The sequence below is a fragment of the Castor canadensis genome, chromosome 18, assembly GCF_047511655.1.
Source record: "Castor canadensis chromosome 18, mCasCan1.hap1v2, whole genome shotgun sequence".
Lineage (NCBI taxonomy): Eukaryota > Metazoa > Chordata > Mammalia > Rodentia > Castoridae > Castor > Castor canadensis.
The window spans coordinates 31,655,084-31,897,850 of record NC_133403.1 but is presented as its reverse complement, the minus strand read 5'-3'; the positions used below and the strand labels follow the sequence as shown (position 1 = coordinate 31,897,850).

Sequence of the window (242,767 nt, the reverse complement as noted above, 5' to 3'; positions counted from 1 at the left end):
CCTCTAGATTCAGGTCTGGGCAGGGGTCCTATAGTCCCTGCCATGGGACTGCTTCCCTAACCCTCCCCCTCCCCTTGCTGGCCTACTTTGACATACTTCAAGTGTCTTCTTGCCTTGAGGAGCCTTCATGGCATCAAGTGGCGACATGTAACATTGCCTCCTGCAGCAACTCTGAAAGGATATAGAGCAGGTGAGCTTTCCCCAGTGACAGACCATAGATGCTCATGGTTTTAAAAGACAGAGCTGGGGGAGGTGTGCCTTGGGCCTTCTGCTCTGGCCCCTGAGGAAGAAGACTAGATTTGTAAGGATGAGAATGAGCATACCAAACCAGAAACACCCAGGATCTGCTCAGAGAGCTCAAAAGAAATCTGCCTCTCTTCTAGGGAAAGATATAATTAGGGATCAAAGAGCTCCATGAAAATTGCAAAGAAGCCTTAATGATCAAGCTTCAGAGAGACCAGAGCAATTTTCTTTCAGTCTGCTAAAAATCTTTCTGTATTTGGACCCTTCCTGGGGCAGAGGACTGGATTTCCTCATGATGTTAGAAGACCAGCTTAGCACCGGTGGGTCAGCTGCCTTGGCTGGGTGAGTTTCTTTGCACATGTGTGGCTTGCTGCTGATCTGGTTTGTCCTTCCCCAGCTACCTTTGTCTCAGTTGCTTTAGATGGCCCAATCATCTTGATAAGAACAGATGAATTTGGGGACTGGCTGGGTCAGCATGAAAAGAGCAGGATGGGTCTCTTGGGATATGTTCCTCTCAGGAGTATAGAAACAAGGAGCCAGGATTGTGCTGGCAGCCAGGGAAACAGTAGTGCCTGTTCGAGTTGGCAGAGAGGGCCTTGGCACCACTTGCATCCAGGCAGTGTTGTGCGATGGGAGCACATAGCACTGGGAAAAGCAGAACTCTATTCTCACCTCTATTTTGAGCTTCAGTGCTTTATTTCAGTATGAGGAAAAACAACAACAAATTCAAGTGCGCTTTCCGTCCTTTCAAAGGACAACTGTCGGGAAAGGAGAGCTGAGGTGCCAGGTGGGAGGGGATAATTGGCAAGGAGAGACATTATGGCAAAACCAGGAAAGAGATACTCTTGACTTCTCTCTTCTCTGGTGTGTCATGATCCAGGGAATGAAAAGAAATTTGACCCTGGATTATTAGTTCCCTCCTTGGATTTAATGAATGTTGCCTTTCCTTTCCATGAGGTTCTCCCAGGCTAGGACCAGCTGCAACCTCTTCAGCCATTATTGGCCCAATCTGGCTTGTCAGGAAACCAATCCTACTCTTCCAATTGGGTCTGGCTGCTGTATGTGGTACCAAGTATTAGAAAAAAAGTGTCAAGGTATTAGTAGCCCTTGTAGCTCCTATTCTAGTTTCCCATCCTCTCCCTGCAGAGCCAAACCGACTCTGTCTGTAGTCACAACATGCATTTATAGCAGCACAGCGAGATGTACTTTGAGGGGCTTTGAACCTGGCTGGCCAGGGAAGCAGTAGGGGTGGATAGAGCTGTCTTTCCTTTGGGCTGTCTCCATCTGTCCCTATCCTTTCCATGCCCCACCCTACTCCCACCAAAAAGTAAAAAATCAGGATGTTTTTCACTGTCCATTGCTTTGTGTTTTAATAAACAATTTGCAGTGACACTCTGTGTTGGGATTGAATTTGACCTCTTGCAAAGATGATGTAATGATGGGAAAAGGGAGGTGGGAGAGGGTGGTGTCACTTGGCTGTGAAGAGATCTATGATAAGACTGGGAGCTGCTGTCCATCTAACTGTGTGTCTCTTGCTCTTCTTGCTAGGATGCTTGGTTGAGGGAATGATATTTTTTCTTATCACTGGCCTGGCCATTTCAACTAGCTGCACATTCAAAGAAAAACTTAACTTTGTTTTCTTTCCACTTTCACTGGAATACCAGGCCCTTGAGTGTCCCACTCCCAAGGCAGACCAGCTTGTAGCTCCCTCTTCTCTCACTGTTCCCTTAGCCTCCATGATAGGCTGTGGATAAGCTAAGCCATAGGAGACTTTTCTTTGCTTTTTCCTTTTCTGGTGTGTTGTCAGTATACAGTGGGAAGGGTAAAATGCAGGAAGGACTTTTTTTTTCTCTAAAATTTATTGGCTGTTTTTTACCGCTATGGAACAGGAAACTTGGAAAAGTTCAGTAATTTGCCCCAGGCTGATAAATGTCAAGTCAGGGTTCAAACCCAGTCTATCTGCCATCAAATCCCATGCTCTTTCTAAGGCTGTAAAAATAATTATAGCTATCCTCCAGTAAATCCTTGAAATGGGCTAGGCAAAATGCCAAGTACTCTACAGATGTTATCGCCATTTAATCTTTGGCACACCACTCAGTTTTACCTTTAAGAAGTGAAATGACTTACCCAAGGCCACACAACCAGCAAAAGGTAGAGCTGGGAGTTTAAACCAGGATTCTTGTTCTTAATCTACTCTCTACTGCTTTGCATTTCCCTAGGATGCCATGTGACATCGCTGCAGACCCTACCTGCTGTATTTCTCCAAGCAGGAATGGAGGTGGCAGATATTGTGGGGGAGAGAGAAATTTTGCTCTGCTTCCCTCAGTTAGCCCTAAAAGGGCAGATTTCAGTGCTCCACTCTAAAAACGAGGCTAGTGTTGATAGGGTCTGCTCCCAGGGCCTAAAGAAGCCACGAGACCTACAGAGCCTCTTTCTTAGGTTGAGCCCACCCTTAGGTGGAGTTCTTTACTGATTCAGACTTAGTGGTTCCTATTTCAAGTCACTTTGTACAAGTTGCCAAATGGGGAAGAGACCTGAAGAAGCTCTGCTCTAGGGAGTTGCAGGGAGGGAAATTGTCTGACAGAAGATACTGGGCCAAGTGCCGGGGTTGGGTTGGACCACTCTTTGGGTCCAGATCTTAATCTTACTAAGGAAATCAGGCTCCCGGTTGGCTGGAGCCGGTGTGTCAGACCTTTCTCCATACTTAACAGCATCCCATCCCCCATAGAGGAAGAGATGAGATTTTCCAGCACTTACTGGAAAGTTTCTTGCTGTAGCAGTGGTGAGGGGTAAAGGCAGAAGAGGGTGGAGCATGGAGGTACTGGAACTGGCAAGCCCAAGAGTCTTAGTTTTGTTTGTTCCTAACCACTTACATTAATAAAAGGTTGCTTTTTGGCTCAGGTCTTATACTTAGTTGCTGTCCTGGACTTCCTCACTGCCTCCACTTTATCTGCTGCTTCCTCTAGGCCTGATCCCCAGCTCCTTTCCTCTCAGCTTTGACTTAAGTGCTCTTTTTAGTCCCTGTGCTCTCCCATTTAGAGAAGCTGCTCATGGCTTCTCCCTGCCCAGAGTGCCTGCAGAGGGGTCCCAGAGAAAGGCATGCATGGGTAATGCTGTGGTGACCATTCACTGGCCGCTTGCTGGCATAAAGCGTTGCTGTTCTGCATCTCCCCTTCACAACAACCATAGGAGAGACAGTGACTAACTTGAGTTATAAATGAGGAGACAGACTGAGGAGAAATCACCTGCCTAAAGTGACTGAGCTGGTAAGTGACAGAGCAAGGACTGGAACTTGGCCCTGTTTCACCCCAAAACCTGTGCTCTTGATGTCACATAGTATACTATTTTTAAAAAGAAAACTTCTAAGGCACAGTGCAGAATGTTGATAACTAAGAAAACTATGGCTACTTTGGGGGTTTAAGAGATAAGATTCTTTCCATCTTAAGACTTAATGATACAAGAATATATAAATACAGACAGGTGTGGTGGCAAATGCCTGTAATCCCAGCACTTGGAAGACTGAGGTAAAAGGATGGTGAGTTTGAGGCTACACAATGAGACCCTGTCTTAACTCCTGTCCTCACAAAAAGAATACATAAATATATACATAATTAAAAAAAAAAAACAAAAATGGCATGGGCCAGCCTTCAGTGCTTATACCTACAATCCTAGCTACTTGGGAGTTTGAAATCAGGAGCATCTCGGTTTGAGGCCAGCCTGGGCAAACATTTCATGAGATTCCATCTCAAGATAACTAGAGCAAAATGGACTGGAGGTGTGGCTCAAGTGGTAGAGTGCTTTACAAGTGCAAAGCCTCTTGAGTTCAAACCCCAGTCATACACACACACACAATTTTTATCTGTTCTTCTAATGGCTAGAGAACAATAACAAGTGATAGTCATATGCTTCTCATTTTATTTGAATTTACATACATTTGTACATATAGTTTTTCTTTTTCAGCTTTTAAACAAATGGGATTTTACTATACATACTATTCTGAACCATGCTTTTTTTTTTTTCAGTACTGGCATTTGAACTCAGAGCTTTATGCTTGTGGGGCACATACTCTGCCACTTGAGCCATGCCTCCAGCCATTGCTTTTTACTTAGTATTAGAAGTTGGTACATAGAGATTATTTTGTTTAATCTGAGGGGCTACATGGTGTTTTATGGTCACATTGTAATTTATTTTACCAGTCCTCTAGCGATGAATATTGAGTGCACTTTTTTTTTTTTTTTTTGACAGTACTGGGGATTGAACTCAGTACTAAGCACATGCTCTATCACTTGAACCATGTCCCCAGTCCTTTTACTTTAGTGGCTAGGACTACATATGTGTGCCACTAAGCCAGCTTATTTTTGAGAGAGTCTCTCTAACTTAAGCCAGGACTGGTCCAAAGTTTGATCCTCCTATCTCTGAGTAGCTGGAATTATAGGCATGTACCACCATGCCTGGCCACGAGTGCTTATTTTTTGTGGTACAGATTGCTGCAGTGAACCTGCTCACGCATACACCTTTGTACTGGATCAAAAAACACATGTATTTAATGGTACTGTCCTCCATAAGGCTCTATGAACTTTTACTCACTAATCTTGTTCTATATGACTTTGGAATATGCTAGGAACTTGTTTTGGAAACAGTTAGGATATAACTAATATACTTGTGCTTTTTCAAAACACCCCTCAGCCAGGGAGTGAAGTGACTTGGTTACTAGGGAAATTACTAGCTCTCAATACCAGACCACAAGCATGCTTGCTGTCTGGCCATGACTTGGTGCATGCCATCTCAGGGGAGGCCGCAGAAGGGAGGGCTGCCCTTCCCTGTCTCTGCAGAGAAAACCCTGTGATGGCTTGCTTACCTTGGCTGTACCAGCTCTGGGCCCCACCTGCCCAGACTGATTTGAGACAGACTGCCTGGTTACACTGGAACTGCCCTGGAAAATAGCCACTGTCAACCTCTTACAGTGGCTGGAGGGACTGAGAGCACAGAGCTGGGGTGAAAGGGAGGCCAGCCTTTTCTGCTCCAGGCTTCCTGTGTCCAGCCCTGGGAAACCTTGGCAATACGATTTAGTACAGTAATTCTCTATTTGCCTTCCTCTCCAAAACAAGATGTTAGTATATGTAATTTTCAAAAAGAAAAAAATGTTTTTAAAGAATCCTCTTGACATACCTTAGGAAAATTTGGTGAAGAAAAGTAGATCAGAGATCATAGTCCTAGTTTTTCCTACCCCTTTAAAAAGTGGATTTAACTATTTTTAATTTTTTTCTGTGTTTTCTGTTTTAAAACATAGCCCATTCCTTGTAACTGCAGTTCATAGGTAGTGTGGTCAGAGTACAGGTGCAGACTCCCTTATATCAGTGTTTATTTAACTTAAATTTTTGTTTTGGTGGTACTGGGGTTTGAAATGAGTGCCCTGAGCTTGCAAGACAAGAGCTCTACTACTTGAGCCACACATCCAACCCTTTTTGCTTTTAGGTTATTTTTGAGATAGGGCCTGAGGAACAACTGCAGTCCTCCTACCTATGTCTTCCAGCATAGCTGGTATTACAGCTATGTACCACCATACCCAGTTTATTGGTTGAGATGTACTCTTAACTTTGTGCTCAGTTTGGCCTTGAACCATGCTCCTATCCTGCCTTCTGAGTAGCTGGGATTACAGGTGTAAACCATGTGTCAGATTTATTATTTTAACAGAAAGAAGATGAAATTTTGAGGGTTTTTTAAATTATTTTTTTGGCAGCACTGGGGTTTGAATTCAAGGTTTTGCACTTGCTAGGCAGGTGCTCTTACCGCTCTACTACTGAACTACACTCCTAGTCCTGGGGTTGCTTTTAAATATTAAAATTTACTTTGGCATAGATTCTGCCTTCCAGACAACCCATTCTAAGATATTTTCTTTAAAAAAAGGTATACAAGTAGCCCATGATCATTTGCTTGTGACAAAATAAGTACTGAAGTAGTGTTAGTGTCAAAAGTGAATATATTCTTTGTTTTCCCTACTGTCCTCTCCAGAGGTAATCAAGGTTAACATTTTAATGTACATTCAGACTTCTTCCTTTACAATTCAAAATACACATCTATACCTACATCTTATTTTAAACAAATAGAATTCTGTTTTGCTTTTTCCTCCACTTATTACATCTTTGAGATCTTTCCATATAGTACATATAAATCAACCACATTCTTTAAAACAGCTGTGTAATGTGGACTCAACTGAATTTACTGGAATTTGTCAGTGTTACAAATGGTCCTGCAGTAAGCAAATTCATGCATGCAGGTAGGCTAAATTCCTGACTACAGGAGAACTGAAAACATTTGCTATGACCCTAGAAAGATAAAAGCTAGGATGCAGGTAATTCTAATCCTGGACCTCTGAGAACAAAAGTTCAGTGAGGGAGTTTGTGGAAATGACTGCATGCTAAACCCTCTTGACAATCACAATCAAACAGCATATTAAAAGTTCTGGAAATTTTTCAGTAACCACTCACTGTTGAGTGGTTTAAAAACAATTGCTTGCAAAAGGAAAAGACTTGTAATTGTTTTTTGCACATCTGTTAAACCTCCCTGAATAGGTTTGGTGCCAATGGATTCTAGTCTCTCAGAGGCAGGACACTGCTTAGGAACTTGGTCACATACTTTTACACCCAACTGGACATTTGGGACCAGGTCAGGTTTGGACTTTGTCCAGGAACCACGTGAGGCTTGGGAGCCCCTCCCAAGCTCCTTGGATCAGGTGAGAGGGACACAGCAGGGTCTGGCAAAGGGAGATCTTGAGGCTGACCATTAGCAGAGGACTGGAATTTCACTCAGGCCCAAGTCTGGCTAAAAGATGACATCACATTCAGCAGTCAGGCCCAGGCCTCCAGCACAGAAGAGTGCATGTCCAGAATCTCAGGAGGAGCCACTTGGGGGGTAAGCACCTTTCCCTGTGGGCCCCTTCATCTGGTGAAATCATGGTTAACTTCCAAGGTTCAGTGCAGATGTCTCTGTGAAACCTCTCCCTGAACCCCCAAACCAGTCGGAATAACCACTCCTGTGTGCTCTCCAAGCGCCTTTGCTGCACCTGTACAGCAGTCAGCAGAGTCAATTTGTCTTCTAGTTCCTATTTACACACTTGTCAAGAGGAATGGTCGCATGATGAACGGTGTGGGCTTCAGTCTTCCCTGATGATGTGGGATCTCCACGGTGGAGACACACACACACTATTCAGGACTTCATTTATTCAAGCCCTACGGAGCACTTACCCGGTGTCAGGCACCCGCTATAATGCCAGGCATGCAGCGGTAAAGGCGGACTGAATACCGCCCTCATCCTTACATTTCCTGTAGTCCATCCTAATGTCTAGCCCAGGGTCTGGCACAGCAGGACTTAGGGACGGCAATCTAACTGGAAGGCTCATCTTTTTTCAATTTTTTTTTTTTTTGGCGGCACTGAGGTTTGAACTCAAGACCTGACGCTTGCCAGTCAAGCACTCTTAACACTTGAGCCACTCCACCAGCCCTGGAAGGCTCATCTTGAAGCTGCGTTTGCATAGCAAGCACTTTTAACTTACATTCTGTGCTCAAGATATTAACAAACATTTTCTCAAGATGCTTTGTCAAGTTGATTTGACAGAAATTCATTTGGCTGTAAGATACATATTTCAAGCACTTGGGGTGATCTTGGCTTGATGGAGAGTGGGGGGGTTTTGAATCCCAGACAGGTCTGGCCCACACCTGGGGACCGAAGTTGCGGAGCCAGCCCTGGCCGCTCCCCGCAGGCCCCGCCCCCGGCGCCCCGGCCCCGCCCCCTCTCTCCATAGTTACGGCGCTGCGGAGGCGGCGGCCATCTTGGCGGCGGAGCGATGAACGGGTCGAACCCGAAGGCTGCGGCGGCGGGCTCGGCTGCCGGGCCCCGGGGGCTGGTGGCTGGCAAGGAGGAGAAGAAGAAGGCGGGTGGTGGCGTCCTGAACCGGCTCAAGGCTCGGCGGCAAGTGCCTCACCATGCGGCCGACGACGGCCTCGGGGCAGCGGTCACTGAGCAGGAGCTGCTGGCGCTGGACACCATCCGGCCGGAGCACGTCCTGCGCCTCGGCCGGGTCACCGAGAGTGAGTGCCAGGCGGGCCGCGCTCTCCCCTCGCGCCGGGACCCCCAGCCTTCCGCGGGCCGCGCCGCTCGACCTGCGCCGGGGCCGCCCAGGCCCCCTCGGCCGGCCAGGCCGCGCTTCCCCTGCTCTCTGGCCGGCTCAGCCCCCACCTCCCCCGCCTGGACCTGCTGGGGAGGGGGTTCTCCTTGGTTTTGATGGTGTCGGGCCCCCGAGTCTCACCACGCACGGCTTTCTTCTCTCGGCCGGCCCCACTGCAGCCACCCAGCTGGACCTGATTGGGGACTGAGCTCCGTTCGGCTGAACCGGATCCTTCTGAGCCGACCAGGGCCAGGGTCCCTTAGTTTGGGACTCCCCTCCCTAGCCATCAGCAGAGTTTCCGCCCAATCAGGCCCCCCAACACGGGTCTCCCCCCTGCTTCCGCAGCCCTCTGCCGCGCCAGATCCCTACCTGCTGTCTCCGCCTTTCCCTGTGCTTGGGCCCAGCTGTCTGGGCCTCCTCCCTTCTTTGGCACCTAGCATCGCCCTTTTGTATGCAGGTGGGCTCTTCCTTCTCCAAAACACATGGCCGTGCATATCGAGGAAATTTTAAAACTGCTACAGAAAAAGATACTAGTAAACTCTTAGTGTATGTACAAACTCCTACCACGTGAATTTTGCTCTTGACATTTTTTCCTAGGGAATGAAGAATTATATCAGGGTTTCAGAAATGTTATTCTTACATAAAAGACACCCATTCTGTCTCTTTCCTTGACATAAGGGAGGGAAGAAATAAATTGTCCACTCCCTGTCCAAAATGATCTCCCTCTTTCTATTCTCTGCCAAGCCAAGCCCTGACTTGACACTTTTACTGTTTACCCCCAGGAGTTTACAAGTCACCTGGTTAGGCCTGGCTTGCCCTGCCCATACCCGCTACCTTGTAGACTTAAAACCCTGCTGCCATGAAGGATGCCATGTTGTCCGTTGAAGTCCCCTCTACTCAGCTCAGGGCTGCTCAGGTGTACGTAAGATTGCTGGAGTTTGTAGGTTGTGGGTCTTGGTTCAGCTGTGCAAAAGGGAGTCCCCAGCTCCTAAAACAGTTGTAATTTGATTTTGGATAATGGTGAAAAAGCCATTTCTGTTTTAAGTTTTCACTGGGGCTTTCAGAGTACAGAAATGACCTCTCCTCATGCTTACTTTGCTTGCTTCCGATACCATGGGTGAATTAGACCCCTCTGATGGGTGGCCCAAGCAGCATTCTCTGAGTCCACTCAAGGTACCATTTGGGGGCTTGGGAGTGGTGCCATAGCCACAAAACCCACCTCTGCAGCTCCTTCGTGAGAGCCACAGGTCAGAACTTGGTGACCTCTGATTTTTGTTAGTCAGCTTAAAGTCTCATCTGTTCTGTTATTTATTGGGTATCCTCTAAAGGCGTAGATATCAGCCTGTTTTGGAGTTAACCGAATAGTCAGCAGCTCTCAAGTTTGCCATCTTACTGGAGACAGCTTGTAAAACATGAAACAGCTAACACAAAAAACAATCTAAGCTAACGTGTCAATGAAGATGCTGTCAGGAGTCGTCTTGTAAAGCAAGGAAATTTTCTATGACTGGTACTGTATTAGCTCCTCAGGTTGTTGTAGGCTCTCCTTTACTTTGACCTAATGCTCTCACTGGCACGTTTATCCTCTGCCTTGTATGCATGGCTCACTGGGTGATTTTGGATAGCCCACAGACTAAGTGGTTTTTACATTTTTAAGTGGCTTGGCTGAAAATAAATTTTAAAATCTTGTGACATATGGTTATTATATAAAATTCATATTTCATCATTCATAATTACAGTTTTGTCGGATGCAGTCACAAATTCATTTGCTGTTGTCTGTGGAGGCTTTTGGCTGCAGTGACAGTTGAGTAGTTATGACAGACCATGTGGCCACAAATCCTAAATTTATAACCTGACCCTTTATAGGAAAGTTCAGTGATCTCTCCTTTCTCATACAGTTGGCAAAAAAGCATTGTATTATCTGTTAGACCAGTATATATGTTTTAAAGTGAATTTCTAATTTGATTTTTTTTGCAGTACTGGGGTTTGAATTCAGAGCCTCATGCTTGCTAGGCAGGTGCTCTGCCACTTGAGCCACTCTACCAGCCCTAAAATGAGTTTACAGAAAAAAATTCAATCCTTTTGTGATGTCCAGATTGATGGGTGTTATACATATTTCCAAAGAAAACCCCTTTTTCTATGCTTTCCTAAAAGTTTTTTAATAATCTTTCTTCCAAACTGAGTTCCTCATAATTTTTTCTTTCTTGGATCACATATAATCTTTGTGTAAGTTTTGCTGATGATAATACAAGAGAACATTGCGGGGGGTGGGGAGTCTTTTAAGTAAATTGCATAGGAACCCCCCACAAGTTTGCTTCAAAACTTGAAAATTAGGCACTTGCCTGGAGAGCACAAGGCCCTGAGTTCAAACCCCAGCACCACCAAAAACCCCCCAAAATAAAAAACAACCTAAGAGTTAAAATAGTGGTATTTTTGGAGAATTGTTAATAGTGTTGGTCTCTCACTTGCAGATTATTTATGTAAACCCGAAGACAATGTCTACAGTATTGATTTTACTCGCTTCAAAATTCGAGATTTGGAGACTGGGACGGTGCTTTTTGAGATCGCCAAACCTTGCATTTCAGGTAGGCCTTGATGTTGTAGGGCTCACTTGATAGTCTGAACAAAGGATCTTTGAAAAGTCAAATATCTGTGTGCCATTGTATCCCGTTTCTTGGATTCCACTGTGTTCCACTTCCACGACTGCTTCCATGACCTCTGCATGCTGGTGTGAAGCTGTCAGGAGGCTAATGTTTGTTGAGTGTTGACTGTGTGCTGGTCACCATCCACATCTTTGCATGTCACCTTAGGTAATCCTCACACCTCTGAGGATTTTTTATAGAGACGGAGCCAAGATCCAGCATTTCCAGTTGACGCTTTCCTAAGATACGGTGCTCTTTCATTACATGGTCTCCAATCAGGAAAGGAATCCTTGGAGACTTTTTTTTTTTTTTTTTTGGGTGGGGGTTAGTATTTGAACTCAGGGTGTTGTGCTTGTAAAACAGGCACTCTACCACTTCAGCACACCTCCAGTCCAGAATCCTTGAAATTAAACAGTATTGAGAGTTGGGTGTGGTGGCTCATGCCTATAATCCTAGCTGCTTTGGAGGTGGAATTCAGGAAGATTGAGTTTTAAGGCCAGCCTGGGCAAACAGTTACCTACTGAGACCCCATCTCTACCAATAAAATCTGGGCATGGTGGTGTGCACCTGTGGGAAGCATAAAAAGGAGGATCGTGATCCAGGCTGGCCCAGGCTCAAGACCCCCATTCAAAAGATAACTAAAGCAAAAAGGGCTGATAGCATGGCTCAAGTGGTAGAGCACCTGCCTACCCAGTGCAAGGCCTTGAAGTTGAGACCCCAGTACTGCCCCAAAAAAACCCCCAAAAAACAAAACAAATAAAACCACTCAAAACAAAAACAATGAGGAAAACTCTAAGCCTTGAGTTCTCTGGAAGGGTGATGCTAAAGATTGTAGTTCAGACCATGAAGCACTTTTACCCATGTTTTTTTTTTTTTTTTTTGCAGTGCTGGGGTTTGAATTCCAATCAGGAAAAGGGCCTTGCACTCAGTCACTAGGCAGGTGCTCTACCACTTGAACCATACTTCCAGCCCCCATCTTTTATCCATCTTACTTGCTTTTAAATAGTGTCTTGAGTTTTCAAGTAAGTCTTGGTTTGGAGATATATTATTTAAAAATATATACAAGTATGTATGTATGTGTGTGTGTGTATATGTGTATATATATATATATATATTTAAATTTATTTTTTTATTTTTTTGGAAATAGGATCTTGCTGTATAGCCCAGATTGGCCTCAAACTCATGCTCCTCTTGCCTCAGCCTCCTGAATTCTGATATTGCAGGTGTGTGCTACCATGCCCAGCTTGGATTTTTTTTTTTTTGAACAAATGTTGATTCTTAAATACACAACAGGCTCTAAGACAAGACTTCTTCCTAGCTATAGTAGGCAGAAGATGTTATGGCAGGGAAACAAGATGTTTAATAGGAACCAAGTCAAGGGTCACAGGAACAGCTTACTTTTTGCCAGATTTCTTTAGACCATATGTGGCCAGGCGGCTCTTTTCCATAGCTTTGCTCTTAGTTCCTTGAGTTGTCTCTGCTTCTCTTTTTGTTTCTGCTTGAAGTCCTTATCTTCTCCATCTATCTCCTTGGCCTGTTTCAGGAGCTTCTTGTCACCTTTGTAGACAGACATGCCACCTTCCACCCCTTCTCCAGACTGCTACTGGAAGCCCTATTTTGGATTTTAATGTCCACATTTTCTGGAAGAACAGATCCATGAACTCGTCTACTTGGGATTCCTTAAATTAGTCTTGAATAGCCACTTCTTATACTTGTGATGCAGTTCCAGGTTGATTCATTTCTGGTCAGGAGATCACAGAAGTCTTTGGAGCACATTAGTGGAGATTTGGCGCCCCCTGGAGTTAGTCATTTGTTAGAATACTGGCACACATCCTCCATGTCAACCTTGCTGTAATGATAACTTATTTTGCAAAGTTTTTCTCATTTGTTTGCTACTCAGAGCTGAAAATTTGGTAAGGTAGATAGGTATCCCAGAGAAGTTGAAAGACTTTCCTGGACTGCAGATGAGGCTCAGTAGTAGAGCACTTACCTACTCTGACTGAAGTCAGTTCAATCCTTAGCACTGAGGGAAAAAAAAAACCTGGGTGCCCGTGGCTCAAAGAGTCTCATGCCTATAAACCTAACTACTTGGAAAGTAGTTAAAAGTCAGAAGATCGAGGTTCAAGTTCAAAGCTAGCCCGGGCAAATAGTTTGAGAGATCCCATCTCCAAAATAACCAGAGCAAAATGGACTGGATATGTGACTCAAGCAGTAGAATACCTATTTTGGGAGCACCTGCTTTGCAAGTGTGAGGCCCTGAGTTCAAACCCCAGGCCCATTAAAAAAAAAAGACTTTGTCAGCTCAGTGAATTATAAAACCAAGGTTAGAGCCCTGGCCCAACCCCTGTTAATACTATCATAATTCAGTACTGACCAAGGCACCTAAAAGCTAAAGCTTGTGGTACTTACTTACGTTGGGATAGTTAGGTCAGGGCCATCTAATTTCCTGGGTCTGTGTTCTCATCCCTAAAGTACACATCCCTTTACTTAGGATATTTTAAGGACCCCGGGGGCTGCTGTAGGTGTGTGGATTTGGATTACACTGGGCTCAGATTAGTCATTGCAATACAGAATTCAACTCAGCTATCTCATCTGGGCACCAGTGGCTCACATCTGTCATCCTAGCTACTTGGGAGGCAAAAATCAGGAGGATCATGGTTCGAAGCCAGCCAGGGCAGATAGTTTGAGAGACCCTATCTTGAATATACCCAATACAAAAAAGAGTTGACAGAGTGGCTAAAATGGTAGAGCACCTGCCTAGCAAGCAGAAGGCCCTGAGTTCAAACCTCAGTACTGCCAGAAAAAGTTCAACTGTCTCAAAAAAGTTAGCTGCAGTTGCTCTGTAAAGTAGCTGGATTTCCATCCTCCCCAGCATTCACATTTAAGGGTCTTCACTTGGCATGTCCCCAGGCCCAGTGCATCAGTGCTTGTTCTGATGACTTTGAATCATGTTGGTGGAGTCAGGCCTCTCAGCATCTGCATATGAGCCCCTCTTTAGTCTGGCTGCCTTGTGCTCTTGGGATGTCACAGGCAGAGATGTTTGACGCCACAGGAACCCATGTTCAGCTTAGACCTGGAGAAAATACCCTTTCTGAACATTGGAAGTAATAACGCCTTGTTTATATGACAACAGTTCCTTGATTCATTTTATCAATCTTTCATTTCTTGGGTTCAACAAAGCACTAGATCCAGAGATGAGTATAAATCTTGTGGATGTCCCACACATTGTTCATTACCAATCTGCTTCACCCTTTCCCAGGTGGTCAGAGGGTTGGGCCTGGAATGGCTTGGAGTAGACATCACCCCAAGCAAGTGTAATACCTCAGGACTGTAGGTCAGTGTCTTCAATTTAAGTAACACAGTTATTTCTAATAGTTTGCTGCCTATCAGAAATGTGTGGTTTTTTTGTTTGGCTGGGTTTTTTTTTTTTTTTTTTTTTTGCAGCACTGGGTTTGAACTCAGGGCGTCACACTTGCTAGACTTGAGCCACTCTGTCAGCCCTTTTTTGTGATAGGTTTTTTCGAAATAGGGTCTCCAAACTATTTGCCCGGGGCTGGCTTCAGACCATAATCTCCCTGATCTCTGCCTCCTGAGTAACTAGGATTACAGGCATGAGCCACTAGTGCCTGGCAGAAATGTGTGTGTTACTTAAGGCACTTTGGACCAGTTTTAACTTCTGTAGTTTTATTCTTTTGGTTAGTGGCTAGCACTTAAACTTGGCCAATAGCAGACCTAGTTTGTATAGTCTAAACCAAGTCATACACCTGTTACCCCACTTGTGTTTCAGGCTTCAGCTTTAGGGTAGACCCAAACCCCAAATTATATAAAAGGCAAATTGCTTTGTGTTTAAGAATACGCTTCCAGTTAGATGGGCCTACATTCAAGTTTCTCTCCCTCCATTTTCTGTTTGGGGACTTTGGACTTACGACTTAACCTCTCTGAACTTGAGCTTCTTCATCTGTGAAATGGATCTGCACAGGGCTGCTGGGTGGAATCTATGAAGCCTTGGCATAGAGCCTGGCGTACAGCAGGTATACACAGTAAATAGGGGCCATGTTCACTGTTGGTGTGTCAGTGGCTATCATCGTGCTGTGTGGACTGGTGGTGCCCAGAGGGTGTACTCAGAGTTCTCTGTGCTCTTTCAGACCAGGAAGAAGATGAGGAGGATGAGGGTGGAGATGTGGACATCAGTGCAGGACGCTTTGTCCGCTATCAGTTCACACCAGCATTTCTCCGCCTGCGGACAGTTGGTGCCACGTGAGTACGATTATTTCCCGAGTGAGAACATTCTGCTTGTTCACATGGGAAGAATGTGCTCCACTGGGTTTGGGGTTGGCTTTAGAGGAGGAAGAAGGCAAAAAGTAGGGCTCACAGAGATTTATTTTTTTGCAGGGTGGAGTTCACAGTAGGAGACAAACCTGTGTCAAACTTCCGGATGATTGAACGACACTATTTCCGGGAACGCTTGCTGAAAAACTTTGACTTTGATTTCGGCTTCTGCATTCCCAGCAGTAGGAACACTTGTGAGCATATCTACGAGTTTCCGCAGCTTTCTGAGGATGTCAGTATGTATTCCCTGACTCTTATAGCATTCTAGTTGCTGAGGGCTGGAAGGAATGGACCTTGAAACCCGTCTGGTCAGCAGCCTCAGTTGGCAGAGGAGGGCGGTAGTGACACAATGTGGAACCAGGGGTCTGACCTTGGGCTTCTCATTTCCTACAGCTCCTGTCTCGTGTTTCAGACTAACTCAACCTCAGGAGCGGCGAAGGATATAATAACATAGGCCATCTTTTTAGACACCTGCTATGGGAAAAGGAATGCCTAAGGGAGATAAAGGAGGCCTGGGACTACAGTAGATAAAGCACCACCCCTCCCCACTGTTAGTCATTGCTTCTGCTGTATCCTATTCATTGGCTCTTCACTTTTTCCTTAAACAGAACCAGATGTGAAACTGCAGGCTAAATTAAATCAAAGACCTGGGAGTCGGACACCAGCGGCTCTTGCCTGTAATCATAGCTACTTGGGAGACTGAGATCAGGAGTATCACAGTTCAAGACCAACCTAGGCAAAGAGTTTGGGAGACTCCATCTCCAAAATAACCAGAGTATAATGAACTGGAGGCATAGCTCAAGTGGTAAAGCATCTGCTTTGTGAGCATATGCTTTGCAACTGCAAAAGCCCTGAGTTCAAACCCAGTCCCACAGGGAAAAAAAAAAAAAAAAGCCTAGGGACCGACTCCCATTCTCTGTAGGATAGAGGATTGGTGAGGTAAACTATTAGACTAGGACTAGCAAGACCTAGGGAGCAGGACAAGGGAGGTGGTGGAAGCACAGTTTTAGAAAGAGGAGTTCTGCAGTTCCATGAAGATGGAACTAGAGGTCACCAGAGGGAGGAAGCTGTTGTGCAGTGAAGACAAGGGAAGATATGGACTGAGTAGAAGGGAAAGAACAGCTTATCAGGTCATGGGACTTTAGTCTTGCTGATTGTGGTAGCATCCTTTGCTAGTAGTTCTGGAAGATTGCTTCAGAACATTCGTGCGGAGTGGAATCCTACGAACACTGCCTTTAGTTGTATTGTGGGGAAGAATCCACACATTGACCAGTTTTCTCAGAATCCCAAGTCTTAAAGACGGCATATTCTGAAAACCAGTGTGACAGTAGTGTTCCCAGGTAACGTGTAGACTGCTGAGATGTGGGACGGCATTTGTGAGAGCATCTGATTCTGGCTTAAGCTTCTCTCCCCAGTTGGTGGACTATGTAGATATCTGCAAGAAAAGTTTTGCCCATGAAGCCAAATAGCTAAAAGGGCTTGAGGGCAATAATATGAATGTAAACCAAATAGCTTTGGCTAGAATGGGTTCAAATAGCTTGAAAAGTTGGTGTCACCTTTTGAGGACAGTGGTGAGCAGTAGCATTTTCTCCAGAGGATTTAAGGTGGCTTGTAATCATTAATCCAAAACTGGACAGAGTGTTAATTATCTTTACTTTCCTGTATGGGGAAAGAGGTCTGGGCAACTGTGTGAACAAGTGGAAGGCTTAAATGTAGATCCCAAAGCAGGCAGACCTCTGGTCAGATTTCTAGCACGTGAATAACCGAGCCATCTCTAGAGAGGGTTCCTTGTTCTTTATTCCTTTGCACTTTCTTATCTATAGTTCTTTTGGCTGTTGGGTGCCCATAGAAGTGGGCACAGTGAGACACAGCTTTCTGGATTTGCACTGAATGTCTAGAGATGGGTAGCAGACCAGAAGCCAGAACTGGCTTGGGTTGGCTGAGAGCACTGAGTAATAAGCAGCCTGGACTGTTTAGGCTTGGCAACAGGATGAGTACATTTCCTAAGATAGTGACTGGAGGAACCCAGTCACCTGGGAATGACCAAGGTGTTGATTACATCCTCATATTGAAGTGGAAATCATGTTTGGCGGGGGGGGGGTCTCTGGTCTCCCAGAGAATGGCTTATGAATTTTGGAGGGGATACTAAGTTTTTCCTACCTCTCCATGGAACAGACTCACCTATAACTCCACTTTTTTCCCCTTCTCCCACTTGCAGTTCGTCTGATGATTGAAAACCCTTATGAGACTCGCTCTGACAGCTTCTACTTTGTTGACAACAAGCTGATAATGCACAACAAAGCTGATTATGCATATAATGGAGGCCAGTAACTGCTGCAGGAGTGGACAGGGGGTGCACTTTTCTGCTGTTGTGAGGCCTTGGCACATGGAGGGGATTGCAGTTTCTGTGTGTTAACATCCATCTGGAATCTGCTCCAGGAAGCATGGCTGGGGTGGCAGTTTCCTGTGCTCCAAGGAGGTGCCAAGCAGCGCTGTGTTTTTTTCCCCCAGTATTTCTCTTTCCTTTTCCCCTGCCCTTTAGGTCACAGAGGTATTATAGTAAAGTAAAAAATTAGGACAAAGCTCTTGGTACCTAGATAAAAAAGAGTTTATTTCCATGTAGTTCTAGCCATCTGCTGGTTATCCTGACAAGCCTGTCTCTCCAGGCCAGCTGTGCCTGGGTGAAAGGGCTGTGGCCGGGCCCACCTGCAGGGTAGTGACCCTTCTCCACATTCCTGGGTGCTGCAGGTAGGCCTCGTTTGTGCACCTCCTCTGCTTAGTTCTGGTGTTGCCATCAGCATGGCCTGCCCTCAGCCTTGACACAGTCTTATACCAACTGGAAGAAACTTGAAAGTGACTGGAGAGAAGGAGGTGGCAAGAGCTGAGGCACTAGGGATGGGAGTTGCTGCCAAACTGAAAGACCCATTTTATGGGCAGGCTGCTTATCTGACTCTAGGATCCTCAGCAAGTCCTCCGGGCACAGACCCAAGGTTTTAACCTGGTGGTGCCTTCTTGTTCTCATTCTCATTCCGGAGGACATACCAGCTTGCTCTGCTTCTCCTGGCTCCTCACTTGTGAACATTTCCCAGAGTGGAATGTGTCAGTCTGGCTCATGGCATATGGCGTCTCTCCAGACCAGAACAGGCCTTTTGTATTTTGATTTTTTTTTTTTTTTTCAGACTTCTTTCGGGGAGTTCTTACAAAATGTCAGTGGTGTTTTCAGAGCATGTGATGTGTGGTTATACGTCTTATCAGAAGTTAATTTGCTTCTGGGGCTAATCTGGCTCACATGGAGGGGAGGTGTAGTTACACACCAGCAGCTGCTTTAAAGAGAGATAAGATCTTTATACAGCAGAGCCTGGAGGATTGGCTTAAAGGGGGTGTGCCTCCAAAACTCTTCATGGGTTTCTTAAGGGTTTCTTACCCACCAGAAAATAGTTTCTAACTGAAGTAGTTTGTGGAACCATCTGGCAAGCCAGAGCTAATTAATGCATATTCTGATCCTTTGAGCTTCTGGTTGGAATTGTTTCTTGTGTTTGGAAAGGATGAAATAGGCTGAGGTAGCTTGTCAGAGTGAAATCTTCTCAAAATAGCTGCCTGTGCTTCCTGTGGGCTGCGCTTGTCCTCAGTCCTCATCAGACAAACTCCCACCTCTTCTGCACCCTAGGTTGTCTGTGTGGTTGGTTTATGTGCTCAGCCCAGACTCCAAGACCATCTGCTGTGGCTGAGGTCCGTTTAGCATTGATAGAGGCAAGGGTCCAGGTGTGCCATAAGTCACTGTGAGGCATCACAGTACGTACAACGAGAGCTGTGTTCTGAGGTGCTTGGGAGAAAGGCCAGGTGGGACCAGAGGAAAATAGGCCAGCAATTTGTCCTAGAAGCTGCTCTGCATTCTCCAGGCAGTGATGCTCCCTGTCGGCTTCTAGACCGTGAGTGGCCTTGAACTTTGGGCCAGTGCTCTTTGGCCAGAGAATCGGTATTGTCACTTGCTGGCAGCTTTACTCTTCATTCTGGCTACTGGATTCATCCACTGAGGGAGAGAAGAAACCAGGTGCCCTGTGAGTGCCTCATCACTAGACTGGTGAATCTCAGAACTGGAATCCACTCCAAATCCAGGTGTTGTTAAGTGTTGCTCTGTTCCATATGCTGCTGGGGACAGCTGCATTGCCATTGTTCCCTCCTCACCTGTGGACAAGACATCAGCACTGTCTCCTCACCTGCTGGTTCTCATTGTGGCTCCTCTAATGGAATTTGCATGTTTCTGTCAAGCTTTAGAATGCCACCTCCTCTCAGTGACAGAAGCCTAATTAGGACAGGTTCTGCAATCCAAGATTTAAATACTACCTAAGAATGTACTTTGGGGAATCTGTCCAAAGATCTGCTTAATAGAGTGTGTCTTGAAACCGTGTCCCAGAGCAGGCTGTCTCATGTATATAAGTGTGCTGGCTGTTACCTGTAGTGTTGGCTTTTGTTAGGAAGAGCCCCTGCAGGATGGAGGAGGTAGGCACTCTGGCCTGAGGGGTGCTGTATCCCCTACCTTGTTAGCTCACTTTCGTCTCACTGCAGACCATTTCAAGGCCAAGTGCTCAGTTGTGTCCAGCAGGACAGGAATTTGCAATCCTCTGCTGCTGAAGACCCAGTGTTCTGTGTTCAGGCTTTGGAGCCCTCTGTCTATCTGCCTGGGAAATCTAGAGAAACCATTACCACTCTGGTTGTTGGCTGGGAGGAGTTCAAAATTCAAATTTTTTGTACCTGAATTGAGTGAACTGGAAGTGATACTTTCTGTGAAGGTAATTGAGCCAATCAGAAGTTGAGTCAGGAGGCTATGCTATTGAGAAATCTGGACTGCTGATAGCAGTTACCTTGCAGGTGATACAAATGGGAGAGAAAACCCAAGTTCCCTGTGGGGGGAGACCGTGCCTTTTATCAAAAGTGGTCTTCAAGCTGCAGCTCCTGGAAGGAATTCATTCCAGCAGTGAGTGGGGGCCTCTGCCTCACTTCTCTCCTTGTTCCTCTGCCTTGGAATCTCCCTGAGAGGGCCTTTCCTCTCCTATGTAAACCTCGGGCTCTGCTGCCCTTCCAGTTTCTCCAAAGATGATCCTGGTTTCATTCTGTGTTCTAAACCATAAACTTGGAAACTTGGGACTGCAGGTAGTTGGGGCCGAACTCCGCAGTTGTCTCAACAGTCATCTCTCATGTTAGCTCAGAGCTAATTTGCAAAGAAAATATTCTTCAAGGGCGTGTACTTCCTAGAGACTCCTTGGGCTTTGGGATCTTATTTCCAATACCTGGGGACAGTGATTTGCAGATCCTTGGGGCTGACTGTAGACTGGTGATTCTGGAAATGGCGATGACTGGGAATCTTCAACTTAGTTTTTCAGTTGAGGTGGATCCCATTTCTGGACTGGATCTAATTAGCTGTGTCTAATGGGCAAACAGTGAGGACTACTGCCTTTTTGCATCCTTGTCACCCTGGTAGGCTCCCAGAGTACTCTTTTTCTCCGCCCTCTTCTGTAAAGTCACTTTCTTCTGCATGTCATTGTTACATCAGTGAGGTTTGGGAATGGAGATAGTGTCCTACAAATCTCAGCATACACTCCTTGCCAGTGCCAAGGGTTCCTGCTGTGGAAGGTGCTGCCATACCCACTGAACCATCATGTTACATTCCATGTCAAGAACATTTTAGCCACAAGGAGGATCTGGTGGCGATGGATCAACCCCTTGTTTTACAAAGGATCATGTAAAGTCATTGAAGTTGTGAAAGTCTATTTTTTCCCTATAAATCTGTTTTTCACAGAATATGAGAAACATCAATGACCTGATCTATCCTTCCTCCTCCTTCCCACTTCGCCATGATCCACATTCCAGTTTGTATTGTCTTTGTGTCCAAATTAAAGTAGGTGACTTATTTGTACAAAATGTTATTTTGCCACAAGGGACAGAAATAAAAGAAAGATTTTCACAGTACGTCTAACCTGCCTTGTCTCCTGATTGGGCCCCTGAAGTTGCTGAGGCATAGGGTGGGGTGGAGCCCCCAGTTTCCTCCCCTATTGCATGGGCTTTCTGCTGAATGAGCACAGCTGGTTTCCAGGGTATTGAGCACCACTGTGCTTTACATTTAATATTTTTGTTTTATATTTTGCTGGAGGGCTTTGGGAGTTGAAAATTTGACATACTTATTTCAAAAGCCGTTTTATTAAGGTATACTTGACAGTTACATTCATCTTACTTAAAAGTACAGTTTGGGGCTGACATTTTTGCTGAAGTGGTAAGAGCGAGGCCCTGTGTTCAATTCCCAGTACTGTCAAAAAACCAAACCAAAACAAAAAATGTTACACTGGAGCCAGGTGTGGTGACCCACACCTGTCATCCCAGCACTCATGAGGCCAAGGCAGAAGGATCTTGCATTTGAGGCCACCTAGCTATATAGTGAGATCCTGTCTCAAACAGAAAAAAGTGCAGTTTGGACTGGGTGTAGCTCAGTGGCAGAATGCTTGCCTAGCATGTCAGGCCCTAAGTTCAAACTCCCACACTGCAAAAAAGTTTGATGCATTTTGACAAATGCATACAGTCATGATAGGGGATACTTCATCACAGCCAACCCCAAACTTCCCTTGAGTTCAGTGTGTTTGCAGCCAATCCCCCCTGCTCCAGCCTCTTTTTCCGTTTTTTGGGGTTTTTTTTGAAATTATGTCCCAGCTTCTTGTAACCAGTCCAATTCTGTCTCTGGGAAAACGTGTATTCTTCTAACAGAAACTCTTGTCACAACCAATACAATTTTAAAATAGGGCTGGGAGTTTAGCTCAGTAGTAGAGCTTGTGCTTAGTTCAAGACCCTGGGTTCCATCCCCAGTACCAAAAATAGTAAGAGTGGTTTAGTTAGTTTGTGGAGGTACTCACAGACATGGTTCATTTAGTCCTGCTTTTTTCATCTTCCACCCAGGGCTGGTGCCCAGGTGGGTAGGATGACCCGAAGGTGAGGAATACAGTATTGGCAAATGACAGACATTTGATTTTAAATCACTGGATTGAGAGGCTTTTTTTTTTTTTAACACGTTTTTATAATTGAAAGGTAACATACCAAGGACTTTGCTGTATCTTTTGTCCTTAGGAAGTGGAGCTAGGTCTTGGAGGAACATGGGATTTTTGGAGTGTGGGTCAGTGCTGGGGATAGGCATGTGGCTGGGTTAAGGGGAGAAAAGCAGCTGGGGAGGGGTGTGTGTGGGGGTGCCAGAAGGGTCTGGAAGTCAGATTCATACTTGTGCCAAGAGCAGAACCTGTGGGGCAAGTGACACCATCACAGTTCCTGGGTAGAGTGTGAAGGCATCCAGAGGATGCAAGGGATCAAATTGCATGGCATTAGGGAGCAGTACCCCTGCTCCTAACAGGGCTCTGCCCTCCAATTAGATACCTAGGACGACAATCTTAAAATAGAAGAATAAATAGGATGGATGGAAAACTGCAGGAGAAACACTGGCGGGGGAGCCTGGGGGAGGGAGCCCTGAATGAAGAACGTTCCGGGCAGAAGGAAGCTGCAGACTTTAAAGGAAAGCTGCTTGCCTTGTGCAGCTGGAGCAAAGCCAGCCAGGGAACGGTTAGCCTGAGCTGAAGAGGTGGGTAGACAGGGCTCAAGAACTCATTAGGCCATGGAGTTGGAGTTTAGGGGATATGGATCCTTGGATGTGAAGGATTAAGCCGAGTTGGCCCAGAACCCCTGGGCTGGAGCGATCCTTCGGACTTCCCCTCCCTCGTAGCTGGGACTACAAGAGCTCACCGCACCCGGCTTTTGAGGGTTGCTAAAGATCTCTGTGGCCTTTCTGCGAGGCACAACCGTGGCTCTGCTCTGTTAGTACTTTCACTAAAGGACGAGAGCACGGACGACAAGCCGACCGACTTTGGAAGCTTTCGAAATCCTGCAAGAAAGTTTAGCCCATCTCCATGGGGTGGTGGGGAGGCTTCGGGCGGTGGAACGCAGGCGCGCCACGGCCCCGCCCCCGCGACCCAAGGGGCGTGGCTTCTGCGCCGGCCCCGCCCCTCGCAGTCTGGAACCCGCGCGCTCACTACCCGAGGTCGCAGAGCGGAAGGCCAGCGTCCTGTCTGTCGTCCATGGCCGCCGCACTGCTCGTCCGGGCCAGTGGCCCCCTCCGCAGAGGTGAGTGCGCTTGGGCTGCGCACTACTGGGCCGGCCGCGCGGGCGGAGATCCCGGGGCGGGCGGGCTGAACCCCTGCTAAGAGCGCGCGCGCGGCCTTTGCCCCAGATGGGCGTCCCGGGGCGCCTGGCCCGCTTGGCCCGGCTGGCCCTTCAGGGATCCTGGCGCCACCCCACCCCGCACTCTTGTGGGACCCCCACCGCCAGCCCCGTTCACGCGGCTGCATCCACACCCCTGCCTCGCATTTCATCCCCACCGCAGGTTCTGGGTGCGCCTTTCCCCCAGGGCTAGGCCTACCATTGAACCTCGGCTCAGATCTGTGACCTTGGACAGGACTCTAGGCCCCTCCCAGCCTCAGTTGACCAAAGTGTAAAATGGCCACAGTGAGCTGTTGGTATTGCCAGAGAGTTGTTGGAAGTCAGTGTCGGGCATATAACAGGTGTATAGACCCGCTCTCTCCCTGATGGGGATTGAATCCTGGGCCTGGAGCACAGGAGCACCCTACAGACCTGGGCCTCACCAACTTTGCGGGAGGGACCCTCAAAATGTGATCATCCCAAATCCACCTCCCAGATAGCTGGAATTAGAGGTGAGCCACCACACCAGGTGTGGATTATTTGATACAGAAGCTTCCCCATCTTATTCTTTGTCCCAGCTGTAGCAGCAGTGACACAAGGCTTCTTTTGGTTGATCCAGATCTCATGCTGAGTAATAACAATAAAGAGAAACCTTGGTCTGGATCTTAGACCTTAGGTTTTAGTGCTTATGGCTATTTTTTTCTTTAATCCTCCCACTCCCAGGAGCTGAGTGCTATTGTGTCCACATTTTATAGAAGGTGAGACTCAATAAAGTTAAAACCCTTGTCTAAGGTCACAGAGCTGTGGTGTTATTATAATTGACACTCTACTGAGCGTTGAATGAAAAGTGTTCGGGGAACACAGCAAGCGTTCAGTTAGCCTGGGGTTTTCAACAGCACCTCTGTTGACATTTGGAGAGAGTTTATATATAGAGACAGGGTTTCATTATATTGCCCAGGCTGGCCTAGAACTCCTGCTCAAGTGACCCTCCTGCCTCAGCCTCCTGAGTAGCTGGCCTGGGTACTGCACCCAGCATGGACAGATGGTTCTTTGTGGTGGAGGCTGTCAGTGTATGACAGAATGTTTTGTAGTGCCCCTGGCGTCTCTGTACTGGATACTAGTAGCATTCCTCATTTTAGTTGTGACAACCAAAAATGCCTCCAGACATTGCCAGATGACTCTAGGGATGGGATGAGGGAACAAAATCATCCCTGGTGAAGACTCTCTAAGTTAGTAGATTGTGATTATTATTAGTAGTTATTATTCAGGTTCTCTTAATTCTCCTTCCACCGACTCCTGCTTTTCCTTCTGGCAGCTCTTTGTCCTCGGGACTGGCGGAGGTTACATACTATCTACCAGTCTGTGGAACTGCCCGAGACACACCAGATGCTACGTCAGACATGCCGTGACTTTGCCGAGAAGGAGCTGGTTCCCATTGCGGCCCAGCTGGACAAGGAGCATCTCTTCCCTGCAGCTCAGGTGAGAGCACCAACCTCAGCAGCCCATGATGGTTGCAGGTCCTTGGATGGTGGTGACAGTGACAGGCAGATACACTGAGACCCCAGTCAAGGAACATCAAAGCAGGGCCTGAAAATGCTCTGGAGGTTTCCCTTGTGCACTGTGAGGCCTTTGGTTAAGATTTTACTTCCAGAGCAATAATAACACATGGTAGATGGTTGATATGCTTACAGTGTGCTGGTCATCAAGCTAATAGCAATAGTTAGCACTTGTAGAATGTTCGTCATGTCCTCTGCACTGTTCTAAGCATCCCAGATAGCTTATCTTATTTGTTCTAAACAACAGTCCTAGGAAGTGAAGGAACTACTAGTTTGCCCCCCCCCCCCCGCCACTGGAGAGTTGATGAAACTCAAACTTAAAAACTGTTTAAATAAGGCATCTGAAGTCATGGAAGTAATCAGCTGCAGAGTGAGGACTAGAACCCAGACCTCTTTTCTCCCAGACGCTGAGATCTCCAACAGTATGGTCCCTCCCGTGTTCTTCATTTGCATTCATTCCATCTGCAATGACATGTTTAAGCTGTTTTGTCTGCTCAGTAGATCCTTATTGAATCAAAGATTTGTGAAGGACAAACCTTTCTGGCATCTTCTCCTTGCCTGTTCTTCAAGAAATTCCAAGGCTGGTACTGGTGGCTCACACCTGTGATCCTAGCTACTCAGGAGGCAGAGATTAGGAGGCTCGTGGTTTGAAGCCAGCCTGGGCAAAAAGTTTGCAAGATCCTATCTCGAAAAACCCATCACACACACACAAAAAAGGGCTGGTGGAGTGGGTCAAGGTGTAGGTCCTGAGTTCAAACTCTAGTACTGCAAAAAAAGAAAAAACAAAATTCAAGCATTGTGGTCCCCCTGTACATGGCCTGTAGACTATGGGACCACTCATCCAGCTTAATGAATATTGTGTGGTCAGTATAGTGAGCATTGTCCCTGGACTCTCAGAAGACCCCAGGAACTCAAAGCTGAGTGGGGAAGTGGTATTCTCAGAACCAAAATCAGTTGGGCAACTTACAGGCATTAGACATGTCTCAATTCTGAAGACATCCCTATTTAATATAATCTCCATTTTGCTTCCTGGAAGATTGCAAGGACTAAGTGAGATAATTAGGCCAAATGTTCCTGCATTTGAACTAGTGGTAGCTATTCGTACTGTGATTATTTGCAATACAGTTGAGAGAGAAGCATGGAAAGTGAAGTGACTTCCCAAGGTGTGCTGGTGTCTGAAGCTGGATGTCATAGCCCACGTCTGGCTGGCTCTAAAACCTTCCCCATCCACCAGCCAGGTGCTTGTCCCAGAAGCCCAGCGGGCAGGCAGGGAAACCCTGTTCTAGTTGGAAATAGTACTGCTGGGCTCTGCCTTACCCACCATGCACTGTTCTCTGACCTCAACTAGCACTACTGCTTCACCTTTCAGCACCTTAGTGGAGATGTGAAAAAATGCTGCTTGAGGAGAGAAGGGGAAGAGCAGGCCTTTGAGTGCCCTTATAGGTGATTACCCCAAGGCCACTGCCCCAGGCCCGGGCTGTGTGTTGTTGGAATCCAACTGCCAAATGCCATACCACCTGATTTATTGTTGTATATTTCCTGTATTGTATTCTCTCTTCTCTCTCTCCCTTTTTTTTTTTTTTTTTTTTGTGGTACTGGGGCTTGAACTCACACCCTATACCTTGAATCATTCCACCAGCCCTTTTTTTTTTAATTGTTTTATTATTCATATTGTGCATACAAGGCTTGGTTCATTTCTTCCCCCCTGCCCCCACCCCCTCCCTTACCACCCACTCCGCCCCTTCCCTTTCCCCCCCACCCCCTCAATACCCAGCAGAAACTATTTTGCCCTTATCTCTAATTTTGTTGTAGAGTGAGTATAAGGCATAATAGGAAGGAACAAGGGTTTTTGCTGGTTGAGATAAGGATAGCTATACAGGGAGTTGACTCACATTGATTTCCTGTGCGTGTGTGTTACCTTCTAGGTTAATTCTTTTTGATCTCACCTTTTCTCTAGCTCCTGGTCCCCTTTTCCTATTGGCCTCAGTTGCTTTTAAGTATCTGCTTTAGTTTCTCTGCGTTAAGGGCAACAAATGCTAGCTAATTTTTTAGGTGTCTTACCTATCCTCACCCCTTCCTTGTGTGCTCTCGCTTTTATCATGTGCTCAAAGTCCAATCCCCTTGTTGTGTTTGCCCTTGATCTAATGTCCGCATATGAGGGTGAACATACCATTTTTGGTCTTTTGGGCCAGGCTAACCTCACTCAGAATGATGTTCTTCAATTCCATCCATTTACCAGCGAATGGTAACATTTCGTTCTTCTTCATGGATGCATAAAATTCCATTGTGTATAGATACCACATTTTCTTGATCCATTCGTCAGTGGTGGGGCATCTTGGCTGTTTCCATAACTTGGCTATTGTGAATAGTGCCGCAATAAACATGGGTTCCACCAGCACTTTTTTTGTGTTGGGTTTTTTCAAGATAGGGTCTCTCTTGAACTATTTGCCTGGGCTGGCTTTGAACCACCATCCTCTTGATCTCTGCCTCCTGAGTAGTTAGGATTACAGGCGTGAGCCACCAGTGCCTGGCTTCTCTTGTTTTTTAAAGTCAGGTCTCACTGTGTAAGCCAGGCTGGCCTTGAACTTGGATCCTCCTGCCTCAGCCCTAGAGTGCTGGGATTACAGGCATGCACCATCATGCCAGGCTTGTCTGACTCTTTTCAATTGGTATTATATTTGTGAGATTCACCTATTGTTGTCAATTTATGATCACTAGTTCTTTTTTCTTTTCTTTTTGTACCAGGCATTGAACCCAGGGCCTTGCACATGTTAGGCAAGCACTTTGCCACTTGAGCCATGCCCTCAGCCCAAGTTCATTCTTCTTTCATAGTTGTATATCAGTGCATGAATATGCTGCTTCACCTAGTCTACTGCTAATGGAGTTTTGGGTTGTTTTTCATGTGGACAGGTTACAAGTGCAATTGATACTCTCGCCATGTCTGTTGGTAGACACAGGCACTCAGTTTTGTTGGATACGTGCCCAGGGATGGAATTGCTAGGCATAGGCTCATACTCTCCTACTTGCTTTATGGGACTGGGGACATCGCAGGGTAGTTCCTCAAAATGGTGGCAGAAGTGGGCTGAGAGGAAGAGGTCCGGGACAGCAGCCTCTCCTTCTGGCCCGTGGGGCTGTGGGCACGGATTTCCTAAAGGCATCAGGGTAACACAGAGTACAGCAGCATCTGTATTTGTTTTGCTGTTTGCCAGGTGTTTCCAAATCTAACATCACATTAGTCCTGCTCCTGTTTACCCACGTTTGCAGGTGATGTGGATGCATGGTCGCGGGTTTTGGAAGGGCAAAGCAATGCCAAGTCTCTGGTCTTGTCACTGTACCACCTGAGCTGGGTGCTTGATGGTGGCCCACACGATGCGCGGGTTCCCCCCCAATGTTTGTCTCTTAGCTGAGGATTAAGGCCTGTTACTTTCACTTGTTTGTTTGTTGGCAGGTACTGGAGTTTGAACTCAGGGCCTTGAGCTTGCTAGGCAAAGTCCCAAGTACTAGTGAGTGTTTCAGATCCTAATGGTGGGGGCTGGCACGTAGCTCAGTGCTAGAGCACTTGCCTAGAATGTGCTTGGCTCTGGGTTTGATCCCCAGCACTGCCAAAACAAACATGAAGACAGAACCTCAGATCATGATAGTAATGACCTTGGTAGCTAGCGTTTGGAGGCTCGTGTTTTCCAGGTAGGTATACATATATTTCATCTTCACGACTACGCTAGGAGGTATATACCCCATTATCTTGTTTTCATCGATGAGGAAATGAAAGCAGAAATGAAGTGGTTTTTTTTTGTTGTTGGTGGTGGTTTTGGCAGTACTGGGATTTGAACTCAGTGCCTCCCATGCCCCCAGCCCAAGTTTCTTGATTATTGAGCAGCCAGGCATAGACTTCTGAGCTACCTCTGCAGGGCCTGCAGTGTAGTGATTTCTGATCTTTTTCCTGAAGAATTTTCATTTGCCCTCAAAAAGTAGTTATATAAGGAGAGAGGAATTGGGAGGAGGGCAGGCCAAGAATTAGGAGGAAGCTAGTGCCAGTTTCTGCCTACATAGAGGTTTTGTAACTTTAATTACAGCCTTGTCTTTTTATGTCCAGGTGAACAAATGAGAGAAACAATTGTGAGTTCTAATGTGCTTTGCTGTGAAGGGGAATAGAAAACCGAATGGTATCTCCAACCAATTTTGGACTTCTTAACCTCAAAATTTTTATTTATGTGTATAAAGCTGAATGCAGTTTTTCTTCTCATCTGCTCAGTGAATTTTTTTTTTTTTTTCAGTGCTAAGGATGGAACCCAAGGCTTGCTCATGCTAGGCAAGTGCTCTGCCACTTGCACTATACCTCCAGTCCTTTTGTTTTTATTTCATTTTTGAGATAGGGTCTTGCTAACTTTGCACCAACTGACCTTTAACTTGTGATCCTCCTGTCTCTGCCTCCTGAGTAGCTAGGATTACAGGCGTGAGCCACCAGCATCCAAGTCTAGGTCTTGTTCTTCCTCAGGTCTTCCTGTTCAGTGTGATACATTGTACACAGTGAGCGCTGACAATCAGCAAATGTCTGTCTGTGGAGTTTTGTTAAATTGAACCAGCTTGTACACCTGTTAGATGGGTCTGGTCTTAGTGTCCTCATTGTCCCCACATGTAGCCCAGTGGACATGGCTAACCAGGTCCCTGTCAATGCCTGGTTTTCTATTGTCTTTTTTTGTGGTGCTGGGGACAGAACCCAAGGCCTCACATATGCCACACCTGGAGTCCCTTGGTTTTCTCTTGAATAAGTAGCAACTTTTTGACAAAGTAGGAAATTTTAGTTTTTAAAATGCTTGATGTTAAATAGTTTTGATTGTAGCGAACACAGGCACACTCAAGATATTTTTCAAATGTGAGTTTTAGAAGCAACGTGAGGCATTGTTTTCATATGATGTGCTTTCTTTTTTAACTTTATAAAGAAAAGAGGTTTATTTAGCTCACCGTTCTGGGGGTTCAAAGTGCACATTTGGATTTGGAGGTGTGGAGGTTGGCTTCAAGTGAAGACCTGAATTTACCACAGCAGGGCTCATGTGGGAGGAGGTCACCTTCCAGTAGGAAGCTGGAGCATAAAGTGTCTGTCCTTTGGCCATTTCCTCCTCTGAAGGCAGCAGGTGCGGAAGGCTTGCTTGGCTTGTCACCGCTGGCAAAGGGAATTGCAGTGTCTGTCTGTCTCTTTTCCTCAGTGTGTGGTGACCTTGAGGCAGGGTTGCCTCTCCTCAGGATGCATGTCAGGTGGTTGCTTCACAGACACAAGGGACAAGAGTCATATGTGGGTCACTTGGGGAGGTCACCCCTTGAGGTCGTGCTAAAGGTCAGGCCTCTGTAGAAAATGCCATAGTAACAAGGCTGCCTGGCTACTGTTAGCCAATTACCGTCAACTTTATGTGGTCAGAAATGAGGTGCAAAACTGAACACATGTCTTTTTTTTCCCTCTGTCTGCCTTTTCTTTGGATTTTGGTCTCTTCTCCCTTACTGCCTCTTTCTTCCTTCCCTCGCTGCTACTCTCCTTTCCTCCCTCTTTTTCAGTACGTTTTGCCACCAATATGGCTTCTATCTCCCATCTTTGTTCTAGAATGTTCCTGGGGCTGGCATGTTCCCTGAAATCTAGAGATATATTTCACAGTGAGAAAGGCCAAAAGACAGCCCAAGCCATCACTGTTGCATTGCGGGGGGAGGTGAGGGTGACTATGTACAGGATGAGGAGTGAAAGGGTCATCCATTTCTCTGACAGAAGTCAGTGTTGAAGGAAGATGGCTGATCCTAAGAGGGATGGTGGAGACAACACGTGGCAGTGAAGTCCTTTGGCAGTGGTCGTTGTGAAATCTTGTGACTCTGAGGTTGGCTCAGTGAGAACCATCAAGGCAGCTGGAGGGAAAAGGTGTTAAATAGAGAAGAAGACACCAAGAGCCTAGCTGTTTCTTGTGGCCTGAACCTGGTTACTGCCTCTGGGCGTGCTCTGTGTGTGTTCCCCAGCTGTAAAAGGGAAATGGCAGTCCTTGTTCTGCCTACCTGTTGAGATGGGCAAGCAAGCATTTTGGGTGAGTGTGGAAAACTGAGGATGTATGAGGGAGCTGATTGTCTTACATTTTGCCTGCAGTTTTGATTGCCTTTATGTTTCTTGGGATGAAGGCAGCTCTGGGGCAATCTGTTCACCAGTCCTTTATTGAAGGATCGTGTCCTGATGAGCTGTGAAGTTAAGAGCAGGGTGTGTCTTAGACTCCAGGGGGATCTCATGATGCTTGTGGTGCGGGGCCACGTGACCTATTCACTTTAGTCTGTTTTGCTGGGAGGACAGAGAAAGAACCTTTCATGGAGAAGGAGGCTTCATGGATGGGAGTCTTAGGGTCCTGTGTGTTTCTAGCACCTGGTAGAATATAGTCCGGCAGCAGAGGCATTCTATATGTAACCAGACACTGTGCTCACCCTGGAGGATCTGCTGGATGTCCGGGTTTGGGCTGTGAGGTGCTCTGTCCCCAGGCGTGTTTGTGCCAAACAAGGTCGAGTTCCATAATACCACAGTAAAAAGCTACTCTTGACTGTTGACTTGCCCTTCCTGGGGAAGTCCTGCCTGCTGAAGTGGTACAGGCAGTGAGCAGGACCTCCTTCCCCCGGGGGTGTGGTGGCCATGGAATGACCGGGGCTAGGACATGATATCTTTTGGGAACTGCATTTGCCTCCCACTCTCTACATTCTCCTTCCTCCATGTGCCCGCTGCAGGGGCCACAGAGCACTTGCAAAATCTCAGTTCCATGCAATCCACAGGTGAGTTTATGCCCCGCTTGCCCTGTGTGGGGTGACCTGGAGGTGAGGAAGATCCAGCTCAGGCTTGGGGTCTTATAAGACAGTGTCCATGGCAGCATTTAAGGCAGAGTAAATAAGTCGTTTCACAGAGGGACACAGATGTATACAGAGTACAGCACATTGTAGGTTCCTCCTTCTTGTGTTATCATTAAAGGAAGAAGCCATCGGCCACTTGTGATGACAGGCAATCACAGCCTGAGCCAGGGACTGGGCTTGATGTTTTCTTTCTTTTTTCTGGTGGTACTGGGGTTTGAACTCCAGGTCTTGCAGGTGCTGTACCGCTTGAGCCGCACCCCAACCCTGTGTGCTTTAGTTTTTTCAGGTAGAGTCTTTTTTTTTTTTTTTTTTTTTTGCCTGCAGTGGCCTAGACTGAGATCCTCCTTCCTGCAGCCTCTCATATAGCTGGAACCACAGGCAGTGCACCACCATGACCACTTTGTTGCTGAGATGGGGTCTCTGTTTTTGATTGGGTTGGCCTTGAACCACGATCTTCCCAGTTTCTGCCTCCTGAGGAGCTGAGATTTACAGGCATGACCACTGCGCCTGACTTGGGCTCAGTGTTTTCTATATGTTGTCTTGCCTACTCCTCAGAGGAGCCCTTTGAGGTATTATTTTGGGCGAGGGGGAGGTAAAACTTTCATAATCACAGAAGTAGGTAGTACTATGGAAAGAGAAAATATTCAGGAAGAAATCGCATCCGTACTGAGCAGGTGCACTTCTTTTCACTTACTGTTCCAGAACTCGTGTGGTATGACAGCTGTAGACATACCACTTACATTGCATTCGGCAGGATAAGTCCTCTAAATGGGACTAAAAGTGTGTGGGTGTAGCTGGGTGGCATTTACCTAGCGTGTGCGAGGTTCTGGGTTCAATCCCCAGCACTGTAAAAATAAATAATTGTAAAATGAGGTACACATGAAATGAGGGTGTGCAAAGGTCCTGTGCATTTTCTGTAGGGACTTGAGCTCCTGTGAGTTTGGTATCTGCAGGGGACCCAGACCCCTGGCTCCCAGAAACTGAGGGCCCCTCCCCTGTCCCCGCTCTTCAGAGGCAGTTGTTTTTACTTTCCTCCCTGAGTTAGGTAGGTTCTGCAGTGGTCCACGATTCTCGATTCTTGGGTGAACAGCCGGGAAAGGAATTTGTCCAAGGTTAGCAGAGACAGAGCTGGGCACGATTCTTTTCATTGCTCAGGTTTTAATCCTAGCCATACCACTGAGGTGCTCTGAGGCCTTGAGCAGGTTGCTTAACCTCTCTGAGCCTGGTTTCCCCGCCTTACCATGAGATTATCACATAGCACTGTTTTCTTAGAGCTTTAGAGAGACTCAAGCAAAACTGTACAAATAAAGTGCTTAGCACAGAGTTTGGTAGATGATAGGCCTTTGGTGTTAATGATTACTCTATTATTACAAATAAAAAATCCCAACCTCTTAATCCACTTGTTCTGTTACTGACATTGGGTACAGAGCAGTGAGAAGAAACACAGTCTCTGTTCTCACGGTCATGGAGAAAGATCTTTGTCAAAATGAGCATGTTAAGGTCTGGGGGTGTGGCTCAAGTGACAGAGCACTTACCTAGCAAGCACAAGGCCCTGAGTTCAGTCCCCAGTATGAGAGAGAGAGAGAGGGAGGAGAGAGAGAAGTTGTTAAAAGATAGGAAGTTCCAGCTGCTGCAGTACTGCATAGGTGTCACAGAGCGTGTGATTAGAGGATCTCGCTTCCTTACCTGGCCAGGTGAAGAAGATGGGGGAGCTCGGGTTGCTGGCCATGGACGTGCCTGAGGAGCTCAGCGGCGCGGGCCTTGACTACCTGGCCTATTCCATCGCCATGGAGGAGATCAGCCGTGGCTGTGCCTCCACCGGAGTCATCATGAGTGTCAACAATGTGAGTGACCCTGGGCCTGGGACCCATGGGTGGGGGAAGCTCCTTCGGGGGACACCTTGGCCATGTGTCCCCACAGTGGAGCACAGCTAGCCTGGGCTTCCAGCCTTGTGTCCTGGAGTCACCTCTAGACTTGGTCCTGTGGGGGACAGCCTTAGGGTGGCCTCCAACCACTCCCTACTGTCCCTTCCAGTCTCTGTACCTGGGGCCCATCCTGAAGTTTGGCTCCCCAGAGCAGAAGCGGCAGTGGATCACCCCTTTCACCAGTGGTGACAAAATCGGCTGTTTTGCCCTCAGTGAACCAGGTATGGCCCTGTCCCTCAGAGTGACAGACCCAGGTGGGAGCCAGGTGCCCCCAGGGGGATAAGCAGGGTCTGGGGCTTGCTATTGGTGGATTCCTGAGAGGGAGGAGAGGCCTCTGGTGTGGGCAGCTGAGCTGGGCTGCACTGCCTGGATCCAAAGGCGAACACTGCTGCCTGCCAGGGGTGCGGGGCACTGTGGCTTTGGGGTCCTTTTGGCTTGAAGATGTCAACCCTGTGCCCTCCGGGACTAGTCTTTGAAGCTTTGGGAGCTAGATCGGCCTGGAATTTTCTCCTGGGAGTCGGGTCCATAGCTTTGGAGCCCGGGTGAGGTGGGGACCCTGCTGGGTCCTGAGTCTGTATGTGGGGCAGGAAATGGCAGCGATGCGGGAGCTGCTTCCACCACAGCCCGGGAAGATGGCGACTCGTGGGTCCTGAATGGCACCAAAGCCTGGATCACCAATTCCTGGGAGGCCTCGGCCACTGTGGTCTTTGCCAGCACAGACAAGTCCCTGCAGAACAAGGTGGGGGCCCCAGGGAGGGGCACAGGCAAGTTTCTGGGGTTGTCATTTTGGTTTCTAGATCAGAACCTTGGTGCTGTTCTGCTCTGGGGCACTGTTGGATCTTCCTGTCCCCCTGGAATCTGCACCCTCCCCCCAAGCCAACAGAAGGAGGGAGGTGGGGGAGACCCTGGAGCTGTCATCTGGGGTGGTGTTGGCAAAGTGGGGCTGGAGCAGCTTGCTGGCCCCCACAGCCTCTGAGGAACCCCTCAGAGGCCTCTTGGGGCCTTCCAGGGCATCAGTGCTTTCCTGGTTCCCATGCCAACGCCGGGGCTCACACTGGGGAAGAAGGAAGATAAGCTGGGCATCCGAGCTTCGTCCACGGCCAACCTCATCTTTGAGGACTGTCGCATTCCCAAGGAGAACCTGCTGGGGGAGCCTGGGATGGGCTTCAAGATAGCTATGGTGAGACCAGCAGGGGGCAGTGCCCTGGTGCCAGGCCATGGGCCCCAGCCTGCCACCAATAACTAGGTGGTCCCCACAGCAAACTCTGGACATGGGCCGCATTGGCATCGCCTCCCAGGCCCTGGGCATCGCCCAGGCTGCCCTTGATTGCGCTGTGAACTATGCTGAGAACCGCAAAGCCTTTGGGGGACCCCTCTCCAAGCTCCAAGGCATCCAGGTAATGGAGGGGAGGACACTTCAGGAGTGAGCCTGGACACGAGGGAGGGAAGCTTGGCTTTTTACCCGCTCCCGTGTCCTCCCTCCTCCTCTTGCCTGTCCTTGGAGGGAGGAAGGAGCACCTGCTGACCTGTGGGGCTGGAATGTTGCAGTTCAAGCTGGCAGACATGGCTGTGGCTCTGGAGAGTGCCCGGCTGCTGACGTGGCGTGCTGCCATGTTGAAGGATAATAAGAAACCATTCATCAAGGTGCCTGTTGGGAGGGTGGGGGCGAGGGATTCCCTGAGGGAGAAGTCTGGGTGGGTCCCACTTCCTTGGGCCGGTGAGGGCAGGGGGTGGCCCTGTGGGTTTACTGCTGCTGCAGACCCCTTGGGGAGGAGCTGGGGGTTCCCTGCACATGGAAGTGCTGACTGTGCCATCCCTGGGGGTTAGGAGTCTGCCATGGCCAAGCTGGCTGCATCAGAAGCAGCAACCGCCATAAGCCACCAGGTGAGCATTGTGTGTGTCCGCGGCCCTCCCACAGCTGGTCACCTTGTGTGGCCACATCTGCCCCATGGGTGCAGATCTTCTGCCTCCTGAGTGCCTGCTGTCCGACTTAGGCCATCCAGATCCTGGGAGGCATGGGGTATGTGACAGAGATGCCAGCCGAGCGGCACTACCGTGACGCCCGTGTCACCGAAATCTATGAAGGCACCAGCGAGATCCAAAGGCTCGTGATTGCCGGGCACCTGCTCCGGAGTTACCGGAGCTGAGCCCTTCCAGGAGACCAGCGCCCACCTGCCAGCGGCTGGCCTGTGGACCATGGGAAAGGGTGGAGCCCCGCGGCCTTAATCCTGATTCCTACTGAGAGGGTGGGGCAGGACCTGCCTCCTCAATCCTGCCCTTTGCCTCTACCCACCCCCCATCAGGCTGCATGGGAGTCTGTGTTGCGGAGAGGAGAGGTGACCTGAGACTAAGGACACACCTGTCATCTCTTCAGTGCAGGACTCTCCTATCTCTTCACCCACCAATGTGCCTCATTTCCTTCTTCTGAGTGGCTGTGGTCTCTTGGAGACCAGGCTGTGGGGAGCACCAAATGACAGTCACTCCCTTAGGCCCTGCTGCTTGGTATGACCTTGGGAGGGACCCCAAAGTCAGAGGTCAGGAAGAAGGGACTGGCAGAGTGACCAGTCCTCAGTAGCAGAACTTGTCTCTCCAGCCCCGGAGTCCCAGTCTTGGGAAGTCTGGGGGCTGGGTCGGGGGCCTCTCTGGAAAGATCAGATGAGAACAGGTGTGTGGTGTGCCTGTCACCTGTGGGAACTGACCAGCCAATAAAGCATAGTTGTGCCTTGACCCTCACCTGTGTCCTGGTCCTTGGGTCTTTTGTCTGTGCGGGCCAACACCCCCCACCCTGAGTGTGACCCGGGAGCTTGACCTCGGGAGGCAGGGCTGGCCGTGGAGGCGGATCAGGAGGATAAAGAACCGGTCATAGCCTGGGTGAGTGTCCGGGAGCGCCACCAGCAGGGGGCAGGCCCCCTCCAGGGGGCTCTCTAAGTTGACCTGGCCTCCAAGCAGCATGTGGAATGGGGAGGGGACTGCAGTGGGGACAGGAGCAAGGCTGTGGGAGGCTCTGTGGCCTAGGTGGGAGAGCACGGAGACTTGAAGGCAACCCTGTGATTAGTGTCCGAATGCTCCAGCAACCCGGTCCTGAGCCAGCCTGTGAGAGGGGACCTGCCGCCTGCCGGGGCGGCTTTGGGCAGAGGCACCTGAACTTTGGCTGCTTCAAGCCAATGATATGAGTGAAGCAGCCCGAGAAGGTGGGACTGGAAGGGCAACTTCCTGTCTTTGCAGGGCGGTATCTGGAGGGAAGGCAGGAAAGAGACAGATGGCCCTCCAGGGGGCCTGGACTGCTAGGAGCCTGGAGCTCTGGGCTCCTTCCCTGGGCTGCCTGGCCTCCAGAGGTTCCCACCTGAGAGCCTGTGCAGGTGGCAACCTGCAAGCGCCAGGTGGCTGGGTGGAGGAGGAGGCTGGACACGGAGTCCTTGGCTTTGAGTGAACCAGATGTAGGGGTGCTGAGGGCAGGATGAGCTTTCCTGTGTGAGTTCGGGTCCTGATTTCCGCCACTGCTCAGGTGGGCTCCCACGGGCTAGGCGGGGCGTGGAGGGCCGGCAGGCGGTGTCTTCCCTGCTGAGGAGGCTCACCTGGGGCTCTTGGGAAACACTTTCCCCCACGCTCTTGAGGGAAGGCAGCCTTTAGAAGTTTGGGTGTATGTGACTTTCTCTTGGCTCCAGGTAAGAGCTTTGAGTGTCTCTGCTTCTAGCTCACAGCCCTCTGGGTCTCCCTGACGTGACCCTGGGATCTGTCCCTGTCCCCACTTTGGACTCAGGTTCAAGTCAGGCAGAGAGCAGAATGGGTTCGGGGTGTCTCCCAGAAGATGCCAAGTTTGGCTCGTCCCACCTGGGGGCAGGTGTGAGCTCAGGAACAGTGCGGGTGCTGGTCAGAGGGCTCTGGCCCAGGAGAGCAGAGGAACAGGTCCCTGGGAGGAAGTTCTTCAGGTCATTCCTGTAGATGGGGGGTGAGGGGAGGGGTATGAGGCTCAGAGAGGAGCAAGCGGAGGCAGCTGGGCTCTGGGTCTCAGGTGCACCTGCTCTACCCGCTGATAACCAGCTTGAGCCATGCTGTGCCCAGCAGGAAGAGGGCTGGTACGGTGGGCCAGCCCAGGCTGTGGAGCAGGTTTGCATTCCCCAAGTGACGGTGGCACTGGGCTCTGCCTCTCGGAGCTGCCCTTCCTCCCTCAGCCTTGGGGCTTCAAGCCAAGGTCCAGTCTGTGCACCGAGGTCTCCATGGGGCTGTGCTGCGTCCAAGGTCTGTCCTTCCCCATGGGGGAGAGTCAACCCTCAAGGCCTTGACCTTGGCAAGGGCATGGACTATTTGGCAAAATGTCTCTCGCTTAGAACTGCATTCTGCACTCTATCCCTGGGGCTGACTGTTGGAGACAGCTTGCACCTTGGCACCTAAATTCTCCAGTGTTCTGAGAAGAGTGACATTCATCTACAATACAGGACAGTTGCCAAAGTTGGGACATTAAGACTCGGACAACTGTCAAGCCTGGTCCGTTCAGATTTGGCCAATTATCTCAATGTCTGTTGTGACTTTTTTCAAGGACTGGGACCAGGTGTTGTGTTTGGTTGAGAAGGCACCAGTGTCCTTACTGTAGGGCAACACAGACAGTGATTTGGCCTTGGTGACTGACTCACTGTCATTCTGATGGTTTCTTCATGATCAGATTCATGGTGTGTGTTTTGGCAGTAACTGGCTAGTGACAACTCTTTCCTTCAGATTTTTTTTGTATTTTACCTTTTTTCTTAATCTCTTGAGTTGTATCAATTGTATTAGTCTTATTGATTACATTAATTGTTTTTCTTTATGGTCCTGGGGTTTGAACTCGGGCCTCACCCTTGCTAGGCAGGCGTTCTGTCACTTGAGCCACTCTAGCAGCCTTTTTTCTAAATTTTGAAGCAGACTGTTGCTGTGTAGCCTAGGTGACCTCCAACTCACAGTCCTCTGTCCCAGCCTCCGGAGTGATAGGCTTCCTTCTATTTTTTTTGTGTGGATTTAATTTGCCTTTATTTTTCTACCTTCTGGTGTGGGGGGAGGGTATTTACTGATTGTCTCCTTTCTTTCTAATAAGTGAATTAAAAGTTATGTATTTCTAAGTGGCTTTCACTTATTTCATCAATCTTGAATGTCATGTTTTCATTATCACTTTATTTCCTGAGTCCCACTGTGCTTTCTCCGGTAACTTATGAGTTATCTAAAAGACTTTTTATTAAAGATGAGGTTTCCTTAGGTTTTTTTTTTTTTTTTTTAATTGTGGTACTGGGGTTTGAACTCGGCATTGAGCTTGCTAGGCAGGCGCTCTACCACTTGAGCCACACTTTCAGCCCTTGTTACTGATATATTTTTTAAATTGTGATAAAATGTCCCATTTTAGCCAATTCAAAGTGTACAATTTGGTGACAGGACAGTCACAACGTTGTGCAGCCATCACCACTAGTAATTGTCCCAAAACTCCATACTGTCATTCATTTTTGCTTTAACTGTATGGTGGTCTCAGAGCATTTTCTGCATTTTTTAAATTCTTTGTGACTTGGTGAGATTCTCCCCAGGGCCCCAGGTTACTTTTTGTAAAAATTGAACACTGCTTGAGAGATTTCTTTTTCCCATGTTGATATGTGCAGCTTAGTTCATTTAATTGATTACTCTATGGTGTCCTGTGGTGTAAGTTTACTATATTTAGTTTCTTTGCAGTTTTTCATTGTTCTGAATCGCAGTGCAGTGAACATTCTGGAATGTGTCTGCTTGTCTGTGTATGAGAACTTCTGAGCACTTAAGTAGAAGTGGACTTTTGGGCCTCAGGCAATTTGCTTTTCAACTTTACTAGGCGTTGCCAAATTGCCCTCCATTGTGTTGGACCGGGAGCCACCCTTCTGATGCCACACGGGTGTCATGAGCCTGGGTGGCCCCCTGGTCCTTGGTACCATCAGACTTCCATTTTTTTCTCCAATCTGATTGTGGTTTTACCTGCATGTCCCTGGTTGTTACAGGTATTTTGTCATCTTTTTGTGTGTTCGTTGGCCTTTCTGCTGACTGCCATCCATGTCTCTCATCTCTTCTGTGGGTTGTCTGTTCTGACCTTTCCGATTGGTAATTGTCCCATGTGTTTACATTGTAGACAATAGTCATTTGTCACCCGTGTAGCTATAGAAGGACCCAGTGTGCAGCTCTCCCTTTAAAAACACCTTTACGTGTTAATGTAAACTCTTCCACTTTAACACTGTTTTTAGAAGTTTTTATCTATACTCTGCAAATGTTTCAAATACACGGTGCATGCTTATAAGTGTCACTTGCCTTCTTGGGGGTGGTTTGGGGACATCCTCCCAGATCTTTCCTTTGTATCTACAACCATCCCTGGGTCCTCCTATGAACCAGTAGTCTATGTGTTAATTGGGTTCCTTTTTTCCACATTGGTGCATTAAAATGACTCGTTCTTTTCACCTGTTTTAAACGTTTAATCGCACGGATTGCCTTGGTTCTGCCATGTTCCTCGCATCCCACGACATCTCTACACGACACATCAGGTGCTCTGGCTTGTGTCTTGCCATGGTCAATCTTGATTATCAACCTGACTGGACTGAGAAGTCACGTCTCTGGCTGTGCATGTGAGGGCATTTCCAGAGGATTAACGAGGGGAAAGCCTTGCCCCAAATGCGGGTGGCATCATCCCGTAGACTGGGCACCTGGGTGGAATAAAAGGGAGAAGGAGAAAGCCAGCTAGCACAGGTACGTAATTTTCACTGCTGCTAACATGGACTGAACCCTCCAGAACTGTGAGCCATTACCTTTTCTGGTGGTAAGTTGATTATGTCAGGTGTCTAGCAGTGATGCAAAGCTGACTAGTTGTAGTTCCCAAGGGAGTTTGAACATATTTTTAAATGTTTATTGTTTTTCCCTATTGTGTTGTTTTTTCAGATCCTTGACCTTTGGTTTTTTTTTTTTTTTTTGGCAGTACTGGGGTTTGAACTCAGGGCCTACATCTTGAGCCACTCCACCTTGTGATTTTTATTTTTTTTTTAGTTAGGGTCTGGTGAACTATATGGCTGGGCTGGCTTCCAAGTGCAATCCTCCTGATCTCTGCCTCCTGAGTAGCTGGGATTACAGGCGTGAGCCGCTGGTGCCTGTTTGACCTGCTTTTTTTTCTATTGAGTTTCCTGTCTTTCTGTCATTGGTCACCAGAAGATCTTACAGTCTGGATATTAATGATCCCTGTGGGCTTTGGTGTTACAGACATCTTCTGGTCTATGGAGTCTGTTTAATTCAGTTCACCCATCTGTCCATCATACAAATGGAATCGTACATGGATGATGTTTTGGAGGTTCATCCATGTTGTATCACCTATCAGTGTCATGGCCATTGGTAAACAGGAAATTCTACATTCTTGTATTCTGGATGCATCCAGGCAGGATACGTCGACGTAGCGAGGGAGATAATAAAAGTTTATTAAGGGTTAGAGAAAGAAGCTAGAACAGGTCATGGTGGGCCAAGTGTTAGCTGGAAGCAGAGAGTGAGAGCGCTTTCTCTGTTTCAAGGAGTTTTTAAAAACTCGTTCTAACCTGAGGGAGGGAGCAGTTTTGACTACCAATAAATTGGCAAATGGGGAGGGGCTCGGCTGGGGGGTCACTGCACATTTGCAATTGAAAAGAGGGAGAGAGAGTGAGTTCAATCTGAAGCACGTACACACGAAGTCGTATGTTTATGGAGTCCTGATCTTTTTCTCTTCATAGCCTGCCTTTTCTGCTGAGTATTTTCTTGTGTTTATCTATTTGGGACTTGGTCTTTTTGTCTCTCATAAGTAAATAGCGTTGCTCTAAGCAGTCAGGTAAAGTGTGGGTGTTTTTTTACTTCTGCATCCCCAGGAGTGCTGGGTCAGTCATACGATTACTCTTTCCTCTTTTTTGAGGATCCACTGATTGTTTTTGGTTCATATTTTCCTAATGTATAAATTTTCCGCTGTGTTTCCAGTCTCTTTTTGTTGTATGTGTATTGCTTTGGGAAAAATATTGCACTGGATCTTCTTTCCCCTCTCAATTATGAGAGTTTTGCTCGGGTGCTGGTGGCTCACGCCTGTCATCCTAGCTACTCAGGAGGCAGAGATCAGGAGGATCGTGGTTCGAAGACAGCCTAGGCAAATAGTGCTGCAAGACCCTATCTTAAAAAAATCCTTCACAAAAAAGGGCTGGTGAAGTGGCTCAAGACGTAGGTCCAGAGTTCAAGCCCTGGTACTGCCAAAAAAACAAAACAAAACAAAAAAACCCCAACTTTTATTGGAGAATTTAACCCACTTACATCTATTATGACTATTTTATATCTGATTTCTTTGTCTTACTGTTTTGTAATTTCCACTCTTCTCTCATTTTCCTTTTTCTCTTTTCAGCCTTGGTAGCATATATTGAATTTTCTTATTTTTGAAACTCATGCATTCTGGCTGGGAGCATGACTGTAGTGGGAGAGCACCAGCCTCGCAAATGCAAGGCCGAGTTCACCCCTGTAACGTCAAGGAAAAAAAAAAGAAATGAAATGCTAAAACTTACATATTCTCATTTTATTTTTGTGGTCCTTACCTCTTAGACCAGGACTTTGTTTGGTTTTTCTGATCAGTTTATTTGAATGATATCTGTCTTTGCCCAAGGCAGAAAAGTTTACCTGTGCTCCCATCTTCTGGTCCCTCCTCCCCTTCCTGCTCTGCCATCTCTCTACCCTCCAGATGTGCTCCAGATGTGTGTGTCCAGCATTTGGATCCAGGGTTTTTGTGGGTGTTGTCCTTTTCTTCTCAATCACAGTCAGCTACTAACGTGTCATCTTACCCTTATTTCTCATCTATCTCCACATTCTCCTGAATTTATTTTATATTCTTACTCAAGAATATAATATACTCTTATTCAAGATTATTTCACTGGGTCTTTTGCATAGTTCTAATGTTCTGAAGGCTCAGAATATATATATATATTTATATATTTATTTATTTATTTATTTATTTATTTATTTATTTATTTGGCAGCACTGGGATTTGAACTCAGGGCCTCACGCTTGCTAGGCAGGTGCTTTACCACTGGAACCACTTCACCAGCTCTTTTTTGTGTTGTGTGTTTTTGAGATAGGGTCTCGCCAACTATTTGCCCAGGCTGGCTTCTTTGAACCTCGATCCTCCTGATCTCTGCCTCTTGAAAAGCTAAGGTTACAGACGTGAGCCACCGGCACCCATCTTCTACCTTCTTTTTAATTTTCTTTTTTTCAGTATCAAGGATGGAATCCAGGGCCTCATGCATGCTAGCCAGGTGCTCTACCACTGAGGTACACCTCCAGTTCCCCCATTTTATTTTTCACATTTTGAAACAGGCTGTTGGTATATAGCCTAGGCTGATCTTGAACTCACAATCCTCCTGCCTCAGCCTCCTGAGTGCTGGGATTACAGGCATGTACCTCCATACCCAGACCCTATTTTTAAAAAACTGGTAAAATTTATATAAAATTTGCTACTTTAGTAATTTTAAATGTTCAGTTGATTTGCATTTCCCTAGTGGTTTGCTATACTGAATTCTGCTTTATGCACTTATTAATCATGCATATATCTTCTTTGGAGAAATGTCTCTTCAAGTTCTTTGCCTGTTTTTGAATTGGGTTGCTTGACTTTTGGGGTTATTTACATATTCTAAATATTAATAGGGGTTATTTGCATATTTTAAATATTACCCTCTTCTAGGTGATTTACAAATACTTTACCAATTCAAACCAGGTGCCAGTGGCTCATACCTGTAATCCTAGCTACTCTGAGATCAGAGAGATCTCATTCGAGGCCAGCCCAGGAAAATAGTTTGAGAGACCCTATCTTAAAAATACCCAACACAAGAAAAGGCTGGTGGAGCGGCTCAAGTGGTAGAGTGCCTGCCTAGCAAGCGGGAGGCCTTGCGTTCAAACCCCAGTACCGCCAAAAACCATATTTTCCCCCATTCTCTCAGTTGCCTTTTCACTCTACTGAGAATAGTCATTCTGTTTTAGTTTTTCAAAAGCTGTTTTATTTTAATTAGCATACATCAATAGAAGGAAATTTCGCTGTGATATTTTCACACTTGTCCCTTTCCCTCTCCTCACTCCGAAGTGTATTTTGCCTGTGCTTTTGGTGTCATTTACAAGAAATCCTTGCCAAATTCAGTGTCCTGAAATGTCTTCCTATGTTTACTTGTGGAGTTTACAGTTCTAGCTCTCACATGTGGGACTTTGTAAGGTTAGGGTCCAGCTTCCCAGCACCATATACTGAGTGGATTATCCTTTCCTTTTTTTTAATTTTATTTTTTATTATAAATTTTTTATTAGGATATATTCATTATATGGGGGGGATTTGAAGTGGCAATTCCAATCAGACCTACATTGTACATTTACATTGCCCCTGTCGTCTCTCTCCCTCAGCCCCCTCGCCTCCCCACCCAATGCAACTGCAAGAGGTTTTTAGTTCTGTTTCATATAGGTTTATGAAGTCCATCTGCCATATACCATCCCTTAATCTCCTTCCTTCACCCTCCCCACACACGGTGCCTATTTTACAGTCCTGGTTTTCGTTAATATTTAAGTTGACGTTCAGAGGGGTGTCGCAGTGTCTGCCCTGTGTGGGAGTGCTTCACTTTCAATCCCTCCATTGCTCTCCCTTCACCTCCCCTCCCCACCCCGTTTCTCAACAGCTTTCGGTACACATCCCACATCCCACATCCCGCATCGCGCATCCCACATCCCTCATCCCTCATCCCTCATCCCTCATCCCACATCCCTACCTCCACATCTCACGGTGTGCACTGTTACTGAGGCTCTAGCACTCTCTTTTCCTTTCCCTCTTTCCCCAAGTTCCACAGTCACTCCCCTGTCACAAACTTGTCCTACATCTCAGTTTGTGTACGATCATGCTTGTTTTTCTGTATGTGTTTATCTTTGGATCTGTCTTCCACGTACAAGAGAAAACATGCAGCTTTTGTGTGTCTGATCCTGGCTAATTTCACTTAACATGGTGTCCTCCAATTGCATCCATTTCCCTTCAAGCCTCATGTCGTTATTCCTTGTGACTAAGACTCCATTGTGTGTATGGACCACATTTTCTTGATCCATTCATCAGTGGTAGGGTTATTTCCAGAGCGTGGCTGTCGTCAATAGTGCTGCGATGAACGTCGTGTCCAGGTGTCTCTGCTGTATCCTGGCACATGTTCTTTTGGGTAGATGTCAGGGGCGTGGCACCAGTCATCTGCAGTTCTGTAGTGTTTTGAGGAATCTCCAGACTGATGTCCAGTGTTTGTACTCACTCGCGCTCCCGCCAGCAGTGTATGGGGTGAGGATTGTCCTCTTCGTACAGAATGGCCTTGGCATCCTTAATCTACACCGGTTCTTTTTGTTTTGTTCTTTTTGAGACAGAGGCCTGCTGCAGTACCCAGGCTGGCCTCTGGTTCCTGGGCTCAAGCAATCCTCCTGCCTCAGCCTCCTGAGTAGCTGGGACTCTATTGGTGCGTGCCGCCACGCCCTATCTATAGCTGTCTGTCTGTCTGTCTCCCTGTCAATTGATCAGTCAGTCAATCACAGTGCTGGGAATGGAACCCATGGCCTTGCCATCTTAGGTGAGCTGTACCACAGCTACATCCCCAGTCCCCAGACTCACCTGGCAGTGCTGGCTGGTGCTGGCTTGCTGGTGCTCTGCCTTCAGAAGGGGCAGCTCGTCTCCCACTTAGATCAAAGTGGCAGACAGGAGGTTAATTTGCCTTAATTGTCTTTGCGTTTCTGAGTAGGCAGAGTGGTTCAAGAGGTAGAGCGCTTCCCAGTACTGCAAAAAAAAAGTGTCATGTGTGGGCCAGGGGTGGGCTCAGTGCCCTAAGCTCAGTGGACCCTCAGCTCCAAAACAAATGAAAACCATAGAGAAAGGGCTGGGCGCAGCCTGTCATCGTAGCCACTCAGGAGGCAGAGATCAGGAGGATGGCAGTTCGAAGCCAGCCCAGGCAAATAGTTCCCGAGACCCTATCTCAAAAAACCCTTCACAAAAAAGGGCCGCTGGAGTGGCTCGAGGTTGTAGGCCCCACAAATATGTGTGTGTGTGTGTGTGTTGCTTTTTAGTGTTACTACAGTTTGCGCAAGATCAGGACCTCACACTTACTAGGTGGGCAAGTGGCTCTACCGCCAACAACACCCCTTTTTATCTTTACTTATTTTTCAGGTAAGGTCTTGAGTTTTTGCCCTGAACCCAGCCTTAGCCCTTGATTCTCCTGCCTATGGCCTCCCACGTGGCAGGAACCACAGGCAAACACCACCACACACAGCTTATTGGTTGAGATGGGGTCCTGCTAACTTTTTGCTCAGACTGGCATTGAACTGTGATACTCCTGATCTCTGCCTCCTATGTAGTTGGGATTTACAGGTGTGAGCCACCAAGGAAGGCTACAAGAAAGCTCTTTAACATAACCAGATGTGCATTTTGTGTTTATTTCTGAATGCTTACCAATAAACAATTTTTGTAAAGTGGATGACTTCTCACAAGATGCTGAGCTAGCATAGGTTTCTGGTTCCTTTCCTCAACCAAACCCTGAGTACAACAGAGATTAAAGGAAGCCAGGCACTGTGGTACACAGCTGTAATCCCAGAATTCAGGAGCTGAGGAAGCATGTTTGTGAGTTCAAGATCAGCCTGGGCTATGGAGGGAGATTCTGCTTTAAAAAAAAAATCACACACACGCACACATACACACACACAGATTAAAGGAAAGCATGTTGATTTAAAGAACTAAGGTAAAGTGTAAGAAAATTCTAGAGAGAGTAGGTGGTTGTGACCGAATGTAAAGGGAACACCAACCCAGGGCAGAGGAGAGTGGGGTCACCAGCAGATGCATGAGGGGGCCTTCGACCATTCTCCACTTCAGCACGTGAGCCGATGTCAGGTTAGAACACAGCTAAGGTTTACTGAGCAAAGACTCATTACAGGGCCAGTGGGAGAAAGATGCATAGAGGGAAAGTCACTGCAGGGCCCCAGGCATGCGTTTTGTCCCCACCTGTGAACCACAGAGGTGTGAGACTGCTGCTCAGAGACACTTGCTCAGGTCTTGGAACCCAGTGTTCTCCTAAGAAGATGGTTGCACCCTGCGTGGTGGTGCAGGCCTGTAACTGAGCATTAGGGGTGCTGAGGCAGAGGTTCGTGAGTTCGAGGCCAGCCTGGATACACAAGGAGATCCTGTTTCAAAAAAAAAAGAAAAAACAAAACTAGAATAATATGACATGACACATTCCTGCTGCCATGGTAACAAAACTATAGTATTCCCAAATGGACCTTGGATGTAAACTGTAGTCTTTACATTAATCATCCTGGCCTATGATGGAGAGCCTGCTGCAGTGTGCCCTGAGGCCCACGGTTGACATGACTGATCAGTGACTGAGAGCATGTCAAGGGTCAGCGGCATGGTTCCCAGGGATCAGCAAAGATTGAGTGAAACCGGTCTGCTTGCGACAGTAACAGGAGAGGCTTTGCTCTTGGTTCTCTTTTCGAGCTCTCAATAAAACCACCTGGGCCAGATATCTTATTTTTTCCACTTAAAAAAAAAACAAACCAAAAAACAGCTGGGCAGGGTGGTGCACGCCTATAATCCCAGCACTTGGGAGTCTGAGGCAGGAGGATCGTAAGTTCAAGTCCAGCCTAGTCTACAACAGTGAGCCTCTATCTCAAAAACAAAATCAAACAAAAAACCCAAATGAACCAAAACAAACAAACAAAAGAAGTGCTGTAACCAGCAAGGACCACACACTATAAATGTTCAGCTTTTGTGAACTTTCCATATGACTCTGCATCACCCAGACTGGAATCTAAAAGCTTTGTCACATCCTGCAAGGTCCACAAAGTCTGGCAGCCACCAAGGAAACGGTGACTCTGGTTTCTTTCAGCACAGGTCACTTTTGCCTGCACGTGAGCCTTGTGTAATTCAAAGATTCAACACGAAGTCTTGATTTTCGGATGACGTTATGTTTGTGACATCCACGTCTGCTGTCAGCCTGTCCCCATGGTTCATTGTGTACAGCTGTGTGTCTGCTGTGGCTGGATTTGGGGTTTTCTCTGGCTTCTGCCTGCTCCAAGTGAAGCTGGCGCGCATGCCCTTGGCCTTGGCTGGTGGTAGGCGCGGGGCCTGCTTTTGCTGGACGTGTGCCAGGGGTGAAGGTGCCCATTGGCTCTGCCCACTGTTTGTCCACAGAAGCTGCAAGGGACACTTCCGCTGGCACACAGTCCCACTGACTAGCGATGAGGTGCTTTTTTTTTTTTTTTGAGGACAGAATTTTAGGGGTTTTTTTTTGTGTGTGGTGCTGGGGCTTGAAATCAGGGCCTTTTTTGTGATGGGTTTTTTCAAGATAGGAACTATTTGCCCAAGCTGGCTTTGAACTGTGATCCTTCTGATCTCTGCCTCCTGAGTAGCTAGGATTACAGGCGTGAGCCTCTGACACCCGGCTTTTTAGCTGCTGCTTCAGTTTTTCCTAAACTTACTGTTTTTCTCTGATCTTTTTCTCCCTGCGTTCTTAGGATCAATTTCATTAATTTGCTTTCCTAGAAAACAGACCATTTAGGGAGATTTTAAATTTCTTTTATTATTGTTATTATTGTTTTTGGAGGCAGGGTATCGCCATGCAGCCTAGGCTGCCCTGGAGCTCTCTTTTCCTGCCTCAGCTTCCTAACTGCCCCTCCCCGTCCTGTCTGGGATTTGAACTCAGGGCCTTGCGCTTGCTTAGGCAGGTGGTCTACCACTCAAGCCATGTCTTCAGCCCTTCTATGTTTATTTTTCGATTCACAACTTTTGGATTCCATATGCTGCCCAGTTAAAAAGGATGAAATTTTAGCCTTCTTGTTCCAACACATCCTCCCACAGCCCCTTCTTTCCCTTTCCAATCTAGTTATGTCACGACTTTTGGCTGAGTATTTGGTTTTGCCTTTAATTAATTTAGTGGTGCTGGGGTTGAACCAGGGCCCTGTGCGTGCTGTAGCACTCACTGAGCTCACAATATCCCCAGCCCTGGTGGTGACAGTCACAATGAGCTAAGTAGTGTCCTCCCTCCTTCCTTTCCTCCCTCCTTTCCTCCCTCCTTTCCTCCCTTCCTCTTTTTCTTTCTCTCTCTCCCTTTTTCTTCTTTCTTCCTTCTCCTCCTTCAGCGTCATCTTCTGTGTATGGCAGGGAGCTGAAGATAACACACAGGGCCTTAAGCATACTGGGTCAGCACTTCACCACCGAGCTATACCACCAGCCCTTGTTTTTTTGAGACAGTCTCACTTTGTAGCACAGGCTGACTTGGTATCTTCCTGTCTGTGCCTCCTGAGTGCTGGGATTATCACTATGCCAGGCTTTTCTTTTCATGATGTCTTTGTGTGTTTTTTTTCTGTGTTATCAGTTGCCTTGTTGTTTGCTTAGTTCTGTGTATCTCTCATGAGTTTCTCCACTGCTCCCCACAGAGTGGGAAAAGGTCCTGGTTCTACAGCTCACATCCTAGAGGTTCCAAGTTCTTCTTGGTGGCCTCCACAGGAGCCTTTTATGTTGGTCCAGGACCTTTAGGAAGTGATGCAGGATGGGATGAAGTGTGTAAGGAGTGACGTGGGGGGGAAACCTGAGAGGAAACATGGTCAGAGCCAGGCCAGTGGAGACAGCTGGCAGACTGGGACAAGTGACACCAGAAGGGGAGGTCGGCTGAGACATCCTAGACTGCTGTGCGATCTGTGATCTGTTAGGAACTCCTGAAACCCAGGTTGGCCGGGCTTCCCAGGCCCTGGCCTGCCTCTGTTTTTAGGGTGCTGTCTGTGGCAGGGAGCAGCATCAACTGACAGTCAGAGTGCAGGCTCAGCAGGTGAGCCTCCTGCTCCATCAGCCATGCTCCCAGCGGCGGAGGGCTGTGAGGGCGTTTCAGATCTGTCTCCACAGTTTGGGAGTGGCAGTGCTGTGGTGCCAGCCAGCTTTCCTGGCTCGGAGGAGGAGGTGGACCACAGCCTCTTTCGCTCCCCCTGGACTTGGGATTGCAGACTGCACTGGTGTACTCTCCGTTCTGAGTTCCTCTTGCTCCCAGCTATGAGTTGGCAGGTGTTGGCACTCTGCCTAGTGGAGGACCAAAGCTTCATTTCTGAGGTTTAAACACCTGCCATCATCACACCCTTTCCTTCCCTGTGTGAGGTTGCTGTACTTGTACAGTGACAAAGGCACAAGGGAAGGCCAGGAGACCTGTCTGAGATCCAGACATGGCACTCCTCATCCCCATTGTGTGAAAACAGCCCTGCTTCTCCTGATCGATTCCTCCATTCCTTGTTTTCTCCTGGTGGTCCTCAGCCAGCTGGCACTTGTAGTTCAGTAGGATTCTTGTTGGTTCCCTTTGGTGACCAGGACATCTAACCCTGTGGAGCTCAGAGTTATGTGTAGGAAACAAGATAGGAAGTGGGGCCCCTCTGGTTCCTATTTTTTCTTTCAATCAGAACTCACGTACCATTCCTCTGGGGACACATAGCTAGATCGAAGTCTCTGATTTAGTAAACTCAGTGTCCAGATGGATGGCGCCTCTCCTTTCATGGCGTTTCCTAGCAGGCATTTCAGCTGAGCCTTTAGAAGGCAAGGCCATTCCAGCAAAATGCTGAGTTCCCTGCTTTGTCATTACACATTGACATTGTATATGTGTACCCAATTACCGCCCTGTGCCCCATAAATATGTATGACTGTGTCAGTAAGGATGTAAGAAATCACTGTAGATGTAAAAGTGTGTGTACATGTAATGTGCGTAAATGCACACGACTGTGTTCAGATAAATACATTCCCTAGTTTTATCTGCTGAGCGACCTGGAAGCAGTGGTGCCCCGAGATTGGTGTGGATTTCCACTCATGTGCGTGCAGAAGTGGTGCTGACACGCTTGGTGTCATTTCAGTTTTAGTAAGTTTTTATAAAAATGTGTTACCACGTATTACACGTCACTGATTTCCAACTGAGATTTCCAACCATGCATATGGTGTGCACTGTCTAAGCACCCTTTTCTGTTTGCAGGACTCGCTGTTATTTCTGATGCCTAGCGTTGGGCCTGACAGCCTCTGCTCAAGTACTTGATCTTCCCCCAAACGTCAGTATTTCATGTTCATTCTTGCAAGAGACATATATATATATACACATATATATATATACGTATATATATATATATACATATATATACACACATATATATATATACGTATATATATATACGTATATATATATATACACATATGTATATACATATGTGTATATATATATATATGTATATATATGTATGTTTCAGTTACCTTTAGGTCAGCACAAAGGATATTTTTATTGGATATAGAATCGTGTTGAAATTATGTATAATACACAAGCAATTAATTCAAGTCCAAACGTGATAACTGTATATAAAAAGATTTAATAGAATGTTTTCTTTCTGGCCTGATTTGGGGAACTTGTGTTTCCTCTTTTTTTGGTGAGTCTCTCCAAGGGTTTGTAAAATCTTCATCTCTTTAAAGAAGCATTTTGCAACAATGGGTGAATTCTAATAAATAAATATCCAAATCTGAAATGTAAAAGATGGTTACATTGCAGTGTGATTTGGAAAACTGCTAAAATATTAACAGACATTAAAGTGGAAGGGGCAGGAAACTGCTTAAAAAAGAACGCTTGCATGGGAAGTTCTAGAAAATTCAAATTTTCAGAGGCCCCAAATCAATAGAAGTTAATTTTTCTTATATTAACAAAAAGTCTGGCACTGGATGGCTGCTGGTGTTGGCTCAGGGGTCATCGTCCTGGGACCTGTGGCTCTGGGGTTCCTTCCCTAGGCCTGTCCATCCTGACTGTTACCTTATGGTTACAAATCGGTACACTGTGAGGCAGGAGAGGGGTGCACCTCATGAATTTTCACAAGCATCATTCTATTAGTGTCTGTTAATTGTACAAAAGGATGTCTTTCCTTGTTATTTCCATACATGATACTTTGACCAAATTTATCGCCCATTACCCTTTTGTATCCCTCTCCCCTTTTAAAAATTTTAATGAGTTTCATTATTTCATGTACACGTGTAAGGCTCTTTGATCATATTTACCCCCCACCTTTACTCTCTTTGTCCTCCCCACTCCCACTGGTTTCCACCTGCAGAGAGCCCCCATTTTACAGTCATGTCATTTGTCTTTTTTTTAGGTCTAATTCTGCCTATGAGAGAGAACATGCAGTATTTGTCTTTTTGAATTTGGCTTATCTTGCTCAATCTGATGGTCTTCAGTTCCATGTGTTCTCCTACAAACAACATAATCTCAACCTTCTTTATGGCTGTATAATACTCCATTGTGTGTATGTATATATTTATGAATATGTAATGTATACATACATTATAAATATCTGTATCTATATAAATATACCACATTTTCTTTATCCATTCATCCATTGATGGACACCTGGGCTGATTCCATGGCTTGGCTATTGTGAACAGTGCTGCATAAACATGGGTGTGCAGGTGTCTTGAGTGTATGAAGACTTTGAGTGTGTGTCTAAGAGTGGTGTAACAGGATCAGATGGAAGCTCTAGTTTTAGGGTTTTTTTTGAGAAACCTCCATTCCGATTTCCACAGTAGCTCCACTAATTCACACTTCTACAGCTTTTGTCATTGTCTGACTTTGGTGAGGTGGAATCTCAGTGTAGTTTTGATCTGCATTTCCTTTCTGGCTAAGGTACATTTCTTCTTGTGTTCTTTGGTCGTTTGTAGTTCTTTTTTTGAGAGCTGTCTTGAACTCATTTGGCTATTTATTAGTTGGATTGTTCTGGTGCATTCTTGGGTTGTCTCTTGACTCGGGCAGTTCTTTCTTTCCTTTGTGCAGAAGCTTTTTAATTTGATGCAGTCCCGTTTCCAGAGCAATTGGAATCCTACTCTGAAAGTTATTGTCTGTGCCTATATAGCTCCACATTTCCTAGAAATGTCAAAGTTTTAGATCTTACGTTAACATATTTGATTCATTTTAAATTAATTTTTGCACAGGGTCAGAGACAGGGATCTAGTTTCCCTCTTCTACATGTCGATATCCAGTTTTCCCAACACTATTTGTTGAATGTATGTTTTTCTTCAATGTATGTTTTTGGTGCCTTTGTTGAAAATCAGATGGCTGTTGCTGTGTGGGCAGTCTGTTTTGATGCCAGGATAAGCATTTCTTTTTTTTTTGTGGGACTGGGGTTTGAACTCAGGGTTTTGCACTTGCAAGGCAGGTGCTCTGCTGCTTGAGCCAGGCCTCCAGGGCTAGCATGGCGCAGGAGTAAAATTTCTCTTACTGGGCTCTGTAGTGTAATTTGAAGTCAGGTATTGTGATTTGTTCTTTTTGCTCAGGATTTCTTTGGCTATTCAGGGTCTTTGTGCTTATGACTTTTAGGATTGATTTTTCTATTTTTGTGAAAAATTACACTTTTTTTAAATGGGGATTGCACTGAATCTGTAGATTGCTTTTGGTAGTACAGTCATTTTCACAAGATCAGTTCTGTTGTTCTCTGACCCCAGGGGGGGGGGTCTTCCTATCTTCTAGTGTCTTTAATTTCCTTCTTCAAAGTTTCATAGCTTTCATTGTAGAGGTCTTTCTTCTCCTTAGGCTTATTCATAGGTACATAATTTTTTGGTATGACATATATATATGTATGTGTGTGTATATATATATATATAATCTTTAACATTTAAAATATTGTTTTACAAAGCAAAATTGCCATTTTACTTGTTTATTATAATTTTTATTAGGATATATTCATTATATGGGGGGATTCAGAGACAATTCTGATTAGACTTATACTGTATGTTATTTACGTCACCCCATAATCTCTCTCCCCCTCAACCCCCGCCCCCCAATTAAAGCAACTGCAAGAGGTTTTTCTTCATTCTATTTCACATAGGTGTGTGAACTCCATCCACCATGTTCCCTCACCTTAGTCTCCTCCATTCCCCCTCCCCTCCCACTAGTACCCCCGACTACCTATTTTATAGTCCTGTCTTTCATTATTAATATTTAAGTTGATGTTTGATGGGGTTTCTCAACGCGTCCCCGCTGTGTTATATTTTTCTTTGTTTTGTTCAACTCCTTCCATTCTAGGTATATATTTTTGAGGCTCTTGTCAATGAGATTGTGTTTCTGATCTCTTTCTCAAGCTATTGATTTTTTTTTTTTGTATCTTCCTATTTGCCCAAAGTATGTATCAGATCTAAGAGTTCTGGAGCAGTCTTTAAATACCCTGCAAATAAGGATAATTCGACTTCTTTCCCTGTTTGTATCCCTTTTATTTTTTTCTCTTACCTTATTGCTCTAAGAATTCAAGCACCACATTGAACAAGAGTGAAGAGAGCGGCTACCCTTGTCTTGTTCCTGACTTTAGAGGAAATGGTTTCAGTTTTCCCTGTCTTGTATGTTGGCTATAGGTTTATCATAAACAGCCTTTGTTATGTTGAGGCACATTCCTTGTAGTCCAAGTTTCCTCAGGGCTGTTATCATGAAGGGATGTTGAATTTTGCCAGAGGCTTTATTGGTAGCTATTGAGATGATCAAGTGATTCTGTGTGCTGTATTTATTATTATTATTATTATTATTATTATTATTATTATTATGTGCTTATTATTAATTTGTGTGTGTTGGATCATACCTTCCATCCCTGGAATGAAACCAACCTGACCATGGTGTAGGATCCCCTGTTTTTTTTTTTTTTCCTTTTTTTTTTTTTTTTGGTGATACTGTGGTTTGAACTCAGAGCTTCATGCTTGCTGGGCAGTGCTCCACTGTTTGTCACCCCTCCAGCCCTTAGGTGTATGATCTTTTGAATGTGTTGTTGAATTCAGTTTGCAAGTATTTTATTGAGAATTTTTGCAAGTATTTTCATCAAGGAACTTAGACTATATATTTTTTCATGTCCTTATCGGTTTGGGTATCAGGATAATAGTGGTTTCACAGAATGAGTTTGGTAGTGTTTCTTCCCTATTTTATTGAAGTTTGAGGAGCACTGGTGTTAGTTCTTTCAAGGTCTGTTAGAATTCACCGAATCCCTCCTCTCCTACCATTTTCTTTGTTGGGAGACTCTTTACTACTTCAATTTTGTTGCTTGTTATTGATTTAAGTGGTTTGTATCCTCTTGGCTTAATTTTGGTAGGTCACATACCTCCAGAAATTTAATTTATCCATTACTTTTGGTTTTTGAACTATTCCTAATGATGCTCCCCAGCCCCCAACCTCTCTTTTTGCAGTCCTAGGGTTTGAACTCAGGGCCTTGTGCTTGCTAGGCAGGTGCTCTACCACTTGAGCCACACCCATACCCTTTTTGTTTTACTTGTATTTTGAATAGGGTCTTGCATTTATGCCAGGCTAGCCTGGCCTGTGATCCTCCTATTAATGCTTCCATGCAGCTTTGGTGACAGGCACACACAGCCATGCTCAGCTTTTATTGGTTGAAATGGAGTCTTGCAACTTTTTGCCTGGGCTGGCCTCAAAACTGCGATCCTCCTGATCTCTGACTCCTGAGTAGCTGGGATTACAGACCTGAGCCACCATGCCTGGCTGATCCTCTGAACTTTATTGTTACTCACTGTGATATCCTCTTTGTCAATTTCAATTTTGTTAACTTAGGTCTTCTCTCTCTCTCTTACCGTTACTTCTGCTAAAAGTTTGTCAGTCTTGTTTATCTCTTCAGAGAACCAACTCTTTGTTTTGATTCTTTGTTCTTTTAGTCTCCATTTTATTAATTTCTGCCCCGATCTTTATTTTTTTCCATCTATTGCTTTTGGGTTTGGCTTCTTGTTTTCCTAAGAGCTTGAGGTGCACTGTTAAACTGAGATCTGATTTGTTTTTTTCCAGTGCTGGGGTTTGAACACAGGGCCTCAGATTTGCTAGGCAGGAGCTCTGCCTCTTGAGCCATAACCCCAGACCTTTTTTGCTTTAGTTTTTTTTCAGATAGGGTCTTATGTTTTTCCGTGGGGCTGGCCTTGAACTGTGATCCTCCTACCTATGTAGATGGAATTACAGGCACACAAAACCATGCTCAGCTTGTTGGATTTGATTATGGAAAATTTGAGCATTTCAATGAAGTAAAAAAGCCATCAACTGCCAGCCTTCTTCCTCTCCCCCAACAAAAAGAGAGTTCTGGGTTAATGTGTCTTATTTTTCATATGTTTAAAAGTATCATTCTATTGTTTTGTAGTCTTTATGATTTTTCAATGAGGGGCTTGAAGAAATTAATAGTCGTATTTTAGTTTCCCCATGCAACATGTCACTGTTTTCTTGTTGCTTTTGAGATTTTCTAGTTTTAGTTTCCAGACTATGAAGTCCTGAAGTGTGATTTGCTTTTATTCTACTTGGGATTTGTTGGGTTAGTTTCTTGATTTTTTTTTTTTTTTGGTGCAGTTGGGGTTTGAACTCGGGGCCTCGTGCTTGTGAGGCAGGCGCTCTACCGCTTGCGCCACTCTGCCAGCTGTGTTGTGTGGGGTATTTCTGAGACAGGGTCTCGTGAACTATTTGCCCAGGCTGGCCTGGAACCATGATCCTCCTGATCTCTGCCTCCTGAGTAGACAGGATTACGGCCACTGTGCTGGTGAGTTTCTTGATTCTTTCCCCCAATTTGGTCTTTTTTTTTTTTTTTTTAAATTTTTCTGCCTCATTCTTTCTCTTTTCTCACTCTGGGACTTCAGCTCCGTGTGCTAGACTGCTTACCTCTGTAGCTCAGGTAACTGAGGCTCTGATCATTTTTTCAACCTAATTTTTCCCTCTATGCTTCATACTTAACATTGTCTATTCTGCAGCTTGGGAAACATGGCCTGTCCTACACAGCATCATTTGTCTTCACTCATTCCTGCAGTTCCGTTACATGGTGAGTGGCAGAGAGTAGTAATCATGGAAATTTTCAGCCATAAAGATGAAAATATTTACCATCTGACCTTCCATTAAGTTTCCTTACCTTACCTCTGTTTTAATGTTATCTTCAATGTGTTGTTAATCTCATCTGGTGAATTGATTTATAATTGTCACAAAATAATCATACATATTTATGGAGCTAGTGTGATAATTTAGTACATATGTACTATATATAAAATGATCAAATTAAGGTAACTAGCATCTCTGTCTCCTTAAACACTTACCATTTCTTTATATTGGGAATCTTTGAACTCCTGTCTTCTAGATCTTTTTATTTCTTCTAGCTCTTTATAAACCCACCTAGTGAATTTCCTGGATATTGTGTTGCTCAGTTCTAGAATTTATATTTGGTTCTTTTTGTTACTGTATTTCTGCTTGCAGTTCCTATTTGTTCATTCATTATGAACATATTATCCTTTATATCTTTGAGTGTATCCAACAGCTGCTTTGAAAATCCTGACTGTTGCTTGGTATGATGGCATGCGCCTGTAGTCTCAGCTACTCAGGAGGCTGAGGCATGAGTATCACTTGAATGCAGGAGTTTGAAGTCAGCCCAGGTAACTTGTGGAGACCCTATCTCAAAAGAGACAGGAAAAAAAAAGTTAAAAATAAAAAATAAAAAATCTTGAATACCAATTATAATATCTGGATCATTTAGTTCCCATTAATTGCACTTTCTCTTGAGTATGGATCTCAATTTTTTTGTTCATATGTATAGTAATTTTGAAATTGTATCTTAGGTATTGTGAATAAAACATTGTAGAGCCAGGCACCGGTATCTAACTCCTGTAATCCTAGCTACTCAGGAGGCAAAGATCAGGAGGATCACGGTTTAAAGCCAGCTCAGGCAAACAGTTTGCGAGACCCTATCTTGAAAATACTCACTGAACACTAAAAAGGGCTCCCGGAGTGGCTCAAGTGGTAGAGTGCCTGCCTCGCAAGTGTGAGGCCCTGAGTTCAAACCTCAGAACTGTAATAATAATACATTGTAGAAATTCTGCTGAAGATTTTTTTCTTAAGTTGGTGTTTAACTTGGCTGAACTAGGACTTAAAACTGATTCTTCTGTGATGGCCAGCAGCTGACATTTCTCTAGTTTTTAAGCCTCTTCTGGGCTGGTGTTCTCAAGTGTTTTAGGGATCAGATTTGGCCGTGCTTACATAGAATGTAGGCTCCTTCTCTCTCCATGCTAGGATTATTCTAAACTCTTTCCTTTGGTTCTTGAAGCCAGAAGCATTGCAGATTTCTATCCAAATTTTTACTATACCACAGGGGCCCACTGGGGTCTTCGCTCAAATGGGTACACAATGAGAAACTTGCTCAGTGCCATTGCCTGACTGTAACTTCTTCCCAGTTCCTCCTGATTTTGGTCACTTTTCACAGCCTAATGGTGATTGCTTTGTATTTTGTTGGCAATTTGTTGTCATTTGTGGGAGGAGCTGCTTCCCTATGGTCAAGAGGCAGACTCTTCACTGCCATTCAGAATATATTTTCTACTTTCATTATGTCATCTATATTTTACAGTCATTTTAGTGGGAGTACTGGGTTGAGTACTTCTGATCTCCATTCTTATTGGAGCTCAGAAGAGCAGGCAACCTTTGCTTCCATCCTGGTGACAAGCAATTCATAATGTTTACACAGATATCTGTTGTTTGATGCTTCAGAGATTCTACGAGTTTGATCCTGGCTTGCCAGGAGGCATGCATCCTGGTCCCTTCTTCCTGGGGACTCCTTAATTTGTGTGAGCAGTATTGTCATTAGTAGGTACAGTCAACATTGCTGAGCATTCCTGGGGAGGAAGATCTGTGTGTGCACCGTCAACACAGCACAGGGTCCCGGCAGCCAATACTCCAGCTCTCCTCTGCCTCCTGATAGGGTTGGTGATCTTCAATGTCCAACACAGGCCTTCTCCGTCTGCAGAAACTTTCCATAGCTCTTGTGTATGCCCAAGATGTGCCAATGAAACCTGGCTGTGATTAACTTCTCATAATGTGGGCAGGAAGACCAGGGCAGATCAGCTCACCTTGCAACACAGCTGTTTGTCTATAAAATGAGAAATGAAACTTGTCCTGCTTATATCATGCCATGAAATTAAAGATTTGAGATGACTCACCACCACCATTTTGGACCACAACATGGAAGATACACTGGACTGGGGGAGACCAGAGCAGAAGCTCTTACATGAATTTTTATTTGCTATGGGCAGTGTATTGAGGGACTAAATTCTCCGTAGTTTTAGGGGTGGGAATTGTTTATAATTTTGTGAAGAAGTAGAATGATTAGAACATACTCTTCCAGTTATTAATGGTGATCCTGGAGGCATGATGAGTCATCTGTGATACTGGTGACAGTGGCAGCATCTCTCCCTCTTCCCTCTTCCTCCCTCTCTTCCTCTCACTCACACGCTGCGAACCTCATGCATGCAGGGTAAGCCCTCTACACGGAGCTACATCCCCAGTTCGGCATTATGGTTAATGTCTTCTCTTTCCTTCAGGTTCCCTTCTGAGATGCTAAGCCTTACGGTTGTGTCCCTTAGCCCAAATTCCGAGGAGACGTACTGGACAAACCTGGGCTGAGGGCAAAGCCCTGGGCCACCCCTGCAAGTTGATAGCATTCATTCCTCAGCTCATTTTGCATTCCATCAGCTACTAAAAATACCTTGGCTCTGACTTCTTCCCCCTGTCCCAGAGGACGGAGACTCTTTCAAGTGTTTTGTTGGAACTACCTGTACCTTTGTTCTAGTCTGACTACCGTCTTTCTGTGATGGGCATCTTGAGCCAAGTGGTTTAGAATCACTCTGCTCTTCACTCTAATGTGGGCTGGGAGTGTGATCCATGAAGTCTTCAGTTCCAAGGGGTCTTCAAGAAAAACTGCTTGTATTTTCTAACGATGAATACAGGCCCACAATACACTGTCAGAGGTACCTCTGCAGTGTAGCAAGCTTGTTTCTCAAAACGAGTTGCAAGGCTCTAAGTATACTAAAGTAAAAGAAGCCGTATGTAACACTTACTATAAAAAATTACTGGTATAGACCAATAAAAATGTCAGTATTAGCTTGTTTGCAGACTCTGATTACAAGCTGACACTTGGGCTTATGCAGTGGAGATGTGAGCGATCCCATGGGCAGGACCCAGTCCACCTGAGTTATTGCAGGAGCCAGCTCAGGACCCTTGACAGCCCCCCAGGCTCTTAACTGGAGACACTTCAGGCCTCTTTGGGGGAGCATTCTGCTCTCAGTTGTAAAGCAAATGAGGCCTAACTAACCTTATTTTAGGCATGGCTCAAGGTAGGCCCTGAGGGGCTCTAGGAGGCTGCTTCTTAAACCTGACGTGCCCCAAGGGACCGTGGCAGTAGGGTGCTGCTGGGATACCCCAGCACATGGTCCAGTAGAAACTTCTACTCGGGCTCACCCAGCACCCCTCTGTATAAGAGCACTTTGTGCCAAGTCTGCCAGTGTGTAGAAGGACACGTCGAGACCCTGGCACTGGACTGGGCTTATAGTCAAATTCCTATGGTCTATTCAGAATCCACTCAGATTGAAAGCCTAGAATAGGATTCAAGCGCCAGCTCCGCCTTTAGCTCTCAACAAGAAAACAAACACTTTTCTTATACGGGGTGGGGTACAAGAAGCTATGGTCTCTTGAATAATTCAAAGTGTGTATCTGTTTGAATCTGATTATTTGGAATTGTCTGCTAACTCTCTGAAGACTGGTAAACTGTGTGGAGTACATGAGAACTCATCAAACCAGAACAGTGCCTGCCTGATACTCATTTATCACTTTAAATAAGGCACCTTCATCTCACTTGTAATTAGTAACTAAGGCTCAGAGCTCTGTCAATAACCCAGGGCTGCAGGTGGCTGAATGAGGGGTAAGAGCTGACAAATGCCTTTACACAGACACTACAAAATCACTTTCCTCCTCACTACTGGTCTCTCATATATTCCCTAGGGCTCTTTTTTGGTATGGTACTGGGACTTTGAGCCACTCCATCAGCCCTCTGTGATGGTTGTTTTCAACAGGGTCTCACAAACTATTTGGGCTGGCTTTGAGCCTGGATCCTCCTGATCTCTGCCTCCTAAGTAGTTAGGATGACAGGCATGAGCCACTGGTGCCCATCTCCCTAGGACTTTAAACATAGTTCTTTCCTGGTTTTCTTTTCTATGCCTGTGACTCCCAGAGTTTTAGCTTTAGCCGCTCTCCTGGCTAAAATAGAACTCTTCTTCCCCAGTTTTATCCTGATCAGTTTTGGCAATTAATTGTTCTGTGTCTCTACCCTCTGCCTCCAATTTGCAGTAAGTCACTTGGGGTGACACAGTGGGCCTGCTGCCCACTGCTTGGCAGCCTTCCCAGCCATCTCTCAAGCCTGTTACCTCTCTGTAACAGAGTCCCCTTCCTTGGTTGTCTCTGGTACTTAGTGGGGGTGGAGAAAGTTCACGAGTGCAGAGCCTGTTATCTGCAAACAGTGGCGAGTCTTACAGTTCTACTTAATAGGGAAGACTTCTTGAAATCTGAGGAGGAAACTGACTAGGCAGAATCCAAGCAAAAGAAACTGTGAAGGAAGTCTGAGCCCGCGCATGCTTTTTTCTTGAGACAGTGTCTCACTATGTAGCTCAATGACACCGGCCTTAAACTCATGATCTTAGCACAGATGAGTTCCAAATAACTCAAGTATCTAAGATTCCATGGCATACTGGTAATGACTGTCAAAGCACTGAGTCATCTGCCTGGAGCAAGTCGTTTGGGTAGGGCAGGGGAACGGACACTTGGAACCACACAGTTGAACTGCCATAATCTGCAAAACAGATAAAGAACTTTCTAATTGCTGGCTCTTTTTTTTGTTGTTGTTGTTTTGCTTTTTTTCTATTTTTTCCTTTTTTTTTTTCGGTGCTGGGGACCGAACTCAGGGCCTTACACTTGGCAGGCAAGTGCTCTTCCACTGAGCTAAATCCCCAACCCCTAATTGCTGGCTCTTAAGTGTGAGACTACTGAACCCTGTTGTGACTGAAGATCTGCTTTCACGTTCTCCTATGGTCATTTAGGCACTGGGTACAAGTGGCCTGTGCCCATCAGGAACCCTGGACTTCTGAACCAATCTGCTTCTCAGCCTTCTCTTAGCTCGAGGGTCCATCCTGTCACCTGGGGTTCTCAGCCAGGGCTTTGCTATTTTCAGCAAGGCCCAGAAACATGGCAGAGCTATGGAGTCCACTCTTTCCTGACTCCTACGGTGTCACTGTGTGACCACATGCATGGGGACGGCTGCCGCCTCACTCTGTCCACAATCCAAGTGTGCTGAAGCAACCCTTACACCGACACAAGGAGCAAGGGGGCCAGGTTAGTTTTATTTGCATGAGTGCCCATGCCTACCACAGCCTAAGCACCAACATGACTGAAATGACCTCTAATGACAGGAAAGGGTTTTGAGTTCTGAGGGGAAGGTTGAGGAGGAAACCAATCGTGGCTGAAGTAGTCAAGAGAGGGAAAAATTCTGTTCTGGAACAGATTCTGCACACCTGAGAGCCTGGAATCTGAACCTCCAGAAACTGGAGCCTAGAGGCCTGCAGATAGAAAGCACAGGTATAGAAATAGTTTCCGGATTAGAAGTCTTCCCTGGCTTATCCCTTCCAGAAGAGGGATGGCACTTGAGTTCTATTACCAGGATTAGCTGGTCTCGAGGGCAAACTCCTTTGGCAAGGTTGACACTTGTTGGGGTTGGGGGAAGGAGAGAGTGGTCATTATTCCTGAAGTGATTTCATTGCTGGAAACTGGCACAGAAGTGTGGTTTAGTGATGAGACTGTCCCAATGGACTGGGCAGGCACTGAAGGACCAGCAGCAGGGGACTGGTTCTTTCTGAGCCTGTCCTGTTTGAGGTGCACGTGTGGGGAAAGAGTGCTGCAGGCTGACATTCTTGATGTGTGCTTTATGTACACACAAAACTGCTTCACGAAACAAACGTCTCCTTACAAAGCTGGATGTGGTTAGTAATGTGAACTGCTATGCAGACCAGGCAGGTTCTATTTTTAACATTTTACTTACAAGACAGGACTCCCTCCCCCTCTGCCCTTACAGAGGACTAGGCCTTTGGTTTTTCTATACTTAGCAGAACTTACCTGGTTAACTGTGCTGGCCGCTACAGCAGCAGTTTAGTACCTGTCCTTCCTCCCCCATGGTTTCAGTTGTGGCTGCCTTATTCAGAGCAGGCTGACACTGTGATAATAAAGTGCACTAGGCCTTGGGTGTACTGCTGTCATATCAACTGAAAATAGAAAGGCAGTGATTACTATGAATAGACAAGAGTTCCAGCATGCAGGTTCTTTGGGTGGATGGAATCTGACTAGGAGGGAGGAAAGAAAGGAGGAAGTCAGTCCATGCTGGCAGTCTATAAACATGCCATGTTTAACACAAGACTCCAAAACCCACAGAGAGTATGAGGAGGATATATGGAGAAGGGGGTTGGTGCTAACAGGAGACTGTAGAAGAAACCTAAAGCATGTGCTTTTACTGCAACCCCACCCCCCACTCCAATCCAGGGACAGGACTTCAGAACTGGAGGAAATTCTAGTGTCTACTGTGGTTAATTTAAAACTAGTATTTGCAGTTTCTCTGCAAAGGTAGTCAAGAGTCAGGTGTGGGTGGCTCACGCCTGTAATCCTAGCTATTCAGGAGGCAGAGACCAGAAGGATCTCGATTTGAAGCCAGCCTGGGCAAACAAGACCCTATCTCGAAAAACCCTTCACAAAAAAGGACTGGTGGAGTGGCTCAAGATGAAAGCCCTGAGTTTAAGCCCCAGTACCTTAAAAAAAAAAATGTAGTTAAGAGAGAATATTTTAAGGGTTTTGAAGATCAGCATTTGGAATTCAAGTTACATTCACAAGTGGTAATCCCCCCTTCCAAACTTGTACAAAAGCTAGAATGACAGAAAAAATTGCATTCCTGATTTTTTTTTTCAATACTGGGGTTTGAACTTGGGGCCTTGTGCTTGCTAAGCAGGTGCTCTAGTGCTCGAGACACTCTGCCAGTCCTCTGTCTGGAATTTTATTATTTTTACCGTTTGGTAGTACTAGGGTTTGAATTTGGGACTTTGCACTTCACTTACCACTTGAGCCATCTTCTAGCCCTTTTTTGCTTGATTGTTTTTTAGTTAGGGTCTCACATTTTTGCCCAGGCCAGCCTAGACAACAATAATCCTAGCTATGCCTCCCAGGTAGCTGGAGTTATAGACATGTACCACCATGCTCAGCTTATTTGGTGAGATGGGGTCTCTTTGACCAGACTGGCCTTGAACTCGTCTCCTGAGTAGCTGGCATCACAATGTGAGCCACTGAGCCTGGCAGAATTTTTTTTTAAATGAAAATAAAAGTGACCAACTGCTAGGATGACATTACTTCTACTCCCTGTAGACAGGTGCCCTTAATCTGAGTTAATTTTGGAGTATCTCCTCCCATGACCGTTTAGCCACTTGCCTTTTTTCTTTTCTTTCTTTTTTTTTGGTGGGACTGGGGTTTGAATTTAGGGCTTCGTGCCTATAAAGCAGGTGCTTTACTGGTCAAATCACACCTCCAGCCCATTTTTTCCTCTGGTTATTTTGGAGATAGGGTCTCATCAATTATTTGCTTGGACTGACCTTGAATCTTCACCTCCTATCTCAGCCTTCCAAGTAGCTAGGATTACAGGTATGAGCCACCACCACTTGCATTTTTGGTGGTTGACAAACCAGTACTTCCGATGAACAGGGAGTATACGAGTCTATTTCTCGACTGCACTAACTCCAGATGTGGTATGAGTTCTGTGAACAACTGAAGCTTCAATGTTTTGACAACTCCATGACTGAACCAGAGCTGCAGGTGACCAAATGTGGCAGACAGACAGGGTCTTCCCATCATTCTTCTGGTACAGGAGAAATAGCAGGAAGTGACTAGAAGCTCTGCTTGGTACCATCCACCAAAAGTGACGATGATGTGACAAAGGCTAGAAAGGAGTCATTTATTAGAAACAAAAACCAAACCCTAACCCCCTCAGCAGGATTTGAACACAACAACAGAGGAATCCAACATCCTGATTTTGCCCCAACCTGCTCCCTTGACAAGCTGTGCATCACCTGGTGAGCTCCACCCACAGTGAACACCAATCCTGGAGATGACAGCACACCAATTACGTGGGGCAGGACAGAGGCAGGTCACCACTGCAGTGGCCCTGCAGGAGGAACCAGGATACACCTGCCTCTGCTGCCAGGTATTTTAGGACAATTCCAGGCTTCTCCCTGCCTCTAAACATGGGCAATTTCTTTCTAGGCCAGGGGCTGCTTAAAGGCAAGCAGACATCACACAATCACTGCTGGGACCCTGGGCTCTCCAGCAAAGACCAAAGCACACAGTCAGATTCTAAGGGGATAGAGCAGCCTGTTTTTTCCCTAGGTCCTGGAATTTGGTGCCAGACTCAGAGGGGCATTTGCCGTATGTCCCTAATACCCAGCCATCACCATAGGTAAAAACCAAGATTACAATCACAACAGCAAGGACAGGATTGTGTTGCTTTTTTCCTTTTTTTTTTTTTTTCTTAAAGGAGTGAGGGCATGGAAAATACAGCACACCAATGAAACAAAATGCCAAAAAAATACAAAAAAATATAAAATAGAAAAATGTATTTACAGGTAGTACATTACTGTGATCAGAAAGCACAAAGACACCTGGCTGCTATAATACATGCATTGGGTCAAGAAGAAACTACTAAAACCCTGCGAGGGAGAAGCCTGTAAAAAGAAAAGGGCCAAAAGTTTAACTTTTCATCCCTAATTTGCTGATCAAACCAAGTAAGAGTCCCCACAGCCCAAGTCTATCATCCAAATGCTACACCGGTTTGTAAGTGCAGGGTCATGTGTGAAGGGGAGAGAGGGCAGCTTATACACGGAAGCCACAGTAAACTGCTCTACATGCTCAAAATTACAGCAAGCCCCTGTCTGCTACACAGCATGATCTTAGCAGGTTTTAATCTGTTTATTCATATATAGCTATGTGCGCATGTGTGTGTGTGTATATATATATATATATATATATATATATGTACGTATGTATAAAAACCGTGCCCTTGTTCACTGCCAACACGACATCTGGGTGGACATGAACTCATTACAACAATTTTATGTGTATGTTGTAAGAAGTCACTCAATGTCTGTGGATTTAATAAGTCACTTCACACCACAGAAAATATTTAATAAATCCAAAAAAAAGGAAAGAATATAACGACAGAAGAGCTTCTGTCTTAGTTCTCTGAAACTGAGTCCCCCATAGGAAACTGGTCCCAAAGTTTTGGAGGGTTCACTGAAGAAACTTCGTTTGCTAAATTTTTCACCCTTTTAGTGTTCGAAAGTTCTAGAACGACTCCTCGCCGTTTGCAGTTTTTAAATAGTCAGATCTCCATCTCCCCAAAAGGTAACAGTCTGGTGCAGATCCATAAAAATGAAGGAAGGAGCACCGGAAAGGAGCCTGTTACTTCTGGGAGGGGCTCCACCTCTCCAACCACAGGACGCAGGTAGGGCTCCAGCACCCTTTCCTGAAAACACACTCTCTTTAGATGCAAACTCCAGGCACACGGCAGTTCCTTAAACAGGTACACCTCTGAGGACCAGGCCAGCTTTAAGAGGAAACAAAACCACGTGGTGAGAGAAAAGGATGACGAGGCCATTCTGGTCACTTTTGATGTGATCCATCATACTTCCAGGAATCGGGAGCTGCTGGACTTGGAGTGGAATGGTTCAGACCACATCCGCCGTAAGTCACCCTGGAAAGAAGGGACTTTCCTGAGTTACAGATTTAAACACGAGGCACAGCCACAAGTCCTCTGATTCTCAATCTCTGATCAAACCAAAGAGCGAACTTTTTGGTTTTGCGAACCAAAGAGCACTCAAATTTTACCCATGAGAAGAGAGGCTTCTTGGCCCTTGAAAGAGGAAAGGCCTTCAGAAGCTCTGTGCAAGTCTGTGCTGATACGAGTTCTATCATTGTGAGCTAGCAGTCCAGGCAAGTTAACGAGCTTCACAATCTGCTTCCTATCTACAAAATGAATTGCTAATACCAATCTGGTAAATAAGGTAATGCATTCGCTGAGTCTCTTATTTTTTTTAAATGTCCTAGACTGCTTTAATACTCTATAGTCCTTCTTAATTCTTTCTAGACTTTAATGAAAACTACTTAGAAATGTGTTAGGTGGTACTAGGGTACTGCTTTTTGTTTTGGTGCTATAGCTGAACCCAGGGACTCTACATGCTAAGCAAATGCTCTGCCACTGAGCTACATCCTCAGCCCTTTACTTTGAGACAGGGGTCTTGCCAAGGTGCCTAGGCTGGCCTTGAATTTGCCAGCCTCAGGCTCTCAAGTAGCTGGAATTACAGCTGTGTGCCCACCATGCTAAGAACTAAGGTACTGCTTTAAGAAAAGCAAGTCTGTATAGCTGGGATCTTGGGCTTTCAGTTAACTAACCCATGACCATGGTCTGATCATGAGTATTTTCAACCAATGGCTTTACGAACCCCGAGACTTGCTAACGCCACAGCAGAATGCAAAACACAGACACAAACTCAGGGGCTTAAGCAGAACCACCTCCATTTAGAAAGTACATACCAAACCTCAGTCAATGACAAGTTATTGCTTTCCCAGGCTTATAAGTTATAAGCTGCTCTCACCTTTAAATAGGCCATGGTGAGGAGTGGCAATAAGGTAAATGGCACCAAGTAGAGAAGGGCAGGCTGGGCAGCTCGGTGGATGCGAGATGCCACAGTAGCAGTGAGCAGACCTACAAGGAGAGACATGGGTGAGTGACTTTGAGGTGCCAGCCCAAGAAGGAACAGAGACCCTCTATCTCCCATCTGCTGCCTGGCAAAGTCTTAGATTGGACAGGTTGGATGTGACATAGTCCATTCTGTGGTTGGGGTGTGCAGTGTCCAGTTCAAGTAGTTAAAAGATGTGGAACAGCACAGCAACTCCAAGGATCCATGACTGGCCTAACTCCCCATTCCTTGCTCAGGTTCCTGAGTCCAAACCCTCCCTTTGTCTCTGAATGTGCCTGGTCTCCATTTGTCTCCTGTGGAGTGTGATGCTGAACTTGAAGATAAAAGACTTGGGTTCAAGTTCCAATTCTGCTTTCAATAGCTACATAATGTTGGTTGAGATATATTTCCTTTCTCTGAGTGTCTTTTTCTGCCTGGCCCCTCTCAAATGTGTATGCAATACTTTGGACAGGTACAGTCAGATGTTAAGCAGGAGGCATGGAGGGGAGAAAGATACTCTTGTGCTCACTCTGCTGTAGCAGGTACCTATTATTAGCTATTCCTGGCCTAAGGTGAGCAGCCTGAGGGAGGAGTCTGAGGTCAGAGGTGACAGACATGTAGAACTAATGAATGTAAATATCTATTGAAACAGGAAATAAACGGGATACTCAATTAAACTGCATGGAAGTTTATGGAAAGCCGGTGTTGTAGTTCTGGGGGGGACTGGTCACACTCTTCCTCAGACATACTGTGGATGGGAACTGGCACGCAGCATGGGGAGCACGTATCATCTCTTGGGCCAGGTGGGGTCCCTTTTGGTTGTCTATAACAGTGACCAGAGTTACTGCTCTTCTGGTCAGTGTCCACAGCTAGAAGACCTGATTTAATTGTCAGGACTGGAGGAAGTCAGTGAGGGACCTGCTGCACTCGCACAGCATCTTACCTACAAAGTATCCGATGAGGGTGCAATGAAAGTAGGAGACCTTCTGCATGCGCCCAGAGATGTTGGCAGGGCCAGAGGCACCACAGGAGTCGCTGCTGGCTTGTTTTTTGTAGTTGTCATAGCGAAGGACAAAGCACAACAGGAGACCAGGCATCACAATATCCCCAATGCCCAACATAGAGAAGTGACTGCCTGTGGAGCTGGAATGCAGTCACATGTTAGGGTTTTATGCCTTCTATGTAAGTTTGTTGTATTTTTTTTTTTTTAAACTTTTGGTAGGACTGGGGTTTGAACTCAGGGCTTCATGTTTACAAAGCAGTTGCTCTACTGCTTGAGCCATACCTCTCATCCATTTTGCTCTGGTTATTTTGCAGATGGGGGTCTTGTGTGAAATACTTGTCCAGGCTAGCCTCAACCTTGATCCTCCCAAACTCAGTCTCCCAACTAGCTAGGATTACAGGAGTAAGCCACTGGTGTGCAGCTATGTCTGCCAGATTTTTAAGAAGTGAAACAACTTATCTAAATGGCAAATGGAAATCTTTACTGGTTAAGCACTGGCCTTTTTTTGGCAAATACTAGGGCTTGAATTCAGCCTACACCTTGAGCCACAAGACTTTTTTTGTGGTGAGTTTTTCCCAGATAGGGTCTTGGGAACTATCTGCCTGGGCTGGCTTTGAACCACGATTCTCCTGATCTGTGCCTTCTGAGTAGCTAGGATTATAAACGTAAGCCACTGATACCCACCAAACATTAGCTGCTTTTTGTTGTATTGAGGCAGGGTCTTATGTTGCCCAGGATGGCTTCAAACTCAGAATCCGCCTCAGTGTGCACAACCATACCAAGCTGAACACTAACTTTACAGGATCAGAGATTAAAAGCCCTCAGAATATGGGCCAGTGTGGCTGCTTAAGTATTTCAGAAGAGCATGTTCTAAATGAGTGTTGAGGTGATTTGCATACATGCCACCTCCTCTGGAAACATCACACAAGTCATTACTTGTGACATTTTCACTTTTTTTTTTGGGGGGGGGAGGGGAGGTAGTAATGGGATTGAACCTACGGCCTCTAGGCAAGTGCTCTGCTATTTGAGCTATGTCTCTGCCTTCTGAGTAGCTGGGATTACATGCACTCATCACCACACCTGTCTCACATTCACTCTCGAGACTGCAAATAACCACTCAATTATTATCAGACACAGAGGTTTAAAGTAGCACATTAATTTTGCTAAGCTTACATTACCAGGAATTGTGTGATTTCACCATGAGAACATGTTTTTATGAATGTCTTGGAAGTAATTCCAGCCAACTTTAGCAAATGGAAACATACTGTTGTTGATAACATTAATCAGTAGTAAAGAGAAGCACCTGTAGCACTTAGGAAAACACCTTGGAAAGTTAGTATTCTCATCCCCACTTTCTCACATGTACAGTGGAGATGAAGGTTCAGCCCTTTTCAGTTTAGGATCAGCACTTTAATGACAACAGACACATACTGGAAGGCAGTGTGTTCATCATTACAGATGAGGCCCAACAGGCTAGTCCTACCTTGGGAAGACCAGTTTTCCAGGTAGAGATAGGCGAGGAACATCACGCCCAACATTGGGTCCCAAGTGGAGCTTCCGGGATAGAACATCAAGGGGATTGTCAGCCGGCTGTGTGGCTACCTTCACCATGACGTTGCTGTTAAAGATGTATGCTGAGAAAAATACCTGCCAAGGTGGAGACATGCCTTTAACACGAGAGCTGCAAGAAACTGCTTTCAGCACCAGCCTTCATTGTTCTTAAGACCAGAGCTCAGAACACTGCAGCGTCAGTATTTTGCAAGCTTTGAGGAGGAAGAGAATTTTTGCTCCTCATGCATGCCTAGTAACTTCTGAATGTCTCTCAGAGCCCAGAAATACTCCCTTCCAGTGGAGCTGGGTGCTCCCATGCAGTAAGCTGTATCACAGCTGTCAACCAAAGGTATATGGCTAACACATACAGCTTGGGATGGATGGGAATGACCTGAGAAGGTGGTCGGCAAGCCAAGCTTTGGCCAGTTTTCAGCAGTCAATGAGTCAATTAAACACAAAGGAGAGCAGGACGCCCAGTGAAACACACTCACCCAAAAGACATCATAGATGAGAAGCCCTGAGAGAAGCAGGCAGGAAACCTTGAGGCTTGGCAGGCGGACAAAGGCGATCATGGCAACACAGAGACCCATGGCCAGAGCTGGAGGAGACAGTGGAGACATCAGTTGTGCGTGACAACAGGCTCATCCTTCTTTCACAGTTGTTTGCAATCCCTCAGGTGGCCGTGAGCACCAGTTTCAGACATGAAGGTAAAATGCCCATTCAGTCCATTTGGACCTGGATTTGAGGAGATTCTTCTTCTCACGCTAGACACAGTGCTGAGCTGATGGAGACTTAGGAGCTGTTTCATCCTGAGCCACACAACTATAGGCAAGGCTTGTCTCAGACCTTGCTTGTGTTTCCTGCTGTCCTTTCCCTCTACCCCGTTTCTGTGAAAGCATTACCCTCACATTAAAGTCAGCTCCACCCTGGAAACACATTCCCTTTCTTTCACTTAGGGTTTTTGTTTCAGCAACTCTCTCTTCTTTCTCTGAGATTTTCCCCTATTGATATACAAATATATAATATTTCTATCTATAATTGTTTATGCTTTGCACCAAAGCATATAACATACTGGGGTTTGAACTCAGGACCTTGTACTTGCTAGGCGGGCACACATACCCCCAGCAATATTTCTAATTTTAAAATACAAAACTTCCGCTAACAGTCCTCCTTCTAGCTACTTCCATTTCTCTGCTCTCCTTTACAGCAAAGGTCCTCTGAAGAGTTGTGGATAAGCTGGCACATGCCTGTAAATCCCAGTACTTGGGGGAGGCTGAGGCTGGAGGACTCAGTTCAAGACCAGCCTGGCTACACAGTGAATTCCAGGACAGTCTGAATTGAATAGAGAGACCCTGCCTCAAGAAACAGAGGGGGAAAAAAAAAAAAAAAGGGTAGCTATAGGCTATCTATTTCTTAATGCTTATAACAAAAGCAATAACTGCATTATAGAAAACCAGAGAATAAAGCTAAACAAAAACTTAAAAAAATTACATTGTCATTACCACTGTTAAAACATTCTTCCAGAATTTTTTTACACATGTATTTATTTTTATTATTAATTTTGTATTTATAAAGAAAGTATGCTGTTGGGTATGATGGTGCATCCCTGTAATTCCAGATTTCAGGAGACTAAGGAAAGGAGTATTGGGAGTTTCAGGCCAACTGGTCTGCACTACAAAACCCTGTCTCAAAAAACAAAGGAAAAGGGGCAACAGTTCCTGGCCTGCTAGTAAGAGTGAGGCCATGAGTTCAACCCCAGTGCCACAAAAAAAAAAAAACAACAAAACAAAAAAAACAAAAAAAACAACAACAACAACAAAAAAAACTCAGTGCAGAAAGTGAGATAAAAATCGCCTTTCTAGAAAAAAGCCAACACAGCTGGGGACTTGGCTCAATTGGTACACAGTGCCTGCCTAGCAATTGCAAGGCCCAAGTTCAAATCTGAGTACTGCCAACCTTCCTACCCCCTCACAACAATCTCAGTGATTTTTTTTTCTTTTATTCATATGTGCATACATTTTTTTCATCTCACTGAATCAAATTTCTCTAAAAGACTCCAGAATGTCTTTTATATAAGGCTTACCTGAGACAGTATCCAATCTAGGACCTCACCTATATTCTGCAACTGGCAGCTTATGGCTCCTTTCTCACTTGGCTTCCAGACAGTGTGCTCTCCTGTTCCTCTCAACTTTTTAGGCTTCACTGTGGCTCTTCCTCATTTCTCTGGCCCTGAACCTGCTCTTGGATCTTTGCTCTTACCTCTGTTCACTTGATGATCTCATTCAATCTCTATCTTATATATTATCAACTCACATATTTTTATTTACAGTCTGTATGTCAGACTTCTTGACTTTTATATCCTATGTCCTAAATGTTGTTTATTTGGACTCTTAATTTATCTCAAACTCATCTCTTTTCTAAATTGGTTCCCACCAATTTTCCATTTTGATGCATTTATTCTATTTTTCCAAGTATACAGGCATAAATCACGACTTTCTCACACTTGCCTGGCCCAAGCTACAGCTATCTCTTGACTAAACTGCTGCAGAAACCACTTACCTTCTCTATCTGCCTCCATTTGGACCCACCCTGTAGTTTCTTCTCCACCCGGTAGACAGAAAGAACTTCTTAAACTCAAAGGATGTACCAGTTGCCTGCTCAAAACTCTTAATCTACTTCCCATTCCCCATAGAGGAGAGCCAAGCTTCATAATGGCTGACAAGGTCTTACTGTTTGTTACCTTTCATGTGGTCTCCTGCTACTGCCCATCCCATTGCAATGGCCTCATTGCTCCATCTACATTCTGCCCAGATTTTTTTTTTTTGTTTTCTGGCAGCACTCGGATTTGAACTCAGGCCTTGTGCTTTCTAGGCAAGTGTGCTATCATTTTAGCCACATTTCCATCCACTATATTGTTTTCTTTTATTCTTCATCTCCGTGGCTCCCATGGAAGCTTCTTCCTCTCAGTGGTGGTAACTAGGGATTAAACGCAGGGCCTTGTGTATAGAGTAAGTGCTCTATCACTTGAGCTATACCCTTGGTCCTTTTGTTTTTGAGACAGGTTCTTGCCGTTATCTTTGCCCAGGCTGGCCTCCAACTTTCAATCCTCCTGACTCCCAAATGCTGAGATTACAGACATGTACCACCACACCCAGATAAAGGATGCTTCTTGAAGGCATGGTTCACTACTGTGTTCCTGAAGCCTGGACCAGGGCCTGGCAGATGAAGGGCTTCTCCCTTTCTTCAGCTCTCCTCCTCCACTCTTCTGAAAATATAGGTCTGATTAGGTTTCACAGCTGCTGACAAATGCCTCATGGATCAAGCAGTGGGACTAAACACTGGTAACATGTACAGGAGGACACCCTCCATTACAGACCTCCACGCTCTAAGCACGCACATCCTGATGCTCTGTTCCCTGGCCACTCACCTCACAACACATATTGTGTTCTTTCACACTCCCCCGGGACCTGCAGTTCCTGGTCACCTTTGCCTATCTGAAACTCAACATCAGTGGGTGCTACAACGCCTCCTTCTTCTTTCTCTTATCTGGCATGAGCCAGGTGGATTTTGTGATAAGATCATTATCTGGAAAATTCATCTCCTCTTTCTCTTTTTTTTGGTTCTGGGGATCCAACCCAAGGCCTCATGTATGCTAGGCAAGTGCTCTACCTATCACTGAGCTATATCCCCAGCCTGAAAATTCATCCATGTCAGAAAGTCTTTCTTAAGTCTTTTTTATCTAACCAGAGTAAGTGCTTTCTTCTTTGTGATGATACACAATTTAAAATACTTCTCGACTTCCCATCCTATGATTGATACACAATCATATACAATGATTCATACACAAGTGAGTTTATTCCCACACAATGATTCATACACAAGTGAGTTTATTCCCACACTAGTTGACTATGTGCTCCTGGTAGATAGAAACCATGTCTAACTCTTTCTGTGGGTCCCTAGCACTTGACAGAGGAAGCATTTAGTAAGTGTCTACTGAATGGAAAAAGTATGCTTTGTAACTTCAAATTTCAAATTATTCTAAGGAAAGTAAGAAAAGTCAAATTATCAGATGTAAACTATTTACATAGACTTGATTAATTGTCAACATATGTAAAAAATGGGCAAATATAGCAGTTTGGCAGGATGTGGAAACATCAATATTTAATGAGCTCCTACTCTGGTGTTCCATGAAATAAGAGAAAAAAGCATCCCCATCTGTATAACAGGGAAACAGGAGCAAAACTAGAGGAATGACATCTGTGGTTTGTGTGTGTGTGTGTGTGTGTGTATACATGTGCGTGCGCACGCATGGACTGGAGTCTGAATTCAGGGCCAAGTGCTTGACCAGTTGAGCTATGCCTCCAGCCCTTTTTGCCTGGTAGTTTATTTTTCAGATAGGGCCTCCCACTTTTGCCTGGGCCAGCTTGGAAAAAAGATTCTCCCACTGTCACTTAGCTGGAATTATAGATGTATGCCATTTGGCCTGTTTTTTTTTTTTTTTTTGGAAATAGGATATCAAGTCCCCCTTACCCTGGACTTGAACCACGACCCTCCTACCTCTGTCTCCGGAGTAGCTGGAATTATAGGCATGTACCATCATGCCCAGCTACAGTCTCTCTCTTAACTTTATAATATTCTAGTATGCTCACTATATTATTGTATATTTTTTTGGGGGGGTGCAGCACTGGGGTTTGAACTCAGGACTTCATGCTTGCTAGGCAGGTGCCTTATTGCTTGAACCACTTCGCCAGTCCAGGACTCCTTTTTTTAAAAAGGATAAATTTATAAAAGCAGACCAAACTTGTAAAATGTATGCAAAGGGATGACTGACACATAATGTTTAGGGCACTGACAGATGTACCTAAAGTCCATATAAGGATGGGATCTCCTATCATTATTATCTTAGGAAACAAATGTTTGGCTGTGTCATGAAACAATAAGCAAAGCATTAGTAGGGATAAACTCAGCTGGCTGGAGGAACAACAGATGCTATAGTTTGGGTTTGGAGTATCTCCCCATACCCCATGTTAGTCTATCAGGTTCTAGTCTGTGGTGGTGGAAACTTTCAAGAGGTAGGGCCTTCTGGAAGATCTTCAGATCATTTGGGATGTGTGTGTGTGTGGTGGGGGGAGGCTGTGCCTTTCCCCTCTCTTTTGAATCCTGGCCATGAGGTGGGCAGTTTTACTCTACCACACATTCCCACCATGATGTGCTGCCACAGGCCTGCAGCAGTGGGGCCCAGTTGATCACGGACTGAAACCTCCAACACTGTGAGCCAAAATAAAACTTTTCACTTTACAGTTGATTATCTCAGGCAGGTTTTTTTTTCTTTTTTTTTTTTTTGCGGTACTGGGGTTTGGACTCAGGGCCTTCACCTTTAGCCACTTCACCAGCCCTATTTCTGTAATTAAAAAAAAAATTATTTCTTTTTATTGTTTATATAATGATGAGTTTTTTTAGAGAGAGGGTCTTGCAAACTATTTGCCCAGGTTGGCTCTGAACTGCCAACCTGATCCTCCTGATCTTTGCCTCCTGAGTAGCTAGGATTACAGGAGGCAGTTCTTAAAGAGAAGGAAAACTGATAGTAGTGGGTGGGAAGTCCCCAGGGTACAGGCTGGGAAGTGATGAACAGAGAACAGGTGAAACCCATGCTTGTGCATACATACTGACTCACAAGTAAATGTATGAAATGCAAAGCATTAAGGCAACAAAGGGAGAAATAAAAGGCCTAAGGAGGACAGATGAGATTCAGGACTGTGTGAGAAGTAACAATCAGAGGACCAACTGATCCTTACCACAAATAACCATAAGACGGTGGGGAAACAAACTGGATAGAAAAACTAAAGGGCAGGTTCCTGTGGTTAAATTTATGTGCCTCTAGCATGGGCAGGTGGCATGTATGCTATTCAACATTCCATAGACTCACTTAGTCCTAAACTTGCAGGAAACCTTCACTTTCAGTCTCAGCATTCACTAGGCTTTGTCACTCATGCTAACTTACCTTACTTCAGTCTAAACTAAGCATGGAAAAGCAAGAATTGCTTAGTGACAGGTTTTCATGACTCCAGACAATGTCATTTTATCCTAATCTTCTAAGAAGAAACTGGGTTGGCTTTCAATTGATCAGTCGTGCATCTTGTATTTGCAATTTGTAGCTGCTGTGGCTACAGTGTACATCTGCACCGGCTGGGGTGTTCACAGTAGAATGCAAAGCACCAAGGCAACCATGGAAGAAATAAGAGCCTTGGTAGGAAGGATGGTAGCTTTAGAAGTGTGTGGAAGTGACAGTTACCCTTACTGCTTTGGTAGACTGTGGTCATGCCTACTTATACTTCCTTCTTTGACAACTGTCCTTTCCCTCTGCCTTCCCTCCCTTTCCCACTTATTCTCACTCCTTCTGTCAAAATCTGCTCACACTATTTCTGGCCAGAAGGTCATTCATTAGGTTCCCTTCTCTCTGATGAATGAGAGCTAATTTTAAAGTTGTAAAATGTACCATGGGTTGGTTCTGCTTCCAAGTCCACCTGCCTTGGCACTTGGTCCTCTTGTCTACAGCGGTTGAGCAATACCCTCTCTCCCCCATCTCACACCTAGTCTTCCCACTGTATTCTAAGTGCCATGTCTAAACAGGCAGAATGTAGCCCTTTTGGCAGCTCAGACAGGATTTACTTTTGGGGGGTGGTGGTTCTGGAGTTTGAACTCAAGGTCTTGTACCCGCTATCAGGGATTCTACTTCCCCCCCTTCTTTTTGGCTTTAGTTATTTTCTAGGTAGGGTTTTCTTTCTTTCTTTCTTTTTTTTTTTTTTTTTGGGTCTGAGGCCAGCCTCAGACCATGATCATCCTACCTACAGCTTCCTGCACAGCTGGGATTACAGAAGCAAGCCACCATGCCCAACTTATTCATTCAGATGGGGTCTTAACTAACTTTTTGTCTGGGTTGGCCTCAAACTGTGATCCTTCTGATCAGCTGAGATTACAGGTGTAAGCACTGTCAGGGTCCTTAATCTTACCTCCTCTTAGAGCTCCTGAAGACCAACATGAAGAGAGTGGTAACTTTTCCCTGGTCCTTGAGAAACTTCCAAAAGTCTCTTGGATAGCTTTACCAACAAATTGAACTTTTGGTTAAACACAGATTAACCAAAAGTGTTAAGGAAGTAAAGTGTTTATTCATTTGGTAGTACTAGAGGTGAACTTAGGGCCTCAAGTTTGGTTAGGCAGGTGCACTACCACTTGAGTCATGCTGCCAGCCAGTTTTGCACTGATCCTTTTTGAGAAAGAGTCTCACTTTTTGCACTGGCAGACCTGGACCTCAATCCTTCTATGTGTGCTTCCCTGAATAGCTATGATGAGAGGCATGTACCACTGAGCCCAGCCATTAGTTAAGATGGGGCCTCTTGAACTTTCTGCCTGGAACCATGATCCTCTTGATCACCTCCCGCACAGAGAGAGATTAGATCAATGTGAAAAAATGCTTAAAATCTTTTTTTTTTTTGGTGGCACTGGGGTTTGAACTCAGGGCTTCACGCTTACTAGGCAGGTATATGCCACTCTGCCAGTCCCTCTTTTTTTAAGGAAAAAATTGTATTTAGTTTGCAGTTTAACCAATGCAAACTGGTAACAAGAGATCCTTAGAAAAAGAACTAGTCTACCAGTTAGGGTTTAGGGGAGCCTCACTGAACACTCAGCAAAAATTTCTAATTATTAGGTGAATTTCACAATGGAAATGCACTTATGAAAGTGGTCACTGGGAGAAAAGTTTGTCCTTTAAGGCCAATTTTCTATATACTCTAGTGCTAGAGGAAGAGACTCCTTTTTAGTGAGCTTACTCAGTCCTTCCTAGTGAGCTTACTCAGTCATCCTCACCCCTTCTCTGCAATTTCTGTATAATCAAAAATAATAAGTATATCTTATATTTATATATTCTATAATTTTAAGTGTTTTCACTACAAATACTACTTTTCATTAAAATATGCCATTTAAATATTTTACAGAGCTTACAATCCACTTTATAGTTTATTTCCTCATTCAGTTTCTCACAACTTACACATTTTTAAAACTTTGTACTTGGGAGAGTTATTTATCAAGGTAAAATTCTTTTAAGGACAAGTTTTCTTTAAGGTTTAAAATTTATTCCTCATTAAAACTATATGACAGCATACTTTTCATTAATTTCCTAAGTGCACTAATATGATATTGGTTTTGAATCAGTTCACATGCTGTTTTATGTGAACTAATGGTTTTTTATGTGATGCAAGGGTTTTAAAAAATATATAAGATATATATATAAAACCCCCCAACTATCAAATTCTACTCCGCGCACTTAAGATCATCACAGAAGCTATACATATCGTAATGTCATGGCATTTAGAAATTGTTTGAGCGACTTTGCCACTCCTGAACTTGAGGCCCAGGCCGTAGGCATCACTCTGTGGCTTTGGCTGAGAGGACACTGACAGCTCCCTGTAGCTGAAATGGCCTCAGAGATACAAGGACATACTGCCTGGAAGAGTGCAGAGGGACCCTCAGGCCTGGCAGTAGGTTCCAAAGAGCTCTGTTTCCAAGGGCAGGTTGTGGTTATTTAGAATGGTAACAGAAATAGATGTAATCCATACTTACATATCCTGATTTTCAAATTCTTTCTTATAAAAATTTTAGATTGCATTATAAATAGTATAAAGTTGACTGCCTTTATATTTTAACCTGCTTCCCTTCTGAACCATCAGACACAGGAGTTTGAATTCAGGGCCTTCCTGCTTGCTGGGCACTCTACCACTTGAGCTGTTCTGCAGCCCATAGAAGTTTCTTGAGGTTAGGAAAGTTAACTGAGAAAATGAGGTAGGCTCTTAAAAGTTCTTAAGCACATCAAGGAGAAGACTAGGATGATGGGGAATCCTGGAAATCTCCTTTTCAAGGTGTTTTGGTAGTAAGTATGAAATAGAGTAAGTTACTTCTCTGAACTTTGTTTCTTCTTCTGCAAATGGGAATAATGATAGTTCCAATTTTAAAGAGTGTTTTTTTTTTCTTTTTTTTTGAGAATTAAATGAGATAAACTCATGGAAAACACCCAGCAAAGTACCCAAAGCATCAAAAGCACTCAACAGACCTTAGCTGTTATTGCAATTACTTCATCATTATTATCAATTAAGGGATATTATCATCTGCTATACACAGGAGCATGAACTGATATAAAATGGTTATGAAAGGCAATATAGTAATAGATACAACATTTTAAAGAATAAAAACCCTTTGTTCTAGGAGTTTCATGTTTAGGGACTCATCATCCTTAGAAAATAATATAGGTGGGGATGTAGCTCAGAGGTAAATGCAAGGCTCCTGGGCTGGCTCCCCAGCAACCCCCAGCCCCCACCAAAATCTAAGATACCTAACTTATATACCAAAGGGTAGAATTACAATGTATACACCTCAAGATTATTTATAATAGAAAAAGATTAAAACAAAAGGAATGCTCTGGAGCTATTAAAAAAGGTATGACACATCTTTACATGATGATAAAGATATATAACACTACACAACAGGAGTATACTGTATATAGCAAATATAACCCATATTATACATATGGTATGTGCAATACTTATTACATATAAAATCCGTATTATAGAATATTAGGTATTAATCCCACTTACCTAAGAAAGTAGTCTGCACAAAAACTTGTATGTGAATATTCATAAACACATTATTAATAGTCCAACATAGGGGAAATAATGAATAAATAAAATCGATACTGGAATAGCATTCAGCCATAGAAAGGACGGCATAGATGAGCTTTAAAAACATTTTGCTAAGTGAAAGAAGCCAGGCACAAAAGGCCTCATCAATGTTCAGAATAGAGAAAACAAAGAGACAGAAAGCTGACTGGTAAATGCCTGGGTCTAAGAATGGGTGAGGGGGACCAGGAGTGACTGCTAATGGATACAGGTTTTAAGGGGTAAGGGACAAAAATGTTCTTTGTACAACTCTGAATGAACTGAGTTATCTATAAAACTCTATTAAGAAAAACTACAATCTGTCACACATTAGTTACTCACCATCCATGAGAAGCCAATGGCCAGTGAGAACCCAGATGAGGACGAGCATGACAGATAGAGAGAATGACAGTAACTCAGCAGCAGTGAAACGACCGCAGCAGCCAAAGGAAATCCTGGAAGACACACAACATTTACTGGACCTTGGGCACACTGCATTCAACAACCAAATTCTCCTTTGTTTCTCCATGACCAGAGTTCAGGATGGCTGGATTAGAACAGTAGGTAATACCTGAAGATCCAGAAGAACCAAGCCTCTTTGGAGTAAGGCACAGAAAACTCAAGAGCAATTAGGTTTCTGTTCCTATTTGACTTTGGGCCATCCTGGGTCTAAACTTAGGGTCTGGTGATTGCTAGGCAGGCGTGCTCCCACTCAAGCCACGTCTCCAGCCCTGTAAAAGTACTTACTTTTTAAACTGAATTATTGACATGTGTAGTTAAAAGTTTAGTGATAAAACCAATCTTTGGAGAAGCTAAGTATGGAGGAAAATCCTACTCTAAGAGGAAGACAAAATGAAGGTAACAATTCAATTCATTCAGCAAGGATGAAATTAATGTTTGTAAGATGACAAATCTAGTTGGTTACCACTAATTCCTGGGAAAATCAGCTGCCACTTATGACTGGTTTCCAAGTGCATACACCATTCTTATTAGCATAGCACTTTGTTTCCATGGAGCAGTGGCTTCAGGAATTAAGGTGTGAACACTAGCATTGAATCAAACTGGCTGGCATATCTAGGTCACCAAAGAAGAAAGGCAAAGACTACTCCCATATTCCATTAACTCACCAGTGAAAGAACAAAAGCATTGCTTCAAAATAAAACTGCTTTTCTTTCATAATCTAAGTAGGAAGCATATTACAATGACTCCAACTTCCTAAGATTTGTTTATATTTCCTCTGCCATGAAAAGGTGCAAAAGGAAGTACTTACTATCTTCTAGTTTTAAAAGATCAAACATTTCACTTCCCAATCTCTTGGCATTTGTGTGTTCCAGCCAGTATCAGAAACTTACAGACTAATAATGCTATTATGCATACACATACATGTTTATAACTCAGGAAAGTCCGAGGTCCTTACTTGTTTTGAGGTGAACAGGGTCTTGTTAAATACTGGCACATCGGGAGAAGAAGAAAAGCAAAAGCTATTGTTGCAAGAACTAGAGAAAGAAAATGTATGGTTAACTTTAAATTTTTTTAATCAATTATAAGAAAAATGGCAAAATATACAGAAGCAGTCATTTTCCAAAATGCTTTTCTTGACAAGTAGAAACAACAAGAGTTTTTTTTTTTTTTTTGCAATGCTGGGGTTCAAACCCAGGGCCTCATGCATTTTAGCACATAGTGGTAGGCAGGAGCTTTACTACAATAATCTTGGGGTATTTTATTAGTGATTGTTACATTTCTATTATTGCACTGCTCAGCTTGAAAGATAATCAGAAAGCTGATAGTTGAATTACTCTGATTTGCTATCAATGTTTCTATCTATAAAAACATAGTAGAGGCTTATAACCTATCAGCAAAGGAGCCACAGCTAAATCAATACTACTCTGATATTGTAAAGCTCACGAGTTTTCAGATCCCTGCTCTTTCTTTCATATTGTGTTAATAGGTTTGAACAGATGATATGTGTATCAAGTGATTCAATAAAAGGTGGGCAGGAAGGGAGCCAGATTTATGAATCAAAAACTTGCATGGCATGGTATCTAAATCCTAATTTTTGAACAATCAAAAATTTCCTTTTTAGTATGTTAAGAATAAATAGAGAAATTCTCTTACCAGCTGTACATATTGTAAAAACTACTTGAACTGAGTCAAAGAAGAAGAACATTACTAGAAGAGAGACGGATGCTCCAATTGGAAGGAACAGAGCCTGGGTAGAGTCAATTGTTTGGATACCTGAAAGACAGAAAATGAGACATATTAAACCAATTATCATAAAAGGCACTGTGCCTATGCATTTACATAAACTCATTAAAATGAAGATGGTTCTTAAGATGACTATGAAATGTATGAATCATCTAGGCCTTATGATTCTTTCCCAGTGAGATTATGAGCTCCTTGTTCTCAGTGCCTTCACAATACTTGTTGAATCAGATAGTTACCTGGCACTAGCCATCTGGATGACAGTATGCAAAAACCAAACTAAACCAAGAACACTGAGGGGTAGTAAAAACTCAGATATGTCTATTTGAGTGTATTTGTGGTTTTTTGCACAGGTTTGATAAAAGAAGTGTTTTAAATCTACTGACAAAAATAATTTCTCTGTGGATTTAATATACTTATGTTCACTCTAGTGGGGAAGAGGATGAACAAGACATAGCTACAAATAGCAAATTAGAAAAAATATTTTGAGAACATTTTAAGGTACCAGAAAAGGAGATAAATCGGGGACAATGTCTTGGGATACAGTAGTATTTAGAGCACAGTGATTCTTAATTTTTGACTACTCACTGGAATCACTAGGTGAGTATTTTAAAAAATTACAATGCCCAGAGCAATTAAACTGAAATCTCTGGAGGTTAGATCAAGCTAAAAACTCACCAGAAAACTTTATTTTGCACCCAGAGTTGAGAACCACTAAGAGTATCTGGTAGGGAAAGAAAACAAGGCAAAATCTCATAACCACTGAACGATAAGGAAAAATTACCAGCTTTGTCTTTCTTATGTGCTACCCACTTTCAAATTAACCTGTGAGCTGTCATAAAGAAAAAAGTTGGTGTTGGCTCATTCCTATAATCTTAAATCTTAGTTACTTAGCTAGTGGAGATCAGGAGGATCAAACTTCAAGACCAGCGTGGGCCAAAAGTTCTCAAGACCCCATCTCACCCATTAGCTAGGTATGTGTGCACCTGTCATCCCAGTTACTTAAGAAGCACAAATAAGAGGATAATGGTCTAGACTAACCTAGAAATAAAGCAAGACCCTATCTCAAAAATAACAAAAGCAGGGGCTGGGGAGCATGGCTCAAGTGGTAGAGTGCCTACTTAGCAAGCATGAGGCCCTAAGTTCAAACCCCACTACCAGGGCTGGGGAGGAGGAGGGCATGGCTCAAGTGGCAGGGCATCTGTCTAGCAAGTGTGAGGCCCTGAGTTCTGCAAACACAAACCCAAAAACAAAAATCTGAAAGTGCATGAAAGGCACTAAAGAAACTGTCATATAATCTACTATAATGAAATTTGAAGTAAAAGTGTCTCCATTAAATTAAGATGACATATAAAATATACAATCAGGATGAATCCTAGACACAAAGGGTTGCAATCAGTGATGAACCAACATTCCAAAACAATTCTTAAGTACTTAAATTTGCTTGTTCCCAAGAGCTATTTAGGAGTTTTTATGAAGTAAAATATTAAATGTTTCTTCAAAACTGCTTCTTAGTGGTTAGGTGTCACAGAATTTGCTTAGAGAAAAGTGATCTAGGTGTCATGACAGACAGATATGATCAGAGAAATGGTCTGTCCTGAGCTGCAGTCAAGCCCGTTCAGCATGGCACAAGGATCATGATTTTTTGGAGGGAATGTCTCTATAGGACAAATTGCTATGAAATCTCTAAATTTCTCCTAATTTTTTTTTTGGCAGTGGTGGTAGTATGGGGAATTGACGCAGGGCCTTTTGCGCTCTACCACTTGAGCCATACCTATACTCCTAAGTGGTTTTTAAACTTAAGTGTTTCACAATAGTTCAAAGAACTAGAGGAACTACAGATTCAGCTGCCTTTCACAACAGAAAATAATCATTTCTCGATAGTTTTTTTACAGGATAAGGAACAAAACTTCTAAAAGAAATACATGATTCTAAAACACACACCTACCCTCTTCCCTCTTCCCTCTTCTATAAAACAAAACATCTTAAAGTCTATAGATAAACAGTATTAGTTCAAAGTAGAACAGAAAAATTAAATGTCTGACAGAATGAAGACAAGTAACTTGCTTATGCAAGATGCATTTATAAATTTTAGTGTGTAACTAAAATGCAAAACTGAATTCAAAGAACCTTTCTAGAATATTAGATGAGTTGGCAGAATGGCTCAAGTGGTAGAGTGCCTCCCTAGCAAGCATGAGGACCTGACTTGAAACCCCAGTATCAGCAAGAAAGAAAAAAAGCAAAAGAAGTTCAGAAGATTAGCTAGAATGCACAGATTTTAAACCACGGAACAAAAGTAAAGCCTCATTAGTCGATGATGACATGCTACCTAAGACAGTGCATGACCTTCAGCACTTCAATTCTAGAGGATTGGCCACAGTGGGCCAGAAGGGAAAGAAGCCAATTACATAGAACTTTAGTTAAATTTCAATAACTTAAAAACAAAACTGAGTAAAGCTAAACAAAGCAGCTATAATTGGGGAGATTTACAGAAGTTCACCTGTGTTATCTTTAAAGCCAAAAATCAGCATAAGAAACAGCATGGGGCTGGAATTAAAAATTATGTACAGCAACATTAATTTTAGTATTTAATGAGTACAGCTACAGGCTAAATATACATCTGGTTATGGAATATACACTGAACAACACCAATGTATTAACTGTTAAGAAAACTAATGATTTTGTGCCTTTTACCTAAAACTCAAACACCTATTATAAAGTAAGCAATAGAGAGTCTAAAAGTTAATATTCAAGTCTTCAGTGGTTTACAGTCCAAGTGGAAATTAAGGGTGATATTCTCTGCCAATGAGAATTACAACTGTATATCTCCATCGTCATAGTTCAATAGAATGTGAAGCTAAGGACCAAATTGTCAGACAATGGAGTATATATGGCTGCTTTTTCCCCCTTAACTCAATACTAATTAAATGAAAGATTGATGGGGAGGGCGGAGATCTGTATATAGGCTTCTTGGGGCAGATACAGGAATTAGAACAGGTTAGGGGAATCAGAACCTGGAAGGAAGTCCCTCAACCTCAAAACTGTCAGGTTTTATTTTTATTTATTAAGTTTTTTTTGGTGTGTGTGTGGGTGGGAGGCAGTGTATGAAGGTTTGGAGCTCAGTGCCTCACACCTTCTAGGCCACATCTCCTGCTGTTTTGCTTTAGTTATTTTTCCATACAGTCTTGCTGCTCTCAGATTGTGATCTTCCTAACTTTTATGCCTTTTGCTTAGCTGGCATTACATGTGAATACCACCATGCTCTTTTTGCCATACTTTGCATGTTTTCTACCTAAGTAGGCCCCTGTAAATACTTATTTTTACCTACTTTTTGAACTTTATGTACATTGAATTAGGAAGAATGTATTTTTCATGTACTGGCTTCTTTCACTCAATGCTATTTATGAGAATCATTTATGCTGATATGAGATAGATTTCACTGTGTTAATATGTTAAAATTTACTTATTCTTTCTATGACTGACAGTTGGGTTGTTTCCAAATTTTGGGCTGTTTTAGGAATTTCCACTTTGCATGTGATTGCATATGCTTTTGTGCACATGTGCCTGTATTAGGAGCAACACTGCTGGGTTCAAGGATATTTAGATCTTCACCTTTAGGAGATAGTGCCAAACTGGTTTTCAAACTGATTCGGCCATGTATACTCTCTCTAATAGTGCAAGAGGGTTCATTCTTGTTGTTCTATATGCTAACAGTGTTTTTTTATTTTAGCTAGTTTAAGTGTATAGGTGCATACTGCTATTTCATTATGGTTTAAGTTCTCTGCCTCCCCCCACTCCTTCCCTTCTTTCAATACTAGGGATTAAAACCAGGACCTAGAAAGCCCTCTACTACTTGAGCAATGCCCCTGCCCTTTTGTTTTTCAGATAGGGGCTCACTAACTTTATCTGCACTGACTTCAAACTCACAGGTCTCCTGCCTCTGCCTCCAGAGTAGCTGGGATTTCAGGCATGTGTCAGTAGGCCTGGCTGTTTTAAATTTTTCATTTTCCTTAGTTCTAATGAGCTGAGTGCCATTCTTTCTGATAGGCCTGTTTTACTCTCCCCTCGACTTAAAGTGGTTTGAGTTGCCCAGACAGGTCAAGTGTATTATAATCTGAAGTCATAATTCCCCAGTCTTTGGTCACATATACCCTAGCAACCTTGCAGATAAAACATACAATTACGAAGCGTTAACTTTCATTTTGTTAAGTTTTGATTTTTTTGGTATCAGATGGCTCATCTAATCCTCTGCCATCACTTTATAGTTGTAGCTTTCTGACAAAGTTCACAACCTAGACAGTAACCCTTCACCCTGACCTTCTACGCATGATGCTGCCCTACACTTATGCCTTTCTCCACAGTGATGTTTTTTCACAATTCCTTCGATTTGATTATTTTGGGACTGGGCAACTGAAATATTATTTTAAAACCTCTACTAGGACCAGGTATGATGGTGTACAACTGTAATCCTGGACACTTGAGAGGCAGAGACAGGAGGATCCTGAGTTCAAAGCCAGGCTGGTCAAAGTTAGTGAGACCCTACCTGAAAAACAAAATACAAACAAAGGGCTGGGCATGTGGCTCAAGTGGAACAGCCTACTATGTGTGAAGCCCTGGGTACAATCCCCAGTACTACAAAAACAGAAACAAAACAACACAACCTTTATCTAGTCATTTTCTCCTTCAACTGATCCAATACACCCTTTGACAAAATCTTAAACACTAAATTCATACCTTCCTTTTCTTAGACCTGTTAGCTCAATTATTCTGCACTGTTAATCATTTAGGACATCAATTTTTTTTGGCACCTACACAATTCTCTTTCTAGCTGTTATTACTTTTTTCATTCTTGAGAAATGTGTTTTCCATGCCATCCCTTCAATCTGGAATGATGTTATATTCCATAATCAAGTACTGGTTTCTTGATTATGTGGAAATGGAGTATATTTTATCTGAATCTCTCAGCCCCTTTGGTAACCATGGCTCACTGTAGGTACTATAGAAGTATACATTATCAAGGATAATTAAGCACAACATGGGAAGTAGATTTAAGAAAATGACCATTTAAAAAGGGCATTCTATTCTCTTTAGACTCTGATTAATAAGAAATAAAAACTGTTACCAGGTAATGTCTTTCCACTGTATGCAAAGAATAAAATTGTACTTAGATATACACTATAGATTCCTCTTAAGTTTCTGTGATGCAATATACAATGGATTTATAATTTGATGTAACTATATCATTTGCATATACACTATACAATACAGAATTATAAAAAAAAGGTTTCAACAGTATAAAGTTAGTAGGTGTGGTGATGCATACCTGTACTCCTAGCAATTGGGAGGCTGAGGCTGGAGGACTGAGTTCAAGGACAGCCTAGGCTGGCTACAAAGTGAGACCCTGTCTCAAAACAACAAATCTCCCCCAAACAAATGAAGCGTGTACTGTGAGTTGGCTTGAAATGCTGGTAGAAGTAAGATGCTACATAGTAATTTAACCTGAAAATCAGAGTCTACACTATGTTTAATCTGGTTCCTAGTAAATTATTGGTTTAGAAATTTATTTCACACAAGGACTATATCACAACTTTAAGACTCTCTAAATGATCTACTTGCTATCTTTATCATGTCTTCCTTTGCACTACAGGGGATAAGAAACACATTTAACAAGCTGGGCAAGAAGAACAATTTGGTTTACAAGTATTATAGTAACTCAAGAAATGGAAAATGGGTATTAAGTGATCTCTTTTCATTTTAATACCATGGTCCTTCATCATATTCTACGTAAGTCTTTATCAGACTCCCCCCAGTATTTCTTCTCTATTAAGTGGTGACTTGAGCCTATCCTATGGGTCATGCTCACAACCCCCCCGCATATAGCACACTTTTAAAAACAACAAAAAAAACCCCCCTTAGATAGTCTTAGAAATACCTGTGATGAGAGATACTTATAATACTTAGTTTTTCAAGTATTTCAAGTAGCTCTTCTAAAGAGATCAAATAAACTTGTGATCAACACAAAATTATCAACTTCTCCCAAGTATTTAAACAAATTCATGAACAGCAGACACTAATCTACCCTACTCATTTTTTAAGAAAGAATCTCAGTAGCAAGCTTTTAGGCAAGAGTTTCTTGTATGCAACAAATCAGTAGTTCCACTCAGAACATAAAAATTTAACAGATTTACAGCATATAGATTATATTTTATTGTTATGCCAAACACATAACCTTGAACCCAGTAAGTTATTAACTGGGAGTTATAGAAAGAACCAAGTTAAGACAGCTGTAGAGGAAGTGAAATGTCTTACTATTATTGGTGCTGTTGCCATTGAAGGACCCCGAAGAACTGTTACTGTCTTTCTCCTTATCTTGATTTTCAAAGTCCATATTAAGGGACCTGTGGAGAAAAATTTATAGGTAAGTTTTAGTTTTGCTTAAGAAAGAAGTAGAAGTCAGTAATGAGTTATTTTTAAATGCTAGCATTGGCAAAGAAAGATCTCTTTTGAACTATGAAAAAGTACTTTGTCACATTAAAAATAATCTCTGTTCCTTCCAATGTCAGTTTAAGAGTTTCCTAACTACAGATGAAAAGCATTCCAGTGTAGCTTAATTTTCCAGCTGTATCTTTGTGTGCATCCTTAATGACTCCCTTATGATAAAAACCTGGAAGAAGTGTTGGTCAAAGGACAAGAACACTGAGATTCTTTACATGCCACACAACTGCTTCCAGAAAGGGTGTACCAATTTACTCTCTACAGCAGTGTATGCCTTTCTTTATACCTTTTTTGTCAGTTTTGATTCAACTACAAAGACTGTGTTTCTTCTATATCTGAAACTGTTTTATGCAGGGATAATAAATAGTGAGTAAAACACTACTGGGTTTCACATACATGAATTTTACATTCAAAGGAAGAAGAAATAATTAAGAAAAATGTCATGCTAGTAAGAGCTAAGGAATAATGAGCAGGAAATTTTACTAGGGTGGGAGGGAAGGCCTCAGTGAGGTTCTGAAGGTAGAAGTCACTGTTAATCTGGGGGACTAACAATGGAATCTCACTTCAATGTAGAATTCTTTATCTGCTCAACAATCTCTCATACAATGATCCCCCTCATTCATTTCTTTCTTTTTTTTGTTATCTATCTATTCAAGTTCTTGGCTCATTTTTTTAATAGTGAAAATGATAGCAAAGTATTAGAATACATTTTCCATAGGCTGAAAGGGGGTTGCCTCTAGAGTAAGAGAAACTTTTTTTTTTAACTTTTAATTTTTTAAGGACAGTGTCTGCCTATGTAGCTCAGGTTGAATTTGAACTCAGGATCCTCCTGCCTTAGCCTCCCCAGTGCTGGCATTACAAGTGTGAACCACCACGCCTGATCTACTTTGGCTCATTTTTTGCTAGTGTATTCCTGTGTATTTCTATCTCTAAAAGCACTTCCTGTGATGATGGATGGAAATGTTCTGTGTCTGAACATTTAACCAAGTGATCATTTGAAATGTGGCTAGTATGACAGAGGAAATGAGTTCTAAATTTATTTAAGTTTAAATTATTTGAACTTAAATAAATCTAAGGGCCCAAACTATAAAACTCTTAGATGAATACAAGGTAAATCTGTGTGACCTTGGATCTGATGCCAAAAACACAAACTAGCTAAACTGAACCTCTTCCAAGTTAAACTGAGATGACTGAAAATAAGAGATGCTTTGGTGCTGGCCTCTAGAAGCAAATGGCCATGCTGCAACCTGACTGGAGAGAAGGGCAGCTTCTAAAATTGAGGCCTCAGCTGTACAAGTGAAAGAACTATATTCTCCCATCCTTGATGAGTCTGGGAGAAAAAAAACCCAATCAACCCAGGCTTCAGGAAGAGATTTCAGAGTTGGCATATTCCAAGTATGCCAGGCACAGACCTACAGAAACTCTGGGATAATCAATGAATACGGTCTTTAAAAACAAACAAACAAAAAAAGTTAAAACTTCTGTGCTTTAACAGACATTATTTAAAAAAGGGAAAAGACAACCCACAGCAGAGAACTCTTCACACTCACTAGGATGGCTATAATCAAAGAAGTGAGACAATAATCAAGTGTTGGGCAAGGACCTGGTAACAAATTAATGCAGCTGCTTTAGAGAACGAATCTAACAATGACACCTGATTTCCAATTTCTAGCCTCCAAAACTCTGAGAAATTTCTGTTTTTTTCTTGCTAGGCAAGCATTCTACCACTTGAGCCATACCCCACAGTCCTTAAATTTTTTATCAATTAAGGTACCCAGACTATGGTATTTTGTTGTGCCAGCCTAAGCTAAAAGAGATTAGTAGAAGCCATACTTTATACATTGAGTCTTGTTTTAGGTCTCCAAATATGTTCAGTATTAGTAAAAATTCCATGCATGCTTAAGAAGATTGTATTTTATTTTTAGGGTGTTTCATATAGGTCAATTAGGTCAAATTAATTAAAACTATTGCTCAAATCCACTACAACTTTGTTCATTTTCTGCCTACTTGCATCAATTGTTGAGCCAGAATACTGAAATGTCCAGGTGTATTTGAGGTTTGTTTTCTCTTTGAAGTTCTATCAGTTTTTGCCCCATGTATTTTGAGTATCTTTTATTAGATGAATTTAAGGTTGTTATGTCCTTTTGCCTAACTGACCCATTATCACTATGAAATAAGCTTCTTGGCTGTGAAACCTGCTTTGTCTGATATTAATGTAACCATTCCTGCTTCCTGGTGTATAAGTGTAAGCCACATGCATCTTCCCTCCACCTTTTACTTTCAACTTTTTTTTTTTTTTTTTGCTTTATAGTGTGATGCTTATTAAGCAGCATGTAATCTGGTTTTGCTTTTTTATTTAATCTAACAGGTACTGTCGTTGCATCAGGTTGTTTAAACCAATTTCATTTTATGTTATTGATATGATTAGGTTTACAGCCATTATTTACTTTATTTGGTTTTTAAAACATTAACATATATTAGTTACACAGGGGGATGCAATGTGACATTTCCATATATGATTACAATGTGCCTTAGTTAGGTTTACTTCTGCCCTCTCTCCCTCATCCCTCTCCCCTACTACTGAACACAATTACAATAGGTTTCACTGTTCCATTCCACAGAAATACATAAAGTATATTTTGACTCCTTTATCCCCTCCATTCACCCACTCCACTCCCACGAATACTCACCCCCTCACAGGACCTGTTTTACAATCCTGTCCTTCATTTTTAAGTCCATATTCATTCTAAAAAGGGTTTTACAATGGAATATCAGCTGCACTTTACATTCTCCTTTGCCCCTTCTCCCCACCCTCTTCGTCAATGGCTTTCAGAGCCTTTCTTTTTACCACCTTCCTTTATAGATGAAATATATTTTAGTATCCTCTCCCTCCTCCCCAAGTCCCATCAAACAACTCAAAATGCAAACATGTTCTCCATATAAATGTGTATATGATCATGTTTGTATTTGTGTATACATTTATCTACGAGAGAAAACATGTGACTTTTGTCTTTGTGAAGCTAACTTCACTTAACATGATGCTCTCCAGTTTCCTCCATTTATCTGCAAACAATTTCATTCTTCCAAATTTATGACTAATACTGCATTGTAAAGATACACCACATTTCCTTAATCCATTTATCAGTTGTAGGGCATCTAGGCTGTTTCCAGAGCTTGGTTATTGTGAATAGTGCTTCAATAAACATGGGTGTACAAATGTTTATTTATATCCTGCCTTAAATCCCTTTGGGCATATAGTTGAGTGGTATCACTGGATCGTATGGCAGCTCTATTTTAGTTTAAGGAGCCTCCATATTGCTTTCCATAGTGGTTGAACTAATTTATATTCCCACCAACAAGGTATAAGGGTTCCTATTTCTAATGTTTGTTGTTTCTGTTCTTGAATCATTCTAACTAGAGTGAAATGAAATTTCAGTATAGTTTGATTTGCATTTATCTTACGGCCAAGGAGTACTTCTTCATGTATTTATTGGACATTTGTATCTCTTCCTTTGAAAACTGTCTTTTCAGTTTATGTGCCTATTTTTTTCACTAAGTTGTTGATGCTTTGGGGAGTTTAGTTATTCATGCTCCCTGTAGATTCTGGTTGTCAGTCCCTTATCAGATTAATAACTGGCAAAGATTTTCTCCCATTCTGTAGACTGTCTCCTAAGTCTAGTGATTGTTTCTTTTGCTGTGCGGTTTTTTAGTTTGATGCAGTCCAACTTGTCTATTCTGTCTCTTCCTTACTGGGGAGACTGGAGTTTGAACTCAGGCCTTCGCACTTGCAAAGCAAGCACTCTACTGCTTGAGCCATGCCTCCAGTCAATTTTGCTCTGGTTTTTTTGGAGATGGGATCTTAAGAACTATGCCTGGGCTGGCCTTGCATCATGATCCTTCTGATCTCAGCCTCCCAAGTAGCTAAGAATATAGGAGTGAGCCATCAGGCCTGACTACCCTTTTTCTTAATTGCTGAGCTATGGAGGTTCTATTCAGGAAGTCACTGCTTATGCCCGTATGTTCCAGACTTTCCCTTATTCTTTCCTGCAGTAGTTTCAAAGTTTTAGGTCTCACATATAAGGTCTTTGGTTCACTTTGAATTGATATTAGTACAGGGTGAAAGACAGGGATCTAGTTTTAGTCTTTTACATGTGGATATCCAGTTTTTCCAGCATGATTCTATTTAGTTCCTTTGTTTTTATATTAGACATGCCTCAAAAGGTTCACAAAGCATACATCTTTAAAACAGTTTACTTTGTAGTTATACTAGTTCATGTATAAAAAAACCTTACATTTACTCCCCCCAGACTTTTTGCTATTGTTGTCATGCATTTTGTTATTACATGTTATGAACCCCATAAGATTATTTCTTTTTTTTTTTTTTTTGGTAGCACTGGGGTTTGAACTCAGGGTCTCATGCTTGCTAAGCAGGCATGCTTACCACTTGAGCCACTCCACCAGCACTTAAGATTGTTTATATATTCAACTATCTTTTAAATAGTTTTATATATTTATAAACTGGTTTACCATTTCTTGGTGAACATCATTTGTTTGTATAGATACAGATTTCCAATTAGAAGTACTTCATTTTCCCTGAAATTCTTCCTTTACCATTTGTTACAGTGTAAATTGGCTATTGATGAATTCTTTCAGGTTGAGTATGTCTAAAATAATCTTTATCTTCATTTTTGACAGATATTTTTGCCATAGTATTCTAAAGTGATAGTTTTCTTCTTCTGATACTTTAAAGCCATTTGCTTCACTGTCTTCTCATTTGCATTGTTTCTAATTATGTGATGTCATCCTTACCTTTTTACTCCCTGTGCATAACATCGTCTTGCTACTTTTCAGTCTCTTTTTATCACTGTTTTTGAGCTATTATCATACGTATGACATCATCACTAGGATGTGCCTTGGTGTAGTTTTGTTTCTTTTGTCCTTGGGGTTTATGAGCCTTTTGGATCAATGGGTTATAGTTTAAAAAATGTGGTCATTATTTCTTCAAATATTTTTGTCACTGCCTGTCTTCCCCACTTTCAGGCACTACAACTACCCAGATATTAGGCCACTGATGGTTTCTTTTTGATGTTCAATGATACTTCAATGATGCTTTTCTCCTCTATTTCCTTTAAAATAGTTTCTATTGCTATGCCTTCAAGCTATTTTTTTTCTTACGTAACGTCTAACTGCTGTTAATACCACCTAGTGCATCTGTTAAAACATCATACACATTGTCATTTTCATAAATTTGATTTGGATCTTTTTTTTTTGTACTGTCCATGTGTGTATCTAACATTTTTGTACATATAAAACCTAATTATTTCTATTTGATGCACTTCTCTAATAATTCTATCTGTGTTAGTTCTGAGTCAGTTTTAATTCATTAGTCTCATCATGGGCCATGGCTTTCTTCTTTGCCTGTCTGGTAATCTTTGATTATATGCCAAACATTGTGTTTTACACCTTGTCTTGATGTGTATGTATTATTTGCAGTGCTGATGATTGAACTCAGGGTCCTGTGCAGGCCAGGCAAGTACTACATCTCCACCCCCACTGCTTCAGTATTTTTATATTCCTATTGGCTGCTCAATATTTTAATAATCCTATAAACTTGAGCTTTCATCTGGGATGCTGTTATTTAGAAGTAGTTCAGTTTGTTCAGATCATGCTTTTATGATTTATTAGGTGTTTCCTGAGTATTCAGTGTTATGTGAATCATAATTTTTTTTTCCAATCTGGCTACTGGGCGTAGGAACTCTTTTCTCAATCCTTCTACTTTGTTATCTTCTCCACTCCCGTATTGGGGATTGAACCCAGAGTATCTCACTTACTAGACCTGCACTCTACTACTTGGGCCCACATTCTTAGTTCTTTTGTTCTTACTTTTTTGAGATATGCTCTCAACTTTGCTTAGGCTATGTCTCTGCCTCCAGAGTAGGTGGCTGACAGGTGTGTGTCATCATGCCTAGCCTTTCACATTATTTTTCCATCATGTTATGTAATATAGTCAGATGCCTGCACGGAGCAATACTCTGATGAGTGCTCAAGGGGTCTGTCTGTAGATCTCTTGGAGTTTTCTTTTGGACTGTGTCCTATTAATTCTAGCTGCCTAGATCTCGCTGAACTCTCAGATCTACCTCCTTGACTTAGGGATAATCTCCTTCCTTGCCACCATGACCTGGAGACTATCTTAAGACAGGAAGCTGGGAAAACTGTTCATCAGTCAGGATTACTGTTCTTCACTATTTGAACAGTATCTTGAAAATTGTTATTTAGTGTATTATATATATATGTATGTACGTATGTGTATATGTATTATAAATTTTTGGGTTGTTTCAGGTGTGATAACTTGGTTCCTGTTATTCTACCTTGGCTGGAAGCAGAAGTGCTTCTGGGTTGTTCTTTTAGTCAGGTCTCAAACTGAGAAGATTTTGAAATAAAGGAGAGGCTTGTGTTTCTTGTCAATCCCTTTAAAAGTCCCTGGTGGGTACTGCAACATTGAAGAGTTTTATCCCTCTCTTTAAGAAAGCAGAAGATGCTAACCTGAAGAGGTCAAAATTTTTCCTGGAAGGGACTCTTAGCCAAACTATTGGGCTTAGGTCATATTGATAATATGCTTGACTTCACATTTTCCACCATTTTCCTTCAAAATCTTTTGCTGGATTCTTTCCCTTTCTACTGCAACCACCAGATTCAACTGGCCACTTGGTTTCAAGTACTTTCATCCACTACTAATACTCCCTTATTTGTTACTTGTACTAAAGAAGTCCCAATTGGCAATGTCTTCAATTAGAATGGGTGACCATGACACATGGTGGCATGTGTCTATAGTCTAAGGAGTGTGCAGGAGGATCATGAGTTTGAGGCCAGTCTGGGCAACTTAGGGAGATCCTATCTGGGGGGAGGAAAGAGGAGGGATGGAAAGAGAGGGTATGGCTAGGAAAACCTGTGGAGTATAACTGGTTAGGTACATATCATGTTGGTGTCCTATAGATTTGGCTTATTAGGTAGTTAGTAAACCGTTCCACTGGCAGGCAGCCCCAACGGCTGACGATTTTTCAATAGGAGTAAAGAATCAATATTTTGAGATGTGTTAGATTTTGTAAACTATGGTTACAAATATGATTGTCTTCTGGAATATGGTCAGGGCTCTGACATGTTGACTTTCCTGTTTTTTTGTTGTTCTTACTGACGTTTGAACTCAGGGTCTCAAAGTTGCTAGATAGGCGCTCTACTACTCAAGCCATGCCCTCAAGCTCCCCTTCTCCCCCTTTTTTCTCCCCCCCCTTTTTTTTTTTTGGCAATAGTTACTTTTCAAGTAGGGTCTGCAGTTTTGCCAGAGTTTGGCCTTAGACCTGGATCCTCTTACGCCTTTCCACATAGGTGGTATCACAGGCACATGCCACACAATAAACAAAACACAGCTTATTGAGGTGGGGGCTTTCTAACTTTTTGTAGGAGCTGGCTTCCAACTGAAATCCTCTTCATCTGCACCTCTCTTAGTTGCTGGGATTAGAGGCATGAGCCACCAGATCCATGCCCTTCCTAAGGCTTTCTTTCTTTTTTTGAAGTGCAAAGCAACAGAGTTTTATTAGTAAAAGAAAGAAAAGTAGGAGAAAGACCAGAGACTCTGTGGGAGGGGCGAGAGGAAAGTAATCCAAGCCCCCTAAGGCTTTTAATTAAAAAAAAAAAAAAAAAAAGTCCTGGATTTCAGACCATTCATTTTCTCATGTACCTGTTATATATATCTCCACCTGCCAAAGGAATAAAAAGGTACAGTCAGCTCTTGAGGAACTGTTATGGGGACTGGCTTCAGAGACAAACTTCTGTCAATTTTAATTAGTGCCGTAACTTGCATTTCCCCTGCGAAGGCACCTGTGGAAGTTTCACTCCGTGATTTCATTTCTTTTGTCTTTTAAAGTTTAATTCATGTTTTCTTATGTCAGAGCTAAACACCTGCAAAGACTTAAGGTCTGGGAGCAGTGATGCATTTCATGGGAACATGCCTGGAACAAATGGAACATGAAGACTGCTTCTTTTTCTTGGACCTTCTTTGGGAAAATATGTATTAAGTTTGTCAAATTCACATATGAATTGAATAATAATGGCAATTACACTTGTTATGCCTACTCTGTTTCTCAGAATCAGATGAGGGCTGGTGGAGTGGCTCAAGTGGTAAAGTGTCTGTCTAGAAAGCATGAGGCACTGAGTTCAAACCCCAGTACTACAAAAAAAAATTGTTCAGAATCAGATGACAGCAATGTGAACTTATAGGAATTTTTTTCCCCCCATACTTTGACTCCAGGAGCTAGCTATTACAGATCACTAGCTTCTTCTGTTATTCCTGTTGGCATTCTATTCATATTCTGGACTGGAAAGTTGCCAGTCATATCTGGTTTTACTGGGAACGTAGGTGTTACAGAGCACCTCTCAAAGATTGAGTGAATGAGATGGGTGCTGAGGACAACGTATGCTAGGCTAAAGTGTTATTTAACTGCATTTTAATTTATCATCAGCTGGGATATTAAAAATTCTGTTTTAGTGGTCCATTTCCTTACAACCTCATTGATAAGCACTGCTGCAAGGCAGGAAGGCCTTAGGCAGGATATAATAAGGTGCTGTGGGAGTGGAAGCACTCACATTAGGTCTTTATATAACTGACTCTGAATCTCCCATGGCTTCAAACATGCCTTATCTGATCATTAGAATAAGCACGGGTTACCACTGCCCCAAAAAGAAATCTGGCTAAATGAGATAGAAGGGTTCTATGTATTAGTTCAGTATCTTTGAGCTTTCCAAAGTAAGATTATTGGGACTGGGATCATGGACAGCTGATTGCAAACTTAAGCTGTTTAAACAATACTTTTGCAGAAGACTCTACCTTCAGGACTATTGTGAATGATGGCCTTTAATCCCAACTTACTTGGTAATTTATTAACTCTACAGCCATCACACGGCTTGACTGGACCTTGAACAGGCTGTTCAATCTTCATAGACAATTATTCTTCATCCTTCCCCACCATCATAATCTCATTATTACTGCCATACAATAATACATGGTGTTAACACATCATAATGCTATTGTTACACATGCCATTCAAATTGTACCCTGGCTATTTGCTTAACAAACAGCCACAGGAGGAGCTGGGAAATCCCATGTAGATGACTGCCACCACAGAACAAAACTAATTGTAGCATATTATATGCTGTCTTTATTTTCACCAACATTAACTGAACTGGATGTAGCTGTGGGCCAAGTTATAGAAGATAAATTTCCAATTACTGATGCATACAGCTGGATGTGGTGGTGCACATCTGTAATTCCAAGCACTCTGGAGGGTGAGGCAGGAAGATTGCCTGGGCTACAGAGGAAAAGCCTCATTAAAAAAAAAAAAAAAAACCCAAAATGGCCAGGTGTGAGCCAACACACCTGTAATTCTAGTTACTCAAGAGGTGGAGACTGGGAGGACTGCAGTTTGAAGCCAGCTGGGACAAAAAGACCGCATCTCAACTAACAGCTGGGCACAGTGGTACGTGCCTATTATCCCATCTACAATGGAAGTGTAAAATAGAGGAGTATCTTGAGATCCAGGCCAGCCCCAGCAAAAAGGTGAGATCCTGTGGCAAAAAGGGCTGGGGGCATGGCTCAAGTGGTAGAATGCCTGCCTAGTAAGTTTAAGGCCCTGAGTTCAATACCTCCCCCATAATGTACTTCCCCCCAAAACCCCTCAATTACATGTGCATACATACAACTGTCATCAAGAATTGTGTGCTAGGAATCTGGGCAGGAGAAGTGGTTTTCTGACTAAGCAGCTGAAAGTGTTCTGAGTGTTTAAAAATAAAGTAGTAGCTGACCTTTACTGAGGTCACACCATCAGGTACTATGCTAGCTGCAGTATGGTCAAGATATTCTTTCCCCCTGAACCCAGGACCTCATACATCTCATGCATGTTAGTGAACTAGTCTACCACCAAGCTGCATTTCCAGCCCAAGATTTCTTCTGGATCAATCAATATCATATGAGCAGGATGACTACAAATTCCAGTTTATTCTTGTGCCCTATCAAGATAATTATTATTAGTGCTCTCCCCCTTCAAAAACATTCAATGTGTCTTGGTTTGGACAGTAGTTATATGATTACCCTACCTAATAGAGATTGTTATGGGCTGAATTAGGTCTTCATACAATTTATACATTGAAGTCCTAACCTCAATACCTCAGAATGTCACTATATTTGTATACAGAGGCCCTAAAGAGGTAATTAAAGGTAAAATGGTGTCTATATTGAAGGCGATGGGGACAGGGGAAGGAAGAGAGACATAGAGACTGACCAATTAGCAGACACACGTGCACAGCAACAGACCTTGTGAAAGCAACGTCTACATGTGAAGATCACCATCCACAAATCAAGGAGAGAGGTTTCAGAATGAAATTCATCCTGCTGGCACCTTGGATCTTGAACTTTTAGGTTCAAAAATTTTGAGGAAATAAACTTTTCTGTTGTTTAAGCCAGAATCTGTGGTGCTTTGTTATGGTAGCCCTATCCAACTACCACAAAGATGCTTTATTATTCTACTTCCATGGTAAGGGAACAAAGGCTCTTATTCTACGACCCTGCCTTAGCTTTTATTCCCTTTTCCAAAACAAGCAAGCTGCTATTTTTTTCCTGAAGAAAAGAAATGCAAATAATATGTATGTTAAAAACAAAAGACCCCCAGATTCCTTATTCTCCAGACATAGAATTAATATATATCACCTTACAAAATTTCATTCAAGGACATCTTTTCATATCAGTATATATTATTTCTCACTAAAAATAGCTACACAGTATTTTTCCTTGAGTTAACGTGGTCCATTATGATTTTTAGATAAGCTGCACATATGCTTGCTTACTACAGAGAAATACTAAGACCAGAACTGGGGGTGGGGCTCAAGATGTAGAGTACTTGTGCTTGTAAGTTTGAGGGCCCTGAGTTCAAATCCCAAATACCATCAAAAAAGAAGAAATAGTAAGACCAGCAACCTTTTACAGGACAATTTAATCTTGAATTGGGTGGAACCCAAAGACCAAATAATTAGTGCCAAATAGAATGAAAACTGATATTATTCAACTTTAAATTGAGCATAAGTATTTGTTTTTGGTCATTTTGATGTCTATTTCACGAGAAGTTTTAACATAACACTACACTGGGAAGTAGTTTAACCTTCTATGAGTATCTTAATAAGATTTTATTTTGGCTGAGAGACTGATCTGGTTATGTTTATTCTTAAGTTCTTTCAAGCTAGAACTAATAATTCAGACACAGAACTTGTATCTGTAATGCTGGGGTTCACGTGCAGGGCCTCACGCATGCTAGGTAAGCGCTCTGCCACATTCCCAGCCCAGGAATAGACCATTTAGAAATCAACTACTTTTTTTTTTTTTTTTGGCAGTACTGGGGGCGTCACACTTGCTAAGCATGTGCTCTACTGCTTGAGCCACACCTCCAGCCCTTTTTTGCTCTGGTTATTTTGGAGACAGGGTCTTGCTTTTTGCCCAGGACAGCCTGGACTGGGCTCCTCCTTTTTTAGGCTTCCTGTTATAGCTGGCATGGCAGGCACATACCACCATGCTCAGCTTTTTTCCACTGAGATGGGATCTTACCAATTTTTTTGTGCAGGCTGTTTTGAATCTGCGAGTCTCCCTGTTTCAGCCTCCCATGGACCTTGAGATGACAGGTACCAGCCACTATACCCAGCTATTAGTTGAGAGTTAGTTTTGGATCTGCGAGTCTCCCTGTTTCAGCCTCCCATGTACCTTGAGATGACAGGTACCAGCCACTATACCCAGCTATTAGTTGAGAGGGGTCTTGTGAACCTTTTGCTCAGGTGGGCTGGCCTCAAACTGTGATCCTCCCTATCTTAGCCTCCCTAGTGTCTAGAATTACTGGCGTAAGCCATTAGTGCCCGACTTCAACTACTCAATTCTTTTGATGTACTAGACTGGACTCTAAAGTATTTTCTGAACAAAGTCCTAGGCCTGCCTTTGAGAATTCATACTGCTTGCTTTGGGAGCAGGAGAAACTCAGGCTTTTTTTTTTTTTTTTTTTCCCCTGTTAGGCTCTGATAATACTAACATGCTGAAATACTGTTAGGACAATGAGGTCTGTATTCAGCAGGCAACAGAGGACATGTGTGGCATGCTACCCACATTTACCAAAAGATCCACAGTCAGGAATACCCAGTGGAAGAACTAACAGCCCATTTACTTTTCCACATACTGTAAACTGTCAGCTGGTCGGTCATCTGTATTATAACTTTCTGTTGTCTGCTGTGTACCTACAATTTTGGCAAAATTGTTTTTGCTGAAACACATTTTCATGCAATGCTACCAGTTTTTATCAAAGGGCACTATAATCATTCAAAAACATTTCAATGTATACAAAATGTTAATATTCTTTGTATGGGTCTGTGAGATAATGGTCTATCTTATCTTAAGACCAACAATAGTTGTAACTCATCTGAACAACTGAGTTCCCTGGTAGCTCACACCTGTAATGCTAGTTACTTGGGAGACTGAGTTCAAGGGGATCACAGCTCAAGGTCACTGGGAGAAATAATCTGGAGACCTCATCTCCAAAATAACCAGACCAAAATGGACTGGAAGTGTGGCTCAAGCAGTAGCGCACCTGCTTTGCAAGCATGAGGCCCTGAGTTTAAACCACAGTCCCACCAAAAAACAAAACAAAACAAAAAACCTCCTCAAAACCAGAAAAATGTAAGGGCACTGTAAAAAAGTTTTAAATTTCTTAAAGGTGGCTGACAGAAAGCTTGCCATGGGATTTGGCAATCATCAGTGTGTTGAAATAATGGTATGTGTTTTAGTTTAATTTTTGGCTCTACTTTGTCTTTACCCATACTTTTCTTTGGCCCTATTTTAAAATCGCTTATGTCATCACAATTTGTAAAACTAAGTAAATGGTCTGAAATCCTTTGTAATGGGAAGAGCAAAACAACTTCAAGAAGTGAAAACACATTAGTTTATTGCAAACTGTATTTGTTCATCCATTTGAATTCTGGTAACTGAGTTCATTGGGAATACTGGAGGAGAAAGACAAATTGGAAATTTTTGTCTTAATATTATTTTAAGAATGCCATATTCTTTGATAATCCTAATATTACAGTGGGCACAATAAATGGGAGAATTCACTTGACCAGGGAAAATACTACAAGGCTGAACTTGGCTTTAAGTTAAAAGTATTCCTAGAAAGCTTTTTTCAAAAGTGGAACATCTAAAAATGAATTGATGTAACTGTTAAATAAAGAACTTTCCACATTCTTTACAACGTATATAATTATACCCTACATTATCTAACCATTACCTAATAAGTTCAGATTTCTGTATATATGGCATTTTCTTTTCTCTCTCTCTCTTCTTTCTGGTGGTACTGAGGATTGAACACAGGGTCTCATGAAGTGCTCTACAACTGAGCCATGTCCGCAGACCAGTGTATATGAATTTTCTTAAAGCCAAGACAGATTATGGCATAAGATAACACAGCTGGGTGCAGTGGCTCAACCCTGTACTCCCAGCTACCTGGGAGGCAGGGATTGGGAGGATCACTGTCTGAGGTTAGCCTGGGCAAAAGTGACACCCCTATCCTAGCAAAACAAGTTGGGCATGGTGGTACAGCTAAACAAGGAGTCATAGGTAGGAAAGTTATAGTCTGAGGCCAGCTGGGGCAAAAAGTAAAAAACAAAGCAAAAAGGGCCAGGAACTTGGCTCAAGTGGTAGAGCACTAGCGAGCATGAGACCTTGAGTTCAAAGCCCTAGTAGCACCAAACATAAACACACTGCACATCATTTAGAACATCTTGGGGCTGTCAGAGTAGCTCAAGTGATTAGAGTACCTGCTTAGCAAGCATGAGGCCCTGACATTATGGCATTTGGGAATAACACTGAGCCTTGTTCTGGTTAACCTAGTCTAACTACAGTTATATGCACTGAATATGAAGTGCAGCACAAGCATAGAAATTACATTCCTTATCATCTCTGATGATGTCTTCTACAGCAGGTTTGGGAATAAGCAAATAAACTGCCCTCACATTAAAGAAACTACAGGTACATGCTTGCCATTTTTTTTTTAAGGTAGTGCTTACTCTCCAGTTATAAAAGTCCTATCATTCTGTTATACAGTAGCCTAAGGGCATGTGCACAAGCATAAAGTTCATCTCCCTTTTGGATCTAGTTCAAACCTGTTATTTCTTTGTCCATGAGTCCTAATGGGACAGAATGCCAAGTGTCTTACCAGTTATAAGCTGTTTAGGCAATTCTAAACCAGCTTCATATTGTAATTCCTGGGTCTGTATCCTCATTTCAACAGTGCTGTTACATTGCTTGTTTTTTTTTTTTTTTTCTGATCAGATGATGCAAAGAGTAAAGAGAGACCAGGGGGAGGAGAGGGGTTTGAATAATTTAAACAAGCTGGTGGAGTGGCTGAAGTGGTACAGAGCCTGCCTAGCAAGTGTGGAGCCCCGAGTTCAAACCCCAGTATGGCTGAAAGCAGTAATAATTTAAGCAAGTCCTGAAATTTATGAGATATAGCTAAAGCAAAACTTAGGAAACTAAAACTAGCACAAATTTCCCTCTATGTTAAAAAAAAGAGAAGTTTCAAGTCAGTAAGTTGAGCTTCCACCTTAAGGAACTGGATTTTAAAGGAATAGTATGCACACACTGGTGCCAACAAGTTAAAGACAATTTGGAGGAAATGGGCAAATCCTAGAAAGATACAAAATACCAAAATTAACTCCAGAAGAAACAGAAACAAGCCTTATAAAAACAAATGGAATTAATTATTAATTAAAAATCTTCCTATATGCAGCCATAAAACACCTGGAACGGGCAAATATCAGTCTAGGTAAGATATTAAGACAAATCATTACTAGAGGTAAGATGAACCGGTCACGAAATATATTATTAATTATAAACTTAAAAAAAGTAAAAAGAAATCTTCTGCAAGCATTTATGTGGTAAAGGATCTGTGCTCACAATAGATAATAATTCTCTAAATTCAACACTAAGAAGACAAAAATCCCGGGGGAGGGGAGGCACAAGATGGCGAGGCATAGTTTTTAGCATTGCAGTCTCGCAGACGCTGACACAAGGAATCGCCAGGGCCTGGTCCACCTCTGCTGTGGTGGGGCCCTGTGACATGGTCAGTAAACCTCACCCTAGCATTGCAGATCCCAGAAGGGGAGAAAGGGAGGCCTCATTGAGACATGAAACCCATGGGCTCAGCCCCCAAGGGAACACTTGCATACCACATTATCAAGGCCCTCTCTTATTGGATGTATGTCCTGTTGCCCCTGTGTTTTTATCTGCCATACCATAGCCATAAAGTAAGCATTCACTTTTCCCTTTTCAAATTAACAAAATCATCTACCACTGCATGTAAGATAAAATCAGTGTCCCAGTGATTCTTTAAACTCAACTTAAAAATGGGCAAGGAGGGTTGAGGGCATAGCTCAGTGGTAGAGTGGCTGCCTACCATGGTTGAGATCCTGGTTTTGATCCTCAGCACCACATAAGAAAATAAATGGGCAAAGATCTGAACAAACACTTCAAAGACACACAACTGGCAAATAAACACATGAAAAGATGTCACTAAGGAAAGCCAAATCAAAGCCACAACAAGATACCACTTCATACCCACTAAAACAGAATAGTTGTGTTGTAAAGTGTTGGAGAGGATGTAGAGAAACTGGAACTCTCACACATCGCTGAAGGGAATGTAAAAATGGTGCAGTTGCTTTGGAAAACAGTAGCACTTCTTAGTATGTTAAATATGAGTTACTATATGAATTAGAGCAGATCTGATACTATCTACCCAAGAGAAATGAACATTTATATTCATATCAAAACTTCTGCATAAATGCTCACAGCAGCACTATTCATAATAGCCAAAAATCAGAAATTATCAAAATGTCCACCAACTGATTAATAAAATACTATTCAGCAATATAAAGGAATGAAATATACAAAACATCTTACAACATGGATGAACATCAAAAGCATTATACTAAAGCCTGGTATAGCGGTTTATCTCTATAATTCCAGCTACTCAGGAGGTGAGAGATTGGGAGGATCACAATTTGAGGCCAGTCCAGGCAGAAAGGTAGCAAGACCTCATCTCAATAAACTGAGCATGGTCATGTCACATGTGGTCCCTGCTACATGGGAGGCTATAGGTAAAAAGGTCATAGCCTGGTCTGAGGCTATCACTGGACCAAAACTTGAGATCCTACCTGAAAAATAACTAAACCAAAAGTTCTGGGTGGTGTGGTTCAAGCTGTGAAGCACCTGCCTACCAAGACCAAGGCCCTGAGTTCAAACCACAATACCAACAGAAAACAAAAACATTACATTAAGTGAAAGCAGGGTTATGAATCCACTTATGAAATGTCTGAACTATGCAAGTCTAAAGAGATAGAAAAAATGTTGGTTATTTCTGGGCGCTGAGGGAAAGGAGTGGGGATTGATAGCTAATAAAATGATGCTACCACCTAAAACTGGATCATGGCAATGACTCACAAATTTATAAGTATACTGAAACTGAACTTTATGCTTTGTATATTTTATCTCAATAAAGTTTTTTATTTGAAGGAACAAAGCAGGAAAATAAATACACAGTCTCCCCACAAAGAAAGCCTGGATATAAATGGTTTCACTGGTGAATTCTATCAAATATTTAAAGTAGTAATACAATTCTATATAATCTTTTCCAGAAGATAAATTTATTTTATGTCCTAACTTATTCAATGAGGCTAACATTGCTCTGACACCAAAACTAAAATAAGACATAACAAAAACTGTAGACAAATATTGTTCATGAATATCGAATAAAAATTTAACAAAATGTCACCAAACAGAATTCAGCACTATATAAAAAAGATTACATATTATGTCCAAATGGGACTTATTGCAGGAGTACAAGACTGATTCAACATTCAGTAATCTATTCATACATTAACAGAGCTAAGAAACCAAATGCACAAGATGCTCTCTAAAACAGACACTTAAGAATGCAACAAACTCCAATACCCATTCACAAAAAAAACTTCTTCAAAAACTAGAAACAGGACACTCCCTCAACTAGACAAAGGACTTTTATGAAAAACATACTGGTAACATTATACTTAATGGGAAATTTTTCCCCGCTTAAGATTAGCAACAAGGCAAGGAAGGATGTGTGTTCTTGCTACTTCCATTCAACACCATATGGGAAATGTTAGCCTGTACAGTAAATCTGTGTGTTTGGGGGGGGCAGGGCATATTAAAGTTTCTGGATTTGAACTGTCTCTATTTGCAGCCCACATGATCCAATATGTAGAAAATCTTCAGGAATCCATGTAATAAAAAACTATCAGCAAATGAGTTCAGCAAAAGTATAGTATACAAGATCAATGTACATTCTCAGCAATGAGCAATTCAAAAGTGAAATCAAGAAAAAAATTTCAGCAAAAATAGTATCAGGGATTACAAACTTGAGAATAAATTTAACAAAAGTACTGCAAGTCTTGTGCACTGAAAATTATAAAACATTAAGAGAAAAAAAAGACCTAAATAATGGAGAGATTTCTAAATATATGGTTCGGAAAATTCAGTATTAAGACAGCAATTTTTGCTGGGTGCCAGTGGCTCATGCCTGTAATCCTAGCTACTTGGGAGGTGGAGATTGGGAAGAGCATCGTTCAAGGCCAGCTGGGGTAAATAGCTTGTGAGACTCCATTTCCAAAATAACCAGAGCAAAATGGACTGAAGGTGTGGCTCAAGCAGTAGAGCACCTGCTTTGCAAGCGCAAAGCCTTGAGTTCAAACCCCAGTCCCACCAAAAAACAAAAAAACAGCAATTTTCTCCAAATTTATCTACAGATACACCAATATCACAACAGGGTTTTCTTTTCTTTGTAATAATTATCATCTGAACTTAAAATTTATATGGAAATGTGAAGGATCCAGAGTATCCACACAAGTTTGAAACGTAACAGAGCTGTAGAACTGACACTATTTGATTTCAAACATTATGAAAGTTACCAATCAAGACACCATATACTGGCATAAAAGAGACATACAGGCTAACCAAAAAGAACAGAACAGAAATGGGAGTCTAGTGACTGATGTTTACATAGACAGTCAATTGATTTTTAACAATGGTGCAAATCAGTGAGGTAAAGGATAAGTCTTTTTAACAAATGGTGATGGGACAACTGGATAGCCACATTCATAAAGGTGCATTTAGATTTGTTCATCAAGACATATTCAAATTTAACTCAAAATGAATTATCTTAAATGTAAAAAAACTACACTAAAACTATAAAACTTCTTATAGAAAACAAAGGTGAAAATCTTTGTGATCAGGCAAAGAGTTCTTTGGTACAGTAACTATTCATGAAATGAAGTTGGAAATGTATCAAAATTACGTTTACATTTCAAGAGACACCATTAAGAAAATGAAAAGGCAGGGCTAGGAGCATGGCTCAAGTGGTAGCGCACCCCTCTAACAAACCCTGAGTTCTGCCCCCAGTACTGAACTCTCCCTCCCCTGCCAAAAAAGGCAAGCCAGAAATGAGGGAAAACTGCAAATCATATGACTAGAGAACTTTTCAATACACATTTCACCAAAATAGGTAAGCAAATAGCCAATGAGCACCGGAGAAGAGTCTGAACAACATTTCAGAGGAAAGCAATCTCACACCCTAGCAATAGAATGGCTACAATAAAAAAATTAATAGCATGTGTTTAAGAAAACCCTTTCCAAAAAAAAAATTGAATTTACCAAAAAAAAGAGAAAAAAAAAAAAAAGAAAACCCTTTCCTGCCACTGACCTGTACATTTAAGAAGTTTAAATAATACATTTTATATTATACATATTTTACCATAATTTGTAAAAAAATGACAATGAATCAAGCAGGAAAAAACCAAAAATCTTACAAAGAAAAGCCTAGTTTTAGGATGGCTTCATTAGTGAAATTCAGTAAAATATTTAAAGAAGAAATAACATATCTCTTCTAGAAAACAGAATAGTAGGAAACACCAGCATTTTCAATTAGTTTAAGATATAGTTAAAGGCATCAAGACTTACTTTTTACAGAAGTGCATTATATTATAATAGTAAAATATAAAAGATATTATAAAAGTAAGATATAGATACTGGGACCAGAAGTTTTGAGAATTATTCCAATCCACACTTTGTTGCCAACTAGTTGTATAGTTTTTGTCGTTATCATCTTTTTGGACTTTAGTTTCCTCATTTATAGACAGAGAAGTTTACCAAAGAAATCCTTTCCATTTATATGACAGAATTCTATGTTTAGTTATTACATAAAATTTTGTTTAAACTTGCCTGCATAACCCTTTGGAAAACAAAATAGCAATACACAGTAAGAGACAGCCCACGCTTGCTGGTAAAGTATTTCAAGTTCCAGATATTTATCTTGAGGATAAGAACAACACAAAGAAATATCAAATTACTAAAAACTAGTGTTAACGTGACTGCAGACATTTTTGTTGTTTTTTCGGTACTGGGGACTGAACTCAGGGCCTCACACTTGCTAGACAAGCACTCTATCACTTCAGCCACGCCTTGAGTCCAGAAAGTAATTTTTAAGTGAAAAGAATCAGAATATAAATGATTTCAACTATGAAAATGTACAAAGTAGGTAAGTATATGTCAAACAAAAGATAATTTGAACTAATGAAAGTAGTATTAGGATGGGGAAGGATGGCTTTTTTGCTTTTCCCTGACACTCTTTTGAAATGTTGATACATAGTTATCAGTGGAGAAAATAAGATTCAAAATAAAAGGGCAGAGATGCAAATATCAACATCATGTTGGTATGGTTCTAAATTGCTCTGGCTTAATTAATGCTTCCTAACAGTGGTTATAAACTCTCAACAGACATCTTGGTGAGTAAAATTTTAATCAGTTTGTTACAACAGTATTTTTTCTTTTTTTTGTTCCACTAGGTGTTGGAAGTCTGTGACTTTGCAAAGTATCCATCAACATCCAGATATGCTACCAGGTAGTTCAAAACCATTACACTTGGACATTTCATTTACCACCATCACTCTGTCTCGAGTTTTCAGCTTAAAATTTCCCAAGCAGCTTTCATTTTTAAGTGTGTCAACCACAAAACTACTTCAATTAGACAACCACTAAAGTTCCTTTCAACAAAGGATAGTAGAAAGAACAAAGTGTCTAGCTTCTTGATCATGGGTGCCTACTGGAATGAAAATTTCATCATGACCCAGTCTTAACATTCCCAATGTCAGTAGGGGAAGACTGGTAATGCCATCATGTACAGCTGTAATAATAGGTTGAATCATACAAAACTATTTCTGTGGGGTACAAAGTTCACTAATGTAATTTTGTATGTCAGTGCTCTGTATTAAGAAAAATATCACACAAATTTCCATAAGGATAAAATTTACTTAAAGGCATTTTAAGACAAGGTAAAGAACTTTATTAGCTTCTTGGGCACAGTTTTATTTTGGTTTTCCTGGTCCTTCTATGTTTACTAAAGCTTCGTGACAATACTTTTTGATTTTTGGTTAGAGAAAAAACAAACATGACAGTTTTCTCTTTATTTTAGTACATGTATATTTCATAAGTTTTTTTGTAATCAGACCTGACCTTCAATTTAAATTTTGTTTAGAGTCTCTAGAATCACTGTCAAGAACGCTCTCTCTCTAACCTTCCTAATAATGAGTGCTTTTAGTTGAGTCATTCGACCAGAATTTTAAGCAATTAGCTTTTGTATGTATGCAATGATATGTTACAATCATTATAAGCAAAACCAAGATGTATTTAACTGAAGAAAAAATATTAGAATTATCCCATCCTAACGCAAATCCTGCCAAAGTCCTGTTTCCCTTTTTTTTCCTGTACTGGGGCTTGAACTCAGGGCCTTTACCTTAAGCCACTCCATTAGCCCTTTTTGTGTTAGGTTTTTCTGAGACAGGGTCTCGAGAATTATTTCCCCGGGCTGGCTTCAAACTGCGATCCTCCTGATCACTGCCTCCTGAGTAGCTAAGATTATAAGTGTGAACCACCGGTGCCCAGCCTGTTTCTCTTTTATAGCATAAGAAGTTTTAGTGCCAACACTTTGAGAGAAGTGCTTCTTCTACCCCATTTTGAAAACATCTTACCTGAAACTACCATAGACTATAAGAAGAATGGATATCAGAAATGTAGACACTTGACTGGAATCCACCAGGGAATAGGCCCTAAAAAAATAAGAGGAAAAAAAAAATTAAATCACATGCAGTAAATCCTGTGGAGCTTACAGTCTATGTCTTTGCATGGCAAACTAACATAATTAAAATGAGATCTGCTAACTTAACATGAGGAATAAATTGAGAGGTTCATGGCCATTATTAGTTTATATTCACAGGATGTTAAATAATACTAATGTAAAAACCCCATCTCTATATGATATACAATGTATGTTCCTAGCATCTACTCCCTATTTAAAAAATATCAAATGTCTACCAAGTCTATTCTAATGACAAAAAGTCTCAGTGATTACACTTTTATCAGTTTACATTGGAATCACCAATAGTATTTTGCTGGGTTAACTCAATGATGAGGTAAACCCTACATTTCTCTCCTGAATTCCATTTCTTTTTCCTGTCTACTATCTCAACTCAACCTGGAAGTCCTATAGGAAGTTCTTCATAGCAGATCTAAAACTAGTCATTATTCTTCCCTTCATACTTGACCCTCCCCTCTAAAGAAATGGTTGCACTGTTGACATCTACTTATCTTACTTTAACTACATGACATTCAGCCAATCCTACAATTTCCACATCTTCAATGACTCCAGCCACTTCCTTAGATCCTTTTTATGGCTCAACTACTGTAAATCTTATTTTCAAGTGTTTCCACAAGCCTTCACATTACCCACTTTGGGCAGTTGTATTTTTTCTTTATTCAGCAAATACTAATGATGTCTATGTGCTAGGCACTCTCTGCCAGCCTATCCTCTGGTAGCCACTGAGGATGTAACAAAAAGTAAGAGCCACTTGGTCCTTATCTCAATGTCTTTTCTAAAGGCATGCAAACAAAAAATTAACCTTAACAAGTGAACGTGTGGAAAGTGTTAGAAAGGGGAGAAAGAGACAAGAGCAGAGCACCATGAGAATGCATATTAGGTTGATCCCATTTAAGAATGAGATGGGGGAACATTCCTAGGGAAATAGGTGAATGGAGGCATGTAAAATACAATAAGCAGGGCCTGGTCATTGCTTACAGGCGGTAGGAGGGGGAAGAACCTGGGATGCTTCCTGGGTTTCTACTGAGCATCTGATCTGGGTTTATGTGCCATTCAGCAAAGAAAGATTCAGAGTTAAGTTCTGAATGTATTGATAGCTGGTTATACAGAGTTCAGAAATAGCTCGAAGTTAAAGAACACTGGAAGTTCATCACCTGTACATTGTGAGTGAAGCCAAAGGCATGAGGATGCCTTAAAGAATATTCTGTATTTAACAAAGAAAATCCCCAGCTAGGGTCTGTAAACAAATATTAATATTTTTGTTGTGAAACACATGAACATTCACAATAAGAATAAACATTATAAAATAGTCTTATTAATTAAGATTAGCCCTTGAAGCAAAATGATAAGCAAACAATTTCCAGAGTTTTGGGTTTGGAGAATTGCAAACTTCTGTGATTAAATTATTATTGTCTGGTTAGAGTGCCCTCCTAGCAAGCATGAGGCCTTAAGTTCAAACCCGAGTGCTGCCAAAAGGAAACAAACAAACAATATATAAATCTAAACTATTTTATTTACACACAAACTTGGGAGTCAGGAGACAGAAGTTTCTTATCTGCATACTGTAACTAGCAGTATGATCCTCCTCTTTAAAATCTTCTTTTGGCCCAATAAACTGGAAGGCACACCACATGGATTTTAAGATTTTTAACTATGATAATTGGGGTTTGGGCTATGGAGTAAGGTTAAGATAGACAGGACAGGTAGGTAGGGAAAGGTAGGTATTCAAAGGAAATGGATGGGTAGTTCAGCTAATTCTAGGAAATTAAGGCCCAACAATTTTATTTCAACCAAACTACCAATAGAAATGTGTGGTCTTTCAGGCCTTCCTGACAAGGTGATGGACATTAAAGACAGAAACTATGCTGTTTTTCTGAAACAAAGGATTTCTTATTGAAATGCAAAAAGAAACAAAGTACATACATCTGAGACATGCCAAAATCAGGTTAGCCGAATGTACTTTAAACAGACTTGAAGAATTTGCTAAGTGATATGTTAGTATTGGTCAGGTGATGAACTGAAATATTTTATATGGTTACTACAAAAACCACTTATTCTTTAACTATATCACCTCCAAGCCTCTACCTTAATAGATACAGTCAAAAAGCTGCCAGTGTGTCCTATCATATTGAAGACTATATTCTATATCCTAAAACATTTAAAACCATACTGGAGAGAAATTCCAAGATGGCGGCTAGAGGTAGGAAGCAGAAAGCGAGCCTCCTATAGTGAAATCTTGGAGAGACGCTGGAGACACACTTTGCAGGCATAATCACCGAGAAAAGGCATAACTTTGACTCCTCCACACCTCCAGCCAGCGCAGAGAATCTCCACTTCACGTTAAACGGAGAACCGAGGAGGCCCCCGGGGCCGCCAGTGGCCGGCGCCCATACGGCTTGGGAAGACGCGGACCAGGTGAGCTTCGCGGTACCGCGGTTCCCCCACAGACAAGCCTGGGCCAGAGCATCATAGCCCCCTGGACAGACTGACCTCCACCCGGGAAAAAAGAGAAACTGAGTACTAAGCAATAAGAACAGTTAAGACACGCTGGAAAGAGGGTGGGGCGCCCTGAGCGCTGAAGATTGGGGGAAGGGAATCCTTCCCGGGACTGTAAAGAAACGAGCCGGGGGGCCGGAGAGGCTCTGGCGGGAGCGGGGCGCGCCAGCAACCAGGAGCGGGGACGCTTGTGAGAGGAGGGAAGACCCACTTCCCACGTGAACTGTAAATAAACACGCAGGCCTGACAACGCGGGGCAGTGGCACCTTTCCCAGTGCTTGGAAAGGGAAAAGCCTGTAGCAGAGGCCCCCCTCCCCCGCACCGGAGAACTCTGAGCAAACAAAGCCTGTGGGACCAGGTGAGCGCTAGCTCACCCCAGAGATCTGCATAAATAACGCCGCCAGCTACAGGCTGAGAGCAGCAGGCAGGCAAGCCACAGTTGCAGATACCACTCTCAGAACTGCCTCCAGACGCTTTTTTTCTCTTTTTCTCCCTACCTTTGATGAGAGAACAACCGAATTACACCTGCAAGCCGAAAAACTTACTGAAACTGTATTGCATTTGAACTGGGGACACTTGGTGGGGCTTTTTTTTTTTTTTTTTTATCTTCTGTGTGTGTGTGAGTGTAGTTTTGTTCTACTTTATGCATCCCCTTTGATGAGACAACTACAGAACAACATCTGAGGCACCAACTCCAGGACTGGAGATTGAGACGGACATCCAAATTATTAAGACTGAAATTGCATTGCATATAAACTTGGAAGTTTTTTGGCTTTTTTTTTTTTAATTTTCTATTTTCCATTTTAATTTTCATTTTTATATAGAGATATTACTTTCATATACTTATTTTTTATTTTTTTTATCTTTGATTTTCAATCCTCTCTCTCTCTATTGTCTGTTCAGCTTACTGTCGATTAGCACACTAACACTCCCTGTTTATACCTTTGAAACTCTCTTGTCTGATACCTTGTTCTGCTTTCTCCCTCTTGTCTGTATATTTGTTTTCCCCTTTTCTTTAACTTCTTGCTTTCCATCTCAGCTCACTCTTCCATTCTCAATATTACCATTGTTATTATTACAAGCTAGAAAATACTTAATTACACACAGTACAGGGACAGTAACAACACCAAGGACAATGACAGGAAGACAGAAAAAACAAGGAAACCAGTTTCCCTACAGCAAAAAATTAGTACAGGAACCAGAGGGGAATGAAGAGAACAGAAACTCAGATCCAGACTCCAACAAAATGAAGATAAACTATGCCAAAGGACCCAATGAAGCCCACAAGAATAATTTAAAAGAAGACATACTACAAGTACTCAATGAGAATTTTATAGAGATGATACTGGATAGGGTCAACCAAAATGTACAGGAGACACTCAAGAAATTCCAAGACAATAAAAATAGAGTATTTGAAAAAGCAAAAGAAGAAATAAAGGAAACCATAGAAGCACTGTATAAACACCAAAGTGAAAGAGAGAACACAATGAATAAATGGATAAATGAACTCAGGACAAAAATAGACAACAATAAAGAAGAAAACAGCCAGGATATGGAAAACCTCAGAAAAAAGAACGAAACAGAACTGCAAAACAAAACGGAAGGCCAATCCAGCAGAATAGAACAAACAGAAGACAGAATCTCAGAACTTGAAGATGAAATGGTAATTAAAGGAAAAACTGAAGAACTATTAATTAAACAACTCAAGACCTGTGAAAAGAAAATGCAAGAACTCACTGACTCCATCAAAAGACCAAACTTGAGAATCATGGGCATCGAAGAAGGAGAAGAGGTGTAAGCGAAGGGAATGCGTAATATATTCAACAAAATAATAACGGAAAATTTCCCAAATCTAGAGAAAGATATTCCCATACAAATGCAAGAGGCCTCCAGGACACCAAACAGACCAGATCAAAATAGAACTACTCCACGACATATCATCATTAAAACAAGTTCAGAAACTAAGGAAAGAATATTGAAGGCTGTAAGAGAGAAAAAACAAGTAACATACAAAGGTAAACCCATCAAAATCACAGCAGACTTCTCAACAGAAACATTAAAAGCAAGAAGAGCGTGGGGTGAGATCTTCCGGGCACTGAATGAAAATAACTTCAACCCCAGGATACTCTACCCAGCAAAGCTATCATTCAAAATAGATGGAGCAATAAAAGTCTTCCATGATAAGCAGAAACTAAAACAATATGTGACCACAAAGCCACCATTACAAAAGATTCTGCAAGGGATCCTGCACACACAAAGTGACACCCAACTTAACCATGAAAAGGCAGGCAGCACCAAACCACAGGATAAGAAAAAGCAAGACAGTAGAGAGTAACATCAAGTTAGGTACACACAATCAAACCTTCAAACAACTAAGATAACTAAATGGCAGGAATCACCACATACCTATCAGTACTAACACTTAATGTTAATGGACTTAATTCACCCATCAAAAGACACCGTTTGACAAAATGGATTAAAAAAGAAGATCCAACAATTTGTTGCTTACAGGAGACTCATCTCACCGACAGAAATAAGCATATGCTTAGGATGAAAGGCTGGAAGAAGATTTACCAAGCCAATGGCCCCCGAAAACAAGTAGGAGTAGCAATATTTATCTCTGACAAAGTAGACTTCAAACCTACATTGATCAAACGAGATAAAGAAGGACATTCCATACTAATAAAAGGGGAAATAGACCAAAAGGAAATAATAATCATCAATCTGTACGCACCCAATGTCAACGCACCCAATTTCATCAAACATACCCTGAAAGACCTAAAAGCATATATAAACGCCAACACAGTGGTTGTGGGAGACTTTAACACCCCACTATCATCAATAGATAGGTCATCCAAACAAAAACTCAATAAAGAAATCCAAGATCTAAAATATGCAATAGATCAAGTGGACCTAGTAGATGTCTACAGAACATTTCATCCAACCTCTACACAATATACATTCTTCTCAGCAGCCCATGGAACCTTCTCCAAAATAGATCATATCCTAGGGCACAAAGCAAGCCTCAGCAAATATAAGAAAATAGAAATACCATGCATACTATCTGACCACAATGCAGTAAAAGTAGAACTCAACAACAAAAGTAAAGACAAAAAACATGCAAACAGCTGGAAACTAAATAACTCATTACTTAATGAACAATGGATCATCGATGAAATAAAAGAGGGAATGAAAATGTTCCTGGAAGTCAATGAAAATGAAAACACAACCTACCGGAACCTATGGGACACAGCTAAGGCAGTCTTGAGAGGAAAGTTTATAGCCATGAGTGCATATATTAAAAAGATTGAAAGATCCCAAATCAATGACCTAATGATACATCTCAAACTCCTAGAAAAACAAGAACAAGCAAATCCCAAAACAAATAGAAGGAGAAATAATAAAAATAAGAGCTGAAATCAACAAAATAGAAACCAAAAAAACCATACAAAGAATTAATGAAACAAAAAGTTGGTTCTTTGAAAAAATAAACAAGATCGATAGACCCCTGGCAAACCTGACTAAAATGAGGAGAGAAAAAACCCAAATTAGTAGAATTAGGAATGCAAAAGGGGAGATAACAACAAACACCATGGAAGTCCAGGAAATCATCAGAGACTACTTTGAGAACCTATATTCAAATAAATTTGAAAATCTAAAAGAAATGGACAGATTTCTAGATACATATGATCATCCAAAACTGAACCAAGAGGAAATTAATCACCTGAATAGACCTATAACACAAAATGAAATTGAAGCAGCAATCAAGAGTCTCCCCAAAAAGAAAAGTCCAGGACCTGATGGATTCTCTGCTGAATTCTATCAGACCTTTAAAGAAGAACTGATACAAACCCTCCTTAAACTGTTCCATGAAATAGAAAGGGAAGGAAAACTGCCAAACACATTTTATGAAGCCAGTATTACACTTATCCCAAAACCAGGCAAAGACACCTCCAAAAAGGAGAACTATAGGCCAATCTCCTTAATGAACACTGATGCAAAAATCCTCAACAAAATAATGGCAAACCGAATTCAGCAACACATCAAAAAGATTATTCACCACAACCAGGTAGGCTTCATCCCAGTGATGCAGGGGTGGTTCAACATACGAAAATCAATAAACGTAATAAACCACATTAACAGAAGCAAAGACAAAAACCACTTGATCATCTCAATAGATGCAGAAAAAGCCTTTGATAAGATCCATCATCATTTCATGATAAAAGCTCTAAGAAAACTAGGAATAGAAGGAAAGTTCCTCAACATTATAAAAGTTATATATGACAAACCTACAGCCAGCATTATACTTAACGGAGAAAAATTAAAACCATTCCCTCTAAAATCAGGAACCAGACAAGGATGCCCACTATCTCCACTCCTATTCAACAAAGTACTGGAATTCCTAGCCAGAGCAATTAGGCAAGAAGAAGGAATAAAAGGAATACAAATAGGTAAAGAAACTGTCAAAATATCCCTATTTGCAGACGACATGATCCTATACCTTAAAGACCCAAAAAACTCTACTCAGAAGCTTCTAGACATCATCAATAGCTATAGCAAGGTAGCAGGATATAAAATCAACATAGAAAAATCATTAGCATTTCTATACACTAACAATGAGCAAACGGAAAAAGAATGTATGAAAACAATTCCATTTACAATAGCCTCAAACAAAATCAAATACCTAGGTGTAAACCTAACAAAAGATGTGAAAGACCTCTACAAGGAAAACTATACACTTCTGAAGAAAGAGATTGAGGAAGACTATAGAAAGTGGAGAGATCTCCCATGCTCATGGATTGGTAGAATCAACATAGTAAAAATGTCGATACTCCCCAAAGTAATCTACATGTTTAATGCAATTCCCATCAAAATTCCAATGACATTCATTAAAGAGATTGAAAAATCTACTGTGAAATTTATATGGAAACACAAGAGGCCACGAATAGCCAAGGCAATACTCAGTCAAAAGAACAATGCTGGAGGTATCACAATACCTAACTTCAAACTATATTACAAAGCAATAACGATAAAAACAGCATGGTACTGGCACAAAAACAGACATGAAGACCAGTGGAACAGAATAGAGGATCCAGATATGAAGCCACACAACTATGAGCAACTTATCTTTGACAAAGGAGCTAAAAATATACGATGGAGAAATAGCAGCCTCTTCAACAAAAACTGCTGGGAAAACTGGTTAGCAGTCTGCAAAAAACTGAAACTAGATCCATGTATATCACCCTATACCAAGATTAACTCAAAATGGATCAAGGATCTTAATATCAGACCCCAAACTCTTAAGTTGATACAAGAAAGAATAGGAAATACTCTGGAGTTAGTAGGTATAGGTAAGAACTTTCTCAATGAAACCCCAGTAGCACAGCAACTAAGAGATAGCATAGATAAATGGGACCTCATAAAACTAAAAAGCTTCTGTTCATCAAAAGAAATGGTCTCTAAACTGAAGAGAACACCCACAGAGTGGGAGAAAATATTTGCCAATTATACATCAGACAAAGGACTGATAACCAGAATATACAGGGAACTTAAAAAACTAAATTCTCCCAAAACTAATGAACCAATAAAGAAATGGGCATGTGAACTAAACAGAACTTTCTCAAAAGAAGAAATTCAAATGGCCAGAAAACACATGAAAAAATGCTCACCATCTTTAGCAATAAAGGAAATGCAAATTAAAACCACACTAAGATTCCACCTCACCCCTGTTAGAATAGCCATCACCAGCAACACCACCAACAACAGGTGTTGGCGAGGATGCGGGGAAAAAGGAACCCTCTTACACTGTTGGTGGGAATGTAGACTGGTACAACCACTCTGGAAAAAAATTTGGAGGCTACTTAAAAAGCTGGACATCGATCTACCATTTGATCCAGCAATACCACTCTTGGGGATATACCCAAAAGACTGTTACTCCAGAGGCACCTGCACATCCATGTTTATTGCGGCACTATTCACAATAGCCAAGTTATGGAAACAGCCAAGATGCCCCAGCACAGACGAATGGATTAAGAAAATGTGGTATCTATACACAATGGAATTCTATGCAGCCATGAAGAAGAACGAAATGTTATCATTCGCTGGTAAATGGATGGAACTGGAAAACATCATTCTGAGTGAGGTTAGCCTGGCCCAAAAGACCAAAAATCGTATGTTCTCCCTCATATGTGGACATTAGATCAAGGGCAAACACAACAAGGGGATTGGACTATGAGCACATGATAAAAGCGAGAGCACACAAGGGAGGGGTGAGGATAGGTAAGACACCTAAAAAACTAGCTAGCATTTGTTGCCCTTAATGCAGAGAAACTAAAGCAGATACCTTAAAGCAACTGAGGCCAATAGGAAAAGGGGAACAGGTACTAGAGAAAAGGTTAGATCAAAAAGAATTAACCTAGAAGGTAACACCCACGCACAGGAAATCAACGAGAGTCAATGCCCTGTATAGCTATCCTTATCTCAACCAGCAAAACCCCTTGTTCCTTCCTATTATTGCTTATACTCTCTCTACAACAAAATTAGAGATAAGGGCAAAATAGTTTCTGCTGGGTATTGGGGGGGGGAGTGGGAGGGGGTGGAGTGGGTGGTAAGGGAGGGGGTGGGGGCAGGGGGGAGAAATGAACCAAGCCTTGTATGCACATATGAATAATAAAAGAAAAATGAAAAAAAAAAAAGAATCTAAATAACCCCCCCAAAAAAATAAATAAAACCATACTGGATTTTAGTAACTCTCTAGAGCCAAACACTTATTTCTAGCTGCGTTACCAGCAAGTGCTTCTAACACATATCCTGCTAAAAATCATACCAAACTGAGACATAGAGAGTACTACTCTATAATGTGTTCTGTGTTCTAGTCTTCCAGCTATACAATAAAAGCATTCTTGTCCACTCAATAAACCAAGCAACTACTATTGCAAACCTGCACACACACTGCCTTAGCCTAGCACTTCTCCAACCTTTTGGTTGTGGGAACACTCACACTCTTAACACTGAGAACCCATAGGAGTTTTTATACATGCAAGCTATAGTTTGTGGTATTTACCATATTAGAAATTCAAACTGAGAAAAGTTTAAATTATTTATTTATTTACAATAAAACTATTATGTTAACATAAATAACATTTTAAAGGAAAAATAATTTTTTGATGGTACTGAGGTTTGAACTCAGGGTCTCATACTTGCTAGGCAGGTGCTCTACCACTTGAGTCACTCTGCCAGACCAAAATATTTATATTTTTCAAAACAAAAAATAGTGAGACAATGGCATTCTCTTATGTTTTTGCAAACTTCTTTAATGTCTGGCTCAAATAGAGTATAGCTAGAATCTATATCTGCTTCTACATCCCATCTGTTGCCATATGTTGCTTGGCTGAATTCTATGAAGGAAAAATCCAACTTACTCAGATGGGCAGTTGCAAGAGTATGCTAACAACCTTTTCTTTTTTTTTCTTTTTTTTTTTTGTATGGTGGTTCTGGGTTTTGAACTTAGGGCTTTGTGCTTAGTAGGCAGGTGCTCTACCACTAGGGCGATGCTGCCAGCTCTTTTGTTTAAGTTATTTTTCACATAGGGTCTTGCATGTTTGCCTGGGGCTAGCCTAGCCTGAGATCCTCCTGCTCCTACAGTCTCCTGCACAGCTCGTCTGGCATATATGCACCATTATTCCATGCTTACTTGCTAGCATTTTGTCCAGGCTGGCCTGAGATCCTCCTGCTCCTACAGTCTCCTGCACAGCTCGTCTGGCATATATGCACCATTATTCCATGCTTACTTGCTAACATTTTGTCCAGGCTGGCCTGGAGTTCCAGGTCCTCCTGATCACGCCTGCTAAATGTCTGGGGCTACAGGTGTGAGGCACATGCTTGGCCCTTTAATAACCTTTTCAAATAACTAAGGATATGTTTCTCTGACACTACCCTAGAATCCAACAAGGGATAATTTCCTTTTTTGGGGGGCAGTAGGAGGGGGCAGCACTGGGGTTTGAACTCAGGGACTCACATTTTCTAATAAGCAGGCATTCTTTACCACTTGAGCTATTCCATCAGCCCCCAAGGGATGATTTCTTAAACATGGAAGGTGGAAACATATCCATAATTAAAAAATATTAAAGCTCATTGGACTATTCTGTATTTTGGATGATCTCATAACATCATATATTGGTAATCTGTAAGCTATGGGTTCATTGAATTCATACAGCTCTTCCAGAGGTGTTGTCATTTTTCATTGTATGATATCTGAAAAATCACATTTGATATACTGCTCACAGCAGTATATACAAATTTTCCAAAATTCTAATTTTTACTTTAAGCTTTCAAGCTTAACTCTTACAATTGGCAAAATATTTTTTCTTAAAGTGACAAGATTGCTTACTTTGTTTTTAACAAACTACTAAAGTCTAAGTAACTCTAGTGTATCCATAATTCTCAAGTAAAACTGGTGTTCCCGTCTTCTGCCCCCTTGCCCCAAAATATATATATCTAGCTCAGGCAGCATTTCAAGAGATTATAGAAGTGTTTTTCTCAAGATAACCAATGGTATTTTGGCATATGCAGAGTGCTTTGTGGGAACTTTCCATTTTATCAGAAAAAAATGTGTACTCAAGGGCTAAGACTTAAAGAAACTGGCCTTTAAGGGGGGAGGGAACAACAAGAACAAAGGAACTAAAAACTTGTGTGCTTAATGGTGAAGACTATCACGATTACAGTTTGGCACCACAGCCTTGATTCATGTGACAGCACATCAGTGTTTCACCATGAGAAAGATCAATAACTATTAATTTTATCACACAGTTTGATCTATGGACTACCTGTAAGGGTCTCAGGAACCCCCAGCAAATGACAGAGTATACTTTGAGAAATGTTAGCACCTTCTCACATGCAATCTTTATGTACATATCACAAAACATCATCCCCTTTGTGGGAATATGCTGAAATAGAATTTGTGCTTTTATCTTAAAAGTTGTCTAACATAATTTCCACAATAATTCTCTTCCATATTTTCACTTATTTTAAGTGGAAAAACCAAGAATAGGCTACATAATGACATTTCAGTCAAAGATGACTGCATGTATGACTGTGGCCCCATAACATTATATATCCTGGTAACAATGTAGGCATTTTAGTCTGTGTAAGCAAACCTTATGATGTCAGCATGGTGAGTGATAAAACTGCCCAACAACACATTTCTCAGAACATACCTCTGTTGTTAAGCAATGCATGACTGTATTCTAAGTTTAACAGGATAGGTATCTTATCAGGTAAAAATTTAACAAATTAATAAAATTGAGTAAGATAGTCACTAAAGGAGGTTACAGTCTAGTAAGGACACATTACACAAGGTGGCAGAATGTAGTGTTTTAAAACAGAGAAATAATGCGCTATGGGTTGCCAAATACCAGGAATCAGCAAAAAGTATGGCTTACTGCTATTCCAAAATACAGTCAACCGCATTCATTCCTTTAGGTATTGTCTATGGTTACCCTAGCATCTCAACAGCTGAGTTGAGTAGTTGTGACAGAAACTGACCATATGGCTTACAAAACTCCAAATATTTACGACTTGGACATTTACAGAAAAAGTTTACTAACACTGCTGTATTACTTCGTGTACAAGGTACCTGGTAAAGAAGGCTGTCGAGTGCTAAAGCTCAACCCACCCCTTCCTTCCAGGCGATGCACTTTTACAATGGGTACAAAGTTTGGTGATTAGAATCACACCCTGGTGGATAGGTGTAGTCACCTGAAGGGAGAGACAACTATTTCTTAAACAACGGTGGTGTTTGTGAGACTTGAGCTCACTTGGCCAGAAGTGTCCCATTTCCATCTCTGCACAGATATAAGTATGTGGAGAATAGCAAGCGCCATTGACATCTCAAAAGTCAGACCATGAAGATGGGTGGATTTTCAACTACCGAAACATTATTATTACTTCATCAGTATCAAATATTTTATTATTCCTCCATTAATACTAAATATTTTATGGAAAGAATATATACAATATATTAATAGCTATATTTTACCAGGATTAACATACTGAAAAACTGGTTGCTTCCATCAAAGATACTGATAACTGAGCAAATTCTTATGAAAGGTATTAGTCTCCAAGGCAGTAAAGATGATTTAGAATTGTTTTGTTTTCAGATATACTTTATTGCCTACAAAAAGGAAGACTAAATTTTCAGGGTGGTGAAACAGAAATTCCCACATTAAAGGTTTCCATGGCAACATGCTTCAACTTTTTTCTATGAATGACCCTCTTAGGTCCTTGGTTTCAAAAACATGCATTTTATCATGACCTGAGAATACACCCAGCAACATAACTATGTTAAAATACCAGCAGCCACAAACAGCCCAATATTGGCTGTAACAGATGTATTCATAAGGCAGAGGGAAAAATAAAGCAATTGCTTTCTTCAAAGTAGATAGCACAAAAGCTCGGATAAAGTGGTTTATGTATTTACATTTGGCCAAGTGACTTATTTACACACATACAAAAAAATAAAATGCATTTTTTGTGTGGTGCTAGTACTCAGTTCCCCCCATCCTCCAAGAAGGGGAGGCAGGAGTTATAAGCAGGCTACCAAATTAAGCCACTACACAGACAGATGTGGAGGCTCAGGTTGGAGAACTATGTAGCTGTGGCTTATTGGGAGATCACAAGTCAGGCAGTCCAGTGGGCTAGAGAGAAGAGAGATGCAAGAGAGTGAGCTTGGGTGCAAAGCACAGAGGGAAGATTAATGAAAACCAGAGGAGAGTAAGCGAGAACATTATTCCCACAAGGGGGAGGGCAGTAAATGTAAATGAACAAAGTCCAGAACTAAAGCCAGCTCCGAAGGGGACTCAGGCTGTGTTTGGTATCTTCACTGGTGTCTCTTTGATACAATCTGGCTTCTGCTCCAAAACACCATGGAAGTGGCTCTTCCCAAGGTCACCAACAATTTTACTGTTACTTAAATCTAACAAAGCCTTCAGTTAATATCCTACTTTATCTCTCTCACCTTTGGCAGTATCTGACAACAGTAACCATTTTCTTTTCTTGAAACAATTTTATCCCAGTGTCCACAATTCTGTTGGATTTCTTCATCTCTGTAAATCTTAAATCTCCTTCCCCTTTGCCCATCAGGTCTGTGACATGAGTTCCCTTCACTTTACTCATCAGTTTCCCTTCCCCTGTCTCTGAATGATTCTGTCCACTTTTGTGTCGAAAGTTACCATCTACATAGGCTGATGATGACTCTCCTAAGTAATTACACCATCTTTAATTAAGGAATGTGTCAAGCACTGTGCTAATGTTGTACAGTATTCCCATTTTTCAAATGAAGAAAACAGAAACATAGGTAAACCAACCTATTTTATTCTTTCTACTAGTCACTGTGTGTTGTATGATTCACTCTACTATAAAGAAATTTAAAAGAATCACAAGGAAAACTGTTACAGGAAGAAGAAAGTTGAAGACTAAATAATACCATTTTTATTAAAAATACAAGATTGGGGTGCGGTTCAAGCCTCAGTACTGCAAAACAAACAAAAAACTAATATACTTTACAGACAGGTACGGAATCCCAGCAGAGATCAGAAGGATCAAGTTCAATGACAGTCAAAGCAAAAATTTGGCAAGACCCCCATCTCAGTCAATAAGCTGGGTACAGTGGTGCATGCCTGTGATCCCAGCTGCTTGGAAAGCATGCATAGCAGGATAGCAGTCTGCCAGCCTGGGCAAAGAAAAGTGAGACCCTATCTGAAAAGGTAATTAAAAGTGAGAAGGGCAGAGTGTGTGACTCAAGTGGTAGAGCACCCACTTAGCAAGCCCAAGGACCTGAGTTCAAACTCCACTACCACCAAGAGAAAAGAAAAGACCACACCAGCTGGACACAGTGGCTCATACCTGTAATCCCAGCTACTTGGGAGGTGATCAGTAGGATCACGGTTTGAAGCCAACACACTGGCAAAAAAGTTAGTGGGATCCCATATCATCCAATAAGCTGGATGTGGTGGTGCTCACCTGTTGGTCCCAGCTATGTGGGAGGCTGTAGGTAGGAGGATTAAGGTCTGAGGCCAGGCAAAAATGCAAGATGCTATCTGAAAAATAACTATAGCAAAAAAGGGCTGGAGGTATGGTTTAAGTGTAAAGTGCCTGCCTAATAAGTACAAGGCCCTGAGTTTGAACTACAGTGCCACATTAAAAAAAAAAAAAAAAGTAGAACTCACTGTTTCACATTTCTGTATCATTCAAAAATTTTAAGTAACACTAATATTTTTGAAAAAATGAGTATAGGATCTTTAGTGGATGAGTTAAAAAAAAACAAGTGTTGGTGATGTCTGATTTGGCTCAAATGTTCACCAAATGCTAAAAGTTTACCTTCTATAGTTGAGAGTAGAATTTAATAAACAATACTATAAATTCTGCTCTAGAATTTATTTTCAAAGAGCCAAATTTAAAGATAATGGTTTTCTTAAATGTTTAAAAGTACCAACATTAAGCCAGGTGTGGTGGTTCACCCCTGTAATCCTAGCACTGTGGAAGCTGAGGCAGGAGGAGGCCAACCTGGGTGACTGTTTCAAAAAACAGGCAAAAAGTTCCAACACTGTTATACATATATTTAGATTTATTTAGTCACATAACCGTATCAGTCAAGATAGTAATTCAGCATTAAATGCTACTTACAAGTAAATGTTAGTTTCTGGTGACTAGCACTGCCTTTCACATAGGAAAATAGAAACGAACTCTCATTCATTTCAAAAGGCATCTAAACATTTAAGCAGCTACTATTAACACATTTTTAGAAAGCTTAACTAGAGACAGACTGAACAAACATATCTCTCAGCCCTTCTCCCGCGGTATGCTCTTTCCTATTTAATGCACCTTGAATCTATAGGATAGTAGTTATATTTTGTAAGAAAAATGGAATATTAGCTACTAAATACTTGAATTCATCTTTTGAAAAACAACTCACACATAAGGTCAGTTTGATCCAGAACAATGTTCACAAATTTTTAATTTGTTAAATCCAAAATAGCAATTTATTAAATTACTATTAATAATATTTAGTTTGAAAAATGATTGTGCCACATTGAAAAGGAAGTTGTGGCAAAACTAACCCCAATTCAGTGAACTGATTTTGCAATAAAACAGACCTCACATATTTGGGAAAAATATTTTCCATGTGTTATAACATATTAAATAGTAGTCTACGTGTAGCAGATACCAGGATTGCACATGGATGAAGGTCCATAATAAGAAAACTCAGATAATTTATGACTTACAACTAAATCGAGGTAACTCAGTAATTACCTTCAAATCAGCAATAAAACATAAGGTTTACAAATACTGCATTCAAAAGTAAAAGTTTTTATTGGTCTGAAATTTTTAACATTACCTTCTATTGTTTATATTACAATTCCACTTTATAATAGATCCAAGACTAGGGATACAAAGACTGACTTTAGAATCTAAATAGTGCTCTAATTACAACTTGTCAAGCATAGCCAATAATCAGGTCAACATTCATCAACCCAAAAGAAGAGACAATCTATAGTGTAGCACTCAGGTAATACAGGTGCCCTGACCCCCACAAAGGTAGCTTTGTTGTTTTCCCCTGATATTACAAATACACATTTACACTAAGCTCATATATGAATTCCATGTTCCCCTGTACCCCATCTACCCTCACTTGGAAGGCCACCCAACTTCTTCCCTGAGCTTCCACAGCATAACTCTTTGTAGAGAGAAATGTGGTGCCTAATTTAAAGTGCCTTAATTATACCGAGGATTGAGTGGCCCAGAGGGTCAATCATAATCGAACTACTATCTTAAGACAAAATAAGGGTGGTGATATGCAAACATTTAACAGACTTCAATATGACTGAAAAAAATTCCGTTTCCCAAAGCAGATTCCTCTGTGTGTGGTGGCACTGGGGTTTGAATTTAGGGCTGTCCACTTGCTAGGCAGGCACTCTATCACTTGAGCCACTCCACCAGCCCCAAGGTTGATTCCATGGAACAAAAGTTTCTTAAGCAATTTAACTGATTTACATTACTAAAAGCAGTTTCAGACAAGTAATTTTGGTAAATGCCGAGCTAAACACAACTAACTTGACTACTGGACTTTTGATTTTAGTTTTTTTAGTAGAGAGATTCCTGAAGCTCAGAACGTATTTTTCCAGAAAACTCATCCTTTTTCTCCTCTGCTGTTTTCTTAGGGAACTTGACAGATTTCCAAAAGAATCTTTTTCAATATAAGACTAGATAAATACCTGGTAATTAATTCTTTTTATTCATTTATTTTTATTGTACTGTTTTTACGTTCACTCACATGTGTATACATTGTTTGCCCCCCTAACTAATTTCGTAACTAATCTCGACAAAAAATGAGACATTCGTAAGAGGAATGTCAAAATTTAAAAATCACACTAGAAAAAGATTATTTTTGGTTGGTAGTTATGTTGGATTCTATCCTATAGTGGAGATTTTTGCCAATACTGAAAATTTTTTCACAGAAAACTTGACTTAGTAGAAGTCAAATTCTTGGTTAGGAGTTTGTATTACACTATTTTAAGAGTTTGGGTTATAAAAACTTTCCAAACTTTGTTTTCTTTTAGACAGGGGTGCCACGCAAATGTTATTTGACCTCCCACATATAATAAACATGAGGAAAAATCTTTAAAAGGGGAGTAACTCTTTAATTCTTTGTGTGTGTGTATGTGTGGTAATGGGGCTTGAACTCAAGGCCTCATGCCTGCTAAGCAGGCACTCTACCATTTGAGTCACTTCGCCAGTCCTTTTTTGTGTTGGGTATCTTCAAGATAGTGTTTTCTGGAACTATTTGCTGGCTGGCTTCGAACCATGATCCTCCTAGTTTCTGCCTCCCGAGTAGCTAGGATTATAGGCATGAGCCACCAGAGACCAGCACGTTAATTCTTTGAAGTGCATCTAAGCAATCAAAGCCCTATTTGAAAGACCTATGAAACCAAGAAATAAAACTGTTGGGGTAACAACAATAACAGTAACAGTAGCCAATACTTCAGGGGCTTTTCCTATGTGCCTGACATTATACAAGCCATTAACATTTTACTCTCTTCAACTTTACAACATTCCTTTGAGGAGAATACTTTTCCTATCAGCTCCAGAGCTGAGGATATTGAAGCAGAGAGAAATAACAAATTTGCCCAAGGCCACACAGTTCCTTGGAAGAACTAGCATTCCAACCCAGGCAGTCTGGCTCCCGAACAGAGGTCATGCTCTCAACTATTTCAAAATTCTCCCTCTCAACTTTGCTTTCCCCCACAACTCAGCTTGGAACACCAAGTTGTATCGTGTATCCAAATGTAGCTCAGTGGTAAAGTGCTTGTCTAGCATGTGCAAGGTTCTGGATCCAACCCCCAGCACTAACACACAAAAAAGAGGGAGGAAAGAAAGGGAAAAGCCAGAGTCTGGGAGAAAATGTTCCTATCTCTATCTAGCTAGCGTCTCAGATAAATAAGTGTCCCAATTTAAAATATGAAAATCCCCCAATTTAAAAACTGAATAAAAGACATGAACAGACCGACAATTCACTGGAGAAGAGATACAGATGGCAACTAAGTACAGGAGGGATGCTCAAGCATCATTAGTCACTAAGGAAATGAATACTAACTAAAACTTAGACACTACCATGTACTTAGAATGGTCAAGTTAAAAACAAAAACAAAAAGTGACCATAACAAGTGCTGGTGAGAAAGCAGATCTACTAGGAATTTCCCATGCTGCTGGTGGGAATGTAGTACGGTATAGCCACTTTACAGATTGGCAGTTTCCCATAGTGTTAAACAAACCCTTACTATGACTCAAAAGAAATGAAAATATATGTCCCCATAAAATCCTGAGCATGAATGTTTATGGCAGCTCTATTCGGTACTGCCAAAAACTGTAAACAACTGAACTATCAACTAGTGAATGGATAAACAAGTTGTGGCATTTTTATGAAAAGATGTACTTAGCAGTAAAAAGAAATGAATTACTGATAGATGCCATGTTGTTTGAATCTCAAATGCATCATGCTAAGTAAAAGAAGGCAGACTGAAAAGATTACAAACGTGATCCTATTTATGTGACATTTTGGGAAGAGGAAAAGTGAATGCCTCAAATTGAACCCAACCACGCATAGTTTTTTTTTTCCCCTATACACACACACATACAATAAAGTTGAGTTTATAAATTAGGCAAATTTGGGCTGGTGGAGTGGCTCAAGTGGTAAAGCACCTGCCTAGCAAGCATGAGGCCCTGAGTTCAAAACCCCAGTGCTGCCAAAAATAAGTAAGGCAAGCAAGATACTAACAATAGCTAAGGGGTTGGGGATTTAGCTCAGTGGAAGAGCGCTTGCCTGGCAAGTGCAAGGCCCTGAGCTCGGTCCCCAGCACTGAAAAAAAAAAAAAAGGAAAAAAAACCCAAACACAATAGCTAATAATAAAATATAACAATTATGACAACATACTATAGTAAAAGTTGTAAGAATATGGTCTTTCCTAAAATATCTTATTGTATGGTAATTACCTTTTTTAACTGCAGGAAACTGAAACCAGAGAAAAAGAAAACTCCAACAAGGGGTAATACGTTTGTGAAACTGGTTATCAGAAAGGATGTAAAGACTGTTAACCAGATAATGTATCATTCTAAACTCAAATGGAAAAGTCATTTCTGTATTTGAAGCCACACTCATTCTTAATCATCCTCAGGATTTATGTAGTAACCTCTCATTCCAAAATCTCTATGAGCTTATTTCTTATACTATACCAGATGGTCACGAATTCTGCCAAAGTCTAGGACCTAACCTTTGATCCACTATTGTCACTCTCATGACAAAAGCAAGGAGTTTAACATTTGTCAGAAAAATCTTTAGAGAAAATGCTCTCCTGGTCTCAATTCCTTAGCTGAAAAGTATCCCCATCCTCCTTTTCCCTCCTAAAAAGTCTCTTCTGTGAAGTTGGAAATACCTTGAAAAACAGTGTCTTTATGTCTTACTTATTACACTTATTGTAAAGAGGGAAATCTGTGTGGTCTTTCAAAGTTAGTATTATAGAAATCTGGAACTATGTATATAAGCCCTTGCTATTTTAAGAGCAGAAGAAAACAGCAGGTCTGGGAAAATGAAAGAGAGGTGAACCATTCCTAACATCTAAACAGCCACTTCAAGAAACCATTTGTTCTGCAAATACCACAGGCCCTTTAAGAATCCTTAGATTTGATTGTTAACTCTGCCAACTTGCCTTCAACATAACTGTTTTATTTGAAATTGGTATTAGCAAGAGAAAACTATGTAAACTTACCACATTCTACTCTTTTTAAAATGGAATTCAAACTAACTCACATTTCAGAAATGAAGTAAGGTAACATTTACAAGAGATCCAAACAGACCTGTGTGCCATCATTCCTCTAATTCAACCATCTTGTCTGAAGTGTGCACTAGATTGTCTCCAAAGCTGGCCACCAATAATGCCTTCCATCCCTGCACACCCACCTGGGGTTTCTCCCATTAAGAGGCAGAGTCTGATTCCCCTCCTCTGGAATCTGGGCTATCCTGTATCCCGTTATTTGCTCTAACCAAAAGATTGCTATGGAACTGAGGTTATGCCAGTTCTGGGTCTAGGCAGCTTCCGTTTTTGTTGTCTTGGAGCCCTGAGCTAGCATGTGAAGTTTATGCTCTCCTGCTGGAACAAGAGGCAACATGAAGAGAGAAGCTGTACAGAAAACACACGAGATGCCATGGAGAGGCACTCAAACACACACTAACCAAAGCCAGTACCAAGGTTCCAGCTGAGACAAGACCATCTTAGAGTTTCTGGTCCCAGCCAAGTCCAACAGACATCATGTGGAACAAAGATAAACCACACCAACTAAGCCCTGCCCCAATTGCAGACCCACAAAATCACAAGCATATGTAAGATTTCTGGAAGAACAAAACGTCAGTGTGAATGAAGGGTGGATTTGGGGAGCACTTACAAAAGGGCAACCTGAAGGATACTTTCAGTTAGTTGTGGTCTCCATTTTTTTTTTTCCCCTATTCACTATCTTGACAGTAGTAGTGGCTCTATAAACACAGACAGGTGATGAAACTGCATATACCTTAGCACACCTGCACATACAGGTAGCATGTAACTGAGGAAATAAAAAGTGGATTGTATCAATGTCAATACCCTAGTTGTGATACTACAGTTTTATAAAATGTTGCTGTTGCCATTAGGAGAAACTGGGCAAAGAGCACAATTTTTTTTTTCCCACTACCAGTGAATCTACAGTTATCTCAATAAAATTTTCAATTGAAAATGTCTACTTAGCCTAGTTGTGGTGGCTTAAGCCTGTACTCCTAGCTACTTAAAAAAGGCAGAGGATTGGGAGGATCATGGTGCAAGGCCAGCCCAGGGAAAAAGTTTGTGAGCCCCCCATCTCAACCAATAAAAGCTGGGCATCATAGAGCATACCTGTCATCCCAGCTACACAGGAAGTGTGAATAGGAAGACTGTGGTCTAGACCAGCAAAGGAAGAATGGCTGGGAGCTTGGCTCAAGTGATAAAGTGCCTGCCTAGCAAGTGGGAGATCCTGAGTCCCTGAGTTCAACCCAACTACCACCAAAAAAAAAAAAAAAAAAAAAAAACCAAAAAACTGTTATTTAAGCTACTAGGTTTTGAAGTAGTCTGTTAATGCTTTAATGAAACTTAACTTAGCTTTATAAGAAAAGACTACTTATATACTGGATGCTAGCAAGTGCTATATTAGTATGGTACATTATTTTTGTCTAGTTTATTTGCATTTAACAAATAATTCTCAATTACATGCGATAATTATCCCTTCAACTGGCTAGAGAGTGATGGGAGACAAAAATCAATCATGGAAAAGATTAATACTATCAAAGACACATTTTAGCAACTTTGAAATTGGAGTGCATTTTACAATAGGTAACATTTTTTTTCTTTAGTGGTACAAAAATAATGGTTCATTTAAATCAAAAGTCTGATTAGCTGAAATAGATGATAGTCAAATCTGAGTTGAGTCCAAATATGTACTTAGTTGCATTTCAAAATAAAAGATTCATAAATTTCCTGTATAATTCACTGAAAGTGAGAATCAAGTATCAACCATCACAATTAATTAAGCAACCCAACATCTCGTTTTAGAAAGGAAAAAATAAGAAAACTACAATATGCTGGACACCTCAAGCTTCCTTCCAACAACTATTCTCCCATTCTTGGTAACAGAATCCTGATGTTCTTTTTCTTTTGAGGGAATGCTGGGGATGAATCCAGGGCTTCGTGCATGCTAGTCAAGTAGTCTAGTACTAAGCTACACCCCAGCTCCCCTGATTTTTAAAGTAATGCATTTCCCAACTTTTCTCTTAGCTACATGTAACAAGGTGACTTTGTTCTGCCACTATCAAGACAGCACAGTAGAAGTGCTGTATAGGACTTATAGGAGGTCTCCTTAAAAGAAGTATGCCTTTTCCCCTTCCTTTTGCATGGAACAAAGAAAGGATGAACTGAATTCAATCAGTCACATGACCTGTTAGGACCTGGATATGAAGTGTCCCCCAAAGGATCCTGTATTGAAGGCCTGGTCCTCAGCTAGTGGCTCAACTGAGAGGTGACTGGATCATGAAGGCTCTGACCTAATCAGCGGATTAATACACTGATGGATTCATGATTTGATGACATTATTGGGAGGTGGGGCCTAGTTGGAGGAAGAGGGTTACTGGGTGTGAGTCCTTGGAGGATGTATCTTGTCCCTGCTCCCTCCCTCTGTCTCTCTGCTTCCTGACTGCCATAAGGCCAGCAGTTTTCCTCCTCCATGCTCACCCACCATGATGTTCCTGCTTTGCCAGAGGCCTAAAAGCAGTGGAGGCAGCCCACTGTGGACTGAAACCTCTGAACTGTGTGTGACCCAAAAGAAGCCTTTCCCCTTTTAAGTTGATTTTGTCACAGGAATGAAAAACTCACTAACACATGATCCATGAGGGAATACACTAAGAATGGTGGATTAGTGGGCTGGATCCTTATTGACAGTGAAGCACCACACCAGTCTGTTTACTAACCACAATTTACATAAGGGAAATGAACTACTTTAAGCCATTGTTATCCTAAGCTCTTCTTAATATACAAAGTTAAATCTAATCCTAACTAATACATATGATGGCCTACAATAGCATTATCTAAAATATGTTCCATGGTATTTTTTTTCCTCCTTCTTTAAATTTTTCCCCTTGGGGTGAAAAAGTTTCATTAAATTAAGAACAACACTGTCTTATTCATTAAAAAATGTACTAAATAAATTTTCTTACCATTATTGGAAACTTTCAAAAAAACAAACCTACAATTCTTTGGGGCACACTGTATACAATGCTTTGAAATGACTCTTAAGTCAGCTGTATGTTTCTACATGAAAATTTAAATATCCCACACCTTTTTACAATTTCAGTTTTCTAGGATTTTTTGAAATCCTTGTAAAAGCTGCTGAGTAAACAAATTTGTTTGCTAAGTTTTAAAGAAAGAATGGAAATAAGTTAGTAATCTAAGATTGACTACAAGCAAAGATTTCAGCCTTTTTAAGAAATAATTTATACAAAAGGCTAATGGTATTAAGAATTACTAAGCAATTTAGCAAATGTCTTTAGGCACTAAGCTAAGAGGAGTTGAACACAGTACTACCACGGTTGTTTTCTCATAGGCAGCAGTAAATAAAGTATCATTTATTAATTCAGTTTGAACATTATTAGTGGTCTTAGGTTATTTAAATGTGCCAAATTATACACTTTCATAATCCTAATTTACTTGCTTTAAGGAGAAATCTGTTTTTCTCACACATTTTATACACAATAAATAATACGATTTATTCCTACAATAATACATATGGCTAAGTAATAGAACTCCTAATTCTTCACTCTCTACTTTATTAGAAATATGCAATAATGTTCACTGCTGGGTGAATCTCCAATGCCCCAATGTGGGAGTACTGCAAAAGTAATCCTATTCCCAGTGTTACTGGGTTTGGCGATATGACTAACTTTGGCTAATAAAAAATAGGAGGAAATATCCAAGATGAAGCCTTAAGAGACACTGCATGTTTCTAGTCATCCTTCTGATACTTCTGTGATCCTAATTCAAGAAAAACGTGGTCACATGATCAGGTAGCCACTGCCTTTCAACATAAGCTCTAGAAAAAAAAAAAAGAAATAGATTTTGAATCTGACCAGAAGTTTAAAGCCCAGCCTGGCCCAGCTGAGCAAAGCCTGTATCAGAAGAATTGAACCAACCTACGTACTCATGATGAGTGGAGTAATTGTTGGTTGTAATTTGCTGAAATTTTGGGGTTGTCTGTTTTGCAGCATTGGAAAAAAGACAAAACTAGTAACAAACAGCTGTAAAAAGAAAATTACTAAACTGGATATTCATATGTTACACAGAATATGTGTAAACTCATTTAGTGTCTATATGCGCTCTTCTTAATGCCTGGAGGAGAGTGTTTAAGCCCTCTTTACTTACTCTTTGCCCTATTATATATTAGGATTAGCTGGAAGAGTCAGAAAGGCTGCTTCAGTCAAAATCCAGGTTGTGCTAAAAACTCAATCCTTTTATAAATCAAGCAAGGAGTATCACTGAGCAAAAATAAAACATTCTTAACTGTCATGGACATTTCTTCAGTATTAATACTCAGACATGGTATTTATAAATATAGCCCACTCTTCTTACATAAAGGAAACTTTTTAATGTAAAAATTCTGGTTTTAAGGGAAAGGGGAATAAGGGGAATGAGGGACAGAGATGGTGAGGTACAATGTAAGTATATATGAAAATGTCACAATAAATCCTCCCTGTACAACTAATATATGCTAAAAAAATGTTTAAATATGAAAATAATTTTGGTTTTACACTTACTTATTCTTATATTAATCAAAGATGATGTAACTTTATATGGGCAAGCAAATACTTTTGTTTTCTACCTCCTAGCTGAATAAATACACATAACATCTTCATTAGCAAAGAAAACATTTTTAACAAAGCTATAATATAATGCCATGTGCTGGTGGCTCAGACTTGTAATCCTAGCTATTCAGGAGGCAGAGATCCAGAGGATCAAGTTGGAGGCCAGCCCACGCAAATACTTTGAGAGACTCTATCTTGAAAAAACCCCATCACAAAGAAGGGCTGGTGGAGTGGCTTAAGGTATAGCCCTAGTTCAAAACCCAGTACCAGAAAAAAACAAAACAAAGCTATAAAATAGTTTACCAAAGTAAGTACTTTTAAGGCAAACAGAAACACTTATATACTGTTGGTGAGAAAGTAAATTAGTATAACTATTATGGAAAGCAATATGGAGATTCCTTACAAAACTAAAAAATAGAACTGCCATATGATCCAGTGATATCACTTCTGGACATAGACTAGAAGGAATATAAGTCAAGATACTTACACATCGATGTTTACTGCAGCACTGTTCACAACAGCCAAGCTATGGAAACAACCCAGATGCCCTAAATCTATATGTATTTATGTGTATATATGTATGTGTATATGTATGTATATATATATATGTATGTGTATGTGTGTGTATGTGTTTTTTTTTTTATATACCTTTCCCAAAAATAAGCACACAACAGGGCAAATCAATCAGGGCCAGATTTGATTTCGAGACATCTGTTTGAGACATTAATCCTAGTTATTTGGGAGGCCGAGATCAGGAGGATCGTGGTTTGAGGCCAGGTGGGGTAAACAGTTTGCAAGACTCTACCTTGAAAATATCCAACACAAAATTGGGCTAGCAGAGTGCCCCAAGTAGTAGAGTGCCTGCCTAGCAAGCATAAAGCCCTAAGTTCAAATCACAGTACAACCAAAAAAAAAAAAATTAGGGAACTCAATTCTAGACAGAGTAGAGATCAATTCTTGCTTAAAGTCAGTGTTACCCTGAAGTTTCATTACTGTATCAGTACTAGAAAAGCCTCATTATTGCTTAAGTCTTGAGGCTTTCTGTTCTGTTATATGCATCAAAATGGTCAAGCGATGATTTTTTTTTTTTGTGGTACTGGGGTCTGAACTCAGGGCCTACACCTTGAGTCACTCCACCAGTTCCCCCGCCTCGTGATTTTTTTTTTTTTCAAAATAGATGGGTTTTTGATAATAGTAATCAAGGAGCAAATGTGAAATGAGAATGAGAGCTATCTATGCATATAGCCACCATTCCAAAAAAGTGGGCAGACTTAAAAAACCTGATTAGTTTTCTGTAACTCATCTTAAATGTAAGAAGAGCCTCTCTCTTTAAATAACCAAAAGTGAAAAAAAGCATATTAAAATTCCTAGCTCTGTGGCTAAATTATTTTTTCCATCCAACACATTCTACCACTAATCACTAGACTAGCCTAAAATTATATTATTTAAGAAACAGTAAGATAGAATGTGGAATAATAATAATAGACTTTTGGAAAAGTCTCACAGTTCCTCAAAATGTCAAGCAATTCTACTCCTATAGTCAACACAATCGAAAACATATGTATACACACACACACACACACACACACACCCCACAGAAATGTTCAAAGCAGAAGTATTCATGATAATCCAAAGGAAAGAACAACAGAAACATTCACCACTGTGGAATGGATAAACTGAGATAAATCTGTGCAATGGAATACTCTGGGCCATTACAAGGAATGAAGTATTGATACAAGGCCACAGTCATACTTTGAAAACTAAGTGAAAAGTAGTCAAACACAAAAGACTCCATATTATCCCTTTATTTGAAATGTCCAGAACTGGCAAATGAATATATAAAGACAGTAGATTACTGGCTGCTTAGGCCTGGGGTGGAGGGATAGCAGAATGGAAAGTGACTGTATGTACGGGTTTCTCTTTGAGGGGATGAAAATTAGTGGTGAAGGTCACAAAATTAAAAGCCATGAAATTGTATATATGAAAGGGTAAACCTTACGGCATGTAAAAAAGCTGTTATTACAGAAGAAGCACTAAGATAAAAGTTAGTAGCCATTCAAATCTTTATTATTCACTGGTTTTCTGTTAAGTACAGTTGAGGGGGCAGTAGAGAGGATTGAACTCAGGGCTTACTAGGCAAGTGCTCTACCACTTGAACCCTGTTCTCAGTCCTGTCAGCACACTTTTTTGGAGGGTGGGGGGGAGAGGATGGGACTGGAGTTTGAACTCAGGGCTTCACACTTTTCAAAACAACCATTTGAGCCATCCCTCCAGTCCATTTTGCTCTGGTTATTTTGGAGATGGGGTCTTGAGAACTATTTGCTTAGTCTGGCCTAAAACTTTGATCCTCCCAATCTCAGGCTCCCAAGTAGCTAGAGTTATAGGTGTGAATCACTGGCACTTGGTCTGTTAGTGCACTTTTAAGTGGAAGAGAGTTTATAGGCAAAATATGTTTTGTCTCTTCATTGATTCAGATTTTCACTATTTTGGATTCTTGAAGCCTTCACGTTGTAGTGGAATGAGAAATGAAAGGCCAAGTCACATATTTTCCCTATAAGAGTGAAAAGAGAAACAAGTCCAGTTTATTCCTCATGTGAATTAGGTTAAATTACTTGGCTGAATAAATCAGAGGTTCAAAGATATAAAACAAAATGTATTAACTGGGCAAGTCCCAGTCTATGCTTTATACAATTGGTCCAATGTTACAAAAAACAAGCATCCTTTGTTTTCTAAATCTATTTCAGTTTCTCAGTTTGGAAAATGAAAGGTCACACGTATGAGTGATAACTGAATTTTCCTCTGGTCAAAGAGGCTCAATATCTAACTAGTTAGCTAAGTTCTTTCCTCAAAACAAAGCCAGTATCTATGTTACAAAACTTTCTGCTTTTACCACTAACCAATAGCCTGAATCATAACATTATTGGTTTATAATGTACATTATTACACTGATGGAAAATTTTGATACTTTAATAACTATTATGTCCAAAGCTTCTATCATGCCTCTGGAATAGTATGTGTTATTATTATTTGGAATAGCATATCTGAGGATCTGCAGGCTGAACTAATTTTGATCACCAATATTGACTGTCTACATATAGCAGTTCAAATACAAAATAAAGCATAGCTTAAAAATTATGATAGGGGTCTTGGCATGGTGGTGCACACCTGCAATCCCAGCTTCTCAGGAGGCAGAGATAGGAGGATGGCAGTTCAAGGCTCACCAGGACAAAAGTTAGTGAGATCCTTTATCTCAAAAACAAGCCAAGCGTAGTGGTACATGCCTGAAATCTCAACTACTCAGGAGGCAGAGGTAGAAGAATAATGGTCTAAGGCTAGCAAGGAAAAGCATAAGTCCCTATATGAAAAACAAGCTAAAAAGCAAAGGACTGGGACATGGCTAAAGTGGTAAAACACTGCTTAGCAAATGTGAGGCCTAAATTCAATTCCCAGTAGCTTCCTCCCTTTCAAAAAAATATATATGGCGGGAGTTCAATTTCTGAAATTATGGCCTAGAAACACACAAGAAACTGATACTGTTTAGGTAGAGTAAGAAAAAAATAGTCATAAAAGTTCTGAGGGTCTATTGGATTGATAAAATTAATGCCAACAGGTACCACAAAATGAAAAGAAATCAAATATCGGAAACTCTTATTTCTCAAGCAAAGATAATGGTAGTGGCAGAATATTACACTATCCACTAAGAAGCTAAGGTAGGGGAGAAAATGTTCACATGAAAAATGTTCCTGAAGGGCAGGGCATGGAGGAGCACAGTCTGAAGCCAGCCAGGGCAAAAAGTTAGCAAGTTAGAGATCCACCTTAACCAATGAGCTAGGCGTGGTGGTGTGTGACTCTAAACTCCAGTGCTGAAAAAAAAAAAAAAGTTTTTATAAGCAACAGAAATTAACTTTTTAAATTTATTTCTTAGACATTATATTTTAGAAGGCTTACCTGGAGAGAACAAATGCATTTAACAAGTAAAGAAGTCAGTAGCAATTTTATAGTTTTTTATATATATATATATATCATACACATATTAACTTAGTTGTTACCCTGGGGAATAAAACCTTGAATCTTTTGATAGTTAAGATAACAGGTATATAGCATTACCAAAACCCAAAACCCCAGGTTTTTACCAGTTAGGGATGCAGTGTCAGTGACCCTAAACAGTCATCTTTTTTTAATGTTTAGTTGTGTTTTTATATATATACATATATATAAAACAAAGCTTACCTAGCCAAGAAAAACAGATGCAGACCAGATTCCAAATAGCAGGGCTGTCACAAGGGCAGGTCTCTCCCATCTGGATGGCACTGACATACAAATGTCTTACTGATGATCTTTGTATGTACAGAAATTAACTTTATAACATTTTAGATTTCCAGAGGTTGGGAAGCCCAAGAAGGCACCAGTAGATTCTATGTCTGGTGAGGGCTTTGGCTCTGCTTCAGAGATGGGGACTGCTGGAAAGGGATCACCAAGTCTTGGGTTGTGTAAGGGCACTAATTCCATTCATAAAAGCTCTGCCCTTACCACCTAATCACTTCCCCAAAGCTTTACTTCTTAATACCACACTGGGGATAAATTCTGGGGGAAGGGGACAGACTTCAGAGAGAACCCTTAAACATTCACAGTTAATAGAAAAATTTCAAGAAGACAAGAAAGACCTCTGTGCCTATGTTCCACTCAACAGTACTCACAATGAAGGGTCACAGTTCTACTAATACATGTCTGCCACCACAGATAGCACATACACACATATAAAGTATTAGTGACATTTCTATAGAGTCACATTAGAAACAAAGTACGTTTGCTGTTTCCTACGAAAATATAATTATCAATTATATCTATTTATTATTATGTATCAATTATATAATCCTTTGTGATTTAAGTCATCTATTATCTGCTTCTTTACATCTAGTCTCTCCTTGACCCATTCACATCTGAGAATGTTCTTGCCAAGATCATGAATGACTCTCACTGATATACTGTTGTTTTTTGTCTTCTCAGTAGTACTTAACAGTTTCCATTCCTCCTTGAAATTTTCAAATGTTGATTTCTGACAATACAAACCAGCAGCTTCCTCCTACTTCAGTGGCTATTCCTCCTTGGTTATTACCTCTGATAACTTTCTCCTGGAGTTCCCAGGGCACTAGGTGTCTTCTTTTTCTCAATCTACACAATTTCCCTAATGATCTTATGAAGTACCATGTAGCATTTTTGTTTTTAGTGCTGGAAATTGAATGCAGAGACTTCTGCATGCTAGGCAAGTGCACTATTGCTGAATTACACCTCCACCCAAAGACCAATGGTTTTAAACACTTGTTCTCTGCTGCTTAATACTAAATCTATTGCTAGCCCTGGCCTCTCTGGAACTTGAGTTATATATTCAATTCTGTTGTGAAATCTCTAATTTTCTCTCTAATGGTGGGTGTATCTTAAAATGGTCTTGATTTTCCTCAGAAACCTGTTTTTTATCTTCAGTTTTCACCATATTGGTGCTCAAGGTAAAATATGTAAATCAACTATATCTCCATACATATTCCAGTCCAACACCACCCCTTTTTTTTGCCGATATTGGGGCTTGATCAGGGCCTTACACTGGTTAGAAAAGCTCTCTGCTGCTTGAGTCATGCCACCAGCCCCTTTTTCTTTTTTGTCATTTTTTTTTTTTAATAGAGTCTCTCTTTTATGCTAGGGCCAGACTGAACTGTGATCCTTCTATTTACACTTCCTCCATAGTTGGGATGACAGGTGCAGGACACCAAACCCAGCTTTTTATTGATTGAGATAGGGTCTTGCTAACTGTTTGCCTGGAGTGGCCTTGGAACTGTGATCCTTCTAATCTCTGTTTCCTGAGTGGCTGGGATTACACACAGAAGCCACTGTGCCCAGATCCAAACCCTCCCACTTCTACCTCCGTTATCAGCCCCATAATTCAAGTCACTATCAACTGTGTCTGGAACTACAGTAGCTTCATTACTGGTCTTTACTTGCATTCTCCTTCCCCAAACACACACAAAGACACACCCCTACCTTTTGCCTCAACTGCTCTGCCACACCTGTTTAAGATCCTCAATAGCAGTGTTAGAGGCATGGCTCAAGTGGTAGAGAGCCTCCCTACCAAGCTCAAGGACCACAAAAAAAAAAGTTTTGTTTTCTTAAAAATTCTCAATGGCCACCCACTGTACTGATAAAATCCAAACTCTTTGTCATCTGACCTTTTAATCTTGCACTTCTTCCTGAACTCATTGCCACTACCACCAACACCCTGTGCCATCCTAACACAAATACTATTCTTCAGGTTCACTAGCCTTTCTGCATTTTGAATATGCAACTCAATTCCACTATAGGCATATCCACTCTGCTTAGAATATTGCCTTCTCTGATCTTTGTATGGGTGGCTTTCTTATTATTCAGACATCAGCTTAAATGTCATGTTCTCATTGTTGACAGGTGTTTCCTGCATAGCTAATTTCAGAGCCACCCCAATCACTGTATCACCCTACTTTACTTCTCTGCTTAGAATTCATCACAGATTTTTTTTTTCTCATTTGTTTATGCTTCCTACCCCTCCCCACCTCAACAGCAGATTAAAGTCCATGAAAGCAAGGGTTCTGATGTTTGCTGCTAGAATAGTGCCTGGCACATGGCAAAAGCCCAGCAAATATTTTTAATGATTGGATAGGTGAAATGTAGGGACACTCTAAAGGAATGGATAAAATAATTTTCCAATTTCATAAATTCATTTTATTTCAAACAGGAAGGCACATTTGTTTAGTGTCAATTTTATCAGATGTATGTTGAGCTCTTCAAACAGATCTTTAATTACATTAAAAGCAATACAACTTTGCTATTTTAAATTGATAAAGTAATTGTTTGACTTAAAGAGGTGCTAGATATTTCAATGTAAAATAGTTGTCTTAGAATTCTAAAGCCTGAAAATGTTTTGTTCTACAGAGACTATGGAGAGAAAATCAGTAAGCTAGGATGTTTGGTCATTTAGCATATGTTACTTAAGACTGGAAAGAGAAACAAATCTTAAAACTGGAGTTTTTAAAACTTGCAACAAATTAGATAAAAATTTAAGACAGTGACAAAGTTCTCAAAAAATAATCAAATTTTCTTTTTCAAAAGACTTGAAAAAAGCTGGTAAAATGGAATGGAAACAGCAAAGTTTAGAGCATTTAGTTGGGCCACTTACAAAATTTCTAAATTGGGTTCACAGAAGCTTTTGAAACAGATTCCACTTTTGGTTTGCCAAACAGAGACCAGGAATAGAAAACCCAAGAGAGCTCATGGGGGGTAGAAGTGTGGAGGCTTCTTACAGGCTCTGTACTTGGGCCTGTTGTGACAGCAAACTCTGTGGTTAAGATTGTGCAGTAATTAAAGAGTGTGTTTATTATAACTTAAATCTCACTGGACTTTTAAGATTTCCCCTCAGTCTCAAGAAGCAAAATAGCACTCTCACTTAATAAACACAAATAAATGAAATTTTATGTTACTAAATTCCTGCACCAATAACTTTAAGCGTCACTATGCACAGAACCAGACATAAGGACAGGAGATTTAAAAAAAATAAACCAAAAGGAAGATGTAACACTGATTTCAACACTAACTAGAGAGAAAGAAATAAAGAGAAAGAAAAAGACTATTTTAGTTAGTCTCTCTAGGAGGCTGGAAGTATGGGCTAGGTTCAGTGAACTGGCTTTTAATCTAATAAAAATAGTGCTAATAATCATAACTAATACTCCCTAGCAGGACATCGTTTTCCTGTTTTCCTGTTCTTCTGTACTTAGGTACCATAATGTATTACCATGGATGTGTCTCCTTGCTTTTAGAATGCCACAATGAATATGAGCTGTGTTCATCTTAACAGCTTAGACAAAGGGGTTAATCACTGGCTTGGAGACAGCTATTTTTATAAGCAGTTAAATGTCTAGTGACAGAAAAAAAAAGACATGGCATTATGCAAAATTTATCTTTAAAAAAAAAAACACCCTAGTTTTGTTAACCATCACCACTGGCATGAGATGAGAAGCTACACAGGTACAAATGAGTGTAGATTCTGACCTAGGCTATTTCCCACCTCCTGACAAACAAAGCAGCCAGGATCTATTGCAGGGAAAGATTCCCTAGCACTGCCTTGTCAGAGACTCTGTAGACTGCTCTGGCCAGCACTGGAAGCAAGCTGTACTTGTGTAAGACCTAATCTCATTTTCTCCAATAGCTACTTTTTAATGTTCCAGAATTAGAATATAAATGTCAAGGAGTCTAAGAGGAAGGACCAAACCACAGCCATCAGTTCCTAAAGCCTGGGAGCAAGCTGAGGACTATAGGGACTGGTCTGAGTCAGTTATTCTCCCCTCCTCCCCCTCAAGTTAAAGTGCTTCAACATGAGAGGGAGGCTGTCCGAGGTGGGCAATGCTATTTCTTATCTATCCCAATGAGATAGATAAGAGAATAGTGGTACCATTAAAAGAATAGCCAGGTTTTAACTAATTTACTTTCTATAATGGCGAGCTAGCTTAACCAGTATTATTTTAGAATTGTGCTATTTTAACTGTGCATATTTTATAGACTTGTGTAACTAACCTACATATTTGATAATAAAGAAAGCATAGTTTAGAATTTTCATAACTACTACTCTGTTCCATTTGCAAAAATCACACTTAAGCCCAGAAGGTTACAAAGGGAAAGCCTTGGTTTCCCACAGATGCTTTAAATTACTGCTCTTTTGGCATATCACATAATATCTTGAGTGTAGGGAAAGAAAGCAAATAGTAAGGAAAAAAAATCTTTTAAAATGGGGTATAAACTACTATTTATCATCTCTGTGTAACAATATTGATAAACAATGAGCAAGTAGAGATACTCTCTATGACATTCAATCTTTTAATTTTTATTTTATAACTAAATTTACAAATACCCTTGAAACTCTGTCTTCCAGAGATGGGATCAGCACTCTAAAAAGCTTTACTGATGCTCTAAAAAGCATATAAGTCAGCATTCTTTTTGTAAGGGCTGAGAATATCTAAGTCAGTTTTTTAAAGGTAATTGATAGCAACTTCTACAACACTGTAGTAGGCAGGATGTTTCCTAAGCTATTAAATAGCTAATTAACTAATGGGTTAATGAGCTACCACAAATGCTGCTATGCCTTGAGTCTTTAGATAATAAACTGACAGGGCCTCAAAGACACTTTCCCTTTTTTCAATGTGAATAACACTGTACTATTTTTCTGGGGGGGGGGGGGTGGTGTGTGTGTGTGTGTGTGTGTGTGTGTGTGTGTGTGTGTGTGTGTGTGTGTGTGTGTGTGTGTGTGTGTGTGTTTAAAACAAGATTTATTTTCTCTCTCTTTTAAGGCAGGGTCTTGCTATGTAGCCCAGGCTGCCTTGAACTTGCAACCCTCTGCTTTAGCCTGTAGAGTGCTAAGATGTAAGCATAACAATACAAGTTTATTTTCTTATAGTTCTGAAGGCCGTGAATCTGAAAGGAGTCTTACAGTCCTGGTTCATCTGGGGGCTCTGATGGAAGAATCTGTTTGCTTGCCTTTTTCAGCTTCTAGAGACCCACCTGCATTTCTTGGCTCATGTTCCCATTGTCACATCACTTCAACCTCCTGCTTCCACTGTCAAATCTACTAACTCTGATTTCCTGCCTTCCTCTTTTGAGAATGCTGTGACTACATACCTAGCTCATCTAGATAATCCAGATAATCTAGATAATTTCCTTCTTTCAATATCCTTAACTTAATTACATGTTCAAAGTCTCGTTTACTATATTTATAGATTCTAGGGACTAGCATATAGTGCTCCTTGAATGGTTATTATTCAGCTATCACATATCTACAAAGAAACTTAAAATTCCATAAAGTATACTTACCTACAGGGGGTCATTCAATCCTTATGAGGTATTATCATTTTTAAAGCAGGTTTAGAAAAGTTAATTTCTTGGTCACTGTCATATAGTAAACCAAAGAACTAGGACTCAAACAAGAGCATATGGCCCTAGAGATCATTACCATCACCATGCACTGCCGTCTCCACCATGCGACTTATAATTCCTCGTTTTTCACCTAGTTTTCTTGTATAGTCTTTATTTAAAAAAACAAAAAACAAAAATCAAAAACATACCTAAGCTCCAAACTGAAAAAGTAGTCCCCCATCAGAGATTCTGAGAACTTTTTCAGGTCATGGCTCCCTTAGAATCAAGTCATTTTTGTGATGGCATGTCCTGGGCCAATAGGAATATTTTGTTCAATGCCTATTAGTTCTGTTCAGTCCAATTAGTAAATACTTATATTGGAACAACAAAGCAACTTTTGAGCACTCTATAACTTCTCAAATCTTAGATGGGACACTGCCATCCTCTTTTCCTATTTCACACTGAGTTTTATACAGTACTTGCTTTTATTTTACAATAATGGCTGAAATCCCACTCTTGCCAAAATATGGTATTGTCAAGAGGAATTTAGTGGAAAAATTAAAATATGCTGTGTGCCCATGTGAGTTTGCCGCCCTCTCTCCCCAGTTGTTTGAATCTTTGGGTCTACTCTCTTTTCATTATCATTTATACAGTCCAATTCTGACAAAAGTGTGTTCTTTGATATGCAGAACACATAGGTGTGTTTCTAGATAATGGACAAAAAAATACAGAGAACTCCTAGTTTGTTACTGCATGCTGATTTGACATTTTCTACCAAAGATGTATGTTTTACTGTCACTTCTTTGCTCACTCACTATTTTCTCCTGAAGAAGGCAAGCAGATGAAGGAAAATGTCAGTATATAGTTAAGAATTTTGATTGTAAGTCTATAGGACTCTAGCATATCTATAAGCAGAGAATTCCTGTGCTGGACAAGTAAAACACTGACATTTTTATCTGTCCAAAGGAAATTCATTTACTCATGAAAATGTCACACACACAAGGACAAAAATGACATCAAACATCAAAAAAATGTTTCCACACCTTTGGTCCTTCCTATTATTGCTTATACTCTCTCTTCAACAATATTAGAGATAAGGGCAAAATAGTTTCTGCCGGGTAGCGAGGGGGTGGGGAAAGGGGGGAGAAATGATCCAAACTTTGTACGCAACAGTAGCAAAACAAAAATAAAACTGTAACATAAACTGTCCTATTTCCTACTTTTTTGTATATAAGTTTTAAGATTAGTGTTGGGAAGGAAGATATGATCCAAATCAAGCATATGGGAAAAAAAGGTTGCAAAGTTTGTCCAAAATGATGCAAATTCATGAATCTTCTAGATCAGCGGTTCTCAAACTAATGGTGTATCGGGATCATGTGGAGGATCTATTTAAGCACAGACTGCTGCCTCCCCCAGAGTTTGTGGGTCAGCAGAACTAGCGTAGAGCATTTTTTAAAAGAAGTAGTCCCTTGCAGTGCAGAAGTTCAGGGGCTGTGTTTTAGAGCCGCTGTTTTAGAGGAAATTTACTTTTCATACCCATTTGGAAAAATCACTGAATACATTAGGAAAGTTGATGAGAATTTGTATCTGAAGTAGCAAAAACAAAAAAGCAACAAAAACCATATAAAGCAAAACAATACCCAACAAGAGGTTAAAAAAAAAAAAAAACCAGAATAGTGACAGTTTTTTGAACAGAATAAAACTGCTCATGGTTTGTGCAACCTATCCATTTACCCTTCACTGGCAGAGGTGTGAGGATTAAATGTGATCACTCACTCCTGTGCGGTAGGGAAAGGATACAGATTGGAAGAGGCAAAGGCTCACCATCAAGCGCCCCAAAAATTCTCAACATTCGGTTGAAGGCATGAAATCTGTAAACATGGTCCACTCCTAAACTGTTTTAGAATGCTGAAGAAACTAGAAAATTTTGATGATGCATGTCAAATTAATACACTCTAGTAGATGAATGTAGGTAAATCTGGTCCTACTGACATCAAAGCAAGCAAACAGCATAAATTTTGTTTTCTTTTTAAATAAAGGACTGTATGTTGCAGTCATCTTCCTTTTACAACACCCCTACTTATAAATCAGTAAAACAGTGAATGATATGCAAGAATCTAAGGTGCTATCAAAGCCACAATAGCCAAACAAATGTTAAATTCCATTCTATATATTAAGGCAAAACAAAACAAAAAAAAAAACAAAAAAAAACCCTTTTTCCTTCTTTTTTTGCTTTTGTGGTGCTAATAGGGTTTGAATTCAGGGCCTACCACTTGAAACACTCCACTAGCCCACAAAAACACTTTAATAATACTAAAAATATTTTCTAAGACTCAAAATGACTGCTAGTTGAGTCCATCTAAAATTCAGCTGTCACAAAGTCTAAATATCATTATAGAGTGTTGGTTATCAACAATGTAGAGCTTGACTTCTATTATTACTACTCCTTTAAAATAGCAGCCATTATATCAAGTGTTTCTAAAGTGGGGCATTTTGGGTTTTTGTATTACACAAAACCTGCTCAATTGACAGAAACAGCAGTAACTTTCCTTTCTGTGTGTGTGTGTGTGTGTGTGTGTGTGTGAGAGAGAGAGAGAGAGAGAGAGAGAGAGAGAGAGAGAGAGAGAGAGAGAGACAGAGAGAGAGAGAGATAGATACTGGGGTTTGAACTCAGGGCTTCATGCTTGGCAGGCGCTGTACCACTTGAGCCATTCCACAAGTAGTAACATTCTTATATGTATATTTGAAAAATTTACTGGACCTAATAATAGCAAGCCCAATTTTTCAATATATGTGTGTCACTGGTGATGCCTCTCAGCAAGGGTAAGGGAAGGAGAGAGAAGGAACAAGCACACAACTTGCCTGGCTCTACCTCTAGTGTGCAGGAGAGGAAAGTCACAGTATCCTTCTAGTCTCTGTTTCTTCTCATTGCATGGAAGGTTCACTAGATCCCAGAGAGTGTAAGAACCACTTGGGAGGTAAAGGGGACAGCCCATTATTATATCCTTTTGCTGCCAACAATGAGCACTAGCAGAGGAAAACAAAATGGTAATTATATGATGGGAAGCAATGACAGTTCATCTACCTTCATAGTATTAATAACTTATGAAGTAGACTCCCCAGTATAAAAGCTTCCAGATAACACAATAAGGAACAGAAATAAGATGGTTTATAGCATTTTCAAATACCTACTTAGATATGTGCACACAAAACAATTTTTTGAAGTAAATCACAGACATCTGCTATTTAGTTTTATAACCTCAAAGCTGAATTTTCAAATAAAATTACTTGTCTTACTTCAGAAATGTGTTCAGTATTCTTTCAGGTGGTAAAATAAGCTTGTTTTTTTCTACAAGGAGGAAATACGTCACTCATGCAAAGGAATGGGTGTGTACCAAAGCCCACGTGCCACAAGAGTGGTCTGGCTGTCAAGATACTGTGCCTGTTTAACATTTAGATTCCCTGAAGAGGGGTAAAGCAGCAGAGAGAATCTAGTCTTAAGATTGAGTGTAATTCTGAAAATGCCTAGGGGGTGAAAATTCTGTCTATCCAACAGAATTTTCTGTGGCTATTGAGCACTTGAGAAATGTTGTTTGGCTGAAGAACTGAATCTCAACTCAGTTATATTCAATTTCAATGAATTTTAAGTAGCCTTATACCTAGTGGGTACCTTACTGGACAGAATAGATCTAAACCCCTCTTGGTAATTCCAGTTTCCCTGGTAGCAATTTAATTCAGGCTATGATGCAGTTCTGGCTAGTGAGACAGAAAGAAATGGTTGACTCTAACCTGAAAAAAAGACACACAAGGAAGAGAAGGTTCTTTTTCTGTCTTTGCATGTGGTCTTGAGGATATGATGTTTAGGAAATGTTGACTACTGTACAAGGCTAGTATGCTAAAGAGCAGAGCCAGAGAAGGGAAGGTACATGGACTCTGGATACCATCAACGAGTGGCTTGACCACTGTTACTGAGATAATATTTTCATCCATTTATTTATTCAGTTTTTTTCCCCAGTGCTGGTATTGAACCCAGGGACAACCCCAGCCCAAGTGTTTTTTATTTGTTTGTTTCTAAGATAGTCTTGCTATGTAGCCCAGGTTGACCTTAAACTCATGATCCTCTTGCTTTAGCCTCCCAAATGCTAGATTTGGAGCATTTACCACCATACCTAGGTATTTTTGGCAGTACTGGGGTTTGAACTCAGGGCTTTGTGCTTGCTAGGCAAATGCTCTAGCACTTGAGCCATGCCTCCACCCTTTTTTGATTTAGTTATTTTTCAGATAAAAGCTCCCTTTATGCTCAGTCCAGACTGGGACCTTGATTCTCCTACCTGTACCTCCCACATAGCTGAGATTACAGAAATGCACCATCATGTTTGGCTTGTTTGTTGAGATAGAATCTTGCCAACTTTTTGCCCAGGCTAGTCTTAAACCATGATCCTCTCAAGTAGCTGGGATTATAGGCAGTAGCTACTGTATCTGGCTCTTCAGATATTATTGATAGGTCAAATAGTTTCACTTACTCAAATATCTTCTAAGCCCCAACTGGACAGAAACACAGCAACAACACAACATATAAAACTTTTGATGCATGTGAATTAAGCATATTCTTATTATTTAATTTGGTCAAGTGAGGATTTTTTTTTTTATTACCTGCAACTCAAGATAACTCATTTGGAAGAGAAACAAAAGTAAAAGTTCCAAGGAAATTGGTTTCTTTGGAACAAAAGTAAAATAAATCTGTGCCTTTAAAGATCAGATATTGATGTCAATTTCAAAGAAAGTACTTATAGAATGAATACATACTAGTAATAAGTCATAAGTACTTAGCTTAAAATCATTTTATTACCACATATTAAGGCTAGGCTACTAATAAATATACTTTATAGAAAACTAATCACCTATATTTCTATCTAAGCATTTAAAAACTGTTAAGTTGTAAGCACAAACATATTTTTTCAAGTTTCTCCTCTATTTATCCCCTTCTCTACTGTTTTAAACTAAACTACAAGATACACTTTTATAGATCCAATGATCTAATTGTTCTCAAACCAAAGAACAGTTCAGTAACACATTATGGATTTTGCTAATTATACACACATAGCCTAAACCATGCTACCAAAGTGAAATAATTCCACTCTGTCTGCTATTCCTGATGGACTATGACAGTATATTACATAAGCCTTGTCTCATGCTAAAACATATTGACTTGATGCACATTTGAATTAAAAACAAAAATCTATCATGATCAAGTTTTGCCATTTTTCTTAATTTAATTATGGAATGGGATTTCTTGAATGATGGCAGCAGCCAGAACATAGCTATCTTGAACCCTCCTGAATAATACCATTAAAAACAGGCTGAGTAATTCAAATGGCAACACTAAAAATGTGCATTTACAATAAAACTAAATGACAAAGGTAGCCTCATGAAACCCAAAATACAACAGGGGGACAAACAACTGACAGCCAAACATTCAAATAGAATCGCTACTGGTATGAGAAACAGCAAAGGGAACAAGCGGGGTATTTGACAAATCTGAACTCAGGGAGACTTTAAAGACAATAGCTACTCACTGGAAAGTGCAGCAGGACAAACGAGGACTCGGAGTTGAGAATGAAAAGAGTTTTGCACGTTCCAACTTGTGGAGTAATCTGGGCTCTATAAACACAAAGCTAACAATTGGAAGCCTCCTTTCAAGGCAAAGTTTGCTCTGAGGAGACTGCTGGCAACAATGTCCAAACGAAGCAGAACACACAGGAGAGCTAAGGAACAAGGCCCAGATAAAGGACCAAGAGAAGTAATGATCAGGAGATGTCTGAAAGTCCAAAGCTGACCCCTCTCCTCCCATCAGAAAATTCACAACAAGGAGCTCTAGAAACAGAAAGCAAGAAAAGCCTTCCCCACTCACCTCTCTCTCTTCTCTTCTCTTCTCTTCTAATAGTCCAGGAAAATTAATTTCACTTAAAAACAAGCAACAGGAAAACCGTAATATCTCAAAGTAATTAGGGAGAGAGAGAGTAGGAGAGGGAGAAAGACAGAATGAAAACATACTAGAAAAATGTGCATTTAAAACAGATAAAAAGTATAACCTAGTGTTATTTCAAAATTAGCTAAAAATTCTTAAAGAAAATGATATAACATGAAGAGACCACATAATTAGAACATGAATTTAAAAAACTCAAAAGAGGTAATAGATCTCAGGAAACAAATTAGAAATAAAAGATTATTCTGGAAAAGAAAACTAAAGAAATAAAAGAATAAACAAGTAACAGATGCTTTCAGAAAACTTAGGAAAAATTTAAAAGCCAAAAGAAATCAAAAGACTTTTTTAAAAAGATTAAAGGGAGAATTGTAATCTACAGAAGACAGGCAAAGAAGATCCAAATGTGTATAAACCTGAGTCCCCAAAGAAAATCAAAGCAATGGAACATAACAAACACTAAACACCATAACATAAGCTATAATTAAGGAACACTTTTATGTAGCAAATGAGCTGAAACCACACAGTGAATCAATCAATCCCTAAAGACCAATTCTGCAACATATTCTAGTGAATGTACTGGGTGTTTTAAAAGAGGGGGAGTGAGCAATTCTATAAGCAAAACAGACCACATCACTTATAATGAATGGAAAGACTATCATTTTTAGCTCTGACAACAACAGTACATGGGAAGACAATAAAAGGAAACGAGAGGTGAATCAAGAATTTTTAAGCTGCCAAATTAGGAGCAAAACTACAGGGTCAAGTGGTAAATTTATTTAAACTTTTAAGAATTTGTTTCTTTCTCTAATCTATTAGTCTTTTTTTTCCCTTCTTTTAAAAAAAACTTATTTAGTCACTCTATTTAGGGGTCTTTGAAATAAACTGCTATGTTTTCATTTTTTTTATTCTGCATCATCATGTTCCTTGGAGGCCGAGAAAAAGGGTTTCCTATGGGAAGACTTCAAGTTTTATTTGAAAAAAAAAAAGAGAGAGAGCATAAATAAACTGAACAGGAAATAGATTAAGAATGTAGGTGGCAAGAAATAGGAGATGAAATCAGATAATGAAGTATTCAATGCAATTTCAATTTTTTTCCTTAATGTCTGGGAGCAATATGGAAAAATTCTTAATTCATAAAAGTAATATGATTAAAGCGATTGAGACTGAACAGGAAACATCATTAACAAGTATCTTTTTCCTATCTACTTTTTAAAGAAAATGTAGAGTGTGTTACAACACAGAAGTAGATAGTAACATACTTTCCTAAAAAAAGATCACCAAAGCTAAGTTAAGTCTCTTTTTAAGCAATACATGAGGTAAGAACTAGTGATAGTATATAAAAGTGTGTGTATGTGTATTTGACAAAACAACAGCAAACCAACAGTACTTGAAACAGAAACCCCATAGGAACCACTGATTTCAAAGAAAAAAAAAGAAAACTGTTTTTTGAGACAGATCTCAATATATCTCACCATGCCTGGCAAAGAATTCTTTTTGAACACATATTTACAGCCATGTTGTACATATTAATAAGAAAAGTAGGCTAAGTCTAAATACAATAGAAAAAAACTCCATCACTATAAAGGGTCTTTGACGTGATAAAGAACACATTATAATATCCAGGAAGGACTTCCCTCACTGGAAGATCCACATAATGGTCAGTGTACATCTTCAGAGTATTTGGCATACTCAACCAGAAATATACTAGATTTACAAAAATACTTGCAGGAAAGGGGTGAATGAGCTGCCTGAATAATACAACAGTTTTCTAGTAACAGACTGGCTACAAGAATAGGCCTATCTCAAGTGTGATTCAGCAATGGTCTTGGGTCTTTAACTGTTGGTAACTGCTTCATGTCAAGGTAGGTACCAAAAATGAGAATGTTACAAATCTTCAAAACAATTTAGTAATTGTGTGTCTGTTGACTCTAATAATGAAAAATTGGAAAGTGCATTTTGTAAGTTTTTATTTTTTCTGGCAATTTACGCTTACTGTATTTTACAGGCACACACACACATATACAAAGTTTATGACAAATCAGAGGGAAGGAGGAAGGAGGACCTGGTGGTACTTAATCAGAAATACTATGAGAAGAAGTGGGCAAACTTTTTTCATACAGGGTCAAACAGTAAATATTTTAGGCTCTGTAAACCATATTATGGTCTCTGTTGCAATTTCTCAGCTCTGCTATGATGGCATAAAAGTAGCCACAGATGAGATGTAAACAAATGGGTATGGTTGTGTTACAATAAAACTATTTATGAAAACAGGTGGCAGGTCAGATTTGGTTTACAGACCATAGTTTGCTCATTCTTACATTCAAAAAAAATAGGAACACCAACACAACAGTAATGAACCCACACACACACAAAAAAAAAAAAAAGAAAAGAAAAGAAAAAGAAAAATGGGAAAAGGAAGCTAAAGTAACAATTCTTCTAAAAAGACAAAACCTTGAAAATGATGTTGGCAATAAAAGGGGAAAAGAAGATTTTTTTGGAATCCAATCTTGAAGAGACTGTTATCAGTGTAGTCTAGATGTCATCTATCTACTGCAGCAATCACCTTTCTAGTCAGATGGTAACCGGAAAACGGTGGATCTTTGCTGTATTATTGACAACTACAGTATAGTGTCCCATGGTGATGTCTTTGTTACATGAATCATGGCAAAGAACCAAGTCCTGGTTTATCTGGCAGGCTGGGACACTGTCTGATAGTACACTTAGTATACAATCAAGTCTCCAGAAGATTAAAATCATGTCATCTAAAAAACAGTCCAAATCTCCTCACAGGTTAGTCCTGCCCCTCCATTATTTATGTTATGAAATTACTCCTATGCCTAATATATACAAATCTCTGCTGGCCATGTGCATTATTAAGGGCATAAAAATAAGATTTTCCCTTTGAAAGTTATATTCAATGATTAAGATATGCTACATCCAGAAATAACCAAAATGCAAGGCAAAAATAAATTACGTTTCTCACTAGACTATGTTTCTTCAGAGCAGGATTCATGCCAGACAGACTCCCCTTTGCATCTTCTCTACCAAGCACATTTTAAAAAATTCCACTATTTGCTAAATGAATGAGATTTAAGAGTGGATAATTAACTTACCTTCCTCTCACAAAGGAAGAAATCAGGAAAAAAAAAGTTTCACAACTGGTTAAAAGCAGATTCAAGACCACAGTCCAGATTTCCTACCCTCAATTATTCTGACTTTTCACCAGATCATAATACCTCATTAGATACCATATATAAGAACAAAATGCCACCAACAGATTCCCAAACACCTGAAATCAAACTATGAAACATAAAACATAACCAACATAGGGCTGGGGATATAGCTCAGTGGGAGATGAGGAGAGGGACAAATATCCAAAATATCTCTGAAGACTGAGCTCTCAGTTTTAAATTGAGGATCAAACTATATCAGCAAAAACGATAGATTACAGCTACTAACATCTAAAATTCGAAATTAAAACTGAGAGCATTAAAAAGTTTATAAATTTAAAAATAACCCACTATTCATTAGTATAAATTATACATACTACTGTGATCTGCTTCATCTCGTAACACTTCTAACACCTAATGTATGGGGTTTTTCCACACCAATGACCAATTCTCTAATAGTTCAATTCAATTCTGACAGTAACAACAAGATACTTGCTAAAGATATAGCAAGACCCTACAAAAGGTCTCAGTCTGAGCTTAATGGCTCAGTCCTACAAAACTGCCATGTTTCAGATGCCAGTCACAGAGTGCTCAAGCAATCCACATGTCTGCCATGACAATCATAATTTCAGGTGTTCCCACAATACCTCTCCCTACAGGTTCAATAATTTGCTAGAATAACAGAACCCAGGAAAACTATTCATGTTTACCAGGTTATAATAAAGGCTGTATACAATCCGGGATCAGCCAAATGGACAGAAGCTAAGGGGAAGGTATGGGGTATGAGACATGACAGCTTGAACCACGCTCTCCTGTTCGAGAGCTTTTACAGCCAATCTCCAGCCCACTTTCTCTTCCTGGAGGTAAGCTGAAAGTTTTCATGTTCTAATAATCTGTGAGCTTTTTGGTGAATTTCCATACAGTGTTAGCAAAAATACAGGATTAAATTTTGTCTTTGTCTTGATTGTCTATCTTGATAACTCACAGCCCTGCAAAGGCTAAATTTTTTGAGGGTAAAGGAAAAGGTTTTTCTCCATGCCTACAAATTGATTATAAAATTTACATAGAAAAGCAACATTACTAGAACAGTCAAAGTTCTGAAAAAGATTAAAGTCAGAGGATTCACATAACCTGTCAGGATTTACTCTAACGTTCTGGAAGTATGAGCACATTAATCAATGGAGCAGAAAGAGCACAGCAATAGACCCTCAAGTATAGTCGAGACTTTTGACAAAAATACAAACACAATTCAATAGAAAAAGGACAATCTTTCTAAGACATTTCTTGGGAATAATTAGTGAGTTTGACCAGAGGAGAGACATATTATTGTTTGAGCTTTTTGTTTGACTTTTTTTCCCAGTGCTGGGGATCAAACCCAGGGTCTTGCACATGCTAGGCAAGCACTCTACCACTGAGCTACATCCCCAGCCTGAGTTGCTTTTTAAGACGCTCACTGGCTCCTTTGTGAATAGTGTGTAGCACACAGCAAAGGTGGGCACAGGAACATATGTTAGATGCCACTGTTACTGGAGATGGAGCAGTGCTAATGGTTAACAAGTGGTCGGTATGAGAAGTACTTTCAAGAAAAAATGTAAAGGATTTGCTAATGGATCAGAGTACAAGAATGGAGTTACTATTTACAATAATGAGGAATACTGCAGGATCAGCAGGCTTGAGATTGAAGCAGACCTGTCTGGGAAAGTGTTAGCTTTTGATGCTTATTAGGCACCCTAGAGATATTTCGAGTACTACTTAGAAACATGGGACGGCCATTCAGGGATAAAGTGTAGGGTGGAAATACAAATGCGGAAGTCATAAGAATGGAGATGGAATTTAAAGCTATGAAAATGGAGACTACAGAGAGAGTTTAAATAGAAAAGTGGGGAGATTCCAAGATGGCGGCTAGAGGGAGGAAGCAGAAAGCATGCCACCTAAAGTAAAATCTTGGAGAGACACTGGAGATAACCTTACAGGAAAAACCACTGAGAAGAGGCAAAACTGACTCCTCCACACCTCCAGCCTGCACACAGCATCTCCACTTCACATTAAACGGAGAAACCGGGAGGGCTCCCATGCTGCCACCAAGCAACAGCACCCAGACGGCTTGGAAAGACGCAGACCACAAAATAACAACCAAACTACATCTGCATGCTGAAAAACTTACTGAAACTGTATTGCATTTGAACTTGGGACACTTTGTGTGGTTTTTTTTGTTTTGTGTTATGTTTTGTTTTAGCTTTTTTCCCCTTTGATGAGACAACCACAGAACTACTTCTGAGACACAATCTCCAGGATTGGAGGCTGAGGAACACCAAAATTATTAAGACTGAAACTTTATTGCATTTGAACTTGGAGATTTTTTTTTCCATTTATTTATTTATTTATTTTTTATTTTCAATCCTCTCTGTCTCTCTAATGCCTGTTCAGCTTACTGTTGATTAGTACACTATCTCTCCCTGTTTATATCTTTGAAACTTTTTTATTTGCCTTGTTTTATTCTACTTCTTTATTTGTTTTTCCCTTTTTCTTTAACTTCTTTGCTTTCCATCTCCTCTCACCTTTCCATTCTAAATATCACCAGTGTTATTACTACAAGCTAGAAAATACTTAATTGCACAGTACAGGGACAATAACAACATCAAGGGCAAAGATGGGAAGACAGAAAATCAGGGAAACCAGTTTCCCCACAACAAAAAATTAGTACAGGAACCAGAGGGAAATCAAGAAAACAGACACTCAGATCCAGACTCCAACAAAATGAAGATAAACTATGCCAAAGAACCAAATGAAGCCCACAAGAACAACCTAAAAGAAGAAATACTACAGGTAATCAATGAGAATTTTACAGAGATGATACTAGGTATGATCAACCAAAATGTACAGGAGACACTCAAGAAATTCCAAGACAACAAAAATAGAGAATTTGAAAAAGCAAAAGAAGAAATAAAAGAAACCATAGAAGCACTGTATAAACACCAAAGTGAAACAGAGAACACAGGACAGAAATAGACAACATTAAAGAGGAAGCGTCTCAGGATATGGAAAACCTCAGAAAAAAGAACGAAACAGAATTGCAAAACTAAATGGAAGGCCAATCCAGCTGAATAGAACAAACAGAAGACAGAATCTCAGAACTCAAAGATGAAATGGTAATTAAAGGAAAAACCAAAGAACTATTAGTTAAACAACTCAAGACCTGTGAAAAAGAGATGCAAGAACTCACCAACTCCATCAAAAGACCAAACCTGAGAATCATGGGCATTGAAGAAGGAGAAGAGGTGCAAGCAAAGGGAATGTGTAATATATTCAACAAAATAATAACAGAAAATTTCCCAAATCTAGAGAAATCTATTCCCATACGGATGCAAGAGGCCTCCAGAACACTAAACAGACCAGATCAAAACACAACTACCCCACGGCACATCATCATTAAAACAACAAGTACAGAAACTAGAGAAAGAATATTAAAGCCTGTAAGAGAGGAAAAACAAATAACATACAAAGGTAAACCCATCACAATCACAGCAGACTTCTCAACAGAAACATTAAAAGCATGAAGAGCTTTGGGTGAGATCTTCCGGGCACTGAATGAAAATAACTTCAACCCCAGTATACTCTACCCAGCAAAACTATCATTCAAAATAGATGGAGCAATAAGTCTTCCACAATAAGCAGAAACTAAAACAATGTGTGACCACAAAGCCACCACTACAAAAGATTCTTCAAGGGATTCTGCACACAGAAAGTAGAGCCCAACATAACCATGAAAGGGCAGGCAGCACCAAACTACAGGAAAAGAAAAAGCAAGAAAGTAGAGAGTAACCTCAACTTAGGTACACACAATCAAACCTTCAAACAACTAAGACAACTAAATGACAGGAATCACCACATACCTATCAGTATAAACACTTAACATTAATGGAATTAATTCCCCCATCAAAAGGCACCGTTTGACGAAATGGATTAAAAAGGAAGATTAAACAATTTGTTGCTTACAGAAGACCCATCTCACCGACAGAAATAAGCATAGGCTTAGGATGAAAGGCTGGAAGAAGATTTACCAAGCCAATGGCCCCCGAAAACAGGCAGGAGTAGCAATACTTATCTCTGACAAAGTAGACTTCAAACCTACATTGATCAAACGAGATAAAGAAGGACACTCCATACTAATAAAAGGGTAAAGAGACCAAAAGGAAATAAGAATTATCCATTTATATGCACCCAATGTCAGCGCACCCAATTTCATCAAACATACCCTGAATGACCTAAAAGCATATATAAACTCCAACACAGTGGTTGTGGGAGACTTTAACACCCCACTATCATCAATAGATAGGTCATCCAAACAAAAAATCAATAAAGAAATCCTAGATCTAAAATATACAATAGATCAAATGGACCTACTTGATGTATACAGAACATTTCATCCAACTTCTACACAATATACATTCTTCTCAGCAGCCCATGGAACCTTCTCCAAAATAGATCATATCCTAGGGCACAAAGCAAGCCTCAGCAAATATAAGAAAATAGAAACTATACAATGCATTCTATCTGATCACAATTCAATAAAACTAGAACTCAACAGAAGTAAAGACAAAAAACATGCAAACAGCTGGAAACTGAATAACTATTGCTTAATGAACAATGGGTCATTGATGAAATAAGAGAAAATTAAAAAGTTCCTGAAAGTCAATGAAAATGAAAACACAACCTACAGGAACCTATGGGACACAGCAAAGGCAGTCCTAAGAGGAAAGTTTATAGACATGAGTGCATATATTAAAAAGACTGAAAGATACCAAATCAATGATTTAATGATACATCTCAAACTCCTAGAAAAACAAGAACAAGCAAATCCCAAAACAAATAGAAGGAGAAATAATAAAAATAAGAGCTGAAATCAATCAAATAGAAATCCAAAAAAACACACAAAGAATTAATGAAACAAAAAGTTGGTTCTTTGAAAAAATAAACAAGATTGACAGACCCCTAGCAAACTTGACTAAAATGAGGAGAGAAAAACCCAAATTAGTAGAATCAGGAATGCAAAAGGGGAGATGACAACAAACACCATGGAAGTCCAGGAAATCATCAGAGACTACTTCGAGAACCTATATTCAAATAAACTCGAAAATCTTAAAGAAATGGACAGATTTCTAGATACATAAGATCATCCAAAACTGAACCAAGAGGGTATTAATCACCTGAATAGATCTATAACACAAAATGAAATTGAAGCAGCAATCAAGAGTCTCCCGAAAAAGAAAAGTCCAGGACCTGATGGATTCTCTGCTGAATCCTATCAGACCTTTAAAGAAGAACTGACACCAACCCTGCTTAAACTGTTCCACGAAATAGAAAGGGAAGGAAAACTGCCTAACACATTTTATGAAGCCAGTATTACACTTATTCCAAAACCAGGCAAAGACACCTCCAAAAAGGAGAACTATAGGCCAATCTCCTTAATGAACATTGATGCAAAAATCCTCAACAAAACAATGGCAAACCAAATTCAGCAACACATCAAAATGATCATTCCCCACGACCAAGTAGGCTTCATCCCAGGAATGCAGGGGTGGTCCAACATACGAAAATCAATAAATGTAATAAACCACATTAACAGAAGCAAAGACAAAAACCACTTGATCATCTCAATAGATGCAGAAAAAGCCTGTGATAAGATCCAACACCATTTCAGGATAAAAGCACTAAGAAAACTAGGACTAGAAGGAAAGTACCTCAACATTATAAAAGCTATAGATGACAAACCTACAGCCAGCATTATACTTAACGGTGAAAAACTGAAACCATTCCCTCCAAAATCAGGAACTAGACAAGGATGCCCACCATCTCCACTCCTATTCAACATAGTACTGGAATTCCTAGCCAGAGCAATTAGGCAAGAAGAAGGAATAAAAGGAATACAAATAGGTAAAGAAACTGTCAAAATATCCCTACTTGCAGATGACATGATCCTATACCTTAAAGACCCAAAAAACTCTACTCAAAAGCTCCTAGACACTATCAATAGCTATAGCAAGGTAGCAGGATATAAAATCAACATAGAAAAATTATTAGCGTTTCTATACACTAATAATAAACAAACTAAGAAAGAATATATGAAAACAATTCCATTTACAATAGCCTCAAGAAAAATCAAATACCTAGGTGTAAACCTAACAAAGGATATGAAAGACCTCTACAAGGAAAACTATAAACTTCTCAAGAAAGAGACTGAGGAAGACTATAGAAAGTGAAGAGATCTCCCATGCTCATGGATTGGTAGAAACAACATAGCAAAAATGTCTATACTCCCAAAAGTTATCTACATGTTTAATGCAATTCCCATCAAAATTCCAATGACATTCATTAAAGAGATTGAAAAATCTGTTAAATTTATATGGAAACACAAGAGGCCACGAATAGCCAAGGCAATACTCAGTCAAAAGAACAATGCTGGAGGTATCACGATACCTGACTTCAAACTGTATTACAAAGCAATAACAATAAAAACAGCATGGTACTGGCACAAAAACAGACATGAAGACCACTGGAACAGAATAGAGGACCCAGATATGAAGCCACACAACTACAACCAATTTGTCTTTGACAAAGGCGCTAAATATATGATGGAGAAAAGACAGCCTCTTCCACAAAAACTGCTGGGAAAACTGGTTAGCAGTCTGCAAAAAACTGAAACTAGATCCATATATATCACCCTATACCAATATTAATTCAAAATGGATCAAGGATCTTAATATCAGACCCCAAACTCTAAAGTTGATATAGGAAAGAGCAGGAAATAATCTGAAATTAATAGGTATAGGTAAGAACTTTCTCAATGGAACCCCAGCAGCACAGCAACTAAGAGACAGCATAGATAAATGGGACTTCATACAACTAAAAAGCTTCTGCTCAACAAAAGAAATGGTCTCAAAACTGAAGAGACTACCCACAGAGTGGGAGAAAATATTTGCCAGCTACACATCAGACAAAGGACTGATAACCAGAATATATAGGGAACTCAAAAAACTAAATTCTCCCAAAATTAATGAACCAATAAAGAAATGGGCAAGTGAACTAAACAGAACTTTCTCAAAAGAAGAAATTCAAATGGCCAAAAAATACATGAAAAAATGCTCACCATCTCTAGCAATAAAGGAAATGCAAATTAAAACCACACTAAGATTCCACCTCACCCCTGTTAGAATAGCCATCATTAGCAACACCACCACCAACAGGTGTTGGCAACGATGCTGGGGGAGGGGGCGGAGGGGAAGGAACCCTCTTACACTGCTGGTAGGAATGTAAACTAGTACAACCACTCTGGAAAAAAATTTGGAGGCTACTTGAAAAGCTAAACATTGATCTACCATATGATCCAGCAATACCACTCTTGGGGATGAACCCAAAAGATTGTGACACAGGTTACTCCAGAGGCACCTGCACACCCATGTTTATTGCAGCACTATTCACAATAGTCAAGTTATGGAAACAGCCAAGATGGCCCAATACTGATGAATGGATTAAGAAAATGTGGTATCTATACACAATGGAATTTTATGCAGCCATGAAGAACGAAATGTTGTCATTGGCTGGTAAATGGATGGAATTGGAGACCATCGTTCTGAGTGAAGTTAGCCTGGCCCAAAAGACCAAAAATCGTATGTTCTCCCTCATATTCGGACATTAGATCAAGGGGCAGCACAACAAGGGGATTGGACTTTGATCACATGATAAGGCGAGAGCACACAAGGGAGGTATTAGGATAGGTAAGACACCTAAAAAACTAGATAGCATTTGTTGCCTTCAATGCAGAGAAACGAAAGCAGATACCTTAAAGCAACTGAGGCCACTAGGAGAAGGGGACCAGGAACTAGAGAAAAGGTTAGATCAAGAAGAATTAACCTAGAAGGTAACACACATGCACAGGAAATCAATGCGAGTCAACTCCCTGTATAGCTATCTATATCTCAACTAGCAAAAACCCTTGATTCTTCCTATTATTGCTTATATACTCTCTTCAACAAAATTAGAGATAAGGGCAAAATAGTTTCTGCCGGGTAGCGAGGGGGTGGGAGGGAGAGAGAGAGGGTGGGGGGTCAGGGAGGTGGTGGGGGCAGGGGGGAGAAATGACCCAAGCATTGTATACACATATGAATAAAAATAAATAAATAAAATAATGGAGCAAAAAAAAAGAAAAGTGGCCTAGCAGGGTAGGCCTGGGACATTCCCTCCTATAGGGCTCAGGAAGAAGAGGTCGAAATAGGAGACTAAGAAGCTGCTCATGAGACAGAAATGTGGGGTCCTGGAAGTCAAGTAAGGACCCCAATGAGCTTATGAGAGGAAAAGAGCAAGTCTGACAAGTAAGCCAATGAAGGGCACTGAACTGACCAATATATTTAGCTGTATGGTAGACATTGGTAACTTTAATGAGCTTTTGCAATGCAGTGGATTAAAGACAGAATGGGAAGAAACTGCAAATAAACTCTTGGTGGAAAGCCGAGATGGGATGTAGAGGAGTAGTATTAGGTACAGGAAGCCTTTAAAAAAAGAATGTTCCAGCAAATTTTTAGGGAATAATCCAGTAGAAAGGGGCAAATGATGATGAAGAAGAAGAGATGACCACAGGAGTAAAAGCTGGACTGTGTACCAGGACAGTGGCCTTAGCTAGAGCATGAACAGTCATGGTAACTGGAGGTGGGGCAAACAGTGCATTATAGATGCAAGTGGGCAGCTACAGAGGGTGGTGGGAACATAAGGTAAGTTCAGTAAGAAACAAAGTCAATTTTTATAATGTAAGAGGGAAAACACAAAATTAGACCAGTTTTATAAAAGCAAAAACATTATGCACCAAAGAAAAATCTCATTTCCTTTTCAAATTCTAAATTTCTGCAGTGTTCGACTTTTTATACAGTGAGCACTATTACTTCTGAACAGAGATTAACAAAGAGTCTTTTTACCTTTGAATGATATTCAAAGGTCATATAATACTGAAAAAATAGGAACAACTTAAGTAGCCAGTAACAGGGATTGTTTCAAAAACTTATCAATGAAAAATTATTATAGATGGACTATTAATAAACCATTAAAAATTAGGAAGAAGGATTAAGGATATGGAAAAGCAAGAAACAGAAATGACACATAAAAAATTTTACAGTGGTACATAATACTGAACAGACAAAACTTATGAACATCTAGAGCAAAATATTAAGTTATCTCTGTACGCTTAATATTTATAATGCTTTGTTTCCTGTATCTTTTATGAGGTAATTTTATTATTTTTGTAATTTTTAATACAATGTGGGCATCAGGGAGAAAACTGGTAAAAACCCTTGCAAATATTTCATAAGTGGGATGGCAGTGACATGAGTGTGAGTACAGCCTCGTTGGCTGCATGAATTATATTATTTTTCTTTACATAGCCTGGCACTGAAGACCCCATAAAGTCAAATGAAATATGGACACAGAGGCTCTGGCCAAAACCACCTGACACCCTGATAATGAAATAATTCTGCACCTTCAGAGATGCTGAGGGAGGAGGCAGCCCCTGGAAGAAACAGATTTTTCTGTCCAGCTTTAAGCTCTGACTTTGTCATCGGGGGTATCAGGAGTTCCCTGTCCCCTGAGAGAACTGGGGCTCTGCAACAAATGTTTAAAATGGAGAACTGAGAGACTGAGGCAAGAACCTCCGCTCTGGTGTTCTAGCTGTCCTGCGGGCCCCTCTGACCTCTTCAGTGGCCCCCACCAACCACTTGAGCCCCCATCATAGCTTAAGCAAGTTTAGAGACGGCCGCCTCCAAAGGTGTGACTGCTGTCCACCACTCTGGCCTCTTCTTTCCCACAATTCCTCCACCAACTCTCTAGCCAAGGAGGCCCTTTCAGCTGCCAACCTCCTGCTTCAGGCCTTTGAGCATGCTGTTCCTCCCGCCTGGAAGGCTCCCAGCGCTTTCCCTCAGCCTAGTTTCCCGCTCTGATCGCTCCTCAAGAGTGACTTCCTAGAACCGTCCTCCCTCCATCCCGGGCAGGAACTGATCTCCACTATTAGCTCTCCCACCAGCTTGTCCTCCTTCACTGCCTCCATCACAACAGGAATCACATCCTGTGCACATCCTTGTTCATGGCTGCCCTGTCCACACACAAAATGCCTCCTCCATGAGGACAGGCTACGTCTGACTTCCTCCCTTTCATGTCCTGAGTGCCTAGATGGGCACCTTTTCTCAAGTAGGTGCTCAGTAAGTGTCTGTAGGGGGAAAAAAGTTACAAAGAGGCAGGGTAAAATCCTTCCAGACTCATGCTCCAAATGGCTCAAGACTTAGGCAGGAAGAATTCGGTAAGCAGTGGGGTTTCTCTGGGGCACATACCAAGGGCAATACATCTGTACTTCCTACCTCACTCGGGGCCTGGTCCGCGGTAAACAGTCAGAGAATAATGCAAGCTGAATAAGCATTACCTCCTCCATCTACTCATACTCCTCCCTCAGTGGTGATCTCATCAGATCCCAGGGCTTTAAATGTCGTCTGATGACTCCCCAAATTACAGCTCTAGCCTGGACCTCTTCCCAGAATTCATATAGCCAAGTGCATATCTGACACCTCCACTTGGAATGTCTGAGACGTATCTTGGGTTGAACGCCTAGCTCATGTGGTACAGCATTGTCCTAGTAGATTAGAAACCCTGAGAGTTCAAAGTCTAGTTAGGAGGGGGTGGGAGGAAGGTATCTCAAATAAAACATGGTCAAAGCAGAACTTATATATGTTTGCTCTGTTAGCCCTCCCCATCTCAATCTATTCATCTCACTTTTCAATCCATATGCCTGGGATTATTGTTTTTAAATTTTTGCTTAATTTTGAGATGAGATCTGGCTATTTTGCCCAGGCTGGTCTTGAACTTGAGCCCAAGCAATCCTCCTGCCTCGCCCTCCCCAGTAGCTGGGACTGTAGGTGTGTACCACCATGCCCAGGTGAAGTCATCCTTGACTATTCTTATTCCCTCATATTCTGTATCCAATTCATCAACAATTCTGTCAGTACCCCCTTCAGAATAGTCAGAATCTGACCATCTCTCATCCAATTTCTGTCATTACTCTCCTGGTCCAATCCACCATTACCTTTTTCCTGGAATGTTACAAAAGCTTCTAACTGGTTTCTCTGCTCCCACTGGCTTTCCCAACTCTGTCTTCCATCCCAAAGACAGGTCATCACATCTTGGCTCAAATGGCACCTTCTCAGAGAGGCATTCCTGAAAATTCTACAGAAAATAAGACAGACCCTTCTTGTCAACTATGGCTGTGTAACTTAACTTTTATCCATTGCACTTGTCAGGGTCTTATTTTTGCTTGTTATCTTTATTCTTCTGTTCTCTTGTGAGTTTCAAGAAAAAAGTATTGGCCTATTTTGTTCTTTTGCGTTTCCACAGCACCTAGAACAGTGCAACATTGAGCTCCTGCTCAAAAACCTCCATCATCTTGACTGACAGTCTGAACTTTTAAAATTCTGGGGTGAGATTTTTCTCCCAGTGAGTGAGAATGGAGATGCCAGAAATCAGATACCAACTACCTGTCTCTTTGGAGCTCTGAAATAATTAAGACTGAAGCTGTAGATCAGTTACTGTAGAGCACCTGCCCAGGAAGTGCAAGACTCCTGGTTCAACCCCTATTACTGGGGAGAGGGAGAAGGAGGGACTGGTTTAACTGAGAACCACTTGGCATATAAAGAGTGACACTGAGGTCACCTACTGAGTCATATCCGGCTCCTTAGTTCCTGGAGCAGTCTACAGATTTTGCCTAGTAGTATACCCTGGAACTAACTTGTAATTTCTAGGCATTCCATCCTTCATCTGTAAGTAAGCTGCTTGCCTCATGGCCTTTACGTGTGGCTGAGTGTGGGATCCATAACATTCAGACTTAGTCCAGATTGTTTGGCGTAGTTGTTTTCACTGTAAGCTAGTGATTTTACTCACATCTAGCACAGTCTACAGGCATCATTAATTGCTGATATTGGAGGCGTGGCGTGACTGGCATCTTGTGGGTAGAGGCCAGGGATGCTGTTAAATAAAAGTTGTAAGAGACCAGTTTTAGATGGAGGTCCTGTACTAAGTCCTAACAGGCCACAATAAAAATCAAAATGGAGTCAGTCACACTAAAGTTCAACAAACTGAAAATAAGTTGTTATCTGACTTTCCCAGAAGTGGGCAGAGATAACAACCAAATTTCCCAAACAAGCCAGTTTTGATGGAACTATAAATGAAGTTCCCTCTGCTTTAAGCTTATTTACAAAAAAAAAAAAAAAAAAAGTAACCTGATGTTAACCAGCAGGTTATTTTTCTATTCTTCTGCCTCCCTGTCCCTCACCTTACAAGGAAAGTAACTTTGAAATGACTAATCTTCTAGTTTTTGTTCTTTGTTTCTACTTCATTCAGCCCCTTCCAATCTATAAAACCAACCTCCTCTGCTCAGCTCATTGGAACACTCATTCTATTTTATGGAATGAAGTGTAGCCTAACTGTTGACACTTCTTTGCAGCTGAGGTGTGTAGCTCACGGTAGAGTGCTTATCTACCACGAAGAAACCAGGTCCTGTGTTTGATTCCCATAATAGACACACAGACAACAAGAACAACAAAATCCAACTTATCAAAAAAAAGGGGAAAATGTAAAGCACTTAAAGAATATTACATATTATCAAAACCATCATGACACTATTATATAATAGAAAGCTGTAATAATGAAGTATTAAAATAATGGAAGTAGTATGGAGATGGAAAAATCATGGGTCTGAAAGAAATGACTGTTGTTTCTACTTGGTGGACTCACAGAGGCTTTACTTCAGCATCAACAGCACTTCCAGGAGATCCTAGAAATGGCCTGTGCTCGATTGTTCTGAATCTAATGGGATGGCTCTCATCAGCTAAGAAAAGGAGGCTTTGAGCCTCTATTTTTCCTTTTCCTGTGGAATCACTTTACTTTCCACAGAACACAACATCCCAGATACCAATCAACACTGTGACATCTAAGTGCAGGCACCTGAACTTATTCGTTTATTCAGGATTCATTCAGCAAACATCATGTCCCTCTTATTCCCAGAAAGTATGAAACCCTGGTCCCCAAGGAGAAGCCAACCTGTCTAATTAGAAGGAAAAAGCACTGGACTTGGGGTCAAACTGAGTAAGAGGTTGCAAAATGGAGCCCATAGGTCATATTTAGACCATGGGGTGTTTTAATAAATGAAGTTGTAACCAACAATTTATTGTTTGGTGGGACTGAGATTTGAACTCAGGGTTTCACACTTGCAAAGCAGGTGTTCTACCTCTTGAGCCACACCTTCAGTCCATTTTGCTCTGGTAGTTTTGGAGATAAGTTCTCACAAACATCTGCCCCAGCTGGTCTCAAACCCCAATCCTCCCGATCTCAGCCTTCTAAGTTATCCTAGCTGGGCAAATAGAAGTATTTAATTTTGTGGTACCAGGATTTGAATTCAGGGTCTTGGGTTTGCCAGGCAAGTACTCTATCACTTGAACCACACCCCCCAGTTCCCAACATTTTAAAATGAGGATATTTCCTATGAAAATAATCCAAATTACTGTTCTTTTCTTTGAAATCAGACAAACTAGCAATAGTGGGCCAGCATTCTTTTTCTTTCTTATTTTTTAGGGTGGGACTAGGTTTTTGTTTTTTTCTTTCTTTTTTTTTTTTAATTTCTTTTATTCATATGTGCATACAATGTTTGGGTCATTTCTCCCCCCTTCCCCCAGCCCCCTCCCTTTCCCCCATGCCCTCCTTCTCCCCCCTCTTACCCCCTAACTACCAGGCAGAAACTCTTTTGCCCTTATCTCTAGTTTTGTTGTAGAGAGAGTATAAGCAATAACAGGAAGGACCAAGGGTTTTTGCTACTTGAGATAAGGATAGCTATACAGGGAATTGACTCGCATTGCTTTCCTGTACATATGTGTTACATTCTAAATTAATTCTTCTCTAACTAACCGCTTCTCTAGTTCCTGGTTCCCTTCTCCTATTGGCCTCTGTTGCTTTAAAGTTTCTGCATTAGTTCCTTTGCACTGAGGACATCAAATGCTATCTTGTTTTTTTTTGGGTTTCTTGCCTATCCTCATACCTCCCTTGGGTGCTCTCGCCTCATCATGTGATCAAAGTCCAATCCCCTTGCTGTGTTTGCCCTTGATCTAAAGTCCGCATATGAGGGAGAACATATGATTTTCAGTCATCTGGGCCTGGCTAACCTCACTCAGGACAATGTTCTCCAGTTCTGTTCGTTTACCTGCAAATGATAAGATTTCATTCTTCTTCATGGCTGAGTAGTATTCCATCGTGTATAAATACATTTTCTTGATCCATTCATCGATAGTGGGGCATCTTGGCTGCTTCCATAACTTGACTATTGTGAATAGTGCTGCAATAAACATGGGTGTGCAGGTGCCTTTGGAGTAACCTGTGTCGCATTCTTTTGGGTTTATCCCCAAGAGTGGTATTGTTGGATCATATGGCAGATCTCTGTTTAGGTTTGTAAGAAGCCTCCAAATTTTTTTCCAGAGTGGTTGTACTAGTTTGCATTTCTACCAGCAGTGTATAAGGGTTCCTTTTTCCCCCATCCTTGCCAACACCTGTTGTTCATGGTGTTTCTAATGATAGCTATTATAACAGGGGTGAGGTGGAATCTTAGTGTGGTTTTGATTTGCATTTCCTTAATGGCTAGAGATGGTGAGCATTTTTTCATGTGTTTTTTGGCCATTTGAATTTCTTCTTTTGAGAAAGTTCTGTTTAGTTCACTTGCCCATTTCTTTATTGGTTCATTAATTTTGGGAGAGTTTAGTTTTTTGAGTTCCCTATATATTCTGGTTATCAGTCCTTTGTCTGATGTGTAGCTGGCAAATATTTTCTTCCACTCTGTGGGTGGTCTCTTCAGTTTGGAGACCATTTCTTTTGTTGAGCAGAAACTTTTTAGTTTTATGAAGTCCCATTTGTCTATGCTATCTTGGGACTAGGTTTTGAACTCAGGGCTTTGCACTTGCAAAGCAAATGCTCTACATGCTTGAGCCATACCTTCCATCCATTTTGCTCTGGTTATTTTGTAGATGGAGTGTCTCCAGCTATTTTCGTGGGCTGGCCTTGAACCACATGTGTAATCTTCCCAATCTCAGCTTCCCAGGTAGCTAGGATTACAGTCACTAGCACCTGGCTGGTCCAACATTCTTAAATGGCCAACATCTGCCTCCTATCTTTTTTTTTTTTTTAGTTTTTTTGAAAAGGAGAAAGAGGAAGAAAAAAGAAAGAAGAAGGAGGGGAGGAAGAAAAGGAAGACGCTCTCTCCTACCTTTAAAAGGAGTTGTTTTTGTCCACCCCCCCCTCCAATACTAGAGTTTGAACTCAGGGTCCTGACTTTGCCAGACAGTTTTACCACCTGAGCTACATTCCCAGTCCTTTTTTTCTTTTAGGTGTTTTTCAAATAGGGTCTTGCTTTTATGCCAGGCCAGACTGGACCACAATCCTCCTTAGTTATGCTTCCTCTGTGGATGAGATGATAGGCATAGGCTTAATTTTGGTTTTTTCAGAGAGGGTCTCTCTCTGTATTTGAGTTTGAATTCAGCCCAGGCTGAATTCAAACTCAAAATCTTCCTGAATGCTGAGAATACAGGTGTGTGCCACCACCAAGACCAGTTTAAAGCAGCTTATCTACACTCCCTATTGTGCCATCTATCTTGCCTCACCCATTAATGTCTCCTTCTGGGCCCCTGTGTTTCTAAAGTCCCTTCAAATTCCAAATCTATGCTATTAGAAGATTAGTTTACTGTTAACTGTAAGATTCTTGAGGATGGGGCTGCAACTTATTCTAGGTGTGTATTTGAAGCATCCAAATGTTGCCCAGTATTTTTTCCTGGTGATTGGGATATTTGTTGTCTGTCTCACGAGGAACAGCTAGACACCAATGAGCCAATTCTGTATAAATGAATGTGAAAGGAATGGAGAAGGCAGAGAGGTTTTTGGCTCCTAGAAACCAAACCCTTCAAAGGGTCCCTAGGGATAAACACAGGCCAGAAAGACACTGGTTTGTGATAGCACCCTTCTTTCACATTTCAAGAAAATAATTCAGGCTGAGAGCTGGATGAGATGAGCAGAGCAAACGCAGGTGATGCCAGGGAAGGGCAGGTGCCACACACAGAGAGAAACCCATCATTTACTAAACAAAACCCTGCTACCTTTAGAACACCTTAACATTCCATCATTCCATTTCAAGCTCCTCTTCTTCAAAATTATAAATAAGAAAAAGGTCAACTATCTAGTCTACTCAGCTAAATTTGTGACTGTAGTCCTGAGGTTTAGAGAATGGACTTTAGGGTCCTCTAGACCTAGAACTTACTCATTTGTTAGCAGCATGTCTTTGGGGGAAAAAAATCAATTTTTCAAACTGTAAAACAGGGACATAATAACTGGTTTTAAAATTCAATGCATATTTACTGAGTACTACTACATGCCAGACATTGAATTTGATGCTGCAAATGGAACAGTGAACAAAACAGGCAGGGACAGATACACAACAGCCAAACAAGTGAATACATGAGATTATTTCCTCTGAAGGAATAAATGAGGCAACTGATGGAGGAAATAAAAGTGCTGTAGAGAGTAACTGGAGGGTGGTGATGGGAGCAAATACAGTGGGGAGTTCAGGAAGGCAACAGTTGAGCTGAAATCTAAATGAGGAAACAGCTTTGCCCAGAGGTAGGAGGAAAGGGGAGTGGTCCCAGACACAACTTTCCAGTTGTGAGACCATGACTGCAAGTGCTGAACTTGGTGGTCAGCAGCTGCTGTTCATGTTAAGTTATGGGCTTTATTCTTACTCATTTACTTTGCAGTACTAAGGAATCAAACTGAAGGCTTCCCATATGGTAAGCAAGTATACACCACTGAGCTATGCCTCCAGTCCTACCTCATCCACTTGAAATATTCTTAGCTCTTTTGTTCAAACAAGGCAAAGCTGACCAATCTATAGATCTGAAAGAAATATATATGCATTACCCAAGAGATACAGCTTCTGGCATGAATCAGAACTGGCCCAAGCCAGTTGAAGCACTGACCCCAGACTTGCTGTCAACCTCACTTCTTCCTTAGGAAAGGCACTATATTGAAATACTAATTTCTCAAAAGCCCCTAATTTCACCTTTTAGAAACACGGACTTGAGCTGGGAGTGGTAATCTCAGCACTTGGGAGGCTAAGGCAGGAGGATTGAGAGTTCAAAGCCAGCCTGAACTACAATGTGAGACCCGTGTCAAAAAACCAGGAAGCTTTAGCACAGGTCAGGAAGTGATACACAAAAAGGGTTTCCAGGACTGCCCATTAAGTTGGTCACACATGGAGACTCTGTCTCAAAAAAAAAGACAAAAGATAAAAAAAGAAAAGGGGAGAAAAGGATAAAGAAAAAGTATGAATTTTAAAAATACATTATCGGTGCTTAAGGGTTGGTTGTTCAAAACCCTCTGTGGCCTTTGGGACAGTTCCACAAATGAAAATTATTGATCAGATGCACTGAGCATTTACTAGTGCCCCATGTTCTACGGAGAACTTTAAAAATATACACATTAGTTCATTCAGTATGTCCAACATGCTTATGAAGTGGCTTCCTTTTACATTTGCTCACGTTACAGATAAAAACAAACAAACCTGAGATTCAAACAGCTAGTAAATGACAATGCTGGAATTTTAACCTAGCTCTGACTCTGTCCACTTCCCAACCCTCAAAGCTATGCTGTATTTCATCACTTATTGGTGGGCTTCCCTAAGCCAGGAGACACCTCTGAGGACTGACTTTTTGTCCATTAAGTTACCTCTTCACTAGAGATAAATCCCCAACCAAGAAATTCTCCCACACACAAGACTCTTCACCTGAGCAAAAAGCCTCAACCTGTATATGCCCTAGAGTTCAACACTACCAAATCCACCCTCATCCTCACTCCCCACTCTGTCTGCATTGCCTGACAGAGATCCCACTCTTGGAGATAATTCCTTAATTCAGAAGGAAATTCCCTTCCTCAAATCCTATTATCCCACGGCTGCACACTCCCAAACACAAATGTTTCAGGGCAGGATCGGCTGCATATGGGGTCTCTTGTTAAAACACTAAGAATTTCAACAATGAGACAACAGAACATTAAAACAAACCTGAAGACCCTTTCTGTGCGACAGCACTAGTAGCTTGCCCATGCAGATGGTCCTGATTCAAATATACCCTTTCAGTGAAGGACAGGCCACCGCAAAATTTATAAAATCCTTCTGACCTGGAGTGGGGATGGGGAGATACACGGAGAGATGGTCGCCTACTTTCTTGAAGCTGTGGCTCAAGAACATCCAGAGACAACCTCCTTGGATTTGAAATCGCTTTCCAGACAGCTGGCGTCATCCAGCTCTGGCTCCGCCTTCCGAGTGTGGGTCCACCATCAACAGCAACAAAATACAGGACGTCTATGGGCCAATGGGAAAACTCTGGGGTATCCGGTAAGCCAATAGGGACGAGAAGGGGGCGGGAGCGGGGCGGGGCCTGGGCACTAGCCTGCCAGAGCTGGTGTGAGGCTGCTAGACTTGCCAAGGCTTTGACAGCCAAAGCATTCCTTCCGGGCCTAAACCATGCCAGCACCTCCCCAAGGCAGGAGACCGTGGCAGTCAGCCAGCCCCTGCTCCACAATGAAAGACGTGGAGGTCTTCGCACTTCCAGAAAAGTGGGGAAGAGAGGCATCACCTAGGGCGGGAAGGGGTAGGGACCCCTCACCCCGGCCTTGCTCTCCTCCACCTCCAGGTTAACTACGCGCAACCGAAAGACGATGATCTAAACGCAGACTTGTCGGAAGAGATACAACAGGACTCCGTGCACTACCCAGGGGTTGGAGAATATATAACAGAAAGGGTCACTGCAGCCCCTAGCAAGAAGGTGAGCATGGAGTCATAACTCAGTTCCTTCTCCCGATACTGTGTCCGCTAGGCGTCTGGCAGATAATTCTTGGGGACAAGCCAACATGAGGTTTCCAGAAAAGACGCAAATGAATTTTACATTTCTTTTGGAACAACCAGACCCTCGGCGCTCTAAATTCTTTGTTGTTTTTTATTACCCATCTCTGCTGGGAAAAACAGCACCTAGCAACGATTTCCAAGCTAGCAGTTCCCTCTCCTGTAGGTTCCGTGCAGAGGACTAATCTGTATGTTCCAGGAAAAAAAAAAAAAAGGCGGGGGGTGGGGGTGGGGGGGCCGGCCTGGCAAAGCTGTGTGGGCGTTTCCTGCCTTCCAGAGGGCAGTTAGTCACCAATTAAGGAAAATGGGTGGTAGTGGTGGTGGTTAGGGGCTTGATAAATGGCAGTTTGTAGAAAGCTAGCAGGACTGCCAACTTTTCTAGTTGTATTTGGTGGAAGGGAAGGAAGCTGGCAGCCTAAGTCGTAGGATGGCTCCAGGGAAGAATGGAAAGATAAAAAGCTTCCGATGGAAGAGAAATGAGGTTTTTAAAAACAAACAATGTGTCATCCAGATTGTAGGGATGTTATTTTCCTTAATAAATTTAAAAGGTTTTTGCACTGTATGCAATGTAAGTGTAGCCAAATTTTGCATAATTCATCACACTTTCTCTTATTAAGATTACCTTTGGTCCTTGCCAAGATGGTAACCTACTAAAGAAATTAAGACAGGGGGGTTGGCAGAGTGACTCAAGTGGTAGAGTGCCTGCCTAGCAAGTGTGAGGCTGTGAGTTCAAACCCTAGTCCCAACTCCCCCCCCCAAAAAAAATTAACACAGGTATTCTAGTATCCAGTACCCTTTGGGGTGGGGGAAATAGTTAAAAGTTATTCCAGCAATTTGCTATAACTACTGCTATCAGGTAGTAGATTAGAACCATTAGGATATGTGGAAAGAGGGCTATTTAAATGCTAATTAAGGATAAAATTTGGCCAGCTGGCTGTTAGATTCTGCTCCCAACATTCTTTTTAAAGAACAGGGGAGTACTTAAGTTTATCTTGTACTCTTAAACTTAGCTGAAGGTTCCTTTGAAGTCTTGCTTACATGATGCAGGAATGCAGTTAAGATTTTTGGGATGAAGACTAGATTCAAATGGAGCCAAGTTTCTACCATTTTCTTGAATTTGAAGTGCAATGTAAACATAGCAGGAGGATGGTTGAGTCTGATTACAAAGAAGAACATGGTAAGCCACACAACTATTGATGTCACCTGCTGTCAGCAATGAAGACTATTACAGAACATACTAGTGTATAAAGATGTTCCAAAATCCAAAATCTGAAACTTCTGGTCCCAGCACTTCAGATAAAGATAATCTGTGTGCGTATGGCACTGTAAGGTCCTATGATTATACAGTACCATTACTGTTTTGAAATTTTACTGATAGTAACCTCCCCATATATTTAAAAAAAAAATCACAATAATCTAATTGTAGTATGAAGAAGAAAAAGAAATTAACTCTTACATTACTAAGCATGTAAAAACTTGAGCATCAATATGGGGGGAAGGTGGCTCAAATCATGTGTACACATGTAAGAAAATACAAAAATGATAAAATAAAATTAAAAATACACTAGAAAATATGAATTGCAGGGTATTTGTACAATATTAAGAATCACCACAAATATAAGTTACACAGACTGAATCAGGTGTTTAAAAGTGATTAAAATATCATGATGAGTACTGCTATATCGTAGTATTTCTTTTTCTAAAACAGCAAACTCTGAGTAAATCTCTAAATGAAAGGACATTACCCACCAGATTTATATGCCTCTTGCATGCAGAGAAAATGTATTATGTGAGAAAATACTTTGAGTCTATATGTAAAAATATTTCAGACTTGGATAAAGCAGATTCAAACACCAAATGAGACAGAATAATTATTCATTGTACAGTACTGTTCTGCAGACTACAAGACAGCTAGCAAATCTAGCCTCTGCCCACCAAATGCCTATATTAACTTCTGCTATGATGACAATCAGAAATGCTCTCACAAATTTCAAAAATGTCCCCAGAGGCTGGTTACTACCCTAGCTAAGAACCACTAGCTAAATGGATATATGTGACTAGGCTATTTAAAAATCACTGGCATGCTACTGCATATTTATTTCTTAAATTAGCATTTTGCTAGTACACAGGACTACTTTGTAGTTGTAATTCACCATAGTGGATCAACACAGAAATAGTTATGAATTTGTATGCATAGCATAAACAAATGTAATTAAACCCAATTCAAGTACAAGCAAGAATAGGAACAAAAGAATGTCAAATATGCAGCTGAGAAAATATAAGAGTATCTAAAAATTAGATTTTACAAGAGCAAACTACTCATCACCAGCATGTTGTCTAAAGTGAAAATCTATCATATAGTGACAAAAAGCCATTGGAGCTTTCAAACTATTTTCAACAATGGTAACCAAAAATGTTTAACTAGTTTACTCTAAAAAGTACTTAATTCTTCTGGAAGGTAAAAAAATCAAAGTTTTCACACATACTGTAAAAGAAACATTCTATTTTATCCTACTAGCAGTAATTTAAAAAAGAATGTATCTTCAGATTCAGAATAAAAGCTAAGAATAATATTTTTTTTAAAGCAGCAGCAGCAAAGATAAGTGCAAAATTCAAGCTGGAAAGAACTGAAAGCAAGGACAAAACACTGAAACAGAACCCAAGGGTTTCAGTAAATTGAGACAACAGAGTTGGGAAAAGCTGAGGCAGCTAGAATCTATGGGACAGGAAACTGGAGGGGAAGAAGGTACATGCACAGAGAGCTCTGCAGGTCTGCAGAGGGATTCCCTTAAGTCTCAGGTTTGCAAGTCCCTGAAAGGAAGCCTCTTCATCCAAGGTCAGAGAACACACTCCCAGAAAGTAACAGGCCTAATAATTCCCAGATCTCATGAACAGCTGGAAATAGTTTGTGATTCATTGGTCAGAATGAAAATCCAGAGTCTCTATAAGGATCATACCATAGTAGTGGGGCTAAATTAGTCCAAGGATAACGACTATTATAACCAGTCATAAAACCTTAACCAGGATCAAACGATCCAAAAGTTACTTCACAATGACAGAATAAAATCTGATCAGCTTTAAGGAAATACAACAAAATCCAGTGTCCAGCAATGTGAAATATAAAATTCACAATGTCCAGGCATGTGAAGAAGCAGGAAAAGATAACTCATATCCAGAAAAAAAAAGTTTAAGACTTGTAAACAATAGAAATGTTAGAGCAAAAATATTAAAACAGACATTAGAAATATATTTCAAAAAAATGTGACGTGGTATCTCAAATGAAAAATACATTGGGTGGGAATAACCACAGATGAGACTTTGCAAACACTAAGGCTGGAGTACTATAAATAAACAGCAACAGCCGGCTGCTGGTGGCTCATGCCTTTACACCTAGTTACTAAGGAGGCAGAGATCAGGAGGATGGAGGTTCGAAGCCAGCCCGGGCAAATAGTTCATGAGACCCTATCTCTAAAAAAAACTCATCACAAAAGAAAAGGGCCAGTGGTGTGGCTCAAGGTATAGGCCCTGAGTTCAAACCCCAATACTGCAATAAATAAATAAATATTAGCAAAGTAGACTTTGGAACAAAGAGTGTTAGAAAGGATACTGCATAATGATAGAGGGTTGAGTCCTCAAGTTCTCAAAAGGACACAATCCTAAACAGGATAGCTCTAGTAACAAAGCTTCAACACTTACAGAACTGAAAGGAAAAACAGACAAAGCTATTAGACTTAGAAACGTCAAAAAGTCTATCTCAACAACTGACAGACCAAAAATGAAATCACCAAAGAGTATCAACCAACTCGACTTAGTATTTATGTAATATTTCACAACACCAAAATATATATTCATTCACTCATTTATGAGACACAGTCTCACTACTTATTCATTTATTAGCCAAGATCTCGCTATGCAGCCCAGGCTGTCCTAGACTTGCAATCCTCCTGTCTCCACCTCCTGAGTACAGGGTTTACAGGCATGTACTATCACGCTCAGCTTCAGAATACGCATTCTTTTCAAGTGTACCTAAAAATCTTTCAAGAACTAAAAATCTTTCAATAACATGGATCATATTCTGGATCACTAAAAAACAAGCACACACAAAAGACCAAAAAGTTCTCAACTCTAAAAGGACTGAAATAATCCAAAACATGTTCTCTATAGGAGAATTAAACTAGAAATTAACAGAAAAAAGAAAAAAAAAACCTTCTAAATAACCTATAGGTCAGAGGACATCATAAGTGGAACTGGAAAATACTTTGACTTGAATGACAATGACACAAACATTTTTGAGACACAGCTATAGAAATGCTTAGAGGGAAACTCATAACTTTAAACACTATTGGAAAACAAGAAAGGTTTTGAATCACTGATTTAAATTTTAACTTTGAGAAACTAGAAAAAGAATAGCAAGTTAAATGCAAAACAAGGAAGGAAATGAAGGGCAAAAGCAGACATCAATAAAATAGAAAGGAAAACACTAGAGGAAAGTAGTAAAATCAAAAGTAGCTCTTTGAATATAAATAAAATTAATAAACCTTTAACTAGACTGATCAGGAAAAAAGGAAAAGACACAGAAACAACAAAGGAACATTACAACAGATGTGAGACATTCGAAAGTAAAAATATTATAACTGATGTCAACATAAACTGTACTAAAGATGCATACTATAAATTTAAATCAACCCCCAGAAGAAATAGATACCCTAACCAGGACAATAACTATTGTTTTAAAAATTAAGTTTATAGTTAAAAATCTTACCAGAAAGAAGGGCTGGCAGAATGGCTCAAGTGGTGGAGTGCCTGCCTAGCAAGCATAGCAAGCATGAAGCCCTAGTAGCACCAAAAAAAAAAAAAAAAGAAAAGAAAAATCTTACCAGAAAGAAAACCTCAGGCCTAGCTGATTGCAGGGAGGATATATGAACCATTTAAAGGAAAGTATAATGCCAATTCTAAAGGGAAAACACTTTCTATCTCATGAGGCAAGCATTTCCTTAGTACCAAAATCAAAGACACTGTAAGATAATTACAGACCAGTATCTCTCATGAATATAGATGGAATATAGATGTACAAATCTGTAGCAAAATTTTGGCAAGCTAAATCCTACCATTTAGAAAACATGTATTACATTACCGATTTCATTCACCACATCAAGACAAATGATTATTTCACTAGATGCAGAAAGGAGTTTGACAAAATCCAACATCTACTCCTGATAAAACCTCATGGCAAACTAACAACAGAAGGAAACATCTTCAGCTTTATGAAAGTCATCTAGGAAGATCCCAAACTACCTATAATTGTGAAAAGTTCAATCCTTTCCACTTAGGATCTACAACAGGTCAAGATGTCCATTTTCATCAATTCTGTTCAACTTGGAAGCCCTAGCAAGAGCAACAAGGCAAAAAAAAAAAAAAAAAGAAACAAAAGGCACCCAAACTTACTTACAGGTGAGCTAATCATGCATGTACAAAATCCTAAATTATCTACAAAGACATTAATAGCATGAGATTAGCAATGTTGCAGAATACAATGCCAATTAAAAAAAAATCTATACTTCTACATATTTCCAAAGAATATCTGAAAATGGAAAAGTTGAAACATTTAGAGTAGGATTTAAAAAAAATACAAAAATGTATATACGTTTAAGAAAACATTTGGAACTATGAGCTAAAAACTACAAACAGAGAACATCTAAACAAACTGAGAGCCATACCATGTTCGTAGAATTAAGACTCAATACTGCTAAGATGTCAATTCACCCCAAATTTTTTTGGGGGGTTTGAGCTCAGCGCTTCACTCTTGCTAGGCAGGGGCTCTGTCACTTGAGGCACACCTCCAGCCCCATATTCATCTAAAGATTCAACACAATCCCCATCAAAATTCCAGAAAGGCTTTTTTGTTTTTCCTTACTAAAAACTGACAAGCTGACTCTAAACAATTTTAAAGCAATTTCATGATTGACTACAGTAAATCAGTGTTAGAGAATGTGCTTAGCATATGCAAGGTCCCAGATTCAAACCCTAGCACCAAAACCAAAACAATTTACAATAAAACCAACAATCAAGGCAATATAACACTGATAAAGATAAAGACACAGATTCAGAGAACCAAGTCTACACATTTGTGGTCAACTAATTTTTAACAAAGATGTGAGATTTCAATAGGAAAAAAAGATAGGTTTTTTTTTTTCAATAAATGGTGCTGGAACAATTGGATATTCTTATGAAAAAAATTTTATAATATAGTACTACCTCCCATTATACACAAAAAAATTAACTCAAAATGGATAAAAGATTTACTCGACAGAATGAGTTTCTAGAAGAAAACACAGAAAAGGTAATTATGACCTTGGTTTAGATAAAGACTTCTCAGACCCAAAGAGTACAAACCATTAAAAAAAAAAAAAAAGATAAAATGGATCACATTAAAAGACTCAGAGTCTTTGCTTTTCAAAAGACACTATTAAGAGCTGTGCATGGTAGTTCCTACCTGTAATCTCAGCACTCTGGAGCCTGTACAGGCAAGAGGATCCAGAGTTCAAGGCAAGCCTGAACTATACAGCAAGACCCTACAAAAAAAACAAGGATGTAGCTCACCTGCCTAGCAAACACAAGACCCTGGATTCAAACTCCAGTGCCACAAAAGAAAAAAGAAAAAAAAAATGCCATTAAGAAAATGGAAAAGCAGGTGGCTCACGCCTGTAATCCTAGCTACTCAGGTGGCAGAGATCAGAAGAATCACGGTTCAAAGCCAACCCGAGCAAACAGTTTTGGAGACCCTATCTCAAAAACATCTAACACAAAAAGAGCTGGTGGAGTGGCTCAAGGTGTAGGCCCTGAGTTCAAGCCCCGGTATCACAGAAAAAAAAAAAAAGGAATGGCAAGTCTGAGAAAAATTTTTGCAAAGTATACATCTGACAGTTTGTATCTAGTATATAAAAGAACTTTTACAACTCAATAACAAGACAAACTGACCAATGGGGAAAAAACAGACAACAAATTTCAGTAGACATTCAACAAAAAGATATCGAATAGTAACTAAACATTTTTAAAAAAGCAAAAAAAAAAACAGATGCTCAATATCAGTCATCAGCTGGCTGAGTGGCTCAAGTGGTAGAGTACCTGCCTAGCAAAGAGTGAGGCCCTGAGAATCAAAACCATGAGCTACCATTATACAGCCATTAGATGGATAAAATTAACAAGCCTGACAATACCCACCAATTAGAATAAGCAACTGGTATGAGAATGGAGCAACTGGAACTCTCATACACTGCTGATGGGACATATAAATTAGACATATGCTTACACTATGAGCCAAAACTCTCAAAAGAAATGAAATCATGTGGCCACAAAAAGATATGTATTTAAATACACATAACAGCCCACTAACCAGTGAATGATTAAAAAAAAGCTGTGATATGCTTACACAAAGGAGTATTACCCAGCAATAAAAAAGTACTTCTTTTCTGTGGTACTGAGGTTTAAATTCAGGGTCTTGCACTTGGTAAGCAGGTGTGCTACCACTTAAATCACACTCACAGCCCTTTCTGCTTTAGTATTTTTGAGACGGGGGTCTCAAATTTTTACCTTGGCAGGACTGGACCGCAACCCTATGCCTCCCACATAGCTAGGATGAGAGGCATGTGCCATCACACCGAGCTATTGGTTGAGATGGAGTCTTGCTAACTTTTTGGTTAGCCTTGAACTGCAATATCCCAATCTCTACCACCAGAGTAGCTGAAATTACACATGTGGGCCACTGCACCTGGCTTAAAAAGAACTTCTGATAACACTCAACAACATAGATGGTTTCAAAACCATCATGCTAGCTGAAAAAAGCTGGGTTCAAAAGACCATGTTTTGTATGAGTCTGTTTATATAAAGTTCTAGAAAAGCAATATCATGAAAAAAAGTAAATCAGTGGCTGCCAAGGTTCTAGGAGTGAGAAGAGGGAGTAAAAGGGAAAGGCTAACAAGGGGGCACATGGAGTGATGGAAAGAAAGATCTATTGCTTGATTGTGCTGGCAGTTTTATAATAGCATATATTTATCCCAAAATTACTAAATTATATGCTAAAAATGGATTCATTTTACTGTTGGCAATTCTACCTCAAAACAGTAATTAAAAATTAAAAATTTAAACAGAAAAAGAATATCTCAAAACTTAAAAATGAATCCTAACTTCTTGGGAGGCTAAGATCAGGCGGATCATGATTCAAGCCCAGCCCTGGCCATAAAAATTTAAGAAACACTATTTCAACCAATTGCTGGGGCATCGTGGCACACAACTGTCATCCCAGCTACAGGGGAGGCTGAGATCAGGAGGATCATGGCTCCAGGCAAAAAAGTTTGCAACAGACCCCATCTCAATGGGGAAAATTTGGGTGTGGTGGTACATGCCTATCATCCCAGCTATGGAGGGAAATGTAAAAGAGGATCATGGTCCAGGCTGGCTTGGGAAAAATGTGAGACCCTATCTCCAAAATAACCACAGCAAAAGTGTTGGAGATGTGACTCAAGCAGTAGAATGCCTGCAAGGCAAATGCCAAGACCTGAGCTCAAATCCCTGTAACAACCACAAAAAAAAAAAAAAAAGTTATAAATGAGAAAGGAAATCATAAAAGCCAAAGAGGGCTGGCTGGTGGAGCGGCTCAGTAGTACAGCATCTGAATTAAAACCCCAGAACTGCCAAAAAAAAAAAAAAAAAAAAAAACTCAAAGAAATCAAAATTTAATTAGAGAATACTATCCATTTATATGCTAATAAATTTAAAACTTAAGCTCAACGGATAATACACTATTAAAATATTAAATATCAAAAATATATATGAAAAGATGAGTAAACAAAGCTATCACAGAAGACCTTGACCAAAATTCACCAGTCACCTCTTAACTTACTCTCATGAGAGCACTAAAATCCAATAGCTCTACACAGGAATGTAAAGCCTTCCTAGAAAAGCGTGGCATACTGACCTCAAAGTATTATGGAGAAAGCATTACTTATATCTTAAAACTGGTAAGACAATGTTTTAAAAGAAAACCATAGAGCAATCTTGCTTACAAATAATGATGTGAGACTTACTAACACTTAAGCAATTAAAATAATACTTGAAGAGATGTATATAAAATGACTAGTTTTTATTTCACGAACACAAGGGCTTTAAATAAAAAATGTCATTATAGTAACAGATTCTATGTTTTAAAAAAATTCAACCAATCCTACTCATTTTTACAAAAACAAAGAACTTTTTCTCTAATGTGATTAAAACAATCTGCACTACAAAGTTGAAGTTAAATATTAGTTGTCTTCTGCTTTAAAGAGGGCCCTAATTTAGTTATTTATAATAGTTTATTACTTACTTCTTTAGAGTAGATTTTTTTGAAGGAACAAAAATGAGAATTACAAAAATTACTGAAAGATACATATAATTACTTTGAACCATTGCTTAATTATTGCAATAAGTACTCTAGTTGTTGGATATAAGGCAAATCTGAAAAAAAAAAGGGGGGGTAGATTTTCATACATCACTAATAACCAACTAGAAAAAGAATGAGGAACTCCATTAAAACAGCAACAAAAAGCATCAAAGACTTGGTAATTAATATAGCAAATATATTTTTAAAAAAACAAAAACAAAAACAGAACTTTGATGGCCACTGGTGTCTCATACCTACAATCCTAGCTACCCAGGAGGCAGAGATCAGGAGGATCATGGTTCTAAGCCAGCTGGACAAATAGTTTGAGAGACTCTATCTTGAAAATACCCAATACAAAAAAATGGCTCAAAGCCCTGAGTTCAAGCCCCAGTACTGGAAAAAAAAATTTTAATGGGGGAAACTGGATTAACTATACAGAAGGAATATACCATAGCATCAGGAAGACTACCTTGTCTTAGTTAAATAGCAGCTGTAATGTACTTTCAATTAAAACATTCACACAATATTCACAGAATTTGAAAACTTAGAATGAGAAAAAATATCAAAGAATATTCTGTAAAAAGAAAGATAGGAGTAGCTCTATGGAATACTAAAAGCAATGCCTAATCAAGAGACTGAGTCTCAATTCAGCTGATAAGTGACTTTCTTACAAAATAAATGCAAATTGGCTGCTGATTCATTCATTTGCTGACCATCTTTGACACTAATTTCTGTACAATATTTAAATAATACATCCACAATAGATAAATTTTCCTTTCCTAAATCACCATTTACGTTATCTACAGTAAAGCTAAAATGAACAATTCATGATCAAGACAGAATATTAACTCTAAGCCCCTGTGTAAGAAGTACTGGTGGCCAAACGTTATTTTTCCATACATATCTCTAAATGAATGTATTATATCCTTTTGTTGGATTATAATTTTGCCATATCATACACACAGGAATAAGCTACAACTTAGTTATCTGTCATGTGAACAAAGATGTAGCCACATGCAATTTACTTTTGGAAAAGCACCTTACTTTGAAGTTACCTCACAGCATATTTTGAGGCTTAAAATGGCACCTGACCTCTCTCTTCTCCCCATGCCTCTCCTCCCCAAAAGGCTACACACCTGGTCTGTTGTTAGATAAGTCTATGGATTTATCTCTTCGTCGCCAAATTAGGATTTAATCGTGTGTCCTTAGATTTCATACAAGAAAGAGAAAATAACTATCATACTTCCCAAAATAGTGCTAAGGCAGAAATGTTCCAGGTAGTAAGATACCAAGTGAACTCTTCACTTCAGCAAGTGAGTTTTTAACACTTAAACAAAATTAAATAGCTTTCTGTTTTACTACCTGACTTAAGCTCATAATATGCTATTTCAGACTATGACTGATTCTAAGAGAAGGCCTTTCTAAGCCTACTTGATGAAAAGTTCCCTTTAGTATTAGAGAACCGTTAAATGGCAAAAAGCCTTAATTTTGTAGTCAAAAATATCTGTGTTCAAATTTCAGCTCTGCCACTCATTAACTATAAAATCTTGAACGAGTAATCAATTTTTCAACTGTAAAACGGAGGAAAAATACCTCCACTTTAAGGGACTGATTTAAAGATAAACTATATACATACAAAGAGTTTTAACAATGTGGCTAATAAATCTGCAATAAAATTGCAATTTGCCCTCCTGAAAGCAAAAGGTGTTTCTTATTCCCATATTTTCCCATCTCTCATCTTTTCTCTTCCTTGCTGTTTTTTTTTCCTTTGAGTTTTCATACCTGGGTCTAACAGTTGAGGTAGATTTTTGTGTGTTTTGTTGTGCTGGGTTTTGGTGGTACTGATGCTTGAATTCAGGGCTTCACTGATTGCTAGGCAGGTGCTCCACTACATGAACCACACCACAAGAGCCATGCCTCCAGCTCTTCTTGCTCTGGTTATTTTGGCAATACGGTCTTGCTTTTTGCCAAGGCTGGCCTGGACCACTGTTTCATACTTCCTGTTGTACCTGGGATGACTGATGTGCACCACCACTCCCAGATTCTTTCAACACTTTTAATGCCCGGACCGACCTGGAACCCAGATCCTCCCAATCTCAGCCTTCCACATAGCTGGGATGACAGAAGGCAGAAATATTTTAAAGTCTTCCGCATATTGACTCACATTCAGTGGAATACTACAGGACAGAATGAGAAGGAAATAGTGGAAGTTAGAGACACTGTTGAGTGAAAAAAGCAAGGCACAGCATCACAGTGTGTACAGTCCACTGTTAATCTATTAAGAAATGATAACCAAAAAAATAAATAAATAAAAAACGATTACACTGGCCAGACGTGATGGCTCAACCTATAATCCAAGCTACTAGGAGGCAGAGATCTGGAGGATTATAGTTCAAGGTCACCCTATACAAACAGATTTTAAGGTCGCATCTTCAAAAAAAGAAAAAACAGAGCAAAATGGACCTGAGGTATAGAAAGCCTGCCTTACAGGTGTCAAAGCCTTGAGTTCAAACCCCAGTCCCACCAAAAATGTTTTTTTCTTTTTACTTCTATTTGGGATGTCTCATTTTCAACAATGAACTGTATTGTATAGTTTTAAAAATCAAGTCACATTTTTTTGGTAATACTGGTGACTGACCCGTGGTCTCATGTGTACTAGGCAAGTGTTCTACCACACCCAGCTAACATGCATTTTTGAAAGACCTGAAGAATATACGACAAATTTAATGAAAGATTCATCTAAATTGGTAGAATTATGAGCAGTTTGCTATTTCTTCTGTTTACCTGTATTTTCCAAAATTTCACCAATATATATACAGTTCAAAAAAAATATTTTTTTTGTTTTGCTTTTAGAAAGGCAAAATGTACATCCATTAGGATTACCTAACATCCCCACCGGGGTCTCAGTCAGTAGACAATAATCAAACGCAGATATTTCTGCAGCAAAGTAGATGAAAAGTCACGCTACATGTGCGAGTACACACTATAGATAACTTCATGTAAGTTGTTTTGTTATCAAAGACATCTAAAGTAGGCTTTACTACCAAAGGAATGAGTAAGTTTTGTAACTACTCATTTTGTGGAATTATTTAGTTTTGTAAGTGTTATAATTCAGATCCTACCTGTCCAACTAATTTGGAGCTCAGTTACTACAGACAGTGCATTCAGCTGAGAACAGGTAAAATAGTCTTTAAAGTAATATATCAGCAAATCAAAGCATTTCAAACTCACCAATTAAAAGTCTTTGAAACTCAACTAATAAGGATAGTCTTTCTTGGTAAAAGCTTTTAAGCACATTTCAAAAAATGAAGAAGTTAAAGAACAAGAGTCAAAGTATAAAATATTCACAAATGATTACATTTATAGTATACACCAAAAACTCAACACAGACACCAAATAAACTTAGCAAATAATAGTACCACTTATGCATTCTTTAATTTCACAATTGGTACTTAGGACTTACAACACATCAGGATTTCATGTGGCCTTCAAATTCAGATCCATGAACTGAGAAATGGGCCTTAGACTCACATTGTCACAAATGCCAAGAATTCAAAGGAATGCAGTAGGATATATCATGTATATTAAGTTGCAACTCTTTTTCTCTCCATCAAAATACCATTCATGGACCACTCTCAAAAGCCAGTGAACTCCATTTAGAATAACTGCAGGTCAATGCTAAGCAAACCAGAATGATGGTTGACCGAACATCTGTTAGAATACAAAAGCATCTGATAGCTCTACTTAATGGTTCAAGGTGGTTTTTTTTTTTTCCCTTAATTTGTTTTTTGTTTTTTATCCACAGTCACTGGGACACTGATCAGGTATCTCCTTATCCCCAACCTATCCTTGAACATGGACTTACAACAATCACTGGATACCAATGGGTTACAACTCAATTGTCTTCAGAAGCTAGGTAAATAATATAAACTAGTGGTACATAAATTCAGCGTACAGCAATGGAAAGTGGTAAGGACTGAGACAAATTAGAAAATATAAGCTATAAGCAACTACATTTAAATATTAAAACATTCAGTCCTTTTAGTAATCAAATGATTGGGACACACAGTCTGTACAATGCTTCATTCTACTATCTCCTTCTCTGGAAGTTGTCTTAATTATTTCTGCTGGCATTTGACACCCAGTCTCTAAAAATACTATAAACTCAAAGAGAGAGGATCTGGTTTATTCTATTTTAGTTACTATAGCAAAGTCCCAAAATGTATAAAGTCCTTCATTACATACAAAGGTCTTATTCTGTCTAACCAAGCCAGCTTCAGGGCCAAAGAATAGTAAATAACTGATAAAAAAACAAGCCAAAGCAGACCCTGGACATCTAGAACCAGTAGAATAAGAAACAAATAGCAACAGTTCCAACAGATTTCTTTCCTTTGTTGAGAAATATAGAGCCTGGTACATCCTGAATGATGAAGATGATTTTTCTTCTTCCTGCTAACTAATCTCTGCTTCCAAACAAAATTCTCAGCTGTAAGGAGCCTGCCTCTCTGTAAATCCTCTAAAGACACTGTTTCACATTAAAAAAAAAAAAAAAAGTTAACATAAATTAAAGAACCAGAAATACAGAAATAATTAAGCACCCTTTGTTTTTCTAAAGTTTACATATACCTAAGCATTGAAATCTAGGTCATAAGCATTTCTATCTTCCAGAGGTACACTGTTCAATACGGTAGCTGCTAGGCACCAAGAATAAATACAAGAGACTTTGTACTAAAATGAATGTAGAACTTCTTATTAATAACTTTATGTTGAATATATGCAATTAATGATAACAAATATTTTGATATACTGAGTAGCAAAATTAATACCAGCTATTTCTTTTTAATGTGGCCACCAGAAAACTTTGAATTATATGTGTACTTCACATTATATTTCTATTGGACAGTGCTATTCTAGAAAAGGTCAAGTTTCACAACTAATTCCTCTAGTGATTACCTTCCTGGCAAAGGAGTGCTATGAAGTCCCTCCCTACCTCCAGAAAAACTCCAGCCATTATACCACTCAGAGTCCCAGGCCTACTGATAACACAGCAGGTTGCCAGAGTAATTTTATACCCAAAGAGAGCTCAGAGTCTTATATCTGCTAGGAAAGCTCTCAACCACCAGTGTCACAACACCTTTTGCTTTATTTTTTTCAAACAGAGTCTAGGTTTTTGCCTGGGACCACGATCCTCCTACTTATGGCTTCCCAGCTGGGATGACAGGCCTGTGTCACCCAGCCACCTTGTTTTGTTGAGATAGGTCTCAGTCTCGCTAGGTTTTTGCCCAGGCTGGCCTCCAACAGAGATCCTCCCAATCTCTGCCTGTAGGTGGGATTATAGGCAAGAGCCACCACACCCAGTTTACTAAGGCTAACTTCTGAAATTATTCTAACATGTAAAAGAAATAAGCAATAGCCTGAATTTTAAAAAAGACCTGTGAGCCAAAAGATACACATTTTTTTTTCTCCACCCAAGATTTTTAGGTAACTAAAACTCAAGGTTTGACTTCGGTACTATACTTTTAAAAACAAACAGATCTAACAATTTAAACCACTGCTTTTTCTCTATAAACCCTTAATTAAATATAAACATCACACAAAAGAAAACCACAATGAGATACCACTTTATACCCACTAGGATGGTTATAATTTAAAAACAGACAATGACAACTGTTGGTGAAGATAAAGAGAAATTACAACCTTCATACCTTGTTGGTGAAATGTAAGATGGTACAGTTAGCTGGGCATTGGTGGCTCACGCCTGAAATCCTAGCTACTCAGGAGGCAGACATCAGGAAGATCTCAGTTCAAAGCCAGCTCAGGCAAATAGTTCACAACACCCTATCTCAAAAATACACAACACAAAAAACGGCTGGTAGAGTGACTCAAGGTGTAGGACCTGAGTTCAAACTCTAGTACCCAAAATAATAATACAGTGGTACAGTCATTTTGGAAAACAGTTTGGCAGTTCCTCAACATATTGAAAACAGAGAAATTCTTTAAGCCAGCAATTTTACTCTGAAGTATTCATTCAAGAGAAATGAAAACATGTATCCACAGAAACACCAATACACAAATGTTCATAGCAGTATTATTCACAATAGCAAAAAGGGGGGAACGATCCAAATGTCCCGCAATTGGTTAAAGGATAAATATAATTTGGTACACAAATATAATGGAAAATTATTTGCCAATAAAAAAGAATGAACAAAGCCAGGTGTGGTGGCATACACCAGTAATCTAGTGCTCAGAAGGCTGAGACAGGAGGATTGCGAGCTCCAGGCCAGTAGTTTGGGTTACATAGCAAAACCATCTCAAAAAAAAAAAAAGAAAAGGAAAGAAAAGAAAAAGGAATGATATATGCTAGAATGGATGAACCTTAAAGACGTGCTAAATGAAAGAAGTCAGACATAAAAGACCACATAATATAAGACTCTATTAATATAAAGTAGGCCAAACCCAGAGACCAAAAGTAAATTAGTGGCTGCCAGGGGCTGGGGAGAAAGGGGAGTGGGGAATAACTGCTAATGCATACAGACTTTCTTTGGGGATGAAGAAAATATTCTAAAATTGATTGTGGTGATGGTTATAAAACTATGTTAATATACCAAAAGCACTGAATTGTACACTTTAAGTGACTGAATTGTATAGTATATGAATTTTATCTCTAAAATCTATTTACAAAATACTAACATTGGAATGAAAATCAGAATACTATAGGAAGGTGTCCTCGTCCTCTATGGAATATGCCTAGATGAAATGCTTTGCTTTAGAGTAGAAGAAAAAAAGGGCTAAGTAATCCTATGAAAGGAAGAGGGAACCTCTGTTTCCTTACTCCTCCCCAGAATATAGCCCTGAGCATGTGATTTTAGTCTTCTCACTGAAGAGGTAAGATTTGTGTTGTTCATCTTTGGTTTCAGCCATATGACTTGCCTTGGCTGAAAGAGTAAAGCAGAAATAGCAGTGAGACAGTTCTGAGCCTGAACTTCTAAGTCTTGCAGGTTTCCACTTGCCCTCTTGTGCCCGCCCCCACACAATGCCATGAGAAGAACTTCCGGAGTAGCTGCTGCCCATTCAGCCTGGGCTCCAAAATGGACACACATGAAACACGAGCCACCCCAACCAACTTGTAGCTCTTAAGCAAGAAGCTGATTTGTACCAATCAATCTACAGATCCAAGGTTGATTATTTTAAGCTACTAAGTTTTAGAGTAATTTGTTGTACAGTGTTTTTGTGGCAACAGCTAACTGATTAGAGTAACTAATTCTTTCACTGTATTTTGAACAGGCTCCATAAATTAAATGATGAATATTGAGGAAGTCCAGTGATCTATATACCTCACTTGGAATTTGATGCTTATCTTTCTCCTACACCTTTTGTTTGTATTATTTTGAGAGAGGGGATTGCCAACTTTGTCCAGGCAAGCCTCCTAGCCTTGAACCACCTCTGAAGAACTTGGGATTATAGGCACCTGTCAACATGCCTGGCTCCTTTAAGCTCTTTGTCTTTTTGGCAGTACTGGGAGTTGAACTCAGGGCCTCGTGCTTGCTAGGCAGGTGCTCTACCACTTAAGCCACACAACCAACGCTCCTTTAAACTCTTAAACTGAGGGTTGATAGCTTAACAAGTCATATTCTTTTCCCCTTACTAAACAACAAACAAACAAGGAATAACACTCATTTTTATGTTTAAAAACACTGAGGATAAACACAGAACAAAACATAAAACAAACCAGGCATGTTGGCGCCTGCCTGGAATCCCAACACTCAAAGGCTAAGGTAGGAGGATTCAGAGTTCAAGGCCAGCCTGGGCTACATAGTGAGTTCCAGACCATCCTGTCCCAAAAAAAAAAAAAAAAAAAAAAATCAAAACAAAAACAAAAAAACCACAATACATGCCCTCAAAACTTTACAAGGATATGAACAAGGAAAAAATTCAAAGGAGAAAGTACCAACAGCAAAAAGAAGAGTCATTCTGGAACAAAGACTTGGGGAGACTGAGAATATATAAAGCTCAGTGGTAGAACACTTCCCTAGCATGCATGGGGTCCTGGGTTCAATTCTCCCCTCAAAAAATTCCAAAAACTGAATGAACAAGGATCTGGAGGGAATGAAGAGGATGCAAATTCTTAAAAGTAAATTTTATATGTGTGCATAAAAATGTGTGCATATAAATTTCCTGTGTGTGTAGAGAGAGCGGGGACTCAACAGGACATACCAACTGGTTTATCTGTTAACAATCAAGGTATCCAAGGTCATCTTCTGTGAAACCCAAACCAGATGCTCTATGTAGCTATTGAGACTGACAGAGACTGCCCTATCAGTTAATACTGACTCATTATCAACTTGTTAAAAAGGAAGGAGGCAGTGAGGGGGGGGTTAAGAAAGAGTAATACAGATGGTGAATTTGCTCAAAGTACATTATATGCATTTATGTAAATATCACAATGAAACCCCTTGTACAATTAAATTTATGCTAATAACAATTTATTTTAAAAAACAAGCCAGGTGCTGGTGGCTCACACCTGTAATCTTAGCTACTCAGGAGGCAGAGATCGGGACTGTGGTTTCAAATCCAGCCTGGGCAAATAGTTCACAAGACCCTATCTCGAAAAAAAACCTTCACAAAAAGGGGCTGGTGAAGTGGCTCAAGGTGTAGGCCCTAAGTTCAAGTCCCAATACCACACACATACACAAAAAGGACAAGCTGGGCATGACGACATACACTGCAATTCTAGCTACTCAGAAGCACAGGTAGGAGGACTGAAGTCCGAGGCCCAGGCAAAAAATGTGAGACCCTAACTAAAAAAAATAACTAAACCAAAAAAGGGCTGGAGGCTTGGCACAAGTGGTAGTGTTTCTGACTAGCAAGTGCCAGGAGGCCCTTGGCTCAAACCCCAACACTCCACAAAAAATAAACTCCTAATCCCCCAAATTTCTGGTTTACCCTATTACAGATGACACTCTTACTTTTCTCTGACCTAAGACTGAGGCACTGCTATTTATATTTATTAAATTTAAAATATGGAAACATCAGGTGAAGATTTTTTTAATTAACCTTTCTGAACAATAATTATTAGACAAGAGACAAGAAATGAATTAAGAGAGAACTTTTAAGGGCAGGAAAAAGATGATGTTTCCTTTAAAAAAAAATTATGGGCATCCTCTCTTGGGACCTCCCCCACCCCAACTCTGGGGGCTCTACTCTACCACTTTATACTTTTCTATCTCAATAAACTCTTGCTTTACGCTTTAAAAAAATAACCTTTAAACAAAAGTTTAAATACACAGAATATGAATTTCTGAAGTACTACCCAACAAAAAGAGAAATGTTAGTTTCCATATAGCTAATAGTTTCTCTTATCTCAAAGAAAGTTTCCTGCAAAACAGTTGCATTTGAGCATGTTACTGAAATTTTTTTCACTAAAAAATATTTTTTTAACTAAAAAAAAAAAAAAAAGAAAAAGAAAAAGAAAGCTGGGCACCAGTGGTTCACGCTTGTAATCCTAGCTACTCAGGAGTCAGAGATCAGGAGGATTGCAGTTCAAAGCCAGCCCAATTCACGAGAACTTACCTGGAAAAAAATCCATCACAATAAAGGGCTGGTGGAGTGGCTCAAGGTAAAGGTCTTGAGTTCAAACCCCAGCATTGCAAAAAAAAAAAAAAAAAAAAGAAAGAAAAAAGAAAAAAATATGGCACATATTTAACAAGTGCCTCTTTGGGAGATAAATTGGTAACAGTCTATAGTCCAATTCAAAAAGATAAGATAAATGCAGATGACTATAGAACCTGTGGTCCTTTGTAAACAAATGCTTATACAAATGTCCTCTAGTTCCTGGGCTGACCCACTTTCTCCAGGTGCTGTCAGGATATTAGGAAGTAAGGCAAATCTGCCCCATCACTCGAACAGACTTAACAGTAACAATTTTACTTTTGTACTTGTTTCAAAGAGCAGTGAAATGTTAGGTTAAGTATTTACCCCTCTTTTCTATGTGCTCTAACAGTATTTTTAGGGAGACATTCTGTTCTAAAATCCAGCATCTAGCAAACTTCACCTATAAAATACTCATTCTTTTAAAAAACTGAGCACTTATTACACATAGGTCCTCTTATTAATATTAATAGCTTTGTTCTTACCCTTGCAGAGTTTAACTGTCAAGGTGAGAAGATAGCCACATTAAGTACATTTTAATACAAGGTCAGAAAATCCTAAGTGCCCATATGACAGGGACAGAAAAGGGCTGTAGGTATCAGCACAATATTTCTCCTGGGTCAATCCGAAGATCCTATAATAGAATAGCATTTTAGCTGGACCTTGAAAGATAGGAAAAGAACTATCCTCGAAGAAAAGTCACCTTAAGTAAGTGGGGAGCCAGAAGTAACCAAGGTTGATTAAAGTAACAAGTATTTTAGGGAAATAGGACTGCAAAGCCAGAATGTTTTGAAAGTCAGACTTAATAAGAGGTTGAATTTTATACTCAGGAAAGTAAAAAAAAAAAAAAAACCCAGAATATCTAAATGTAATACAATCATAACTAGAGACAATATAAAGACCAAAAGAGATAAAGATTAAATATACACAACAAGCCTCCCCTATTAAGTTCTCCTCACAACTCCTAATAGCCATAATAAAATGGTAAAAACTTCTAAACCTAAGGTACAATCTTTTCTCTTTCCAAGATCAATTTTTTTCTTTTCCCTGTCTTCAAATACACAATTTTTCCAAAAAACAAAACAGAACAAAAACAACCTTTATGACCCTGTTGCTTATACAACCATCTTTTTTTTGGGGGGGCGGGGAAAGGGGAGGGAGTACTAGGCTTTGAAATCAAGATTTTATGCTTGCTAGGCAGCTGCTCTACTGCTTAAACCATGCCCCTAGCCCTAACCAACCTGTTTCCTTAATTCTTTCATATCTTATCTTCTTATCTTGGTCAGTACCCAAAAGCTGCCTTTATTTCTTCATTACCCATCTCTAAATTGGCTTTCACCCTCACTACTCTGATCTTTGTTAGTGTACTTACAATAATGACTTCCTTTACAAATTCAATAGCCTGGTTTTCTTCATTCCCTCTGAAACCTGCAGCTTTTTAACACTCTGGTCCCTAAAACTTTTATTCCTTTCACTTTCTTGTACCATTGCACTTTCCTAATTATCCTACCCCAATACAGTTTTCTTTTAACTCCTCTTCTTCCTCACATTTCTCAATTGTGAGTTTCCCAAGCTTCCACTTCTTTACCCTCGAAGTTAATTGACCTTATCTCTAATCTTCAACTAATTCTGACTGGGTTGGCTTGTAGTCCCAGGTGGCATTTCTAAAAATGTCTGCCCTAATCAATGAAAAAGATAAGAGAATTTGTTCTTTACAACTAAATTTCACTTCTAACAGAAGTATTCTTGTAAGCATTTATAAGAAGTGAGTACAAATGTCTATACATTTATAACCTCAGAGAAGAGCTGAAGGCATCAGCAGAATATTTTGTTTCAAACAAAAGTTTAAAAGTGCAAGCTGTCAAACAGAAAAGGCCTGAAGAATTAGTCAAGTTTTTCAGGGCACCGGTGGCTCACGCCTCTAATTCTGGCTACTCAGGAGGCAGAGGATCAGGAGGATCAAAGTTCATGGGCAAAGAGTTTGCCTATCTTGAAAAAAAAAAATCACAAAAAAGGGCTAGTGCAGTAGCTCAAAGTGTAGGCCGTGAATTCAAACCTCAGTACCACACAACACACACACAAAATTTTTCTTTTCAAGTATGAAGCTCATGCTAGACACTGCTGGGCAAAAAATTAACACAAGAACACAACAAAACAAAGTCAGGCACTAAACTTAGGTCAAGATGTCTACAGAACCATGCTGAGGAAACAATGAACAAAACTTTACTAGGCATGTCCTATTTAGGTCAAGAGTGAAGCCCAGGCCCACATAAGGGAAGTGGGTGTGCCTGTCGGACTTGGTGTGGGGTAAGGAAACAGATAAGAAACTGCTAAAAGTCCTTTCTCAGACATGGTAGAAGGATGGAAAGTTTTCCTGTGTATTACAAAGAAATCCAGCGAAAGATTTACCCACCCCACTGTTCTTTCTTCAGCGAGTGGGTTATGAAGGAAACTATCTTCAAAAGATTTAAATAAAACTATCATATGAGAGATAGTAACTTTGTTCATTATTTTCCTTGTTTTTGTGGAAAGTAGTGATGGAGGATTATGAAACTTGTCACTAAAAGGTGATGACTTTATGACTACTCAAAGATGACTATAAATCAGTGATATGACAATTTGCCAATTTCTCTAGCATTCTCAACAGAATGGGCATCTCAAAAGTTTCAATGCTGGGACTGGTGGTGTGGGTCAAGTGGTAGAGGGCCTGCTTTGCACTTGCAAAGCCCTAAGTTTAAACTCCAGTCCCACCAAAAGAAATTCTGGTTAAACTGTCAACAAAAATCTTTTCTGTAATGAGAAACCTTTTGGAATCTAACAAATAATGTAGAAAGCAAGTAGTTTGCCTTTATTTAGAAAGCATTTCTACATATATTATCTTACTGAATTCTTCCAGTACACTGTGGAGGAACCCTACAGCCACTGTATAAAATACAACTTTGGGACTAAGACAAGGCTAAGTCAGTTAATAAGGTGAAAATCACCCTTAAAACCAGAGATTTCCTGATCCAAAGAAACCAGAACAGAATTAGGTCCTCACATCTCAGAATTTCAAATAGAAATTTAATGAGAACTAAATACTTTTTGAGTCATCACATACATCATTCAACTTAATTCACAAACATGTAATAACAAACAGGGTAGACTACTATTTTAGTGCACATTTAAAAAAAAAAAAGAAAAGAAAAACTTTACTAGTTCTTCACTATCAATGCTGGAACTCTGAAAGAGAAATAATGTGTAATTTTCCTATCGGATTGGGTTATACCCTCAAAGCTAAGAAATGGGATTTCCTATAAGGTCTCCATTAAGCTAATTCAAAGACTGGCCTAATACCTTTAAAATAGCTATAAATACAACTATTTCTTAGGGGCTTAATCTAGTTTTATCACAGCAGTTAAGCTGTGGACCTAGTGAGACTGATTAAAAAAAAATATGAGAGGTTACAATTCATGCCAATGGTCACAGGACTAACCGTAGATTTTTCCATATAAAATTGAATTTGGTCACCTGCAGCCCCTTCAGACACCTAAGAGGCTACAATTCAAGAAGAGGACCATTTTCTAATTCTTTGAGGATTAGAAATATGCAATAGAAAGGCTGAGGCCTTGGGTCAGTGGTAGAGCACCTGCATAGCAAGTGCAAGAGCCTGAGTTATAAAGCCAGAAACATTCAACTCCAGAAACATCAAAAAATAGATTATAGATTTCTAAAAATCAAATTATACTCAATGCTTTATTGTCAGAGAAAGCGATCACAGAAAGTTTCAGGTGTCAGTAATGACCAATTAAAACAGTACTTGGTCAGCCACTCAGAACACTCCTTGATTTTTCATGAGAGGGTTTAATGAAATAGGCAAGAATGATGAAGACTAAATAATTCATTAATGTTACTGAGGTTAAAATAAAACACAAGTATATAGAACTATATAACATCTCACAATTCAATAGCATTTGTCATCTCTAAAGTAAGTGATTATATAGAAATTTTGAGAAATACATAACCATTAGGAATTTAAATTTATAGTACTACTTTATAATTACAGGCTGATATGGTTACAAACTCTTCAGCTTCTTTTCACTACAGACTTCATAATAAACACTGAGGAAAGCAATTTAAATACAAATTCATGGTGTTAGCTTTGGCTAATTTTAGTTTAAATCACACATCACCCAAACAACATTATCATAGCACTTTAACTATAGGCAAAACATGTTTTTAAAACAATGAGCAAATCTTTTAAAGTCTATAATCTTGGACATATGTTTTCAACAAGATTCTCTCTAAAAAACTTCCAGCAGCTACAGTCATAAATGATCAAGTCAGATACAATGATACACAACAATAATCCTAAATTAGAAGTGACCTCTAACAGTTCTGGAGATGTATATGGTTTTTCATTCTCAGGTTTAGCAATATTTACAAATATGTGACGTAACAATGTCCATTATCACAATATATGACTCAATATAATGCAGCCCTGAACTCAAATCTTAAGATAGGTAGAACAAGCAAAATCATTCTTACTTACCTGTTCAGTAAACTTTTATTAGGCACTGGAGAAAGTACCAATACAAAAAAGTTCTTTCCCTTATATAACTTGCTTTATTGTTTGCCATCTTTCAGAGATGACACAAAACCAGACCTTAAAAAAACTACACTAAAGATTTTGCATTTTACTCTAACTGGCCAAAAGTCACTATCAGCTATCATGGTCTTCTGACTTAGGAGAATGACCACTGTGTAGAGAATGAAGGAAACCCATGATGCAAACTCAAACATAAAAGCTGGCTTAGAGTGATGAAACATAAGAACAGATTCAATGTCACAATCTGTCAAACAGTCTTGATTTTGAGCCATTTTATCATTTGTGTCCTTGGGCAAGTTACAGTCTGTAAGTCCCAGTTTCCTTACTTTGCAATGCTTGTAAAATCTTAGCACCCAGAAAATACACAATAAATTATTATGACAGTTGGTAACAAAACTCATTTGAAGGATTTAAACAGATTGCTGTCCTTTCCCCCTACACAAACAGTAACCCAAACATAATTTTTAGCAAAGTTGAAGTACAATCATATACAAGTACTGAACTAACTTCATCGAGACAAGCCAGTTTCTTGAAGAATTTACATTAAAACTACTCATAATACAAGAAGGAAAGTGTTTTTATCAATAAAAGTCTAGTTTGCACCTTCAATTTGTGTTTTCTCATGCATTCTTTTACTTAGTATACGTGAGGAAAAAGGATGTAATCATGATGAAGATTCTGGTGTTACTATCAACTATTTTAATTTCTTCTTTCAATAGCTTTTACTTGACACTTTAACGAGAGATTGCATTCCTCATTCTTAGGGCACTGGATCATCAGGAAACCAAGTTACCCAAAGCTCTCCTTTGTATAGTTTATGGATTGTAAACACTCATTTGTCAGTAGCTTTCCCTTATACTTAATATTCTTTCAACAAAAGATGAACCATCCTGAGAAGTTACTGTCATATTCAATCACTCAGGGGTTATGTGCAAGACAACGTGCTAAGCACTATGGGAGTTCAAAGATGTTAATTGGTCCTCACTCTCCAGGAGTTTACACAAAGGAGTGATGCAGACAGAAATGTAAGTATTAAAAAAAAAAAAAGTCCACTTTCAGATGGGGTGGCCAGAAAATGCTTCACAGATGGGTAGAGTGAGAACTAGACCCTTGGGTAACAGAATTTTGGTAAAATATGCAAGGAAGAGAGAAAGCACAAGAAGTCAGAACAGCATGGACTTAAAGGTAGAAGCCTTTTTCTAACTTTTATTATTACTGTTATTATTTTGCATTTCTAGGGATTGAACCTAAGGCCTTGAGCTATGCCCCCCACCAACCCTTTAATTTTTTTTGAGATAGAGTCTAATTTTCCCCTGGGTTGACCTTAATTCAAGATCCTCCTGTCTCCACCCCATATAAATGAAACTGTGATGAAAAACTTAAACATGTGTAAAGCAACAGAACAAAATAATGAACCTCAGCCATACTCACCACTGAACTTCAGTAATTATCAACTCCTAGCAATCTTGTTCTATAATTTACATATCTTATTATATGAAATCCAAAAGGAGCCTATTTTCATACACTTCGACATTCCTCACTGACTCCACCCTTAGCTAAACAAAACTACAATACCACAGTAGTCTCCACAGTTGATTTTTCCTAAAGACTACATACAAATAAATAAAACATGGGCTGGGGGTGAGGCTCAAGCACCTGCCTAACAAATAAGAGGCCCTGAGTTCAAATCCTAGGACCACCCCAAAAAAACCCAAAAAGATAGTGTTTTTTTAAATAAATAAAAAAAAATCAGTCAATTCTTGACTTGTCTGCACAAGCCAATGGAAGAGTGACAAAGATACTGCAAAATGACATATAATCCAAAAATCAGTTTACATATACTTTTGGATTACCTTTTCCATCTTTATATTTCAATGAGAATGGGTAAAATAGTGAGAGAATTCACATCAAATAAAGAATTACAAGTGAAATATTCAAGACACTTCATTTGGTTTCCCGAGCCTAACTTTCCTTCTCTATAAAATAGGGAAATATCCCTACCTCAGGGACTTGTGAGAATTAAATGAATGTATTTAAACGCCTTTTGTACATAGTTTTTTATATTGCTCCCTGGTTGACTCACAGTAAACTAGGAAAACAGCTAGGAGCTTGGTTTCCCACTCCTCTCCCTCTCCTGTACACACCCCTCTCTCAAAATATAAAAGGTCTCTCCATCTCAAAACATGCTAGAGATGAAGGGCTTGGCATTCTGATTTTAGGGAGCTTCCTTGCCTGTAAACCAAGTAGAAAGAGTTTCGATTGAGGAACTATTTTAGTAGAATAAATCTTATAAACTATCAAGATTCACAAAGTAATCCCCCCTTACCACTACCATCACATGATCAATCTACCTAGTAAAAACACTCTCGATTTCTCCATTCCTTTTTCTTTCTTTCTTTCTTTTTTGATGATAGTGGAGTTTGAACTCAGGGCCTCTCGCTTGCAAAGCAGGTGCTCTGCCACTTGAGCCATGCTCCCCAGTCCTTTTTTGCTTTAGTTGTTATTTTCAGATACCATCTGATCGTTCTACCTATGCCTCCTTTGTAGCTGGGATTACAGACAACCATGCCTGGCCACTCTCCCCATTTCTTGACCACTGTTTCTACTTTTCAATCACCCATGGCCTCTGTACAGCAAGGCAGCTATCAGAACTCAGCTGTGAGTCCTCATGGAGTAGGAGAAGCTCTAGATGAGTTATCACCAGGCATGACAGACCTGCCTTTACCTTTATTTCTTAATCTGTCCACAAGAAAGATTGACCTGTAATCCTGTATTCTGTATCACTGGAATTCAATTAGTTTGTCCTTTTAAAACATATGTGCAGCACGACTGTTCAAAAGATTTTAATTCTCCACCAGCCCATATTTTGTGATGGGTTTTTGAGACAGGGTCTCTGGAACTCTTTACCCCAGCTGGCTTCAAATCTATGACTACAGGTGAGTCACCAGTGCCCGGCTAATTCTTGAAGTTACTTCCTTTCAAACTCTTATCTTTGAAATTGTTTACACATCACTGAAGTCACCTTCTGAATGCTCATGTTTAATCACCAGCCCTCTTTCCATACGTGAAGACACAATGAATTCTCATACCATTCTTTATTTTCGGATATTACCTTATCTCCTTGATGTTTCCCTATGATAATTATAATTAAATTTTTATTTTGGTATTTCACAGTAAAATACAGCACTTCACAATTTGTCAAGTGCTTTGTACAGTGTTCATTTAATCCTTGCAGTCTGTGATAAAGATAATTCCCCTACTTTATAGCTAAGGAAAAAGGAATGAACAACTATCTTGTCCAGTCATAAAGAGAACACTAGTCCACTTTTAGTGCCCAGTTAGTGAGCCAACTGGACCTCCAAACCAAATGCCATGCTCTTCCACTCCTTTGAGCTCTTTTCTAAAGGAAGTGACAGTTCTGTCCCGAACCACATGTTCTTCAAAAAATAAACCATCTTCAAACAACATCTCCAGATCGCAACCAGACCTCCTATCCCCACACCTATAACCATCCAATTCTTGCTTCCTCACCTTCAAGCCATTAGCTCCTCTCCACTCCTCATGGGCACTACCGTCCTCCCTCTACCTCTCCCGCAAATACTCCACCTCTGCATGGAAAGGGAGGCCTCTCATTCCTCTTTCCCCACAACCTGGCAGTCCCTTTGCGGGGCATAAATTTCTAAGTGTGCTTCCCACTCCTTAAGGAGCTACTCAACTTCAAAGGTCCCACAGAATGGGGGACTTGCTGATCCTCCACCTCCGTAATGGGCCCCAGGCTCCCGAACACTTCTAGTTCTCAGGAACAGAATTCCAACCCTTACAAAGCCTCTGCTCTTGCCCTGCTGCCACCAACGACTTCCTTTTCCAAAATGTGGTTATCCAACCCTGACCCCGCGGGCTCCCCTCCCCATCCCGGAGCTAGGCAGCAGCCCACGGTGGAGGCGGCCGCTCTTCTTTCACAACTTGGAAGTTCTGCCTCTTGTCACCTGTTCTCACCAGAGCTTCCTCTCAGCCCAGTGGCCCACCTTTGCCTCCGCCCGCCCCTCTCCACCCTTTCGCTTCTTCCTGCCCAGGAGCCACCCCCACAAGTCAGTTCCGGGGTGCCGATCCGATTCAACTTCCCATGCGAAGGCATTCCCACCCCCTCCCCCGGGGTCAAGCTCCCCTTCTCCATCACCTGCTCCGCCCATGGCCAGATGACATCCGCCGCTGCAGCCGCCTCCTCCTCCATCCCCCTTCCCTTCTCGGACGCCGGTCCCCTCGGCCGCTCAGCGCCTTCCGCGAGCACTAGCCGCCCCTCGGGTGGGGGTCAGGGGGGCGTGCACCCCCATCCGGCGGCCCCCCAACACGCACCTGTTCCTCCTCCTCTTCCCCCGAGCGGCCGGCGTCCCAATCCCCACCCCGCCGCGGCCCGGCCTCCCGAGCCCCGCACTCACCAGGAGTAGGTCTGCTCCGCCATGGCGCTGACTGTCCGGGGCTCCGCCGCAGGCTGTGGCCGGGGCCCGGCTCGCTCGGAGCGGGAGCGGGAGCGGAAGGCGCGGCCGGGGCCCGGCGCTCGCTCACTCGCTCGCTGGCCGGCTGGTACGGCTAGAGGACAGCCGGGCCGGCCGGGAAGGCGGCTGGCGGGGAAAAGCCGGGCTCCGAGGCGGCCCCGCTCCCTGGGCCCCGGGGCGGGGCGGGCTCCGCTTTCGGCCTCCCTCACCCGCGGCGGCGGCGGCGGCTCCGCTGCGGCTCTAAACCCAACATGGCGGCGGCGGCGGCGGCGCGGAGAACAAGGGGGCCCCGGGGCGGGCGAACTGCAAGACGGGCCCGCGCTCACTGCGCGCCGGGCCACGGGAGCGCCGCGCTCGGGCGGCGGCGGCGGCGGCCGGGGGACATGGCCGGCGGGCGGAGGCGGCGGCGGCAGCGGCGGCTGAGGGGGGCGCTAGGCGGTGAGGCGAGGCCGCTCCGATCACACCCGCTGAGGGAGGAGGGCGGGGCGGGGGCGAGCCTTGGCTCCGCGCGGGTCACGTGCCCAAAACACGCTCACGTGACGCGCGCCCCGCCCCTCGCGCCCGGCCCATGCGCGGAGACGTCGGGCTCCTGGATTCGAGGCGAATGCTGCAGGCGCAGCCTCTGGCTGTTGGGTCGCCTCCCGCCGTCGCGTGCAGCCCCACCTGCCCAAGCACGGCGGTCGCTTCGGCCCTCCTGTCCCGCCCCCTTCCGAGGGGCTGCTGCATCAGCCAATCAGGAGTCCCGGTGCTCCTGTCGGCTGCCACTCAGCTGTCAACCCTCAATCAACTGCTGTGGGTCCTCAACTGTCAGTCTGTCAGTCAGCAGACAGAGGGCTGCATTCCTTCATTCCGACGTTCTTTAATTCTGTCATACACTTAGCAAATATTCCTTGCAGCCAAACTGTATTGCGCCCAATCTGGGTGCCAAATCAAATATCCCATGCTTGTTTTCGTGTAACCAATTTATTGGGTGCCAACTATGCGCCAATTCATTCAACAGTCTTGGCCTCCAGGCGCTTACATTCTAGAAGAGCCACAGATAATCCACGTCAATAGACCAATAAATGTAGATCATTTCAGAGGCTACTAAGTTTTATGAAGATGATAACACAGGATAGAGAGTGAGTAGAGGTGTGGACTACTTAGGCTGGTCCAGGAGGGCCTCCCTGAGGAGGTGACATTGGAGCTGACACTTGAAGGATGGGAAAGAACTGGCCTGCAAACATCCAGAGGTGGGAAGAGAGTTCCTGACAGACAGCACAGCAACAGTAAGAAGGTCAGTTAACTGCCCATCCGGTAGACTGAGAACAGTCACAGAAATAAACATAATAGTCTACATGGTCTACAGAGACCAACAGAGTGAATCTAGATTTGATTCACTTAGGGTGAGAAAGAAGAAAGAGATGAATCTTAGCCTCAGGCATGGAGGAATGTTTCTTGAGGAGTGAATGAGGTAGTCTGAAACCTTGAGAGGTTTACCAAAATAAAGGTAATTTAGCAAGACAGTGGCACAAGGCAAAGCCCACAGGTGGAAAAGTTAAGGATGAACTTGGACTGTTGAAAGAATAAACTAAAAAGGTGCATTGAGTCCTGGCTTTAAGGCCCCACCTAAGTCTCCCTACCAGGTACTATGTTCATGAGTGAAAATAATCATAATTTTAGAAACATGCCCAGGCAACAGACACATTAACCCTCCTTAGTGTCCCCCCTCCCTTCACAGAGAGCAAGGCTCACACACCTGAAGCTGGCATACCCAGGCTCCTCTGAAGCTTGCCTAACTTTAGGCCAGGATTTAGCTCTGCTCCAGTTTCCCAGACCTGCTGGCCTTACAAGGAACACCACACCCTGAATCTATCTCCAAGTGGATCAGTTGGCCATTGTCCAAACAACTGCCACCTGCCTGTTCCCCGAGGGGAACCCTTTCATGAGAAAGCCAAGAACACTTTTCCTCCAGAAGCAAACTCTGTGTCTTCCTTCTTCCCTCACTGCCAGGTGCCAGGACCTGTCAGGTTCAATGTGTTTCTTCTGGAGCTTCACCAGAAAACCCTGGGAAAGGACCAGCTGATAAGATCAAGTTTATAGAGAGGGTTTAAGGCAGGGCCCCAAGAAAATACCCTTCCTCTCGACCACTCAGAAAGATACCAATCTGCAAATATCTATGCAGTCGAAAAACTCACCAGATAGCATGGAAAGATGAGAAGACAAAGGACATAAAGTATAATTATTATGATGATTATTTTGGCCACTAGGGACTGAATCCAGGGCCTCACACATGCTAGCCAAGCCCTCTGCTACTTGAGCCATGCCCCAAACCTTTAGTTTGTATTTTGTTTCTTTGAGATAGGAGCTCCAACTTTGCCAGGGCTGACTTTGAACTTGTGATCCTCTTGCCTCTACCTCTCAAATGCTGGGATATAGGCATGCACCACCACACCTGGCCTATATTTATGACATTCATGGAACTCTTACAGTTTTGCTAGATGCATTTACAGAAAGTTAGCTGTCCTTTGAACATGACACACAGTCATTCTGAGTCTCAAAGGGGCATGAGTGAGGCTTTGGGCCCCATGGGAAAGGCCAGAAGCCATTGCCAGGAGTGACTTTGGGAGGTGCAGAAGCTTATTCTCTGGGGAGCGAAGAACAAGACAGATCAGACATGTTGCTAATGAAGCAAAAATGACATGTGGAGCCTCTGGGCAAATCACTTGGGCTTTGGTTCCCAGTGAGTCATAAAAAGCAAAGCCAAGTGAGAAAGTGACATTGGGTATATGGAACAGAAGCAGCTGAAAAACAAAAGTTTGGGGTTTACCTGAAGTGAAATCTGTTCTATGCAGTGAGAAAAATCTGGGGGAAGAAAAGAAGGAGATGGGGCTTGGTAAAGACATGGGATAGAAAAGGAGAAAGGTTTTCTTCTCTCAGTCTAAACTAGAGACTCCCAAAGTTTCTCTTGGGAAAACATAAATGCAGATCCTATGTCAAGTGCAGGGCTGGGAGGGTGTCCAGGCCACAGAAACCTTAAGTGTACCATCCCAGGAGACCAGGTGTGGGCCAGAGACTGGTGGCTTGACCATCTCAGGCTAAGGTTGTCAAGATCTAGAAGGTAACTCTAGGTTGTGATCAAGATCTCTGCAGTCTTACAGTCCCTTGGGAAGATCTGGCTGAAGTAAATCTGAAGCCAAGAGTTGTCTGGAGGCTGCCAACTGGTGGCACTCAGGGAGTGACTTTCAGTCCCCATGCCAGCAGAACTCAGCTCCAAACTGGAGCAGTCCCAGGCGTATCTATGATACCTCTGGGCCTCAGCCCAGGAGTCAGGTGTGTTTGGCAGGAGGTACAGGCATTGGCTCCCCCCAGGAGGGGGTACCTGGCTCGCCTCCTCCCCCACCCCCAAGTGAGAGGGCCACAGCTTGTATAATGTTTGTTGAAAGAAGTCATGGAAGTGCCTCTAATTATCACCACAGTAATTATGGGTTGGCTTTTACCTAGCGTGTTCAAAGGAGATCTGGGGTGTGTCATCTGCCTCAGGCCGAGTCCCTTGAGCAAGCATTGCCAGGTCTAGCTGGGATGCTTAGGCACTGCTTGTGAGAGGATGAAAGGCTCATGTCTGACTTGAGCCCTAAGTGTCCCCTAGCTAACTTCTCCGGCCTCCACCCATGGGGAATGAAGCCAAGGCCTGCTGCTTGAGCTCTCTGTGGCCCCTAGCCCTTTTGTTTTTGTTTTTTGAGTCTCAGTAACCTTTGCCTGTCTGGCCTCGAAAGTGTAATCCTCCTGCCTGAGCCTCCCAAGTAGCTGGATTACAGATATACATGGACACACCTGACCCCAGTCCACTTCTCATTTTTGTCTTCCCCCTCCACAGTGACTTGGCTTGTAACTTTCCAATGGCCTATTATGTTATTTTTTGCTTCAAGATCTCTAACTAAACCCAGGAGGCTTTCCCATTGCCTCTCTCTCTCTATCTCTGTTGTTGTTGATATAGGGTCTCCTGTGTAGCCTAGGCCAGCCTGGAACTCCTGATGCTCCTACCAACAACTTCTAAGTGCTGGGATTACAGGCATGAACCACCACACCTGGCTGCTTCCATTGTCTCTTTTTAAAAAAAAAATATTTCTAGAGCCAGGCACTAGTGGCTCATGCCTGTAATCCTAGCTACTCAGGAAGCAGAGATCAAGAAGACCACAGTTCAAAGCTAGCCTGGGTTTGTGAGACCCTATCTGGAGAAATCCATCACAAAAAAAGGGCTGGTGGAGTGGCTCAAGGTGTAGGCCCTGAGTTCAAACTTGAGCACTGCAAATATATATATATATATTTTTTTTTTGTATAAACACATGTATATATTTCTAGGGCTGATGGAGTGGCTCAAGTGGTAGAGTGCCTGCCTAGCAAGCCTAGCAAGCATGAGGCCCTGAGTTCAAGCCCCAGTACTACAAAAAATATATATATTTCTATATGATAGTTATTCAGGGGGTTTCCTTGTGGTATTTCCATACATATACATGTGTGTGTATATATACATTGTACCCCAGTTTGGTTCATCCCCTCATTATTCTCCCTCCTACCTAATTCCCCTTCTTAACGTTTGAATGTTCTATATTCATACACATATAGAAAGTATATCAACCATATTCACCCTCCTTTACCCTCTTCATTTACCCTCTACCTTCCACTAGTGTCCTCCCCTTAACATGACCTGTTTTACCTTCCTCCCCTTCATTGTTTTAGTGTCTGTTCACTTATTCAGTGGGATTTTTGCTATGGTTTTTTACCTGTAAATATATGGTGCTTAAATCAGTCTACCCCCCTCTCTACTACTCTCCCTCACCCCTTTCCCCCTATCCTGTATTGTTCAACAGTTTTCAGTGTGTTTCGTTGTGTCTTGTTCCTACACAGATGTGATATATTTCATTATAATGCACTCTATTATTCTTCTCTTCTTTTCCTCCTCCCTTAGTCCCCTCCAACAGTACCACTTTTGGAAACATGTTCTGTATATACTTAAAAGTATATATGATAAAGCTTGTATTTGTATTGGATCTGTCTTGCACGTATGAGAGAAAACATGTGACCTTTGTCTTTCTGAAGCTGTCTAACTTCACTTAAGATGATGTTCTCCAGTTCCATCTATTTACCTGCAAATGACAAAATTTCATTCTTTATGGCTGAGTAATACACCATTGTATATATATTCCACACTTTCTTAATCCGTTCATCAGTTGTAGGGCATCTGGGCTGTTTCCGTGGCTTGGCCATTGTGACTAATGCTGCAGTAAATATGGGTGTGCTAGTGTCTTTATTGTCTTTATTCCTTCAGATACAGGCCTAGTGGTGGTATTGCTGGATCATATGATAGTTCTATTTTTAGTTTTTTGAGGAGCCTCCATACTGTTTTCCATAGTGGTTGTACTAATTTACATTCACACTAATGGTGTATGAGGGTTCCTTTTTCCCCAGAATCTTCATCACCATTTGTTGTTGTTTGTGGGCCTTTTTTTTTTTTTTTCAGTACTGGGGCTTGAACTTAGGGCCTTGTGCTTGCTAGGCAGGCACTCTACCACTTGAGCCACTCTGCCAGCCCTGTTTGTGTTCTTGATGATAACCATTCTAAGAGGAGTGAGGGGGGACTCTTAACATGGTTTTGATTTGCATTTCCTTTTTGACCAGGGATAGTGAGCATTTCTTCATGTGTTTTTTAGCCATTTGGACTTCTTCCTTTGAAAAAGCTCTATTCAGTTCATTTGCCCATTTCTTCATTGGGTCATCAATTCTATGGGAGTTTAGTTTTTTGAGCTCCATGTAGATTCTGGTTACATTATTTATTTATTTATTTATTTATTGGTTGTACTGGGGTTGATATGCAGGTGCTCTCCACTTGAGTCACTCCTCTAGTCCTTTTTTTGTGTTGGGTATTTTCAAGATAGGGTCTCCCAAACTATTTGCCTGGCTGGCCTTGAGCTGCAGTCCTCCTGATCACTGAATCCTGAGTAGCTAAACTTAAAGGTGTGAGCCAGCAGCCCCTGGCTAAAGTCTGGTTATTAATCCTTTGTCAGATGGATAGCTGGCAAAGATTTTCTCCCATTCTGTGGGCTGCCTCTTCAGTCTGGTGACAATTTCCTTTGCTGTGCAGAGGCTTTTTAGTTTCATGTAGTCCCATTTGTCAATCCTTTCTTTTAGCTGCCAAGCCATTGGATTTCTATCTAGGAAGTTATTGCCTATGCTTATTTGTTCCAGTGTATTCGCTAATCTTTCCTGCACTGGTTTCGAGGTTTCAGGCTTTATACTAAGGTCTTTGATTCACCTTGAATTGATATTAGTATAGAGTGAAGACATGGATCTAGTTTCAGTCTTCTACATTCAGATATCCAGTTTTCCCAGCAACATTTGTTGAAGATGCTCTCTTTTCTCCATCTTAAGTTTTGGGCAACTTTGTCAAAAATCAGTTGGTTATAACTGCATGGATTTATGCCTGGGTCTTCTATCCTGTTTCATTGGTCTTTGTGTCTGTTTTTGTGCCAGTACCATGCTGTTTTAATTGCTACGGCTCTGTAGAATAGTTTAAAGTCCAGTATTGTGATATCTCCAGTGTTGTTCTTTTTGTTCAATATTGCCTTGGCTATTCGCTGTCTTTTGTGCTTCCACATGAACTTTAGGGTAGCTTTTTCAATCTCTGTGAGCAATGTCATTGGAATTTTGATGGGAATTGCATTGAACATATAGATTGATTTTGGTAGTATAGCTATTTTCATGATATTAATTCTGCCAATCCATGAGCATGGGAGATCTTTCCATCTTCTGTAGTCTTTTTCAATGCTTTATAGTTTTCATTGTAGAGGGCTTTGACTTACTTTATTAAGTTTATTCCTAGGTATTTCATTTTTTGAGGCTATTATATATGGAATTATTTTCCTAAATTCTTTCTCAGTCTGTTCATTATTGATATACAGAAAAGCAACTGTTTTTTGCTGGGTGCTGATGGCTCATTTCTGTAATCCTAGCTACTGTGGAGGCAGACATCAGGAGAATCTCAGTTTGAAGCCAGCCTGGGTGAATAATTCATGAGATCCTATCACAAAAATACACAACACAGAAACAGGGCTGGCAGAGTGGCTCAAGTGGTAGAGTACCTGCCTAGTAAGCATGAGGCCCTGAGTTCAAATCTTAGTATCACCAAAAAAAAGAAAAATACTGATTTTTGTATATTGATTTTGTATTCTGCCACTTTCCTGAAATGTTTACGATTTGTAGGAGTTTTTTTTTTTATGACGTTTTTAGGGTTTTTAGGTATAAGATCATGTCATCTTCAAATAGGAATAATTTGACCTCTTCCTTTTCTATTTGAATTCCTTTTATTTCTTTTTCCTGTCTTACTGCTCTGGCAAGGAATTCCAAACCTATGTTGAATAAGAGTGGAGAGAGTGGAAAACTTTCTCTCATTCCTAACTTCAGAGGAAATGGTTTTGGTTTTTCCCATTTACTATGATTCTGGCTATAGGTTTGTTGTGTATAGGCTTTTTTATGTTGAGGTACATTCCTTCTATTTATAGTTTCATCAGAATTTTATCAAGAAAGAATGTTGTATTTTGTCAAAAGCTTTTTCTGTATCCATTGAGATGATCATGTGGTTTTGTCCTTACTTCTCTATGCACCCTGTATTACACTTATTGATTTGCATATGTTGAACCATCCCTGCATCCCTGGGATGAAACAGACTTGATCATACTATATGAAGTTTTTGATATGCTGTTGAATTCGGTTTGCCTATATTTTGTTGAGAATTTTTGCATCTATGTTCATTAAAGAGACTAGCCTATAATATTCTGTTTGTTGTGTCCTTGTGCAGTTTGGGGATGAGTGTAATACTGCCTTTATAGAATGAGTGTGGTAGTGTTCCTTCCCTTTCTATTTCATGGAAAAATTTTAGGAGCGTTGGTATTAGTTCTTCTTTAAAGATCTGGTAGATTTGTCAGTGAGTCTGTCAAGTCCTGAGCTTTTCTTTTTTGGGAGACTATTGCTGGTTCAACTTCATTACTTCTTGTAGATCTATATAGGTAACATATCCTCTTGGTTCAATTTTGGTTGGTCATATATGTCTAGAAATGTATCCATTTCTTCCAGACTTTCCAATTTTTTTGAATATAAGTTTTTGAAGTATTCACTAATGATCCTCTGGTTTTCAGTGGTGTCTGTTGTCATCTCCACTTTATCGTTTCTAATTTTATTCATTTAGATCTTTTCCCTCCTCATTTTAGTCAGAATCACTAAGGGTTTGTCAATCTTTTCTTTTTTGGTGGGACTCAGGTTTGAACTCAGGGATTCAAGCTTGCAAAGTAGATGCTCTAGTGCTCAAGCCATGCCTCCAATCCAATCATATTTTTAAAGAAACAACTATTTGTTTTGTTGATTCTTTGTATGGGTTTTTTTGTTGTTGTTGTTTTTGGTCTCTATTTCATTGATTCTGGCCCTTGTTTTTATTATCCCTCTCCTTCTGCTGGTTTTGGGTTTAGCTTGTTCTTGTTTTTCTAAGAGATAGATGTAGCATTAGATCATTTATTTGAGATCTCCCTGTTTTTATTATTATATATATATATATATATATATATATGTATATTTTGGTGGTACTGGGGTTTGAACTCAAGGCCTCATGCTTGCTAAGCATGCACTCTACCATTTGAGCCACTCCACCAGCCATTCTCTGTATTTTTAATATAGGCACTCAGAGCTGTAAACGTTCTCTTAGCAGTGCCTGTGATGTCACATAGGTTCTGGTAGGCTGTGTTTTCATTTTCATTTAGATTCCAGGAATTTTTTAATTTTCTTCCTTACTTCTTTGATGACTCACTGATCATGGAGCAACATGTTGTTCAGTCTCCAGGTGTCTGAGTATTTTCTGCTGTTACTTTTTTGTTGAGTTCTCGTTTTATTCTGCTGTGGATACAGGGAGTTATTTCACTCTTCTTATATTTGTTAAGACTTGTGTTGTGTCCTAAAATATGCTCTATTTTGGAGAAAGTCCAATGGGCTGCTGAGAAGAATGTGTATTTTGGTGCTGCTGTATGAAATACTTGTAGATGTTTGTTAAGTCCATTTGGTTTATGATATCATTTAATTCTTAGTTGCTTTTTTTTTTGGTCTGGATGGCCTATCTATCGGTGACAATGGAGTATTGAAGTCTCCTACTATCATCGTGTTGGGGGTCTATCTGTGCTTTTAAGTCCAGTAGTGTTTGTTTAATGAAGTTGAGTGTGCCAACATTGGACATGTATAAGTTAACAATTGTTTTTTCCTCTTGATGTATTGTTCCTTTCATTAATATGGAATGACCTTCTTTGTCTCTTCTGACTAATTTAGGTTTGAAGTCTCCTGTATCAGATAGAAAAATAATTATTCCTGTCTGTTTTCAAGGGCCATTTGCTTGGAAATTTTTTTCTACCCTTTTACCCTAAGCAATGTTTGTTTTTGTCAGTGAGATGCATGTCTTATAAACAACAAATCAGTAGGTCTTTCTTTTTAATCCAGTCATCAGTCATACCTTTTGATGGGGAAGTTGAGAAAACTAAAATTCAGTGTCAATATTGAAAGGTATGTGGTAGTTCCTGCCATTTTGTTGCTTTTGGGGTGTGTGTGTGTGTGTGTGTGTGTTTGTGTGTGTGTTTAATTCTCTTCTACTCTACAGTCACTTATCTGCTCATCTCCTTAGAATTAATTATTCCCATCCTTTCATGGATGTCTTTATCTTTATATTTTGTGTATGTAGGATTTCTTTGAGTATCTTCTGGAGTTCAGTTTAGTGGTCTTATATTGTTTTAGTTTCTATTTATCATGAAAGGTTTTTACTTTTCCTTCAATTATGATTGATAGCTTTGCTGAGTAGAGTAATCTAGGTTTGAAATTATTTTCTTTCAATGCTTGAAATACCTCATTCCATGCCCTTCTTGCTTTTAAGGTTTCTGTTGAGAAATCTGTTATTCTGCTGGGTTTACCTTAATAGGTGATTTGACATTTCTCTCTTACAGCTTTCAATATACTATCCTGTTCTCTGTGCTTAATGTTTTAACTGTGATAAGCTATGGTGAGGTTCTATTTTTGTCATGTCTGTTTGATGTCTTAGAGGCCTCTTGTACCTAGATGGACATCTTTTTTCTCAAGATTTGGAAATTTTCTGTTATTTTATTGAACATGTTTCCTATGTCTTTCACTTGTATCTTTTCTTCAATGCCCACATTTTATAGATTTGGTCTTTTAATGGAGTTAAAGATTTCTTATATATTCCTTTTATATTTCTTCATTCTTTTCTCTATGTATTCATCCATTTTTTTCTATTATATATATTTAGCCTACATATCCTAAAATTCTGTCTTCCACTTGTCCCAGTCTGCTGGAGTGGCTTTCAACTGTATTTTATTTGACTTAAGGAGATTTTTACTTCCAGTGTTTCATTTTTTTGAGAGCTTCTGTATCTTTATTAAGCTTCTCTTTCATGTCTTGTATTTCACTTATCTCTTTTTTTGTATCTTCCTTGATTTCATTCAGATGTTTGTATCTTCTTTAAGTTCATTTAGTTTTTTTCTGTGACTTCTCAAGCTATTTATCCATATTCTTTTAGAATTCATTGGCTTGATTTTGTATTTCCTCTTTAAACTCCTTATACATACTTATCATTCTTTTGAACTCAGACACTGAGGTTTTACTCCCCTCACTGTCCATCAGATCCTCTATTGTGTGATTGTTTACCTTTAGGGGAGTCACATTCCCCTGCCTTCTTCTATTTCCCATGCTTCTGTTTTGAGATTTGCTTATGTGTTGATTAGTTGACTGGGAGTTTTAGTCACCTGAAATATTTTCCTTGATTTAATTTCTGTGTTCTGGCATGATTGGTTGTTGTATTGTTTCTGTTCACTGACCTGGGGGTATAACTTAGCAATAACAAATTCACAAATTCAATGCCAAACCAGTTATTTATGTGAAATATAAAACCCTCGCCAGTATTATCTATAAACAGAGGGGTGTTGAAGAAATAAAAGTTGTTTGCATAGAGATTAAAACTTAGGTAGCAAAAATAATGAGAGTGGAAGATGAGATAGGGGAGAAGAAGAATGGGAAAAGGGAGAAAAGAGGTGTGAGGTGTGGGGGCTGCAAGGTAATAAGGAGGTAATATTACCCTAATGTGTGTAGAGGTATAGTTCAGTCCTTGTGAAGAAGGGTGCAATTGTCAAGGATTGCAGAAGGATTGAAAGAATAGGAGTAATATCAGAAGGTGATTAAGTAAATCACTCCTTGAGTGATTTGTAAGGAAGAAATAGGGAAAGTGGGGGGAAAGGGAGGAGGAGAAAAAATAGACATAAGGAAAAGGAAAAAAGGAAAAAGGGTAGGAAAAAGTTTGGAATAAAAGAAAGACAAGTTGAAACTTTAACAAAATGGAAAAGAAAAAAATTTAAGTCTGAATTTCTTCCTTATCGTGGCGAGGAATGGTGTTCTTCTGTGTTCAATGAGTACATCGGATGCTCTTCTCCAATTTCTGGTGTTCAGGCTTTAGTCTGCAGTTTTCTCACATCCTCTCCAGCTGCTGTCCTTCCACCACTGTACTGCTGTCTTTAGACAGGGGCTCACTCTGGGTCTCTGCCCCTCCTTAGGATAGTTATTCTGAGTTGACTGGCAATCAGTAGTGCCCTGTCCACTTGGGCAGGCTTGGAGGGCTTCACTCAGACTATTTAGCCACAGCTCCTCTTGGGGAGGGGGACAGTCGAGTTCAGCTTGCTTCAGTAGGCAGATTCTCCAAGGTGATTGCCACAGGACTAAGCAGACAGCAATGGCTAGCCTCTCCCACAGAGCAAGTCTGGCAGCTTCAGCTCAAGCTATTTGATCAAAAGCTCTTCTCTGGGAAAGCAGTCAGTTTCAGCTTGCTACTAAGCTTCTCAGAGGCAGTCAAATGAGTTATTATCTTCTACAGGCTGGGCTCCAGGTAGGCTAGCCTGGCACTCATACGGTCTTTCTTTGAATAGAGAATCACAGGCTGAACCATGAGTCATGGTTCCCCTCTCTCACCAGGCAGGGTTGGAGATTTCACTCAATATATTAGCAAAAGCTTTCTCTTGGAGGGATGTATTCAGATGCCTGCAAGCTAAGCTGGACTATGCAGTATTCCCAGAACTGAAGGCAGTAAGCTCACCTGAGTGGATTCTAGATCTCTCTCTCTGGTATTGAAGGAACTCAGGTTAGTAGGCAGTGTGTGATCGCAGGCAAGAGTTATCACCACCTGGTGATTGTACCCTTTCTCCACAGTCTGGGACTCTCCAGGCTCTTGCAAGGTCACAGTCCTGTGTGTCCATTTTTAGCTGTTTGAATGGTCTTTTGTGGACTGGAGGCTACTCTGGTCCAAGAAAACAAAACAAAACAAAAAATTGCACCCACTAGCAACATGGTGGCACAGCACATTGTTGGCAACCCCTGTCTGTCTGGAGCAGGTTTGCACTTCCAAAGGCTTATTTAGATAGATATGATCTTTTATTTAGCAAACTAGGCAGCCTTACTGCCACGAACCTAAGGTTGTCTTTCAGGCTCCTGGGAGTTTGGCGTTCTGGAGTCTAGCAGCAATCTGCCATCTTGATCTCCTTCCCATTGCCTCTTAATCGGGCTTTGCTTCTATGTCACCTCCTCCAGGAAGTCTCACTGGTCAGAGGGCTCATGACACTTATCACCATGAACTCTCATTGCCTGTTTACTTGTCATTCTATCCCTTAGACTGCAAATACCTTGTGTGAGGGAACTGTGGCTTGTGGTTGGTTACATCTTCAGTGCCCAGCATAAGACTTAGCTTGGAACAGAGCTCAAAGTTTGTGGAATGAATACTTGAGTGAGGGAGAAGGCAAAAGAGGATTCAGAACAACAGGTTTTGCCTGATACTGCATTCATCATCCTTTCCTGTCCCCGTGACTCCCTCCCTGACTGAGAAAGACTCCATAAAGACAGAGAAATCTTATGTTAGTTACGGTATAGGAAGACAAAAGATCAGAAGAAGATGGGGTAATACCAGTTCTTTTTTTTTTTCTCAGTGTAGACTTAATTCACATAGACCCTCCAGCACGCACCACACACACACACACACACACACACACACACACACTCCACACACACACACACACACTCCTCACACACACACACACCCCACACACAGGTAGAGGTTTCTCACACTGCCTGTGATGCTGCAGCACCTTGGTGGGTGTGAACAGGAGGTTCTCATGGCAGGTCTCACAGTGGTAAGGACTCTGAAAAATATGGAATGCTTCATGAATTTGCATGTCATTTTTGCACAGGGATCATGCTAATCTTCTCTGTATTGCTCCAATTTTATTTTTTTTTTTATGGTACTGGGGTTTGAACTCAGGGCCTACACCTTGAGTCACTCCACCATCCCTTTTTTGTGATGGGTTTTTTTCTCTTGAACTATTTGCCCAAGCTGGCCAATTTGAACTGTGATCCTTTTGATCTCTGCCTCCTGAGTAGCTAGGATTACAGGTGTGAGCCACCGGTGTCTGGCCTTGTTCCAATTTTAGTGTATGTGCTGCCAAAGGGAGCATAGGATGCTTGCGTTCTTTGAAAATGGGTTTTATTATTGTTATTGTTGTTTCTTTTTCTTTTTCTTTTTTTTGGCAGCATTGGGGTTTGAACTCAGGATTTCATGCTTGAGTCACTTGCCAGCCTGAACACAGATTTTTTTTTTTTTTAATATTTTTGAGGGCAGATTTAAGCTTACAGAAAGATGATAGGCCAGGTGCTGGTGGTTCACACTTGTATTCCTAGTTACTCAGGAGGTAGAGATCAGGAGGATTGTGGTTCAAGGCCAGCCCAGGCAAAATGTAAGACCCTATCTCAAAAATGCGTAACACACAAAAAAAGGGCAGTGGAGCGACCCAAGTGATAGAGTGCCTGCCCTACAAAATGTGAGGCCCTGAGTTAAAAAAATATTGAACCCAGTATTGTCAAAAAATACTGATGAGAGAGTTCCTACACAGTCCCTCTCCTTTCTCCAACACAATTTCTCTTATGACTTGCAGTTAGTGTTAGTGTGGTACATTTGTTATGACCAATGAACCAATAACTACATCCTATTTCACTGTGTTGTACATTGTATGAGTTTAGACAAATATACAATGGTATGGACCAACCATGACAGAGTCAAATGGAGTAATTTCATTGCCCTGAAACTCAACTATGTTCCACCTATTCATCCCTCTCTCCTGTGCATAAGTGTAGTTCAGTGAACAGCCAAAATTTGTACACAGACTTTGGGAGTTGTTTACCCTACAGCTTACTTCTTTCTGGAATTTCTTCTTAAGTTTCTAGCTACTCTACTTAACCTGGAACTCTGTACACTTGACACCTCAAACCATTAAGACTACAACTTTCTACACATCCCTATCTGCTCCACAAAGTAGAGTACCCTGAGATAAAAGGCCACAAAAATGTAAGTCACTTCTGATGTAGCAGTTGGGCGTTCTCCAGTACCTTTAAATAGTTGGAATTTTTTTGCAGCACTGGGGTTTGAACTCAGGGTCTCACGCTTGCTAGACAGGTGCTCTACCCCTTGAACCACTCTACCAGCCCTTCTTTTGTAATGGATTTTTTTTTTTTTTTGAGATAAGTCTCAGGAACTTTTTACCCTGGGCTGGCTTTGAACTGAGAGTAGCTAGGATTATAGATGTAAGCCCAGCAAATAGTTGGAATTTTTGTCATTGTAATTTTTGTTTATTTTGTTCAGGTTTTAAAATGGTTATCTGAGGTATGTTTTTCTTGACCAAGCTATTCTGCCATTACCACTCTCATTACCTTGTTTAACCTTTTTATTCCTCAGAGGACCCCTTAAAGGAAGCATAATTACTACCTCCATTTTTAAAAATTTTTATTTATTTTATTCATATGTGCGTGCAATGTTTGGGTCATTTCTCCCCCCTTCCCCCTGTCCTCTCCCTCTCCTCCCCTACCCCCCTCACTACCAGGCAGAAACTATTTTGTCCTTATCTCTAATTTTGTTGTAGAGAGAGTATAAGCAATAATAGGAAGGACCAAGGGTTTTTGCTAGTTGAGATAAGGATAGCTATACAGGGAGTTGACTCACATTAATTTCCTGTGCGTGTGTGTTACCTTCTAGGTTAATTCTTTTTGATCTAACCTTTTCTCTAGTTCCTGGTCCCCTTCTCCTATTGGCCTCTTTCGCTTTAAAGTTTCTGCATTAGTTCCTTTGCATTGAGGACATCAAATGCTATCTTGTTTTTTGGGGTTTCTTGCCTATCCTCATACCTCCCTTGTGTGCTCTCACCTCATCATGTGATCAAAGTTTAATCCCTTTGTTGTGTTTGCCCTTGATCTAATGTCTGCATATGAGGGAGAACATATGATTTTTGGTCTCCTGGGCCTGGCTAACCTCGCTCAGGATGATGTTCTCCAGTTCCATCCATTTACCTGTAAATGATAAGATTTCATTCTTCTTCGTGGCTGAGTAGTATTCCATTGTGTATAAATACCACATTTTCTTAATCCATTCATCAATAGTGGGGCATGTTGGCTGTTTCCATAACTTGGCTATTGTGAATAGGGCTGCAATAAATATGGGTGTGCAGGTGCCTCTGGAGTAACCTGTGTTGCATTCCTTTGGGTATATCCCCAAGAGTGGTATTGCTGGATCATATGGCAGATCTATGTTTAGATTTTTAAGAAGCCTCCAAATTTTTTTTTCCCAGTGTGGTTGTACTAGTAGTTTGCATTCCCACCAGCAGTATAAAAGGGTTCCTTTTTCCCCACATCCTTGCCAACACCTGTTGTTGTTGGTGTTTCTAATGATGACTATTCTAACGGGGTAAGGTACCACCTTCATTTTTAAGCAGAGGAAACTGAGGCACTGAAAAATGAAACCCTCCATCCAAGATCATACAGGACTCTGCCAGTCCTTTTAAGTGAAGGTTTTTTCAACATAGGATCTTGCAAACTATTTCCCCAGGCTGGCTTCCAACCAAGATCCTCCTGATCTCTGCCTCTGAATAGCTAGGATGACAGGCGTGAGCCACCTGGTCGGATGTCATGACCCTATGCTTGCTTCACTTTGCCACCATTCTAATTCCTTCCAAGTGGTTTTGATTCCAGCCTAGAGTCATCTGAATATTATTTGAGGATGGGAGGAGATGAGAGCCCTTAAAAACTCTATTCAGGGCTGTCAGAGTGGCTCAAGTGGTAGAGCGCCTGCCTAGGAAGCATGAGGCCCCGAGTTCAAACCCCCAGTACTGCCAAAGACTCTATTCAGGCTAAGGCAGTAGTTTTTAATCCATAACATCAGAAACTATGAAAAACACAGACACTGCACCCCATCTACTGGATCAATAGCTGTAGCGGTAGGAACTGCTTCTCTGAAGCCTGTCTCCTCTGGGCAGAAGACAGCCCTGGTGAAGGCCGAGTGCCTCCCACCCATATCCTCTGTCTACTGTAGCTGAGGATTCTCACTTTGCCATCTTGCTTCACCTAGTTGGTGATGCTGGTGGTGAGGTAAAACTATGGGTTCTGGAGTTGCTCCATGTGGGTTCAAATACTGCCTCTGTTACTCGCTGGACTTTGGTGAGTATTTCAATCTTTCTTAGCCTTGTGCTTTCTCCTCTCTTATTTGTTGCTTTTGTGATATGGCCTTGTACATAGCGCAATACTCCTGCCTTAGCCTCCTGAATGCTGGGTTACACATGTGTGCTCCTCTCTTAAACAGAAATGATAATGGCATCCACCTCATCAGGCTGTTGTACCTGAGATAACAGAAGTGAAGCACTTAGTACAAGTACCTGACACCTGATAAGCACTCACTAGGTTGTAATTATTTACAATGCCTCCCTCATCTTTTCTTCTGTCATGAACTCTGATATAGCTCTTATTTAAATCAAGATTCTAGGCCAGGTCTGGTGGCTCATGTCTATAAGCCCAGGTACTCAGGAGATAGAGCTCAGGAGGATTTGGGTTCAAGGTCAACTGGGGCAAAAAAGTTAACCAGTAAATTGGGCATGGCGGTATGTGCCTGTCATCCCAGCTGTGTGGGAGGTATTAATAGGAAGATTGTGATCCAGGCTGACCCCGGGCAAAAATGAAACATCCTATCCAAAAAATAATTAAAGCAAAAAGGGGTGGAGTCATGGCTCAAGTGGTAGATCACCTGCCTAGCAAGTGTAAGGCCATGAGTTCAAACCCCAGTACTGCCAAAAAAAAAAAAAAAAAGTTCTAGAGTCACAATATACCTGTCTTCTAAGTTATTTCAAAATTTCCCTCCCAAAAGTTAACTCAACCTTTATCCTTGCAGTCTGTGTAATTCCTTTGCTGAGCCTATCTTCCCAAGAGCAGGAAACATATTTATTATTTGTTTATTTGTTTTTACAGTGCTGGGGATTGAACACAGAGTACTAGGTCAGTACTTTACCACTGAGCCACTTACCCAGACCAAGAGCAGGAAATATTTTAAATTTATCCCAGAGCAGGAAAGAACTTCTTAGAAGCAGTTCAGCCAGGTGCTGGTGGCTCAGGAGGCAGAGAGCAGGAGAATCACGGTTCAAAGCCAGCCTGGACAAATAATTCTTAAGAACCTATCTTGAAAAACGCATCACAAAATATTTAAGGGCTGGCAGAGTGGCTCAAGAAGTAAGAGCACCTACTTAGCAAGCATGAGGCCCTGAGTTCAAACCCCAATACTGCCCCCCCCAAAAAAGGTAGTTCAAATGCCTCCCACTAGTGAAGCCCTGAGTGGCCACTCTGAACAGAAATTGCAAAGCTGGCTTAGAAGACAAACTCTTAATGCCTCGTTTTTAGATGCCAGCTGAGCAGGTCAGTGGAGAATAGGAGAGAGGATAAAGCTTGCCCCTGTCTGGAAAATTTTCTTTTTTTGTGTAGACTGGGGTTTGAACTCAGGACCTACATCTTGAGCCACTCCACCAGCCCTTTTCGTGATGGGTTGTTTCAAGATAGGGTCTCTTGAACTATTTGCCTGGGCTGACCTCAAACCAAAATCCTCCTGTTCTCTGCCTCCTGAGTAGCTAGGATTACAGCAGTGCCAGGCTGGAAAACCTCTCTTTAGGACCCCTCCCCGGAGAAACCTCTCCTAGGAGGCACACTCCAGGGGGACTAGGACCTGGCACACCTTGGGGCTCTTCTGCCAGTTTCTATCATATGTCAGACCTGTAGGTTTCTGTGCGGGTTCTCAGAACCCAGATGTACTCCTGGGAAGAAAGGAGGAGGACCTACCATTTTGGCGAACCCTATATGCGCCAGGAGCTATACAGCCTTTATTTTACCTCATCTACTATCGTGGCATCTGGTATTCTTTATCATGGAATCCCCAACGCCTTGCAAAATAGATACTAAATGTTTAATCATGATGATAGCAAAAACACTACCATTTATTAAAGGCTTATCATGTACCAGGCATTCTTCAAAGTGCTTCCTGCCTCTTAACTTGTATATATATAATATTTGCTGGATAAAAAATGTGATGAGAACCCTATGACTCTAGATCCTTCTATCTGTTTTCCATAAGAGGAAACTGAAACACAGAGAAGGGTGAGGAGATGGCCGAATAATGGGGAATGGGTCCAGAGTTTGAATTCAGGGAACTGTGGAAGCGGGGAGGGTTTGAGTTGAAGGTGAGGGTGCAAAGTGAGAAAGTGAGTGGCCATTGAAGGAGGTGCTTTTGGAGTGGAAACAGCAGAGGCCTGGAAGTGTTTGGTGGTGGGGCCACTGCCAGGTCTCAGATGCTGTCAAATGGCCTCAGGTCACTCCTCCAAGAAATGCTGACATCATGTTCTAGGGACCCCACCCCTTTCCCACAGGACCAGGTGGAAATGAACTTCAATTTCCCTCTGGCTACCGTGGGGTGTGCAGTATGGAGGGGACTCAGGGCTGCCCCAGTGATCATCACCCTTATTTCCATGAGTCCCTCTGGCCATGGTCACAGCCTGTTCCAGAGGTTTTGGTTAGGGCTGTGGCAGGTTGGCAGGAGGCTCCCCAACCTTGTCTTCGGTGAGTCATAGGTAACGCTGCTGCCCTGGAGCCTGGGCCTCCCTGGGCAGGTAGGAACACATCCCAAATATCTTTGGTCCCCACCAGTGTATCACAGGACATCTACTCTGTGAGGCTCAGCCTCATTCCTATGGTGAGACCTCCCCCCACCAGGGGGGTTGTCTCCTTAGAGGAACCACACAGTTGATCAGTCCTCCTGGACCTGACTTCTCAGGGGACACAGGGACCCCAAGAAACACAAGGTCTGAGAGTGGTGCCAAGAAAAGTGAACAGATAGGACCCCTCTGTCTAGCTCATCTTATGATGACACACACAAGGCCACCCAGCCCTATCATTCCTGTCGCTCAGGCCTTGACCGTTCAGATTACTTGTCATTGCCCCTGCTATCACTCCTCACTGTCCACTGTGGGCACAGAGTAAGGACTGAGTAGGGACAGAGGGGCCAAGATCATGAAGGGACCATATTTATAGTCACGCCCACTGTCCTGATGCTCAGCGCCCCTTGCTGGGAAAACAGGAAATCTGTCTCCCACACTAGTCCCCTTCACCAAGTACCTGGGATGCTCTGGGGTCTGTCATGGGATGTGGGCTCTACGCAGGGGTCTTTTTAGGTCCTGAGGGAGGTACCTTAGCTATGGCTGCAACTGCTACTAACAAGCTGCAAGATTTCTGTCCACCTCTTCCCTCCAGGGCCTGCCTGCCCAGGAGGCTTTTGCTGCCTCTTCTCTCTGCAGTGCCTACTATTGGGTTCTGTTAGAAAGGGGAGATCCCTTAGCTGAGCTGTTTTGGCCTCAGGTGAACCCCTTCTTGTCTTCATGTCACAGCCCAGAGCAATGAGGACTATGGAGAACAGAAGATGAAGAGGGCTAAGTAGGGTGGGGGGGTCCACACAACTCAGATTGCTTCCTTTTTTTTGGTGTGACTGGGGTTTGAACTCAGGGTTGCTTTGCACTTGCAAAGCAGGTGCTCTACCTGCTTGAGTCATACCTCCAGTTCATTTTTCTCTGGTTATTTTGGAGATGGGATCTCGGGAACTATTTTCCCAGGCTGGACTCAAACCTTGATCCTTCCAATTTCAGCCTCTCAAGTAGCTAGGATTAGAGGTGTGAATCACTGGCTCCTGTTTCAACTTGCTTCTTGAACTCCTCCTTTCTCCAGCCTCCAGACCCTCATTCAGGCTGTCTTTGCGAATATCTTCCTTCTGTGATTCCCTGTCTGAGCCCCCTACCGTCTTCCATCTGTGCTTGCCAAGCCTGATGGGCTGGTTTGGACCTGTCTGAATCTCCAGCTCAGATGCCTGCACATCCTGTCCCAAGAGATCCCATGCAAAACAAGGGGAGTGGCTGGGTATACTCCATGAGGCATTCCACCCACTCATCTAGTCTGTATTCTACCACCCGGCCCCTCTCCAGGGCTCTGACTCAGCCACAAACAGAAACCCAGGAACTGAGAAACTGGAGTGGGGAGAGGGGGAGAAACTGATGAAAGAATGGACATTTTTTAAGCACTCACTATGAACCATCCTGCAGGGCTTTCAAATTTGTGCTCTCAGAATTTCCTCTATACAAACTTTTCATGATCCTTTACTTTGTATCATGCCTTACTGACCTTGTCTCACTAAATTTTACAACTTTTTTTTTTGGTAGTTCTGAGGACTGAAATCAGGGCCTCAAACTCACTCTACCACTAGAGTCATGACCCCAGTCTTTTTGGTTTTAGTTTGTTTTTCAGATAAAGTCTCAAGCTTTTTCCCAGGCCAGCTTTAGACAGAGATCCTCTTACCCCCAACTCCTGACTAGCTGGGATTACAGGCACAAACTACTATGCCCGGTTTGTTTTTGAAATAAGGTCTTACTAACTTTTGCCTGGTCTGGCCTGGAACTGTGATCCTCCTGTCTCCACCTTCCAAATGTAACATTCTTGTGAACTATTATTTCTATTCTCAGTTAAGGAAATCAATGCTCAGAGAGGTTTAGGGATGTGTGCTAGGTAATACAGCTAGAAAATGACTCCAAAGCCAGTGCTTATCTCATTCAGCTGCTTCCTGTCCCCAGGTATGGTCTTAAAAGATACACTCAAGGGCCAGGTGCCAGTAATTCATGCCTATAATCCTAGCTAATCGGGAGGCTGAGAAGGGGAGAATTACAGTTCGAGGCCAGCCAGGCAAATAGCTCTCAAGACCCCATGTCCAAAATAACTACAGCAAAATGGACTGGAGGGTGGCTCAAGCAGTAGAGCACGTGCTTTGCAAGTGCAAAGCCCTGAGTTCAAACCCCAGTCCCACCCCACCCCCAAAAAATAAGATAAACTCAAAGAAAACAAGGAAGAAATCACAACATTCCACTTACCTAAACAAGGGGGTGTAAACTCAAGTGTCTTCCAGACCCAAACAGATCATTACAATGAGTAAAGCAGTTCAGGTGCAACACAATAGGGATGAATGAAGTCTGGGGAGTGGTCACTCAGCTCTTACCACATAGGACTGTGCGTTAGTGTGGTCAGATCTGATGTTTCAAGAAAATTTAGAAATCTGAAACTTTTATATGAAGTTTCCAGACAAAATATAACCAATGCTAGTTATATGAGGTTAAATTGGTCCCCTGAGCGAAAAGGCCAAGAACTTTGGAAGGTTTCCATGTCTATGAACCAGCTGGGTTTTTATTGTTTGCTTGTTGATTTTTAGGCTCTTGTTCTTGTATTACAGGACCATGTGAAGGTCTTGCTAGACAGCAAGATAGAGTCTCCTCTTGCCAACAACAGAATTAATTGTGAGCAAATTAGGCAGAAAGTAATTAACTAGAACGATATCTGGGAGCCTCCAAAAATTGGCAGAAACCAACAAGCACCAGTGGCTCAGGCCTGTAATCCTAGCTACTCAGGAGGCAGAGATCAGGAGGATTGAGGTTAGAAGCCAGTCCCGGGTAAATAGTTCATGAGACCCTATCTCAAAAAAAAAAAAAAAGATAAAAACCGCTATCATAAAAATGGCTGGTAGAGTGACTAAAGCAGTAAGATTGCCTGCCTAGCAAGTGTGAGGCCCTGAGTTCAAACTCCAGTACCATAAAAAAACAAAGCAAAGCACTAACAGGTACTGCATGGTCAGAACCAGAGGTAAGGATTTGCCACAAACTCCTTGCTGGACAGTGCAGGGTGCTGGAGGCCCCATGAGTTCTTGCTTATGCTTCCTTCTAGGTACCCTTTGCTCCATGTGTGTCAAAAGGGTTCATCTCAATGACCCAGCTTAGTGAAAACAAATTTCCGATAGTTTGGTTCTACAAAGTAGAATGAAATCTGATATTTTTATCCAAAAGATGGGTCCTCTAAGCGTAAGAATGAGGTTCAGAAGCTGGAACCTCCCCACTCCCACCCACACACGCAGAGCTCCAATTCCTGGTCCAAGAATTTTAAATAATTCTCAGAATGGAGAAACTGAGGCACAGAGTAGGCCAATGACTTGCCCAAGGTCACACAGAGAGCTTGTGGTCAAGCTCACAAGTTGAATCTCGATGTCCTGACCCATTTTCTGTTCAAGCTATAAAGGGCTTCAGGACTTATAAGAAGGAAGAGAAATAAGAAGGGGAGAGGGGTAGCAGCCAGGAGGGCATCCTGGCGGAGGTAGGGTCAAGTGACAGCTCAAAGGATGGCTTAAGCTGGGGTGGGGACATAGGGAGAAATGAAAATTAAAATAGACACTAGGCCCCGGTGGCTCTCGCCTGTCATCCTAGCAACTCAGGAGGCAGAGATCAGAAGGATCACGGTTCGAAGCCAGCCCTGGGCAAATAGGTCATAAAACTCTACCTCAAAAACTCCCAACACAAAACAGGGCTGGTGGAGTGGCTCAAGTGGTGCAGTGCCTGTCTAGCAAGCGTGAAGCTTTGCATAAAAACAAACGCAGTTTCAAGACCAAAGATAATATTTCAGCTCATAAAACAGAAGACAGGTTCACAGATTATGTTTATTTTGTAATTAAGCTTTATAACATATATAGCAGGGTTTTGCTCAAAAGTCACCTCATCGATGAAGCTTTTAATGGTCGCACTATTTAAAATTGTATGCACTGCTCCCTGCACCCACTCTGTGTTCCTTTACCACTTTCCTGTAGTATTTTTTTTTTCTGGAACACTTGTAACCATCTGACAGATGAAAAATACCACACTTTGATTTGTATATCATCTGTTTCTCCCTTTTTAAGGGAGGCTCTGTGAAAGCAGAGATGGCTGTCCTGTGTCCCCAGCACTACAATAACAATCTGGTACCTAGTAAAGTTTTCAAAAATGTTTTAGGTGTGAATCAGATATTACATAATAAAATGGCTTTTTAAAATACCAAACCCAGCTGGGCACTGGTGGCTTGCGCCCATAATCCTAGCTATTTGGAAGGTAGAGATCAGGAGGATCACTCAGCTCAGGCAAACAGTTTGCCAGACCCTAACTTAAAAATATTCAACACTAAAAAAGGGCTGGCAAGCCTATCTTGGGCTGGCAGAGTGGTAGAGTGCCTGCCTAGTAAGTGTGAGGCCCTGAGTTCAAATCCCAGGGCTGTCCAAAAAAAGACAACCAGTAATCTTCACGTATCTTCTAATCAATTGTTGTCTAAAAAAGGGCTGGCAGAGTGGTTCACATGCTAGAGTGCCTGCCTTACAAGTGTGAGGCCCTGAGTTCAAATCCCAGTGGCAATAATAATACTAATAATGAATTCCAAATCAAATCCATCTGACAAGAGCTTAAGTTTCAGAATCTCAAACAACTCAACAGCAAAAAATCCCCCCAAATAATCCAATTTAAAAGTAGGCAAATGTCCTGAGCAGACATTTCATAAAAGAAGGAATACAAATGGCTAGTGAGCAGATGAGAAAACGGGTCATTGTCACTAACGTAAATAAATGGAAATGGAAATTAGCACAGCCATTATGGAAAACAATATGGAGGTCCTAAAAAAAAACTACAACCACCCAGCCATCCCACTGCTGGATACAGATTCAAAGGAATTGAAACTAAAGATGTCATTTGACTAAAGATGTCAAACAGACATCTGCACAAGTGTGTTTACTACAGAACTGTTCACTTGCCAAGACATGGAGCCAACCTAAGTATCCACTGATGGATGAACAGATAAAGAAAATATGGCAGATATATTAGATATGTCGTGGAATATTAATCAGCCATAGAAAAGGATTAGATTTTGTTATTTGCAGCAACATGAATTGAACTGGAGGTCATTATGTTAAGTGAAATAAGCCAAGCACAGAAAGACAAATGCTACATGTTCTTACTTTTATTTGAAGACTAAAAAATTGGTTTCAAAGAACTAGAGAACAGAACAGTTGTTAGCAGAGCTGAGGAAGAGTAGGTTGGAGACAGGATGGTAACAAGTACCAGTGCAGTTGGCATGGAGGAATAACTTCCAATGTTCCATAGCACAGTCAGAAAACTAGTTGTCAGTAATTGATTGAATTGAAACAATTAGTAGGGCTGGATGCTGGTAGTTCATACCTGTAATCCTGGCTACTCAGGAGGCAGAGATCAGGAGGATCGAGGTTCAAAGCTAGTCCCAGGCAAATAGTTTGCAAGACCCTATCTTGAAAACAAACAAACAAATCAACCCTTAACAACAAAGGGCTGGTGGAATGACTCAAGGTGTAGGTCCTGAATTGGGGTTTGGATGTTGCCAAGACAAAAAAATGACAATGTGCTAATATGCCAATTATCCTGATCTGATCAGTACACATTTATATATATATATATATATTGAACTGTCACACAATACCCCATAAATAGTAGCAAGTACTATGTGTCAATTAAAAAATACCTAGCAACTGTTGGGGGTCGGTATGCGCCAAACCCTCGGCTAAACGCTTCACGTGCTGTAATAGCTCGTTAAATCCTCACAGATCCTCAGAAACTGAGACTCAAGGACCATCACCTGCGAGGATCTGACCCAGCCAGGATCTGAACTTGGCAAAGACAAGAGGCAGGACTGATCCTGGAGGTGTGCTGGGGACAAGGTTGGGCTCAAGGAGGAGACACACAGCTCTGGATTCTTTTAAGAGCTGGGGTTGGATGGGTGGGGCCAGGTTTACATGCAGACTCTGAAGCCACGCGGAGGAGGGACGCAGTCAGGTTACAACACGCTGAGAAACGCTGAGAAACGCTGAGAAGGCAGTTCTGGGCCTCACAGAGAAGACCAGCTATCAACCAAGGATGCACAGCCAATGAGCTGGCCAGGGGAGGCCTTAAACTGGGAGGCTTTCACAATCCCAGAGCCCTGTGGCTTTTCCATTCTGGGACTGGCTCAGACTAGAGAGCCAGTGACACCCTGATTTGACCTCCCCCATTACAAGTGCTTTTTTTTTTCCTGCCAGGGACCATTTGAGTGAGGCAGGGACTCACACAGAACCATTCCCTGTCCCTCTGCACCCCTCCACCAAGTAACCACATCTAAAATATATTCCAAAGCTGAGCACCAGTGGCTCACGCCTGTAATCCTAGCTATCAGAAGGTGGAGACCAGGAGGATTGCGGTTTGAAGCCAGTCTGGGCAAATAGTTCCTGAGACAATATTCCAAAAAAACCCATCATAAAAAAAAGGGGGGCTGGCAGAGTGGCTCAAGCGTGTATAAAATATAATATATTTTTATGTATAACAGTTTATATTACATACATTCTGAATTCACCCTTTTTGTTCCATGGGTCCAAGTCACTCTGCCTTTCTTTTCCCTCTTTCTCCCCTCCTCTTCCATCTCCTTTTTTGATTGAGGTATCATTCCTATTCTATAAAAATCACTTTGTTAAGATATTCAATTCAGTGGTTTTTAATATAGTCACCAAGTTGTGCGACCCTCACCACAGTCTAATTCCGAATCATTTTCAGTACCCCACAACTCGTTACAGTGACTCCTAGCCTCTCTGCCCCAACCTGTTGGGATCTTTAGTTTCTGACTCTACAGAGATGCCTACTCTGGATATTTCCCATCCATGGAATCATATGACATGTGGTCTTTTTTTGTGTGTGTGGTACTGGGGATTTGAACTCAGGGCCTCATGCTTGCTAAGCAGGTGCTTTACCACTTGAGCCACTCCTCCAGCCTGACACGTGGTCTTTTTGTGTTTGGCTTCTTTCAAGGTTTGTCCATATTGTAGCATGCGTCAGTACTTCATTGCTTTTTTTTTTTTTTTGGTGCTACTGGGATTTGAACTCAGGACTTTACACTTGCTAAGTAGGTGCTCTACCACTTGGGCCACACCTCCAGCCCCCCCTGGTTTTTTTTGTTTTTTTTTTGAGACAGGGTCTTGCTGTATAGACCAGGATGGCCTTGCATTCACGATCCTCCTGCTTCTGATAGCTTTCTTTCTTTTTTTTTGAGTGGGGGCGGGGCAGTTGCTGGGAATGGAACCCAGGGCCTGGCTTATGCCCGGCTCTACCATTGAGCCACATCCCCACCCCACTTCATGCCTTTTTTTATGGCTGAATATTCCCTCCGTGTGTGAATGGGCTCTTGGCTGTCTTCTCTGTTGTGATTGTGAATAATGCTTCTGCAAACATTAGCGTACGAGTTTTTGTGTGAACACCATTACTGCTTGCCTGGACCAGACCACCAACCTCCTCTCTGGACCCCTACCCTCAGCCCTTGCCCTGTAAATGTTCGTTCTCCTAGTGCAGTCAGAGGAATCCTTTGAAAACCGAAGCCAGGTTGTCACCCCTCTGCCTTAAACCTTCAGTGGCTCCCTATTGCCCTGGAGATAAAGTTGCAGCATCGTCTCCACAGCACCTCTAGCCCTACTTCCCCCTCACTGGCCACCCCTCAGCTCCTCAATGAGCTCTGCCCCTTCCTCACTCCCTGACAGTGCTCCCCTCCACCTTCCTCACTTGTGATATTCTTCCTGCCCCTTATTCCCTTTTGCCTGCTAACGCCTCTTCCTCCTTCAGTTCTTGGGAACCACATTTCAGGGACGCCTTCTCTGATCTTGCCAGTAAGAGGTGCTGCGGTGGGGGCAATTGGGTTAGAGAGGCAGAGTGAGGGGTGTGGGTTTGTGGTGCTGCAGATTGAAGCCAGGGTCTTGGGCATGCTAGGCAAGTGCTCTGCCACTGAGTTATATCCCCAGCCCGGGGGTTATATCTTCATGCTGCATTTTGGTGGCCTTGGAAGATGCTATTGGTGACTGGGCATGGTGGAACATGCCTGTAATCTCAGCTACTCATGGGGCAGAAGGATCATGAGTTCAAGGCCAGCCTGGCAAAGATAGGGAGACCCTGTAGAGTGCTTGCCTAGCCTAGCATGCTGTACACTCCCTTTTCCCCCAGGTTCAATGCCCAGTGGAGAAAAAGAAGGGAAGGGGAGAAAGAAGAGGAGGAGGAGGGCTGGTAGAGTGGCTCAAATGGTAGAACACCTGCTTAGCAAATGTGAGGCCCTGAGTTCAAACCCCAGTTCCATGAAAAACAAACAAACAAACAAAAAATATATATATATATATGAAGGAGGAGGAGGAAGAGAAGGAGAAGCAGCTCCTACTATCATTGGGGCCTTGCCCATTTTCCTTTCCACCTCCCAGATGCTGTGATTGTTGACTGCTCCCTTCACATGATTGTCCTCATCCAAGCAGCCATGTCTCAGTTGAGAGGTTATGACCCCCCCACCCCCTCTCCCTCACCCAGCAGCCCTATGTCAATGACATAAGGACACTAAGCTGTTCTCAGTTGAGAGACAATTCTATGGCATGATTTACACACCAGAGCACATCTCTGCTCCCAAAGATGGTAGGTAAGATCAAAGCTAGACTATCTGAGACAAAATCCTTCTTGGCCCCTCCCCTGCTCTGTCTTTTTTTATTTTTTGGCAGCACCGGGATTTGGCCTCAGGCCTCACACTTGCTAGGTGAGACCCCAGCAATTCCCCTCTTAAGTAAATTATGTCCCTGTCTCAGACTGGACTTCTGGAGGACTCAACCTAAGTCAATGACATTTCCCATGAGATGGGCAAGCTCCATGTCAGTATCTAGCACTTCCCATTGTTACCCTTGTGGTTGGAAATGCTGGGGAGGAAGCTCCCCTCCCCCCCTTAGGTGTTGGTGCTGTCCTTGTGGATAGGTGCTCCATGACTGCTGCCCAGGGCACAATGTACTTCCTCTGTGTCCCTACATACTTCACTTATTTATTAATTAATCTATTTTCAGTTGCCATAACAAAATAACCAAGGCAGGAAACTTTATAAAAACAAGAGAGGTGTTTATCTCATGGCTCTGAAGGCCCAAGAGCATGGCACCAGCATCTTATTGGCTGTGTCACAGCATGGTGCAAATGGGAGTTTGTGCAAGAAGGAGAGAGCAGTTTCATGGCGAGAGAGGACACCAGAGCCTGGGAGGGAGGCTGGTGTTTCTCTTTTTATAACAATTCACTTTAGAGGGAGCTAACTGGGCTCCTGCAGAAACTACATTAGTCCCTTCCAAGGGCAGCACCCCCATGACCCAGTGACCTTCCATTAGGCCCCACCTCTTAAAAGAGCTACCACTTTTTTGTGGCACTGGGGTTAGAACTCAGGACTTAGAGCTTGCTAGGCAGGTGCTTTACTGCTTGAGCCATCCCTCCAGCTCTTTTTGCTCTGGTTATTTTTGATGGAGTCTCACTTTTTGACCAGGCTGACCTTGACCATGATCTTCCTGTTTTATGCTTCCCCCCTTTGCTGAGATGACAGGCATGCACCACCACATCCAGCTTTTTTCCATTGAGATGGGGTCTCATTAACTCTTTTGCCCAGGGTGGCCTGGAACTATAATCCTTCTGATCTCAACTTCCCACATAGCTTGGGATGACAGGCATGTGTCACCTTGTCAAGCTATTAGTTGAGATGGGGGTCTCAAGAACTCCCTGTGTGGGCTGGCCTCAAGACTCAATCCTCCTGATCTCAGCCTCCCAAGTAGCTGGGGATACAGGTGTGAACCACCAGCACTGGCTCTATCACCTCTCAGTGCTGCCACATTGGGGTATTTGTGTGAACCCCTTGGGTACAACACATTCGAACCATAGCAGCTTGTTCCTGTGACTTTTGCTGATGGTCTCCTCTCTACTTGATCTAGTTCACCAAGGGCAGGTACCACATCAGTCTCATTTTCTACCTTATCCTTATCACCTGGCTCCTTAGGGGAGCCCAATAAATATTTGGTGAGGGATGTACCTGGCTGAATTATTTATAATACCAAGAGACTGCACACAACCTGAATGTCCCTCAAAAGGAAATGATAGGATAAATCATGGCTTTCTTCTGCAATAGAATAGCATACACCCATTAAAAATAAAACAAAGCTGAGTATGATAGTTCATGCCTGTAATCCTAATACTTAAGAGATGGAGACAGGAGGATCTAGAGTTTGAGGCCTGTCTGAGCTACATAGTGAGACCCTGTTTCAAAAAAATAAATTAGGGACTGGTGGAGTGGCTCAAGCAATAAGAACACCTGCCTAGAAAGCATGAGGCTCTAAGTTCAAACCTCAGGGCTGCCAAAAAAAAAAAAAAAAAAAAAAGAACCAAACAGACTTATGTGGATTTATATGGGACAATCTCCAAATTATATAAGTGAGAAAAAAAGCTGCCTTTTGTGTTTGAAAGTATGGGTTTTCAAAGAGCAACTGCAAGAATATTTATAGGAATACAAAGATATTAGCAACCAACAAATTTACCCAAGAAAGCAAATCTCACAATTCCTATGCGGAATCAAAAGAAATGTATTCATCCCTGTGGCTTGCTTGTCTGTAGAAGTGGTTATCGCACCCTGGGGACCTGGAAGTCTAGAAGCTGAGATGGGAGGAGACATTTTGCTGTAGGCTCCTGAGTTTTGTACTATGTTGACATTCTTATTTTTGAAACAGGGTCTCACTATGTTCTCCAGGAAGGAAGAAAGGAAGGGAGGGAGGGAGGGAGAGAGGAATAAAGGAAGGACAAATGAGAAGTGTCAATCTCTGTTGGAGACCCCCTTTAACCAGTTTCATTTCCTGTGCTTCCACAGTCAACCTGAGTCTGAAAATATTCACTGGAAAACTCCAGAAATAAACAATCAATAAATTTAAATAACTTTCATTACAGTCTGTTGCTATAGTTATTCTGTTTTATTATTAGTTATGATTGTTAATCTCTTACTATACATGATTTATAAATTAAACTTTATCATTTTATGTACAATATATTTCACACACGTGCAAGGTTTGGTACTAGGTGTGGTTTGAGGCATCCACCAGGGGACTTGAAATGTATTCCTGCAGATGGGGGCGGGGACTCCTGTCCTTACAAGCTGTGTGACTCCATCTACTTAATTAAGCTCTCTGAGCCTCTGTTTCCTCATCCTGGAAAATGGGTATCCTATCAAATACCTCCTATTATTTAGGACTGGCTCACTACTGTAACAACAAAATCTCTCTAGCTTAACGAAACTAAAGTGGCTTTCTCTGCCACACGGAATGTGATGCAGACATCCCTGGTCAGGTAGACTTCCTAAGGCAGCCTTCTTCCCCGGATGGATTCATCTTTCCTTCCTCAAGTGCCACCTTTGCTCCCTTCCACATGGGTGGAGGGAGATCACGAAAGATCTGCCCATTGGTGGCACTAGGCACGTGGCTATCCTAGAGGCCAGGGGTTGCTGGGAAATGTAGTCCTGCTGGTGACCAGTAAGAGGAAGTGGTTTGTGAGCCCTTGGCTTTGTCTCTGGCACGCCCCTCGTGGGGCTCCTCAGAATGAAATGGTACACAGCAGGCGCTCAATGTGTTGGCTTTTTTCCTCTCCCTTCCTTTCCTTTATGAGTAATTAATTGTAGGCTGAGCTGTTAAAAAATCAGTCCACCTAGGACTGGTGGAATGGTTCGAGTGGTAGAGTGCCTGCCTAACAAGTGTGAGGCCCTGAGTTCAAATCCCAGTACTGCTAAAAAAAAAATTGGTCCTCATGAGAAGTTTGATTTATGTTGAGCTAAGAGGTGGGAGAAGAGGGTGGGGTCAATGGATAGCAGTGTGTCCATTTAAAAGAGCCCTGGAAAAGAAGTCATTCATTCCACCACTCCACCCTCATCTCATCCAAAGAACTGTCCAAAAAGATGGAAAGCTGACCATGTTACTATCCTGCATAGAACCTTCAATGTCTCCCCACTGCCTTCAGGGCCAAGTCCACACTTCTCGCCCCTGTAGGATCTAGCCCCACTTATCCCTCCACCTTCCTTCGCTCCATGCTGATGATAGAATTTTGTTTATTTTGCGGTACCAGGGCTTGAACTCAGGGCCTATGCTTTGAGCTACTTCGCTAACTCTTTTTTGTGATGGGTTTTTTCAAGATAGGGTCTCACAAACTATTTGCTTCAAACCATGATCCTCCTGATCTCTGCCTCCTGAATAGCTAGGATTACAGGCGTGAACTAGGCTTCAATGATAGAATTTTATAATTTAATATCTGTTTTCCCACCAGACTATAAACTTGGGGGGGAAGGGGATAGCATCTATTTGTTGGATGTTCTATGTGCCTGGCGCTTTATTTTCCTCATCTGTAAAATGGGGACAATACTTGTTGTAGACTGAATGATTATCTCCGCCCATATTGCTTATTGCCCCAATGTATGGTATTGGGGGGGAGCATTTAAGGAAATATTTAAGGTTAAATGAAGTCATGGTGAGGGGCTCTGATCCAATAGGATTAATGTCCTATTAAGAAGAAATGTGAAGAGCTGGGCGTCAGTGGCTACTTGTAATGGTAGCTACTTGGGAGGCTGAGATCAGGAGGATCAAGGTTCAAGGCTTGCCCAGGCAAATAGTTTTTGAGACCCCAGCTCCAAAATAACCAGAGCAAAAAAAAAAAAAAACAAACTGGAAACATGACTGAAGTGATAAAGCGCCTGCCTGCTTTGCAAGCATGAAGCCCTGAGTTCAAACCTGTCTGACCACACACACACACACACACACACACACACAAATAGACAAGAAGACGAGTGAAGAGGTCACATGAGCACACAGCAAGCAGGCAGCTGTCGCCCAAGGCAAGAGGCAAGAATGAAACCTGCCTTGCTGGCACTTGATCTTCACTTCCCGACCTCCACAACTATGGAAATAAATTCCCTAGTCTATGTGTTAGGTCACAGCATCCCAGGCAGACTGAGACATAATGGAGCCTCCCTTAAATATTTGTTTCTTGAGGATTCATTGTTGATACCTGCAAAGATTAGAAGTCTGCCTGTCATGTGTGTAGTTAGCCCTACTCACTATCGAGATGGGTGTATGTGTGGAGTGAATAAACAAATCCTCTTCCCAAGTTTAAGATTCTTACAATAATGGCTCTCTTAGAATTTACCGTATTGTAATCCCAGGATACTTAGAATAATGAATTCCTTAGGAATTTATAAAAACACTAACATTGGCCAGACACTGGTGACTCGCACCTGTAATCCCAGCTACTCAGGAGGCAGAGATCAGGAGGATCGTGGTTCAAAGCCAGCTGGGCAAATAGTTCATGAGACCCTTTCTCGAAAAAACTCTTCACAGAAAAGGGCTGGTGGAGTGGCTCAAGGTGTAGGCCCTGAGTTCAAGTCCTAGTACAAAAAAAATAATAACAAAATAAAAACAAAAACATGAACTTGAGATGGGCTAGTGGGTGGGAGAGGTGTGTGTGTGTCCCTGTTTTGTTTTTAGAATGTTCCATTGGAGCGCTCCTGGCACTTTCCTCATTCCAAGACATCACTGGCCCTAGAAATGACCATTTTGGGAAAGACTCAAAGTTAGGTTTTCTCTTGGATTTACTTTGTGACAAAAAAATCCAGGTGTGGCTGGGAGGGAAAATAATTAAGGCCAGGTGAGGTAAAGTTTTTGTCTTAGACTCTCTGGCCTTGGTTTGGAGTCCAGGTGATATCTCTGAGCATCAGTGTTCTAGTCTAGAAAACCGAAATAACGCTATCTACTAAACACAGTTGTTAGGAAAACCAAAGAAAAGCATTTCCATAGGACCGGCACCAGTGGCTCACACTCGTAATCCCAGTTACTCAGGAGGCAGAGACCAGGAAGATCGAAGGTCAAAGCCAGCCTGGGGCAAATAGTTCACAAGACCCTATCTTGAAAATACCCAACACAAAACAGGGTTTTGTGGCTCAAGTGGTAGTGCCTGTCTAACAAGTGTGAGAACCCTGAGTTCAAACCCCAGTATCACCAAAAAAAAAAAAAAAAATGCATTTAAAGTCACTTGCTGCTGTGGTATCATTAGGTCACATGAACCTACTTCCCATGCTGAATCTAGTCATGGCACTGGTGAGGTGGCCCCTGGAGACAAACCAGTCCAGCTCTCTGAGGGCTTAGAATTTGTGCAAATTTTGACATAAATTCTTTTTGCCACAGTCTCTGCCACTTGCCTTGCTGACTTTGTTTACTTCACACGCCTAGTCCCTAAAGCTTCTGAGTTTGCAATTTCTGTTCTAAATAAGTTCTCCTCTGTGCCAAGTCAGATGGCACGTGGAATGCTCAATGCATCATCCCAGTCAGAGCTATTTAATGAGGCAGGCACCAAGCTCTGTGCATGATGTAGGAAAGTCAAATATAACCATGGCTTCTTGCTGCCTAGTCTCTGCATGGTGACTTATTTGGGAGCAATTAACATATTTTCTCGGCCTCTCAAGAAATGCCAGGGCTGGCGGGGTGGCTCAGGTCCTAGAGCACTGGCTTAGTGAACTGGAGGTTGAGAGTTCGAGACCTGCTACAGCCTAATGGAAAAAAAAATTGGCTGGTGGGATGGCTCAAGTCTTAGGGTGCTGGCCTAGTGGTTGGGAGGTCCAGGGTTCAAGGCCCATGACAACCTGAGCCAAAAAAACTAAAAGAAAAGAAAGAAATGCCAGAGTGAGTACTTTTCATGGTGTGTGTGTGTGTGTGTGTGTGTGGTGCTGGGACTCGAACCCAGTTCTTGGCAAGTGCTTCTATCACTGACCTACACCTTCTCCTCTGGAGTAAGTACATTATTTTAATTGTTTCGGCAGTACTGGGATTTGAACTCAGGGCCTTGCACTTGCTAGGCAGATACTCTACCACTTGAGCCACTCCTCCAGCCCATGAGTACATATTTTTCTTGTAATTTTTTTTCTACCATGAGTACATTAAAATAAAAGAATAAAACTTTGTTGCGGTATAATTGACATTCAATGAATTCACATTTGAAGTGTGTAATTTGATGAGTTTCGACATAAATATACACCTGTGAAACTATCACCACACTCGGAATAATTAATATGGTCACACACCACATAACCGCTTCTCAGGTAAGGATGGGCCCCCTATATGACTTTGGTCCCTTGAGATGGTGTCACCTTGTGCTGTCATGCTGCCTTAGTTTGTGTGAATACACTCTATGATTTTTGCACAAGGATGGAATCACCTAATAAAGTATTTTTCCAAGTGTATCCTGTCATTAAGTGACACATGACTGTGTTCCTATAACACCTCAAAGTTCCTTCAGGGCACTGCTAATTAATACCTTCTTCCTTCCTGTTTCTGGTCACCTCTAGTGCCATGTAGTCACTCATCCACTCATTGGCTTTTTACAACGATAATTTCCATAATTTTCACTATAACAGCAAATAAGATTGCATTTCCTAGAACTTTCTTTTTGTGTGTGTGTGTGGTACTGGGGTTTGAACTCAGGGCCTACTCCACCAGTCCTTTTTTGTGATGGGGTTTTTCCAGAAGGGTCTTGTGAACTATTTGCCCAGGACTGGCTTTGAACCTCGATCCTCCTGATCTGTCTCCTGAGTAGCTGGGATTAGAGGCATGAGCTACTGGTGTCCAGCTAGAATTTTCTATAAATAACATCATACAGTTCACATTCACTTTTATTTTCTTTCACTTAACATAATTGTTTTGAGATCCACCCATGTTGTTATGTGGTTTTGTGTATCAATAGTTCTTTCTTTTTGTTGCTGAGTAGTAATTCATTGTATGGAGAGACTACTGGTTTTGTGTTTTGTTTTGTTTTGTGGTGCTGTAGGTCAAACCAGGCTCTCATACATGCAAGGCAAATGTTCTACCACTGAGTCACTTCCCCAACCCTGACCACAATTTCTTCATCCATTCATTGGTGGATAGTCATTCAGATTCTGTCTAATTGTTTGCTATGACAAATGAGGCTGCTATGGACATTTGTGTCCCAGCCATGCCTGGGCCTGAGCTTTCACGAGCATGTCTCTAGAAATGGAATGGCAACATCGTACTATTGTTATATATTTAACCTTTTTGTGTGGTGACACTGGGATTTGAACTCAGGGTCTCATGCTTGCTAAGCAGGCACTCTACCATTTGAGCCACTCCACCAGCCATTTTTTGTGATGGGTTTTTTTCAAGATAGGGTCTCACGAACTATTTGCCTAGGCTGGCCTCAAACTGTGATCCTGCCGATCAGCTAGGATTATAGGTGTGAGCCACCGGCACCATTTTCTTTTTGACTTTTTGAGACAGGGTCTCACTTTGTAGCCCAGGATAACCTTGAACTCTCTATCCTCCTATTTCGGCCTCTCAAGTGTTGGGAAAACTGGAAAACTGGCGTGACCCACCACACTCAGTACTTAAGTACATTTTCAATGCAGAGTAAGACTTCAAAGTACTCTGCCCAAATAGTTCATGAAACTCCATCTCCAAAAACTAACCAGAGCAAAGTGGACTTAGAGATGTGGCTTAAGCAGTAGAGCACCTGCTTCGCAAGTGTGAAACCCTGAGTTCAAATCCTAGTATCACCAAAAAGCAAATGAAGAAACAAAACATTCTGGTCAGGCATGGTGGTGCATGCCTGTAATCCCAGCACCTGGAAGACAGAAGCAGAAGGATTTCAAGTTTGAGGCCAACCTGGACTACATATCACACGTAGATATTGATAAATTAGCTCATTTAATCCTCGTATCAGTTCCAAGAGACTATAAACATCCCTAACACAATTGTAGCAATGAGGACACAGGCTCGATGCCCAAGTCACACGGCCACTTTAAAGATTGAACACTGACCTAACTGGCTCTCACAGTTGTGCCTCATGTTTCCTCCTGCAGAACGCAGAGGCCTGCACGCCACAATCTTTGAGGGTCCCTACCAGGCTCTGGAGGTGACAGAGTCTGAAATGTGTCATCGTGGGACTGGATAAAGGAATTAGGGTCCTTTAAAAGTATTTCAGAAAAAAAAATAAATAAAAGTATTTCAGAATTAATCCTGTAGTAATCCAGAAATGATCCTCACTTCCTGGATTCATTCTTTCATCTGAAAACGTTTTACAATTAGAAAGGAGGAATGCATTTCAATTTTAAAGATATTGTTGAAAGTCAGTAAACTATTTCAGGTGTGAGCTTTGCCAAGTCAAGGTATGAAACATTGCTGCTCACAGTTTCACTGTTTTAAATTTTAAACACAGATAAAACCCCCAGATGGTCATCCAGAGGGATGGAATTAAAATAGGTGGAGTTCTGTAATTTTTGTCAATGCAACTGCAATAACAAAGAATTGTCCCTCTGGGTGTTTGAGGATTTGACCCTAGGACCACCGCCTCTCCCCACAGATACCATAACTACATAACAGCGGTGCTCATTCTTTTATGCACAGCTTATTTGTTTGCAATTCTGGGGTTTGAACTCAGGGCCTCACGATTGCTAGGCCACTCCACCACCCTGTTTTGGGTTGGGTATTTTTTTCCCCTGGGATTGGGGTTTGAACTCAGGGCCTACACCTTGAGTCACTCCACCAGCCCTTTTTTTTGTGAAGGGTATTTTTGAGATAGGGTCTATCTGCCTGGGCTGGCTTTGAACCTCGATACTCCTGATCTGTCTCCTGAGTAGCTGGGATTACAGGCATGAGCAGCTGGAGCCTGGCAAGACTGAGAATTCCGATCAAAGTAAGGACGTCCATTCTTTGGAACTTTGTCTCAAAGTTTCATTTTGGATGGGTCTCAGCTTTTTTGTTTTCCCATTGCTCACTCATTTCTACCCAAAAGGCAAAAGTCAGTAAAACAGATGGGTGTATGCACTCACACTGCAGCATGGAGGAAGATTTCGAACGATTGATGATTGACAGTTGATGTCACACTCTTAGCAAAAGGTGGTAGCCCCGTGGGTCTCTTGGGAGCTGGAGCTGGGCAGATGGAGCTGCTCTGGGGTGACACATGTAAGACCCACAAAACCAACTGCCCAGCTGTGGATGCAGCACAGCAGGTCTCACTGAGGCCATTGGTGGTTTTCGCCTAGGTAAGCACTCTGGCCACAGGGTGTGGGGTGCGAGGTAGCCAGGAAGTAGGAACAGTAATGAGGTGTGAGATAGATAATCCCTGATCCACTCTGTCATGTAACGAACTTTCTCCAACCAAAGTGATCACCTGGCGCCAGGCTGACCATCCTGAGTTACTTCTTCCCCTCTACCTTCATCACTGCCCCAGAAGTGGACAGTCTGAGGAAGGAGGGGACACTGAGTCTTGGTGTCCTGTAAGTTTATATCAGCATCTGTAATCTTTTTTTTTATTTTGTTGTTTTATTTTCTGAGACAGGATCTCACTATGCAGCCCAGGTTAGCCTTGAATTTATGATCTTCCTGCCTCATCCTCCTGAGTGCTGGGATTACAGGCATGCACCACCATGACAAGCTTTAATTTTTTTTTTTTAGTGCTTACTAGGCAAGTGCTCTGCCACTGAGCCATGTCCCTGGCCCTTAAGCTTCTGCTTAATCTTATCTTGGCTTTACCTGACCTTGGAGCCTCCGAGGCATCCATTCCTCTGCAGGGATGGACTCCCCTGGCTGCTCTCAGCTGTGACTCCCACTAACCCAGGAAAGGGCCGGGCTGTCCACAGTGTTTGGGGGGAAAACCAACTATCGCTCAGCAGTGACTTCCAAGTGTGTTGTACAAGGAGAATGTCACCGGTTCATATAAGCCCATGACACCCGATCTCCCCATGCCTCAGACAGACTAGTTGCAGAGAGGCTCCGACATGCAGACATCTCCAGGCTTTCAAAAATATCTCACAACGGGGGGGCTGGGAGCTCCCGCCTGTAATTCCAGCTACTTGTGAGACTGAGATGAGGGAGGATCACACTTTGAGACATAGTTTGCGAGACCCCCCATCTCCAAAATAACCAGAGCAAAATGGACTGGAGAAGTGGCTCAAGTGGTAGAGCACCTGCTTTGCAATTGCAAAGCCCTGAGTTCAAACCCCAGTCCCACCAAAAAAAAAAAAAAAAAAAAAATCTTGTGATTGCTTTGGGGATTGCTGGTGAAGGACCAACTGGGGAACCCACCCATCGCCCCATTCCCCAAGGTGATCACTTGGCTATAACACTAAACACCCAGAATCAAGGTGTCGCCAGGCAGGGCCTTGCTCCCTCTGAAAGCCTCCCATGTCTTCACCACCTGTTTGTGTCTCTGCCAATGCTTGTGTCTCAAAGTGGCCACACTCCAGTCTCTGCCTCCATCATTGGTGACAAAAATCTCAAACCAGGTGGGGTGCGCATGTCTGTAATCCCAGCACTCAGGAGTCGAGGGTCACAAATTTGAGACCAATGTGGCTTACGTGGTGAGACTCTGTCTCAGAAAAAAGTTAATCAAAAATGACAAAACGGCCATGCCCCTTTTGCTGACTGTCAGAGCCTTCCCTCTCCCAGTTTCTGCTGACTGCAGGGAGGAGCAGGGGACTTTGATCTCAGCACGTGTTAACATCTCTGGGGAGCTGGAAGTGGAGTGGTCTTGGCTCTCTAAGGGGTTGGGTGGAAGGAGGGGTGGGGTGGGGTGGGGGTGGGGGGATGGGGGGTTTGCATGCATGTGAGACTGGCTGAGTTTCTCTCAATATATTTAAAATCAACCATGTCTCAAGCCACAGAGATTAATTTCCTTCGGCAAACCTTTCCCTTATCTGGAGGCGTGGCTCAAGTGGTAGAGCGCCTGCTTTGCAAGAGTGAAGCCCTGAGTTCAAACCCTAGTCCCACCAAAACAAACAACCAGCAACAAAACACATTGCAGAAATTCTGCCATCGAGGGTTCACAGTGAAACCCGGGTGGCTTGGGTGTGTGTATGCCGGCACCTGAGTGCTTCAGTGGCTACAGAGGGGACAGACGGCAATCTCGTTGGACCAGTTACATTTACTATGTGCTTGGGCTGTCTGACACACAGTAGGTACTCGGTAAATGCAGATGTTATTAGCTTGCCTAATATTTTCATTTTCGTGCTTTTTCCTTACTAGCAAAACTCTTGTTTCTTGCAATAAAGACATTTGCCAGTGTCTCTTGCACCTAGGTGTGACCATATGCCCACACTTTTGTTTCATGAACTATAGGTGAGAGTAATGTATGACTCCCAGAAGTCTTGGTTTTTTGGGCAGTACTCTGGATTGAATCCAGGGCGTTTGCTTGAGTCATGCCCCTAGTCCTTTTCTTTTTTTTTTCTGAGATAGGATCTCTATAACTTTGCCTGGGCTGGTCTTAGGCATGTTTCACTATGCCCAGCTGAGTCTTAACTGTGATGATCATTGCTTTTGTCCTTCCTTCTGTCTCTTCCTGCTGCCTGGAATTTGGGCATGATAGTTGGAGCTTCAGCAGCTATTTTGGCCCATGAGTACAGAAGCCAACCTCTAAAGAGCAGTGGTAGAGCAGAAAGATAAAAAGCTTTGGTGACATTGTGTGACCTCCCCCACCACAGTAGTCTTAGATTGCCTACTTCCTGGAGGAATCAACCCTTATACATTTATACCACTGTCACTTTGAATTTTCTGGTATATATATCTAAACTTAATACCTAACTGATACTGTATTATTATTTTCAGAACTGACTGAGCTGAAATAACATGTTGGATACAGTCGGGAGCCTCCTGCTCCTGGGAGATCTTTAATGGTGATAGAAAGAGAAGTCATTTGCTGATTCATTCTTCACAGTTTAGTCAGGACCCAAGAGAGACGACATAGACCCTATGGTTGATGGAAGAGACATCCAGAGAAATCGAATGTTAAAAAGCACCACAGGCAGAGACGAGGAATGATAGACAGACGCTAGCCAGATGCACAGAAGGGCTTCGTGTGAAGGTTGCATTCAAACTGAGAAGATGTGTTAGTCAGTTTTCTGTTACTATAAGAAGAAATACCTGGGATAATCAACTTACAAAGAGCAAAGGTTTAGCCAGGTGCCAGTGGCTCACACCTGTAATCCTAGCTACTTTCAGAGGCTGAGATCAGGAGGATTGTAGTTCGAGGTCAGCCTGGGCAAATAGTTCATGAGACTCCATCTCCAAAATAACCAGAGCAAAATGGATGGAAGGTATGGTTCAAGTCTTAGAGCACCTGCTTTGCAAGTGCAAAAAGCTCTGAGATCAAACCCAAATCCCAACAATAAATAAATAAAATTTAAAAAGAGCAGAGGTTGATTCGGCTCTCAGTTTTTGAGGTTTCAGTGCTCGAGGGCTTGGTTTGTTGCTTTGGGTCTGCAGTGTTACATCATGGCGGCCGCACATGGAGGAGCAGATCTGGCCATCTCATGGCTGGGAAGTGAAAGAGAGGGAGAGGAAGGGACTGCAGTCTCATAGTCCCCTTCAAGGGCATGTCCCAAAGACCTAAAGACCTCCCAACAGGGCTTGCCTCTTCCAGCCACTTCCCCATGCTGGGGACCACGCCTTTAACACATGGACCTTGGGGGGACATTTAAGAACCAAACTAGAGCAGATGTCTTGTCTGTTCAAGTTGCTATAAGAAAATACCATAAATGAGTGGTTTATAAGCACCAAGATTTTTCTCACAGTTCTGGAGGCTGGGATGTCTGGTGAGGGCATATTTGTTGTAACGGCACCTTAATTTTTTTTTCTTTTGTGGTACTGGGATTTGAACTCAGGGCCTTCACCTTGACCCACTCCGCCAGCCCTTTTCTGATGATGGGTTTTTTTTTTTTTTTGAGGTAGGGTCTTGAGGAACTGTTTGCCCTGGCTGGCTTTAAACCTCGATCCTCCTGATCGTTATCTGCAAAGGCCCTGACGCATGGAGGAGTTTTGCATAACCCGGGAGCTGTAGGTCCAGCTGGAAGAAGGGGACTGTGAGAAGCCTCCAGGCTCCTGGCTTCTGTAGGCCAAGGCAAGTTGGCTAAATTTTACAACCAGGTGGCAATCCTAATGACAGGTTCCACTTCGGTCCTTGTCCACTATGCAAGACTCTGGGTGACAGAAACCCAACAATGACCTTGTGAATGAAGCCTACATTATCCTACTTTACAGATGAGGAAACTGAGCTTGTGACTTTGAGACTTGTTTAAGATCACATGGCAAGTACAAGGCAGAGCTGGCAATTATCTGCCCAGTGGGCAATGCTTTCAACTAGCCTTGGGAGTCCCAGCTAATTTATTTATTTGCTTACTTTGATTTGCATCTTTGCATCATCGTCTGTCTGGGCTTTTGCTTGTTGAAACTGGTCTATTTGTCTTCACTCAGGGAAGGGAGGGCGTGTGAGAGACCTGGGAAGATTTGAAGGGGAGTCTTGCAACTTGCTTGATCCTAAGAAAATTGCCTGAGGTGTTTGTTCAGACAAGAGATTCCCTGGTATTTTGCCCAGGGAGTCAGTCTGATCCTGGAACAATGAGGGCGAGGCTTTGGAATCTGAATTTCCTCCTCCCAGAACTGGGAATTCTTAGGCTGAAGGTTTGGAAGCTTTTGCAGTGTGAAGTCAAGCACCCTCTGCTGTTGAAAAAGAGGATGGCAATAAGGTTGTCCGGGCTTGGGGGGGTGGGGGGAGCGTTTCTGAGATTCATCTTCCTTCTATAGGTGTCTTTTCCTGCCTTACGTCTTTTGGTTTTCCTTTGAGGGTTACTATGTGTTCAGACCTGAGCTGGGCAGGAGTACAGGTAGTAAAAAAGGAATGTCAAGGCAGTTCCTGCTGCCCCAGACTTTGCAATCTAACTAGATCAACAAGACACCTTAGGAACTCATGAGAAATATATTTGGGGGGGGTTGGTGGAGCACTGGGGTCTTATGTTTCCCAGGCTAGCCTCAGACTTCTGGAGTCAAGTGGTTCTCCTGCCTCAGCTTCCCAAGTAGCTGAGATTATAGGTGCTACTGTCCCTCGGAAATAAAATCTTTTACACCTTTTTCTTTTCTTTCCTTTTTTGTCATTATTGGGGTTTGAACTCAGGGCCTTGCATTTGCTAGGCAAATGCTCTACCACTTGAGTCATACCTCCAGCCCTTTGCTTTTTTTGTTGCTCTCTGCCAGCTTTCTTTTTAATGCCA

The 242,767-nt window shown here is 41.5% G+C and overlaps 3 protein-coding genes and 1 non-coding gene across 8 annotated transcripts; 2 read left to right on the top strand and 2 right to left on the bottom strand.

The window, feature by feature from the left end:
• Nucleotides 1-8,049: 8,049 nt before the first annotated feature.
• On the top strand, nt 8,050-21,342 carry Unc119b (unc-119 lipid binding chaperone B). 3 transcript variants are annotated; one of them, XM_074061316.1, is made up of 5 exons: nt 8,050-8,330; nt 10,876-10,989; nt 15,192-15,303; nt 15,439-15,569; nt 17,594-21,342. In XM_074061316.1, the coding sequence occupies exons 1-5, from the start codon at nt 8,087-8,089 to the stop codon at nt 17,704-17,706; spliced, it is 714 nt and encodes a 237-aa protein (XP_073917417.1). In that variant the 5' UTR covers nt 8,050-8,086; the 3' UTR covers nt 17,707-21,342. The 3 variants fall into 3 exon arrangements, with proteins under 3 accessions (XP_073917417.1, XP_073917418.1, XP_020034632.1); XM_074061317.1 differs by having other exon boundaries at nt 15,439-15,607; XM_020179043.2 differs by having other exon boundaries at nt 15,439-15,611.
• Nucleotides 21,343-23,374: 2,032 nt separating this feature from the next.
• On the top strand, nt 23,375-36,673 carry Acads (acyl-CoA dehydrogenase short chain). Its single transcript, XM_020179042.2, has 10 exons — nt 23,375-23,526; nt 24,917-25,080; nt 33,710-33,859; nt 34,050-34,161; nt 34,528-34,679; nt 34,950-35,120; nt 35,200-35,337; nt 35,489-35,584; nt 35,768-35,824; nt 35,935-36,673. Exons 1-10 carry the CDS (start codon nt 23,481-23,483, stop codon nt 36,085-36,087), a joined length of 1,239 nt encoding a protein of 412 aa, XP_020034631.1. The 5' UTR covers nt 23,375-23,480; the 3' UTR covers nt 36,088-36,673.
• Nucleotides 36,674-61,640: 24,967 nt separating this feature from the next.
• Nucleotides 61,641-200,847, bottom strand: Sppl3 (signal peptide peptidase like 3). Of its 3 annotated transcripts, none has more exons than XM_020179058.2 (11): nt 200,477-200,847; nt 109,716-109,793; nt 88,344-88,432; nt 81,948-82,067; nt 81,250-81,328; nt 80,175-80,287; nt 70,620-70,726; nt 70,061-70,224; nt 68,518-68,717; nt 67,491-67,600; nt 61,641-66,589 (listed from the first exon to the last, which is right to left on the bottom strand). In XM_020179058.2, exons 1-11 carry the CDS (start codon nt 200,497-200,499, stop codon nt 66,518-66,520), a joined length of 1,155 nt encoding a protein of 384 aa, XP_020034647.1. In that variant the 5' UTR covers nt 200,500-200,847; the 3' UTR covers nt 61,641-66,517. The 3 variants fall into 3 exon arrangements, with proteins under 3 accessions (XP_020034647.1, XP_073916694.1, XP_073916695.1); XM_074060593.1 differs by lacking the exon at nt 200,477-200,847 and adding an exon at nt 171,663-172,543; XM_074060594.1 differs by lacking the exon at nt 109,716-109,793 and having other exon boundaries at nt 200,477-200,623.
• Nucleotides 200,848-213,792: 12,945 nt separating this feature from the next.
• On the bottom strand, nt 213,793-213,895 carry LOC141419072 (U6 spliceosomal RNA). The gene has a single exon (XR_012443744.1). It is a non-coding gene; the product is annotated as a U6 spliceosomal RNA (small nuclear RNA).
• Between the last annotated feature and the right edge of the window lie 28,872 nt (nt 213,896-242,767).

Excerpts from the sequence above, each read along its gene's own strand:
- Unc119b (XM_020179043.2), top strand. The coding sequence starts at position 8,087 with ATGAACGGGTCGAACCCGAAGGCTGCGGCGGCGGGCTCGGCTGCCGGG. Across the intron at positions 8,331-10,875 it reads CCTCGGCCGGGTCACCGAGA|ATTATTTATGTAAACCCGAA; the intron begins GTGAGTGCCAGG and ends TCTCACTTGCAG. Across the intron at positions 10,990-15,191 it reads CGCCAAACCTTGCATTTCAG|ACCAGGAAGAAGATGAGGAG; the intron begins GTAGGCCTTGAT and ends GTGCTCTTTCAG.
- Acads (XM_020179042.2), top strand. The coding sequence starts at position 23,481 with ATGGCCGCCGCACTGCTCGTCCGGGCCAGTGGCCCCCTCCGCAGAG. Across the intron at positions 33,860-34,049 it reads TCATCATGAGTGTCAACAAT|TCTCTGTACCTGGGGCCCAT; the intron begins GTGAGTGACCCT and ends TGTCCCTTCCAG. Across the intron at positions 35,825-35,934 it reads CAACCGCCATAAGCCACCAG|GCCATCCAGATCCTGGGAGG; the intron begins GTGAGCATTGTG and ends TGTCCGACTTAG.
- Sppl3 (XM_074060593.1), bottom strand. The coding sequence starts at position 172,117 with ATGCCTCTCTTCCCCACTTTTCTGGAAGTGCGAAGACCTCCACGTCTT. Across the intron at positions 88,433-109,715 it reads ATAGTCTATGGTAGTTTCAG|GTCCCTTAATATGGACTTTG; the intron begins GTAAGATGTTTT and ends TTTTCTCCACAG. Across the intron at positions 66,590-67,490 it reads TCACCATGGCCTATTTAAAG|GGTGACTTACGGCGGATGTG; the intron begins GTGAGAGCAGCT and ends CCTTCTTTCCAG.